This window comes from Fomitopsis serialis (assembly GCF_022376445.1).
Source record: "Fomitopsis serialis strain Sig1Antser10 chromosome Unknown B0H18scaffold_25, whole genome shotgun sequence".
Lineage (NCBI taxonomy): Eukaryota > Fungi > Basidiomycota > Agaricomycetes > Polyporales > Fomitopsidaceae > Fomitopsis > Fomitopsis serialis.
Window position 1 is genome coordinate 1 of NW_025954985.1, and position 254,906 is coordinate 254,906.

Here is a 254,906-nt window from a genome sequence, read left to right on the forward strand (position 1 = left end):
GTCCGAAGAACGGGTTTATTCGGGCGCCAACAGGCGGCGGATTGATGTGGATGTGGTCACGGTAGGGAGGGGTATCGGAGGGCGGCGCGTGTCAGCCAGGAGCCTCGCGGACTGAGGGAAGTCGGGATGCTGGAGCGACGCCATGAAGTTGTCTCCCCCAGGTAATGCTGTTCGTACTCGCTCCACATGTTGGACGTGGGCACGGTGCGTGTTCATTTGATGCCATTTGCTGGCGCACAGCAAGTAATCTGCGCGACGTCGTTTGTAGGTTCGTCGATGTCGCTGAACGTCGCTGCGAAGCCTATCCTGATGGCGGGTATGTAGCGCGGTAATTCCGGAGTTGGTCGATATTCATGTGAACATCTGCGGCTTCCGGAACCTCCAGAACTCGCCGATGATACATGCTTGCCGTTGTGCGCTGCCCTCGTCAAGACGGAATTCTACGATGTGGCCTGAGAACGCGTGCTCTCCGGCCCATAGGCCGAGCAGAGGTCCATATTTGTGGAGCAACCTAGTGTAGACGGTGTAGAACGACCGTCCACCATAATTCGAAACATCTGTCACTCCGTACGCGCGCGACAGGGTTCTCCATATCGGCTCTTCTTGGAGGTACGAACGGAGCGTACGCGATGTGCTCAGAAGACGGACAATGTCCGTGGCAGGCAGCAAGATTAATATCTCGGTCAGGACGTCGTATGGTGCATGCTCGATTGCGGACATGGGGGCCACAGGCCGGGCGTCAGCCGCCTCTGTGGATGTTGACATGTCACAGACTGAACGGTCAACATGAGTGACTGTTCATAGGGAATTTGGTGCTCCTGACCTATATAACCCAAGGTGAATGCGGCAGTTGCAGGCGAAGAGAGGATTACATAGCGTATCCAAATGCGGAAGCGTGAACATCGTGGAGCCTCGATCGAGATTCTACGGAACGCCGGAACCAGAGCATGTGATTTGCACTATGAGCAGACGACCCAGTATGGTACGTGTCTCGATGACAGACTTCAGACTACTTTAGTACAGTCTCATGCCTCCTACAAACTGTACTATGGTCGCGCACCTTCAGTAACCCTTTGTGCACACGACTCCGGCAATCAAATGTATCCTTTTGGTGAGTCGCTAAACCACCAAGATACAGCTAATGTTCTGTCGATCGCGCTGAGGAGGAGGTCCATCACACCGACCAGTGAGCGGTTAAGCCACTGAACAACAACAAGCGATCCGCCAGTGACTACATGCTGCTCTAGTATCTACTTCTAGTGCAGCGTCGTTCACAAAGGTAGTCCGGTAGGGTGGGGTCGATGCGCTGACGATGATTCCGCATCCTGAGTTCTAAGCTTCTTACAGAAGCTTGCATTGAATGCCCGTGAGACTGCGGGAATCGAGTCAGCCTTGTAGTAGCGGGCCAGGCCTGACAGAAGATGTGCCTGCCGCTCTCAACGGTACTTGACTAAGGACATTACTAGGACCGCCACAGCTGACAGAAGAGCGATTGCCTCCACGGGATTGCTTCAAAGTCGAGCAAAGCAATCTCTCGTTCTTGAATTATGGTGAGTACTAGCTTCACGCACTCCCAGCTTGGCCCCTGGAACTGCACACCCCACTATCGCACTTCCACTACTCAGGCGTACCTCTCACAGGTTCGATAGATGTGGTTGACGGCATAGGTACTCACGATGTCATGGGGCATGTATCCCCGGAGTGATGGCAGAGTCGCGGCATAGGCACGAATCATGGATGTAGAAGGCCCCCGGACCCACTGCGGCTTGGACGAGTGGGATCAGTAGGCCCATCTGGTCTAAGTATAAAAGATGGATACTTCGCTGTTGCGTGCGTTACTCCAGGGACTACCCTCACTCCTCCGTTCTTCTTCAGAGCTCACCATGTTTTTCATTAAAGCCGTCGTCGCCCTTGCTATTGCCTTGCCCGCGCTGGCAATGAGCGTCCCTCGCCGCCGACTCGATCACCTGGCCTTCCGGAACCCAGACAGGAGATGGTGAGATTTGATTTGGCGATGTGATGAGCTCATTGACATCGCTGGACTAGGTACGTTCTATAGCGTCGGCTTGGGTGCCTGCGGTGTCGACAGTACTAACGCCGACTATGTCGTGGCGGTCTCCTCGCTGGTCTTTAACGCAGAGCCGTACGTCCTTGCGTAGCCGTTTCTTGGCGTTGAGGATGCTTGCTCGGTCGAGAATACCGTGCCCACAGTGGCTACTCCGGCAGCGACCCAAACACCAATCCACTCTGCAACCAGCAAATCACCGCTACCTGTAAGAATTCCTTTTCCACGAGAGAGTACACCACGTAATGCAGATCCAGATCAAGGCAACAGTGTCACCGTCACCATCGTTGACTCTTGCTCGGGCTGCGCAGACTGGGATCTGAATTTTAGCCCTACGGCGTTCGAGCAGCTGGCACCTTTGTCCGTGGGTCGAATTCATGGTATGACCTGGGTAATATTGGGGTAAATCTCCAACGCACAACAAACGCGTCGTGGCGCGAAAGGCTGTTGCGCAGCGCAATGTAGAATAGAAGACACTGTACATCGGCACGCACTTTCAGTGAACGCTCTGGTTGAGCACGCAAACTGGCGATGTACCCTGCCTTATGTACGACCGATCACGACTTGGATACGATACTGTACTGACAACGTTTTGTGGGGCTGTTGAGGGAGAGCAAGGAGCTGCGCATGTTAGCCGGCGCCGATACTAACTACTTACCTGGGATTGTTTGATTGCTTACCAGCTGTTATACGACTTCTACGTTTTGATAGCAAGCATCAGTAGAGCGCTGTGACTGAGGATAAGTAGAGTGGGGCACGGAAGCGCGATATGATGGGAGAGGCGAAGTGACGTCGGGCGGGTGACGTCACCGACGCGATGGCGTCCAACGCCCGCCCGCAGACGCGCCCCGTTATAAGCTACGGTCCATTCAACCATCCCTACCATTTCCCACCACCCATATCCAGAACGAGTCCCGTGTAACGACATACGACCATGTTCCGCTTCGCTTCCCCCACCCTCCGCCGCACGGCCCCCGTCCTCAACCGGCCGCTGTCCACCACCACCCACGCTCCTTCCCTTTCCACCCTCAAGTTCACCCGAACTCAACCAACACCCGTCTTCCCGAGACCGCTCGCGTGCTGCCCGCCTTCGACGCTGCTTCGCGGTCAGCTGCTCGTGAGAGGCGCCGCGAGCCAAGTCTCCGGACGCCCCGGCTCGCAAACCGCGGCGCAGGCCGCGCAGAACATCAAGGAGGAGGTCGGCAGCGCAGGCGGCGACTTCGCTAAGGCAATCGCAGGAGGAAACGTCTTCTCAGATGCTGTGGCGCCGACGCAGCGGACATTCGTGAGTGACATTCTGGCCGACACGCTCTGTGCGCGCGAAACGCCGCGGCAAGGTCCTGACAACCTAAACAGCTCGGGATCACCAACGCCGTCGCGTATGCCGTTCCTACCCCCTACATCGTCTTCGGCCTCGCTGGCGGGCTGCCGTATGTTGGCACAGCAGTCGCGAGCATCTACCTGGCCCGCGAGGCCGGTATTGCCACGACCGGTGAGTCCCGCTATCGGACTTGTCTGGCATGGAGTGCGGCTGAACCAGGGAATCAGGCCTCATGACGAACATCGATCCTGGCGTCGCGATCACCGTGCTCGACCAGGCCCTCAACATCCAGATGACCTACGGTGCCGTCCTGCTGTCCTTCCTTGGTGCCCTACACTGGGGCTTCGAGTTCGCCGGCTACGGCGGTACGAAGGGGTGCGCAGACCGTCCCGAGCCTGCTATGGGTACGGTGAAGCTGACCCTCCGTGTGCATCCTTAGATATCCCCGCCTCGTCCTCGGAATGACGCCGGTCGTCTTCGGCTGGTCGACGTTGATGATGGATCCCGTGCAGGCTCTCATTGCGCAGTGGGTCGGCTTCACCGCTTTGTGGTGGGCTGACCTGCGGGCTACCAACGCGGGCTGGGCGCCAGCATGGTACTCGCAGTACCGCTTCTACCTGTCGATCCTCGTCGGCACCTGCATCATCGGTACCCTCGCCGCAACCAGCTACTGGGGCCCCGTGGGTGGACATGGACTGATTAGCCACGACCTCAACATGGTGCGCACCTCTGTATTTGCATTTCTCAAACAGTGGCTAATTGTAGGATCTGTCAGATCCGTGCTGAGCGCAAGCAGAAGCAGCCCGAGCGTGAGGGCCATGTTGGTGGAGACATTGAGGCGCTGCCAGCCCCTGAGAGTGCCGACTCGTACGTGATGATCAAAAAGAAGAGCAGCAACCAGAACGGTGACAGTGGTGCGTCTGAGTCTGGGTCTGAGCGCTGAGCAGGGAGGAGAGTAAAGAATGCATACCGCTGAGTTGAGTCGGTGAAGCTGACGGACATTACCACGTTGTAATATTATCACTTGTAAATCGTTGTATAGCAGATCATTTCATGATCTCCGCAAAATGTAGACCAGTAGTATAGAGCTCGGAATATGACCAGTAATCTTGAAATGGAGGTGTAGAGCAAGGTTGGAGGACGAGCAAAATGGCGGTCGGATGAGTGACGTTTAGACGCCGATGAGCGTCTGCACGGAGGCGGGATGGTCTGGAAGGTTCGGGAGAGCAAACACGGCCAGCATAAATTAGGATCCATGAAGTGCTCGTTGCCTCCGATCTCATCTGTCTCGAGCATTTAGACTTTCTTACAAGACTCCTCCTGTTCATCGCCCTCGGCACTCGTTGCAGTACGCAGAGATGGCGGCGATTCCCCCACCGATGCCGACGAGCACGGCGAACTGGCACTGGAAGAACAAGACGGTGACGCCCTGGGCGCGGGCGTGGTTCGAGCGCGAGCTCGCCACCGTCGAGGTCAGCGGGGAGGGCGAGGAGAAGGTCGGCGTGCAGAAGTTGACCGACTTTGAGGGGGACGTGGAGCTTGGCCAGCGGAAGAGCAAGTGAGTGCGCGATCCATGCGCGACCTGCTTGCGTCTGTTCACCTGGCGATCTCATGAAATGTCGTACTGACGGCGGGCTTCGCGTGCGTGCAGGCTGATCACGATCTACGACTGCAAGGTCGAGCTGGAGTGGGCAGGGACCGCGTCGGATGGGTCTGAAGTGACGGGCAAGCTCACCGTCCCGGAGGTCTCGCACGAGATCACGCTCGATGGCCTCTCAGACTACGTCGTACGTCCCATCCCACGACCCCATCCCCCGCACGACGCTGACCCCAGTCCCGCTCACGCGCACAGTACCATTGGACGCTGACGTCGCCGGCCTCGCCCCCGGCCGACGCGCTCCTCGCGCTCGCGAAGAAAAGCCTCCCCGCCGCGCTCGAGAAGAAGTTCGGGGAGTTCCCGGCGGCGCTCGTCGACACGCACGGGAAGGACCTGCAGGTGTCCTCCAGCGCGGAGCCCTCGCGCCAGGACACGCCCGCGCCATCCGCGCCGTCCGCCAAGCCCTCCACGTCCGCGCCCGCCCCGGCGCCGGCGAAGAAGGCGCCGCGCGTGAACACGTCGTCGGTGAACGCGGAGGCGAACTTCATGGCGGCCGCGGACGACCTGTTCGACCTGTTCACGAACGAGAAGCGCATACCGATGTGGACCCGCGCCCCCGCGGTGTCCGCCGCGAAGCCGGACACGGAGTACAGCCTGTTCGGCGGCGGCGTGAAGGGCAAGTACGTGAGCCTGACGCCGCCGAAGGAGATAGTGCAGAGCTGGGCGCTGAGCAGCCCCACTTGGCCGGATGGTGCGTGTTGCTGTTGTGGGCTGTGGATGCTGGAATCGCACGTCTGACTCTTTCTCGGGGATGGTCAGACCACGTCGCGACCTTGACCACGACGCTCGACCAGGGTTCTGACTCTACGAAGGTCTCCTGGCGACTGGAGGGCGTCCCTCTCGGCATGGAAGAGGAGACGCAGAGGAACCTGCAGGGATACTAGTGCGTCCGCGTACTTCGCATTGCAACAGTTGATGATGGCTAACTTTGTCCTAGCGTCCATGGACTGAAAGCTATCGGGTATGTACCCCTCTTCGAGTATCGCCCCGTCCAAGCCTCGCCGCCATCCTCGCCTCGCCGTACCCCAAAGACCCGCGGCAGCGCGGGTCCAGCCCAACAAGCGGGCTATGTGCGGTCTTTGGCGATGGCTTTCGCGCTCCTCGCGCTCATCATGGCGTTCTCGATACCCTACCTGTATAACTAACTTACGTCTAACGTGTAATTGACGGACTCTCCCTGGGTTTCTTGTACAGGTTGGGCACGGAGCTGTGAACGCATGCGTACCAAGGTCGGTCGAGCCTCGAAACAAGGTGCGGCGAACATGGAGCACAATACACGGATAATGCTTTGATTTCTGGCTTGTAGACAGACATGGGGTCATCCGTGGTTCGGGGGTGGTGGGATACTGCGGTGTGCCGATCACGGAAGGGTAGAGACAGAAGGAACGCAAGGTGTATGCGTCGGCAGAATACTAATACAACATTTGTACATTGCTGCATGTCTTTCTTTTTTGTCCGCTTTTGTCGACAACCCAGCAAGAAAAGAAGCACAGAAGACCAGCGAGAGGACAGCAAATATACGACGGAGATGACCTATAGACTCAACAGAAACCGAGAAACACAGCATGGGCAACCAGGCTTTTACAGCGGATGGGGGTTGTTCCAGAGGCGCTCGATCTGTGACGAAGAGGTTCACCAGCCGCAGTCGAAGAGTTAAGGTCGAGACGTACGAATGCAATGAGGAATTTTGAGGCAATGTCTCCATCTGCAGTCCTCTCGAAACATGCAGGCCCCTCTGGCTGCTGCACGTCGTCGGGCGTCCACCTCAGCAGCTGTACTACGCATGGGGGGCGACGGGACGGACTCACGTTGCGGACCTCGTGCATAAAGTCCCAGATGTCCTGGGCGTCCTTACACTCCGTGAAATGCGCAAAGAGGTCGTCCTCCAACCACATCTGCGCCTGCTTGCGGACGAAGCTCATCGCCACCGACTGCGTCACCGTCAAGTGTCTCGAGCGTATCATCGCGATTTGGCAGCCCCTACAGATCAGCCCGCTGTGTGCCGTCCTCGTCGCGAGGTCGAGATAGGGGAGGGGCGTGGCCGCCATGAACCGCGCGCTCGTGTAGAACGTCGACTTGCTGACGCCCCGCCGCGACGGACGGCTGAACATCTCGCGGGCCTTCTGGCCGCCCGTCCCGATCCACGCGTCGTACGCGTCGTTGTCGCCGTGGTGCGCGATCGCCGCCTGCACGACGCGGCGCTGGCTGTAGAGGCGGAAGCGCCGCCCGTTGTACAGATCGACCATGCCGTACGTACCCGGCAGCGAGAGCATGCTAGGGACGCCCGACAGCGCCTTCTTGGTCACGCCGAAGAGCATCTTCGCGTCGCTCTCGATGAGTGGCATGAGGTGCGGGCTCTCGTTAAGGCAGTTGAAGCAGCAGCGGACGCACTCGGGGACCCAGAGGTAGGTGCCGAAGTCATTGCAAAACGCACAGGTGCGCGCGCAGAGCGTGCTGTAGAGCTGGGCGACGGTGAAGTGCTGGGAGGCGTCTGCAGAGTTGAGCGAGGCAAGCGTGTTTGGGATGTGGCGCACGAGGAACTTGTACGGGACAGACTCGTCGACGATGAGGCGTGTTCGCCGGTTGACCAGACGCAAAGAGGAGATAGACAGGAGGTCTGTGTATTGCACGATAAGACTAAGGAGCTCAAGGGGGAATTTGCCCAGTTCGCCTATGGATGCTACAGGAGCCGGATGTAGCTCGGCGGGTGTGGCTTCGTCGTCGCCAGTGCCAGTGGCGGGACGCCGCGGCTTGTCGGCCGCACGAACATAGAGGACAGTCTCGTCGAACTCGTCGGGGTGGTAGCCGAACCAGTTGAGTGCGAGAGTGCGAGAGGATGGGTGGGCGATGTCAGGTATGTTCCCTCCGCCTGGCGCCGTCGAGGACGAGGCAGAGGACATGGGTGCTTGTGGCAGAGTACTGCTGGCGCCCGCCACCGGATACAGCAGGTGGAATGCATTCCAGCACGGCGCTAACAAACTTGTCCTCAACCTGCTTGGCTGCAACTAGCGTACTCGCATCCCGTCAGGCGTCAGCTCACTGACCGCCTGGGCGAGAAATGGCATGTATGTACAATCTTCATACCACACCGGTACCTGAAACCTCTATTAGGCCTGGGCTCCTTTAATTCTACATTGTCCCCACCGCGGTGGAACGCTCGTGGCCGCTCAATCTTAGTGAGTTCGTGGTGCACTTCCTTTCTCTAATGAAGATGCACAGCTTGCCTGGGAGCGGGTACAGCCCGCGGAGGACGTCCATGGGAGGGGGCGTATTAGTATATACTTCGGTCCTCAGGCGAGTGCATGGCCACAACTCAATTCAGACGTGATGTGCAAAGTCCAGCGAGTCTCGCAACGTGAGCTTGTGGACTTTGACCGACTCATACGGTAAGGTCTGGCGTAAACTCCCCCGCAGCAAGCATTGAGTCGTGCGCTACCGCGCGACAGCCTCCGTTTCCTTCAGTAAGCTAACGCCTTCGCCGGTCGGATACAGACTTGCTGGCGCGCGCCCAGCATCGCGTTGCCGGCATCGACCCCGGTTCATGACCTCGGAGTCATACTCATTGACTGCCTGTAGCGCGACCCGGGCGTTTGGTGGGCGTCCTGAACGACTTCGAAGACCTACTGGACATTGATGTCGGGCGCGCTTGGAAGGTTTGACATACAGTTTCACTTGTCTAATACAATGCCGCTGTGCGCTCATCGGGCTCCTACAGAGAAAACGTTCAGCAAAGACTCGTGCTTCTGCTACCGCGCTTCGTTCCGCGACAAGAGGATGCGAGGCTTCGGGACCTGAAGCTCTCTTGTGAACGAGCAATCACACATGCAAGCGAGGACCTATGGCAACACCAACTTGAAGGCGCCGCGGTGCTCGCGGGATGGCGATCTGCCTTCGCTGCACGTCTGCGTCAGTAAGACATGTCCATGACCACCGCTGTTGCGGTACTACTGAAAATTTGGAATGTATGTATAGTATTCGATGAATCTGCGCTGTCTGTGCAAAGACTGGACTGGGTGGCCGAAGGTTCTAGTGGGATTGAATTGGAGGTTTTACGATCACAGGACGGCCGATTGCCACATTGGCCGTCCTCTAGCTGTGCGTGAATGCTGTGCGCGAATGCATTATCTCCTTGGAAGTACATGCGAGGGTACCCGCTGGCTGGCGGACCACCCCGTGCGGTTGGTCGTGGGTAGCCCTCGTTTTGCTTCTCTACACCGCGAGACGTGCGTTAACTGATGGCCATCGAGGCCATTTACCACCAGGTCCAACTGGATGGCCTGTCATCGGTAATATCCTGGACATGCCATCTAGCTACGAGTGGAAGACCTTCGCTCGCTGGGGAGAAAGATGGGGTAGGTGGAGGCATCCATCTATATTAACCGCTGGTACTGATCACATCTGTCGAACTAGGTGACATAATGTCTGTCAATCTCTTCGGCAAACACATGATAATCCTCGATTCCTTCGAAGTTGCCAACGATCTGCTCGACAAGAAGAGTTCGATTTATTCGGACAGACCGGTATTACACGTTTCCGGCGAGATGATCGGATGGAAGCGCATTCTTGTGCTCATGCAGTATGGTCCTCGCGTACGCGAGGTACGTCGGCTCTTTTCGCGGACCCTGGGAACACACAGTAGGCTCGCGGAGTTGTCCGGTGATCTGGAAAAGGAGGCACACGGGTTTCTGCGTCGCGTCGCGGAGAACCCTTCGTCATTGACAAAGCAGGTGCAGAGGTAAGACGCGATTCAATCGCTTTTTTCCGAGCCGCTCTGAGTGCCATGTTTTGTGTCTTCTCACTAGATTTGCGGGAGCGTCCATCTTGAAGATTATCTATGGATACACCGTTGAGAAGGAGAATGATGAATATCTCCGAATTGTTGATACAGCGATGGACGAATTCTCTGTGGCGACGGCACCGGGAGCATACCTAGCTGATATATTTCCTATCCGTAAGTACCGTCAGCGGACTTCCATCTGTTCTGCGTCATCAAGACACCCGCTACTACTAGTCACGCACATTCCTGCATGGTTCCCTGGAGCACAATGGAAGAGGACAGCACAAGTTTGGCGGAAAGACCTCGACATGATGCGCAATATTCCATTCGAGTTCACTAAGGCGCAGATGGTATTGTCCCAAGTGCTCTGATTGACCTTAACACGTTCAAGTCGTGCTCATGGGCCGTGTTTTCTAGGGTGCGGGAACGACTGTTACGAGCATGGTGGCTTCGAGTTTAGGCGGCGATGCTGATCCTCAGCGAGAGTCAATCGTCAAAGACGCTGCGTCGTCCATGTACGCAGGTGAGCACTGCGCTCATCTGTCTAGTTGCGCTCGAGTTGACGCAACCTTGACAGGCGCAGCTGATACTGTTCGTCTCAGGCCCTGGCCTCTCGCTAACACCGACTCATTGCTTTACGGATAGACTGTCTCTACTGACGGAATATGGGGTGTAGCGCCTACTGCACGTGATCGGAGTAGCTACATAGTTCGCATGTACGTAGCAGGTCTTCACGCGTTCGAACGGGGTATACTCGATATACCAGAAGTCCCCGCTGCTCTCGACTTGACGCGCGTCCTCGTCTTCAGGGGATTTCTACACGAACGCGTATATCACTACCCGTGTTGCCCGTTTTTGGTTTAAACACCTGGTTGTCTGTCTGTCTGTTTGCTCGTTTGCTGGATTGTTGTCGCCCTCCTCTCGGAATGTCGATCGAACTCACGAAGAACAACTTTACGGCCCTAAACGACACCAATTATGCGGAGTGGGCTACCCGGATGGAGGCTGACCTCATCCGAAAGAAGTTGTGGACGGGTGTTGTCGTGATTGACGCAGAACCGCCGACTGCGTTGCCGATGGGGGAGACGGAGGCATGGTGGAAGAAATTGGTTGATGCACGGTCGAAGGCGAAGATGGCGGAGGCTCGGGCGGAGATGATTGCAAGGGTGGAGGATGGTCAACTGTCGCACATGCAAAGTCGGGATCCGATGGAGATCTGGAACCACCTTGCGCAGATTCACGTTGCGCGTGGGTTCGCAACCCGGTTGGCACTTCGGAGGCAGTTCATGCGATTCCGGAAGGAGGATGAGGTTATGGCGGCGTGGATTGGGCGAGTGAAGGCTTTTGCCTTTCGAATGGAGAAGGCTGGAATTCAGGTGACTGATGAAGATCGCATCCTCACGCTTACGAACGGACTCGATGAGTCATACGAACCCTTCGTTATTTCGCTGGACGCTACGCCGTCCGACCAACTCACGCTCAGTCATGTCATTGATCGGCTGATCAGCGAAGAGATGCGGCGCGGTGGCCACAAGCCTGACACGAAACGTACGGACGGTGCTTACATAGCTCAGTCGAAGAATGGGAGTGGTCGAGGGCGAGGATCAGGGGGTGGGGATTCAGGGAACGGGGCGGAAGGCTATGGTTCGGGAGGTTCATCGGGAGGTATGCCAACGTGCTGGAGATGTGGGAAGCAGGGGCACATTCGTGCATTCTGTCGCGAGGAGCCGGTTCGAGGCAGCAGTCCTAACCCTTCGAAGAATGAAGCCGCCATGACAGCTGTGCATGACATCTCGCAACTTCAAGTTCCACCGAGGGACTACAGGACGATTGAGATTGGGAGCCTTCGGTTGCCTGGGCATGTTCTTTGATTGGAATCAGGGGGTGCATTTCGCCTTAGCATTTACTATTGACATACATTCTGCATGATGCTCTGTGCAGTAGTCGAGGGGGTGTGACGGAATATGGGGTGTAGCGCCTACTGCACGTGATCGGAGTAGCTACATAGTTCGCATGTACGTAGCAGGTCTTCACGCGTTCGAACGGGGTATACTCGATATACCAGAAGTCCCCGCTGCTCTCGACTTGACGCGCGTCCTCGTCTTCAGGGGATTTCTACATCTACAATGCGCTCATTCTTCCTAGCTATGATGTGTCATTCGGACGTGCAGAAGAAGGCTCAAGCCGAGATTGACCGCGTCGTAGGGTCAAACAGGCTCCCAGTAATCGCAGATCGAGACAACCTGCCTTACACAAAGGCCTTGTGCTGGGAGATCTTGCGGTGGCGACCTATCGGTCCTTTGGGTGAGAATTCTTGGATTCGCTCGCATGTTTCTTACCGTTCACCCACGATATGCGATAGGGATACCTCATCGCCTGGCCCAGGATGACACGCATGCCGGCTATTTCCTCCCAAAAGGAAGTGTTGTGATAGCCAATATCTGGTACGAACGGCAGTGGCCGGGTGTGGTCGATGCTACATTCGATGGCTCATGTGTCCTTCAGGAAAATGCTTCGTGATCCACGGCATTACTCAAATCCTGAGCAATTCAATCCGGACAGGTTTCTTCCGCGAGAAGGGTCGGAGCCTGAACGCGACCCTCGCCACATCGTGTTCGGGTTTGGAAGACGGTGAGATATCATCTTAAACCAGCGTCGAACTTACCAGTCATATATGTGTGTTTCATAGCGTATGCCCAGGTCAACATTATGCTGTATCGCATGAGTGGTTTCTGAGACACACTTCCAGGTTCACAGCTCGCTGAGACGAGTTTGTTCTTGATCTGTGCCACGTCCCTCGCCGCGTTCGAAATCTCCAAACCTGTCATAGATGGCAAGGTTATTGAACCTTCGATGGAGTATACCACTGGAACCATCACGTACGTTCACTGTTGAGTCTTGACTCGGGATAAAGACAACAGCACTCATCTGTTCTAATGCTAGCCATCCGCAAGAGTTCCAATGCGCCATCAAGCCACGATCCTCCAAGGCGGAGGCTCTACTGTCTGCGTATGAGCGTGGTGATTGAACATGTTTGATGCGATGCCGAAGTGTAAGTGTTCGTCGGAGTCGAACACTGGGTTTCTCTTGGTATCAATGATAATTGATAAGTACAGTATCTCTCGAGCGTAGTGACTAAATGGAATCTCCTCTTCCTCTCGCGGTTGTTCTTCAAGTTGTACTAGTACAGTACTTACGCTCTGTTAAGCGTTGTTCGGAATCAATTTCCTTTGACGATACTCAGCATAAATCCTCTGAGGCTATGTGCGAGGAGCAGATATATATATTGGAATAGAGAGAAGTCGAAGACAACGAGTGGACGCAAGTACTGCCAGAGGCTGCCAGGCTGGCGACCTAAGTACAGATGCGCTCAGCGTCTGGCTCAGGCTCGGAGCAAGATGAGATCGGGGAGCAGAACGGCAGCCGGGCCGGGACGATCTGTCCACCGATCACGCCGTCCACTGCGACTTGCTTACTCTCATGTATGCAGCGGCATTCTGGCGGACACTCTTACCCCGCTCTCTCTTTACGCTGACATCCCTGAGCGCCGCGAACATGGCAAATGGCAGTCCGAGCATCTCCGCAGACGACGCCGCGAAACTGCGTCGGCATCCGAAGTACTGGCTCGAAGACGGCTCGCTCGTCGTGCGCACTCAGGGCGATCTCTTCAAGGTCCATAGAACGCTCCTTCAACGACACTCTCCCGTAGTATCGTCTCTCGCAGAAAACGCGTCGCGAGATGAGGCCGCGCGCACGGATGGCTGCCCGACGCTGCACGTACCGGACGAGCTGGGTGTGGAGAGTGCCGACTTCGAGACATTGCTCGAGCACCTGTACCATGATGTGTGCGTCTCCGTGGCTATTCTACCTGTTGATAAGCTTTTGAATATTCCAAGCCCATTAGGACGTGACGCGCCGTTCCCTCGAACTGCTTCGATACTGCGAGCGTCGTCGAAGCGCCAGCTCGACTTTCCTCTACTGCACCAGCTCGCACGTCAGAGACTAGAGAGCATGGTGCCATCTGATCCAACCGCTTTCTACGAAGTGCAGCAACCGGATCACATGCTCACGCTTGCCGTCGATTACGACGTCTATACGGTCAGTGTGCACTCCATGGTATGCATTTCCGCAAACCTCATGCCTGCCGCAGATACAGAAGGCCCTCTTCTACACGATCGCTACGCATGCGAACCTCCAACATGACGAACCTGAAGGCCTCGCACCCGGGGTCAGTGTCCCGCAGGATGCACAGCCCGTAGACTCGGCCCTCGCCAACCAATTCACCCTCTCTCCCGAGCTCACAAAACGGTGTCAGAAGCTCCTAGATGACCTCGTCGCGCACTTCACACCGATCCTGTTCACCGTCGCGACCGCAGGACACATGGCGTGCACGGACGTCTTTGCAGAGCAGTGGATGTCGCTCGTCATCCAGCCTGCGCTGGAGAACAGCGGACTGTGTCGGCCGATCGAGACGCTGCAGACGATCATTGATCTGGACTGGAAGGCGCAGGGTCTCTGTGATGAGTGCGTGTCGGAGAAGAGGGAGGAGTGGCGGGATGAGCAGAGGGCGGTTTGGGAGAAGTTGGACGGATGGCTTGGTTTGACGGGAAAGCAATGAGTATTAATAGTGAGCGAGTCTACAGTCGCTACTCAACAGTAGGAGAGGTCTTGTATCACAGATTGTAACATCAATGAGAGAACGCAGCGGCGCTGTGTCGACTGCTCAATGTAGTACATCGACTACCAGACCACGCTGGACCAAGTTCAATGATGTTAAGTGACACCTATCGATGTACAAGCATCGATCAATTCCAGTCAAAATCAAAGGCCGACATGGTGCTGTTCTCTGGTAGATCCGGTGTGGCAGTGCTCCTTAAGTATATCCTGCAACAGATTGTCCGAGCCATTGCACAGGCAAGAGCGCCTCGGGCGGCTTCGGTATTTCCTTTCTCAGCAGGTCGGAGTGGATGAGGGTGCCGCTCTTGCCATACGGAGCGTCGAATGTTGCGCTCCGAGACAGGCCCACCACCATCGCCGCACTGACACCAAACTGACACAGACATCCCGTCCACATCATCCACGCAGCATACACCGAATGTCGCGTTTGTATTCTGCCCTCGGGACTGCTCACAGCTTAGTCGTAGTCATGTCGGAGTACACTTGGCGTCGCCGTTTTCTCTACTCCTAGAGGCTATCGCGGGCGCATGACGAACTGACACATCTCCCTGATAGACCGAGCTATAAAGTAGCTCGTCCCATACATCGACGAGGCAGTCAACTACCGCTTCTTGATTTTGACAAAATGACCACCGCCGCGAACCTCCCCAAGACGTACAAAGCCGGTGAGCCCGCTCTCCGCCTTGCGTGCATGGTGCATCGACTGACGACGAGCACTGCGCGTCACAGTGAGCATCCCCGCACCGAATGGCGCCTGGGAGATCGTCACGCAAGAGCTGCGCGCGCCCGCGCCGGATGAGGTGCTCATCCGCGTGCACGCCTCGGGCATCTGCTACTCGGACCACTTCGCGAAGTTGGGGGGGTGGCCGGGCATGAAGTTCCCGTGCGTGACGGGCCACGAAGTAGTCGGCCGCGTCGCGGGCGTCGGCGCGGGGCTGTCCAGCAAGGACAGAGAGGGACGGTACAAGCTCGGCGCGCTCGTGGGTGTCGGCTGGAACGGCGGATACTGCGGGCGATGCGAGCCGTGCAGGACGGGGAACGCTTTCATGTGCAAGGAGGGACAGGTGACGGGGTTCACGTTTGATGGTGGGCATGCGGAGTACATGTATGCGCCTGAGACGGGTGCGTTGTCCTAAGGAGAGTATGCTTCGATGCAGTGCTGATTGAGCTGCAGCGGTGGTGAGCATCCCGGAGGAGGCGTTGCAGAAGGCATCGTATGCAGAGCTCGCGCCCTTGCTGTGCGGAGGTATCACGGTCTTTGACGCTATCCGCACGGCACCGTGGAAGCCCGGCGACCTCTGCCTCGTACAGGGCATCGGAGGCCTTGGGCATCTTGGCATTCAATACGCATCAAAGCTCGGTCTGAAGGTAAGCACTTGCCCCTCGTCGTCTGTTCGCAACCTCAATGGGACTGCCACAGGTCATCGCCGTCTCCTCCGGCTCCTCCAAAAAGTCGCTCGCCCTCTCGCTCGGGGCCTCCGAGTACATCGACGCCTCCGCGACGGACGTCGTCTCGTATGTCAAGTCGCTCGGCGGCGCGCGCCTCGTCCTCTGCACCGCGCCCTACTCGCAGAGCATCTCCAATATCATCCCCGCCGTCGGCCTGAACGGGACCGTGACGCTCGTGAGCGCGGCGGTGGACGGGAAGATCCAGGTGGACAACGTGGTCCTGAACATGAGCCGCGCGGCGCTGCGCGGGTGGTGCTGCGGGTGTTCGCCGGACACGGAGCAGTGTGTCAAGTTCTCGACGTTGTCTGGTGAGTGATTGGCGTCTGGGTCGCTGGGGTTTGGAGACTGACGCTTGGATGCGTAGATGTGAAGTCGATAGTGAAGGAGTTCCCACTGGAGGAGTACCCGAATGCGTACGATGCTGTGATGGCGAACAAGGCGAGGTTCCGCAACGTCATTGTCTTCCCGTAAGAAAGCTGTATCTCTAGTAATGATCGTCCTCTCCGTGTGTATTTATAGAGCAGTATGGATGTCTCGTCTTCGTAATGTGCTCTGACTTGATGCGATGACAATCAGTTTGGAAGTACAAGGAATCGACGATATACGGCATTCAGCAAGAGGGATGAAAGGAGATGACCGTACCTTCGTTTCCGCGTTGTTCAGCGCGAGGGTTGGTATCACACTGATGGCATAAAATACGACAGCCAGGATTACGCCCTCGGCCGCACCCTCAGATGGCCGACACATTCGCTGAAGGGAAGGCAAACAAATATATTGTACATCTCTTCAAGATCGGAAGCGGTTTCACTCTTATGGAAGGTCCGTCGGTATGGGAAGGTAGCGAGAAGACTGGGGGCCTGTGTGTGTGAAGCTCTGGCCGCTAGTGGCACCAACCGAGCAGCAGCGCGATATGTCCGACGAAGAGTGGCTCGGACGCGCCCTGTTGGCAGGCGACGACCCGCACAGCAGGGCCGCGCAGTCAAAATGAATGAATGCACGGGCTCACATAGCAGCTTGCTGGACCAACGCGACGAGTGATCGCTGAACCCGCTGTCCTGCTACGGCCGGGAGATCAGCTCGAGTGCAGTCGTTACCCAAAATTGCGGGCGCGTGCAGAAAACAACAAACAACGATCTGGGCGGGGCCCAAGATAGCCAAAGTATGGGAGTGTCACTCCGAGTCAGAGTCATCGACGTCCGCTGTGATATTTTGTGGATACCCACCTTTCATGAAAATAATGCACACTAAGCCGTTTCCAATTGCATTGCGCATTCCTGGTCGCCGCCGTGATAAGTATAAGCCTGTGGTAAATTCAGCCTGAGCCACAGGCTTAAACGCCGACCACACAGACCAGGCGCCTATTCTTGCCTTTGTCCCTCCGCTGCCGTCTCTTCCAAGTGCCACTCACTGTCGTCGCTCATCATCCAGCAATCGACTTCAACTGCACACGACAACGTCAATAACAACACAAATCCGATCACTATCCTCACGTACCTCTTGCTCTAGTCGTACCGATGTTCTCGATTCGACTCTTCGTGGCCGACCATCCCCATGGAACATCAATGGTAGACATGGTCAAAGAAATGGCGAGGAAGCCTATGCCTCGCTATCTAGAATGCAGGCCAGCCACCTTCGCTCAGCCAACGCCGTGCGACCCTCGTCTTGAGGGGCGGGCCAAGTTCGCGGCGATCCTCAACGGTGAATGGAGTGGCGAGGAGGAGGCGCAAGCTGCAAGCAGACATCATATAGCGGTCGACGAAAGTCGTCAAGTAAGAAGACATTGATGAACTGCTATATGATATGTGCTTACCTGTAATCTGCAGTCCGAGGACATAGTCTATACCACATGGCCTCCAGTCTTGACGACCCAGACCTCCCCGAAACTAGGTCAATCTATGCCACCGGTTAGTACTCCAGCAGCAGCGTCAACGACCGTGGTTGATAATCATGGTCACAGACTTGCACCCACCTGCCTGGCGGGCAAAACAATGGGGCCCCGGAGATGGCACAACGGCAGTATAATGAAAGGAAGCGCATCTTCCACAGAGCCGAAAAGCTTGTCACAGCGCGCTTGCTTGCAAACGAGGCTGCAGGAGATACGCTCCTCCAGGAGATCATGGATCTCACTCTCGCTGCCGCAGCCGAAGATGCTGCCCTGGAGTCGACAGTGCCGACTCATCCCCGGATGGAGAGTGCGCCTATCGTGCCGTCTCCACAGACGAATACATCGAACAGGGACCTGGCGCCATGGGAGAGAAGGGTGCCACACCCTCTGGACTCGAGCCCTGCGTCCTCGACGACGCTACTCAGTCCCATCGATGCTTGGGAGCCACTTGCGACGTCAACGCCCCGTCCAGACAACCAGCGTGGCTCGCTGAAGGAACATGCCACGCAGTAGGTGCGTTCATACGCTACCTAAATGCACAGTGCTGATACCATCACCGTGAGCAGTTGACCGTGGGCGGGGAAACCGGAGGGGGGATATGCGCGATAGGAAATGCTGCGGGGGAAAACGGCCTCAGGCTGTACGCCTCCAGAATGGAAGCTGAAAGTAGTCGGACTGTATAGAATCGAGCCGCCGTCTTGTAACGCTGTTGAATGTCTCTTCTTTCTGTGATGTAATGCATTGTTCGAAGTGAACCCACGGCGCGAAACATACATCGCACTGGTCGTCCACCGAGACATCGCGCTCGTCCGGTGCACGCAGCTTTGCCACCGGGACATAGGCGCTGGTCGCATAAAGACGCCCGACCTTCGCGCGTACTTTGTCTCTCGCCTTTCATCTTCAATTGCTCATCGTCAAAGATCCTTCCCGACTTGAGGAATCCAGCAGTAACTATCACCTCGGGTTCAACAGCTACACGCGTGAGTTCTCGTGGATCACATACCGGCGCGCTCGACACGAGATTGAAGCCGTTGTTCCAGTCTTGACGATGTTCTCGTTTCGACTCTTCCTCGCAGACACCCCCTACGCGTCCGCAGCCGATATAGTCAGAGAGATGACAAGGAAGCCGAGGCGTTATTTGGATTGTAGACCGTCGGTCTTCGCACAGCCGACGCCCGAGTACCCGGAAGGAACGAGATTTGCGACGATTCTGGAGAACGACTGGGAGTTGCAAGAGGGTCGAGTCCAGCTTGCAAGTACAAACACAAAAACGGTAGATGGAGGCCATCAGGTGAGTGAAGGGCGGCGGTGGACCGTTAATGGGCTTGTGCTCACCTCAATGTGAAGGAGAGTGGCGTCGTCTACACGACATGGCCGCCAGTGTTGTCGGCGCAACAGGGGCCGACTTCGCATGATCCCCACCATGACGAGCACCAGACCGCAGATGGCGTACGTTGCCGGCAGCTCCTGTTACTGCGTCGAGCTCATCTTCTGATCTTGCACAGATCGCGGGAACGTGTAATGAGGGCTACCCTCAATATGCCTATCCGTCTTTCGGGCAAGCATACAATGCTCTCAAAGGGACGCAGCGAGTCCATGAGGATGTGTACCACGGCTTGCAGAGGGAGTACGCGTTCAGCCGAGTACGCGATCTGGTCGTCGCGCGCGTGCGAGCGAGCGAAGTCGAGGACCGTTTCCTGAGGGAGACGACGAATATCGTCCTGGCGGCCGCAGAGCAAGATGCCTGTGCAGAGAGGGCTTCCAACGCAAACCGCGTTCCTATCCAGCCGGAGGTCCGAAGCCCGCGCGCACATGTAGGCCTGTCCACCACCGTGTACGCTCCGACCGACGCAGTCTACGCTCCTCAGCCCGACTCGCATTCGAGCCCGGCGTCGTCATCCACGCTCCTCAGCCCAACATCCGAGTGGGAGCCGTTGGCCACGTCGACCCCGCGGCCCCAGCCCCTTCATGACAGCGACGGGCCTGCCGACAACGCGACAACGGCTCAGGTACGATTGTCCGGTTGTCTGTATGACCCAAAGCTGACGACCGCGTCTGGAGAAGTTCGGTCCCAACGGTCGATGCACGGGCCTTCCGAGCAAGGAATCCAGCGGCGGGGCTGCTCCGAATTGAAGGGCGGGGAGTGTCGAGAGGAGAGAGCATGGACGTTCAGCGCAGGTTGGCCAGGGACAATGCAAGTCGGAGTTGTGCATGTAGATAGGGGTTTCAACATCTTCAGACAATGGTCGAGACGCGGTACCGGACTTGAATCCACATCCCCTCACGCGTATTTGGGCTAGGTCTGCATAAACATGGATTTATCACGCCTCGCCGCGAGCGTATCCTTCATACGGCGGATAGCCGCAGAACATCTTTGGGTTCCCTAGATTGAAACGACGGCAATGGCCCCCACAAAGTTCATTTGTGGTCCCCGCCATAGCAGAACCTGACACCAGACCGCCCCCTGCCTGCGCCGGGCCTAAAAGGTCCGGGGGTGGTATGCCGGCATCACGCGCCGCCACACCGAGATATGCAGCTAAGCCACAGGCGCGTAAGCGCCAGTTCAACAAAGGGAGCGCTCGCCCGTGGCCGCTTTCTTGTAGTTGTCTTCCAACTTCCTCGCTCCCGCTGTCTGTTCGCTCGTTCCTATCAAGGCACTACATACGCGTGAACAGACCTAGAGAACACAGATCAACAACATGCAAGACTACAGACCGAGCGTGAGTGTCTGATTGATCGACTTACCCGTCGACGCGATCGTTCAATTGTGATCGTCTAGTACGCGACGGTCCTGAAGAATGGCAGGCAAACATGCCTCCTCAAGCTGAAGCTGGATCGAGGGACTCTTCGCATTGGACGAGGATTGCATCCTCGGTACCCTCAATGGCCACAGGACGGACTAAACGCGAGGTAGTTTGTCTTGCAAGAGCACCTAGTCCGGTTGTCATGCCGTAGCTCTCATACAGGATGTCAGCTGCAAACACAAGCAATTACGGGCGGCGAAGGCAACAGAGTAAGCCAGAGCACTGCAACATTCGTAAATTGACTTGTGCTTACCTGTGGTGTGGCGTAGACTCAGGACGGCTTCGCATCCGCCTACACCGATGGAGAGGTCACTTGGCCTCGAAGCCTGCTTCATGGGACCGAAGCGGGTTGCAGATGAGCGCAAATGTCGAATACGCGAGCAGCTGTCAGATGGTGAGTCGCTTTGCCCCGACGAGTGCATCAGTCGTCTACATACCATGAAGGTGCCACTGGCTCCAGGACAGTGAACCCAAAGTCCGACGCCGTGCTTGAAGCTGAAGAGGCGAGTACGATATATTTCGATAGCCAGATCTTAGCTCATCACGCGTCCGCAATCCAGCACGACGTCCTAATAGATGAAGAGCTCCTACGCGTTGCGATGGACCAGGCATTGAGCGGCATAGCATGGGCGGTGCTCGTCGAAGAAGTCGCAGCGAGCTCCAAGGCGTCCTCGGGCCCGACGTCGCCGTCCGATGACAATGCGGTCTGTGGCTTAAGGCACGTCTCTGAGTTTCTCCGCGAGTACTTGTCGCCAGGCTTCGTGGAGCGGATATGGCGGGACAGCACGAGCTGGCGGCGGTCGCGGAGACTGAGACGAAGATGGACACAACAGAAGGAGAGGATAGTGGAGCAGGAGCGGCCATGAAGAATCAGCATCGAGGCGACGAACAAGCCGACGCTACCGAACTCTGGGCGGGTGGGATGCGCGAACGACCACTATCTGTTGAACCGTCTACATTGTTATTTCACCGATTTTCACATCATACAGACCATTTGCATACCATGACTTCCAACTGCACTCGAGCATTGTCAAAGGGTGCCGACCGCGTTCATGGATGGTCAATCAGTTCCCCGAAGGCGGGTGACTCGGTGACCGGGCTTGACGAACGTTGGTCCGCGTCGCAAGGGCAGTGGGAGCGGTGTTCAGCGTGAGTCTGAGCAACCAAGTAACGACACCAGGACCTGGGCAGGCTTCACGAAGGTACGCAGCGTCGAGGTGGGCGTCGTACAGGATGGCAGGCCTTGCGCAGGCAGGTCAGGGCCACCCCGAGTCGGGCCACACCCGACTGTTGATCCAGGTTGATCCAGCGGCTCAGTGGCTGAGCCGGACCGTCCCAGCCACCGATGCAACACGTCACGACTGTATAGCACCTGGGCCGTGTGTCTACCAACCATCGTGCACATATTTGACTGTCTACACCAAGTCTACACACGCATCTATGCTCGACGCACATATGCGCTAGCGCAAAACGACATCAGTCGACTTGACGAACATCTCTATGCTCTGATTCAGATGCCACAGGATGCGTTCGCTATCGAGCAACTCACACAATGCGTCTCGAAAACCAGGGCACAGGAATGACCTTGCCTCGAAGGCATGAACTCAACGACCTCGGATTGACGGTACCTAGGTGCGCTGCGTAGCAAGTCAAGTAGCGGAGGCCGGCGTATGATAGCCCGCGTGGACCGCGCGCGGAACCAAACGCAAGTATGACTGCTCGTGGTACTCGTCGTATGCAGCGTCTTTACAGTCGTTTGCTATGGTTGTCGCATGCGCGCGACGAGAAACTTGGTTTTCCCTCTTTGGCTGGCCCCGACGCACCAATAGAGCTGCCTGGTCAATCCCGTTGTTTGTGCGTAGCCTATGACAGTCTCTTCTCAACCGCGGCCACGAAACTCATGACACCTCGCCTGCATCCCCACCACAGAACATGAACGGTAGTCAGCAAGACACCAGGTATCACGAACATTTCGGACGAGGGGCCCAGGTGCTGTGGTCGTTCTGCCGATGTGTGCCGTGGCCATGGCAGAAGTGGGACGGGGAGCCACAGCCCCACCCGTACGCTGGTAACTTACTTAAACGTAAAGCGACAGCCATGATGCAAACGATTGCAGCAGCGTGACAAAGCGTAACCCGGCAGTCCTGGTCAGCGTGCGGTTTATCCAAGAGATCTCGGACACCTGCAGCGTGCTACAGCCAGCCCCTCCCTAGCTCCTTGTGCCCTCCCTTGCGCTAGCTGATCGCCCGCGATCGCGCACATTATCATCACGGAGGACATAATCATGATCGCGTCCTCGCACCAGCCTAACGTTGGTACTCTCCTAGTTCTGTACGTTGCGCAAGCCCCACTCATGCACTCGCATAGCGTTTTTCTCCTCCCGTTGACGACATGCCACACATACAATGCCCGAAACGGAACGCAGACGGGCAGACTTACGACGACGACTCGACACGACCTGCCTCTGCGCAGAGCAGCTTGCTATCGACCCCAAATGCTGCTCGCTTTCCGCTCGAAATCTTCGAGGTCGTCATCGACGAAATGAACAACTACACGTTGCTTGCAGCGGCGCGGGTCTGCGCAGCGTGGTACCCTCGAGTCATGCGCAACCTCTACCACACCGTCGATATCACCAGACGCAGACGCTTCGACATGTTGTTCAAGCAGTGTCGCGCATCTGCGCATGTCAAGCAGTGGCTCGCAACTACGCGCGAGCTGCGAGTCACGGATGGTACTACTTCCATGGCTGCCGGTGGCAGAAATTATCGCTTTCTTCACGCACTCCCTCCTGCCCTTGGCCACGCGATGTCCGGAGTACAGCGTCTCGCCATCAGTGGGCTGCGCAGTGACGTGCACGCGACATTTTTCCCTGCCCTATCACAGTCCTCGTCTGTCGAGTCACTGGCACTGTCCGAGTGTTGCCTGAACCTCTCACAGCTTCGGCGGATCATATATACCTTCCCCATGCTTACAACACTCACACTAGAAGATATTCAAACCGCTCCGCACGACATTGTCAGCCCTGTGGGGGCTACATGCTTTCGCTCGCCATTGGACATACATCTGCGCCGTCTTCATATCACTGCGCACCGGAAACCCAATTTCATCGACTGGATAGCGCAGTCAGGCCTCTGCATCTCCCTCGAGGATCTGACAGTCTGGGTCCATGAAGAATCCTCGCGGCAAAGCGTGAGCGCACTCCTCAAAACCGCAGGGTCTTCCTTGACTCGGTTACAGTCTCACTGTTAAGACGCCCTCTTCCTTGCTCATCCGACTTCGCCGCTGACGCACATGCACGCTGTAGATGTCCACGGCGACCTTGTGCAGAATATCGTTCTGCGATCCTTGGATCTCCATCTCAATGATGTCCGCCTCACGGTAGAAGATCAGGGGCGCAACACGAACGAACTAGCGAACCAGTTACACGGCGTCCTTACCACTATCCGAAGCCACCAGCTCGAGCGCATCGAGCTCGCGACATCTGTCCACTGGGGCTTCTTCCTCGCCCCGTGCACGAGCACCTCGCCCCTGCGCACGAGCACCTTGCATCCGACCTCGAGCGCGTCGATCTACGGGCCCTGCACGAGGCCACAAGCCAGCCGCACTTTCACGCGCTGAAGGATGTCAACGTGCAGATGGACATGTGGGGTCTGAAGGGCCATACCAAGGCTGAGGTCGAGGACTTCGGCCGGAAGCTCGAGGCCATGTTTCGGGGGTTGCTCCGGCCGTGGTCTGACTGCGGTATAATCAAGCGCCTCACCTAGGTACAGATAGCGTAGACGTGCGCGAGCTGCTTTGCGTGAATAGGCAGAACAGCGAAAGCCTTTTGAAGCATCACAGTGATTGCTACGGCGCTTCATTGTCCATGTCTGCATCTAGGATCGTTTTCTTTACCAGCCAGTTCTTACGCACAAGATGTATCTGCGTCGAGCAATCCGACTACAGCGTCCCCGTTGGGATCACTCTACTCGTCAGGACTCCGGATTCGATGTCTCCCAGTAAGCAGATTGCATCCCGGGTGTACGCTTCATTGATCGCTTTGTGGCTGATGATGCATGCCTAACTAGTAACCACACTCGTTCTGAATCCGAGAACCAAGCATGCGTGATTGTTGGTACTTCCGCATGTCGCTGCGGCTATGCACATTTCGTCATGACTTCGAACCATATCACCGCGCGACCCATCTTTGGCTACATACAAAGCCGCGCAGGAGCTCCGATGTTCGTCAATGATGATAAATGAATTTGGTGAGATGTGTACATTTGAACCGCAGAATGCCCCTAAAATTCGAGTCCAACGCAACGGGAAACATATGTATGTATCAGGTTCCCGCGCGTCCATGATCGCTGACTGCGTTGAAACGTTGCGAGTTTCCCCGTCCGCGTACATCGCGTGCTTGACAACGCTGTGAAGTTGCGGGAGACCGTCGACAGTATCATCCCCGGGCCGCTTCATGAAGTTGGAACCGTCGAATCAGCCTGTGCGAAGCAGACCTTCCCACCGTTGCCTGCAATTCGCATGCCGAGCAATATACTTAGACATATTGTGCGATCTGTCATCGTGTGCCAGATACGACAGATTGAAGCAGCGGATTCGATGCTGTGTCTACGCACACGTCATGCTCAGCGCGCACCCAGGAAACTGAGAACATCAGACGCACAGCAAATGGTCAGCTCGACTCGCTGCTAGCAAGCAGATTGACATACCAGGCAGTGAGCGACATCAATGTTGCAGACGTGTGTAGAAAGAGCACGCGGCAACGTTACCCTGAACATAGCCTCCATGGAGGCCCCCGTTACTAATATGGACTTACTTACGAGCTTCACAGGATGATGAGGTTGTGGCAACGGATCGGCGGCAGATGGTGTTCTGGAGCACTTGACGACTGACATTCAGCCAAAGATACACACAGGACCTGGCTCGTCGTTCAAACGTTCACACCCAACAGCCTAGGCCGCCGAGCGTGGCGTAATGAAATGGACCAGTGACGGGCGTGACCACCCATACTCAGCCCCGTGATAGACGCACCTGCAACGATACTGCGTTTGATATCGAAATCCACCAACGTACCTTGAACGTCACTGCAGCGAGTGCCCAGCGCAGGTAAGACGACGTCCGCAAAAAGCCAAGTCGGGTTTAAGGCAAAGGTCAGAGGGCCAGGACTTGACAGTCACAAGTGATAGAATTCGAGTTGAACTGTTGAGAAAGCGTCAGCCACTGGCGAAAGAATGCCCACGCGGCCGAGACCCCAGCGTTCAATTATGATCGTCAGCCACATGGGCGTAAGCAGCTGCAGGGGTGAAGTGCAGGCGGGGATGGGCCGAGGCGGCGATCCAGGGAGTCCGTAAGCGTCGGTTGGGGGGATGGCAACGCACAGAGAAGTCGGGCGTCGCAGAGCGGACGATGAGCGGACGACGCCCACCGACGAGACCGACAGAGGGCGCGATGCGTGCAGCGGGACCCAGTCCGAGTCGCCGACAGTAGTCAGCACCGGTGCGGGTGTTGAGTCAACCGTCTTGACCAGCCCGCAGGCGCCCGTACCCGGCCTCCTCCTGTGACGCGCTGTGACGCTCGGAAAACTACGCAAGGCCGCGGCAAGGGCAGTGATTGGCGGAGAAGGCAGCAGGGTGACGGAGGCGTCACGGCGGGTGGGGGTAGAAGGTCACATCCGAGGGACCCGGAGTGACGGTGCTGACATCCGGTGGTCCGCTGCTGGCCGCTGGAGGTCATAGATGCCTGCGCCCCCGTCCGACTGTTTCCCATCTGTCCCTCGGCCGGCCTTGCGCTCTCTCCTCTTCCCTCCTCCCCTCACCGAGGGTGACCCGCCCATGTCTTCACCCCGCTCACGACTCGCGGCCTGGTACACAAAGGCCGCCTCCTTCAACGTCGAGGCTCTCTTCTCCCGCACGCGCGAGCCCGGTCCGCCGCGTTCCGTCTTCATCCACCAGGACCTACCAGAAGACTATTATGATAAGAAGAGCAGGATAAAGAAGGAGCATGTCTTCGCCACTAATCAGCATATTACTGCAAAGTACTCTATCATCACATTCCTGCCCCGGAACCTACTCGAACAGTTTAGGTGAGCCTCTGTTACTTTTGCTCGTATCGAGCACAGCGCCTTCGAGGAATGGGAAGTGCACGCGATCAGTGTGGAGGCGTCGGTGGCGGACAAATGGTATGGGTCAAGCGTCACAATCCTGGGCGTGCACGAGACATCTCGCGGCTAGAACACAATCTACATGTGCTGGTCACATCGACCAGATGCACATAGACGATGTGTAGACGCAGGACGGAGGCAGTGGTCGCTCCGGAGTAGCTTGTTCGCAGAGTATCTCACCGCTTGCAGTGGTCATACCGTCATTGTGCGCAGCGGCGGCCATCCGTCGGGCAGCGGTCTTCGACGGATAGCCACGGACCGCACATGCGAAGGTGCTAGGGGCGCGATCGTCATCGCGTACGCGGGGCCGGACACTTCCATATGGCCGTTGACATGCTATCATCACGTCGCTGAGGATGACGTCCTGGCCAACACCTTCATACATTTAATTTGTCGTTCTGAGCCGAATAGTTACTGACGTATTCGGTCCAGGCGTGTTGCCAACATCTTCTTCCTCGCCATCGCCATCCTCCAGTTTTTCCCCATCTTCCCTACCATCTCCCCTGGTCTAGCCATCCTACCCCTGCTCATCGTCCTCGCCATCACTGCTCTCAAGGATGGTTACGAAGACTTCAAGCGGCACCAGGCCGATCACGCCGTTAACCGCTCTCAGACCAGAGTTCTCAGAGGTGGCGCGTTCAAGAACCCCAACCCGATGGAGGCGAAAACGAAGACCTTCATCCCGGCGATCGTCCCTATGATCATGACCTTTCGCCAGAAGCGCAAGTCGGTCAAGACGGCAGATGTCGAGGCGCTCGAGCTTGAGGCGGGTGCGCCGCAGGAGGGATTGACGCAAACGATGCCGGAACGACGCTCGGGTGACGGCGAACCCACGGCGGAGGACGATGAGGGTGTAGAGTACGATGACGAGGAGCTCGGCGACGATTTGGACCGCCCCACGAGCCCGGGGATGAGCTCACACGGTCATGGTCCTAGTATTGGGCACCACGAAGACAAGAAGCGGGCCCACTGGAAGAAGACGGCATGGGAGGATGTCAAGGTGGGAGACTTTGTCAAGATCCTGGACAACGAGTCTTTCCCCGCGGACATTCTCATCTGCGCGACCTCGGAGGAGGAGAACGTGTGCTTCGTGGAGACGAAGAACCTGGATGGAGAGACGAACCTGAAGTCCCGTACGGCATCGCCTGTTCTTACGCACCTCCGTACGGCGGGCGCGTGTGCAGATCCGCGCGCCCAGTTCAGGATCGACTGCGACCGACCAGAGATTAACCTCTACAAGCTGAACGCGGCGGTCGTCCCTGAGAAAGGACAGAAGTCGTCGGTCGACATCCAGCAGATCCTGCTTCGAGGCTCGGTTTTGCGGAACACGCGTTGGGTCATAGGTATCGTCTTGTTCACGGGCGAGGACGCGAAGATCGTACTCAACTCTAGCGGTACACCGAGTAAGCGCAGCAAAGTGGAAAGGCAGATGAACCCACAAGTGTACGTGCCTGAGGCAGGCCTGTCTATATTTTTTTTGCATCGAGACGCTTATGGGGATCTCGCTAGATTCATTAACCTTCTCATCTTGGCCGTGATGGCAGTCGTCTGCGCTATAGTGGATGCCGTTCTGGAACAGCGCTATTACCCCCGTGGTGCGCCCTGGCTCTACGCTGACGACCAGTCCGACAACAATCCGCACGCGAACGGCGCCATCACCTGGGCATTCGCACTCATCACGTAGGTCGCTCTTGGACTCCACCTCGGATGCGCACTGACCGGGATCTTCCTGATGCGTCGCTTAACCGCTGTCGCATCTTCCTCTCCCCCATCTGCACAGATTTCAGAACATCATCCCGATTTCGCTTTACATTTCGATTGAAGCAGTGCGGACCATTCAGGCTCTCTTCATTTACTTCGACCATGAGATGTACTATAAGCCAACGGACACGCCGACCCTGGCGCGCAGCTGGAACCTCTCGGACGACCTAGGCCAAATCGAGTACATCTTCTCCGACAAGACCGGGACGCTAACGCAGAACAAAATGGTCTTCCGGCAGTGCTCTGTCGGCGGGCGCACGTACAAGGGCGAGGCTAGCGCGTCCCGGATGTCCGACGGTTCCACGACGAAGGTCGGGCTGCCTGGAGAGGAAGTCGAGCGCCGCTCGTCGGCGACGCAGAGCCACGAGATGCTCGATGTCAAGAAGACGCCTACGAGCTCGACGGAGGACATCCCCGACGTCCTCGCTGCGGACAAGGTTGGTCTTGTGGAGGGCGCGCTATCCCACTTCCGGGACACGGAGCTCAGTGCGGACATCGCGGCTGCGATGAACGCGGACGAGGAGAGCGAGTGTGCGATCCACGCGAGGCTGATCAACGGGTTCTTCACGGCACTCGCGCTCTGCCATACCGCGCTGACGTCGATCGACCCCGAGACGGGCGCGATTCAGTACAAGGCGCAGAGCCCCGACGAGGCGGCGCTAGTGCAGGCTGCCGCGGACGTGGGCTTCGTCTTCCGGGGCCGCGACAAGGAGGAGCTCACGCTGCAGACGCCGTTCTCGGCGGCGTACGAGAAGTACGAGCTGCTGAACATCCTGGAGTTCAACTCGGCGCGGAAGCGGATGAGCGTGATCGTGCGGAAGATGGGCGACGAGGAGGGTGAGGAGGAGGGCGGCCGGGTGTTCTTGCTGACGAAGGGCGCGGACAACGTCATCTTCGAGCGCCTTGAGCCTGGCAACGATGAGCTCAAGCGCACGACGGAGAGGCACCTGGACGAGTTTGCGAGCGAGGGGCTGCGGACGCTGACCCTCGCGTACAAGGTTCTCGCCGGTACGTGTCTGAAAGGGAAAGGGTAGGCTGCGCGTGCTAACGGTGTTGCAGAGGACTTTTACGAAGAGTGGAGCCAGCGCTATCAAGAAGCGGTTGTCTCGCTTGCGAACCGCGAAGAGAAGATCGACGCGATCTACGAGGAGATCGAGACCGGACTGCGGCTTCTCGGTGCCACTGCGATCGAGGATCGTCTGCAGGACGGCGTGCCCGAGACCATCGAGGATCTCAAGCGGGCCGGCATCAAGGTCTGGGTCGCTACTGGCGACAAGGTTGAAACCGCTATAGGTTCGTCTCTTATGTTTCTCTCTGTGAGACGTGTCCTTAACTTGTGCGCGATTCAGCTATTGGGCACAGTACGAACCTCATAGGACGGGAGGACAACATCATTATCATCAGAGGCGGTTCGGACGGCAAGCCGATATACAACCAGATGTACAGTGCTGTCGAGAGCTTTTTCCCGCTCAGCGGTATTCTCGGCGAAGAGGGTGTATACGAGGAAGAGGATGGCCTTACGTCCATGTCACCAGGAGCACCTGGCTATCCTCTTCATCGCGTCAATACGGGCATGTCTGACCTCGTTGGTCAACACAACGGCGAGCGTCCCGGCGGTTTCGTGTTGGTAGTAGACGGTGCCGCTCTCACGGTCGCGCTCGGCGACGAGAGGCATAAGCATCTGCTCCTGCGCCTCGCCATGCAGTGCGAGGGCGTCATCTGTTGCCGTGTGTCTCCGCTCCAGAAAGCGCTTGTGGTGAAACTGGTGAAGGACGGTCTTGGTGCGATGACCCTCGCGATTGGCGATGGCGCAAACGACGTCAGCATGATTCAGGCGGCTGATGTCGGCGTTGGTATTTCGGGCGAGGAGGGCCTCCAAGCGGCGAACTCGTCGGATTATGCTATTGCACAGGTGAGTGGGGATGCGTGCTTGCGAGCTGTGGCTGTTACTGATGATGAATGGTCGCAGTTCCGGTTTTTGAAGAGATTGATCCTGGTGCACGGGCATTGGTCGTACGCGCGCAACGGGAACATGATCGTCAATTTCTTCTACAAGAACATCATCTGTATCGGCGTGCTTTGGTGGTTCCAGATCTACTGCGCTTGGAGTAGTTCATAGTGAGTAGCCGTCTCATCTTCGATACTGGGCGTGTCTAATGCAAGGCGGCGTACAGCGTGTTCGAGTACACTTACCTCCTCTGGTGGAACTCATTCTTCACGCTTGCTCCTGTCATCGCCATCGGCCTTTTCGACCGGCATGTCGGTAAGTAGCATGCATGGACAGGATATCAGGATCTCTGAATGATTCCCATTCTTATCTAGATGATAATGCTCTGATGGCGCTACCAGAGCTGTACGAACACAGTCGTAAGGGGGAATACTTCGGTCTCAAGCTGTTCGCACTCTACATGTTCGACGGTCTCGTGCAGGTATGTATGCACCTATCGCACCGAGCAAACTATGTTCTGACTTATATACAGTCGGTCTTCATTTTCTTCTTAATCTTTTATGCCTACGCGACGACTACGACTGCTCGCTCGGACGGATTAGCCGTGTACCAATATGAGTTTGCGACGGTCAGTACACTATTCCGTTCTGTCGGCGCGTACTCATATCAGACATAGGTCATGGCAATTGCCGCAGTCACTACTGCTAACTTGTTCAACGGTCTCAACACTCGCGCTTGGACAGGTTGGGTGTTCTTTGCTGTTGCGCTCGGTTTGGTGCTGGTTTGGGCCTACACGGTGAGTTGCGTTTCACACAGCCGATCGGTGTTGCTCATGACCCATATCAAGGGCATTTACTCTGCCATCACCCCGGGCTGGTTCGCGACCCCCGTCTATGGCAATGATCACTACTTATGGCCATCAGCCTATTTCTGGTTCGGCATCATTCTCACTGTGGTCCTCGCCTTGCTTCCCCGCTTCCTGGCCAAGGCATACAAGCAGTCATTTGATCCGAGCGACCTAGACAAAGTACGATACCTGCACAAGTACCACCCGGATCACGACTTCTCGACAGATAGGCCTCCCCCACCCGGAACAACGAGAATTCAGCCGGCGTTGACGCGGAAGCCGACGAGTCGGCGACCCTGGAGCAACAACCTCGCAGCTGGCAGTCGGACAGATATGGCTACCGGCCTCCAGTCGCCACACCGTGGATTCGACTTCGCCACTGAAGAAAACGGCGTCGCCTTGCAACGGATACAGACCAATCTGTCCGAGCAGCAGGGCAAGCACCGCTTGTCGTTCCGGCGACCAAAACGGAACGGCTCTGTTCTGCAGAACTTCTCATTGCCTCGATCTCTTCGGCGGAAGAAGCCGCCGCCACCATCGCGGTTGCGCGACCCCGTTGACTCGCCGGAGTCGTCGTACTCAAGACCATAGAGCCCGCGGCTTCCCAACGTGCTGCTCCTATGTCATGACCTCACACGCTCGCTTGTGCTACTTTGCTCATTTATCGACGGGAAGTTGTATCCATCAGTGTTCGAGTACTTGCCTAATCTTCTGCTTACCCCCCACCCCATCTGTCACAAATTCTGACGATACCGTGTCTACGGACACGATGCCATGAAGTCCGTAGCCTACCTCTTACTTAGACAGTGCATTTGTAATATCAGCACCACGCAATGACACCCTGTATCTATTTCATAGTGCTGAATATCTTAGTCGTGTTGAAGTGCTACGCTTCCAGGCGTGTTGGTCTTGGTGTTGTGCAGGTCACATCGACCTGACAAGCCCGAACCTTCTGGGCCTTCATGTATGGATACAGACAGCGTATATGCCCAGAAACTCGGGTTTGTGGGGTGCAATAGATCCCATGAGTGATGGAACGACAAATAACCAAGGGTATGCCAATGAATTACGAAGACCGAGTTGGGTGCTATTGTATGATGCTATACTAGAAAAAGCGCAAACTGAGATGTCGGGAAGAGAGCAGAGGAATGCAGAGGAAACCCAAGAAGAAATAACGACGACGAGAATGTGAGTCACTCCGTGGACGTGGTTGTGGTCGTGGTGGTCGTGGTTCCGGTCGTGGTCTCGGCCTTCGTCTCCGTCTTCACCTCCGTCTTCGTGTCCGTGGTAGATGTTTTCTTCCCAGTCAGCGTACCTGTCTTTTTGTTCTTCCCAATAACCTCCACCGTGCTCGTCCGCTTGTACGCGGTGTCGCTTGCACTCGCCCCGTCCTGCGTCCGTGCCCGCAGCTGTGCCCACGTATTCGATCCGACCTCCTCCTCCCATACACCGCCTTCCTCGCGATCTTTGTGTGGGTCCGCAGGAGGTGAACTGAAGAGATGGTCCATGGAACGTGACCTGGCCACCCTCTTATCGGGTGCATCCGTGGAGAGAGAAGACTGAGGCGGAGCGCTGTCAGAGTTGGTGTCCTTCGAAGATTTTCGTCGGAAGAGTGTCCGCGTCGCGCCCTTGACAAACTTCCCGATGGCGGCGAACGCCTCCTCCGCGGGGTCCGTGCCGAGGTCGTCGTCGGGCTCGTCGCGCAGCTCCGCGTCGGGATCGTGCTCCCAGATGGGAATGGGCGGCGAGCCGTCTGCAGGGAAGTGAAGCGGGAGCTGTGTAGCGAAGTTGGGGTTGATGCCCTGCTCACGCAGTTGCCGGCGGATAGCCAACATTCGTGAGCGCGCGGCAACTCCGAGGGCGACATTGGACTTTCGACGACGGGGCTCGATGGACGGCAGCGGGGCGAAGGATATGTTCCCTCCGAGTGTGCTCGCGACTGAGCTGGAGCTAGACGTTCTGAGAATGGACGTGCGGGTCGATGTGTCGAGGGAGGTGGAGGTGGAGGCTGAGAGAGAGGACTCGGCGGATGCGGAGAGGGAGGACCTCGACGATTCGGTTCGGAGGTTGAGTGCTGGTGCCTCCGAGGTCACGACAACAGTCGCCATGCCGGGAGACAGTGAGGACGCTCGGTAGAGGTCGATGCCAACGTCGGAAAGGATTGGATTAGCGGGAAGGCTGGTTGCGGTCGCTCGCCCCGGAAAGTTAGGATATTAATGAGCGGATACGATTGGGCATCGACGAGCCTGTCGACGCATGGATAAGTGAATCCGCAAAGTTGCGGAGGGCGTGCTCACCGTAGTTGCATCCACTCGAGCAGGGGGGTCGCGGGGTGAGACGGGACAGGGTGGACGGGTGAGGAGGCGATGGTCAGGGCCCCAGGAACACGCGCCCACAGTTATCTCCTTCCGCGGACCATGAAGTCACATCATTATTACGTACACTACATTCAATTCACACATTAGTGAGTTTATTACAAGTCAGTATATTTTTGTAGCTACGTTCATCGAGCCTCTTACCACAACATACTTATGTACAAGGCTTGTAACAAGGACACTTGAGCGTTCAACGTTCCACACTCATCCGAGTCTCCAGGAGCTCTTCCTTTCATGCGTCCTACCTGAGAATCTCTACCATCCACTTACAGAGCCGACTATCCTGCCAGCTGCTGCAGCGTTCCGCGCTTGACCTGGCCTTGACTGCTGGCGAGTTGTGCAAACGCTGGTGTGTAACTGGTCGACCATAGTTCGTCCTCTTTGGTGTCAAACACATTCGTCATGAATGGCCAATCAAGCTCTTAGTCTTAGATTCATGACAGAATGTCCAGTTCGCGGGCTGAATCACAGGCTCCGCAATACGGCCGTAGGCGGTCCAATACCGCGCAATCCCTCTACAGGCCTCCACCACAGGCCTCTGCCATACCGCTGAGATTCGGAGACACCAAAACGCTGACCATTTGGGTTCACGATCCGAACCAACCGCCTGGCTCCAACGTTATTTTGAACCATGCGCATTGGCCTGGTGTTGCGGAGGGTGACATGCTCGCCGACGAATCGTCTGGCTTTTTGTTCAGCGTGCAGAAGGATGAGGCTTCTGCGAGGCAGCAAGTAAGTGCAATTATACTTTCGGTCTGATGCACAGCTCATACCAACACTCCGGTCAGCTATCTATTCCACGTCCTGTGGCAGAGAAGTTTGGCTTGAGGAATCACGGCGAAGTGACCTTGACCAAGGTCAGGACACTCATGCCGCTCCCACCTTACCCAGTCAGTCGCTGAAGCGGAGTTATAGATCGACAAGTCGAAGTACTGCGCTAATTACGTGGAACTGACATTTCAAGACCAATATCTGGGACGCAATGAGATGTGGAGACTTGGATCCACCTGGTCGGACAGTGCATCTATGTCCATCAGGAGATCTCCTTCATTGGTGTCATCGGTGCCAAGGTGCAAGCTATCTACATTGACGGGCGCAAGGTGTGTTCATATGGTCATGCACTATGCGGTGTTCTGAAATTACACCAGGTGCCTGCGGCCTACGTGACGCCCGCGACCAAAACGGTATACCGCTCCTTGTCGGCGAAAGTGACCATCTTCATCCAAGTTTGTCGAGAGCTCTGGCAATTTGCTGGCGACGGCGAGCGGTATAACGAGAAAATCGTGCACTCCTTCCTCCCCGAGCTATTTTCGCAGTGGAACGAAGCGAAGACGAACCACATCGTAACGATTGTCCTCATCTCACGCGTCTTCTATGACAGCTCCGAGATCCACATCGCAGCAGGACCCCTCCGACAGGACGACAGTGAGCGATGGTACAAGGACTTCTTCAAGGTCATCACTGATCTCGAAGTTCTGTACGATTGGAAACCTACTCTTGTTGACCTGAAGACGTCCTTCTGGGATTTCCAGCGAGATATCTTGCTCGCGCACCACTTCCATCACGCGTCACGGTCCTCGGAAACGCAGCCCGGCGAAGAACAAGTCCGGCTTGTCGGCCAACTTTCGTACGCCCGCGATGGCCCGCTGCTCGAGGCTCTGAATCTTGGGCTGAACCCTACGGAAACTCACTACATCGACCGGTCGCTCTCTTTAACGGGCTCTTCTACCATCATCATCACTCCTGGGACAGGCTATTTCCATGTGGGGAAGGAGCTTCTGCGCCTGACGACCACTCGCCTCCTGGACCAGGGCTTCGCAGTCGAGCTTGTCTCGCTGGCTAAGCCTCCCTTGCACCAGAGCCCGATATTCTCGTTCCAGGCGGTGGATCCTGAACTGACGGCGACCACGGGGAAAGGTGGTCCAAGGGCACTCGACCCGTTGTGGGCGGACGACGATGCGTCGCATGAGTGGGATGCGGAGAAGAGTACTTTCTGGTGGGAGCCGTTCTGGATGATGGCGTCGTTCTGGGACAAGCAGATGGACCAACCAATCAGACCAGACAGGTATGCTACTCTGTGTGACCTCGTTATTGCCGTAGCTGAACGTACGCCGTAGATTCGTCGCACGAGCGAAGATGCATGAGATTGAGATGCTCGGTCTTCTCGACCACGACGTGTTGTCCAACATCGAGATCCCCTTCCTAACGAATCTCGTGCCGAATGAAAACGCGGCTCCTGTCACGGCCGAAGATGCTGACCAGTTCGACTCAGATATCTTCTCGTATGGTCAAGAGCCTCAAGTTGGTACACACATGCGTCGTAGTCTTACTCTGACCTCATCTGGGAGTGGCACGCTATCTCGGGCTTCGACTGTACGCCTGAGCGGGAGCTTCAGGGTGAACGCGGTCAACAGGGCTTCGACGACGTCTGCCTTCCCCTCCATAGAGGAGAGTCCACGAAACCCTCTTATGGACCTCCCCCTTGAGAGGTCTTTGGATGCTGAGAGCAGACTCCTGTCGGCGCCGTCGGGTGGGCTGAGCACATCACCGTCCCAATCCTCCATGCGATCCGTCCGCTCGTCCTACTCCCACAAAAGCACGGCTTCTGCGATGTCATCGACTAGCCACCGATCACGAACTAGCAAGGCCCCGTTATCGCGTGGCTCTACTAGCATGAAGTCTCGCTTGACTCCATCGTGGCTCTTCAATCCTTTTAGGAGCGGCATCAGCCAGCCGCAGACCTCTCCGGTGTCTGTCTCGACCAGTCGCGGCGCGAACTCCGAGACGCAGGACACAACTCAGTCGACCTCTTCCGATAATTCATCGAACACCTCAACCGCTGTCCCGACGCCCGAGCAGAACTCTCCAGAGAAGAAGGCGGTTCAGATCCCTCGATCCAACTCCGTTCGCAAGAGACCTACAGATGAGGAGACCTTGGTCTCCCGCCAGGCATCGCCGAGGCATCTCTCCCCATTGAATGCTTCCCCGCGTGACTCATTCCTGGCCGGTAGGCGGAGGACGATCAGCAAAACATCCACACAGCTCTCCCTCGTTCCGTCTGCACCTCCGCTCAGAACCGACCCCAGCAAGCCGACATCAGCTGTCCTGTACCCGCTTTCCTCCCTCGCCCGGCGATGGCAACACTTGTTCCCGCAGCCCCTTTCCAAACACGATATCAAATGGAAGGCGATGATCATCCCGGGATGCCTGCCGCTCACGACAGAGTTCTTCCCATTCATGTCGGAACTAGAGACGACGTACGACATGCACCCATACGACTTGTGGTTGATCCAGCAGATATGCAGTCATTCTTGGTGAGACCGCCCAGTGCAGCTGGCAACGCGGACGACGTTCGACGTGCCTGGGCTCTCATAGTCATGCGCGGGATGGTCGCTGTCCGATTAGCACAGGGCTTCCAATTCGTGATAAGGCCTCCCAAGTCCATACAGCAACCGGAGGACGCACACAACGCGTTGCGCCGTGCGCGCTCCTATCTCGCGGAGGATGACACGAGTTCCAAGCCGGTCGGTATCGCGGACGTTCTCAAGTCTGCGGATGATCCGGTCTACCTCAGCATGAGCAATGAGATACATCGCATTGCGTACATCGGTGATTCCATCCAGGTGCGGCGGTGGGTGCGCACGATGCCACGCACACGACCTCTCAGCTACCAGTGCCTCATCTGGCCAAAGCTTGGGGTCGGGTATACCGAGCTGGTCACCTCCTTCGTCTCCCATGGACTAGAGAACTACGGCTGGAACAGGCAAGTTGCTCACGCGTTGCAATGGCATGTTAGGTACCCGTAACTCACATCTTTCCAGGCTTGACATGCTAGTCGCGGGATACGAAAGTCAGTTCAACGAATCGATACGTTATTGGCGGACTCGCTTCGTCGTCATTCCCACTGACGAGTCGCCAAGCATTCATAACGGTCCCAATGGGGAGGAGCTCAACGAGGAGGAAGTACGCCTGCTCGGCATCGACAAGCTCGCCGAGTTATTCTCTAGAGCACGTTGGATCCCTCCCGAGGACCGAGGCAAGCCTGTCCCACCAATCCGCTTCCTCACGACCGATCTAGACCCGGCTGCAAGCGTCCTTGACGAGTCTCTGACAGCGCAATTGGAGGACATTCACGCTTCCGGCCCGTTGCGCAAGAAGCCCAAGAGTGCCAGAGACATCGGCGATACGTCTCTTCTAGCTATCGCGAAGGCCATGCGGGAGGAGGACGGCGTGCCTATTAAAGAGCATAGGTGGCACGGTAAGAAGTACGCGAACTCATTCACTGGTTCAGACTTCGTATCCTGGCTCGTGCGCGAATTCCGCGATGTATCCACTAGGGAGCAAGGTACTGAGTGGGGCGGGAAGTTGCAAGAACAAGGGCTATTTGAGCACTGTAGGGGGGCGCACGGGTTCCTTGACGGGTACGTCAATGAATTGTCACGCTGATTATTCTCACTCATCAACTGCGCAGACACTATTTCTACACCTTGCGAGGCGAGTACCTTATTCCTATGACACCAAGAGGCGGAGGTTGGTTCCGCGCCTCTCGTCACGTTTCGGGAGAAGAACCAAGCATGAGACCGGTTCATTATCCAGGCAACGTGGAGAAGGGTTCGCCAGCGTCTCGCAAGGCGAAGAAGCGTCTGATCTTCAGTCAGAGCATGGTGATAGATACTGATCCCAACAAGGTGAGGGCTTCGTTAACTGAGCCTTCGTCCTGCTCATCCATATGGTCAATTCGCACAGCGGAGTGACCAAGCCGAAGCAGTAATTCTCCACCACGACATCATTCATAACCCTGCGACTTGCTTTCACTTCGAATTGCAGTGGATCGGTACAACTGCGCGGTGTATCGATGATCTTCTTCGTCAGTGGAGCCGAACTATCGAACGTTATGGCCTCAAGCTAGTCGAGGGCTACGTGACGCAGATTTGCGACATCCAGGAACGCAACCCGTTCCAATCTTGCTTCCCTGTGCCACTGGCTGAGCCCCCGCCCATTGTCCCTGATTTTGAGAACCGGGTCGTGGAAGGCGTTCAGACGAGGCATTACTTCGAGTATGCTATCCTCCGCAAGTTCGGGTTCGTGGTGGACATCGAAGCTGCATCGTTATACCCAGACTCGGTTGACGTTGTCTATTCGTATCGTCGCTCGCCCTTCAAGTATTCGCAGTGGGTTCATCGGTCTGGGGTCGCTTTCGTCCAAGTGCTAGGCGGTCGAGAAGGCTTCCTATTCCTCACCAATCGCTTGATGGCTCCGGGTCGCATTGGGACGGCCCTCAATTACCAGAGGCCTGCAGCTGCAGCCGAACAGATCCGCATGAAGTTACAGAGGCTTTGCTCGGATCGCGAGGCGTTACGCAGGTTCTACGAGGACGAAATAGCGCAGCTGCCTCCGACACTAGATGAACCGCCTCCTCTGCGGATATGATTGTGGGTGCTCGGTTACCTCGTAACACTTACATTCGACACCTGACTCGAAGCTCGGAACATCTACGCACACGGTTCGCCGTCAGTATACCACTCATAATTGACGCATTACAAACATATCACTGTCTGGTGCACACATCTTGCAAAGCTAGGCATCCCTATCGGTAAGAGAACTCCCACATCGTCGATGTCTTTCACGCGGTCGTTGACTATGTCGAGACTAGCTACACGCAGTGACTTACAACTGTCCCGTCTTCGATATGTTAGTTAGTAAGCGATGACGCGACCACTGTCTTGCCTTATCTTTTGGATAATGCGGCCATCGTGTGGTGCATCGAAGGCATGGTCACTTTTTGCCTCGAGTCCTCGGACCCCTTTGCATTGTTCTGACGTCGGGTCATATGGTTGCACACAGCCTTGCACTGTCAGACCGCTAGGATCCGAGTCGCCGACTCATCATACAAAACTGTTCAACGGAGAGTCGCACAGGCTCCTGCCGTCTACCACCTATGACGATATGGGGGATAGTAGTCCCGCTGTTATCCATCAACTGCCCTATGACATCCTCCTCCACATCTCCTCCCTTCTACCTGCGACTGACATTGCCCATTTGCTCAGCACCTGCCAAGCGCTGCGTCCTCTATCTTACGACGAGTACATCTGGAAGAAGCTCTCAAATCGCGTTGGAGTGCACGACTTGACCGGCTTTGGCGGTCGGTCATTCCGCGATGTGTATATTGGGCTCCTGCACACATACTCTCCGTTGCTTGGCCTATGGGCCGGGGATCATCCGTTTACGGGCCAGATCCTCGAATTCCGTCTGGATCTCGGAGGTCAAGGACGGTCGCCCGGGATTGTGGGCGAGGTGTGGATCTTTAGATCGCTCGAACCTGAAGAGTTCGATGATCCAATTGCGATACAGCATCCAACACGCGTCCCTGTACTGTGGATCGGGTTTCTTGATCGCAGCTTGGGGGACGAATCGGGTGAAGCTCAAAAGGACGCGGCGGCCTCCTGTTTCGTCGTTAATGGGCAGACGTCCGCACATCCAGCGCATCTGACTATCATGTCGGAGACGAAGGAGAGCATCTACCTCCATACACGATATGGCCAGCATCAGCACCCTACCTTTCCGCATCCCGCTTGGCACGAACCAGTCGTCCGTTTCCCAGAAGCACAACACGTCCACCCATGAACGTCTCCCACTCCACACGCTTGACATATCGTCTCGCCCGCTAGTGCCCATTTGCTTCAAGGCTGCCTCTGACACCGAACCCCTCGTGCGATATCTATCACTTGCAGTCGCGGCTGCATCGAATCACTTTCACCCTTCCTGGGCTTCAGGAGCTGCATCCAGGACCCTTCGCGGTATTACCCGTTGCGCTCGCAGGAAAACCTCTGCGCAGGCGCGGCTGGAGTCAGCCCTATGGGTCCATCGCGTCTCGCTGGCCTCTGGCTCGGCTCTTATGGGGCACATGGAACAGAGTGTCTCTTCCTGACTTACGACGATACGCTCAAGTCCTTACGTGCTATCAAGGTCACTGGAGATGAAAACGTGCCTCGAGGGAGCATAAGCTGGGATGTATCACAGCTGAGACCCACCAGTTGTCAGGACCGGAGCGCGACTTGTGGTCGCGTGCGATTGGGGACATCGTCCCGGCATACACTTATCGTGGGCTGGGTACTGTCAGCGGTCGTGGTTACATGTACGTGTGATGCCGCTCCGCTTCCTGCATGGTATGCTGAACACGATGCATGCTTGATAGGCCTCACCAAAGAGTGCATTTCGATGTAATCCTTGCTGTGGTCGGGCCGGACGAATTGCGTCTCCTGTGGATCGACGACGGAGATATCTTCGGTTTGATACGCTACCACGACAACGCCGTGACGCAATCCGAGATCAAGGAGACATAGACGTGACACCTGTATGTGCTCAGCAAGTGTAAGCTCACTTCGGCCGTGTATCCTCTTTGACTCGCTCGGTATTGACTGCCACACGTATAGGCAACAATCCACCGATCTTGTCGACATGAGTCTGGCCATTGTATCCAGCTTTCTCCAGTGAACGATCCATGCATCGTCGTTGAAAAGAGATTCGCCTTGCTGATAGGCTTGCTATTGACGCTCCATATACAGAAGCAGGTTCTGGTCGATACAGTTCGTCAGGTGTTGTACAAGCCGTACAAAACGTAGACCTCATAGCCAGTCGTGATCGGCCATATGTAATAGCGAAACAAGCTTTGTGTGGTGGGTTCCTGGGTTGTATCATTCGCAGGTTACGAGGTTGCGCAATAGGCATCGTGGTCTACTGTGAAGTATGCAACTTGAAGAACGAGTTGGCTATGATGCGTTCGTTACGACGATCATCGTCGTGATGAACGCTTTTACGGAGCTGCTAGGTTACAAGTGATCCATTCGATATCATATGTCAACGTTTCAACAGTGATTTCTCTCCGACTCGGACGCATCTCATCTTTGAACCCACCCAGAGACTCGGCCGCGTTCACCGAGATCGACATCCTCTCCGCTGTGCCAAACGGCCCACCGATGAACATTCATAGAAGGCAGATCCAACCATCCAGCGTTCCCATGCGATCCCGTTCGTACGCCGCCTGCGCAAAAGACAGTCCAGCATGTCCCGCGCCGTATGGATGTGCCCGAAAACATGCAGCCGTGATTGGACACGCCATCGCGCATCGAGTACAGTACGGTAGCCCGCCCCTGCTTGCAGATCGAGATGATATACTGCAGGTTCGTGCGTCACCAACACGGTCGCAACTTGAGATGGGCCACTGAGTGAGGCTGCGCCACCGGCACTTGGCGAGAACGTATACCGCCGCGGTCTGATTGGTTGGCACTCAGCAGACGCCGGTACGATGTTCAACATCGCTTGCACTCCGGGCCAGCTTGGTGAGTGTCTCACATATGTCAAGTATTTCCAGCCAACGTCTTGCACCACCAGTACGAATCGGACCAAGCTAGTGCCACATAGTATGCCATATCAGCAGCCGTGTCAAGCGAGAACTTGAACGCCCACTGGCAGGGCCGCTTGCACACGTTCTACTAATGCCGCCGGTGACGAGGCAGAGGGTACGTGCGGTACTTGTGCGTCGCATGCAAGGAAAATGATTATGAATACCGTAGAGAATCCAGGTCAACTAGCGTATGAGCGATGCTCAAGTGAAAATGGAATGGCCGAAATTTCACTCGACTCTCACCTGCGGTTTGACTTCGTTATACATTGAACCTAGTACGATATCCCTCATCAGACTGTCTCTATTCATTCACAGAAGGATTTCGACGGAAGGAAGTATTATGTCACCTCGTTTGCAGTGGCCAAGATCCGAAACGGTGCTGTGCATTTCTTCACATCGCAGTTAGGTCATAGGCTGTGTGACATCTGGAAGTTCAACTTTCGTAAATGAACAGTGGCGAGCCTCAGGGTTTGCGCTCAACACAAACTACGTAGGTGCATCGGCCTAAGCGATTCTCATCTCATTGACTGATTGTAGCCTTATAGGATGCACCTTAGGGAGACTGCGGCGACGCGTTCAATGGAACATCGATAATGGCCTCCTGTATTGAACCAGTCCTCCGATCAAGGGTCCAAATACGAAGACCTATTTGATCTGGGAGGCATAGACCACATGCCGAGGGCATGCGCTGTGCACGTTGCAGTCGAAGCTGTCCCTTGCCAGGCTACGCCACAGTTGACACAACCTTGCTAAGTTTGCATAGACTTCCGTTCTAACAGGTGTTGCGTCGATCGCAGGCTGTTATCGCCTATAAACCCTCCTTCGACGGTCTTCCTCAAGAGCGCCTCTCGACGACTATCTCTGGCAGCAGGTACGTTTACAGGACTATCAATCCGTTGTCTTGACTGACATATGTGCGTGCCTCGCTTGATATCGCACTCCGTGACAAGCTCAGCCATGGGTGGCGTCGCTTCAGCCGTGACTAGGTCGCCTCTGTGTTCTCCCCATCTCCATGCCGTCCGCGGCATCGCAAGAGTACTCCAAGGAGCATCAGCCATGGGCAGTTCGCGGGAACCCTGTATGGAAGAGCTGGAATACCGCATGCAACAGCAGCAACTGGCTATCCAGGCCGCGGGGGCCACCAGGCCAGGGCCGAGAGGCTCGCCGCATCGCGGAAGATGGTGAGGCAATCCGAGGAGCAAAGGATGAGGTTGAGGAACTGTCAGACGGCAGGAAGAAGAGAGCATTCGCAGCGAGGAGGCCAGGCGAAGGGCGGAGGAAGAATTCAGGAGGGCCGACGCAGACAGGCGCATGGCGGAGGAGGGGAGGAGGCAAGCGGAGGCCAACGCCAGGCGAGCGGATGAAGGCGCGCTGTAGCCGAGGCTGACGCGCGGAGGGCGCAGCAGGAGCAGCAGAGGGCCGATCAGGCTCGACAGGAAGCAGAAAGGACCGCGGCGGACGCTAAGGCAGCGCGCGAAAAGGCGGAGAAGGACTTGCGCGAGGGCATCCGCCCGATCGTCATTCCTACTATGGCTCAGTTTCGCGCGACGAAGGCCCGCCTGCAGTACAAGGAAGGCCTCTTCCACTTCGCCGTTGCCGGCATCGCAGGCGGCGGCAAGTCATCTCTGATCAACGCTTTCCGCGGTCTTCGTAACAAGGACAGGGGCGCTGCACCCACAGGCATCGTCGAGACGACCAGCGTCATCACTCGTTACCCCGACTCCAACCCTTCGAATCCGTTCGTGTGGTACGACGTTCCCGGTGCTGGCACGCTGTCCATCCCCGACTGGCAGTACTTCACCGACCAGGGACTCTACATCTTTGACTGTATCGTCGTCCTCTTCGACAACCGCTTCACCGCGACGGATGTAGCCATCCTCCGTAACTGTGCCCGCTTCCAAATCCCTACCTACATCGTCCGCTCGAAGTCAAAGCAGCACATCCTGAACGCTGCGAATGACATGGACGACGAGGACGAGGACATTACCGAAAGGGCACGCGAGAAGTACATCCGAGAGACGCGTGCGAGCGTCGCACGCAATCTGAAGGCAGCGGGCCTGCCCGAGCAGCGAGCGTACATGGTCGACAAGGACACGATGGCCCAGGTCGTGAAGGGAAGAGAGCCGGAAGGATACATCGACGAATGGGAGTTGCTCCAGGACCTCCTCGGCGAGGCACGTCGCCGGCGCGTGGTTGAGAACTGATGCAGGCTTCCGTAGGACTTCGTCTGTGTCGGGATACACCGTTTTGGCTCTGCACCGTCTGTCATATGATGTTATGCATTCATGCCTCGCCTCGCCGGTCGCCTGAAACTAGTTTTCCTTCATTTACTCGAGCTCAGTGACTGACTATTGAGAGCTGTTGGATTTGGGCTGCATCTTGTCATTGTAAGTCTGCTGGTCCAGTGCTATGCCTAGGCCTCATATCAAAACGTCCGTCCCACATGTTTTGGATCGCCACGCGTACAAGGACACCGAAACTTGCAGGTCCTCAAATTAAATCTACCAGGAGCGTGTACGCTGTAGCTATATGCACAAATACCCTCAGTACCATCGTCGCGGTGGTTCACCGCTTCGACCACTTCGACAAGGATGCAAGTACCAAATGTAGGTAGACAGATTATTTAGGCATGTCGAAGGACTGCACAGGATCGAAGCCCGCGCGGCTGTGCGCAGGGACATGCTCTACTCGGAAGGCCGCTTGCAGCCTGCAGTGCAATGTAGCCTGACAGGCTTCATACGTCAAACTGATTCGTGGGCACATGAGTCACAGCCATGAGTGCACGAACCCAGCGTGAGACCGATCGGAGGGGCTCCTCTTCGGATGTGGTCCAAACTCGACTGCTCGTCATTTCCGTCAGGCCTGCTGCGAAGTATCCGTACCTGAGACCCAAGTATACATACGATACACGCACTGCAGAATCCTCGCCGTTCGCTGTGACGAGGCGCGAAGCCGGAGCGCAGGGCACCTAACCGCACAGCACACTTCCGCGGAATGGAAGGCAGTCCTGCTGGCATGCAGCACGTTCAGTTTGTTGAACTTAACTTAGACTGTGCACATGCTCGCTGTTTAAGATGCTTGCCGACGGTCTAGCTCTGCACGCCCCGCTCTCCGCCTTCCGAGCAGTGAAGAGGCTGGCTAGATTCTCTAGGTCAGTACGATAGAGGCTCTTGCTCGTTGAGCTCACATGTGCTCCGCAATTCATGCTCATCCACGCGGCCGCAGTACTCGAGAAGCCTTGAAGGAGCTAGCAGCGACAGCAACCATGGGCGGCTCGCATTCCCATCCAGACCACGACTGGCAGCATCAGGAATGGCTCAGGCAAGAACAGCAACGCGCAGAAGAGCGCCAGCGGCAGGCGGAAGAAGCAGCAAGGCATGCAGAGGAGGCGAGACAGCGAGCGGAAGAAGAGGCCCGACGTGCCGAAGAGCAGCGGCGGTGGGCTGAACAGCAGAGACAACAGGCAGAAGCGGAGGCTCGACGAAGGGAGGAAGAAAGGGTTCGAGCTGAAGAGGAAAGACGGCGGGCCGAGGAACAGGCTAGAAGGGCCGAGGAGGAGAGGCGCAGGGTCGAAGAGGAGAGGCGACGAGCGGAGGAGGCGGCAAGGGTTGCAGAAGAAGCGCGCCGCAGGGCTGAGGAAGAACGTCAGAGGAGACAGCGCGAGCAGGAAGAAGCCGAGCGCGCCAGACAGGCTGCTGAGAGAGCGGCTGCCGAAGCACGGCTCAGCAAGAGGAGGCCGAACGACAGCTGCGGGAAGGAGCCCAGCCTGTCGTCGTCCCTACAATACAGCAGATCCGCGACGCGAAGCAACGCTTGGAATACCAAGAAGGATACCTGCACGTCGCATCGCAGGTATAGCCGGCAGCGGCAAGTCGTCTTTCATCAACGCCCTGCGCGGCCTCCGCAACGGCGAACCAGGCGCTGCGGAGACTGGGATCGTCGAGACCACCAGCGTCATCGCAAGCTATCCCGATCCCGACCCCAACAAGCACATCGCCTGGTACGATGTGCCAGGTGCCGGCACTCTTTCCATCCCAGATTGGGAGTACTTCACCGACCAGGGGCTATACGTCTTCGACTGCATCCTGGTGCTCTTCGACGCACGCTTCACAGCGACAGACGTCGCGATCCTGCGGAACTGTGCGCGCTTCCGCATACCCGCGTTCGTCGTCCGCTCGAAGGCCCTCCAGCACATTCGCAACCTTGCCGAGGACATGGGAGGCGAGGACAGCGACATCGAAGACGGAGACACGGCGCCCGCAGCCCTTGCGCGTGCGCGGGAGCAGTACGTCAGGGAGTCGCGGGAGAGCGTCGCACGGAACCTCGAGTTGGCGGAGCTGCCCCAGCAACGGGTCTATCTGGTGGACAAGCAGGCGCTGGTGCCGCTTATTAACGGACAAGGCTCAGAGATACGATCGACGAGGACGATTTGCTGGAAATCCTAGCCCAAGAGGCAAGGAGAATGCGAGGCTAGTAAGTGGTGGCGATGGCAGCGCGTGCCCAGAATGCGGCGATACTTGGTTGATGCCCTTCCAAATTGCCTGCTGGTCAATTTATGGAACTGCGTCGTTAATGGTGATGTACAGTGCTTGCCTGCCTTTCCGAATGCTCTTGTCTATGTCACGGGTCTCCAAATGCATAGCGGCATTCAGCTCGCATACATACATGCCGGGCGCGGGGCCCTCGTAAACATTCGTCAGTAACGGAGCACTGGGCGATGTACCAGTGAACGTAAAGTAAACAAGATTGCCTCACGTTAACCTATGGATGGATTTGCTAACCAGCTTGTTGGTATCATGTCTGATCAGCGAGCGCCGACTGCAGCCAATGGACGATCGAAAACACTCGTTGCAACTGGCTCTGTCGGGCGTGTTGTGATATGAACCTGTGATAGGAGATCTTGACTGCGGGCCAGTGAGTTCGTCACAATTTTTTCGCCGGTATATGTCCAAGCAAACGCGGAAGCCCATGTCTAGCCTCTAACAGCAGGAAGAACGGCGACCAAGGTGTGGCATATAAGCCCCGGTAGAGCATATGATGGCTCACTCACCGTACAGAACTCTACTATGGGGAACTACATTTCTGCCAGTGGTCGACTTCGCGAGAGTTATGATGCGTTTTTCGTCAAACCCGCAGGCCGAGATGCAGACGCAAGGGCGTTTGAGGATCATATCAATACACTGGATGGAATGCTAGCAGCTTCTCTGCAGAAACGACGACAGACAGCACAGGAGCTTCAAGCTGCGGTGGAGGCGCGAGTGAAAGCGGAGGCGATGGTGCGCGAGCAACAGCAGATCAGCGACCGCATGAATGAAGCCAGGCAAAGGGCGGAAGACGCACGACTACTCGCCGAGGGTCGTGCAACAACTGCAGAGGAGGGTTTGCAAAGGCTGGAGGAGACGCTCCATATGGAGAAACGAGGTGCGCGGAGACAAAGGCAAGGTTGCGAGGGGCTGAGGAGGAGCTTGAAGGCGCGAAGAACGCACGAGAGGCGGCCGAAAAAGCCCTTACTTAGCCGACGTCTGCGAAGGACTGGCCCGGGAGAAGCAGCTGTGCCAAGGCCGTCAACCAGGGGTCGATGATTGCATGTACTGTCTACATAGGGCTCCGCCCTCAGTGATAATAAAGGGATTAATCAATCAATCAAGGTCGTCAACCGATGATCATGCCGACCTCGGAGCAGAGGTTGGGGGAGGAAAGGCTCCGCGACGAGTAAAACCGGGGCTTGTTTAACTGTGCGATCGCTGGTGTCGCGGGGAGTGGGAAGTCTTCGCTCGTGAATGCGCTTCGAGGATTGAATATTGAGGAACGAAGACGAGGGAGCGGCTGTCACGGACATCGTCGAGCAGGCTGGTGACGCGGCCACTGCGCGATACATACCCTAATGTCAATCTCGTATACGATGTTTCATTCGTGATGTTGATGCCGCACTAATTACAGTACTTGACATTCAACATACGTTCGTGTTGACTTCAGCATGATTTTGGCGTGATAGGGCTACCCGGACATGGCACATATAGCCTCACCTACCACCCGAAGCTCTCCTCATACAACTCAATTCTCGACGCATCAATCTTGGCACCAATACTCCGGACGACCTCTCTCCGAACGTTATCCGCCAGATGACCCGGACCGCAGACGACCACCGACAACCGACTTTCCCTCGTCATCAGCTGCCCAATCTCATAATCCAGTAACTCCGCCACGTCCGGCCTCGCGTACGTGACCCTGGGGCCGTTCGCAGATCCTGAGCGAGACGAGAGCTTCGCGATGGTCGCCTCAACGCCCGCTGTCTTGTCCTGACCCGCGCTCTGAGCGTTGGAGCGCGTGAGGTAGAGGTCGAGCGTGAGGTCGTCGCGATCGACGAACGGCGCCAGGTCCTTCTCGAGAACGTCTGACACGAAGCTCTCCTCCCTGGCGGCCCAGACGAACCGGGTGTGCCTGCCATTCGCACGCGCGCCCTGCTCGCATAGGTAAGACGTGATACCCGTCACGCCGCTGCCTCCTGAGATCATCAAAGTCCGCTCGTACGAGGCCAAGTCGGCCTTCGTTCCGTAAGGACCCTCTAGGAGGACGGCGAGGTCCTTCTTGTGGCCAGGTGCTTTCAGGAGGAGATTCTTGAGGCCCTTCGTCATACCCTTGTACGGACGGATGATGAAGACGAGTTCCTCCTGCGATGAGCCGGAGACGGGCGCGCCGACACCGGTCTGAGAGACGATCGAGCCTTCCTTCGAGTCAGTGGAAGACCCAGCGGCGTCCGAAATATTGTGCGGAGGGATCTGCTGAATCCCCTCGATCTCCTCTACACCTGCGCCCGCCTCCGCGTCGGCATGGGCAGGGATACTCCGCCACGCTGACAGAGTAAACGGGTGATTCTCCCAGAACATGAAGGATAATGTAGGTGTGTAGATGTAGTAGTGCACGCCTGCGCCAACGCAGAAGTTCGCGGACGGCCGGACGGTCATACGGATGATATCGCCCTCGGGGTCGTACACCGCTGTTGCCTTGTTGCGCCTCAGCCGATCGTCCTTGACGCTGAGGACGCGCCAGTTGAGCAGGGCGATGCGCACTAGGCGAATGGCGCGATCGAAAATCCAGAAGCCGACGCAAGGCCAGAGGTAGCCATCGTACTCCCCGTCAAAGATCTTTGTGTGGCTGCAGCGGGAACGCGTGAGTACAATTCAGGGTGCGTGCATATTGGACAGGCTTACTAGAAGAGCAATACGATGATCGCGATTGAGAAAATGACGTGTGTCGCGAGGAAGAACTCGTAGCAGTAGCGCCGAACTGGCTGCATGGAGAGCCCAACAAGTACGGACATCAGTACGGTCGCCTACAGGCCCTCCGTCAGCAATTATCCTTCTCACATGACAAGCCGACTTACCCCAATGCCTGTGGCGTAGTATTGCTCTTTGAGCTCCTCCTTGTACTCCTCCCAGTTATTACCGTAAGCTGACGGACACTTCCGTAAGTTACTTCCAGCTTACAGACGACTTGTCGTACTCACTGATGTAGGAGAAGGCCGTGTATCCAAATGAATGGGCGATCGCCTCCACTGTCGCTACTCTGGCCACATATCGGTGGAAGACGTTGAACGTCGAGAACGACCAACCAGTCAGCCAAAGTAGCAGGTCATTACGACCAGCGAGCAGCCATAGCAGCGGCAAATTGGCGTATGCTATAATGCCAGTCCTGTCCGCCAAGTACCGCGCAAGCTGCGAAGGGGGATTTGTCCAGCTGCGGAAACAATGGCGGTGAGTTGAGAGCGACGATTTTCAGTGTCGGGTACGCACTATGTGTTTCCCTCGAAGGTGTGATAGTCGATAGCGCAGAAGATGAAGTTCAGTGCGACATAGACAAACACAAGATGGACTGAAGCGGGTCGGGATCGTGCAGAACGCCCACGGCTGGCTGTGTCGGTAGCCGAATGTCGCGGGGAGCGTGATGCGCTTCGTCCACATATTGTGGATCTTGGTGAAGACACCTCGATTGGCGAGACAGGCTTGCCGCCTTTGGCGCTCTCAGCGTCGACGAGCGGACTCGACCGTGCGATGGTGCGATGAACGATGAAGGCGAAGATACGGTTGGCCACTCCACAGAGGACGACGCCGACGGCGAGAACATACATCGACCACCTGTCACAGACGCGTACGGGTTGTTAACATGTCAAGGGAGGGAAGCTATGGAGACCTACCCGAAAGAGTGATGGACATACATTTGATGTTGCCATATTGCCTGTGTCGAGGTCAGTACCTTTATTTTTCCAGATTTAAGTGAACAACTCACGAGAGTGTCGCGGGCGAGGTCTACATACTCTTGAACCGGAATTACCGTTGTGTTGACCTCAGCCACTACGAGTCGCGGGTCAATGACTGTGATGTTGCGACGGTTCCATAGTGAGCCTTGATGTACTCTTCGCCTTCACCATAGCCCACGGACAAAGGCGACAGCCCGTACTCCGTGCAGTACCAGTTCATGTAACCGAAGGACTCGTCGGCCGTGTACTGGCTGCAGTAGGCGTCGAAGCAGGCATAGATGGAAGACACGGCCAGCGTCGAGTGACAGAACCCGCCGACATACGTGTCCGTCGCGCTGACATCAGAGAAGGTGAGCACGGAGAGCGCCTCGTAGCAGGACTGAGCGCAGAGTTCGGGCTTGCTGTACGTCGGGTCAGCCCAGACGTTCTGGGGTAAGAGCAAGAAGCCTGCGGCGAAGACAGGAGAAACCGAAGAACCTGCATCTCGACGAATGAGCACGCGTCCGCCCGCCTTCCTTTGGGCCATGGCGCGGTTTATGAAGTTCTCTGCATACCGCCAAGCCGGCGAGCAGCACAAGCAGTACCGCGCGCGTTTGAGCGCGTTCGCGCCCATGGCATGCGCTTATCAGATTACGCGCATCTGGAGTGCGGTCTCGCGATTAGATTTCGAGGGGCGCCGGGTGCCTTATCAGATAATTATGGAGGGCCCGATCAGACCGAAAATCTTATCTGATAAATGTGCTCTTGAGGCACGATCACCGGCCGACGATGCGACGGACTGCGAGTGGGCGCGAGAAAAGCTACATAGCACAGTGCAGCATTCATCCAAGCAACTAGCTCAAGGTTTGCTCCTGAAAATCTGCGGTGGACTGCAATGGAATGATGTATTACAGCGGACAAATGGTGAAGTTCCAGTTCGCAATGATCCTCGGATTATATCTAGCACAACAGTCTGCACTTGGCGTCGAGCACGTCACAAATCCACTGTTCATTGTAGCCATGGGGCAAATCGGTCGGCTGAGGTGCGATGCCGTCAAACTCGAACATCTCGCGAGCTCTTAGTACTAAGCGCGCCATTATACTAATGTATTGAGAGTGTCCAAGCGGGTATGCTGGACAGATAATTCACGCACCGTATCTACCCAACCTCTAGCTAGTGTGATGTGTAGCGGAAATGCGATGCGACGTGAAGCGAACATACGAGATTCTAGAATGTACCCGGGTGCGACGGAAGAGGAGAGATGATGCACAGTACGGATCAATGCGATGGGAGAGGGAGACAGGGGAGTATAATCACGAGAAACCGTAAACGGGAAAGTAAGGAACGAACGTCTACGCAACGGCACGCTTTGAGCGCGCGCGGATAGCTTTACCATGCCGGTAAAAGAGGAAGGGGATAGGAATCTAGGGGACAGTCAGCATCACTCCGCGACTAAGAACATGCAAACTTACCATAGCAAGAGAAATGAAGCCCCAAGTCGACGCTGCCCAGCCGTTACCGAGATTGTGGTACATCGCCTCGATGAACAGCGGCATCGCCGCGCCAGACCCGGAACGGATGACGGTCTTTGCAGCAAGCGCAGACGCAACATAGCCGGGGAAAGCGTCGATCAGGTACGCGTTGGCCGAGAAGTAGATGATGACCATGCCAAAGCCGAAGGGAATACCGGACGACACGGGGCCGACCCAGTTGCCACCTCCGGGCATGACCGCCGGCGGGCTCGTCCAGCCAAAGATGAACAATGACACGGGGACGAACCAGCAACCGATCATCATGCCGACGAGACGGTCCTCGGGATCAGCCCTGCCACCCTTAGCCGCGGCGCGCTTCTGGTAGTTCTTCTCGACCTGAGGCGTGACGCACAACGCGATGGCGAGGCCGATCAGGACGGAGCAGAACGTCAGGCCGGTGTGACCGTCGTCGAAGCCGTACTCCTCGGCGAACACGACGGGGAAGGAGAAGAAGAAGGCGTAGAGCAGACCGTAGATGAGGGCGATGTACAAAGACATGAGTAGCAATATGGCTCGGTCGCAAGCATCTCTACACGGCTTCATTAGCAACGCGTCAAGATGAACTACCCGAATAAAGACTTACGGAATGGACGGATGAGTGTCTCAACGACGATCTCCGAGAATTTCCTCTTGAAAAGCTCCTGCTCAGTGGTGATATTCGGGTTACCGGTCTCCTTCCGCAGACGTGCCGCGCGGCGCTTCAACAGCACGGGCGCGAACGTCTCGGGTATGGTACAGCAGAAGATGGTCATGACACCAGCGAAGATCATGTTCACCCAGATCATCCATCGCCAGCCGATGTTCTCACCAACGAAACCGCCCACGATGGGACCAAGAACGGGACCGCCGTACGGCGCTGCAGCAAACAAGGCGATGGCGAAACCACGTTCGTTGTTGTCCCAAATGTCAGAAATGGTACCACCAGCGAGCGTGAGGGGCGCAGACGCGAAGATACCGCAGAAAAACCGACAGATCAGCAGCGTCTGAATGTTAGGGGCGAGCGCACACGGGATGTTGAAGATGACGTAGACGATGTTAGGGAAGATCCAAAGATATTGGCGGCCGAACAACTCGCTCTATCGCTAGGGTCAGCAAACGTCGAAAGCGTGATCAAAATGAAACGGGCATACCATAGGTGACCAAGCCAAAGGACCGATGCCAAAGCCGCAAACCATGAGCGATACGCTCAGAGCGACGACGACTTCGCCCACGTGGAATTCGTTCTGGATGTCGGCGAAGTCACCCGTCACGACGGCAGACGCAAACGCGACTGCGACGACAGACATGGCGCAGACACCGGTCAAGTCTGAGGAATGCGTCAGAACCGGACGGTTGGGCCAAATAGGGATACTTACACCACCTGTACAGGTTGGACCAATTACGAGGGTCCTCCGGGTCGTCGGGCAACCATGTCACCAACTTCATGTCCCGAAGTTGTGCTGCCTTCTCCGGATCCCGGAGGGCCTGAGGGACGTCCGACGCATGCGTTGGTATTGGCCGTAACGCTAATCGGCTTGAACGAATCCCTCCTTCGCGACTCCACGGTATTCGTTCGTTAGACCACCGCGATTGATATCGGTGGTGATGTACGGGAAGGAGATATCGGGTTGGTTCTCATCGTGCGAGCGTGGATTGGTGAGTTCCTCGCCCTCGGTGTAACCGGCGGGACGGTAGATGGGATGCTCCTCTGGGACGACGGTCGTCGTCTCGCTGGGTGAGGATGAGTAAACCATGTCGTGAGGTAGGGAAAGGGTCGTGAAGGTGAGGTAGGGGAGGGGGGAGGATTAGGGAGAACCGCAGGGAGCGGGGAACCGAGAAAAGGAAAGTGGAGAGCTTTGCGGAGAGCGGGTGGGAGCCCTATATATCACTGCGAGCCGTATATTAGTGGCGGGAGGAGGCGGGGGTATCCGAGGGGATAGCCGGGAAACAGAGCGGACAACAGGCTTTCGCATCCTGTCCCGACGCCGCCTGCAGCTGGCCTGCCGCCCATTCCGTTCGCATCTGGTCCGTCCCTCGGTCGATGTCAGCCGTTCTTCGCACAACGCAAAATGTAGCTCGCTCACCGTCGTCCACGCCGTCGATTTGCGGCCTCCACAGCGTCCTGGTGAGCGTCGAGGGTCGTTGGAGAGCCCCGAAAGCTGATCCTGAACGGAGCCCAGTCCGACGTCAGTCCTCACGTTTCCGGCGCTTCGGGAACCCACAAGCCGGTCATCTCCGGATATGGAAGGTGCAAGTCGATCGCGCTTACCAAGCCATGATCCGCCGCCTCCCGCCCATGTCCCGCCACTGCCCTGCTGGCCCATCCGCCCGGGCCCGTCTCCGACCCGCCATCCGCGTCCTGGTCGCTGCCTGCTCGTGCTCGATGTCCCTGCCGCCTGTGAACCGTGTCGTTCATGCGCAGCCTCATCACCGCGTCGAGCATGAAACATCGTCGACTCGTCCAGCCGGCTACGTCGTACCCGTACCGATGCCTGCTCCGGATCGCTCAGTGAGGTGTACCCGGTCGTCGTACGCGCGATCGGAAGGCTTCCTGCGGTGATTGAGATAGTGATTCGACGGACATAGGCCTAGGTCATGGCGGAAATCGTGGGATTGGCATTTTGACTCGATGGCGATTGTGCGCGCCCTCGACGACCGGATGTCCTGCTGCCCGCTACACTCCGAGTAACATCGCCTCTGTTCTGGTGGCCTGAGATGCACGCCTATGAGGCCTATCATCGCCGAATGACACAGGGACACATGACGGGTGACCTGTTCATTGCGGAACCAGCACGGTCGGAAGGAAAGGTAGGAACAGCATTGCATTGAATCCGAGCCGGGTCCCGGCCTTCTCCTGGCCCGCCCGCGCTTGTGTCCGCCCCCTCCGGTGTGCTCATTCCCGCCGTCCATGCGAACCACGCTGCCAGTGATTATCGCAGATGGTTACTGAGGTGTGACATCGCTACAGGCACATCTTTTATTGTTTCTGCCCGGCAGCCGGTCAAAAGGACGTATCGATGGCATGGATATGCACGCGTACTCAGATTTGCGCCGGCGACGTGACGGAATCACTTGACACTCTGTGAATACGACGGACGAGATGCGCATCCCGACCAGTGTGAGTAACGACCCAAACAGGTCGACTTGCTGAATTATTCCCCTCGGCCGCAACCTGCGAGAAATGGATCTTCGTCGTCTAGCTCCCACTCCGAGCTTAGCCCGATGGACAGAAAGGCTAGGCCGCACCAAAATGCTCAGGAGGCCTTCGCAAGATCCCATCGTGGCAGTTCGGGATGGAGGCGGTTGTAGGTCCATCGGAGGGACTCGGATCGGGTTACGGCCTGGTCCGACAGTTCCGACAACGTGAGCGCCCGGCAGAGCCATCTGTGCGAATTCTCGCTGCAACATTCATATGGCCTTCGCGAAGTAACAAGGCTGAGCAGAAGACGATATGTACATATGTGCATGCATGTAATATACACTGACAATTGTCCGGAAAGCAGTTCGAGTGAGTATCGCGGCTATGTATCATGATCCAGACAGACTGTACGTTCTTGTCACTCATGGCCCTCGCTTTCGCCGAGCCTCCTGACCTATGGCATCCAACAGACTGGTTTCGTCAATTGCATCTTCCGAACTCTGGCCCTTGTGAAGCGACATGAGCGCCTGCTTGTCGACGAGAAAGACCCATTGCTGGGGCAGCTCGGCCAGCCTGAGGTTTCGCGTGATGCTCTCCCGCGACTCCCTCACGAACTGTTCGCGCGCGCACGCAATGGCCGCGGGGCTCGTGGCGCCTCCGTTCTGAGACTCAACATCTTCGCCTTCGATATCCCGAGCGGGGTTACGAATGTGTTGGTGTGCCTTCGAGCGGACGACGAGGGCGGGTATGCGGAAGCGCGCACAGTTCCGCAGGATGGCGACGTCTGTCGCCGTGAAGCATGCGTCGAAGAGCACCAGGATGCAGTCGAAGATGTATAGCCCCTGGTTGGTGAAGTATTCCCAGTCTGGGATGGAAAGAGTGCCGGCACCTGGCACATCGTACCAGGCGATGCGCTTGCTGGGGTCCGGATTGGGATAGCTCAGTGCGATGACGCTGGTGGTTTCGACGATCCCAGTTTCCGCAGTGCCTGGTTCGCCGTTGCGGAGGCCGCGCAGGGCGTTGATCATAGACGACTTGCCGCTGCCGGCTGTACCTGCGATCGCGACGTGCAGGTACCCGTCTTGGTACTGCAAGTGTTGCTTCGCATCGCGGATCTGCTGGAGGGTTGGGACCACGACAGGCTGGGAACCCGCTTGTAATTGCTTTTCCGCCTCCGCCTGTTGAGCCCGTGCCTCTACAGCTGCTCTCTCAGCCGCCTGTCCCGCACGCTGTGCTTCCTCTTGCGCACGCCGCTTCCTCTGACGTTCTGCTTCGGCTTTCCGACTCGCGTGCTGCATCCGCAGTCCGTGCGGTCTCCTGAGCTTGTGCTTTCGCTTGTTCAGCCTTGCTTTCTCTTTCCCGATTTTCTGAGCTTGCTCCTGGGCTCGTTTCTCCCCACTTCCGCCGCATCCCTTTCCTTCTTCCGCGCAACCGCTTCTTGCGCTCGCTTTTTCTGCGTCTCCGCACGCCGAAGGCTTTCCTCTGCACGCCGCTTCGCTTCTGCTGCTTTCTTTGCCATTGCCTTTGCATGGCGTAGGCGTTCTGCAATGCGCTGCTGTTCCCGCTTAGGCATTGCCGTTGCGCGATCCAGGGAGCCTTATTGCTGGGAAACGTCGAAGGAGATGATTGCAAAGGCACCTATGTGAGTTCGAACAGCATCGAGCGAGGGCACACATTGACCTACATTGAAAATCATTGTTGCTCTCAGGCTCGGTTACTTTCCGTACTAGATTGCCAGGGGCAGATGCGTGCCGAGGTGGTCTATATGTACACGTTGCAGATGTACCGTTCATTCAAGTAGATGAACATGAGCTGAACGTGCTTGGTTCCAGCAGGCACATCCGGGTGGCTTCCATCCCTCAGAAGTGCGATGTGCGGTTCAACTCGAGGCCTTGCGGTTAATTTCTGTGACGATCGACCTGTCATTGCGAACTGCGGCGAATCTGGTCTGTACGCGGTGTACAGTGCGCTGTTGTTGTCATTCGCAGATGCTTCACAATGACTCCACATCGCGGATATCAAAACCGACAACCACAGATCACATACGAAGAGAACTGCTGCTAGAGGTGGTCTCACTTGGGATCCGATCTGAGGGCGTCGTCTGCGTTTCTCGTGCTCACGGGCCACTGGGAAGCCTCGTAACGAGTTGCCTCCGTGTTTCAATTTCAATAGTTTCTGCGGAATGATGTTTGTCGAGACCTCTTGGTTGAACAAATTTGGCAATGCGATCAGAGTGAGCGTACTATACAATACAGACCTAGCATGAACCCCACTACCAGTTCGTCAAGCAGGTCGCTCAGCGTTTCCAAGAGGTACTACGAAAACTATCAACGAGACGGAGAGTATAGCGATGAAATCACAGAGGCTGCCTTGGCGGAGACAGTTTCAAGACCTGGGCCCATCAGTGGCAGCGCTGGGGACCGAGGTCTCGACCACGCGTCGGCGGCGGGCCTCACCGAAGAGATCCCGTAGCAAGTCCCATTCGTCGATGTACTGCTTCGGCTGTTTGTCTTTGATCACCTGGACCAACACCTCCTTGTCGACCATGTACACTCGCTGCTCGGGTAGGCCCGCTGCCTGCAGATTTTGCGCGACGCTCGCACGCGTCTCCCGAATGTACCTCTCGCGCGCCATTTCGGTAACGCTTCCTCTCCTCGTCCATGTCCTCCACGAGATTCAGGATGTGCTGCTTGGACTTGGAACGGACATGTAGGTAGGGATCTGGAAGCGGGCGCAGTTGCGAAGGATCGCCTGATCCGTCGCGGTGAAGCGATTGTCAAAGAGGACGATGATGCAGTCGAAGATGTAGAGTCCCTGGTCGGTGAAGTACTGCCAATCGGGGATCACAGTGTGCCAGCGCCGGGAAGTCGTACCACACAAACGGGCGACCGGGGTTGGATCGGGGTATCGAGCGATGTCGGCGTATCTCGACGATGCCCACGGGTGCCGCGCCCTTTCCTTGTTACGGAGGCCGCGGAAAGCGTTCATGAGAGACGACTTCCGCTGCCTGCGATGCCAGCAACTGCGAAGTGGAAGAGGCCCTCCTGTACTGTAGGCGCAACTTAGTCGCGCGAAACTCAGCCCTAGTAGGGATGATGATCGGGCGGATGCCATCGCGCAGTCCTTCTCCGCCTTTTCGCGTGCAGTCTTGGCGTCTGCGGCGGCCTTCTCCGCCTCCTGTCGAGCCAGATCTGCTTTCTGCTGCTCCTGCTGCGACCTATGGGCCTCAGCCTCAGCTCTAGCGCGTTCTTCGTCTGCTCGCCTGGCGTCAGCTTCCGCTTGCCTCCTCTGTTCCTCCGCCGCGCTCCTGTCTGCCTCGGCGCGCTTTGACTGTTCCTCTGCTCTCCTCCTGGCTTCCTCGCTGCGAATTCTTTCCTCTTCTTGCTGTTTGGCGATCTCCTCGAATCTTAGCCTCTGTTCTTCAGATGCCTCGCTGCGTCCTCTGCGATGCGGCGAGCTTCCTCAGCCTGAGCCTGGTTGGCCGTCGCTGCGTTGATAGCCTCCTGTTGCTCCTGAGTGCGGCGTTCCAGCTCTGCGATAACAGGGTTCTCGCGAACTTCATGATCACCGAATAGCCACGAAAACACTCCTCCCATGGTTGCGTTGGATACGAAGGGTGGTGTAGAGTGTATCTAGTAGGGTGGTCACAATCATACATGGATCTCAATACAATCCGGTGGTAGGACGCACAGCAGACGTACCAATAGCGGGTGATGGTCGTGCAGATACAGCTGTCGACGGGTGGTATCAAAGAGAATAAATACTATGAAGCACGCCTCACATAGGTCGCCTGTGCGACCCTTGATCGGAGCACTGAATCAATCGATACATGTGGACTTGTTCCGTCTTCTATTGAACCCTCTGCACAGTAATCGCCGTTCAGGATCTCGTCAGATAGCACAAAGAATCAGTTGCTGGAGGTGACGTAGCGAAGGCATCGACGCACGGTCTTCGGGAACAAAGAAAATCTGCACGTCCCTGTGCTCTGGATCCTGCTTCACATAATACTGTATGGCCCATATGACGTTACAACGCGCGACGATTGGGATTGGCCGGGGTGAAAGTTCATTCACATACCTTGACTGAATGATCGGTCTCGCGTTGAGACGGATCATGAAAGAAGGCAATATCAATTCGAATTCTGGCCAGCAAATGAAGAGAAGCACCTTCCTGTATGCTCTACAACCTTCAGGCCAGCGACGGGGAAGACTTAGGTTTAATTCAAGACCAAGAGGTCGAGCTGCGGGTGAGACCTGGACCCTGCCGTCTGAACCATTCCGGTCGACCTCCGTCTCAAAGCTACCCTCACATCGAAGGGATTGTGGGAAGTGAAACCGCAGGTGAGAGTAAAACTCCGTCGTCGTACTGCTCGTGCTGACCTGCGCTACACTGATCAGGAAAAGAGATCGTCATTGCAGTGCTGTATAGGCGCATCTACCCTCTGCCCTGACGACAACATTGGGTGGCTGAATACAACTGCGCAGAGCGTGTGCAGCTTATCGCACGCGTTGTGATAGAATGAGATATCAAGGTTGCTCACCTGCTCACCCTGCATTCAGCAGCCCTCGATTCTGGCCTTCGTCTTCGTACGTCCACCTGATCAGCCTCCCATTGTGAGGAAGGCAGCGCACTGCCAGACTTGTGCGTCGCATAACGAGGATCAGCTTTATAAACCTAGAGCAGTACTCCTCCTGGTTTTTGACGAGATATAGTGTCACGCTGCGGGAAAATGAGTCTGGGACATGATGAATGTCGAAGGACTTCCGAGTCAACTTTCTGCGCGATAACTAGCAAATATATCCGGGTTACGTCATGGAGGACTCCTCAGTATTCAGCAGATGCTCAGGCTAACTCCTCAGCCAGGACGGTCAGACACAAGTTCAATGTGTACGGTGGTTTGAGTGGTTCGTGGTCGTGGCGCGTCTGTCAGTGGCCACAGATCAATCGCGTACTGTGTTTGTTCACGTGACTGACGCGGACGCGTTCCGTGTTGTCAGCGTCTAACATAGCTCTCGCAACTCCTTCCGAATCTGTTGCGCATTACCTATCCGCACGAAGGGCAATACACAAGGTCCACTGTCCATCATCTTGTACGTCTGTGAGCAGAGGGCTCGTAGTCACTCAAAGGACCAAGTTCATCGCACCCTATCTGTGCCGACAGCGCTGGCGGCTCGTGAACCCTGGCGACCAAATTTGGCTGTTCCTCTCCGCGAGGCATCCACGACCTCACTGTCATCAACTCGATCCATTGGCCGCACACACAGCGCGTATCCATACGCAGATACTCTGAAGCGGTAGACCCCGCCGCAGCGCCAGATTCCACGATGGGACAGGCAAGAAACCGGGCTTCTACGCCGTCGCGAAAGGGCACAACCCCGGGGTGTACTTGACATGGTGCATCGTAATTCTGGGGCCCGTCGCCGCGCTCTTACTCTCGTTGTACAGGGACGAATGCTCCCCGCAGGTGATGGGCTTCCCTGGCTCGACGTACAAGAAGTTCACGAACGCCGCGGAGGCGGAGGCGTGGGTCGCGTCTGCCGCAGAGGGCTCTTCAGCCGCGCACACTTCTGCGCCAGCAAGCTCTCGATCTCTGACGGCGGCAGCCACACGAGCATCTTCATCGACTACGGCGCGTACCATCGCAAAACTTCCCTCTTCGCCGCCTTCTCCCGCAAAGCCGCGCTCCTCCACCAAGCCCGTTTCCGCTAGCGCGGAGCCGGTGGCAGTCGCGAGTCCAGACAGCCCAACTCGAAGAAACGGAAGCGGAGTCTGGCCGGTCAGCCTGTAGAAGACGAATCGGGTTGGTTGATTGTGTACTCCGATGGTGCCTGTAAAGGTAATGGTAAGGTGGGATCCGTTGCAGGCGTTGGTGTCTGGTGGGGCCAAAGTGACGAAAGGCTAGTACTTTCTACCTCGACTGCGTTGCATACGAGTCTGATCTTGGGGACTACACAGAAATCTGGCAGAACGCTGTCCGGGGGTGCAAACGAACAACCGCGCAGAGCTTATTGTGAGTATCTTAGCGCATGTAGTGCTGAGGAAGCGAAGATTCCATTGTTAGCTGTCTCGAATTCATATGCTTGATCCTCATATGGACATCGCGACCGCTCAACTATGCATCTTTTTCTAGGCCATCGTGCGCGTACTCGAGACCGCGCCTCACGACAAGCGTCAGCTATTGATCAAGACGGATTCGCAGTACAGCATCAACTGTGTGTTTTCCGATCAGGAGACAGACAAGTTAGTCTAATTCTGATCGATCTCGCGATAGGCTTCCAGACTTGGCTGCCAGGCTGGATAGCGAAGGGGTGGAGGAACTCAAAGGGCGAGCCTGTGAAGAATAGGCAGCTGATCCAATACTTGTCGGCACTCCTCGACCAGCGCGCTCTGGAGGGGCAGAAAGTACGTCGCAGCGCGTTTGCTGCAGAATATATCGCGCTGACGAGATGTATGTACCCTGCTAGGTGCGTCTGCAATACGTGCGCGGGCACGCAGGCGAGGAGGGCAACGAAGGCGCGGACTTCCTCGCAAACGTAGGCGTGACGCGGCCAGAGCTCGCGGAGCGCAATTGGGACGCGTTGCGCCTCTCCGTTCAGAGCGCGCCCGTAGTGGACCCTGACCGCATCATGTTCGCTGCGCCCGAGGTCATCGTGCCACCGGAGGCCAAGAAAGAGTTCACGGAGTCGTCGCAGAAGTTGTTCAGCGCAGACGTAGACGCACCTATCAGTAGTGCAGAGCTTGAGGTGAGTGGCTGTAGTTGGGCACTGGCAGTTAAGGGTTGGGGTGTGCTGAATTGTGATCCGATTCAGGCATATGCATCGGGCCTCGTTGAGGACGATGATCTGTTGTGGGACCTGGAAGATGATATCTAACCACCTGTCGATGACCGCGCCTTCAGTTTGTGCTCCAAATCCTGATTATCTTGATGTATTACTATCGCAAGTTACTCACACCTGTATGTATAAAGAGCACCACGAATTCAACAGGAAGTACGTCTTCGTACATTTGGCAAAGAGGGTACTGACTCATTGCAACGGTTAGATGATTACGATATCGGGTTCGCTGAGAGTATCAGGGACACCTCACACTGACATTTAGGGTCATGCTGACATTTAGGGGGAGGCATGCTTGCATTCGCACAAAATCCGACTTGAGTGAACGTGTCGCTCATCCACATCATGTCTGGAGTTCCGCTCAATATCCGCTAACAGAACGCCCCGAGGACATCGTCGCAGGGAAGTGTATTTGCATGATGTCCCGAGAGTCATTTGGCTCCTGTCAAGCATGACATGTTGCAAACACGAGCGAGAAGTCACCAGGACCAGGTTCCGCCCATGCGTTGTCCTGTCGTTCTATCCTCTGACCATGCGCGCCCTGCGGGACAGGCCATCCAGGGCAGCCCGCCTCCTCTCTCGCGCACCATGACGAGGTAAGTATGTTATTCGTGACCCGCAGGGCTAACGCGGGGTAGCGGGGAGCTATCAAATACCCAGGCTCCTCCATCAGACAGCGCCTGCCCTACCACCGACTGGCATGAAGTAAGGCCGTCTCTGCGTTTGTGCTCATTAATTAGTTCATATGTTGATATTCATTATTTGCCGGACATTGCATCGCGAAGTGTGGGGTGGCGGGTCAGTGGCGCCAAGATGCACCATTGCGGGTAGCCCTGGGCCAGGCATTTGGCAAGGTGAGTACGGGCGACAACCTGCGGGGAGTGGGATGACGTCACCCAGTGGGACACCACAAGCGGAGGCGTGCTGCTGTGGCTCATGGAACGCCAATCTCAGTGTCGGGTCATCCTGGAAGCTCCCAGTGCAGACGCACTGATGGCCATGGCACCTCCTGATCCAGACACCGGCTCAATTCTCGGTCGGCATATATACAGCGACGACGACGCCGGGGCTGGCCCACAACAGCGGAATCCTCACATACTCCTCCTGACGACTGCACGACCTCTGACGAACATCTTCCACGCTACGCGACCAAGATGAGCACGCACAAGGACGACCCGACTGTCATCACGACCACCGACCGCTTCCCGCACGGCCAGCAGTTCGTGCCGCTTGAGGACGACGTGAACGGCCATGGCCCGCAGCGCGTCGCCCTCGTCACGGGGGCGGGCCAGGGCATCGGCCGCGCCATCGCAGTACGCTTGGCGAAGGACGGCTTCGACATGGCGCTCAGCGACATCCACTCCAACCGTGAACGCCTGCAGCAGACCGCGGACGCGATCAAGTCTGAGGCAGGTAGGAGAGTCATCACGGTGTACGCAGACGTGTCGAAGGAAGACGACGTGAAGGCGATGGTGGACAGGGTGGCTGATGAGCTCGGAGGGCTGGACGTGATGGTCGCGAACGCAGGCATGGCCGTCCTGGAAGAGTTCGTTGAGTGTAAGATCGCATGTTCGCTAGGCGTTTGCGGTGATCGCTGACCCTGATTTGTAGCGAACCTGCCAACATGGAGAGGACATTCTCAATCAACGTTTATGGCGTCGTGCTCTGCTACAAGTACGCCGCGAAACAGATGATCAAGCAAGGCCGCGGCGGACGGCTCATCGGCGCTTGCTCCATCGCAGGCAAGCGTGGCGATCCAAACTCTGCGGCGTACTGCGCAAGCAAGTTCGCCGTGCGCGGCCTTTCGCAGAGCGCAGCGATCGAGCTTGCGCCATACGGGATCAACGTGAACTGCTACGCACCAGGGGCCATCCATACGGAGTTCTGTGAGTTCCCCAGCGTCGCATCGCGTGATCATCATCGTTCTAACCGTCGTGGTGGGCTTATAGTGGACAAGGTGGATGAGAAGTACACGGAGGAGGAAGGCAAGGAGCGAGGCGCGTACATCAAGCAGCGCGCGGAGGCGATCCCACTGGGTAGAGTGGGCCAGCCTGAGGACATCTCTGGTGTCGTCTCCTTCCTCGCCGGCCCCGACTCTAAATTCATGACTGGTACGTACCCCGCTATCTATATTGCTAGACGTTCAAAAACTGCATATTCACAATTGTCATAGGCCAAGCTATCACCGTCGATGGAGGCACACTCTTTGACTAGACCAAGCGCTCGAGACGGAATTCATATACCTCATGTCGACGAAGTGGCGAATAGTCACGAGAGAAGATGCGTTCATGCCATTAGGACCCAGGACATTCGTAAATACACGCCATCCACTTGTATCCATAATATAGTGTATATTATGTACGCGTAGAATATAACTTCCCCTACATTGCAGTGCCAACCACGCTGTGGCTTGTAACACGCGGTGGCTCTCTGCCCAACACATACTCCAAGTGCAACTCTTGGCCGGACGATTACCATCACCCGCCCTCGCTACAGCTCGCGCACGCCACACCATCGTCCTCCTCCGCATCCTCCTGTTCGCCCCTCTTCCGTTTTCCCGTCTTGCGCTTCCTCCCACCACCCGCCTTGCCCTTCACGCTCTTCCCCTTCGCGCCCCGCTTCGTACTCGCATTCTCCACGACCTCCTGGATCTCCTCTGTCCACACGTCCATCTTCCCCTGTTCGCCTTCCCCGCTCCCGACCCGGTTGAGCACCTCGACTTCCTTCCGCCAGACGTCCATACCTTCCTTCCCGAGCCGACTCGCTCCGGTGCCCGGCTCGTCGTAGGCAGGGGTCTCGAGGATCAGCGGGAGGTCGCGTGTGCGCGGGTCCGAGAGGACGTGTGCGAAGGTGGAGAGGCCGAGCTCACCTCTGCGTGGGGAGGAGCCGTCGCAACGGTAAGGTTAGTGAGCGATTGTATCGCGGAAAGGGGAAAGGGGAAAGGCTTACAGCCCAATGTTTTCATGCCTGTCTTTCTTGCTGCCGAGGGCTCCTTTGGAGTCGTTGAGATGCATGCCGCGAAGGTACTGCAGGCCAACGTCGCGCTCGAACTCTGCCACTGTGAGACGAGACACACGATTCAGTCTCTGCAGTAGCCTCGATAGAGCTCGTAGACACGCACTCGTTTCACTGTGTGAAGAGCCATGAGTTACTGAGGTAATGTCTTGTGCATAGGAACTCACTTCCAGCCCTCCTTCGTCCGAATGTCGTAGCCCTATGACCTAAGTCAGTATTATTCCAAGTCACAGTATCTCAACGTACGGCAGCGAACATATGACCTGGACGTGGACATATCTCAGCAGCAACACTTGTTTGAGAGCTCAAAGTACGTACATGTGTCCAAGCAAACGCCGACTCTGCTCTTGTCCTCCACCTGTGCGATTATCGCACCGAGCTCGGCGAAAGTCGATCCAATTACGTTTCCTGACCCAGCCTTTGCGACACGCTCATTGAGCCAGACATAACTTACCACGGACAAGTGAACCGCCTACCATGTTCTCGAGGACAATCACGACCCGTTCAGTTTCTTTGTGTGCGCGGTTGATGCACCCAGCGATGAGAGACTGAGATTCCTCTTTCGTGGCTACTCCGACTGTTGATCCTGGGCTAGTTGGAGTCAGGTCGGTTCCATATGAACAGACCGGACTGCGATGATACATACTGGAAATTGTACAGAAGCAGACCAAGCTCCTCGCATCGTTTCAGATCATCTAGAAAGCACTCATACGACTGCTCTCTCTTCTTTCTTTCGTGAGCAATCCATCAGTAGCCGTCGTGTTCAAGTGAGACACACGCACTCGTCCGGATTGCCCAGGTTAACAAGGTAACTTCCGTGCGGAAGGATGTGGGAGGCCGAGTATCCGAATGTCTTCATGCGGGCCTTGAATGCAAGGATAGAGGTTTCCTTGAGCGGCGGAGACGTCCATTTTCGCTGGGACTTTAGGAACAGCGCGAATGCATTCGCTCTGTCGTCATTCAATTTAGTGTCGAAGCGCGTGCATCCTCGCACGATACTCACCCAACAAACGCAGCGTTGAGTATGCTATTTTCTACGCCTCCAGCTGCTGAGACATGGGGGCCAACCTTCCAGTCGTTTGTCAACCTCGGTATGAAGTCTTCCGGCTTTGGCTCTGGTGGCGCCTCTTTCCTCCGCCTCTTAGGCTTCTTCGCAGGCTCTGTACCATCTGGCAGCGTAGCCAGAGCGTTCTGCGAGGTCCCTTGCGTATGAAACACCTCCTCGGCACCCGTAGACGACCTGGCTTTTCTTGCGCGCTTGGCTGGTCTGGGACTGGGCTCCTCTGACTCGAGCTCGCTCAGATCGCTCAAGTCGCTTTCGCTTGCGCTTCCAGTGTGGTGGGCAGCCATGATGATTGATGCGCGGGCGACAGTAGCTACGAAGACGGCAGAGGCAGCAAGTATGGTGTTGCGACGGAGAATGGCCGCGCCAGACATGGCTCATGTACGACTTCGTTGGTGGTGGGCAGATCGGAGGAGCGCGTTGCGAGCAGAGAGCGCGTCGAGTCACGCTCACGTGTGTGTGACGCGGATGCACTGAAAGGGCAGTGGTGCGGACGCAGCCGGCGGTGGCGCGCCGGCTACGACCGCCGTCACCTCGCTCAGGGCAGTGGTGCATTCGGTCACCGGTCGCACGACGTGCGTCGGTGCGATGATGTCAGTCGTTCTCCCAGCTGTGGCTGCCGCCTCTATATAAACTCTCGCGTGCGCTGCACACTGCCGTCTATTCACCCACATCGTCAGACTTTACCATCCTCGACAACATAACTTGAAGCCACTCACCTAACGAATTTCACGACACATCCATCATGAGCCACCTCGTACCGCCCCAGGAAGAGAAGCGCGACGCTACGCAGTGGGCGGGCAAGCTGCCAGTAGACCACGAGGTACCTCCTCAGTACACACCTCCGGGTGTTGCAGCCCTGAAAAATGGGGACTCAAGATTGGCAAAGATGCCGACTTCCTCGTCGCACCTCAGGAGGAGAAGATTACGACATCGAGAGCGGGAAATTGTGAGTAGGAGCTGTCTTGTGGTGATTGATTGAATCCTGACCATCCCCACCAGCACCATTGACAAGGGTACGTTGTAACCACGCTGCAGTCTGCTGTGAACTCACCTCTTGGTTCAGGTCTTGACCGGCTAGAGAAGGAGATCAACAAGCACGGCATCGCTGATACTTCGACCAACGATGAGCGGGCACGCGACAGGCAGATCGCCAGTTCCGTTCTCGCCGGCGCGGCCGGTGTTACTGGAGAAGACCTCAGCACGACGGAGAACAAACATGTGGTGTAGATCACGGACGAGACACATACTTGGAAGTCATGGCATAAGGCGAATCATCATGTATCACTAGACGTGTAACATATTACTCCATCCATCGCATACAACAAAGTCGCGCATTTCAATCATTCTAACCGGCAGAGCCCATGTAATTTCTGGACGAGTAAGGACGCAAGTTACGCAACAGGTATGGGTCTCGTTCCAATCGTGTATGAATCCCCTCGCAGGAAGCTCGGGGAGAGCGCTGACAAAGGGCACTGAACGTCCATCGCATCTGCGGAACCTACGCCGGCCATTCAACTACTCTTGCCGTTGAGCGAATTTCCTGCAGCGATTGGACCACTTGAACTTACGATCGCAATGCGGGCTACGGGGCCCGAGGGCATATCCGCATTCCGACAAGTGGATCCCACCCAACGATTGTTAACGGTAGCAGTCGAGGTCGTGAACAACCCCGCTCTGCCAGGTAAACCGGTGGGATCTGCACAATAAATATAAACCGTGCAAGATACACAAAGCCTACGAGAAGGATCCAGTGATGGAGAGGACGAACCTTACGTACCACAACGCGCGTACCTGCAGCCCCGAGTTCTGAATGGGATCGTCCTACCTATCGCGTTGAATCCTGTCAATCCTGGTCACGCTCTCGGCCAGCAGCACGGATTACCGCTGAACGCGTCGGCAGCGTCGAATCGCAGAATGGGACGGTGAACACGAATGTCGTTCAAGCCCTGTACCCTACCCTCTGCTTAATATCGGTCCTGCTTCCACGCACATCGCAGTGGAGAGGATTGCGTTCACTTATCTGATAGTATTCAGATTGCAACGTGTTTGAGCAAGGTGCCGCGCTTCAAGGTTCGAGCTTCGAGGATCGCACTGAGCAGCGCGAGCAGCCAACCTATAAAGCCCGGTGCGCACGACGCAACCTCAGTGAACGTCCCATAAGCTCTTACTTACGATGATTGCACCGAACGCCGCACCCCCCGACACGACCATCGAGAGCCTCCTCGCGAGGAACGAGGAATGGGCTTCGGGCATCGACAGGATCCACCCGCGAGCATTCCACCACATGGCCAAGACGCAACGCCCCGAGGTATTGTGCCCGATCGTACCGCTCTCGACCACGACTTACAATCCGGAATCATTCCACAGGTCCTCTGGATAGGCTGCGCGGACTCGCGCGTGCCCGAGTCCGTGATCACGGCTTCCGTGCCCGGGGACATACTCGTCCACCGCAACATTGCAAAGTACGCGCGCAGTTGTCATGCGTTGATCGCCGCAGTCCGCTCACGACTGGTGTAGCCAATTCGCCGCTGATGACGCCAACGGGGCCTCCGTCGTCCAGTACGCCGTGGAGGACCTTGGTGTGACGCACGTCCTCGTCGTCGGGCACACGCAATGCGGAGGCGTGCACACCGCTCTCGAGGTCGCAGGCGGAGCTCACCGCCCTGGGGGCGCCCTCGGCGACTGGATGAGCCACCTCCTCCACCTCGCAAAGCGCCACCCGGACGTCACGGCGCTCACGGAGGCGAACGTCATCAGCACTGTGGACCGCGTCAAAAACTACATCGACAACATGAAGTTCGAGGGTGCTTACGACTACAGGTCGGTTGCGGTCGTGGGGATGATCTACGAGCTTGAGACGGGAGGCTCAGGGAGATTGTGCGGAAGGACGCTCTGCCCTCTCTGCACGACGCAGGGTCGGATGATGACGAGGCCGATGAAACCACGGCGTACGACAACGGGCCATACGAAGAGGGGCGTATGAGAAGGGGCGTATGACGAACCGTATGAAAGCGGACCATACGACAGCGAGTCGTGGTCAAAGGGGGCGTACGAAGAAGGGCCGTGGGGTGATGCTGTGGGTGTCTACGGAAGATGAGATACTGTCAGTATAGTGCCTTGCCATTTGTGGAGAAACGTCAAGTCTTGCAGAGGTCGTTCCGCGCTGTTGTAATTTGCTGTAATCACAATTAGTATACACCGTGCATCTACGTGCTCGGATGCCTCAAGAACCATGCGCAAAGGGAACCAATGGATAGATTGTCAGGCTAACCCTTGTCAATATGCGAATAGTAGCATATGCAGTGTGAACCGTTCGTGAGGATGACGTGTAGTCTAAGCGTCCTCGGAGAAGTATGCTTCTTCTTGTACCTTGACTGATCCCTCAACCACTGGGTAAAGGTTCGATCAGGGGTCTGTTGAAGTCGGGGTCCGCAACGCACCTGTCTGTAATCATGCACCGAACCGATCTTCTCGCCTATGCGCATCATGGTGTATCAGACGATGAACCAGAGACAGCGTGATAGGTACTGCACCATAAAAGTCTGGAACAGGGTTCGTCGCACTCTGTGCAGTCGGGTCTACCCGGTTCTTCACGATGTGTTGGTAGAACTCGCGGTCACGAGCTTCGATGAGCTTCAGCGTCCGTCGGTGGGACATCCGCCATATTGTAGAGCCGACAATGGGCCGATGAGGTACCCCATGCCGCGCATGCGAGGGTCGAAAACCCGTACACAATCATGGGGTCGAGGTTCTGCACCGAGTTGCTCAGCGGTATACATGGAGAGCGAAGGGCGACGTATACGCACAAATATGGGTTTCGCAGGGTCCACGTCGAGGTTTCCGAAGTACATGATGCCTCCGACAAACCCACCAAGGGTGAACGGGATCGTCATAGCCTGCAAAGCCATGAAACAACGCACACACATGCGCAGCGAAGTATGAGTACAGAACGGTCCATCAAGGTACTTTGAAGCGCACCGTCTCCCATCTTCGCTTTTTCTTCCGGATAGAAAGGTAGTCCGCCCACGGCAGCGAATCCTGCTCAGCCTCTGTGACCTTCCCCGTCCCGCTCCGCAACGCCTGTGCTCCCGGCGTCGACTCTGCAGCTACTTCCGCCTTCGCAGTATTCGTCGACGTCGTCGAGGCTTGTGCTTTCGTTGAAGGTGCGCGTGATGCCGCAGATGAGTTCTTGGCTGCCTGTACTTTTGCCGCTTTCGAGGACTTTGCGCGAACGAAAGACAAGGCCCCGCGTGGTCGGGCGACGTCGAGGGAGACGAGGTGCGTTGAGCGTGAGCATTGCGTGAAAGGCCGCAGAGAGCGAAGAAGTGTAGGACTCGACATGGCGGCCCAAGTGAGCTGCAGATTGGACTGCTGGACGTTGCAGTGAACAGTGAACACAAGAGTAATGACGAAGTGAATAACCAGGCTCTGCGCTCTGGAAGCGGTCGCGCAAACGGAAGCTACCGAACTTGGGGTTTCTCTCACGCTCATGTCCCTGCGAAGACTGGAGCAGCGTCTGGCCGTCGCCACTTTGGGGATGCCGTCCATCCGAAACGCTCTTCCGCTCCGAAACGAGACGGACGAGCCAATGAGAGCCCTTGTTTCAAGACGAGTTGCCATGATTCCGGGCGCCAGGCATGGCACTAGTAGTACTGTATCAAACGATAAGCGGGGGACCGAGTAGCTGCTCGCCTCGAGTCCCTCCAGCTCTTTTCTCCCCCCACGCCCGGGCCCTCCACCAGCACTGGTAGGTATTCGTCTGCTGCCCCACGAGCCGAAAGCACCATGTCCGAGCTAACTATGGCACGCGCGACAGGTCCGGCGACACATACACGATGCGCGCCGCCTCCGTCCTCCCGCCCGAGCTCTTCGACGAGTCGATCGACCACCTCTGGGACGACCCCAAGTCGCTCGCGGCCTGCGCGCTCACATGCCGCAGCTGGGTCGGCACGAGCCGCCTCCACCTCTTCCGCACCGTGCGCATCCAGAACGCGGACCAGTGCGCACGCTTCGCGGCCCTCCTCCAGAGCGCGCCCGTCATCGCGCAGTGCGTGCGCAGGTTTACCGTGAGCGCGGAGTACAAGGGCGTCGATGAATCAGGCCGGCCTGTGGAGGACGATGGTGGGTGAATGCTGCAGGCGAGTTCCTGCACAAGCTCGAGCGGGTCACGACGATCGGGCTGTCGCGCGTGCGATGGCATACGCTCCTGCCAGAAACGCAGGCTGCTTTCTTCAAGTTCTTCGCGCGCGTGCGAACGCTCTTCATGTTCGAGGTGCGCTTCGAGGCGTCGCGCGACGTGCTGGACTTCTTGGGAGCCTTCCCCGCGCTGAACGAGCTCTATTTCCACGGAGTCGCGTGGAACAAGGAGAGCCCGGCGCTGCTGAACGCGCCCTCAGACGAGACGGCGATCCAGGCGACCCGGAGGGAGAAGGAGTGCATGCATCTGTCGTACCTGTTCTTGGACTCCGCTCGTCGCCGACGCTGGTCACGGAATGGCTGCTGAGTCACCCATCGGAGCAGCACCTGCGCACGATCCAGCTGTGCTGGAGGGAGATCGAGAACATGAAGCTGGTGGGCGACCTATTGCACGCAAGCGGGGCGGCGCTTGAACGGCTGCTGGTCGAGTTCCCGTCTGGTGTGCCGAGGAAGGTGCGACAGTCCGTAGTGTGAGGCCAATGGACGCTAACTGATTGCGGTGTAGCCGTCCTAACAACCAGATTAGCCTCGTTCACAACACCGGCCTGCGCTCCGTGCGTTTTGGCGGACTGGACGCGAAGGCCGCTGCGTCGCAGGGCTTCATGTCGAACCAGCTCTTCCCGTGGGTGACCGCCATGATCTCGCAGATCAACTCGCCGCAGCTCGAGGAGATTTGTTCGAGTTCGAGATCACCTCCGTGGCCGACCTGCTCAGCCTCGACTGGGCGCGGATCGACCGCGACGTGTCGCGCGAAGAGTACAAGGGCTTGCTGGTGTACTTCTTTGTCGTGTGCCAGGACATGACGCCAAAGGCCGAGAAGGAGATCCGCAACCTCATCGCGGACCGGTTGCATGGCCTGCGCGAGCGCGGGACGCTGTGCGTCTCGTGCGTCTAATTATGATGGTGAGGTCTGTTCTTACTTGCCAGGTGGACGCGTCCGCCTCGCGTGCCCATTCTCTTGCTTTTGAGGGGTTTATTGCTATGCTATTGGGGTTTTGCTCTGCTGCTTTCTCTCACTGGATCTCCTCGGGCTTTAAATAGGCTAATATTGTAGACAGCTTCTGACAGGGATCTACTTGGGACTTATGTGTAGGGTAATGTGTGTCACTCGTAGATATTGACTGACCTTGCTTGCTTTTGGGTTTTGTGGTGGGTGCGTTGCGGATTATACCTCTCGCGAGCAAGACATATGCGCGTTTGTGAATGGCTTGTGTGAGTGCGATGTTTCGCTTCATCGCGCCGCCGCGTCGGTCGATGTTACAAAATGATTCGTAGCTCAGACTCCAGTAGTGAAGGTCCAGTGTCTGATGGTACTACGCCACGGCGACTCCGGTGTACGTACGTGGTCACTCGGCAGGATGTTTGGCTTCCGATGAACGCGTCTGCCGTGTCCCTGACGATGCGTCGATGCGTAGGATGCAATTATGTTCACCTGAGTAAAACGGGTCACGAGCTATCTTGCGTTCCACCAAAATGATCCACACTTTCAGCTAACCTATGGCTGCACATTCCGAGATCACGGAAAGGCGGAATGGTATACGCATCATCGGCCCGAACGATGCTGCTCGATCGAGAGACCCCGTCTGCCAAGCATGTGATTTTGACAAGCTTAGTTTTGCCTCACATGCGGATTGCAGCCGCCGCTGCCACCCTCTCCTCCGGGCTCTGCACAAGCACAAGCAGGACACCTATCATGCCCACCGAGTCTCCACATGTTGCGACGGGTGCTTTCCTTGCGAGCCCGGGCTGTTGGAGAGGCCGCGGTGCAGCTCGAACGTCTGCACCGACTCTTGGCCTGCAGCGTGTGTCAACCGTGCTGACTGCCCGGGACCGGGAGGGGCGCGGGAGGGCGCTCAGGATGAGGGATGGACTGTGCGGATGTACGTAACCGGGACGGCATCATCGATCACCAAGGCTTGCAAACCACATCTGACAGAACCCGCCCGAACGATGAAAACGCACGCCCGTCCAATCTCCGGACCCTCCTCTTGCCCAGCTCGCCGCCACGCGTCCTTTATTTCATGCATTTTTCTCCCCGGTCGCGCACACCGCTGCCACTCGCAAGCCTCTAAACCGCAGGCTGTGTCTGACGTTGTCTCTGCTGTCTGGTGATGTCAGTTTCACCGTGCCGCTTATTAGACCCTTCTTGCAATTGACGCTGACGCCTGCGCATAGCCATGCGACTCTGTAAAGCGACGCGGCGGACGGTCGTCTCGATTTCGGTCCTCTACTTCAAAGCGCAGCCCTATGTCGCGTACTTTCACTGGTATCGGTCCGACATGAGCCTCTTTCTGACTCTGGCGAGGATCGTTGTTCCTGCGGTGGCTGGGGCCGCTATGGCCTCGGTTGGGTTCATCCTGGTAAGTCCTTCATTCGGGTTGCTAGGCAGTCGGTGGATACATTATATGGGTCTGTGGAGGGGCTGGAAGCAAGGCGTGTGCGACGCACCCATGGCTCGCTGGAGTTGAAATGTGTACACTGCATCGTGCCATACATTGCGGTCATAGAGTGGCCGTCACACGACGCGTCTATTCCGTAGGTACGAATGTCACAATCATCCTGAGTTGGTACGGCTATGCTGCTGTAAGCTCCATTCCATCTAAGTACTCCTTTCATAATTGGTTGTTGTAGGCAGCTTGCATGATACCACATTGCTGACGTCGAGAATCATTAGAGCGTTCTTGGTGCCATCGCCCAAGGCTTCGTATCCGCATTCCTAGCTCTGCCTCCAGAAGAACAACGCCTGCGAGTCGAGCCCAAGCTTCTCACTCCAACACTTCATTCTCGCAATGCCTCAACAGCATCCCTTTACTCCGTCGCTCTCTCACACGACTCGGACTCAATTGGTCGGACGACTTCAGAAACTGCATCTTCAAAACAACAAGCCAAGATTCTGGCCGAGGATAAAGGAAGAATACTTGACGTTCCTCCATCTCCGTCTCCTCCGATCTCGCGGTCATCGTCCCAGCAAGTGGCAAGCGGGTCAAACCTACTCCAACTGTCGAAGGAGGCCATCATTCGCAGCCGCTCGCCCGTCCGACGCATCGCGTGTCAAATCCAAGAGGACTGCAGAATTCGGAGGGCGACTCGCAAGAGCACGTCTCCACCCTCGATATCAGTCGCGCTCCCTTCGCCGCTCACGCCGATCCCCTCTGCGGACCCATCCACGCCTTCGCTATCAGAACAACAATCTTTGGCTTCACACAGTTCTGGTGCGGAGAGCTCACGGCCCAAGGTCAATAGGTCCGTCACCTCGCCGACGACGAGCAGTATGTCCTCCTCTCCTCATTCCTCGCTATATCCGCCGAGCGCCGACATCCCGCACGCAGCTTCCTCGCAGAAGAAGAAATGGCTCCCGCGCAGGCAGCACAGCACGCCCCCGCAGCGGCCCCCGCCCCTCCCGCGGACGGACCCGTACCAGGCGCCGTACTTCTTCCCGACGCCCCTGTCCCCCGATGCCGCCGATTACGTGCGGCAAGTGCGCATCAGCCGGAGTTCCGTGGCGACGGGCGGGACGGTGTTCGAGCAGAGGAGGGCATGTGAACCTGGACCCATCGTCGTGGGCGGGCATCGTGCGAGGAGCAGAGAGACCTCGATCGATGGGCGGTTGGATTCGATTGGGGAGGGTGCGGCTGTTCGGGTGGTCGGAGAGGGGGAGAAGGAGGGGCGGAATGAAGCGCAGCGGAAGCAGGCTCAGGCGCCAACGAGGAGGCTGTCGTGGCATCCGGTGACGGAGGAACCTGCGTCGATGTCGCAGGAGGAGCGGCCGTCTGCATCTCGCTCACCATCCGGGTCCGACTCCGCCCCAAATTCACCCACCAGTTTCCTCAGGAAGTCGCGCAGGTCAGTACTCTAGCACGCTATTTGGGTTGTCCGTCCTGACTGGTATCCGCAGTTTGCTACGCCCTCCACAACCACTTGCCTTTTCCTCTTTTACAAGCGAAGCTGCTTCGAGTTCGAAAGGTCGCTCGAGGTCCGGCCCGTCGCCTTCACCTGATACGCGAGAAGGTTCAGGTCCACGAACACGGAAGAAATTCTCGCTGCTCGAGAAGATCCATCATCGACGCTCGTACAGCGGGGATAAGGCCACATGAGCTGGGGTCCCCCCATCGCCCTGCGATGGACTCTTTAATATGGCATAGATGGGTGCTCCCGCATGCCCGGCTTACCGTTGGGGTTGGCTAGGTACTACATTCTATTTTGAATCTCTTTTGCGTGCGCATTTGCGTCCCGTTACACTCCACTCATTAGACTGGCTTCCGTTGCCCATATCATTATCACATCTCCCGGTCTCTCTAGTAGGTACAATAGTAGCTTACGCTAGGCATAAATAGTGTAACGTAGATGTAGAGCGCAATGCGAATTAGTACGCACCATTAATGCCAGCCAACGGCCAGTGACCGTTCTTGCAAAAGTGATTGATGCATGTGATGATATCGCGGCCACGTGGACGGCCGCGTCGCGGTTCGTTTTCGGTCGCGCGTCGTCGACTCGCCTCCGACAACCACCCGCCGATTGACTCATCGCAACGTCCATCTCTTCCCCCTGTACATGTCTGCGATGTTGGCGGTAGCTACGACAAGCTCGCTATCCATTACGGAGACCCAGAGCCTACGACGGGCGACCTCTCTCGCCCCGACCTGCACGCTCGACTCACCACCGACATGCCACGCCTGGACACCCGATAACTCCTCCCTCATTCTCGCCCAATGCTACTCCATCTCCCGCTATGACCCCTCTGGAACATTCACGAAGACGCTTTACGACGATGCGACCGGCGAGTCCGGTGCGATCACGGCGCTGTGGCGAAGGACCGCGGGAACACCGTCATCTTCAGCGCGGGCGAGCGGGTGCGCATCCTCGACGCACACACGGGGAAGATATCCAGCACGTTTGATACCCACAAGGCACCCGTGGTGTCGCTCTCCCTCTCGAACGACGCCAGCCTCCTCGCGTCTACCTCCGCGAACGCAGTCCATGTCCACAACCTCACGCACGGCGCGCATACCGTCCTGAGGGGGATACCCGCTGGGGAGTGCGTGATGACATGTGCGTTCCATCCGCATGCGAGGACGAGGCTCCTGGTGGGCACTGGCGCTCGGGTACTGGTGTACGATACGACGCGGCCGAGTGGGCCGCTCAAGACGATTGCGGTGAGCACGAAGAAGGACAGCAGCGGGGAGATCGTGTCGATAGCGAGCAGTCCGTTCAGCAAGACGCTCGTTGCGGTTGCCTGCAGCGGCGGCTCGATCGCTCTTGTGGATCTGGAGAAGGACAGAGACAAGAGGTATGTGCGCACACGCAGTCGGCGTTCGTCGCATCGCTGACTCGTACTGTATGTAGTGTGTACAAGACCTGGAGCGTGCATGTCCCAATTACGTGTCTTGCGTTCTCGGCGGACGGCGCCGTCCTCTACGTGGGCACCGAGAATGGAAAGGTGCTAGGCCAAGACCTGCGCTCGCTTGACAAGCCTCCGAGATCTACCACCGTCAGCGAAAACGGCGACCGTGTAGTAGCATTGTCCATGCAGGTAATGATATCCTCACTCTATGGTTCAATCCATCTCATCGTCATTGCAGAAGAAACTCAAGCCTGAAGACACCGCTTCTCCGGCAAAGGCATCAGCCGCAAGCAAGAAACCAGCTCCGAGCAAGCCCCTGGTACAACAAGACCAGAACAAGACCTCTGCGCCCCGTTCAGCCACCGCGAGGTCGGATAAGCCCGAGAAGAAGACTGTCACGTCTCCACTAGCGTCCCGCACCCTTGCAGCTCGAGGGAGCCCCGCATTGAGGTCGAGGGTCACTTCGAGTGGCTCGCCTCGCGCGGTACGCCCGCGCGCAGGTGCGGGTGTGAAGTCGCCTGCGGCCAGGAAGATCAGTGCCGGTGGTGTCTCGAAGAAGATCTTCTCTCCTCCGAGGTCTCCGCCTATGCGGAGAGGACAGACTGATGAGGAGCCTGAAGACTTGAATGTGTCTGGTATGTGACTACTACAGTGAATTCTACTGCGTTTTACTGATTCTGGCGTCAACACGTCAGTCCGTATTGAGAACCTACTCAACCTTCCCGTGTCCACCCGCGCGAAGGAGAACATCATTCCGGCTGGCAGCTCACTTGAACCAGTCACGGAGGGCATGCCTCCCTCCATCTCTACTGCCGCTCCGCGTGCCACAACCCGCACGGCAACCGCTGCGGAACACCGGACGCGAGCGGACGGCACTAACCTCCGCCGAGCCTCCGCGTTGTCCACCGCCTCCGCATCTACGAGGACACGCTCCGCATCCGGGAGCACTGCATCTAGTGGCAGAGCGAGCAAAGCGTCCACGCGCCCCACCTCCGCCGCCAGCTCGCGCACATCGCCGTCTGCACCTCCCGTTCCCAAGGTCCCCTCAGCGTACCGGGCGAAGGGTACCTCGCGCCAGTCGCTGACCCCGAGTCCAGAATTGCCGGACGTAGATGAGGACGCGCCTGCTACTCCGCTGCCAATGGGCAGGCGTGCTGGGAAGGCAAAGGCCGGCGGGATGGGTATCCTAGGGCTCGGTACGCCCGAGGTGGACCGGTGGATCAAGGCGGGCGAAGTCGGTGTTGCAAACAAGGAACATAATAGAGCAGATGGCAAGAAGGTAGGATTCGCGGGCGATGGCGATGATGACGAGGTGGAGTTCGCTCGTCGAGTGCCGCTGCCTGGCGATGCTGTTACGGAGCCCGCGTTTGCAATGCAGGTGTCCCCCGCACGACGACCGGGATTGGCCTCGGGTTCGAGCGCATCCTGGGCTGCAGCCCCCTCGCCGCTGCGCAACCTCTCCCACTCGGCGTCGCAGCCCCACCTGGGCTCGCCCAACACACGCGCCGCGGCAGGGCTGCTGCAGACTCTACTCCGCGACGCGATGTATGAGTTCCGGCAGGAGACGCACGGGGAGCTCGTTGGGCTGCATCTGGATATGCTGAGAATGGGTCGCGGGCTGCGGGGCGAGATGCGTGCCGCTGTGGATGAGTTCCGCGGGGAGATCTCGGTGCTGAGGGAAGAGAATAGGGCGCTGAAGGAGGAGAACGAGAGGTTGAAGAGGGGGTATTAGCTTGCGACTTTTCACCTAACAATGGATTGGACCGTCATTGATTATGTTATGCTTAGTATGTTATGGTTCACGCCTCGTATGCCATCCTTGATTGACTATCGCCGGCAACCCCAGTTTGGGTTCACAGCGACGTCGGTATTCTACACGCATACTGTACGACCGTTCGACGGATGACCGGAACCCACAACAATCGTCGTCTCCATATGACACTGTCACTTTCCTAGTTGTGTCAACCCTATCATGAGTATCTTGGGGGGAAAGTAAGGAAAAGTCCCTCGGCCGCCTTGTAGGCATTCAAGGCGGATCAGATATGCTAAGGCTTCATAGGCTTCTCTTGCGCTCTAGTCCCCCTCCAGGTACCGCCTTCCTCGTGTTCTCCGAGTCATCCAGTGCGACGCAGACGGTCTCTTGGGCTAGTCGCTGCGCAGCAGAACACCAGCATGAGTGCGCACGCGGAAGAGGGTGATCCGGGCAGCGTTGCGCAGGTCAGCACGGATGTAAATTGGAAGCTGGTGAATTGGGACGTCGCGCAGATGTCGTCGATTGGCATGTCGGGTAAATGGTGGGTATGCACCTGGAGTAAGGTATCTGTACAAGTTCGAGATTTTCAAGAACAGTCAGAATGAAGAGTTGACGCATGCCCTGACGTGGGCTGGAGACTGACCTTCACTGGTCTCTGGCTCGTTCATGGTCGTGTCGGCGAAGGATGGTGACTCTTCCATTGGCTGCTCATTGATAACGGCCCATACAGAAGCTTTGAACTGGATTGGGATTACGGAGACGTCAGGAATACGCGACGGAGAGCTCGTCAATATACTCACTAGCGTGAGTACCAACCCCATCTTCACCTCCAACGCCCGCAACCTCCTCAGCATAGACTCATCTGGCGCCTCACTCAGTCTACGCGTCTCAACTACGAGCTATGCGTGTTTTCCCCACAAGCAATGAATATACCCATCATTCAGCGGGACATAACCCATAAGCCTCGATGGCGCACCTCTTTGATGTTTTGCGAGAGCTTCGCGTACTGCCAAAGGACTTCGGCCTCCGTTTCGGAGAGGGATGGGTGGTCCGCGTAGGGGTTTGTGGAGAATACCTCGGTTCCGGATACCGAGTGGTTCATTTTTGTACTCAACTTGGCTGCCTGTGCAAGGTGGAAGATCAACGTTACGGCCAGCGACCTTCATCCACTAGTAGGTAGTCTCGGACAAGCCTCGGATCGCACGCCACGAATTTGGCCACAAATGATCGATGATCGCCCGAGCTGGTTCGTCCGCGCGTGACGTCCGTCCACAGTCACTTAGACCGAGTAATAGTCACAGTTAGACAATCCGATACATATGTACAGCAGTTCTAAATGACGAGACGGGGTGGGCTTCACATTTGTTCTACAATGTCACTCTACTATGTATTACATCAGGCCGGGATATCGGCCATCCTACTCGGTTATCCGAGAACTTACTTACTTGTTGTTGTCGAGTGGGCTCTTCCACGATAAAGACTCGGGATTGCAGTGCGCGGAACCATGACTCTGAGTCAATTCAAGAAGCTCGAGACCATCATTCGCTGTGAGGCTTCGGGGTCCGCCAAGCTAATGTGACAATGCGAGAGTCAGTGCATGTCTGCCGCGAGGGGAAAATTTGACTTACACGGAAGAACTTGAAGGGTAGGACGTGTCTAAGTTACACTGCTCGATGACACGTCAGGGAAGTCGTGCCGCAGGGTGTAAGGTGAGGAGTCAGCATTATATACGAAGGCTGTGTTGGGACTCACAACGTGGGGAGACGGGGGCAGCGGTTGTGATAACGGCGAGGCCAGCAAGGGCGAGCTCCCGGGCGAGAAAGGGTCACACGCGCATCATTGACGGAGCTCGTGAAGGCCTGGCAGGGTCGTAGCAGCGGCAAGATAAAAGCGTCGAGGGCAACAAGAGCCTGAGCAGAGTTCACTCAACGAACTTGCTGGAGTGCTCGGTGCGGTCAAGATGGTGCCGTCGCCGTCTACGTCTAGCTTCATATACGTATACCGCCGCAGTGACAATTTGCGTGCAGCATGGTGAACTCCTCGCTACGTAAAACAAATCCAGATGTATTCAGTCTCAGGAACCAGGAATAAGTCTCGCTGTATGCTTACGTGTTCAAGTCAAAGTTGGTCACAGCATCGAGACAGCAAACGCACGGGCCCGGGAAGACCAGAGGCAACGAGCATTATAGCGACGAGGGTATGAATGGCGAGCTGAGTGGGGTGTTAGTACTTAGTACATTGAGCGCGTCGTATAGGGGGGAGAGGAATTTGTGAATCCGTCGCGAGGAGAATCTGTGAACATCAGTCGAGGTCGAAAGTCAAACACCTGGAGCCAAAGTCAACGCCTAGAACGGCAAGAAAAATGCCTGGGTCATCATGAACCATGCTTGGATTTGTTACTGTCCGTGCGCCAGCCTTATGCAGGGCCACTGCGCGACAAGCGAACACCTCAAGGAAAGTCAGTTAATTCGGCATTGCCGTCTTGGTCTGGGACACAATCATGACTGCAATGGTCAAGCACATTCTATCAATATCAGCGAAGGCAAATCCTTCAATAAGGCCTTGAGATCTTGCATATGAGATCTTGCATACGTACAGCTTGAGTCGAGTCGCCACTCACAGCCTCGAGCCTATGTAAGTCACCAAACGGGACAAATCCTTCGCCGACACTTGCGTATGAGTTCTCTGGGTTTCGTCGATACAGGTAGATGAGATGCAGTCCAGTTTCAAGCCAACCTCAGCGACGCACCGATCATTTCAAGTTATGAAGCGATGCAAGGATGCGGATGCGGCGTCCAGTGATATATTACTACCTTATGTCAAGATCATCCTGTGTTTCCCTTGACTCTGAGCGTGACTAACAGTTGCACCCGCGCCAGATGCAGATGGTCCCGCAGTGCGACGGACAAGGTCGGCGTCGCCTAGGTAGCGGGGACGCGACAGGACGCGACGCCCGGCGAGCGCCCCGGGCGCGTCTCGATGAGGGCAGCGTGGGACGAGCGCCGTGCGCTGATTGGCTAAGAAGCTTCCGCTCGCGCGAGCGCGGACTTGGCGCGGACGGTCATCCCAACTTCAACTTGACTTCAACTTCCTCCTCCTTCACCTCCTCCTCTCGCTCCTCCGCGCCCCAGCTCGCGCGCGACGACGCTCCAGCGGTGACCGCCTCAGGCCAGTGTGCAGCTGCCATCTCTCATGTCTATTTCGTGAGTACAAGCACGCCTGACATGGACACCTCTGACGGATACCCATAGCTGCACGGCTAGCGTGTCAATACCCTCATGACCATCCCTGATCCTCCATGGAAGCAAAAGAGTGCGTACGAGTGCTTTGCGTCATGTTCAGAGTCTGACATGGTCGCTGTAGCGCGTCCCTGCCCGTTCTACTCGCAAGGGCGCTGTTTATTCTCAGACTCTTGCAACTTCTTGCACGAAGTGAAGGCACCGCGTCCTGAAACCGAATCATGTTCGACATCCAGGTCTCCACTGCCGTCGCCCCCCGAGTCGCCCGTCGACATGACTCTATCCCAGAAGCAGGCTCGGCGAACTTCCAAGGTTGTCCGCTTCGTCTCGCCGCCGCCGCGTTCGCCGCGTCTGTCCAGCCTGCTCCTTGCACTTGGTAGTGCCATTCAACAGGAAGAGATGGAGGCAGATCGGAGCTCGGACTCGAAGAAGAATATGAGAGCGAAGAGACGATGCTGTCAGCTCTTCCGAGGCAGTCGAAGATGAGTGCGACGAGGATTCTCCCGTGAGGATCCTCTGGCCACGAGATGTCTCTAGCCACGAGGAATCTCTCGACATGAAGGTGTGTCCCGTCATGAGGATGTCCCCGTTATGAGGATATTCCCCGTCATAAGGATATTCCCCGTCATGCAGAGATTCCCCCTCGTCATGGTCATGAGGATATCCCCCGTCGCGAGGATATCTCTCGCCATGCACGTGTCTTCGTCCGAGGATCTCTCCCGTCTGCGGATTTCGCTCGCTCACCGAAAGCACGTCGGTACCGTCTCGATGCTCTTCATTCCAGTGCTCGCGACGATATGCAACGGCTCCGATGCGGCCATCACGCCGCGGTCGAGCATCGCTCAAGGATCGGACTCCTCCCTAGGTGACGAAGAGATCACATCACGCAGTTTCCTGTGCCGCCGTCGTTCACGCGTCCGCCGTCGGGTCTGCTGTCGCCGATTGAGATCAGCGCGACTGGCCCTCTCATGGCGTTCTTGTCCCCGGAGCGAGGCGGCTCCGACTTGCAGCGCGAGGACTCGATCGACTCCGGGTTCGCGGAAGGCTGCTTCGTCCCGGCCACGTTCCTGACTTCGCCTCCGCGGAGTCCCCGGCGCATGTCTACGTTCTCCATCCTGTCATCACCATTTGGCTCGCCGACGAAGCGCATGCGCCTCGTCGGCGAGGAGCACCACCACACGCCCGGGTTGGCCGACTTCTTCTCCCCGGCTTTCAGCGCGGGCGCGAGCCAGTTTGAGGACGCAGACGAGAGCAGGGTGCAGTACTCGGACGTCGATTCGCGCCCCCCGTCGGCGGAGGGCGAGCAGGCGAGAGTCCGATCGTCGGGAAGTCCAGTGGAGAGGCCGACGAGGACCGCTAGCGACTGTGAAGGTGAACACGCTCTCGCCCGCGGACTCGCCAGAGCCGCCCGCCGGCCGTCGGTGGTCATAGAGGGCGTGAGCCCTGTCAGGAACGACGGATTCCACGACTTCTTCGACAGGTACGTCCTAGGGCAGCCCTCCGAGGACAGCCACATCTCAAGTGACGAGTACTCCGTGGCGCCATCCACCGTATCCACCGTGCCGACGCCCTCGTCTCTCGAGACTCCCGGCTCTGGGTCGCATGTCTTTACTGCGCCTCCGCGAATCTGGACCCCCGGTGCGGACAGCGACTATGCGTCGCCCCTGCCGTCGCCCTTCGAGGATCGCCCTCCGCGTGTGTTCTCGAATCCCGCGAAGGGCAAGTCCTTGGTCCGGTCTGAGAGCCCGTGGTCCCAGTTCTCGCCACAACCGTCGCCCGCGCCATCCTCAACCACGTCGCCTCTCGACGCTTTGCAAACATCACCTCTTCCATCTTCGCACCCTTCGCCTCTATATTCTCGGCCAACGTCTCTTCATTACTCACAGCCATCGCCCGTCCAGCCCTCTCAGCTATCGCCTCTCCAGCCCTCACCTCCTCCAGCCCTCTCAACCATCGCTTTTCCAGCCCTCTCAACCATCGCCTCTCCAACCCTCCCACCCATCGCCACAGCCGTCTCCGCAGCCGTCCCTCGCCGAGCCTGTGGGTGCGGCAGACGCGCAGGAGCCCCAAGCGAAATGGGAGCGGCGCGCGTCGACGCGGGTGCCCCTAGCGTGGAGGCAGTCGTCTTCCAGCGGGTCGCTCAGTCGCGCGAGCTCGCTGAGGCAGTCGAGGGTAGGCCGGCCACGGCCGCCGGCGCTGACTGGCTTAAACGCGACATCGCATGACAGGGCGCCGTCCACGCTGAAGGAGAGTGTGAGTGCCGAGGGCACGCATGTATCGGAGGGCGCGGACGTGCTGCATATTTCCCCTGAGCACTCGGCGCCTTCTGTCCCTGGGTCTTCGCGACTAAAACCTTTACGTTTGGTGAGTTTTTCCTTTGGCGGGCCGAGAGCGATAGACGAGACGTTGAATGTGGGGTTCGTAGTCAATGATCCTGAGCGCGTCGAATTCTGCGTCTGCATCTCCGTTGTCCCCTTCGTTCCAATCATCATCTGGATTAGAGTCAAGCAATAGCATTCCTCCTCTCACAACTGGTACAACTGGTAGGACACTCTGCTACTCCGCTCCGGCCCTGCACTGAAGTACGGCTTCTCTGACAGCATACACCCCATCATCGCCGACTGTATCATCAGACTACTCTCTATCTAATGCTCGATTGGTATGGTGCTGCTTTCCGGTGTACATAGAGACTAACACAGCGCAAATCTCACATAGCTCTCATCTCGTCGAACAAGTCTCATACCACCTCGCACTCGCAATACCCTACTTATTGACAGCACGTACGCTCCTTCGCATGGCATTTCTTCCAGTCGAATTTGCTCTCGCCTCCACCGCTTCTCCGACAGCACCCGTCTCCGCACCCATCTCGAACGCGCAGTCATGGCATACCCACAAGGGTTCCCGCGCGTCGATTGTGTCGCACCGGCATTCTTACATCGAGAGGTTCGCCAGACCGGACAGCCGGGCCTCTGAACCTATACTCTACGAAGAGGATGAGGACGAAGGCCCATGCGCATGAGACACCCTCCGGGTCCACGCCCAACCTCATCCCTGTCACACGCCGCCCCTGTGAGCCCCTCACCGCCCTCGCCCATACACGCGATCGCAACGCCCCGCCCGACGCTACTCTTCGCGCTCGCGAGCGACAACATCGACGAAGTGAAGCGCGTCCTCGACAGCGGTGAAGCGGGCCCGAACGACGACGTTGGTCCACAAAGCGCGCTCGCGTTCACGCTCACGGCACGACAGCTGAAGCACCGGCAGGAGATGGTGAAGCTTTTGCTGGCGCACGGTGCAGACCCCGTCGCAGCGAGGCAGGCCATCATGCCCAGCCGACCTACGAGCACGGGCTCAGGTACAGGTGAGAGCAGCGGCGACGACCCGCTGCCGGACCCGCTCGAGGAGCTGGACCACGCGACGAAGTATTATATCAAGCGCGCGGAGGCGCCGCAGACGCGCCGCGCGTCCGCACTCATCCACCGCTCGTTCTTCCGGCCTCTGGCCCGTGTACGATACGACCTGATTGGGCAGGACCGCGCGCTCGAGCAGCTGTTCCGCGTCCTCAGCTTGCCGACGATGGCGCCCGTTGTGGTCCTCTTCTGCGGCCCAGTGGTCATGGTAAGAGCCTGCTGGCGCGCAAGTTCGGCTCGTTGCTCGAGGTGCCCACTCATACTGTGAATATGACCACGCTCCGTGACACGCATGATATATGGCGAAGCTACTCCATGAGCCCGTATGAGGTGCGCATTTTTGTCTGCCGCTTTCTCGCATTTGTAGGCTGAGGCTGATTGATCTCCGATCTAGGCCCCATCTACTTGTACACTGGCAGATTTTCTCATCGCCAACGAAGGGCGGCGTTGTGTCGTTGTATTGGATGTACGTTGTTCCCTCACGGCCTTCCTGATTTGCTGTGATGAACATTGGAAATTCACAGGAAATCGAGAAGTCGCCAAACGGGAAGGTTTTGAGCTCATTGCTTATGCCTTGGGAGCTCGGCCGTTGCTCGTTCGAAGCTGGCCACCGGCACGTAGATGTCTCGCAGGTTATTTGGCTTGGGACGTCGAACATCGGACATGATCTGGTATTCGAACACCAAACGAAGCGGCAAGACCCCGAGGCGCCGATGTCACGCGAGGACTACGTTGACCTCATGGCCCTGCTACGACCTTGCGTGTCCCAGCGCCTAGGGGTGAGCGCACTTTCGCAAATGCTACGTCGACGATATGCTGACGTTGCCCACCTCAGGCCTCTTTGCTTTCTCGCGTCACGACTGTGCTCCCTTTCATCCCATTCACGACCGAGGAAAAGTTGGCAATTGCAGCGGAAGCGCTGCACTCCTTGACTAGCGAGGAGACAGAGTTGCCACCTGCGACGATCGACATGATTGTGCGGAATTCTCTGCACACGTACATCCCGGCGGAAGGCGCTAGGTCTCTCTACCGTGCTGTATCTAACTTGCTGCTGGATACTATTTGAAGACATAGTTATGACTGCAACGACCATACTGTTTCGTGCACAACCCACAACCTACGGTGAGTTGGACTTGATATGCGGCGCGACTGGACACGGCTTTGACACAGCGAGCTTGATGACTTGCTTGGTCTGGTCTCATCGACGACACGTTGATAATACAGGTGGGCATCAGGTAAAGTACACTAATAGTACACAGCGCAAGACAGTAAGGTAGGGAGGTAGGGGGTCTAATGTATCAGTGGTGCGAAGTCGAAAAGGGCGCCGGTCAGGCGGTGCGAAATCTACAGTACAACGAAGGGGCATACAACAAACGTCCTGGGACATGCAAAACATAACCTGGAAGGTGATATGGAGGAGCATTCTGTGGGTGTGGTTCATGAGTGTCGTATACTCGTCCGGACACGATGCCATACCTAAGCGTTCAAGCACTTGTCTGGGGTTTCTTCTTCGGGTGCAGCTTCACGTAGCGTGTCTTCTTGATCTCTGGTCCCAAGGGCCCAAAGTAGCGGTGCGTGATGAAGCTCCAATGAAGCGAACCGACGATCCAGTCCTGAAGACCTTTCACGTAGATCTGGACGTCTCTGTCGATCTCTGGACCCCAAGACGGGATGTGCTCCAGGTTCTGGGCAAAGGCGTTGATAGTCTGACGACACAGTTCACCGACATAATCGACGGCTTCCTGTAGTCCGACGCCCTGATAGTGCATGACAATCGTAATCATCTGGATGCGAGGTGAGTAGTGTGCTCAAGCTGCGAAGTATGAGCACACTGACATTGTGGGTCTCGTCGCCGCGAGCTTGCTCGACGTTGTATGAGAAGAGGTCCTGCAGGTAGCGTGGTTAACGGATGGTCCGAACGAACCGTAGCTCCATCCAACATACATTACTCCACCTGCTCAACAGACGTTAGAACGGCGCACACCGGAGTACAGTAATACGTACGCCACAAGATCGTTGGACGCGTTGCTGAGGGCAACGATGACGGGGTCTTCGAGGACGAACTCAGGCAGGTCAATCCCCATAGAATATTCAATAAGATCGAAGGCTGGTCTGCAGCCGCTAGTGTCCCGGCGATCCTGGCGATGATTGTCGGCTTACATTCTTTGTGAACAGATGCGGGACGCTTACGATGATGTAGGACTCTATGTCTGGAATGATACCTGCCGTGCGATTCGCAGCCTGTATTTGAACGGCCGAGAAGAACAGGTCGAGGTTCTGTTTGAAGCGCGCTTGTGGACCAGGTTTCGCATCCTTGACGCAGCGCGACCAGTAGCTGCAGATACCCGTTCAGCGTGGATATTCGAATGAAAATGCGTCGGCCACATACTCTCTGGCAAGCTTGGCCGCGCTCGGCTCCTCCGGCGGCTGCTCCTTGCCTGACGCGTGGGTAGGCAAGTACTTGTCGGGGACCCAATGCGCATTCATGACGAGATCAGCGAGCTGCTCTGTGCCTGCCGCAACCATCACGTCGGTCATGTTGTCTAGGTGAAAGAGGTAGACGAGGAAATCGGCGACCACGCGCATGTGCTCGTCGTCGCAGTGAGGGTAGCACTGCGCGGTGAGGATACCGGCTTGCAGGGTGTAAACCGCATGACGCTTTTTCGGCGAGAGCTCAGGACAGCCCTGGTCGAGCCAGCGATCGGAGTCGGCTGCGACTGCAAGCGCATTTGGCTGGACAGATAGCGGGAACTTGCAGTGCGAGACAAGGTCTGGCAGGATGAAGTGGTCCGGGGCGCATTCGGACACCTGAGGGACGGTCATGGCGAATGGGGTCCAGTCGAAAAGGTGACACGACTCGATGAACAAACTCGTTCAACTCGGACCTTTTCAACAAAAGCCTTGTTATAACGTTACAGCCTTGGCAATGAACCCTGATCATGCTTGCAGTGGCGTTTATGACAGCACAAAAGCATCTTGTTTTCATCGTCGAGGCCGATCTGAGGGACAGTTGGGTTGTCCGGACTCTGGACCCGCGACCGTGGTGGACGAACAGCAGCAACCAATCAGGAACATTATCCAGTGCAAGATTGGTCTGACCGACGGCCGTTAGGCTCGGGACCGAGATTCCGCCTTGCAAGTCGATCGCGCACAAGGGTCCGGGAGCTCCTACATAGGGGAAGACGCAAAGTCCAATTTGGAGCGTGTCCCCTGACGTCCGTCATTACCTCGGCTTAACAAACATCCCTACAATTGTATACGCGAACTCATTGGCCGCAGCCCCGGCCCTGCGCAAAGTACTGCATGAGAGCGCAGGCGCGTTCATTCATATGCTCGCAATCGAAGGGACAGGGAACGATCGCTCCTATATCAGTGAAGCCTGGGTCCATAGCATTGGATTGCCTGCACATCAAATATTCTTCGGGAAATCGGAATCTGCCGCTAGCACCCGCATTTCAACGCTTTCGACTCGGGGAGTTCAGTGATAATGTCAGATAGCAGCAAACAAAAGGACGAACACGTTATCATGCGCTTGATTTCGGGCGGCCAGTCTTGAAAGGACTAGCAGATGGAAGCATGAGGAGTAATGGCGCTAGTACGGGTGACAATTGGAATGATCCAGCCCCTATAGCTGAGTCTTTCGGTCCTAAGACTTAGCACCGTTGCCAATGGCGTGCCCGCTTTGTTCGGCAACGACCAAGCGGAAAAGACCAACGGCTAATTGGCAGTTCACGTTGAACCTGAATCGATGTTGAGGGCACGAGGAAGGTGAGGGAAAGTCAGCATGATTGTGCAGACTCGGAACGTGTATTGTATCCGAGTTCCTCGGTCCTTGAGCGCGACGACAATGCTGCGAACATGAAGATATGGTCAACGCGGATTGCATAATACGAGTCATCGAAAGTACAACGGATACAACTTAACGTAGAGCGAGGGCACGAGCAGAGAAGGTAATGCGTGGCCACGCGGTGGTACAACAAGATACGGGTTCAGTCTGACAGACAACGAACAAGCACGCGCGAGTCATAAAAATCTGGCAAGAGGAACAAGATACATACGTGAGTTGTGAACTTCCACCGGCCATTCGCGTCGACTCACCTATAAGGTATGAGCGCGAAACTCTTGCGAGCTTCAACGACCGTGTTGCTTTTTGGGCAGGAGCTTCACAACGCGGCCCTTCTTCACCTCGGCGCCGGATCCGCCGAAGTAGCGCTCCGTCATGAAGCTCCAGTGCAACGACCCGACGATCCAGTCCCTCAGACCCTTGACGTAGATGGCAACCTCCCTGTCGACCTCCGGGCCCCACGAAGGGACGCGTTTCTCGTTCTCCATGAAGCCGTCTATGGTATCCTTGCACAGATTGCCGACGTAGTCCACGGCCTCCTGAAGCGTCAACTTCTTGTGCGTCATCAGGATGGGAATCATCTGCGCGGCCAGCCGGCATGAGAAAGGTGAACGGATATGGAAAAGTAAGTACACCCACGTTGTGTGTGTCGCCTCTGGCCTGTTCGACGTTGTACGAGAAGATATCCTGGTTCGGCTGTTAGCGATACTGACAAAGTCGTATGAGTGCTTTCGTACGTTACTCCATCTAGAAAGAGGAGTCTGAGGTCAACTCTACTGTGCGCAAATATTCAAAGGATGTACTTACGTCACAAGGTCGTTGGCGGCCTGGTTCAGAGCTTTGATGATTGGGTGGTCGACAACGTACTCCGGGAGGTCGAGACCCATCGCATATTCGATGAGATCGAAGGACGGCTTGCAACCGCTGGTATCCCGTCGAATCTGTGAAGACGCTCTCGAGGTCAAAGTTGTATGAGAGTCGCAATGTTGAGCAACTCACGTCAATGTACGACTCGACATCGGGGATGAGGCCGCTGTCTCGATCAATGGTCTGGAGTTGGACGGCCTCGAAGAACAGACCGAGGTTCTGCTTGAAGCGTGCCTGAGGGCCCGGCTTCGCGTCTGCGATGCACCTCGACCAATAGCTGTAGTGAGAAGAGTTGAGCCATGTTAGCCGCTGTCTCACTGGCTGGATAAAGAACTTACTCTCGAGCCATCCTCCCCGCGCTGTATTCGTCCGCGGGTTGCTCCTTCCCGAGGAAGTTAGTCGGAGCGTACCTCTCCGGCATCCAGTGAGCATTCATCACGACGTCTGCCAGCTGTTCGGTCCCCGACACGACCATCTTGTCCGAGATGTTGTCCAGATGGAAGAGGTAAACGAGGAAGTCAGCCACGACGCGCAGGTGTTCGTCGTCCGCATCAGGATAGCAGTGGGACGTCAGGATACCCGACTTCAGGCCATAGAGCGCGGCCCGCTTCTTGGGTGACAGCTCGGGACAGCCCCCGTCGAGCCACTTGTCGGACGCAGCTGCGACGGCCTCGGCGTTCGATGGCGAGTCAGCGGAATGGCAGTGCGACACAAGGTCGGGGAGAACGAAGTGGTCTGGAGGCGACGGAGCGGGCATCTTGAGGGACAAGTTGTGCGGGGCGAGGCTGAAGGTGTACAGCAATGAAGCACTTGCTGTCCTGGGCCAGGTATGGCCGACGCTCCTGGCCTCATATATACGTCTTTGAGAAGTGAACGATTAAGCGAGATTCGAGATGAGCAATCTCTGGCATGTGTCGATGTAGACTGCGCGAGATTGAGATCTTCGCAGAAGATGTCAGCGCATTGTCTCATGAGCTTGGTTACTTCTCGCTATCAGAACAAGATAAATCGGATGTGATTGTGGTCGGACATGAAAGAGGAGAACAGCTTATCACGCAGCACAGGGAGCGCACCACCAAGGACTCTACAAGTCCAAGCCACATGCAGGGTTCAGTGAGACACAGTGTTAATCATCGAGAGACCATCTGTGCGTAAGACTTGACTGAACCCGCGTTCTCTGGCTTCAAAGGGCCCGGAACTATCCTCGACTGATGGCTGGCAGGGCGAAGGCCAAAGCGTAGCATAATAGGAGACGCACCATGCGTTGGCTCGTCACCACCAGCGAATACCTTCAGCCATGTCGGCCAAGGAGCAACCTACGTGGAGATCGACGTTTTATCAGAGACAATAGAAACCTCCAAGCACAATCTCGGGAAGCCGATGATGTTATACCTATCGGACCGAGGCATTGTCGCCCGCCGAAACGTGCGCAGTCGCCCCACGTCCGAGTCGATATCCTTCACAGCTCGGGTAGGCTGACCATCTTGATAGCATAACGAACAACTGTATCAAGCTATGAGTTAAATCTCATCGTCGGGACCGAGGTGAAACGCGGCTCACCTTCCCAACGCCTTCCACCTCGACAAATCGGACTGGCTCTTGGATCACTGATGATAGGAGAGCCACCAGCATGCAGTATACGTCTTATCGACTGCTGGAAGCAATGCGCGCCAGTGAATTTGAGCTGGAGTCGGGAGAAGATCACGCATGTTTACGCTTCATGGATTGACCGGCCTTGGGTAGAGAGCTACCGCAAGAATTGACGCGCCGAGACGATGTGGAGTAGATAGACGTAGGGTCTCAAATAAATTCATGTTGCTGAACCCCTCCCCGAGAAGTCACAGGCGGAGGTCCGACGTCGCGACTTTGTCTGGTCTTCTCGGCGAGAGATCCACACTCTATGCCGGCAACCTTTGACGACACAACCCTCGGCGAGCTAGCCCTCGACATGCCTCAAGATGAGACACGCACCCTCGTGAACGAGATCACCAGAACATCGCTCTGCGCGACCCATTTGGTACTGAGATCCCGCACATCATCATAGTAGCTGACTGTCAGCAACTTGAAGCTAGTCGCACGTTGACATCATTGATTCGGTGGCCTTGCTCATCAGCACAGCCCAGTTCTTCAGTGGCGCAGACGTCCGAACGAGATGAGCCTGGCGGTCTCTGGACAATGAACATGGTGGGAGTGCCGGAAACGGACAAGAGCGGCAGATCGCAGCAGACAAGAGCGTTGCTCAAGATCAGATCTCGATCAAGCATTGTGTTTCGAACCGAGATTGGCCGAACCACTTCGCAATCTCGTGCCCGATCCCGCCACACTGCCCGATTCCCAGCCTGACGCTTCGGCGGACGGCGATGCTCAGCGACCAGAGACGGGGCGAGACGAGAATCAAGTAAGGGCTTCGCCCTCGGAATCAACAACAACAGCTCAATTCGGTATGTGATAGCTCAGAGTCAAGTGCCAGTGATACATCATCATACTGATAGCTACAGCCTGCTACAGCTGAACGTTGAGCCAGAGTCCAGGCAGCTCTGAGCCGGGGATTTCTGAGGCCAACACAGTATGACGAAATCGCCTCAATGACAAAGTGTGTTTGGGAGGGGCCCGCAGCATGTCAGAATAAGGGTCCATGTTGCACGACAGGAGTGTCATTCCTCGATGAATAAGATAGTGATGAGAAAAACGCATTGCAAAGTCCAAATTGTGCCTACAGCGATACGAATGACGTATCCATCCCATGAGCGAAGTCCCAAATACAGATTTTCTAGCCCGCGCGTGAGTAAGGAAGCACTGAACGAGAGCACTGCCCGCACTACTCACCTGGTCTTCGCCGCATGAAACGACCTAACGATGCAGTCAGTTAAGCGCACAAACCATCGCGCGAGACGTCTGTCAGCGTACCTTCGTCGCGTCAAAACCGACGCAGAATATCCGCCCGGTATGGCCCCCACCAGGTCCGTCATCAGAGCGCCCGTCTCGCGGTCCCAAACCTATCACAACTTAGCTCCTCGGGCCCGGGACGTAACAATCTGCGGCGCACCTTGACCGTGAAGTCGTAGCTCCCGCTCACACCAAGCTCGTGGCTGAGCGCCACACTCCTGACGAGCTCCTCGTGTTCTCGCGCGGGCGGACGGACCTCTATGAGGCGCGTGTTATTCCCACATACCTGGCAAATCTCGCTGCCCTGCGCCGCAGGCAGGGCTCGTGCGACTTGTACACGGGCGAGGTCGTCCAGCCTTTCGACGTCCGCAGGTCGAGCAAGCGGAGGTGCTTGTCGGACGACCCGGTGAGGACAAAGGGATACTTGAAGTCGATGGCGGCGATGCTGTGCGACAAGTCAGCCCCCGGCCGTATTTGGCAAGGACGATCACGTACCCTCGCCAGTGGTGGTTCTCGAACGTCTTGAGCAGCGCACCCGTTTCGGCGTCCCATAGGCGCACAGAGCGGTCTCCGGATGCGGACACGATGTGGAGCGGCGAGATCGCCACCGCGTTCACGGCGGCGCGGTGCTGCGCGAGGACGTGCTTGGGCGCAAACGTAGGCAACGTGTATGTGCGAACTGTCCTGTCTACGATCGGATGTTACCTCAGTTGCCCATCGACGTCACGCACACTCCAACGCACCTTTCGAGCAAGTGACGAGCTTCTTGTCGTCGAACCGCACACAGAGTACACTGTCCATGTGGTCGTGTATGACCTTGAGAAGTCGGTTGTTGGTCAAGTCCCATACTGCCACCTTGTGGTCGCTGCCGCCGCTCGCGAGCAACCCGTTGTGCACGCAGATGCTCAGGATGCTGCTGTCATGTATCCCCTCGATAACGCGTGTCACCTCGCCCGTGGCCAGGTTCCACTCACGCACACTCCTGTCCTTCGATCCCGTGAACAGCACCTGGGTGCCCGTGTCCGGGTATGTGTACAGCTGCAGACAATAGACAGCGTTGGTGTGGTTCCTCGGGTTTCCAGGAGTCTGTAGTTGTAGAGTCGGTAGGAGCCGTGCATGATGCGGTGGCGGATGCGCGAATGCGTCTGGTAGAGCATTTGTAGTCGGGCGCCGAGGTGTTGCGTGGCGGCTTTAGGAAGGACAAACGCGGTGAGGGCGAAAAAGGTCTAGCCGTAGGCCTTGTTGTAGGTGTGCTAGGGCTGCCCGGGGCTGTGGCGAAAGAGGCATCCACGTCCATGGAGGTGTACCCGGAGTCGTCGAGAAGCATGCTTTGGACTGCGTCCTCCTCCTCGTCGCCCATGCCCTCGTCGTCGTCGCTGGTGGGAATGGCGTACTCGGGGCTGCTCTCACGAGCGGACACACCTGTGGGCTTGCGCCAACGCCAATCGTGCTCTCCGCATAAACTCTTCCATAGGAGCTGGTCGTCGGACAAAGCCGCCACCTCCGGGAGACTAGCGAGCATGTGAACAGCGACCCTGGAGGTAGGAAGGATAGAACATGTATAGCCAGCTCATCAGGGAGTAGCTACACGATACCGGTGAGAGCCTGCCGCGAATGAGACTTGCGCAGCCACTCACTCCCAGTACGTCGAACTGCAGCAACGAGGTCATTCTGCTCTGCAATGCTGCGACACTCGACCTCGGCAGTAATGAGAGCATCGAAAAGATGATTTCTGAGCTGTTGTCAAGTATGAAATCATCCGCCAAGAGATAGATTTATGTACCTTCCTGCTCTTGGACCGAGGTAATGTGGCTGAATAGACCCCGCGACATTGCTTGCAACCAGGCGCGTCGCGCTGGGACAACGTCCGTTGCCGTTTCAATGCTAGTGTTCATGCTGTGAGCAGGGTTGAAGATAGCGGTGAACTGGGAGTGTTTGTTGGACAGTGCGTCAGAGTCAAGTCAGAGTCACCGCGGTCGCTACGGCCGACTGTAAAGTGGCGCGCCATAGCCTGAGCGCCTGTGATCCTGTGAGTGGGTAAGCGCTCAAGATTGCTTGGTCGATTGGGTCAAGATTGGGTATTATCCTCGGCGGGTGAATATTTTCTCTTCTCGCAGTATCTTCGTGCCTGTGGTTGATTGCACTTTGCTGTGCCAATTGCGCGGGTTACTCAGAGCCTCTGTTCGAATCCTGTGCGCTGATGCGCTAGAAGTAACGTTCGACATCCTGTCAACAACAACTGACTCTTGGTTCTTATCCAGATGTCGCCACCCCGCTGTTCACTCTGCTGCACCAAATGCAGCGGAAATGCATCAGCGAGCTCTTCCAAATCGCACACAGCTGCGCTGCAGAATCGTTACGAGGCCCTCTGCGACTTCCTCCCCGCAGGGACCATCGCAATCCCATTGCAGTCCGACGAAGTGGGGTGCTCCCACACCCATGCCGCCGACGGGTGGCATAGCCTACCCTCTGCCGCAGCTTTAGAGCCTGTACTCGTCCCTGACGACGCCCCGCTCCTGAGGCTTCGCCAGATTGACTTTCTCGTCAGGCATCACTTTGTCGCTGCTACGTGCAAACTCTATCGCGCCTCCAACCATCTTTACGTTCGAATCTACCTCATCCCCTGGGACCTTCCCAACGTACATGGAAAGCTCCGAGTTCGGGATGAGGGCTCGATCGTCGCTCCCGCTAGGCGTCACTTGCACAGTCTATTTGCAGAGATTGTGCAAGACGACGATGCCTGGGATGCCGTCCCACCACAGGACATTTCCCTAGAAACGTGGACCGTATCGCTGAACAAGAAACACTTCATCAAAGACGATATAGTGAGTGTGTATGTCTTGAGATAGTCACACAGCAACTGATACGAAATATTGGCAGGACGCCCGAACGATGGCAGAGATTTACAACGAGCTTCGTTCACCCAAGCCACCCGCAAAATTTTCCGTCGACGAGATCCCTTACATGCGAAGCAAGCTCTGGTCGTACCAGAAAGAAACAGTGGCGACCATGCTCGCCTGGGAGCTGGAGCCCTCCAGCGTCGCTGATCCACTGTACATTCCTATCACTGGGATCGACGGAGCTGTGTTTCATCTCCAGCCAGAAACCTACGAGATCCTACAGGAATGCCCTAGAGTCGTACAGACACGTGGCGGTATATTGTGCGAAGAGCTTGGTAAGTATCTCTATCCCGCTAAGTCCACATCGTTGGACCCCGCACAAAAAGTGCGTATAAGAGCGGAGGTCGTCGGACGTTAATATTCAGTGATCCACACACTATGCCGCCCAACCTGGGGCGCCGTAGCCAAGGTCGCGGCTGCCTGGATCAGCGTCCGGCGTGATCCCATACCAAACCCGCTGGACTCCGCCTATGTGTATCTGAGACGGCCCGACGATGTGGACTTAGCTCTAACCGTCGCTAAATTCTGCTGACATCCGATTGTAATAGGAACTGGAAAGACAATTATGACGCTAGGCCTCATCCTCTCGACGCGCAGCCAGCTCCCAAGTCCTGCCGAATCAATTCTAGATCCCCGCCCCGTCCTAACACCCCTCTCCTTCCGGCACTTCCCCACCGCAGACGAGACCCAAGCGCGAACGCGTCTCCTCCAGGGCAGCTCCGCCAAGCGGAGGAAACAAGCCGCCAAAGCGGGGCCTCCCGGCATCCCCTCGCTCGTCGAGCACCTCCTGCACTACTGTGCCGTGCACCCGCCGCCGTGCAGTTGCGTGAGCACCAGGACGCCCTCGAGCAGTACGGGCTGTGGAAGCCGCTCGTCCGGAACAGCCCGTTCTACCACCACTACGAAATCGCGATCCCCGAGGTGTCGCGCGCGAAGCGGAAGGAGAGTAACCCGGGCCCGCGGGTGATGTACTCAGCGCGGCGACGATCGTGGTGGTCCCGGACAACCTATTCCATCAGTGGAAGGGGAATCATGAAGCACTGCCATGACGTACTGCGCGTTCTGGAGGTGAACAGTCGAAAGCTGCCGCGTGCCGCAGAGTTGGCTTCGAACTACGATGTGAGTCTTTGTGCGATCTAGACACGACGACTGACCGAACTTTGCTTGCCGGTAGATTATATTGATGACCTACAACCGTATGTCACTTGATGATCCCCGTGGCTCGCTAACCGTTAACAGGCTTTTCGCTGGAGGCATCCGCAGACAAAGTCTCGGGTCTGCACTCATGGAACGTCTGTGAATGCACGGGCACCCGCGGAACACGGGTACCGAAATGTACCTGCGAGACGAACAAGGACGCGTCGAAGGTATCTCCCCTCCTGCAGGTCCGCTGGAAGCGTCTCGTGATCGACGAAGGCCACGTCTCCGCGCGGAAGAACTCGAACCTCATCTCGATGTCGCGGGTGCTCAGCGTCGAGCGGAAGTGGATCGTGACAGGAACACCGACCCGTTGGTAGCTATTCCCCTTTCTCTCAGACATACACTGAATATGCTTCGCAGCGAATCTCCTTGGACTCCAGCACGGACAGGGCACCGAACTCCAGTACCCTGATGACGAACCGAGCGCCGAGTTCACCGACGAGGAACCGAGCGTCCGACAATGGACGAAAGACGATCGGCAAGATCTAAGCAAGTTATCGACGATGATGTCGCACTTTCTGGGCGTTCCCCAGTTCGCTGCGGACCCGAAGCTGTTCGAGAGACTCGTCATCTCGCCGCTGATGGCCTCGGAGGGCCCACGGTCTGGTGCTATACAGGTCTTGACCCAGGTCATGGAGACGACTATGATCGGCATCGGTGAGCGCTGTATAGAGGTCCCCCGCGTTGCCGTTATTCATTATCGTTGTCTCGATAGGGTGGAGGATATCGAGAACGACGTTCTGCTCCCATTCTGAACCGGGAACAGTGTTGTTAGATCTCGATCCGTACGCGCTCAAGTCCTACAACGCCATGCAGGCCATGATCGCCGTGAACGCGGTCGATTCAGAACGCAAAGATCAGGTATGGTCGCATTCATTCCGCAGGTTAGGAGTTTCATCTTGCTTTCATCTGATATGATTTAGGATTACTTGTTCCATCCCGCTGTGAGTGCTGCTCTGCTCTGGCTCATAACGTTCGTCATGTGACCCTCTGTAGAACGCCGCTTCGCTGAACCAACTGTGGACAACATGTCGCAGTAAGTCTTACAACTGAGCGCCTGCACCGTGCTCAGCGCCCGCAGAGTCATGTTCTGGCACGTAGACGACCACAACGCGTTCAACGTCGAAGAAATCGCGGGAGAGCCAACGAATACGTCGCCAACCTCACCGAGCGCGCCACACCGAAGCGGACCGCATCCTCATGCAACAAGCTCTGAGCATGTGTACGTTTACTCCTTCTCGTACCCAAGTCGTACTTAATATGGTGTAGGAGGTCCGCCGCGGGAGACCCCATATGGCGTGAAATGCAGAAACATGCATACGTGTACCATCGTATGCATGGTATCCCCGACCGTCCGTGTACGAGGCCTGGACACGTTCCCTTCCTCCGCCTCCAATTCCCTCGGAGCCGACATGATCCTGCATTCCGACAGGGCGCACCGACTTCAACAATTCGTGCTCAAACACCCTGTCTACAAGGTCGACCGCCTCGTGTGGCCGGGAAGGACGTCCAGGAGGAGGAGCGGCGGAGGCTGGCGCTGCTGAAGATGGATGCGGCCCGGAAACCGAAGAAGAGCAAGGAGGACGACAGTGCGCACCGGAAGGAGATCGAGACCGTCAAGCATGTGGTGGCTACGCGGGAGAAGCAGGAGGAGCTCCGGAAGGAGTACCTCGCGTGCCTGAAGAAGATGCAGAAAGTTATGAGCAGGATGACGAGGAGCATGCGCCCGGCCAGAGCACCGCCGTGGTCAGCGAATGCTGCACCTCCGAAGACGCATCGTCTCGACTGCTCGCATCCTCGCCCATGGTGTCCATGCGCCTGGGTGCCTCAACTTCGACAAAGCTGGATTACATACTCCACGAGGTAACTTGTGTGAAGGCCCATCTGATGTTGATCTTCTGACGAGCCCCTTTTCAAGATCCGACAGTACTCTGGGAACGAGAAGTTCCTCATCTTCTCTCGCTCGCCTCTGACCTTGGCCTACGTCGCCGAGGGCCTAGAGCTGTCGGCACGAAGTACCTGCAGTACACCACGAAGGTGCCCCGGATGCAGCGGCAGCAAATATCGTGACGTTCGAGACTTCGGAGCTGTACAGGGTTTTCCTCATGGAGCTGCAGCATGGTGCACGTGGTTGTGAGCATGGTCGATCCATTTGCAACTGGAGTTGCTGTTGACGTTCTCGACTAGAACTTGATCGCCGCCTCCAGAGTGATATTCTGCGAGCCTGTGTGGAAAGCTGACGTTGAGAGTCAAGCAATCAAGGTAGGAACTGCATCTCTGGCCTGGAAATGACCCATCTGACACTCTTTGCGTTACAGCGTGTGCACGTATAGGACAGAAACGCCCCGTCACCGGTATGCCACTGTGACAAACTCACCTAGCATGGGCCCTACTGACATCCTCTGCCCAGCCAAGACGTTGGCGATAGGTCCACAGCAGAAGAGGTGATGGTCTCGCGCCGAGATGCGTTTTTGAAGAGCGGTACGAGCACCGCCCAACAGCCGAAGCTCACCGAGGATACCGCATGCGGGACTTCATCGCCGTACGTATCCTCATCTTTGCTCAGATGACGTAGCTCATCTCTACGCACTTGCAGAACCCGACCTTCCTCTCCGAGGCGTCTAATTCAAGGCTTGAGATCGACGTCCCGCTGTTCGACATCGAGCCAGCCGAGGACGACGCTGACGACGCTGGTCCACATCGGGCGAAGAGGCCGAGTCAGCTGGCAAGACGGACGCAAGAGACGTTGCGGCCGCACATAACGCGCCCCTGCGGGTAAATGGTCAGAAGCCGAGCCTGAGGCTTCTGGTCCTGGAGAAGGGCCACCACGCAAGAAGGCTCGAGTCGTCAGGTTTGCTTAGGATCGCTTTGCCTTTGTGTGTGTCACAGCTTTGCAGACTGGTATGTTGTTGTCGATATGCTTTGTGTATGTTGTAAGCAGGATCTGTTGTCACGATGCTTTGTGTACGTTGTAGGAAAGATCACTAGCCCAAGTCTCTGGACCAGGCTGCTAGCCTGAGATCAGGGTGTTGTCGACACTGCATTGTTCCTAGTCACAGTACACCGCACACGATATAGCCAAAGGTATCAACAGAAGAAAGGAAAGAGGGTCTCGCAGAGACGAAAGAGAGTAAGGTGTGGCTACTCGACGGACTACAGTGGCAAAGTTACAGCAGCGCGCACACCGACAAACATAATTTACGCTAAGAGTCCGAGTTCGTGGTAATGCTAAGAGGTTAGGAGTACAATACGCAGTGATGCACAGAGCAAAAAGGCGAACTGTCCCAAGGTTAATATCGCAGGTCCATATGCTCTACTGTTACACCAAGTGTGAACGAACATCGACACGGTTCAGTGAACCCACGCACCATCGCCTCCAATTTTATGCACTTCATCCGGCCGGTACGAACGCGAGCTGGTCATCCCTGCTCCTCGTCGGAACCCCGCCCGCGCCCGCATTAGGGACGTTCACCCTCTGGCGCTGCAAGCACTCCAGAGGCACCGCGCCCTGATCGCCGCGCATGTTCGCACACAGCGCCCAGCCGTCGTCGTACTCCGAGAGCACGCGCACCATCTCGCCCTGGCTCACCGCGAGCTCGTCGGGCAGGCTCGGCAGGAACGCGTTCCGCACGAGCGCGAACGACACGCTGTTCGCGGACCCGTGCGACGGCGTGAGCGCTCTGGGGATCGTCGCGGGCGAGTCGGCGCGCTGCGGCGCCATCGCGGCGACGGGGTAGTTGTTGTACCCGCCGCCGGGGGGCGGGGTGTTGTAGCGCGCGACCGGGGCTGTGTTCTGGAACATGCCCATCGGAGGGTCGTTGTAGCCCATCGGCGGCGTGTATGCCCTCGCCGGGGCGCGGGGGGCGCCTGCCGGCGGGATCACCTGCCCCGGCGCGATGCCCCTCGGCGGCAGCATCTGGCCCGGCGCGACCGGGGCCGTGGGGATGTACTGGCGGCGGGGCGGGGCGGCCGCGTACGGGACCTGGGGCGGGGGCGTCGGCGTCGGCGTCGGCACCGGGGCGGGCTCCTTGCGGATGGACGGCGTGCGCTCCGGGACGAAGGCGTCGGCCGGGCCGATCTTCTCGAAGGGGCCGCCGTTGAAGTCGAAGCCGGTGTCGCGCGCGGCCCAGTCGTTGAGGCGGCGCTCGCGGCGGTGGAGGCACCGCTTGCGGATGATGTAGATCAGGATGAGGATGAGCAGCGCGCCGCCTCCTGCGGCAATGCCGATGATGGCTCCCGTGGACAGGGGCCTGGACGAGGACGAGCCGTTCGCGATGGAGGAGGTGTTGGAGGAGGTGGCCTTCGAGGCATCGGAGGATGCGGTAGCGGAGGCGGTCACAGAAGGAAAGGCTGCCAGAGACCCAGCAGCGGAGCCGGACGACGACAAGGCTTTCGCAGAGGCCCCAGAGCTAGTGGAAGTGGCCGAGGCACTGGTGATGGTAGACGAGGCAGACGAGGACGACGAGGATGCAGAGCTCGAGGAACTCGACTTGCCGCTGCTGCTCGACGAGCTCGAGCTGCTCGACTTGTTCGACGAGCTGGAGGACGATGCGGACGAGGACGCTGCAGAGGAGGAAGAACTGGCGGTGACCTTGGTCGTGACGAGCTGTTGGGTCAACACCGACTCTCCGTGGTCCTTTGTCGTGAATGCAGAAGTGAAGACCGAGGTGATGACCTGGTCGTCCGAATCATCCGCCCTGCGATGCACGGCCTTTACGGGAAGTAAACCGTCGTCGACAGCACCCATGGCTGGACGAAAATGCCGCGGAAGGGGCCACGCTCTGCGTGCGAGGAAGATCGAAATAAACAGGAATAAGGGAGTAGGAAGAAAAGGACTGCTCAGGGCATGAATAGAGCTGTGGTCCTTGTCGACCTCGCCGCGGTGCCGGGGATAGTAGTCGTTCAGTATCGAATCGAGCACTGCAGCCGCTGGTCGATAACAGCCTGTACCGATCACCGCCAAGCGCTTCGCGAAGACGTGGTTACCGTCGTGACGAGACACCGGAATAGCCTCCAACTGGCGTCCAATCACTTCATCTCACACATGCGCCGCCACACATCGCATTATAGTATAGGATTCAAACGAGCGTAGTGGCAAGACGCAACCAGTATAAACAGACACGACGGTACCGTCCAACAACAACGAACAAGGAGCGTTCAGAAGCACAGGGCACACGCAGGCCGGGGCAGTGGAAGGGGTATCAAAAGCTTTTCGACAAGTCTGCAGAACCACACGCGCGCACAAAGGCAGGTCAAGGTCTATTGTCGTAAGACGACCCCGTCTTGGGTCCCTTACGCGGAAGACTGCGCAGCCGGGGGCCGCGGGTTGGTCTGCTCCTTGAGTGCGAGCAGCTGTTTTGAGCGGAACGCCTCGTAGTGGATCTGCGCAGTCGTCTCGATGAGGTCCTGCAGGTGTGTCCTGTAGGCCGAGATGTAAGCATCCAAGTACAAAATACGCCGAGGCGGTACGCACCTCGTGAGGAAGTTTCGCAGGTAGACAAACTCGCAGTGCGCCAAATCCTCCACATTCACGACGCCCCAGCGGTTCTTCCGGCCGCGCACCGACTTGCCGTCGATGATGACACTCCGCTCAGAACCCACGACCGCGAACGGGATCATGCTCTGTACAGATGTGTCACAATACCTCCGGTCGTCCGCGAGGATGTCTGCTTACCCTGATGCTCTCGTTGAGCTGGACTTCCTCCTCGTCATTCTCATCCGTGTCGAAGGGATAGAGACGGATGTTGTGGTACTGAAGCTCGGCCCGAATCTAATTTCCCCATTGAGAAGCTGTCTGTGCGAAGGGCAAATGTATTCATTCACCTTTTGCTTGAAAGCATCCCTCTCCTCGAGCGTCAAGCTGTCCGACTTGGCAATGACGGGGACAACATTGACGACCTCACTGAGCTTCTTCATCACGATGATGTCGATGGGACGAAGGGAGTGACCGGTCGGGTTGATGAAGAACAGGCAGCAGTGAATGCGCGTGTCCTGGATGTGGCGATCACGCATGGCCGTCAGCTCCTTGCGCAGGTATGCGCTGTGCTGGTCCTTGATGTACTTGACAAGGGGATCCCAGCTGTTACGACGCGATCATGTCAGTGTTAGGATTCGAACGTCCGGAGAATTTAGGCAGCAAACGAAGAAATCCGACGGATGTGTGCAGCATCTTCCAAGGTCGCTGTGCCCCATACCCGAGAGTCATTACCCTCCGCAAGCATTTGTCGGCAGCCCTAAGTCGTCGCGATTGCTCCGTGGCACTAGACAACCAACGTTGCCAGACGTCTCATCGCGATGGAGTTTGGACGGGCGTCGACAGCCCATGCAACTACAGTACCCGGTGCGCATCACAGTCTCTCGTAATGCATCAAGCCAGCATAAACCATGAACAGTCAACATTGCCCTCCAACAAACGGGCACAGCCGAGAGTTGTAACATATATCATGGCGAATTCCGCTCACCAGTTCTCGTTGTCGATCTGGTCACCATACCCAGGCGTGTCGACGATGTTCAGCCGCAGCTTCACGCCGTTCTCAGCAATGACTAGCCAATTCTAGCGTCAGTTCCCGTAAGCGTGGCAGAAAAGCAGGTAGCGAACCATGAGAGACGGGGTGGATCTCCGTGGTCTGCCTGACGGGTTCGTCGGCCTCCTTCCTCCCCTTAGAGTCAATCAGGTGCGACGCGAAGATGGTGTTGATGAGCGTCGACTTCCCGAGACCCGTCTGGCCTAGCAGAGCGCAATGGTATGTTAGCATTCATGTTCTACGGTATGGAGGATGTGAGAGTGGACACATCAGAGCCGGGGGACGAGGGCGCGCAAACTGCGCGTCACTGTCCCCAGCCGTTCACGATATGAAACTCTTGACAAGAAGAGACTTCAAAGGAAGTAGCCACTGCATCCAGGTGTCCGTGCGCGCAGTGCTTCCTCCTGTCGACGCAACAGCACGAGGGCTTCACGAGGTCTCCTCCTCGTAGAGAAATGAGATCCTCGTTTGTCCTTCCAGCTCACATCCACACTGCCATGTCCTCTCCTGCAGACCAACTCCCACAAAGAGCACAGCAACGCACCAACGACAATGACATTGAACTGGAAGCCCCGTTTCAAGAGCTTGTGCTCAATCTGCTGGGTGATGGTGTCGAAACCGACATAGGCGTCGGCGCGGATCTCTTCAGCGGTAGCGGCAGCCATGGCGATGGACTTGTACACGGACGAACAGGTGCGGACGAAGGGAAAGACGGCGGCGACGGGGGCGGGAGGACGTGAACGCGAGGGCCAACTTTTGGGTCGTCGCCAACGCGCTACCTGGCTGCCACGTGGGAAGAGGCGAGTTCGGCCCCCTCCGCCGGCGCCTAGTGCAGTCTCTCTGTTCGCGCAGCGCTCCCCGCTCGCGAACATTTCCCGGCCGAACGCATATCGCACGATGCCTCGCCTCGCTTCCGCTCTGTTCTTCGCCATCCACGGCGTGGTATGCTGCCTGCTCTCTGCCAGTGCGGTCCTATGCTTACGGACATCATGCAGGTGTCACCTACTCTCGACCTGGAGATAGGCGGTCGTAGACGGGGAGTCACACACTATGGCTCCTGTATTGCCTCAGGAGCTCCTCGACCAGGTCGTCGACCATCTCTGGGACGACCGAAAGGCGTTGATCGCGTGTAATGCGGCAGGTCGCGTATTCGTCCCCGCTGCTCGGTCGCACATCTTCTGCGACGCCGCCGTCGGCGGGCTCCTCGCATGTGAGCGCGTCGAGCGTGTCCTGGACGGCTCCCCCGACACCGCGCGCTACGTCCGTACGCTCAAGGTCGTTGCGCACCATTTTACCTACCAGGCGGGCGCGTACCGGAACATCGACTCGTCCTGGGTATCCCGTATCCCTGCCCTCGTCGTCCGCTTCCCTAGGCTCGACGCGCTCGAGCTCGAGTCACTCAACTGGAACACTCTCCGGCTGTGCCCCGCGCGCATCAGTCCGTTCCTCAAGGCGGTTTCCCGCCTATCGAGTCTGGTGCTCACGAACGTCCACTTTGGGTGCTCCTCGCAGATCAAGGACGTCCTCTGCGTCGCGACGCGCATCACGGAGCTTCGCTGCGATCGTGTCTACTGGAGCTACTGGTCCCCACAGCGCCCATCATGCCTCCCAGAGCTACAGGATAGCCGGGAGCCGTCACCGTTGCGTCGCCTCGTCCTGCGCCCTGGCTCTCCGTCCATCCTGTTTACCAAGTGGCTCTTGCATCCTGGCTGCGAATTGCATATTCAGGACATCAACGTCCGCTGGCGCGAGCGGGAACATACGGGTGCCCTCGGTGACCTGCTCCGCGCGTCCGGCGTCCACCTCGAATCGCTCTACCTGGAGTTACCCAGCTCTGTAGCCGCCGAGGCACTTTCGTACAACAGCCTCGATCTCTCCGCCAACCCCAACCTGCGCCGCATCCAGTTTGAAGGACCGGTGCTCCCTGACTGCTGCAACTGGGTGCCTGCGCTCATCACGCAGATCGTCTCCACCAAAGTCGCGACCATCGACGTGCTGCTCATGGCGCCGTGGACCCAGGACCTGCATGCGTTCGACTGGGCGCTGCTGAACAGGGCGTTGTCGCATCCGCGGTTCGAGGGCGTGCGGGTCACGTTCGACGTCAGCCTTGCGTTGTGGCAGGCGAGCAACCAGGCGGTTGTGCACGATATCGTATTCAACGCGTTGCCCGACTTCCGTTCGAGGGGCGAACTGGTCGTCACTTGTTCGTGATACCCAGGCGCTACATCGTATGCCATGTAGAGCCTACCTAGAAGATATCAAGCTCATTACTAGGGTTGTTTGTGGATCGGTGCTTCCTTCGTTATCTAGTCCCTTGGGTCTGGGATCTAACGGGTCATGTCTTTTGCTTATTACTCTGGGTCTCTGGTCTAATCAATGGGGGTTTTCGGGCTGGTTTTTCAAGTTCATTCTTCTGCGTGCTTTCACTGATTATATGCAGTTGTTCGCCTCATGATTGGATGCTTAGGTCGCCGTTCACTCAATCGCAGCGAGTTCGGCGAACGCACTTCATTCTCCTCATGTTCTGCCGCTAGAAGCGTTGCGTGACGCCTACATACCTCTGATTCTAGGTCGGCTTCTGCCTCTCGCATTGCGTGTAACGCACGAGGCAGCACGTAGCTTGGCGCAAGGTCGGCGTTCGTTGCGCAGCACTTCCGCGTGCCGTAGTAGTATTCGCACTTCACTGTCACGTAGTGACTTGGCCATTTGAGCAATCACCTCCAGGCCAGGTTGTGAGTGCTGAGTATTCACAACGGTTCCTGTTAATATTGCTCTACTTAGGTCGAACTGCGCAGCTGTATGGACGCCGATCCCTTTCCAGTCAAAGCGTAGTCCCAATACACCCCGCGGTCAAGGGGACATGCGCAACAGAGCATGTAGTCCGAATGTCACCCACACCATTGCAGGTAGGCCGCTGCAACATGTATAGCCCACAAGGAACACGGCCGCGCAGCGCGAGCGAGCTTGTAGCGAACCACGATGTCCTGCTTCTCGACTGTAACGGGCACGTCGCTGAGCACCTTGAGCTCGGAGAGCGTCTCGACGTCGTACAGCGCGAGCGTTAGCTCGTTTGCGGGGACGAAGTCGACGGTGACCTCGTGCGGGACGAGTACGTTTGGCTTCTTCCCTGTACCGACCTGCTCGACGTTCGAGACGACGATTGGAGGTGAGTACTTCGGGCTTCGTCGGTGCCGTAAGAAGCTAGGTTGACTGATTGGATGGTGCCGGACAGGAGGGGCTACGACCTTGCAGATACCAGTTACGACGACTGTTACGTTAACGCAGGCCATCACAAGCACCCTCTATGGGACGACCTGCTCGGGCGGCAGCGCCTCCGGGTCCACGCAGACCTCAGCTGCGTCGTCTGACCCTTCCTCTGGGTCCACCGCATCGTCCACGTCAGGCGATCCTGCATCTTCGTCTACGTTGCCGGCGTCCACTACCATCCTGCTGCCGTCCACCGAGACAACGGTACTTGGAGGCTCTACTATCACAACACAAATAACCTCGATGGAGGTCGTCGCCGTGACTGCAACCTCCATAATTGCTGCCAGTCTGCCCTCAGGGAGCAGTGCAGCGGGGAACAGCTCGACTCCTGCAGGCGCGATCATAGGAGCGATCATTGGTGGAATCGTCGCCTTGATTGTCCTGGCTTTCGGCTTCGCCTTCTTTTCGTAAGTCTTCGTCTATAGTAGACTCGAACATGGCTAACACGGGGCCTCCCAGGCGAGGGAAGAAGCAGCCCGGCGAAGACCAGGAGAAGGAACGTCAACTTGACATGCCCACGATGGCGGGTAGGATGTTGCGAAAGCGGCGAGACAAGGGCGACATCGACCTCGACGCCGAGCCCCGTCCTTACACCGAAGGACTGCCATACCAAGGGGACATCTCCGTCGGCGCCGTACCACCGACACCTCCTCAGAAGGACTACCTACCGATGCGGCTCGTCAGCAAGCTTAAACCCCTCCCTTCGTCCCCGCGCGCGACATGGTACTCCTCGCGCACCGTGCCCGGCAAGCCCGCGCAAACCGTACACTCGGACCGGTCCTCGATAGCCACGATCCGAGCAACACCCCGCGCGACACCTCCGAGCCAGCTTCCGCAGCTCACCGTCAACCCGCCCAGTCCCCCTAGTCACCTACTACACGTCGCGAATCTTTCGCCGCGCAACTCCGCGTTGCTCACGCCGCCGCCGCTCCCAGAGAAGAGCCACTTCATGCCTCGCCCCCGACGGGGCAAAGCTGTCGAGCGGCAAGATGGCGTGCCACCGCAGTCGAGGGGACATACACCACGCACTTCGCTGCGCGCATCGTTCTTCGGGACGCCCTCGCTGAGGATGCCTGTCCCGTTGATGCCTGCCGTCCGGCCTATCGTACAGCATGAGGATGGTGGGCCTGCACAAGCGGGCCCATCGGTTGTAAGGAGAGACAAGGCGGCTGAGGCAGCTTCTGAAGCTCGCAGCGCGAGCTCGGGGGATATGCCTCCGCCTGCGTATTCTGCATAGATCGTCTTGCCCGCCGCGGCTCATGCGGTGTTCCCTGTAACTTTATTCTAGGTTTGCGGTACATGTGTTGACTAGTATATCAATGAAGGACGTGCCCAAAGTGAGCAGATGTTTCGGAAAGGTGCGATGCGGCTTAGTTAACTACATATTATGTATGAGGTTGCTTGTAGTGCTCTAGGTCCGTTCATGTTCGGTGGCGGATGGTTGCTCAGTTATTCTCGCGACCGAGGAATAGACTCTGACTTGGCTATGGCGGATAGACTTCGCATATGTGTGCTACGGGCGATACAAGGCGATACATACCAGATCCCAATTAGTGATTGCGACTACCCAACGACTGTCACACACCTCACAGTCCTCGTGGAGCTCCCTATGCATCCTGTACACGTAGGCATGCTTCTCTACAACCAACAGCTGGCGTTTGCTAGGCTGAAATACAGGGAGGCACGATTCCCTTGAGAGGCTTCATGTGAGACCGGGCAGTTGGAGAAGGGTTCTGGTGGGCAACAATGGGATGCGCTTACTGTACTTTGTTGCGATGAACCTGGTTAATGAAGTGGTTCAAGCGCCGCCGTCGCTCACACATGAAGATGAGGATATGGAAGCAACAGCTGGGCTACCGGCTCAGGAGGTCACCTCTCCCGACTAGACCCATTATAGGTTTCGATTCTGCTCGCTGTGGAGTAATCGAATGGCCACTCAACGTGTCTGTGTGTCATCTTACGACGATCTCTGCATGTATCGGACCGTGGCATGCGGATTACATGCGATCGGGTCGTATAACAAAATCTGGAGAGGCTGTAACAAGTCGGCGCCTGCCAGCGGATACTTGGCCCCATCGGGAAACACAACGATGGGGTGGTCTGGGGCAGACGAGAATAGGAACCCGCTCAACAGTGCATGCAGGCGCATTGAGGAACATTGTAACGGAAGCAAAGACATCCATGGTCTCGGACAAGTGTGTGACGGAGCGCCAAGTTCGCGCTTGTGTTGACGCGTTGTTTGGCGACGGTGTGTTTGTTACGTAACTCCACCCCGAATGGCAGTCGTTGTGATTGATCACTGTATTGTTCTCGTGCGCGCCAAGTGTGCGCTCGACAATGTAGCCACAGGTAGCCGCGATGACTGGGAACAATAGGCACAACCATGAAACGGGAATGCAGCCCATACGCGGCGAACAATATAAGACTGCGGTGGCCTGTTAATATCCCCACCTCTCGGTCAGGTCTCTCCTCGTTCTTTCCACGTCTGGTGTCGGGACACCCTCCACTCTTTACTCTGCTTCAGCTCGCAAGCCGGCTCGGATTCACGATTCTCCACTACATCCTCGCTCTCTGATCATACACATATAGACTGCACTCCACGATGCTGCCTCCCCGCGCATGTGAGTCGCGCCACCTAATAGCGACCTCCGGTGGCGACTGACGAGACGTCCCAACAGACATATTCTTTGGCTTGAACGCTGTCCGCGCTCTTAGCATTGTCTCCCTCCTGCTTGTCTTCGCAAGCAGCATCTTTGTTATCAACAAAGATGTACGAGCATTCCACGACTTCCAAGCCTCGGCAAACAGCACCAGCTACCAAGATTGCGATTATGTCCCGTACGTCCCGCTCTCAGCCTCACTTTGTTGTCACAGAAGACTCACCACCTCGCATCACAGTAATAGCGACGTCCCCAACCAAGCAGCTGGGATATTCTGGGCAGTCATCAACCGCATCCTCATCATCTTCGAGGTCATCGCACTCATCCTCTCCGAGGTCGGCTGGCCCTACACCTTCTTCGACCGCTGGTTCCCCGTCCTCGGCAGCAACTTCGGCCTCGGCCCCCTAGGTATCTTCCAGTGCCTCATCGGCGCCACGATCCTCTCGCACCACGTCGACGACTTCACGCTCGTCGCCGCCTTCTTCCTCTTCGCGCTCGGCTGCACCAACATGTTCCTCGGCCTCATCTTCCGCGAGCGGGCGAGGGAGCGCCGCTGCATCTTCGCGTGGCGTGAGCGGGCGAAGGATGTCCTCCCCACGAGCAAGCTGGGGCCTCTCCAAGCGCCAGCGGAGAAGTTCGTCGACGACGTCTTCAGCGGGAACTGGAAGGTCGGCGCCACCGAATTCGGGAGGAAGAAGGCAGGCTTTGGCTTTGGAAGGCAGGGTGAGAAGCAAGCTGGGCTAAAGGGTACGTCCGCTTTGGTATTTGGCGATTGAACAATAGCTGAGGTCTTGCTGGCAGGCTTCCTCATCTCGAAGCCACTGGAGACGCTTCCTCGTTACGCAGTACCACCACGACCGGGTACCCCCTCGACCTCGAGCACGCGCTCAGCAACGCCTGAACCGCGGTTCAAGTCGAGTCCCATTGCCATCTAAACGCGCGAGACGAGCATCAGACGACACTTGACGTCTACAGACACTACCCTCACATCAGGATGATCTACACCACGGACACGCCTTTAATCTGTTGCGCCTCTGTGAGGCCTTTGCCAATGCATCTGTAGCCTTAGTTAGCGGCGCTTGCCTGTACTTGTTGTAATATATCGTAGGGTTAATGGATGGATCAGTGTACGTACCCATGGGCAATGTTATATCCCCTTGCCGGATGATGGTGTTCACAATGCGATCCAAAGCAGCGACGAGAACGCGGTATGAGACAACACATGGTAAGAAAACTAGTCGGATACGTCCATGTCTATTCGATTTCGCCCTCTTCAGCTTCACTAGGATTTGCCCTGGGCGATACATGCGGACCGGGAAGCGAAAGAAGTGGCGGCGGTGGACTGGCCGGAGGCAGAGGGGGTGGGCTTGAAGGCGGAGGCGGAGGTGGCGAGCCGGGAGGTGGGTAGGGCGGTGGCGCGGGAGCCGTCGACGTAGACACGTCGACTTGCGACACTATTCTGTCCCACAGTGCCTGCCTTTCAGCGTTGAACGTACTGCTAGTGATCGCAGAAGACGGTTCTTGCCGGGCTCGGGAAGACATTGGCTGATGTAGACGAAGAGCTTGGAGGAGAGGAAATACGTGTTTGGGTATGTGGCCCATCGTTTCGGCTCTCCATGACCTGCGTCCAGGGATGGTTCCGCTGCCGTGTGAGAAGCCTCGTCGCAGTCGGAGGTAGATGTGCTATCGTCTTCGTTGAACAACGGAGTCACGACAGACCTTCCAGGAAGCTGAAGCTGCTCTTCCTCTTCCCCAGCGATGATAAACGACGTCACATCGTCGTCCTCGCCATCGCCTTGTTCGCCCTCGCCGGTGATGATTTTCCACACCTGCAGTCTCGGATCGACTTCGCCAATCCAGCCTTTAGGATAGCCCCAGCATACCATGTTGCGCAACCACTCCACATGCTCCCCAGCATCGCCGTCCGTCAGGCCTAACGCGTCGCGCAGCAACTCGCCTCTCACTTGACCTGGCTCGAACTCCTCCAGCCACGCTAGCCGCTGTTGTCGCCAGCCTTCAAACTCGTGTATGCGCTGCGATCCGGCTAAGAACTCGTTCCTGAAGAAGTTGAACAATTGGCGTGAGAGGGAGATCAATGCGTGGTTGCGGCGTTCGGGGCAGGAGGACACCGAATGGTCTGGCGAACCGCAATTGAAACAGCGTCGGACGTCACTGCCATCCCCTTCTTCGACGCGCGCCATTCCGAGAGCGCCGTCACCACAGCGTTCATAGAAGTAAAGGTCATAATATGGGCTGCCATAGCTAGGCTTGGTATCGACGGTGAACATAGGCGGAGCGTAGGGTTCAGGGCTTCTTCGTGCCTTCCGTGGTCCATGGGTCCCGCTCCCAGGTATCGAGAGCCTCGTTCACAGTCTGTGCGTTCCAGCGGCCTTTCGCGACTTCCTTGCCCTCGATGTGCAGCGCCGGGATCCAGTAGACATACTTCCGCTTCCACCGCTCTTGGCCCTGGTCCTGGATATTGATCGTCTCGAGGTTGAACGGTCGCCGTTGTCTGACTTTGGCTAGCTCCGCTTTGGCCGTCTGTGTGGCCCATAGATGGACTCGGAGTGAGTGGAGGAGAGAAGAGGTTTGGGATGACGCACGTCGCAAAGCGAACAGTTTGGTCCGGAGAACAGAGTCAGTCTTGCAAGTCTCCCAACACGGCCTGCCATATAGTTCGCCGCACAAGTGGTATTGGAGACGGTCGCTTCGAGGAAAGCTCGTGGTGGCCGTCAGCTGAGTTGCACCACGGAAGGCCGCGAGCCCGTGCACACCTGTCTGCGTGGATTCTCCCGCTTGTGCACGCCCTCTCTTGGTTTCTCTCCGGCGCAGTGTACCGTCGACAGTCGTCCTCTCGACAGCAGCAGGATGAACGCCCTGAAGATGGTGGGCTGTTGTCGTCAACCGAGCAGGTACGCCTCGACCTGACTCGTCGCTGTAGGCGCTCACGGGCGTATCGCTCACCGGGCCATCCACCAGGACGATGCGGCCGTTAACCGCGCTGCACCTCTTCGAACCTCGACCTCGGACAGCCCTCTGCAGTCCTCGAGTCTCTACTGTGAGGCAGCTTCATTCAAAGTAATCCGATTCTTGGGTCGTTGCATCTGCTCAGCTGAGGACGGTCAAGAATCATGGCACCTCCTCTTGCGTTCCGTCTGTCTCGTGGAATCGAGGCCACCAGTCGACCACCGTGAGTGTCTGTGTTTATTATGTGAACGCGGCGATGCAAGCGAGTCTACCTGCAGGATCCCGCAGGCCTTCGAATGGGCACAGGCATATGTCGCAACGCCCGGGCGACCATTGCTCAACATGTCTCAAGGCGTACCAGGCATCCCCCCGCCGAAAGAAGTGCTCGATGCGCTAGCGGTTGCTTCGTCCGATCCGATCAGCTGCGGCTATCTGCCCAACGAGGGAGAGCCTGCCCTTCGAAAGGCCTCCGTCGAGGAGATGAAATATCGATACGGCCATGACATTGATGTCACTCCGGACGACATTGCTATCACGGCGGGATGCAACCTGGCATTTGTCTCAATAGCCATGGCACTTGCGGATGCTGGCGATGAGATGATCTTGCCGCTACCCTGGTAAGTTGCAGTCGTCCTTTTCGGAGTCCATTTCTGACTTGCGTTGTAGGTATTTCAATCACGAGTACGAGTTATTTCCACGTTTCCAGAGACACCCATTCAACTCGTGTTCAGGATGACTCTTACAACTCTCAACATCAAAACTGTGCTTCTACCCACTCGTCCAGAGGACGGTTTCATGCCGTCTATTGAGGTCTGTGAGGCCCTGATCACCTCGAAGACCAAGGCGATCGTGCTGGTTACACCAAACAACCCTGTGAGTCCATCATGCATATATGCTTAGAGTCGAGCCTTTCTGATCCGTACAGACTGGTTGTGTATACCCTGCTTCCCTCATCGCAGACTTCGCGAAGCTCGCCCGCAAACATAGCATCGCTTTAGTGCTAGATGAGACCTACCGTGACTTCGTCACCACCGGGCCTCCTCACGACCTCTTCAAGCCCTCCTCCATTCCAGACTGGGATTGGCGGTCGACTTTCATCCACCTCTACTCCTTCTCCAAGGCATACTGCATCCCAGGCCACCGCCTCGGCCTTCTCTGCGCTTCCCCTGTATTCATCCCGCACGTCGACGCCGCGCTCGACTCCCTCCAAATCTGCGCGCCTCGTCCCCCGCAAGTCGCTCTAGCCCCGCTGCTCCCGTCGCTCAGACCCTTCGTGAACGAAACCGCGCGCGCAGTTGAGCACCGCCACCAGCTCTTCCGCCAGGTGCTCCCCGCGCACTGGAAGATCGGCAGCCAGGGCGGGTACTACGCGTTCGTGAAGCACCCGTTCAAGGCCGTGCACGCGAACACGGTGTGCAAGCGGCTCGCGCAGGAGCTCGGCGTTGTAGTTCTATCTGCTGGGTTCTTCGGGCCGAGCCAGGAGCCCAGTCCGGGCGAGGAGCCGGAGAGGTGGATACGATTCTCGGTGGCAAACGTGGACGACGAGAAGGTGAAGCTCGTGTGCGAGCGATTAGAGGAGAGCGAAGGGGTGTTTGGATGGGAAGTTGATGCTTGATTTTGGTTTTGTTCTCGGATTGCCGTGTAGGGTGCTGGGGTGATGTGTATCCATAGAGGTGCGTGTTGGGTGTCATTGTTGGTGCGGCAGTTTGCTCACACGGCAGTGTTGGGTCTGGAAGTTCTAACAACGATGGAACAATAGATGCTACTTGGAATGAGCCTGAAAGGGTCCGCGCGGCACGCTAGCGTCAGTGTACGCTCGGAAAGAATGTGGTATGTTGAATTAGCATAGACAAGTAAGATTGTGCGAGATTTACATTGTCCACTCAAGCGACAATAGCATGTCCCGTGTCCCCTTAGGCTTAACTCCAGCAATACCGCTCCAAACAACTCGCGCAGAGCCCACTCCTCTCGATGTTCTGCCTCTCCCTCGCCCGATCGACAACCGCGCACGCCAAACAGCTCGCGTACTCCGGGTCCTTCTCCCATCCATCCGCCGTTTCGATCGCGATACCCTGCGTCGCGACGTCAAACGTCTGGCTTAGCATCACCTCCAGCTCGTCCGCGCTGTAAGCGAGTTGCGCCGTCGACGTGTTCGTGTATCCGGTAGTCTGGCCTAGCGGTGGACCGCCGTTTCCTAAATAGATGAGGAGCGGTGCGCCGGACGCGGCGCTGCTGTTGCAGCCGAAGAAGGTCGGACGTCTGGTGAGCCCTTCAGCCAGCCAGGTGGCGTTGTCTGGAGGCACGGGCGGGAAGGAGTAAGTCCCGACGAAGTATGCCATGCGCTCTTGGGTGGCCTGCGTGCAGTATAGCAGATGAGTGCGGAAGCTGACAGCGGAGGGAAGGACGTACGATGACGGAGCTCCCGTCTACCCAGTGGTACTCCGTGTCTGATGCCTGGGGCGCCGAAGGTGAGCGGGCCGTACACGCAGTCGAGCAGAATCAGTAGCTCACCGCATCAATAGCGAAGATGACGTCGACCTCGCGGGCTTTGACGAGCAGCGGCTGAAGCGGCACGGTCTCGTCGTCTTCTCCGCCATCGACAAGTTGCAGGTACGTCTCGTTCGTGTCGATGAACGTCTCCGGGTGCAGGCCTTGGAACGGATTCGGCACGATACCGACGGTGTAGTCGATGTCCGACTCGGGGATCAGCTCTTCGAGGATCTCTATGATCTCGTATACGGACGAGTTTTGCAGAGCGGCGGCCTGCAGAGAACGTTGAGCTTGGCTTGTACTTGGATGTGCGAAGACGCTCACGGAGGTGTTGTATTCGTTGAAGAGGCTTGCGGACAGCGCCTCGACGAACGAGACTTGGTCAAACTTTGTAACGCAGGTGCTGGTGTTCGTACTGCCGAGGTATTCCATGGGTACGAAAGCACCGAGCGTTGGATCGTATGAGCCAAACTCATCTATCGACGGATATGATCAGCGACATCAGCCTTTTGTGAGTGCTTCTCCACTCACAGATATTGAACTCATAGATCGGGTTTGTCAGCGGGACATAAGCGTACGCCAGGTCTGCATATGCAGAGGTGTTCTCATTCGGTGAGTATGAGTCAGAGACGAGTATAGGGAATGGTTGCACGTATGTTTGAAACGTGTCTCTGACATTCTTGTCAGAATCACACCAAGCAAATAGGAGCTGTGATGACGCACAAATTGGCCAGCGAAGAGAAAATTATACCCGCACCGTGGGTGACGCTCGTGTCATAGAAGTTCGCCGCATCCGTGCCATTGGCGAAATGCCTCGAAAGTGCTCGAGCCCAGACGTCGCTCAGGGTCACAGGAAAGCCTTCGGCATGCTTTCCCTCTACCTCTTCGATGAGGTCAAGCACGTACGCAGCGTTGACGGCGGTGCTGTTGCTCGGCTCGAATAAGTCGAATTCCGCATTCCAGCCGCCAAAGCCCGCTGCACTGGCAGCCGCGGTCCCGAATACAAGATCTGGGATTGTAGGGAAATTCGCCTGGGCGAGCGACGTCACCAGCCAGCTCCCTCCCGATAGTCCGGCTAGGTACGTCGCCGCTTGCAGGAGGCCACCAGTACCAGCTGCGACTGCCGAGGCGTTGCGGCCGTCGAGGGCGTTCAATACACCTGCTCCGAACGTCGCCGCGCGGTACCCGCCCCCGCTTGTCGCAATGCCTAACCTCGGATAGGCCGTCCAGCCATAATTCCCTCCAAGAATTTCGGAGACATACGGTGGCAGTGAGCTACCGCTCGTGCTGCGTTCCACGGAAGAGAGATAAGTGCTCCACGCGTCCGGGAGTACTCCGTCTTGCTTGGCTGAGATGTACGCGAGCTCCCCTTGGCTGAGTGTTTGAGACTGGGCATTAGTGCCTGCCTCGCGAACCAACGAGAAGCCTGCTGGACACGGCACCAATAGAGGGGAATACGCAGCGGCAGCAGCGGCCTGACCCGCCGCGAGGAGCGGGTTGCAATAGAGCAACGAGGCGACGACGTGAACGAACAGGACCGGGAGCAGCATCTGGCAGGCTGTGAGTCCCGAGGGTTGTTAGCCCAGGGTCAGAGAGCGACTGCTCGCATCGCCGTCGTCGCTGTATATGTATAGCGGGCGCCCTGAGTGTTCAGGGAGCCGACAGGAGAGGCGGGGATAAATAGTTAGTGACCACCGTGCGAGGTTGTCGTAAATATGAAGTTCCGCCCTATAGACATCGTTATCACGCGGGGCAGATTTGGTACCCACGTGTGTCACTTGTCAGTGTTGTTTTGTATTCAGGCACTTCTGCCTCCTTAGCCCTGATTGTTCGACGAGTACATCGCAGCACCTGCATGATCTCGAAGAAAGGATATCAGTCTGACCATGGGAACAGAGGTGCGCAGGAGGAATCGGATGAGTGGGCCTGCGAAGAAGTTCGATCGACGATCGGCGGGCTGCTCCCGCGATCAAGTCAGGAACGACCACCACACTCTGTCAAATCCACGCAATCCTCGACATCGCCACCGGCAGGTGATACCATGATCCAGGGCAGTCGTCAGAGCCACAGGAACATACCTTGTAGGAGTGCTTTGCATACTCAGCATGAACGCACAGTGACTGGCAGGAAGAAGACGGTGGCACGGTGCATCAGCACCAAGTTGCTACCTCACCTGAGGACGACAAACGGGCCTCACTGGGACTGATGGGCTGGACAGACGACCCCGCCAGGCGGGAGAGGGCGATGATTATAGCTTAGCACAGCTTTTAACGGCGCACGTTCCAACTTGCTGCTCTATTTCCGGTGTCTTTCGAATACATAGACTGGAAGCAGTAGTAGCCCATTAGCCCAGACAGATATAATCATGACGGAAGTGTGTCAGTTCCGTGTCAACAGGTCCAGTTTCGAAACACAATGAGTTTCATGTACTCAGTACTCAGGCCTTGCGATATCCATGGACCGTTCGTGGGACTACGTGATGTTTACGCCAGTCAGTTGGACACCCACGATGTTGTTGACAGTCGTCCCAGAGTAAAGCCTTCCACGTTCAACAGAGTGCAGCAGTGTTTATCAATTCGGTCTTTTTTTGGGTCTACACGTCACTGACCGTCCGAAAATGACCCGCACACGGATGGACCGGGATGGTGAATTGCTCACCTCGGGCCTGACAAAGATCACGCAGATGCTGCACAAAGGCAAACAGTCGCAACTGCGATTAACCTTTACCCTAGAATCATCTTGCCAGAATGTGCAGGCGCCCTCAGCTTCCACAGATGGGGAACGTGGGTCCAATTAACCTGACAAGCGCGAACCGTGAACCGTCAACGACGTTGTTTATTGGCCATGAAACTTACTGCGCATACACGGATGTGACAGCAGCATACATACCCGTCGTATAACGGTATCACAGTTGTATGATAATGGCCAGTTGACTTTGCAATGAGTGTCCAGGGGGGCTCACTAGTAGTCTGAACGGCGTGGTAATAGTGTCAGGACCATCTATAAAATTCATAGACACCGCCTCCAGAATGCTGGCCGTCGTAACGTTGCAGCATTTGAAGCGAGGCCAATAATTTAGATGTCTCGAACGGCATGATGTTCAAGTGCAGTGATTCGGCTGTAGTTGTGACATCCTGAAAGGCATGAGTTTGGCAGCGCCCCAGACGCGGATATAATATGCGCACAAGTGAACCATCCGCACTCCACGGCGACTAGCACAAGGCGTATCATGTATGCGATGCACGTTGCAGCAAAGACAAGACTTACCGATACCCGAGATGCGCAAGGATCGTCGAGGGGCGAGATGTGTGGGGCGAAGCTCTGTACTCACTTTCGACCAGAGGCTGCAGCGCCAGAGGGGAGGGGGGCACCGCATGGATGCCCGGAAAATACGACGTCTCGGCGAAAGTCAACCCCGTCAACTTGATGCAGGCTGCCAGCAGTGCGCCCACTGAAGTGACTGACGCGCCCCCTGAGTCAATCCAGGTGTATGTGCGTGCGGCTATCTTATGTCGCACAACTCAGTTCGCCAGGCGTGAACGAATCAGCGGGGCGTGCTGGAAATCTAGACGCTCCGACACTCACGGAGTGTTGGTTTCGATCATCTCGTTGAGGTCCTTCTCAGGATGCATTGATGTGAGGGGACTTGATGGTTTATACTGAGCTAGTGAGGGGGGCTTGATGGTCCATGATACAGTAGTCCGGTTCGTGCGACGCACAGTGGCCCCTATATCAATGTAAATGCCACAGCCTCGCAGTGGCACACCGGGTAAACTGCAAGTAAAGCTTGAGTAAAGCAGCAGAAGAGGTGCTAGCTCGGGCGATCTGGAGTCTAAGAAGACGAGGCCTGGTTTGCATGGCAGGACGGAACCGCTGTATGGGAACTACAAACTTGAATGAGATGAATGGCCATCGCCAGCCTGGAAGCAGTTACCTGCGAGATGACAGCGTGAGTAATATGTACTACGAGCTGAGCACTGGCAGTAGGCAATAGGCAACCCAGTGAAGGACGGTCGCGGCTCACCTGATCGCCCGCACTGATCTTGACGTCGATCCTTCTGTCAGAGTTCCTGGAAATCAACCGGGTGGTACGAACAATCACGAGCGGAGCGTAGTGATCTAGCCGAGACAGAGATAGAAGAGGCGGATCTGGCGGATCACACAATGGCTTTATGGATACAGAGGCGGTCCGCAACTCGAACCGGGTTCGGGCGGGGACGACTCGGACTCGGGTCGTCCGCCGCAGACGAGACTCGATGCGTGATACATGAACAGCGCAATCCGAGATGTGCAGATCAAAGTTGGGATAGCACTGCTTGAGCTACCAAATATGCCTCTATCGGGCCATTATTACGCGAGGCAGGCCCTTGCCTTATACGTGGATGTGATCGTGGGTGATGGCAACCTGTTATGACCGGTGTTGTAGCTTCGGTAGAGCATCGGGATCGTAGCTTTATCACTCACCCAAAGCGTTCTCGCCAAAGCGTTCTCGACAATCCAGTGCCTCACGTTACACAGGGAGCCTTCATGTAGGGACTCGGAGCATTCCCCTGGCGTAGACAGCCAGTCGTTTGCGGTACGTTGGCAAACAGTTCAAGTTGCCGTCACGCAGCATTCCATGCACCTGCCTCCTGCCTGGCATCTGCCGTACGTTCACCCCGCAGTGCCTGTCGTGCCGTCACTGCGTGGCTGGTCCAGTAACATCCACCGCATAGACCGCGCACTTGACGATCCTCACAAACGGACAGCACCCGGTCGTAGCATCGCGAAGGTGCCTTTTGCTTCCTTCTCCTTTCGGTCCCGGCGATGCCACTCTGTACGCGTCAGGTGGCCTAGAAAGAAGTGAAAATGGCGACAACGCGTCTCGACACTCACATTTCATATCGGGAAACAGGGCTTGCCGCCATGGTGTTCGCCCTGTGGTCGAATTTGACCTACAGTGAGAATGCGCGGGCGTACGTACGTGCTTCCGGGCATGTGAATTCAATATGACCGTCGTAAGTCCTCCGAGTCGCTCAAAATAAACTGTGGTGAGTGCAGGGCGTCCCACGACCACGTTTCACGTCTTCGACCGACGACGATTGACACAAGCAGGGTGCATATCTGTTTCTGCGCGCTGGACGTGAGTGCGACTGTCTGGAAATCAGAGCGATCGTTGACGAACTTGAGCTGCGCATGGGCGACCAGCTTTCTGCACGGTCCAGACGACGGGTCGTTGGAGCTTGCCGTCTCGCCCGACTGGTCTTCTTGTATTATGTGTAACTGAATACTCGCAGACTCGGGTCTGGCGGCAACAACTGATCAATAAAAGATCTGTCATGTCAATGTCAATCCATATGCACGATGTCCGAGAATTCGAAGATACTACTTTTCTGGACAGCACACCAAGTTCCGCCCGGGCGCCCGGTTGTGTTTGATCGCTATATTTGCGAGTTGAGTGATGTATGTCAGGAGTACTCACCGTGTTTAGCTCGTGCATGAGCCTACGAGCCAGTCTGCTCAGTAAGCAGGTGTAATTCGATGCCTACGGCCAGCTCTCCGCTGGGACTGACCGAGGCGACTCACACTGTTTGGGCTTGACCCCTCGCGCGCACGCGAGTCCACTCTTACCACACCCTTACGACAGCTTCCGCCACCTAAATGAACCACTGGAACTCTAGGAACGCGCTCCAAAGGGCGCGTTCCTCAGGGTCGTCCTTCGGTCCCGCATCGTCTCACGGCGTCCCACCCCAGCAGTGCCCCGCGCTGACCTCCAGCGCGGGGCTCCCAGAAGCCAGGCAGGCGACTCGCACGATTTGCCCCCGCGCGGGCTGCGAACGCGGCACCCTGCGACGGCCTGAGGGCACAAACACGGGTGCGAGTCGTCCGACCTAGCCGAGGGTCTTCTGATCTTCGCGATGTTCCCTGCGCTGGCGTCCCACTGGCCTCTCCCCTCGCAGCGCGTCCGATAAGGCGCGGGCGCACCCGCCCAGCGGGCCGCACACATAGTTCATCGCTGATGCGCGCATACCCAATCTCCGGGGGCACAGCGAAGCCTCGACGCTTCGTCGCCCTTCCGCGCGACCTCCCCAGAAGCCCCGCGGTGCCTGTACGCCAGTATACATAGCTAGAGCGAACTTTGTATGCGGACGGGTGACGCACTCTGCCCGGATCGGGACCGGCTGGGCACGCGGCCGGGCTGGGCAGGCTGCAGCGCAGACGGCACGATGGCGCGATATCGTACGCGCACGCCGCGAGGCAGGATTGAATAAACAGAAGGGTTCAGCCCAGGGGAGGCCCGATAACAGCTCGCCCTGCCTTGGGCTGGGGAGTCGGCATCATTGCGGGCGGGCGGCATCATCGAGACTGCGAGACAGCCCGGATGAGTAGTTGATGCGCAGACAAAGAGCGTCCGCGGCGGCGACTCTATCACAGCGATTGTCGGGCGACAAATAAGGCAATGGCGGTGTGATTACAGGGCGGGGTCCAGGGCGCCCTCGATCGAGCCTCCGTAGCGAGGGCGACCGCAGGCGCGCACACCTCACCATCTTGGTTAGCGCGCCACCACGGCCCATCCATCTGTCTCTGATGCGACATATCGGCCGCGCACTTTACGCGGGCGGAGTTCAGCGCGTCGTCACCGGCGTCCCAAGCTCAAACTCGTTCGATCGACAGCAGCGACCACAGCAATTTTACAACAGACACATCGGTACATGGCGCGGCGCGGCGGACACAGCGGAGACGATGGGGTAAATGAGCGACTTGCAGCGACCGGCGCACACAAAGCACATGCGCGGCACGCGGTTCACTGGCTAATATAACGAGTGGGTAGGACAGTATACGACTGCGACGCACACAGAACGACTGGAGGGGCCGGCAGTCAGAGTAGTGGTACAGCGAAGGTATCATGATACGACGCAACAAGCAAGAAACGACAACAGGGACCAGACCGAGGGGGGAGGGCGTAGACTAGGCGTGCGCGAGCGCAGGGCAGGGGCACCAGGCAATGATACAACGAACGTACAGAAATATCGGCGCAGCAGCGACGGTGGACGAGAGATAAATACGCAGGGCCTAGCAGCAGAACAGCGGGCGGAGAGGCCTATTAAAGGTGCGTAGAGACTGCCAATTAAAGTGTACACGGCAGTCGGGGAGGGGAGGGACATCGTCAACAGAACGCACTTGCTTGTCTAGTGCGCCCGTCGAGAGCGGCGGGATGCGCTCAGAGCATCATGGACGCGTACCCGTGGCCGTTCCCGCCGCCACCGACGCTGATCGGCGCACCCTTCATCATGCCCGGGCCCATGCCCATGCCGTTCATGCCCATAGGCATGCCTTCGCCGCCGAACGGTGCGCCGTTTCCGCTGCCCATCCGCCGCGGCACCTCGTACCCGCCGCTCGAGCCTGGCGAGCCATACCCGCTCCCGTTGCTGCCCATGCTGCCGCTGCGCTCGCGGCGCGCTGGCCCAGACCCGACGCTCGACGCGTCATCCCCGTCCGTGGGGCTTCCGTACGCATGGCCCATGCTGCCGCGCTGCTGTTGCTGCATCATCGCCTGCTGGCGCTGCATGTTCATGAAGTACGCGCGCTGCTGCTGGCCCTGCGCGGTCGCCGGCGGGGTGAACTGCTGCTGGCCGGGGCCCGGGTTCGCCATCCCGTTGTACATGGAGCCGTGCCAAGAGACCTTGTCCTCGTTGTTCATGCCGGGAAGAACTGGCCGTTGAACTGGTTGCCGTTCATACCGTGGTGCGGCTCGTACATCGACACCATAGCCGGGTTCTCGAACGACACTGAGGTGGGGCTCTGGACGATCATGGGCGTACCGTTGTTATGTCCGCCGCGTGTCATCAACGGCGGGAGGTGCATGCCGTTGTTAGGGACGCCATGAGCAAAGGGTCGTTCTTGAGGAGCGCAGTGCGGCCGCGTGTGCCATCGGGACGCGAATCTCGTCCATGGGCTCGTCACCGGACCGATGTTCGCATGGTTACCGACAACGCTGCCGTTTTGAGCGCCCACGAACTCATCATCACCGTAGTCATCACCGGCGTAGTCAGCGCCGTCCTCCTCTTCATGGCCCGGCACTGAGGATCTCGACCTCGCCACTGAGGATCATCTGGAAACCTTCGCCGCGGACGGGCTCTTCAACGCGGGGGAGACCGGAGCGATCGCGCCACTCGTTCAACTCGCGGCGGAGCGCGTCGGCCTCCAGCTTAATGAGGCGAAGCTCGCGAGCGGCGATCAGCGATGACGACGAGACGCGTGGACGTGAGCGATCGACGAGTTGACGATAGAGGACTTGGAGGGGCGGCGGATCTGGGAGAGGTTGGGCAGCAGCGCCGCAAGGTCCTATGATGCCCAGTGTTCAGTGATCATCAAATGGGTGCTGTAGAATCACATACGAGGAAGCGACTGTTCAGAGTCTCTCGGCGGGCCCTCTCGACAGCGTTGTGAGTAGCCCTGCGCTCGGCCGTGTTGGCACGGCGGCTAGGCTTGCGCTTGTTGGCGTTGGCCGTGGCGTTGTTGTTGGCGGCGCCGTTATTAGTTGCGGGAGCAGCCGCAGGGGCCGCAGCATCCGCAGGGGGAAGAGCGAGTGTCGGGGGGTTGGAAGGAGAGGAAGGGGTCTGGGGCCCGTTGGTGCCGTCAGTGGAGGCGGGAGAGCCAGCAGCAGGGGAGGCGGGGATGGTGATCGGGAGAGCCATCGGGTATGTGGTTTGCGTGAGTGGGATTACAGAGTTTGCGGCGGATATCTGGGCCGTGCGGGCGAGATATGCGGGAGGGTCTAAGCAGGGGCGGTTGACGACGAGAGCACCGATACACAAAAGCCTGGAGAGGGGCGGTAGAAGGGCGTTGCTTTTGCGGGAATCGTGAGGAGGCGGAGGATGTATGCGTGCAGGGAGGAGGACAGGCCGGGTACGCGAGGGGTCTCAGCGGAATCCGGGGCTGTTGGAGGGGTGTCGATGGTGTTCTGGAGCAGGTGCTTGATACCGGGCGCGAGGGTAGTCGGCGGACGGTGCTGCTTGTGAGGCGTCTGGTGCTTGCTGGGGAAATAGGCGGGTGGGGAGAGGCCGGCAAGGGTCGCGAGATCTGCGTGAAAAAGGGTCAGCGGTGCGCGGCGGGGGCGGGGAGCAGGCGACGCACTCCAGGCGGGATCCTTGGGACGGCAGGGCTAGGCGGGAGGAAGAGAGCACGGGGGATCAGACGGGCGACGGCCTCAGGCAGAAACCATGTAGACGGGGATGGGGAGAGCGCCTTCGCCCGTCGTCCCGGCCCATATATCTACTCTCGGCATCCCCCGGCCACAACCTTTCCTTTTCTGGCCCATCATTTCCCGCTGCTTCTATCGCTCCCCCCGGTCGATGCCTCTTCCAGCTCAAATGCCCTGCTGCCTGTCCGTCGCAGACGCCGCCCCCGATATGCAGCCCCTATGCCCGCCCGCCGCCGTCCATGTCTTCCCCCCGGCCCCCTTCCATTCCCGCCCGCACCGCCGATCTCCATCGTCAACCTCACCAGTCCTGACGTCCACTCTATCACTCGGCCGTGATGCCTGTCGCAACACCAACGCCTGGGGCGAGCTCTCGCCTCAAGACAAACAACCTCTTACTCCGCTACCCCCGGGCTAAACACTTATCGTCCGTCTAGCGGTGCCACCGTCTTCATCCAACCCATCAATCCGCCTACTCCTCGGTCGAGCCGCCATGTACAATACCCTAGATCGCCGATTGCCTCTACCTCTGCGTCTGGGCTCCCGCACATCCTATCATCCTTGCACTGATATCATCAGCGTTTGGCTGACAGACAGGCCGCGTATCTGTGACTCCGGTCGCACTGACAAATGCATACTTCGATCGAGTCCTTTCTACGCACTGCGGCGCGGTCTCTTCTTACCCGCGCAAGCTTCCGGTTCGACTGCGACTCCTCTGAATCCTGATATGTCTATCGTCTTGTCTTGCTCGCACTTGCTCGCTGCCAGACTGTTCACTTGAGGCCGTAGCGAAACCGGATCATTGCACTGCCATTACGACAAGACTGGTACTGACTTCACCTGGACTTCAGCGATTGCCCCTTCGACTATCTCAAACTATACCGGCTGTCTCTCGATCACTTATAGTGATCCGCACTGGCCGCAGATCTGAGGGAGATCCTCTACAGGAAGAGCAAGCACTCGGTCACGTAGCCCCAACATCGTACACACCCTCAGTGCGAGTACTTCATTTCCTCTGCCCAGCCGAACACACCCTACCAACTGGTCATCCCCTGATCACAGCAGATCTTCGCAACCCTCAGACAGTTCAGGCCACCAGAATCAGCATCTTCAGAGCGTCTGGTTGCCTTCTTCTCAGCCACGCCGAATTACTCGGATGTTACTAACCACGCTAGGACAACCGCCAGCAACTCCCACCTCCCGCCTCACTGCCCCCAGTGCGACCACCGCCGCCCAAGCACGTCTCATCTGCTCGATCCCTTAGGCGTCATCTCTCGCGCCTCCCTCATCTGACCCGCGATTGACACCAACATCAGCTTCGCACCGCCTCGTGTTACCGACCGCCGTTCAACGTTCACAAGCGAGCCCTCGCCCTGCTCAGCGGTCCGGCGCGGTCCTCCACTTCTACGTCGGACGTCCTGGCGCGCCGTCCCCCATTCTCAATACCCAGCAATTCACTTGTCTGATATGCCCGGGCGGCGGTTGTCGGACGGCGATCGCTTGCTCGAGTCTCCCAGAGCGCCCGGACCCCGTGTCCGAATGTGCCCGGTCAACTGATCCCTTGGTGTCTGTCGCTGCTCAATAGTCAATATATTGACTTTCTCGGGATCCTGGTGTCTAGCTTCTGGTCGCGACTGACGAGGCTTTATGCATCCCCCGTTCTAGCTCTGACCCCCCCCCCCCTTGCAACGCTGCTCCTCGCTCGACGCGCCTCGAGGACCTTGACCTTCAAGCTTCTGTGTCCACCGCCGTCTCCATGGCATCTCACGACACCTACAAGTGCCCCCGCTGCGTGCATTCGACTTGCGTACTTCCCAACTCAGCCCTACCATCGCATCGCTGACCGGGTCCTCCAGGAATGGTCAGACCCGGGCCTACTCCTGGTGGCTGTCGATGCAGACCGGCGCCGCTGATCAGTATCAGGACCCCTCAGGACATCATGGGACCAGCTCATCTCGGCAAGCGCTGTGTGCTCTGTGGAACGTCTGGCAGGGTCTGAGTTCGTGTCTGGAAGCTCCCATTCCACTGGTCTCGCGATGGTCTTGCCGGAGTGCTTCGGTCTGGCCAGCTGGTACGATGTCTGTGGAAGAGACCCTCAGTGGCAGGGCTGGCGCCCCGCGAGTGATCTGCTGCTCGCTTCGACTGTAGTCTGTTGTAACGGACCCCACCTTCTTTGAATCCACCTTGACAGGCCTCTGGTTTATTAACGCCAGTGCCACCATTGGATCACTGGCCATCTTCGCCTCGTATAGAGAGCTCAAGGCTGAGGCCACCGGTGATGGTGAACTCAAGGTCGCATGACGCGCTCAGACGACTCAACGATTCGAGGAATCTTCAGCTCGGCCACTGATTTGACTAATGACCTGTATATGGGCGGCCCTCGCTTGTGTTGTGCGGCCTGTTCTCGTGCGCACTGGTCGTAGTACAGATGACTGGATCGACGCTACGTACTGTACAATGATGTCCCACTGACCCAGCGTCGTCCCAACTGATCGACGGCCCTCCGTGGCGCTGCCTTACTCCGTCCTGTCCAACCTTACTGTAACTCGCTCCGCTGCTGCGCGCTGACGGAAGATTTCCAATCGCCGTCCAGCCCTCGAAGCTCGACTTCCATCGACTGAGTACTTGCTCCGTTCATTTGCACCGATTCGTCCGCCTTGTTTGGTTAGCTTCTTCCTCGCCGACGAACAGCCCCCGCTTCCGAGTTTGTGCCTCTTCTGCGTACCGCCCCCTGGCGACGGCGGTCTTCCTGTGCATCGTGTTTTCCTCATCTTCTCTCAGTGGTTTCTCGATACCTGTTGGCCGGTCGAATTGCCTCTAAATGAGCGTCTCACGTCCTCCAGCAACCCGGACTGGGAGCTTGTGATTCTTCTTGCCAGTCGCGCGATCGATCATCGCCTTGCTCTCAGCACGTGCTTGCACTCACAACGCGCGTCGGGCGATGGGCGGGCACAGGAAGCACGACCGAATATGTGGCGTCGAATTATGCTGAGTTTACGTTAAACTTAGTCACAACCATACCAGCGTAAATTACGTCGAAGAACGCTGATATTACTTTGACTTATCGACAACATAATCAGTGTTCGATTACTCTGCAGGTTCTTTGATTGTACTCTGAGAAATTGGCCAACATACTATCATCATCATTTTATAATAAAACTACCGTAATGTGTGTCACGTAACGCTGAACCTATCCTGAAACTATCTTGACGAGCTTTCAGCGTATTACGATTGTTCAAACTTGATACTTTCGGTATAGAATATGTGACGTACGTGACACTCATGTCACAGCGTAGCCACAGAGTATGACCGGTCGACCTACCCTGTCTTTATGGTGTCAGCATTCCATCAAAATATTGCGGTATAACCTACGGTGTTCCTACGCTGTCGCGTAACCGTAATGTGTCATCACAGAGTCGACCCATGTGTCCTCGACGTCGAGCACTATTTGATGAGGCAGGAACCGAGTTTGCCTTCGGTTCCGACTCCCTGACTGACATGGGTTACCTCGGCTGCGAATGCACGAAGCATTGCAATGGATCCGAGACGCTAGCAGAACGGTGGCACTCACCATTGCATTGAACTTCCTTGAGCTGAACCATGTCCACGCCCTGCACGGGCACCGTAATCTTCTGCGACAAGCCGCTAGGGCAGCGTTGCAGACTCGCACGACGTCCTGGACCTGAGCCTTGAGCAGCCTCCTCGACAGCGCTCATGCCGTTCTCGGCGGCCGCAGCGAGCGGGCCGATCGGGACGACCAACGAAGAGCTGAGCTGGGGCACGTTGACGTCAACATTCGTGTACAGGTTCTTGCCGCAGTGAGGGCTGTGTGCGCTCTCCGCAGTCGACGCCGGCGGCGCAGACTGCGGCGCGATCCGCTTGACCCTCGGGTTGCCGACCTCCTTGAGCGAGATGCTCAAGGGCGACGCGTCGGAGGCCGTTGCGCCCGCGTGGCTGCTGCATCTGGGGCGTAGTCTCGCTCTCGGCCTCCGCGTTCGCGTCGGCATTGAACATCTCGACGTCCTTATCAACACGATGGGGGTGATGGTGGTGGCCGTTGTTGTCCATCGTGCTCGGGCTGTTCTCCACGGAGCTGCTGGGCGTGCCGATGAAGGGCGGCGTCGACGTGGCCGTCTGGCCGATGGAGCCGTTGGCCTCGGCGCCGTCGCTCCGGGAGCTCGACGAGCTTGTGCTGCTGATAGGAGGGTTGTCGCCGACGTTGCAGCATTTCTTAGACTCTGGACTGCTGCTCCGGGACGCCTTGATCGCTGCTATGGTCTCCTCGGCCGTGTACATGCGGCGGGCGATCGCGGTGAAGGAGCGGAGGACACTGTCGGTCTCCCAGTCTGAGGAGCTTTCGGACCTGGGCACTGGGACAAACGAGAGGCCGAGCTCGTAGGCGGGGAGTGGGGCGACGAGATACTGGTAAAAGGGGTGCCCAACGGGCGTATAATGGTCAGTGATGGGTGCCATTGTCGTGGACAGTGAGCAACGAGTACTTGGCGGAGGCGGGAAAGGGGCACTCATTTCAGCTCCAGCCTCTCCGCCTTCATCTCCGCGAGGTGAAATCTCGACAGAGAGACGGCTGCGGCGAGGGGAGTAATGGACGAGAAGAAAGGGTGGTCCCATGCCAGACGCTCGTACGATCGACTTGTGGGTTGCGCTCGGTCAAGCACCGGGACCACCCTCGCACGCTCGGCCAGTCCCGAGCTCTGCCATGATAGAGGGAAGTCTGCAGCATCGTTTCAGCAGGCAGGCGATACCGCTCTAGATGTCGTGGATCTGATAAACATACGGGACGGCGTCACCCCACTTACTCGGATCGCAGGCGCAGGCGGCGCACGTGCTAGAGCTGCCAAGCTCAAGGGGCTGACTGTCTGCCCTCCCGTGGCGTCCCGGGTCGCGTACCAGCCTGAAGTCAATTTGCCCGTGGGGAGGGACTTGTAGTAGCGCGTGAATCTCGGTGATGAGCGCAGACTGCGCGCTGGTCGGTAGGTGCGGTTCCAAACTGCGGAAGTGGACGTCAGCATCACCTCTCCACCGGTACACACCAGGAAAGGGGACGTACAATGATCTCGATGTCGTCCTGGTGGCAGATAGAGCCCGAGTCGGTGCACTTGGAGACGTCGGAGTTACTGGGGTACGACGCGCCGACGGTGTACATGCCCACATACGCGGTACCGCCGCTCGACGCCCAGCTGCGCGCGAACGTCTACGTCGGGCGGGCATCCTGCGTGCTGTCGGCGGACGTCGTCGAGGAGACATACGTCGAGTGCTTCAGCAGGCGGCTGCCACTGACAGAGCGAACGTGCCGTCAACACCATCGTCGTAGTACGAGGCGGTCTTGGACTGCGACGGGAAGGTGGCGGTGAGATCGAGAGGGCTGGTGATGAGGTCGCCGTCGCAGACCGCGTGGGTAGCTCGGATTGGCCAGCTGCAGGGACAACACCGCAAGCGTTGTTCGGGAGGGAGCCTTGTGCGTTTAGGATACGGTCGAGCGAGAGGGGTCCGGGCACAACGTGTCCTAAGCGCGTGAGCTGCGCACCCATTGAAGTCCTGAAGCGAGCTCTGCATGGTGATATACAGAAAGCCACAGTCCTACAGGCCATTGAGCACGGGCAAACTCGTCGCTATGAACAGATAACATACCCTTGGATCCCATTGCAAGATGGCATACTCAAAAAGATTGGGGTGCAGCGAGCAGCGCCCTGATCATGTTTGCCGTGCCAACGGTCTGCGTTACCGTACTTGACAGTGAACCAGACGACACCAGACGTGTCGGCGGCGCCCTTCACCGTGCCGAGTGGTGTCAAAACTCGGGTGGACGACGACGTCGACAGAGACGTCGAGCAGAGGAGCTTTTGAAGTCAAGGTGGGGAGTGTTCACAACGCGCCCTCCGGGATTGACAAGGACTTGGGATCAGCAATGCTCGTGCGAGACGCATCGACGGACACCGCTGCCGCCTGGAAGGAGAGGAGAGGAGCGGCGAGTGCTAGGAAGGCGACGATGAGCGATTGAGGACGAGGGGTGGAGATGCCTAGGGCGAAGGGGGCTCATGAAGAGGATGCATCGAACAGTAGGCCTTTGAAGCGAGAAGTCTAAGGCCGCACCCAAAGCTACGAGTCCAACGGCAAGGAATGAAGGGGGAGGGACGGGGGAGGAGGAGAAGGTAAGGGACGGTGAGCTGACACATTCATGGGTGTTTGTCGCGCGGTAGCGCGCCGTGCTTCGTCTGAACGCCTCCTTTGTTCCCAATATGGCAACTCCCCAACGCTCAACGCTCAGCGCTCGCTCACGCTTCCGTCACGGTCCCCGGGCTCAAGCTGCAGAACGAGAGACCTTCTACGTACGCCCGCCATTACCCACCGCTAGGCACTCCCGGCGACAAAACGCGCATTCGTTAATCAAGGTCGGCCGGCCAGTCCACCCGCTGACGCCGACGAACGCTGCCCAAATCCGCACAGGAGCGGAAGCACGGATGCCTAGCGTAAAAGCAGGTTTCACCGTCTTAAGATTGCCCCAGTAGATATGATGTACATAATTCTCCAGCCCGAGCAGACATACTGTGTAGTCATCAGATGCTCACTATGTTAGACTAAATTGCAACCATTTGGCGTCGAGTGGTTCAACTACCCAGGGAGACTGCGCGCATCGGGCGCGCAGACCGGCGATATTCGTTCACCATAAACATCGAAGACTCTTCGTCATACGAAGTTATGCACCTCCGACGTCCGCCGATTGAACTGGCATAAACTGCACACGAGGGGGGCACCTCTTTGACCGGTGGCTGATGCGACGTAGACGAGTACGACACTACGTAGATGGGTAGCAGGGAATTGTCGGCGGTGACCCCGCGCCGGCAGGCTTTGCAAGTCCTTGTTTCCGGCGGCGAGCATACCATACGCCGCGTACGCGGACGGCGATCGTCGTTCGCTTGATCTATCCAGCTAACATGTGCAGGTGGCGTGACTTGGATGGGTGCGACGCGACAGACGAGGACGACGCGACGTAGATGAGTAGCGGGAACTTGTCGGCGGAGGCCCCACGCCGGGAGGCTGCGGTACGCCGCGATCGGCTATCCAGCTAACATGCCAATGTAAGTATCGGCGGCGCAACAACTGAGCCGATGTCACGTATGTGCTGCGGCATGTGCGTGGCCCATCTCCGGAACGCACGTTCCGAAGATGGGCATCGTACGGGCAGCAGCTCACGGCGATCTCAGAAACTCGCACAGCAGCCCGGGGGGATTGCTCCGTAAGGTCGTCAGTTTGAATCGTCGACCCTGGGCCGGCACGCTTTACGAGCCCATGTTGTGATGGTGATGTTGGCAACGTCAACGTCACCATCCAACATGGGCTCGTAAAGCGTGTGTCCTTCGTGTTGCAGGCAGCGCCGGGGAGCATGCACGTGTTGTGTATGCGATCGTCGTCGGCTCGTGGATGCGATCGACCTCTGCCCGGGCTTAGAATCGTCAACGAGTCGTGCATAGCGTCTTCGACAACTTCGGAATGCAAGCTGGACGCCAGCGAGGGAAAAGAAAGCCGGATGCCAGTGAGTCAGCAACAGGTGCATAGGGGTTGAGGACGCCGGAACATCGGTGATTGAACTTCAATGCGGCCGATCGCTCGCGCTCAGCGGTATCGCCAGCTGCGACTAGGGCTGTCTGGTGTGACATTAATTGTCAGTTCATGTACCCACGGGCAACTCGCAATTAGACACACTGAGGGTACAACCGGGGCCCGGTATGGCAGGTTCGTCGGCCTGAGCACGCAGTGGCATGTGTGCAGGATGAAGGCGGTGGATGAACCGCCTATAAGACGAGGTTTTGGGTCTGTAGCGAAGGCGTGAAGAATGTGATTTCGGCGGGTTCGTCGGCCTGTGTATGCAGTGGCACCTGTGCAGGATGAACGCGAAGGATGTACCGCCTAAAAGACGAGGTTTTGGGTCTGTAGCGAAGGCGTGAGGGATACGGGCTCGGCAGCGAGAGTACATGGTGGCGTGTGGCGGTGCACATGAGTCGTGTTGGGCGGAAACAGTGGGTGGGTGGGAGCTCTTTGGCCGGGACTTGGGCTTACAGCTCTCGAAACGCACCGTATTTATACAACTCTGGGACTGGAGCCACTCCGAGCCCGAACGGTACGATGTAAGCCCAGTCAGTAAGACTACAAAGTAAGGATACAAAAGAAGTACGTAGCTGTGGCAGCGGCAATGTGGCACCCCGACGCCACTTCGAGTGCAACAATGGATGCATAGGGATGCATGAGTCGAGATGAACCGAATGACGAAATAATCGAGGGACAAACGAGATGGATGTAGAGAACTAAAGGGGTGGCCTTGTGTTCGGTGCCGGTAGTGGCGCCTGCCTTCGACGAGGCCCACTCGCACTTCTGCTCGCGCTCAGGCGTCACCGCGGTAGCGTGGCGAGCTTGTGACGAGCGAGAAGGTCGATCTCGTATGGCACGGCTTGAGCGCGAGCGCGGTCTACAGATGTCACGGATTGTCGCCTTCGTAGGAGGACGTGCGTACGGTGGCTTGCCGGTGACCGGTGTGCCTGAGGTTAAGGTTGGCGGCGCATACGCCCCGATATTCAATGTTCCGGGCGATGGTGGCAATGAGGGGCACTATAGAGGTGGCAGTAGGACCTGCAGAAGTCCCTGCATAACTGCAGAGGCCACATAGACAGTCGGGGCGCGATCACGTTATGCGCTTCTCGGCAGTCAGCAAGGTCAGTCTAACCAGCCGCAAGAGCCTGCAGATGGCCCGGCCCTCGCCGCGGATGCAGTCAACCATAAAGCGGAAGGATACACAGCGTAGGTCGAAGGTATTAGGTATCCGTTTGAGTACGGGTCTGAGTTTGAGTAAGACGAGAGCGGTAGGGTGCCCTGTGAAGTACGAGGGGATATGCAGACGTCGGATAAGCCGGCGGCGGACTGTATATATGTCCACAGGGGAGATCGACCTGGCCGGGAGCGTAGGCGATTGCGGTCGCTTCAAGATCGAGTGCCCGAATGTACCAGGGGCTTGCATAGCAGACAGCCGGGGGCGAACTGGGCACACTGAGCACCTACCGCGAGGTCGCAGGGCTGATCGTCGCTCTTCGGATTCATGGTGCACCGGCGCTGGACGCAACAGAGAGCCCCGTGTCCGAGGAGGACGAGGGGAGGATGAGGAGGAGGACGAGGGGGATACATTTAGAGCTGCGCAGACGCTGCGGCCATCGCACTGTGCGTCGCAATGTGCACGACATTTTCCTGGTCCGTCGCAGACAGGGCCTGAATCGTGACTCCGTCGTCCAAGGCCTGGGGCTCCAGTTGGTCAAGCGTCGTGCGGAAGCCGAGGTCTTCGTAGACTCTCTCTTGCTGGAAACGGACCTCATCGTCCATGTTCCGAGATCGAACCAAGGGTTGATTGCTCTGTATACTCCCAGGTTCTGAAACGTCCTTCGTAGTCCCTGCGACAAACTCCGTGTACCCTAGTATTGAGAGGTCTCGTTCGGTTCCCGGTAGGGTGCATGTAGGCGCCATGTTCGCACAGCCCGAAGCTTGCCGCCGCCGCAGTGCGTAGTACAGGTGCAGAACTTATTCGGTCTATTGCCCTTGCAAGATGGCATGCTTATTTGCGACTATCGAATACACAGGTCGTTTGCTACGAGGGCTGATTCGGGAATAGGAATGTGTAGTCTTTGTCGGACACTGATTCCGAGTCGCTGAAGCGGGCGTATACACAACCTGGGTGGCCTGCTTTAGACATGCAATCAGCAAGAAAGCAGTGCGTTACATACCGTGAGGCTAGGGATTGTCTTGCCGGCAACGTCTGGCTGTGCGTCTTCGAGGTAGCGGCGGGCAGCACAGGCGTCGACTTGAAGGGGGCGCTCTCCGCAGTCGACGCCGGCGGCGCAGACTGCGGCGCGATCCGCTTGACCCTCGGGTTGCCGACCTCCTTGAGCGAGATGCTCAAGGGCGACGCGTCGGAGGCCGTTGCGCCCGCGTGGCTGCTGCATCTGGGGCGTAGTCTCGCTCTCGGCCTCCGCGTTCGCGTCGGCATTGAACATCTCGACGTCCTTATCAACACGATGGGGGTGATGGTGGTGGCCGTTGTTGTCCATCGTGCTCGGGCTGTTCCCCACGGAGCTGCTGGGCATGCCGATGAAGGGTGGCGACCGTCTGGCTGATGGAGCTGTTGGCCTCGGCGCCATCGCCCCGGGAGCTCGACGACCTCGTGCTGCTGATAGGAGGGTTGTCGCCGACGTTGCAGCGTTTTTTGGACTCTGGACTGCCGCTCTGGGCGTCTTGATCGCTGCCGAGGTCTCCTTGGCGGTGTACATGCGGCGGGCGATTGCGGTGAAGGAGCGGAGGATACTGTCAGTCTACCAGTCGGAGGTCTTTCATACTTGGGCACTGGGACAGATGAGGGGCTGAGCTCGTAGACGGGAAGCGCGGCGACGAGATACTAGAAGAAGGGTGCCTAACGGGCGTATAATGGCCGGCGATGGGTACCATTGTCGTTGACAGTGAGCAACGAGTACTTGGCGGAGGCAGGAAAGGGGCACTCATTTCAGCTCCAGCCTCTCCGCCTTCATCTCCGCGGGGTGAAGTCTCGACACAGAGACGGCTGCGGCGAGGGGAATGGTGGACGAGAGGAAAGGGTGGACTCGTGCAAGACGCTCGTACGACCGAATTGTGGGCTGCGCTCGGTCGAACGCCGGACCACACTCGCACGCTCGGTCAGCCCCGAACTCTGCGATGAGAAAGCGAAGTCTTGTTTACTTGCAGCATCGTTTCAGGCAGGCGATACCGCTCTAGATGTCGAGGGGCTGACTGTCAGCCCTTCCGTCGCGTCCCACGTCGCGTACCAGCCTGAAGTCGCGTTGCCCGTGCTGAGGAACTGGTAGTAGTGTATGAATCTCGGCGATTAGCGCAGACTGCGCGCTGGTCCGACGGGCTGGGTGCGGTTCCAAACTGCGGAAGTGGACGTCAGCATCACCTCTCTACCGGTACACACCAGGAAGGGACGTACAATGATCTCGATGTCGTCCTGGTGGCAGATAGAGCCCGAGTCGGTGCACTTGGAGACGTCGGAGTTACTGGGGTATGACGCGCCGACGGTGTACATGCCCACATACGCGGTACCGCCGCTCGACGCCCAGCTGCGCGCGAACGTCTACGTCGGGCGGGCATCCTGCGTGCTGTCGGCGGACGTCGTCGAGGAGACATACGTCGAGTGCTTCAGCAGGCGGCTGCCACTGACAGAGCGAACGTGCCGTCAACACCATCGTCGTAGTACGAGGCGGTCTTGGACTGCGACGGGAAGGTGGCGGTGAGATCGAGAGGGCTGGTGATGAGGTCGCCGTCGCAGACCGCGTGGGTAGCTCGGATTGGCCAGCTGCAGGGACAACACTGCAAGTTGGTCGAGAGGGAGCTTTATGCATTCAGGATACCGTCGAGCGAGAGGGTCCGGGCACGACGTGTCCGAAGCGCGTGAGCTGCGCACCCATTGAAGTCCTGAAGCGAGTTCTGCATGGTGATATACAGAAAGCCACAGTCCTAGAGGCTATTGAGCACGGGCAAACTCGTCGCTATGAACATATAACATACCCTTGGATCCGGTTGCAAAATGGGATACTCAAAGAGATGACATAAATCGGGTGCAGCGAGCAGCGCCCTGAGCATGTTTGCCGTACCAACGGGAGTCCGCGTTCCCGTACTTGACAGTGAACCAGACGACACCAGACGTGTCAGCGGCGGCCTCCGTGCCGAGTGGCGTCAAAACTCGGGTGGACGACGACGTCGACAGAGACGTCAAGCAGAGGAGCTTTTGAAGTCAAGGCGGGGAGTGTTCACACCACTACGCGCCCTCCGGGATTGACAAGGACTTGAGATTAGCAATGCTCGTGCGAGACGCATCGACGGACACCGCTGCCGCCTGGAAGGAGAGGAGAGGAGCGGCGAGTGCTAGGAGTCCTACTAGTAGGAGGGCGACCATGAGCGATTGAGGACGATGCTTGGAACGTTCTGAACACCTCCTTTGTTCCCAATATGGCAACTCTCCAGCGCTCAGCGCTCAGCGCTCGCTCATGCTTCCGTCACGGTCCCCGGGCTCCAGCTGCAGACTGACGAATACACGCGCAGGCCGAAGAGCGAGTAGGCGGGCAAGCAGACCAGCGATACGGCCAAATCAGCAGAGGGTCCTTGTACCGAGATACACGACAAGCTCACATCTCGACGTTCCGCACTGGTCGGATGATTCGCCATACCGACGCAGGCGGGTTACTCGCGACAGGACTCGCTCGAGAGTGCGCAGCGGGTGTTGTCCACGTTCAGGGATAAATGGACACGCAGCGCGCGCCGGTGGATGGAACGGACTATAAATGTCCACGGAATGACGAGGTAAGCAATACAGCATGATGCGAGACGGTGTCACGTACCTGACGGCTAGCTCACCAGGACCCTCTACCCGCTGCGCTTCTGCACGCACGCGATTTCCAAGGACGGCAATGGGATGCCCTGCCAGTGGGCAGCCGTACAGACCGACGCGCATCTCGCGGAGATGAAGTGCGGCGCGAAACCAACGGCGCCCGCTCGGTCCACTGACGCGCTCCCGGAGGTCGTCGGCTGCCAGACAAGGAACCGCTTCGTCGCGCACTGAATTCAATACGACGATCGGCTGCTCTGGTAGCCAGCGGCATCGTCTACTGGCCGGAACACCGACGGCGCTGCGCAGGGCTTGTTGGGTACGCTCTGCCCTGTGCACGTCTGTCAAACGTAGGTAGTCCTGTTGAGCTCGACGTGAAGTTGAGGTTCCTGCGGTGACTGACTTTGAGACCATGACGGCGAACTCCATCGACTCACCTTAGTCCATGCCTGTGACCGCTGCACAGGTCGTGACGGAGGCGAGCAACGCTCCAGCCGGGTCAAGGAGTAAGCGTGTCAGCCATAAGCAATCCCGCACCTCAGTCGGGACGCGGCTACAATACGAGGACTCGTGAGCACTACGGATGAACTACGCGAATCAAGGTTGCGACTTACCGTTTTCGAGTCGGCGGCTTGCTCCGTATCCGACGCGAATCCCGTCACAGGAAAGGGAGGTGCAGGTCGTATCTGGACGCTGGACTCGGAGGGATGGTGTAATGAGGAAGAAGAGGGATGCTGAGATGGGCGGCGCTGGCTCTCAATATCGCGTCCTAGTGCCCGTAGCGCCGAGTGAGCAGAGACGCGGGAGAGAGAGCGCGAGGCGAGCACACCATGCAGGAGGATGTACTAAGCTGCATTACCCACAGTTGACAACTTGACTCAACGTGCTTACTTTGCCAAAGACACACGATGTGGCGCGAAATATAGTTGATATAATCGACATTACTCTATCTGACTGCGTGTCCAGCGTGTGCCCGCACGCTGCGAGTTGGTGGATGCGCCCGCCAAAGTCGTTGTGACCGCGGGTGGAGCAGAGCAGAGCAGAGCGCGACAAGGTCGTGACCGCCCGCGAAGAGGGCGGTGGCACATGCCGGATTTGGTGACCCCGAGTGGTCACGACGAATCCGCCTGAGAACGAGTGACCTTCTACGTACGCCCGCCATTACCCACCGCTAGGCACTCCCGGCGGAAAAACGCGCATTCGTTAGTCAAGGCCGGCCGGCCAGTCCACCCGCTGACGCCGACGAACAACGCTGCGAAAATCCGTACAGGATCGGAAGCACAGATGCCTAGCGTAAAAGCAGGTTTCACCGTCAATATCAAAATGGTCTACAGCCAGCTCACTTACGTTGAGTTGCGTGTCCGTATCATCCTTCACTAGCAGAGATGGTGTGACATCCTGTAGAAGCAAACAACAGGAGGCTCAGAAAAGATCGAGGGTGGCCAAAGCAGAGAGAAGAGTGGTGCACCAACGACGGCGACGAGCGAGGCGAGGTGCGTGAAGGCTATACTCGGCACTTCTGGCAGTGAATGACGCAGTATGTGCTGCGGCATGCACGGTGCCCATCTCCGGAGTATACATTCTGTATACTCCGGAGATGGGCACCGTGCATGCCACCGCAGATAACGGCAAGCTCACTGGCATAAACTGCACACGAGGGGGGCACCTCTTTGACCGGTGGCCGAGGCGACGTAGACGACTACGACACGACGTAGATGGGTAGCAGGGAATGTCGACGGTGACCCCGCGCCGGCAGGCTTTGCAAGTCCTTATTTCCGGCGGAGAGCGTACCATACGCCGCGTACGCGGACGGCGATCGTCGTTCGCTTGATCTATCCAGCTAACATATGCAGGTGGCGTGACTTGGATGGGTGCGACGCGACAGACGAGTACGACGCGACGTAGATGAGTAGCGGGAGCTTGTCGGCGGAGGCCCCACGCCGGCAGGCTGCGAGGGCGAAGTACGCCGCGATCGGCTATCCAGCTAATATGTCAATGTAAGTATCGACGGCGCAACAACTGAGCCGATGTCACGTACGTGCTGCGGCATGTGCGTGGCTCATCTCCGGAACGCACATTCCGAAGTTGTGTATGCGGTCGTCGTCGGCTCGTGGATGCGATCGACCTCTGCCCAGGCTTCGAGTCGTCAACGAGTCGTGTATGCGATCGTCGTCGGCTCGTGGATGCGATCGACCTCTGCCCGGGCTTAGAATCGTCAACGAGTCGTGATTGGGGTCCTCAATGAGTCATGCATAGCGTCTTCGACAAGTCGTCTTCGACAAGCCGTGCATGACCGGAGAAGCGCACGCAAGGATTCATGCGGCAGGTTGAGCGGAATGCAAGCTGGACGCCAGCGAGCGAAAGAAAGCCGGATGCCAGTGAGTCAGCAACAGGTGCATAGGGGTTGAAGATGCCGGAATATTGGTGATTGAACTTCAATGCGGCCCATCGCTCGCGCTCAGCGGTATCGCCAGCTTCGACTAGGGCTGTGCCGATGTCGCGTACCAGAGTTACTCTGAGTGAGCGCATCGCGCGGCGGCAGACCGACACACCCGGTCACTAGGCGACGGTCTACTGACTGTTTGGGGTCGATGCAGGTCGATGTAGAACTGTAGCCGCCTTCCACAGACCCCTAAGGCATATAGAATGAATGAGGGCTCAAGTGAACTAGGTGCCAGCTGTATACGCACCATGCTGGACTGTTGATCACGGCGAGCAACTGCACATGTGGCCGTCGCGACTTCGATGGGTGCGGCACGACGTAGATGAGTAGCGGGAACTTCTCCGCGGAGGCCCCACGCCGGCAGGCTTTGCTAGCGACGGTGCCTGCGAGGGTGAAGTGCGCCGCGATCGGCTATTCAGCTAACATGCCAACGTACATATCGGCGGCGCAGCAACTGAGCCGATGTCACGTACCGTTGGAGCCACTCTGTCAGTGCGTGAGCGCAATGCGCAATAGCCGGTCGGGCGACGGTTCACTTCCGACTGTTCGGTGTCGGTACGTGACTGCGACCATCTTCCGTAGGCCCCTGAGGCATATAGAATGTCAATGAGGAAAAACCGAGAAACTAGGAACCAGCTGTATACACACCGTGCCAGACTGTTGAGTGTCGGTGTGGGACTGTATACGCGCCGTAAATTGGGTTGCTGAGTGTCGGTGTGGGACTGTGGTCGCGTTCCGCAGGCCCTTGTAAAATATTGAATGAGGAGAAATTGAGAAATCATGAAACAGCTGTATACGCACCGTGCTAAAGCTTTCGACGGATATGCGGGTCTGTAACGAAGGCAGGAGGAATATGCGTTCTGCGGCGTGCGGCGGGGGGCGTCAGCGAACATGGGATGCGTTGTTCGGATGGTAGCGGTGAATGGGCGAGTCACTCTTGTAGCGAAACTCGGGCCCTCGAACTGCGCACTATATATATTCCTTTAGGTGTGAGCCACTCCGAGTCCATGCAGCATGATGTAAGCCGTACCAGTCAGGGTACAAAGGTCAGAGTACAATCGAAGGGAATTGCAGTGGCAGTGGCACTCCGACGCCACTTCGAGTACAATGAATCGAAAGATGAGTCAGTAAAAGACAAACGAGATAGAAGAGGAGAACTAAAGGCTCAGAGGTTGTAAGGCCTCGACCAAGGCGAATGTGGTTGGTGGCGAGGAGCTCTTTGCAGTAGGGGATGGATGCTGGGGTACCTGGTCAAGCAGTCGTCACTCAGCAGCGGAAAGACGGACTAGATTGTGGAGGGAAAAAGTCGGCGAGAAATGTTAATACGAAGGGCACGCCGTGCGTAAGGACAATGTCGCCCGTGCAGATCTTCACAGTGACGCCAGCTTGGAAACAGTCCGCGAAAGCATCCCGATGAGAGCGCCTCCGATACCCGTGATCGCGATGAGAGTCATATCCTGCATGCATGAAGTCTTCATACTCAATCTAACGATGAGAAGGTGTGAACCACATAGGACGAAACCAGGCGTAGTGCACTTACCTCGTCCTGCGCAATATACGGCGCACGTGCAGGTGGCCAGGACTCGAAGTCACGATAGGGCAGCGCAGTCGCTCTCAGCTTCCAATTCGTATAGAAGAAGATTGTCCGCGACACGTTATCCCTTGCCAGGTCGTCCATCTCCCTCGTGTCGACACCAGTCGACTCGCTACCCTCCTCAGCCTGTATAACGCTGACGAACACCGTACCTTCCGCGCAAGGATGTCGCTTGCGCCCTCTTGAGGTATACGCGACACCTGCTATCGTCCAGCTTGACGACGACGTCAATTGCCTAGCACGAGCTCGAGAACGGGAGCATCTGCACGACATCCGCCGCCTCGCACGTCTTCCTGTAGTCCGCTCAGCTTCGCTAACTTGAGCAGCGCTATCTCCGTCTTTCTCCCGACGAACATAAGCTCTTCCGTCTCCAGATCCGTGACCTCGAACGCCGTCGAGTTGATCACGGGCATGAGAGGGCGCGCGTGTAGGCACGAGAGGGTTCGCGTGTGGGCAAAAGAGGTCGGGCACAAGATGGCGGGCATGCGGGCGCGAGAGGGCAAGCAGACGGGCGAGGAGGAGGGCAAGCCGAATGCACGATGCGTAGACTGGTGGGGAAGTAAAGGCACTACGAGCTGATTGCTCGTCGAGGCACCTACATGGGACTAGCAACAAAATTCGACACTAGGTACACAAGCTCACCTTCACTTTTTGTCCGTCAGCCTTCCTTTCGTTCAACACTCCCGCCCCTAGTCCTGTTCTATGCCTCTTCCTTTGTCCATACTCGTTGCGCTTGGGCAAGTTGTCGTGCTCCGGTGCGTTGTCTTTGGGCTGTAGGGCGACACGAGAGCCAGTGTTAAGTTGCCCAAGAAATCAATGACAGCATTCGCAGCGAGTATGTACTTCACCCGACGAGATCGGGAAACTTGCCGCAAGCCGCGCGTTCAGAATGTTCCTCCTCTGACGCACGGCAAGTGAGGAGGAGGAGGAGGTAGACGTGGAGTTGCAGCCAACGGTCCGGACAGCAGCGCGAGCAAATGACAAATAGGGTGAGACGACAGGAGACGACTGGCATCTGATGTCGGGATCATGATGCAGATTCGGAGGAGGAGGGGATTGAGTAGTAAGGGAACTTGGTTTCATCACGTACGTCGCCCGACGTATATGTAGGCTCCTCAGCTCTGTGACTACAGACACTGGGTCGTACGGTCCTTTGTCTGCGAAACTGAACACTGGCAGTACGAACCCTGATGACAGCGCCTCCGAGGCGTACCGCCTGGATCTGTACTGCGTACAAATCACGATCGCGCCACCGCGGTACCTAGTTTACTGTCCGGTGAATCAAACTCATTGGTTTATGACGATTACTAGGTGACAGAACATAGTGACTGCTCGACGAGAACAGTCGGAATACTGATCAGAAGAAATGGTCCCACACGCCGGCGAGGAGCTCTCCAGTGGGACGACCACCCTCATTCGTGAGGAGTGCGACCTGCAATGCAATATCCTTGAGCGTCAAGTCCTCGTACGGTTTTTCAGTTAAGACAGTGCGACATTGAGGGCATGTGTACTCCTGCCTAGGCTCCTGACCGTACGTACGCTCGTTGTGCAGTGCTACCGACCGAAGCCAGTCGTATAGGCATGACCAGCAGAACGCATGCCCGCACTGTGTGCTATATGAAGAAACCGCTGAGCGACAACGTCATACTGAAAGAAGCGTAGACACGAACACGATGGGCCTAGAATAAACCGATGAACAAATCGCACAAGTCATGCTCTCGATCAACTTCTTCACGAAGGCCTGTCCAAAGAGTGCCCGAGATCAACCAACGAAGGCAGTGACAAGCCCTGATGAACGTACCGATGCTTCATTCAATTCTGCGCCTTGTTTAGCAGCTTCCTCCATCCATTGCTGACATTCCTAAGGTAGCAGTAGCATCAGAAGACATGAGTTGTTGGACGCATACGGTGAACGAACCATCTATAATCAATGACATTCAGGAAACATGGCTCAGGATAGTTAAAGACGACTTCACCTGAGCTGCAGTGGCAGCGCCTTCCATTTCCATGGCCTTTATGTTCGACTGCTCCAGCTCCTAAGGACAGTGCTATGAGTGAACACCACGGTGTAAAGCAACGAAACTCACAAGCTGTGATCTTGTGAGCCGCGCATACATAGATAGTAGAATGTATAATCATGGTCCCACCTTGCTCGTTGTCATCAATCCCTCATATTCTGCTAACTTCATCTGCATCTGGTTCAGAACCTGGCCGGGATGAGAACAAGCCTCCATCATGATGTGCGTCAACGAAACTGACCAACTATTGAATATGTGAACAACAAGCGCATGATCAATAGGCTATGGATCACCTTCGCCGCGTTCGCCGTCGCTTCTTGTTTATCTGCCTTCCCCTTCCAATGATCTAAAACCTGCATATGTTGTATGATCGTGAGAATGGCTTGGTCGCTGCGCATCACGGAATACTAACTAGCTGCATCCAAGCCTCAGTGCCATTCGAGTTAATGAGTAGATCGGGCACACCGTCATTTCTTTCATGCGGTCTCCTGGCAGACGAGCTTCTGTCTCCGATTGCTTGCGCACATAAGCACGTCAGTATAGAACATGGAGCGCCAGCGGGCTGAGATGCACATACCTGGGCATCTGCAGGTGCACCATGGCGTCTCCCAGGCGCCGCTTGCCCTTCATGGTGTGGCGTTCTCGACTGCTGGCGAGGATGTAAGACGCTTGAATGAGCTTGTTGTAATATATAGAACATGATCATGGGGCTTACTGGTTTGGTATGAGACGTCGTTCCGCTGACCTCTGCTGCACCACTGGTCGACCGATTGTTGGTACCGTCGTCACTGGAAGAAATCTCAATGACGGTCGCAGTCGAAGATCCGACATCTGCTTTTCCCTTCTTGCGTGCCTTGCGAGACGACTTCGTCGCACGTTTGGGGATGGGAGCTCCGCCGCGATCGTCGTCAGAAGAGATCACCAGTACGTCCTTCAAATGGTCATCGAAAGGGAGGTCTGGCTTCTGGGCAGCATAACGTACCAAGGCACCTCCTGAGGTACTCATTGTAGTAGTTGAAGGCCGGGCGGCGGCCACAGCTGTCTGTGTACCAGTACGAACCGGTTAAGCTTGCGATCTCTGCACAGCGTCCACGGCTTTCTCTTAAGTCCTACGGCGACAGCGATGCACAAAGCAGCACTTACTAGGCGAATAATAGTGCTTCTCCGGCGCCTTCGTGCAGAGCGTACAATACAATGTCTTGCCCATCACTTCGGCAATGCGACGGTCGTCCGCTGCACGGTTGGTTGTCTAGGGACTTTCGTCGGGACCGATGACATCTCGTATGGCCAGCGTGTACGTCTGCGACGACCTCCGCTGCCCGCTGCGACGGGGCCGTGCGACGTATTCATCCAGTCTTACAGTTGTATCAACTGATGGACAAGGTGACCGCGAAGCCCTCAGCTACTGTCGCAACTCATGGTACTCGTGCTCTTCATATAGTTGTGTCGAGTGTATATGGGCGACAGTACGGCGTAGTTGATCATCGATGCCCATATATGGCCGTCAACATCGTGAGGGTTGACGGTAGCCTCGAGGAGCCAGGTGGCAGCAGGTAGCAGCGCGTGCATGAGCCGTCGTACTCAAGCACGGAGGCGCGCTGTCGACACGAACGGCGGCAACCTTCGAGAACACAGCATCGGCATGCCGAGGACGGTGTTCGCGTGTTTCATTTCCCTAGCAAAGCTCATGCGGAGCGCATTTCGGGCGACGGGCATGGCGCAGCGGGGAGAGTATCAAGATGTCCGCGGCGTCTCCCGGGACGGTATGACCAGCCGTGAGCTGTGTAATGCGCAAAAGAAAGTGCAACAATGTGGCGAGGAACACCCCCGCAGCAAGTCCGGTGCGTATGGATGCATTGGCTATGCAATCGCAGTCGCGTTGTGTGACTGGTTATCGGCGCTGCGAACTTCTGTCAATGGTGCGCGCCGAAGCATGGGTACTATCAACTGACCTGTACGAATTACACACCAGCACAGTGTTCCCACCTTTTGCCCAGAGCCGTGACAGGATTGAAAGAGAACCGGGGGCACGGCAGACAGCTGCCTACGCGTGATCCACGTTTGGACGTGGGTTGGACACGAGACGGCACCAGGACAGCGAGCACGAAGAAGCGCGAGACGGGAGAGCTTGCATGGGTAGATAGCCCATTGAGGGCCAGACTGCAGGCGAGCGACCTTGGCTGGACCACGCAGAGAGGGAGCAGTCTTCGCAGAGCAGGACAGGTACAGCCGTGAGTACGCCTCAACAGCGTGGCGTCGCGACGTATGTCGCGAGAGGAGCATCGCGGCTGTGATGCGCCTGACAAGCCTCAGGCCTTCAGGCTCGCGGTTGCCGACTCACTTGCTCCCGTCCTGGTAGTACTGGTGCCCGACGGTGATGTCCTCGGGTAAGTGCAGCGCCGCACTCCCGAGGCGCTGCAGGTCCGGCTCGCGCATGATGCGGCGCATCTCAACGGAGGAGGAAACCGGGACCATTCACTTGCGTCGATTCCAGTCGCCGGACGACGGGAATGTCAGGCCGCCGATAGCTACTAAACCAGGAGCGTACACCTAGCTGGGTTCAGCTTCATCGCCTTGCTGCGGCGTATCCAGTTGAGGTCGTCCAGCGTCGCACGGGGCTCCTCTCGCACGTATTCTCTGACCGTTAGCCAAGCATTAACAGGCCGTACGTCTCGGGGGCATTAATATTCAGGTGGACGGAGAAGAAGCCGTTGATGAGGACAAAGAGACGCAAGAGCTTCACGAGTACGTATGCGTGGACGGGCGCTGGTAGGTGCGATGTTGTCGTCCGCATCGGGAGAACGGTACCCCCCGAACAATGAAGAGCCCGAGTCGGTCGTATTACGTCGCTTTTGCGACGGCGGTAAGTATCAAGGTTCTAGGAGCCCGTCGACCGATGTGTGAGCGCCCGATTGGAGAGGAGGAGGAGGAATCCGGGCGTAACTGGCGGCGCAATGTCGGGGTCATGATGCCAACTGTTCGTCTCGGCCGATGGTCGTGTCGTCTAACGAGTGAAGGTGATTCAGAGTACCTGCCCTCGTGGACAGGCGACGCCCGCGCATAGGATCCTCAACGATAGCAAGGCGGGCGGGGATGGCCTACGTGTTGGTCGCGGGAACTAGGCGGAAAAGGCAGAGGACGTCCGACGATGAACTCGATGCTGCCCGAAAGCTGAGGAGAGGGAGAAAGCACCCAACCTGCGCAGTGCATTGCCCGCAATGGGCGCTGGCTCGAGGGAGATGGTATCGCGCGCGACAGGAGTCACAGCAGTTTCATCAAGCGCATGGCGAGAGGAAGAGATGACACTGGGCCTGCGCAAATCGTCGGTGGGAGGCGTAGATATGTTAGAACGGACGGCCGATTGACATGGCGTGCGCGCATCCCGCACCACCCGCACGGCGGGGGAGACAGCCGCGTGAACACATGATTTGACTTCCCGCGGCCTCTCGCCGCATCATTGCCTCCGAAGACAACAATGGGAGATGCCAGTATAAAGGTATGCTGACGGATGCCACATATAACGACCACTACTACTTGTCTGTGGTCGCCACAATAATCCGTTTGTCGCCACTTCTCAAATGTCGAACTCTGCGCCTGGTCGTCACAAGTATTTGTGCAATGAACCGCAATGCAACAAATCGGACTTGGACTGCGCCCTGAAGCGTTGTAAAGGATGCGAAATTGCCCGATACTGTGTACGTAGGCCGCATCTTTCGCCTTGCAAAATGTTCTCACCTTCATCCCTTTCTTCTTTGACCCACTGATAGTCGAAGACCTGCCAAATCAAAGATTGGGGCCATCACAAGCCGGAATGCCTCAGACTTCGCCATATCCAGCAGACTCCAGCCGACGCGAATTTGCTGCATGATGTAAATTCTTGGTTTGGTCACAACCCTTCCGTCACGGACATCGTGGCTTTGGCGATGAGGTCCACTGGTCTCCCTGATGCCCGCAAGAACTTCGCATTCCACATGGTTGTGGAACACAACCCGATGCAAACACGGAAGTGCGACCGCATCCGAGTGGCATCCCACGCCCTCGTGTCCTGGGGCGATCTTCCTGCTCTCGGCTTCAAAGACACATTCGCCGCGGAGATGCAAGCTCAGAGAGAGAGGATGGAGGAGACGGCCGGCTCTGTTCAGCCTTATGTTGTGCTGCTAGCGGTCCAGGTCATCAACCCACGCCTGTTGTTCGGAATACCTTACCATATCGATCGTCGTATGGTCTGATCATAGGCTTGGGATGTGGGACTCAAAAGATGTAAGTGTGCCTCGTCTTTGTCGATGATCAGTCAACTGACATGAACCAAAAGGAGCCCGGCGATGTACACCGTTTGAGGGGTGTGTGTATGTGCAATGCGCTGTGTTTGTTAAAGGGTCGCGTAGCATATGTACTACGTACCACAATGAGAATGTATTATAGTCCGAGTCTTGCTGCTCCCGACTCCCCACAGACCATTCCAATGGCCTTCTAGTCAGACTCCACCGTGTACCCTTCCCAAACTTGATCTTCTCGCCCTTCCCGGTGATGGGCCAGCGATGCCTTCCGCTGCCTGTGGGACGGAGCCGGATGAGGGTTCTCGATGCCCGAGCCGGCGTATTTCGTTGATAGGTTCGCAGACTTACCTGCGGCCACCTCGGAAGCAACGCCGCCGCCGCCATCGATATCGGCGTGCACTTCAAGCGCGCCCGAGTCTGACTTGGACGCCAGCAGCGGCCCCTACGACAATTGCAACTGTAGCGACTTGAAGCCGGGCCCAACCTCCACACCTCGCACCACCACGACGCCGGGCCCGACCGTGACTACGTACCGTGGCTTGCCTGTCTCCGATGAGCCTTACCCCGACGCGAGCCGCGCTGAGAGCGGCAGCGGTACTATCTCGACGGGCGCTGATGTGAGTGTCGGTGCGACCGTCGATGACTTTCTCGATACGGTCCTCGATAGCCCTCAAGTTAGTCAGTTGACAGGATGAGATGCGGGTGGACAGCCTCTACCGGGTTCTGCACCAGCTAGAGCAGGGGTCCCACTGCCAGTATACTGGTGTGGATGCCGAGGAGAAGACAGATGCCGCAACGTCGACGGGCTCGAGTGCCATTGGACCGATAGTGAAAGAGTTAATTGGGATCCTGCGGGACCTCGCTCGGGCTTCACGAAAACTTCGTTCAGTTGCAGGGACGTTGGCTGATTAATATGGTAAGCAACACGTCTTACCAAATAGCGGGTATCGGCGAGTTGTATGGCTCCTTGGCTGTCCTCTCGCCTCGTAGCCGTTCAAGTCTCGTTCGTTCGATGGTTATTGGGTGTATCCACACCCATGGCGTCCGGTGAAAGGAACACGGTAGAAGGTGAGGGTGGCTCCACAGCAGACCTAGGCAATGAATGAGGCGTCAGGAGACAGTCGATTTGTGAATGTAGAAGGTAGAAGGACGAGAGCACGGGAAAGTGTACTGGGCATAGTTTGGGTTCGATGAAGGAGGTCGTGACACCACGTCTAGTACGTCCGACCACGGAGTAGAGCTCGATGCTGGGCGCGGCGACAAAGGGCCATCGTCCTTAGTCAGAAAGGCAATGTTACCCATAAGACTCTGAGCGCGTTGGCGAAGGGCGACGTGTCTCGTACAGTGTTGGTGACCCCATTCGAAGGCGTTGGGCCGCTCATCACATCACTCCTTATAGTACTAATCCTGTGAAGAATAGGTGAGAGAGGTGGCTGGCCAGACTTTATAAACGACGCTCGAGCCCGGGGACCACTTTTTGACTCAACGATATTATGATAGGGAGTCCTTGAGCGTAGTGTGATCCAGGCGGCTGAACGGCGACCCGAGCAAGATCGCGATGATGTAGTCCACAGTGCTGCGCATTGATGACAACCTCATCATGGGGGTCTGCCGAGAGCTCGAGCAGCACGCTGTAGATAGTGAAGGATGAGGATAGGAGCACTCAACGTGTGTCTTCGTCGCCAAAGCCGTCCAGCTACTCCGTAGGTGCTTGCGAAGCTGCATCCTCCTCGTGCCGAGGTGGGAGCACTATGCCTCCATCGTCGCCTCCCCGGTGAACCCGTGCGCAGACAACAGAATATCTTCCATTCCTTCACGAGACAGCTGATGAGTATCAATAGCTCCTTCCTGATCATGGGGCTCGCACCTTCCTTGATAACCAGGGTAGTGTCTATGACGACAGCGACCTCCATGCCAAAGTGAATGAGCTCCTCCAGTCTGTGTACCGCTGCCCCCGACGCCGAGCTTGCTAAGATCTGGCGAGCTCGACGCAGTCCCGTAATGTCCAGAGGGCGTAGAGGGCGACACTCCGCACCTCCGGCGGGTTGGCCGGGAGCAGGCCAATCAACCTATCTTGCGTGCCTCAGTCTACGCCGTACGACTTGATCTCGCCGTTAGCATCTCACATTTGCGTGGTACATAGCGCCGACCATTGCCACAGCAAGTTGTCGTTGTCGTTAAGATGGTCACGCGTCAAACAAGTGCGCGCGCCAGGACACGCTCTGTCTGTGGGGGTAGTCACGAGCTATCGCGGGGAGGATCATGAACGGGCACATAGCCTTGTGCTTCGAGGGATGTGGCTGCTCGTCCTGTACAGCAAGGATGTGCACGAATTACTTGTGGCCCTGGTTGTTGTAGAGCTCGACTTGGCATGATGGATCCACAGCGGCGATGCGTGCCTAGATGCAACCGACGCGGGTGGCAAGTCGGCCGATACAACCTGAAGGGGACGAGATAAGCTACAAGTATGGTACTAGTAAGATGCCAATGGTGAGGACGATGTGCTTTTGTAGTCCATGGTCCCAAGCCAACGAATTGCGAGAGAATGATGAGCATACAGAGACGATGAGGCTGTGCGAGTAAGAGCTACAGCATGATAGGTATGTAACTGACCTAGTGGTTTGCAGGGGACGAGGCGGTGCGTCACGTCACGTGATTGCCATTGCCCGTCTGATGGGTGCTCGCGAGAGCGAGAGGGAACTGCGCTGGCATCGGACGCCGTAAGCTGGTCGCTGAAGAACATACTGTGAATGTAAGTGTACGGCTGCTCGACGGGATCGGGAGAAGCACCGGGCCCGTGCTGTAATCCCGGGCCTGCGCGTGGTCCGACAGAGGTTGCTTCAGCTTCAGTAGAGGAGGTCCCAGGAGTCGGAAAACTGCCTTGAACAGGAGTCAACGGCCAAGTATCATGACGCCCGCAACGGATGCGTGTGTCGCGGGCAATGTCTGAGGCGTGCAATAATACCTCTTCATGGCCCGTTTCGCTATCGCTAATAGGAAGCTCCGGAACAGGAAAGCGATCAGTACTACCTATGGCTGCGAAGGCCCAGTTAAGCTCCCTCGATGGCGTCCGCCGATCCTTCGAGTCTCCCGTCAACCCGTCAATTGCATTATCACGTCGCCTGTTAGGCAGAGGATCGCAAGCATGAGAAACGTCGATTTTGAATTCGCAGTGGAGGACTAGGGATGCACTCACCTACTCACACGGAACGAATTGCTGCAGCGACATCGCCCCCCGGGTCTGTGCTTTAGAAGGAGCGTCACTGCGACGGGTACGCCGCGCGTCGAGCGCGGGATCTACCACATCGAATTCAAGGCCGGATAGGTGTGTGGGTGGGTAAGACGAGATGAGCGTATAGACTCGGAGGCTGGACGACCTGGACTTGCGGTGCAGGCCTTTCCCTCATATGTCAGCAACCCGAGACGAGAGTCGTGTCATTGGTCGTACCCCGGAGGTGCTGCCAGTGCACGAGCGCGACGTAACGCCAGTAGACATGAGGAAGAGGAGGAGGCAGTTATTCGGAGCAGGTCTAGAGGATGTCCACCGGTAGGGGACGACTTTTGCGCAGCTCCAGTTGTCAAGCTCCCATACTGTCGTTAGTAGGCACATCCCTCAAGGCCTGCCGCGGAGGAGATCACTCCTCCTCGACAGATCGATCGGTGCTGAGATTGAATATTGATATTGAGTACTGAGTGACAGCAACGTGAGATCGAAACCGACATTCATAGGTGTTCCTCCGAGTCATTGCAAAGATCAAATGCGCGTAGAGCATGCATGATGGTTTTCAGCGAGTAGTACCATAAGTTGACCATAGATCAAGGGTCCACGATAGATACATACAGGAGAGAGTGAAGGTACAGTAACATGGCACGATGCAGCCACAAAATTTCGTCGGGCGGACGCCGGCAATTGGACACGGGCTCGCCCAGAAATCCAGACTCAACTACGATCCCTGCCCGGTGCGGCGTAAACAGTTGTATACGGAAGCAAGGATATCGATCAGAATCCAGATCCATCCCGCCACCATGGATAGGCAGCGATTGAAAAGCGAGACGTGTATCGGCTTGCCTATATCCTGGAACACCGCATGCAGCGCAGTTCCTGCGACGACGTTGAACGTGCGTTCGAGGTTCTTGAAGTGCTCTATCGTTGCAGCTTGGCGGTGTTGTACGTCGGCCTTGCAGTCCCCAAGGCATTGTATGACGGACCAGAAATCTCCACGGTCTTCCAGGGCGATCAGATAACAACTATGGGTTGGGACAGTAGCCTTCCAACGCATCGTCATTTGTTGCTGTGAAGTGTATCAATGAATATCGCAGACGTCATTACATCAAGTGGCTTACCTCGTATATAACGAAGTGAACCAGTGCAGTAATGAGGGTCTTGTAGTACACCTGCCGCCCAGTTTCATGGTTCAGCACATTCAATATGATGGCATCTACGCCTGTGGTGAGGGACGTAGTGGACGCATGATCGAAAGAGGTACTCACACATCCCCGGGTCCGGGAGCTGAACAACAAGCATCGTGCCTTCTTGCTCGGGGCCAGTGAACATGCCAGGCCGGCTCGCGGCTAAGCAGTTCGTCAACTTCACGCAGAGCAGGACATTGTACTGTCTAAACATACGCCACTCACATCAGCAAATGTCGTAGTTAAGCTGATGGAAGGGCGACTCACAACATGCGTCCATCGGACTGTCTTACACAGAGTGGCTGCGACCAAGACGGCATTGCACTGATGAGCTCCAATGTATGGCTGCCCGTGAGCGAAACGAATGCGGATGCGGCCGATACGAGAGGAGGAGGAGGAGGAGGAGGAGGAGAGGGGGGATCGAGGGTTGGGGCAAGCATCGCCTAGAGACAAAGGGAACCAAGAAATGAACCTACTGTTACATACCGCGAATGCATTGTGTCATCATCACACGTTGCTATCGATCTGCGTGCGTAGCGCCCGCTCCGCTCGAGCTAGCGACGTTGGAACTCGAGCCGCCACATTCGCAAGAGCTCCGTCGGGCGGACAGCGAGAAGCAAAAGTTCGCAGTCGACGAGGCGTCAAAGATCTCCTTGATCGCTTGCTAGATACGCGATGTGTCAGGAAGAGCCGCGTACTAGGCCGCGAAGCAAGCTCTTGGACGACGTGCTTCACCGGGTTTGCAGCGTTCAGATCGCAAAGTGACCATCTCGCATCCCAGAGGTGTTCATGCATGAGGGGGATCCCCTGTCAATTGCGCATCAGTCCCTTGATTCACTTCGTCACCTCATATCGTAGCCCTGCGCTTTATAGCCTCGTTTCGGGAATCGTCTCCAACCTTGCTATGTGGAAGTGGTCAGTCAATACGCATCGTCGCCTCATGCGCGCCGACAGAATTCTCAGACACTTTGTGAGAGATAGAACGAGAACAAACGAACCATCGCGTCACTGGCAAGGCGGCAGAGCACCAGCTACCAGGTAGTGCGCACGAGCAAATGGACGAGCAAACGTGAAGGGGCCGGATGTGCGGGTAAGCAGGCAGGTGGGTAGAATAGCGGGAAGCCCGAATGGGCGCACCGATAGGTGGGTGTGCAATGCGTTGGTACGGGCGCATGGGAAGGCTCAACGAAGTTGTCTGCAAGTTACAAGCACTTGCTTGTCCTTATCGCACCGAAGAGAATAAAATTCTGGGTGGAGCTTATCACGAAGAACAGAGCTCGAACGTCATAGCAAGCTGGGATCACTAACTTGAACGAGACAGCACCAGAAACATGTACGTGGGTGCCCATACATACCTAGTCTGTCCAACTACTCGCCCACGACCGAAGGGGAGGATTCAGGATCTGATTCTGGGAAACATACCGAACGAAGAGGCGGATTGACCAGTTGCCTGAAATCTGAGACCCAATCAGAGACCCCATACGAACAGCATGCATTCAACATGAAGTCTTACGCGGTACGGCACCCGCACGATGTAGACTTCCCTTGCGCCCGCGAGGTCGGAAGAGTACCTCTGCAAGTGCTCAGTTAAATCTCGGGCTTGCATTGTGTGTCGACTGACCAATGAACGTGAACGACGTGCCGATCGACCTCTGCCAATTTCCGCAGTCAGGCATATCTATGAATGACCTCTGGGAGTGTCATCTATATTGAACGGCTACTCACAGACTATGGATTCCAGCCGCACGTTGAAGATCGCGTAGTGGTCATGGGCGCAGAGAGCTGAAGTGTTGACGGCATTTGCCGCGCGATAGCGAGGTGTTGCGACGGACTCAGGATGGCCCGGGACGGTCCGGGGACCGGGGTACTGGTGATTGTTGTCCATATTAGTCTCCGTTGCTGTCCACAATGGCGGACGGAACGCCCTAGAAGTGCTTGAATAGGACATGCCACGGCTCGCCGCCGTATTGTAACCGTGCACTGATGCTTCCGCTCGTTCTTATCCTCTTCGTTGGTCCCACCGGCGCAGCCATCTATAAATACAGATGCTCTGCCAGTGTAAGCGTGTAAGCTCAGTCCATCTACGTCGGAACATCGCCAGTAGGCTTCACACATGGAACAGACAACAGGCCACATCCGCGATCGCTTCCGGAAGCGGACACCCTCGTACGAGAAGCTCCACGGTGGCTCTGATGATCAATCGGTGGGCATCCCTTGTGTTGTGTAACGCAAGTGTGAACTGACTCAGTGCTTCATACAGGCAGGCCCTTCCCTACGCGGCTACAGTGTCTTCGACGATTTTCGCGGTAATCCCCCGAGCGTTTGCCCCAGTATGCATCGCACTACGGACGTAAGCAGCTCAACATTATAACTTCATGTTGACGACTTTGAACTGAAGGGCTGCCTCTCCAGGTGCACCTGACTCCGACAACTTCGCCAGGGCTCTAGCTGCGCCACCGCGAGAGGATGTTGGCGCGCCATACGAAGGTCTGTCATTCACCCAGACGGGGAGTCAAGCTGGTGGCTTGCCGCCGTATGCGCACAACCAAGGTCGCGGTCGTCCTCCCTCTGCTCCCGCCCTCGCCGTTGTCGGCATTGAACGGCGTGATCACGTTCTCATACATAACAACTCTTCTTCGCCTCCGATCTCAAACACGGTCAGTGTGGATGAAACTTCCCGTGGTGGTCACGAAGATGTTGGGACTGGTGTTGCCCCTCCTTCGAGCTCGTCGAACGTGCCTGACCGCGCGCCCTTGCTTGCTGCCGATGCAATGCTCGCAGGTCCTCACCTCTTTTTCAAGTTCTTCTTGGACACGATCGTCGCTGCTTCCTTCATTGTTAGGCAGTGCATCATTGTGATGCTCGGCGGCGCCGCTTCCATTCTTCTGGTCGGGGTCTTGATGCAAGTCTTCTGTCACTACGAGGTACATATTCCGGAACGCGCTCACCAATTCCTACCCCCCACGCTTTGTATGCAAGCAGCGCAGGCGGACCCCGCGACTGCGGTGACCCTGGAGCGCATAGCGAGGGAGATAGACATGCGACTTCTCCGTGCTTCGCAGGACGACCTTGGGCTTCGGGACTTCGCCAGTTACGCTGCTGGCGCAAGACCTATCAACGAGCTAACGTCCCTTACTTACGACACTCGAGGAATTGCCGAAATACTATTTGCTTCCACTTTCGCGTCCGGAGAGAGGAGGCCTTCGCCCTCCACGGTCCTGAAGCGCAACCTGCTACCAGGGAGCTGCTGGCCCATGGTCGGGTCATCCGGGTATATCGGGATCAGGCTCTCGGACCCCGTCCGCATCAGGAATGTCACGATTGACCACTTACCCTCTTCACTCGACCGCGAATCTCGTACGGCGCCGCGGTCCGTCCTTGTATGGGCCATTCTGCCTGTCTCTGCATCGGTGAAGACCAACGCCGCGACTCAGGTCAAGCGTACGTTCCCGATCCCATCCGCGATACCCACCGGCTTTGAGGCCGTTCCTATCGCTGAACTGGAATACGATGTCTTGAAGCCACAGCACATTCAGACCTTCCCGGTCGACGACGCCGTGCACTCGCTCAAGATCGAGGAGGTAGTTTTTCAAGTCTTGACCAACTGGGGTTCGCCCGATTCGACCTGTTTGTATCGAGTGCGGGTTCATGGCGAATCCGACGGAAAGGAGGAGAACGCATGAGGAGGTTGAGTGCCTGGGTCTAAATGAGGATCGAACAGCGGACATTGCCTTCAACGGATTGTACAGAGCGTAGCACAAAATGCACTGTGAATGAATCGACATCGCAATCATTGTAGAGGTGTTTTATTCTATGAGTACAAGTACGAAACAACAAATCCACGTCACCACTGACATAGGCGCGAGTGAGCTTCCTCATCCATAGATGTTAAGTTGAATCGTACCTTGTCCAATGGTAGGATATGCACACACCGATCCCCGGGCCCAGGCAAGACTCGATTGATCGTTGCTGCATGACACACGATGTCGCGGACCGTCAAAGCGAGCAACTTGGGCATGAATGCTGAGTAGAAGAGACGCCCTCCGGCCATGGGAAAGTCCCTGTAAGGGTCAAATTCACGATGATGTGGGTCTAGGGACCGATACTCCTCGACGATGATCCACGTTCTCCATTCTCTTGGTCCGGTCGTAGTCTCTGTGCCTACAGCTTCCTGTGCGAGTATCTCCCGGATGCGTCCGGCTCTCCACTCCGTATCACCGCCTATTCTGAATACTACTATGCTGTCGTTCCGGGACGTTGCATGTGGCCTGTATCGAGCACCCAGATATTCCACGGACTTCAGAGAGATCGCACGACGGCTTGCTTGGCCCACACGTGTGTGCAATGCCTCAATAACATCCTGCGTAAGAGCGTGCGGCCGAGTCTTTTTGTCGGCGTCCTCGTCTTCCCCACTGTCCAGAGTCGCATCGGTCTTCGAGTCGAAAGAGAGCACGTCGTTAAGGGTCCCTCTGGTGTCGGACTCGAAAGTCTTCAAGTAGGTTGGTATAATCTTATGCAGTGCCTGAGGAAGCGTCAGACGGGAGAATAGCGCCCGCAGGTTCTGTCGAGTACAGAAACGATTGAGGAGAGTGACAGAAAGATCCTCTACGGAGAGTGTTGAGCAACGACATTACATCAAGTCTCTCGATGTTGAGCTTACCTATCCGGCTATTTGTCTTGATCCTCTGCATGATAAAATTGGCACGCTCAAAGACAAAACACCAGATAGCATGCGCAGGCCCCAGCGTCTTGAGGACCATAGGAAGGTGACCGAGGCACATGTGCTGATAGGGACTGATGGTCGTCCCCGGAAACAGCTCCAGCAGCTTCGTTAGGTAGCGATGCATAGCCGTCTGCATCTCCCACAGACTCTGCTCAGTCACCGACCTCGCTGTTGCTAGTTTGACGGCAGTGACTAGATCCATAAAGTTTCGGAAGAGTGCATACTCTCTCCTGCCGCTCGGAAGGGTCCCCCAAGCCCAACCCAAGGTGACGACAAGGTTGATGGTACAGAACGTCCGCCACTCGTCCGCTGAGAGGGTCCCTGAACCTGGAGCACCTGCTTTTGACGGTGCCCGTGAGACTTCAGACGGCAATGTTATGTCCTGCATCTCTGCCCAGATGAGACGCAGAGTGTGTTGACCCAAAACCCTGGTCCGCGATCTCCGGCTCGTAGCTAGTCGCCCGTCTTCGTCCGTTATACCTCTTCTATGACGCTTCAAAATCGTGAGTCTTACAGACGCGGGCGCGACGGGATTTTGAACTTACATCTTGCTGCAGCCTCGAGAGTGCGTCACGTTTGCTCATCTTCTCGGCCTCACGCCGTGTACAACCCAGCTTGGACATGCAGAGCGCAGTCACGGATGCGACACGGAGAGCCTTGAGTTTAGTTTTTGATCCATGTTCGAATATATCTTCAGCGATGATGAGCTCAGTTTCGCTGACAGGTAAGTTCGCCGAGGGAGCTGTTGGTTTAGCAGCATTGGACGTATTCTTTTCTTGAAGCTATGGGCATACGTCAGCTTGTGACCATGCTAGGCGTGGAAGAGGATACAGACGTATAAATTGAGCCTGTACAATAACTGTTCTCTCTTCATAGCCTGGTAGCCAGAAGGCTGACCACCCAATCTCTTGGCGCACAACTCGGCGAGTACAGAGGCGCGTAACGTTCGCAAATGAGACTTTGAACCATAGTCTAGGATGGCCATCGCATAGTCAACTTCCCATTGCGTAGGCTGGCCAGTCTTCCGGGAGAGGGATACGAGAGTTTCGTCGGTATCGCTCGGCTCGGACACCCCCTGTGCGTTTCTCTGCGGCGGTTATCGTCAGCGTTGACTTCCCTGCAATTCAGAAGCAGAGCATACGTAGTTATCGAGCTTTGAGCGTAGCTCGTGGAGTCGAAGCTTGTCATATTGTGCCTCACTGCCGCCTAAAGCATGGACACACGCTTTGATTAAAACGGGTAGATTGTGGGTCGGTAGAGGAGTCGTGTTCTTGATGCGTAGGGCAGCGAGAATCTCCTGCAGCTGAAAATCGTTGAGAGGAGTCCAGGATGACACGGGGGCACTCTTGGCTTTATCTTGTGGAGCACCTTCATTCTGGTCCGCCGGCCACCCTGCTTCCGTCCTCTGTCGATGTTCGGTCGGTCGTAGTCATACATGAAGGAACGGATGTACTAACGAGTTTAAGCAGACGACTGCGCAGCTTTCCGATCCGACCAGAGTATGCAAGTTTGAGTTCCTTGCACACGATCCTGGCTACCTCCTTCGGCAAACGTTGAATGTCGCGATCGGTCCCCGTCTTAACCATGATATGGGCCTCGCGCACTTGATCATCTGTGGGCGCATTCTTCGCCGGATCATTGGAGCGACCCTCTAATCCGTCCTTGAATCTAGAGTCCATACCCCACACGTTGCTGCAATGACGGTGGAACAGACCGAGCAAGAGGGCATGCATGGGATCGATGGCGGTGAACTTGACAGGATCCCAGTACGGTAGTCGCATGAGCTCCGACCAGCGGATACCGTGCTCACGGAAGAGCTCAGCCCGTTCATCCGGATCATCGCTTCGCCTCCAACGCTCTGCAGCCGCTCTCTGCTCAGCGCCTCTTCGAAGCGGCCAGTGCCACCATTCTAGATCGTTGATGTCGTCCAGTTTTAGGAAACAGTGGGAGCAGAATAAAGTGGAGCCATGTCCAGAGAACCCCGCCATCTGTCTAGCCGCAAGTAGATCCGAGACGAGGGGACATAGCATGCATCGAGCAGTTCTGGCTGACTTGTGAAGGGATGTCCGAGTGTACCGGATCCCATGATACCAGGCATCGAGGAAGTCGTCCACGAGGGGCGACAACAGTGGGTTGATATGTTCTTGTGATGGATGGGTTGGCCCGGGGATGATTCCGCAGAGGAAGAGATTCTCCTCTTTGTACCGCAACGAAATTGGAAGGTTTAGACATGCCAGGTATATAGCTCCGACAGACACCGAAGCGTTGCCGCCTTTCCCACTCGGAAGAAACCCGTCCATGCAGATACTGAAGACGTATCGTCCCTCTGTTATATCGGGTTGGACGAACATGCCCCCGTCGGGATCAACGAGGCCACGAAGTGTCGCCGTATCGAAAAAGTCACCAATCTCTGCGGCGTCGCCTGTCTTCACTGCATCGACCAACGTTCGATCCATGACCTCCTCCATTCCCGGGCGACACAAGAGGCGCCCTAGCCAATCCTTGAAATCGTGATACACGTACTGACGCGCAGGGAAGGTTCGCAGCTGTCCATTGATCAAGCGCGACCTACGCAACTCGGCCCCGCAGACGTCTCCACTCGCTGTCCACTGCTTAGTGCAATGATCCGGATAGTCGCTCCCTCCCCCGAGTCGGTATATTGCAAAGCACTGGCGGCAGCAAACGTACGGCTTGGTCTTCGGCGAGATTGCGAGGTCTTTAATCACTGTTCGCGCGTCGAGCGGTATCTGAGAGATGACGCGAGCATACTCTGAGTTGTGTGGTGCGGATTCTGCACCTTCCACGAAGGTAGGTGTTAGGGTAAGGAGTAGGTGCAGACTACCCAGGACGAAACCGCAGCGCTTGATCGAGAGTCCGCAGAGAAGATGGAGGACGCCGACGATCAGGTAGCACAACAGCACTAGCGGGTTGAAGAATCGCGTGTTCGGAAAGACGTATGGCTCTACATGGATCTCGTTAGCTTCTCACTGCAACAGTGGGCTAGATATCGAACCAGTATCAACCGACGTCTTTTCGCCAGGCAGCTCCGGTCTCTGGCTTCGCAGGTCCTCTACTGCCTCCAACCGCTGTCGTTCCCATTCTGCGACTTTCCACCTTTCTACCTCAGCCAGCGTAGCGCCAAAGTCCATTCGAAGTAAGTCAGCTCGAGTAGCAACAGATACGTTCCGGCTATTCATTGTCGTTTCGAGATCGACGTAGGTGTCCAAAAGCCACTGTTCGAACTCAAGGAGAGCCGCATTCTGGGGATCGTCGTACGCGAGGCCGAAGGTACCTGCGTTGATTTCTACAGCGTCATCGCTAGCCCCCTTGACTTCCGCAGCAGCTGATGACAGCGCATGAGGTGGGGTTTGGAAGATCATATGGTGGCCTTGTTCCTCCAGTGCTGACTTCCTTCTCGGAAGGTCGTCCCGCAATTCTTGTAGATGGGCAATGGCAGGGTGATCCTGTGGTGTCGACGGTCGTTTGAAAGGCGCCTCTCCGCTGGGCATATTGGACCGGGCCTGAGCATACGCGCCGTCCTCAAGGTCTGTGCTGATACCTACAACGACATCGACAATATATCAACAACTTTAGGCAGCTTGGAGTCGCACTCCAATACCTGGGTTGACATCCTCCGGTGCGTTTCCGCGGGGTTTCCGGTGTGCGTAGAATTCTTTCCGCCCGTACGGTTTTCCCGGCATCCGTTTGTGGGTTAAAGGATGCTCGCTGATAACCTGGACGCATTCAAAGCAGTCGCACCAACGCAACTCCGCAGCGGCCGCTCGGTTTGGCATGCCTATGACAGTGGCAACCGCAGAATCCGAATCGTATGCGCGGGAGGAAGTGTGTAGCAAGTATCTATCAGCTGTTTCCGGCGCCGCGCATCGCCTGATCGAAGTGTACTCACGTACTGGCTAGTACTCAATCGGTGCCCTACAGGAGTTCCGAGTCTAGAATGCAGGACGGCATGCAACAACACATACATAGGTGAACACGGCCGGGGCGCAGCGTTGGCTCGCCGCGATGTGTTAGGATTAGTAAGACAGATAAGCCTGATCGATGATCGCCACTTCCAACGTTGAGCGCGTTTCATTCTCTCGATCCATTACATAACTACGAATTACTGTACATTGCAATTGATTGCTGTCATTATACGGAAAGCATCCTTGTTCTCGCGCAATCCACGCTCATCCGAATATAATGCCATTTATTTCCGATTTATTGTTACACATCACCCGCCCGATTGAAATGTACTACACTTTTCTGCTATCCCTACCGTCTCGCCCGCCAGTTTGTCTGCCTGCTCGCCCACCTCCTCACCTACCTGCCTGCGCGTTCGTCGGCCGTATCTGCGCGCTGGGCATTCGCCCAGTGCGCCTGCGGTCGCCGTGTATGCGGTTGCCCACGCACTCACCCGTCCGCCCACGCGTTCGTGGGCCCGCTCGCTCACCCTCATGCCCCCCCCCGCCCGCACCTCCTCCTCGTCATCCCCGCGCATGTCGCTCGTTCGTCGGCCGCGTGTGCGCGCAGGGCATTGGCTCTGCGCGCTCGTGAACGACGTGGTCGTGCAGCAGACGGGCAACTCGCCCGCTGGTCTGCTTGCCCGCCTACTCGCACTTCCGCCTGTATGTGCGTTCGTCAGTGTCTGCGATCTACCCCTTGCCCGCTGTCCACTCACCTTGCCCATACGTCGTGCACCCGCTCGCTCGCCCGCCCGTTCTTGCGCCCGCTCGCCCACCTGTTCGCCCGCCTGCCCGCTCGTCCTCCGCTCGTCCACTGATACGCCCGCCGCCCGTTCGTCGGCTACGTCTGCACGCAGGGCATCGGCCCTGCGTGCTCGTCGTCGTCGTGCGCATCGTGGCTGTCCGTACACCCGCTCGCCCGCCCGCTCGCTCACGCACCCGCCCAGCGCGCTCGCGGTCGGTGTGTTGCTGCCTGCCCGCCCACCCGCTTGTCTGCCCGCCGTGCGTCCGTCGGCCGTGCCTGCACACAGGGCGCTGGCCCTGCGTGCTCGCGGTCGTCGTGTGCGTCGCGTTGCACGTGACCACGTCCTGTGTCTGCGTTAGTGGGCTCACTCGCGTGCGTCTGCACTTACCTCGATGCCCGCGATCCGCTCGCTGTCCGCTCGCCTCCCGTCCGCGCCCGCGATCCGCCCTCGTCGCTGATCCCGCGCGCCCGTAGCCGGGGGTGCGATACGCATTGGGCGACGTGGCAGAGGGGTACGTGCTCGTGCGCGTGTGCGCGGCCGGCGACGGTGACTTCCACGGCCGCTTAAATGACGCGGAGAGGTCGTAGCGCGCGGAGAGCGGCGTCGACGAGCGGAGGTTGAGCGCGGGGCGAGGGCGACTTGCGCGCGGGCGACTGTGTGGACTGTGTGGAGGCGACCTTCTCGAGCTCGATGCGCAGGTCGGAGATGTTCTTCCGCTCGGTCTGCTCCTTCTCCTTCTCGCTCTCGCTATGGGACTGGACCGCCGGGCGGGAGAGGGCTGCGGCGGCTCTAAATGTCTGGAGAACTTGACCTGGAAGTTCTCGCCGTCGTTGTTGTCCCAGATCTCCTTGCCATCGACCGTATACCGGATCGCCATGAAAAGCGTCTTCTCGATGCGAGCGAGCATGTCGTTCAGGCGTATCGTGAACGCGAACACGTCGAACAAGCCGCCCTCGAGGGTGTGCACATACCGCGCGGTGACCTCGCTCGTCGTCTGCCACCAATCGAACGTGAACCGCACCGCGACCCACTTCTGGAACGCCATGTTCTTCACACGCACTCGGCCCTGCACCGCCGCGCCGTCCGCGCCCAACGTGAGCTCCTCCAACGCGCAGTCCGCCGCCTTCCGCTGGGGTGTGTCCTTCGCAGGCATATTCACCACCTCCATCGCCAGCCTGCCCTTCTTCTCGCCAGCGCGCTTCTCGTCCTCGCAGAGCTCCTCCAAAAGGATCTGACGGCGGCCTCTTCGACATATCATGTCAGATGCCGTGTGCAAGAACAGCGCATGGCAGTCACTGGCGAGAAGACAGGCCGGGGGCAGGCGATGCTCGGATGCGGGCACGCGGCGACAGGCTGAGTCCAGGTGAGCGAGTTGTCGAAGACAGACGATAGACACGGACAACACGAGTGCCGTGCTGTCGACAGCAAAGGTTTGCGCATGCGGTGCGGCGACGTGCACGGGATCGAAGATCCCTGTGGGTGGCACTGGCATATATGTGTGCCCACGGCTCGAAGGCGGGTAGACCATGACCGAGTGACGCCATTTATGCCTGCTCCAAAGCCGAGGTAGTGTTGGGCAAGCCACGCTACGCTTCACGGTGTCGGAATGCAAGGGGGAGAGAAGCACCGGTCAGTGAACACGCACCGGAAGCCTGTCTGCGATCGCCAAATACTCACCGTCCTTGCGCGAGGCGCTGCAGCACATTCTGGATGTCCTTCCCGTCGCCGCATCCAGCGCACTATACCAGCAGCGTGAGACAGAGCCTACCGCAGCAGCAGAACCGCCCTTACCTGGTAGCCTCGTCACAGGAGGATGGAAGCAGGGTCCGCGCGATCGCCGCATGCTGGTTCTCTCCCGGGCTCATCCTGACACCGCGCCCGCCTATCTCAGTGCCATATCCATCAATCTTTGGTGTCATACCCATCCAGGAAGCTCATGGCCCGCTCGCGCACATGTGGCCTTCGCGACTGCCTCAACCTTCTCTGACGCCGCACCGAACCTACTATATCTATGTCATCATCAGCCCCGGCACCTGAAGTAGATAGAAGCCAAGACCATAACTCACATTGTGGGCGATGCTCGCGTTCAGGAGGACACTATCTTGAAGATGACTCCAATAGCCTCGCGCAAGCCCAGCGGGGTCACGTCTCAGACATCTTAGCCGTCAATCGGCCGCGCCCGTCGCCCTCCTCCAGGTCGTAGAGCCATGCGGTAGCCAGGATGCCGTCGGCCGGCGAGCGCGACGGACGAGCCTCGGGGACATTGAACGAGCGCCTGGTTCCGGCCGTCGTAATACGAGAAGCTGACGTTCCCTGCGCTCAGCGTCATGCACAGGCGGGGTCAGCGGAACCTCACCAATTGCGGTCTCGACGGTCGTGATGGTCAGGTCAGGCGCGTTCGGCTTGTCGTGCACGCCCGTCGGGTGGTCGGTCAGCGTTCAACAGCTTCTCAGTGTCGACCACTGTCTGGTCGATGTACCGGTATTAGACCGTGGCATGATATAGGGACCGTAGAGCTACGCATATAGTCAGCCAGTCACTTCGCCAGGCGACGACGCGACGACGCGCATAGTCGACTCACTGTGATTCGATGTTCAAGCTGCGCGTTGGCTGAAGCTTTGAAGGTCTGAAGCTAAGCTTGAAGCGCTGGACGGTGCTGGTGAGCGCTGAGCGCTTGAATGTCCGTCACCCGTCCGTCCCCCGACCGTCCTCGACCGTCCGCTAGCGCCCATCCAAGCAATCGCAAACAGACATCCGCCGCATTTGACTGTCCTTGTTTAATCTATGGCAGCAGTGTTGGGTCACTGAGTTTCGAACTTTTTGTCCTACGCTCTAGTCAGGCATCCCTGGCGAGGAGCTGCGTTTTCGTGCTTCTCGGCATCTCCTGAATTTCCGAAGTTGATCTCTATTCCATTCCGAGGCGCTTCGTACCAGGAAGGTGAGCAATACCTCCGCGCTACCATGCCTCTCGTAACAAAGCCGTTTGTTCGTCGCGTCTGAAATTGATGCGCCTCACTGACAGAAGATGTCGTCCGAATTCACACCCAGGTGGAAAGCGACTGACCTACATAACGATGCCATCAACTCCATCGCTATCAGCCCCGATGGCAAGTACCTAGTGAGTTGTAGCTCAGACTGTCGCATCGCGATCTGCTCCTTGGATACTGGAGCAGTGCTACATCGCATAGTCACGAAGTCCGCTGTCTTGTCTCTGGCTTGGACGGGGGCCCCGGACGTGTTCGTCTCTGGCACGGCGGACGGTACATTGCTCACGGTTACTGTGTGCATCGTAAGTTGACCATGATTTACTGTCGTCGGTGTGACCTAAGAATAATGCCACCAGTCTTCTGTGACAATCTCAGGCTTCGAAGGGCACCGCAAACCCATCGAATGTCTGGCCGTCAATCAGGCTCCTGTGCAGGCCGGAACCAGTCCTGTGCCATATATTCTGGCTTCCGCAGCGCATGAATCGGTAAAAGTTTGGCCATGGGAAGACACGGGTGGGTTTCGAACGACGACATATTATCGTGTATTGACAGGGTTGTCAAGGGTGGGGATGCGGCGAAGCTTTCCAACCGCCCCGCGCAAGCGCTTACAATGGCGACGAGGAGCCGCTTGTAACATCGGTTCAATGGCTCCACAAGGACAAGCACGCTGATAACAAGCTCGTCATTGCCTACCTGCATCATGGTATACAGTACGTGTGCTGCCATTCATTGACTCCGTGCTGATTTGCGGCCTTCCTCCAGCTGCCACCATTACGAGAAAGGCTCCTCTAGGGTACTATGGGTCATACACACCCCGCTATGGTGCGTTGTCAAGCACATACACGTCTCTTTGTTTGCCTGATAGTCTTCTGTCAGTGGAGCATGTGCGGTATCTCCTACAGGAGATAACCTAGTCATCTCGAACATAGTGAAGGGCTTTCAAGTGTACGAATTACCTTCAGCATCTCATCGTATGCATGTGAACATCGAGGATAAGCCTGATTGGCTCGTATCGCTTCCCGTCAAATATGCTGTTGGTGGTGCAATGTTATTCCATGGAGATTACGGCGGCAAAGTGAGATTCATCGACAGCGACCAAGGGGAGCACTTCCAGACACTGTATCACGAAGGTAAGCTCCGTTCATGCGCTTCGCATGCATCCTGGGTGATGACTGTACTGCTGCCTAGGCTGGGATGTTATTCAGGCACTTGCCGTGTGTACGATCTATTTTCACTGTTTTTCACTGACCTGAATGTCTGGCTTTCAGGTCTTTGACGACAAGACAACAGATAGAACCTTAGTTGCATGTGGGAGTAGTAGCCCTAGTTGTGTCAACGGCATCTGTGTCTGGGAGGCTCATTAATAATACCGAATGTTCGCGGGGTTGGAGAGACAGTTAACTCGCGCATGCAGTCGACGAGTTGATACTTAGCGGATGCCAGGCTTGGGTGTTGGACGGTAATGGTCTGTGGGTTAGGTAGGCCGACGAATACAGCCGGAAACATGCTGGACTCGAGATATGATTCGATAGTATGCTCTACTCGACTTGCTTGCATGCGTGGTCGTCGTGTCGTTGAAGCTCTCAGGAAGTGGGAAGAAGCGGTTTCATCTGTGAGATTCATAGGAGCGATATGGCCCTCTATGTGTACATGCAACGAGTGATGCGTTGCCGTCTCTCGCTCGCCATCCCTGCCGCTTGTCGTGCCTCTCGTTCGCTGTGCCTCTCGTTCGCCGTCCATCTCGTCCGCCGTCCACCATCTCGTCCGCCGTCCACCATCTCGTCCGCCGTCCACCATCTCGTCCGCCGTCCACCATCTCGTCCGCCGTCCACCATCTCGTCCGCCGTCCATCTCGTTCGCCATCCCACTTTCTGAGACGACCGCCTGCTGCTGTTGCGCGAGATGTTCACGTCAGCTCGCGGTGCCGCTGTCCTGCACGTACGTCTGTGACCATTGTTCGAGGTCGAACTGGTCTAACGCGAGTAAGCGTTACGTGAGCATTCACGGCATCAATGCACTTACAGGCAGGCACAACCACTCACTCATCGGGTTAGAGACGGGCGTGGTTGCTGGACGACGTGTCCGAATCTTGGTGTCGCGTAGCGTCGTTGACGTCGTGCTTGCCCGGACACGTTGTGGTCGTCGGGCTGATTGTAATGCCGTGCGGACGAACGCCGGCTGTTCGCAGAACGTAACGCAGTGTGCATCGCGGCGCGGAGTGGCTGAAGGTAAGACTAGGGCACAGTCTAGCTGACTTGGGAGTGCTAGGTGGACTCACGACGACATCGCGGGTACTGCTGGACACCGCCGTCGCTCGTCTCAGGGTACTGGTGCAGTGTGTCAGCAGGGTCCCTCAAGGGTATGGAAGACACTCACCGACCTACCATGTGATGCTGCGCATGCACTATTGCATCGTCCACGCTTGGGCGACGGGAGGGGGGACAGAGAGCATCTTTCATGGGGTAGCGCGACGCCGTGCGGATGAGGATACCGCCCCGCGGCCGATGCAATGCGAAGGATTGACAGAGAAGACAGAGAAAACTTGAGACGCGCGTGAGGCTCCTGAGGACGCATGAGAGACGAAAATATGGTGTGAGGGAGAACAGTCGCCGAGATGAATTGATTCAATTGAATGTATCACTGGGGGAGGACGAAGGGATGTAAACCAAGACGAGACGACGCACATTGTAAGAGGCGGACGATCACACGCGTGACGCCTCTGAGCCGACGATGAAAGACGCATTGGGCGGGCATCGTGAGCACGGGATTGTGCTGGCGATGTCTCGCAGTGTCTCGAAGCCTAGAGACAGTAGGCGCCTCAGATGGTGCAGGAGACTGGTGGCACGAATGCTAGTATGTGAGATGGAGCAAAGATGATGCGGGAGCTAATATTAATGTTGAGAATCGTGATTGGCTCACTCTCCAGGTAGTCCCCGAGAAATGGAGGAGGAGGGAGGATGGAATTCCCGTATCGTGTAATGACGACTTCTGCAACATACTCGGGGAGTGGTCGTCAAGCAAGTCAACTGGCGACGATGAGGATGGATGTGGCTCGTTAGTATAGTCTGTGTACGGCACGGGTACGTACGCAGGTGTCGAGCTGCGGCGCGTGGCAGCGTGCGACGCGAACGGAGAGTACTAGGCGATTGGGACTCAATGTCATCATCGCGTCCTGACGTCGTCATTCTCAACTGCCTCGGCGCGCCAGTCATGGCGCGCGATGGGGTATGCTGTCCAGCACTGAAGTACTGACGGTCGGCGCGGCGACTGGTGCTGCGGAGACGCGCGCCGTGGCAGGAAAGTCGCGGTAGTCCGGGTCGTGCGCGTGAAGGTCGCCGTGGCGGTCAACGTACTAAATAGGCACTCGTCTAGCCCGTGTGCTAAGTGCGTAATATGGCGGGTCGGGCTCGTCGTCGACGCGCTCGAGGAGGAACCACTCACGTGGGCCGGTTCTAGCAGCCAGGAGATATCCGCGGCGCGCATGCAGGGTGCGTACATGGAGGTAACGTTCACGTACTCACGCAAACACTCATGAGCGCTCGCTTGCATGCTCGCCCCCTGGGCGCAACCCGTTTACGCATAAACGCGTGCGGCGCACTTGACGGATCCATCCGTGAGAATCCTACGTCAATTAAACCACAAATAACAAGCCGACAGGTCCGCGACAGCATTCTACAGGGGAGCAACATATATAGTGCCTGATACCGGATACTAATCACTCTGCTCCGAGTCCGACATGACTGCCCTCCTCCTGCAACTCAACTGAGGATGTCTCCGGATTGATGGCAACGACGGTGACGTCTGCGAGATTGATCAGTAAGCTATAACACACCATGCCGAAGAAGGACGACTGACCCCAGATGAGAGTCGAGTTAGGCGCCACAAAATGCTTATTTACCATGCGAGAGTGCGAACCATATGCTACATTCGGCGGCGTCACCAAAATCTCGCGCTGCCCTACCCTCATGCCGGCCAATTTGTGTTGTACGACTGGCAATAGGTTCTCTTGACCCAATTTTATCGTCATCTGGGTATCTGGTTATTCGCCACGGCGGTTGCGATCAAGGGTAACTACGTACTGGGCGAGCCCGAGAGTCTACAATGATCTCGTTTGTGTCCTGGACAGTGATGGTGAGTGCAAGAGCAACAATGTCGCCGAACTTCAGTGCATCGCCGGCGCCTGAGGTCAAGTCGAGTGGCTCCATCCGTGTCGCAGATGAGGCCGGGTTCAACTTCTGGCCCTTTGTCGTATTAGACGGCTGGCTACGTTCGCGCGTACTGCTGCTGATCTGCCCTCCCATGTTCGTCGAAGGACCGGCGTAGCTGCCGCTGGGTGCATCGCCGCGTTCGCGCGTACTGTTGCTGATCTGCCCTCCCATGTTCGAAGGACCGGCGTTGCTGCGACTGGGTGCGTTGCTGCGACTGGGTGCGTCGCTACGTTCGCGCGGAATCTTGCCTGTCGGCCCTCCCGTGTTCGTCGTAACGCCGACGTTGCCGCGATCGGGCAGTGCAGCAGCAGGTCTCGCCGGTCCCGCCGATCCACTAGCCCTGTCGGGCATAGCGCGGGATGCGGAACCCAAGAGACTCGCAGCAGGTTTGGCCACCACATTTGTTCTGCTCGTCGAAGCACTAGCAGAGCGGCCGGCATCTGGGCCATCGTCGTCGAGTCGTGGACGCTTGTTGCTATTATGCTGCTGGACCGGTTGTGACGCTGCTCTACAAGACGGGCAAACAGTCAGAACGATTACAACTTCTAGCAAGCTGTCCACTTACTCAGACGCTGTCGTCAATGATCGGGGAACACGCAAACCAGATCCCGGCAGTGGACCGGAGGTATCAGGAGCTGATCGGTCTAAGCTGCTCGTAATCCATCATAAGCGCATCCACGTACCAGCATAGTAACCCAACAAAGAGATGGAACTGATTCAAAGCTTGTAGGTCAGCATACAGGGTCGGCAGGGATCAGTTCGGATCACTGACGTCCTGCCACTGGCCTTAAGCTGATACTGTTGTCGCGCAGCGAGCCAGATGTTGAGAACGACTTGGTCCATCTGCACGCATACAGTGAGCGTCGTTCATGATCGCCGGCAAGTCGACAGCACATACTACGCCTGGATACAAAGAGCACAAAATCACGGAACTTTCTTCGACGCCCTGGGGGCTATTTCCGGAATTCCATGTCAGCTCTACAACCGTAACGTCGCCCGCAGCTCTGACGCCACTCAAAGCGGCTTGGGTGATATGAACGTCATAAACCTCGGGCGAGAACCTGATGGGTTGATCGGGGTTGAGTGTCACTCCCCTGAGACAGTCAGTGTGTGCAGAGTACGTAACGGTCTAAAGATCTCACCAGAATGAGTGTACGGGCATGTTGGAGGGAGGGCGATCGTCGGCGCGTCTGTGGAGGACGCGATCAGCCACTGATATATCAGTATTGACGCCGAAGAATGCAACAGTCACTCAGTACTTACATTGTGACACGAGGAGCTCGCAGACAAAGGATCGAACCAAAGGGAAGGCTGTCCAGAATCGCCGACGTCGGCGTGGGTCCAGATAGGGGTGCGAGCGAATATGAGCTAACGTATGTGGGGAGTGTTGACGGCACCTGTTCACGACAGCAGCCTCGCGCCGCTGTACTCTCCACCGAGATCAGGCGGCGGAGCGAGAGTATGGGGGAGCTATACGGGGGAGCTAGCGAAGTTGTGGCGAAGGAAATTGCCGCTGTAATCAGCAAAGATTCCCCTTGCCGTAGAGTCCTCGTTGAGAACGCTCGGAGCTGCGAGTTCACGGGAGAACTCAGCGTAGTGACCCGTGAACGAAGTATGGTGAGGGTGAGTTGATTAGTGCGTGCACGACTGGGGACGTGGGAGGCCCATGTTCCCGTCGGAACGCAGCCGCTCGGTAGGCTCGCCACTTACAAGGCTGCAAGGAAATGCGGTGGGTTGGCGTCGCGCAGAGGATTCACGTGTCCTTGTTCCGCCTAGTGAAGATAGCCGTGACATCGCGCTGTCTGTATGCATTGTCACTGTGCTGTCGTAGAGACGGACTTCGCCGGACCTGCGATGGCGTGCGGGAATGCGATTTTCGCCTGTCGTCGGGGCTGATCCAATACCAGTCAGCTGGGATTGGCAAACACATCAAACGCATCCCACCTGTGTCCTCCATGTCGATAGCAACGCCTCGCCTCCACATCAGCGTTAGTAGGTCGATTGCATGTCGAGGACCGTCCGAGCTGTAAAGCAGTGCGCGTATCGCAGCCGCAGCGGAGCTTGATGCAAAGACATTACCTCCATGCAATCAACCTATAGGGATCAGCCAACACACGTCACATAGATTGCACTCCGGCAGGATCAAGAGCCACAGAAACCACCAGTACAGGAGGAATGACCGACCGACATCGCTGCTCAGTAGACTCGGTCGCGAGAAAGACGAATACACACCTTGGAAAGACCAATGTCTTGACAAAGCGGTCTCCATCGATGTCCTACACGAAGCCTTCACTCATCAGCACTGCCGACGCATCTCACGTACACTCGGCACTTCGCAAAGCGTGTTGAGCACGCCCTTGTCGCCTGCGAAAGCCCCGTTGGCCGTCGTCAGCGATGTACAAGCGGAAGGTACCATGAGAACGTCGTGAGCAAGGAAGAGTCACTGACCCCACCGGAGTAAGGCAAGCACGCAGCGAACTCTCCACCTAGAAAATCACAACCACAACCTTGGCAACCGCGCATCGCTGACCCACGAGCAGGGTGATTGCTCAGCGGCCTTGAGTGCGGGCAATTTCAAGGCTGAAACGTTCGCGCTTCGGGAGAGAACCGCAAAAAGGGAAACGAGTGCCCAAAGGAAGTACCCGAGCTTGGGGCATGTACACATGGTATGCCACTGATGAATCAGGAAGCACTGCGTTTCGGGCGAGTCACTATTTTTCGCCTGTATCTCTGCATGAGCGTCGTCAGCGTCTACGAATAAAACAACGGGGCGCGGTCTCACTTTAGCCCGCGCAAGTGGAACTCGATGGGCTGAGGGTCGCCGGGAAGCGGTGACGAAGGCAGTCCTTGACCGTAACGATTTGCCAAGACTGTGACGTGCGATGTCAACACGAATGCAGCATCGCGGAACCGTGAGGAAGGAGGGACGGAGACGCGGTTTGACAAAGGAATCAATGACGTACAATCGGATTCAGTGCAGAACCTGATCGGGAAGAGGTACACCAGGCTGCGGAAAAGCGGAGGCAAAGAGCGAGCCGGTCAGCAACCGTAGGGGACGGTGGTTTATAGCAGTCCAACCAACAGGGTGCAATACACGGCCGGGGACGAATCATACGGGAGTATCGGCAGCGGATTGCGGTTCGACAACGAGCGCGGGATAGATGGTCCCTGCGGGTGGCACTGGCATGTGTGCCCACGGCTCAAAGGCGGGTAGACCATGACCGAGTGACGCCATTTATGCCTGCTCCAAAGCCGAGGTAGTGTTGGGCAAGCCACGCTACGCTTCACGGTGTCGGAATGCAAGGGGGAGAGAAGCACCGGTCAGTGAACACGCACCGGAAGCCTGTCTGCGATCGCCAAATACTCACCGTCCTTGCGCGAGGCGCTGCAGCACATTCTGGATGTCCTTCCCGTCGCCGCATCCAGCGCACTATACCAGCAGCGTGAGACAGAGCCTACCGCAGCAGCAGAACCGCCCTTACCTGGTAGCCTCGTCACAGGAGGATGGAAGCAGGGTCCGCGCGATCGCCGCATGCTGGTTCTCTCCCGGGCTCATCCTGACACCGCGCCCGCCTATCTCAGTGCCATATCCATCAATCTTTGGTGTCATACCCATCCAGGAAGCTCATGGCCCGCTCGCGCACATGTGGCCTTCGCGACTGCCTCAACCTTCTCTGACGCCGCACCGAACCTACTATATCTATGTCATCATCAGCCCCGGCACCTGAAGTAGATAGAAGCCAAGACCATAACTCACATTGTGGGCGATGCTCGCGTTCAGGAGGACACTATCTTGAAGATGACTCCAATAGCCTCGCGCAAGCCCAGCGGGGTCACGTCTCAGACATCTTAGCCGTCAATCGGCCGCGCCCGTCGCCCTCCTCCAGGTCGTAGAGCCATGCGGTAGCCAGGATGCCGTCGGCCGGCGAGCGCGACGGACGAGCCTCGGGGACATTGAACGAGCGCCTGGTTCCGGCCGTCGTAATACGAGAAGCTGACGTTCCCTGCGCTCAGCGTCATGCACAGGCGGGGTCAGCGGAACCTCACCAATTGCGGTCTCGACGGTCGTGATGGTCAGGTCAGGCGCGTTCGGCTTGTCGTGCACGCCCGTCGGGTGGTCGGTCAGCGTTCAACAGCTTCTCAGTGTCGACCACTGTCTGGTCGATGTACCGGTATTAGACCGTGGCATGATATAGGGACCGTAGAGCTACGCATATAGTCAGCCAGTCACTTCGCCAGGCGACGACGCGACGACGCGCATAGTCGACTCACTGTGATTCGATGTTCAAGCTGCGCGTTGGCTGAAGCTTTGAAGGTCTGAAGCTAAGCTTGAAGCGCTGGACGGTGCTGGTGAGCGCTGAGCGCTTGAATGTCCGTCACCCGTCCGTCCCCGACCGCCCCTTTCCGTCCCTCGACCGTCCCTTTCGGTCCGCTAGCGCCCATCCAAATCGCAAACCATGCGTCCTCCTCTCCTCCGGCCTCTGGCACAGGCTGGCCCACTGTATCATACGCCTCAGATCATGAATGACGTTCGGTCAGCCCGTCAACGCACTGATCATGATATGGCCGCCAAAAGGTCTGCGTGCCCAGCCTGTAACGGGCCACCTTTCCGTTTGATGCGCAGGCGCCAGCCATTCTCTCGCCATCGTTTCTTAGCCTTATTGCTGCCGCAAACCGCCAGCATTCAGTTTTCCTCCACAGTTGGCAGCGATCGGGGAATGGATAGGGGCATTAGGGGATACACATGTATTAGATAGTAGAGTGTCGTCGTAGTACGTAGTCTTATGTGTTGTGGTGTTGTGGTGTTGTAGTTATAGTGAGCGCTGTCATCGTCAATATTTTAATCCTCCGACAGCGCCTGTGGCTGTCGGGTCGATGTCTCAATGGATCCTCCCCTCCTCCTCCTCCTCCTCCTCCTCCTCCTCCTCTCCTCCACTGCCTCGTACCGCCCAGCACTCTGCAGACCTGCTCGTGTTCCTCCGGGCGAGCTATCGCTATCCAATGGGTGTCTTGTGAACAGTTGTACTCAGAATTCGTTCCAGCGTCCCTCGTGATGCTGATAATGCATTCTGCATTTGGTTCACAATTCGAACCGCTGCCAACGAAGAATCGGTGGATTAGACAAAGGAACAAATAAGTCCGCCGATATAAAGGGCCTGTAGTCGTGCATGGGCATGATTTGTGCAGCTCAGATTATTGTATCCTCCTCCTCCTCCTCCTCCTCCTCCTCCTCAAGCATCGATGAACCCGGCCTCCTCCTCAGTCCGCATCGCTGAACCTCCCTGGTCGAAGTGGCGTATACCAAAAGAGCTGAGGAAAGAATCTTCAGATGAACAGTGCGCCCCTTTTCCGTGCTATGCTAGAGAATCACCGAGCTAATTGTTGTCAGATTATTTCTCATCATGCTGTATGTCAAACGCGCAACGTTCAGTGCAATGGCTTTGTACCAGGCAGATCAAGATAGCGAGCCCGATGACTTCAGCACGAAAGCTAGCATCATGTTTGTTCGCCTGCCAGGCGGGTCGTGTGAGTACAAGCCGTATCTGCACGCAAGTTGACGCAGGTTATGACATGCTCTGTTAGTCGTCTTGATGATGAAGGTTCAGAAGCCCGTGTCGGAGGCGAAGAATGAATACTATAGTGTGATATTGGCCACAGGTGTCTCATTCCGTTTTGATGAGGTGCGTTGTGCATAGCCTGCGTTGTGTTGGTCCCCATCTGCTTAATTGCCCCTCAGAGCCCCCCATCTATGCAATGGCTTCAGGATGACACCTCGTTCACTATCCATTTCGGCACTTCTGAGGAGCTGAGAGCCTTGGTGCAATGCATCCTGATTGCGCGGGCAAACGAACCCGCAAATGCAAACGACGTCACAATACTGCATGAAGTCGGCGCCCTCCAGGCACAAATCAAGCACAAGGGAGAGGCGACATTTGTGGCTGCCGTAGAAGCCCCGTCGTCCACTGTCTAGCAGAACCCCGATCCCTGAGTACGTCTCTACTGCTCTTCGAGGCGGCATTGCCAAGCACGCTGACTGCCGTCCACTTTCGTACACACTCGGATTACACATGACAGCCAAAGATCGCCTTGGCTGGTCTTTTCGTTCCTCTCCATTCCGTCATTTCTTGCGCCTTGTATACGGTAGCAAATAACAGACCATTTGTACAGTACCCCACATATCTACCAGGTGCACCTCTCCATGAGATTGTTATGGCTGCCCCGGCAACCGATGCAGGCCTCTGAGAACTACGAACGTCTCGAGTGAATTGCGCTACCTGGTCTGGCTGTTGCGGCGATGACCGTGTGTATCCAAACAAGTAAGTACTGGGGCATCATGGACGAGTTACAACCAACGTACAAGACTTACTTCAAAAGCTTCACGGGTGGGGCTTGGAGAGCATGTGGCACTATGTACAGCGAAGAGAAGTCGTTCTGGCTGGCGGGCGCATGACGCTCCGGGCCGTGGCGCGGGTGATGGGATGAGCGACGTGGTGATTAGAGCCGTGTGATGTAAGTATGATCAGCAATGAATTCTGCAACCTTCCGGTCAGGGTCGTGCTACTTACGCACCTCGTAATCTTCGAAGATGATGCTAAGTCGAGATATCAACTTGGAGCAGCAGCAGCCGAAGATCTGCAGTTGAAGTCCCCGACGGCGTGAACGTAATTGATGACGACGATGCGGTCGGGGTAATCGACCTTCATGGCCATCGTATCCTTGGCTGCACCCCGCTCACGGAGTTCAGTTCAAGACGTGGTTCGCGCGTCCGTATCGTCAACGATGCTGCTCTTGCTGGAGGTTGTGCTTGCCGAGTGGTTTGTAGCACTCAATGCAGAGCAGATGGATGTCCGCGTTTATAAGAAAATCGGCGGAGATGTGCCCCTCCGCCTGGCTCGACATGAGGTCATCGCCGCCGATGAATGCTACACAAGCTCGACGATGCCCGGGATGGACCGCACCGTTCACAAAGGGTTCGTCCCGGAGGACGGGTTCAACAGCACAGAGCATGCCTCAAAACGCGATGCTTTGATGGCCAGGCCCACGAGGAACAGCTGCGAGTACGTCGGAAGGGACGACGCATAAGGCAGGCTCACCATCGGGAATAGCGCTGCGGCTTCATCCCATCTATCGAGAACGCTTGTGCATGGCCCGAAAGGCAGGCTAGCGCAGTCGAAGGCGCGTGCGCCGGCCGCGCGCGAAGGGCAGCGGGACACCTCCGTCGCGCTCACCGGCTCTTCCTTCCCGCCCTCCGACAAGTCGTATGTACAGGTCATCTTGATGTGCAGCCTGTGGCTCACGACGAAGAGGGGGCTCATTTCCGCCTCGCGAAGGCAGCGCATACCGGTCTTGGAGCTCCGGTACGCGTTATCGACATGGATGTGCGTGTGGAGGGAGTACGATGTCGAGGATTCTCGGGCGCGGCGTCGTCCTTGAAGACGTAGCCGTCGCCAAGAATAAATTGGCCGAGGGAGTCCCTGGGGAGGTGCGACAGGGTATCAGTGGTGCGACGGAGAGACGACTGCCAAGCCGACGTCGTAGAGAGCATGAGCGGGGTTGGGGTCGCGCAGAGGTCTGCAAGGAGGCTTCTCTGAGGACAGAGGGATGGGAAAGAGCGTCTTGTAGAGTTAAAAGGGCGACGAGCTGTGCCCATATAGTCAGCTTCCTTTCAGACTCCAGACGAGGGTACGTACCGGCACTGTTCCGACTGTTCAACATTAACAAAGAAATCGGTCAAGCGGACGCGTTTGCACTCTGCGTCCGGGAGATCTTGCATGCGGAGACGCATACAAAGAGGGAACGATGAGGCCTCAACGTCGATGTAAGTGTCCTGAGATGATCACGCGTACCTTCGAGATAACATACGGAGGAAACTTGGTTCAAGCTCTATGTCAGTCCGAGGCTCGACCTGGACGCTGTAGTCTGTGGTAGGACAACTGTCCTCCGCGGAGAGATTGATGTAGCGGTTTACAGGGCCACCTGAGCTCAAAGACGACACGAGAACAGGAACGAAACAACGAACAGCAGGAAGATCACGAACGATTGCGTCGTGAGTCGATTTCCTGTATATAAGGTCGCTCTCGAGAGCGACTCAACAGCGCTCGTTCGTTCTCAAGTTTGCGAGCGTCACACGATCGGTCCTACTGTATTACAGTATGTAACGCGAGACGCCGCGCTACATTAGACGCTGAAACTCAAGGCCTTAGCCTATCGCCTCCAGCTAGCACGACCAGCGTCGTCGTCGAAAGAAACCAGACAATATGCCATGCACAATACCAGTGGATAAAAAAAGTGCCCTTCTGTATGTACTCTTGACACACTGCTGTGCTGCTCCAAGGGGCTTAACGACGCTGAAACAGACAGGCCATCATTGACGCAGCACTAGCGTACGAGATCACTTGCGCACCAAACGATGACAATAGTGATGTCTTCCATGGAGCTTCCGCGGTGCAACCGAACGGTAGGTTTTGTGTCTTGGCACACGAGCACAACGTAACTCACAGTGGATCAAGCACCAGCGAACATAGACGACTTGTCTGTAGAGGAGCTCCGCGCGAGGCTCACACAAACGGGAGTGAAGGAAGATTACCAAAAACTTGTCTTGATCCTGCTCCGGAACACCTGTGCTCTCTACAAACTCTCCCAGGAGGGTTGTCACCAGCCATCCTGATTGTTGTTGATGAGTCAATGCCTGCCCTGTTCCTGGCCTTTGTTTCATATCCCCAGTCCTGCTCTTGTTATTGCTTTCGTCTTGATAGTGTTTGTAGCTAAATTGTTCGCTATTTGAAAGTTCCCCATTTCATTCGAGTCTAGCATCCTGCCACCCCTAATTTGTACCTTTGAACCGTTGGAGAACATTGCAGGATCCCCAATGATTGAGCGCTGCATGTACTAGTATCTCGGCGTACCAACGTCCCTCCTCCACCGAGTGCCACCAATCCGCGCTCACTTCGGATCTGTCGCGGCCGGTTCCGTATCCACCGCGGCGCTCATTGGCTCTGAGGAAGGGACCTGTGTTTTTTCTCCTTTGGAGGAGAGATTGAATGCGACGCCGAGACGTCATCATACGCACGCTTCCTCTCTTTTTGCTCTTTCTCTGATGGCTGGTCTTTTGTGCACCGTACGCTCCAAGTAAGCACTCTCGTCTATCTACGCCTATTTCGGCGCTTCAGACCTTTAGCTCTTGTCAGACTAACGGCTCTACCGGCTCGTTGTTGCGGAAAGGTACAACGCAGACTGGACGTAGGACCGTAATATAGTTCCCACGTTCTGCGTACAGCTCACAGAAGACTACCTGTGTCTGAGGACCATTGAGGACCGAAGAAACCGTGGTACTACCCACGAACCCCGGAGTACTGCGCGCGGTTTGCATAGAAGTCGGCCTATCGGTGCTGCGGAATGCCGCGAGAGCATACTGGATGTGGTGATTGCATACTAGGGCCTTGAACTCGTCAAGCTTCGTAGTGCAGGTACCAGGCGAGGACGGCTCACTTAAGTCCCTGAGGTCGGACTGTCGGATGTATCACGATTGAACGAACGCGTTACAGTGGTCAATGTTACTCATTCAGCATTTGCGACGACCTTCGTAGGGTGCCATGTGTCCGGCTCTCCGTTCTCCATGCCCGCGACGAGCACGCCCCGCGGTCAACTTGCGTCCGTGTAGCCGCATGCTAAACGGTTGAATCTACACGCCGTCAACGCGTCAATAGGAGGTCATCACAGACATCTCGATAAACATACCATGTTGCGGTCGGAGCGCGTGCCAACGCGTCGTGCGAGGCGGGCTTACGGGGGGGGGGGGGGGGCGCCCTATGCGCTGCTCGTCTGCACAGCTCGCCAGTCCTCCCCCGAGATCCTTGGTGCGCACGTCACACGGCTGACTCGCTATTGGGCAGCACGGTTGCGCCGGCTCGCTTGTCTTCGTACGGCGGTCTCGCGGATGTGTCGCTGTCGGGCAGCGCGGGGGCGTGGATTGGCTAGTTGGCTGAACCGACGACTGTATCAGCTATCGCCCGCGCGATGGCATCGCACAGCCCAGCATGTGTTTGAGGTTCGCCAGTGCGAGTGGTGTCAAGGACAGTCGCGTGGTTGAGTTGGGAGAGAGGAGTTGAGGGCGATGTGAGGAGGGCAATCGACGTGTTTCTCTGCTCGTCAGTCGGAGTTTCTCGCCGCGTCTTGATTCCTGAGACTCGAAGTGAGAACCGCGGGCGGCGGTCCCTTCTCCCTCCGTCATCGAAAGCAGAGCTATCTTAATATTGCGTACATCGAGCGAGCTGCTACTCGACGTACCCAACGCCCGGGATTTGGATGATGGTCCGTGTGTCGCATGCGTTGCGAGGCTCATCAACAGAGAGTACCTCGAACCTCGAGCTCGACATACTCTCTACTCGAAGAGCGGACATCGCGTGAGGGAAGCAGATGCGCCGGGCGTGCTCTTTTGCCTGCGGGACACATCATATTTCGTGACATCATGAGGCTCATAGCCAAGCTGTCGCGTGGGTTCCGGGACTCAGTAGCTCTGCTGACACAGGGTGCAGCGAACCCGTTGTTCGCTATACCATCGGCAGGAACGCGTACTCGGCGCGAACGTGCAGAGGTTGAAATCGAAGAGGCCACGGTGAGCGCATTCAGAGAAGGGCGCAGCAGCGGGTACATTGGGTGACGGGCTTGACATATCCACGCATGCGATGGTAGATAAAAAGGAGGCGCCGGCTAGAGTTTTGTGAAGACTCCAGGCGCGTCGTCGTGCGAGATGGACACGCCAGACATGCACCAGGCGTGATATAGCACTCGTTCATTGCATGTACGTCAGAGCGGTAAGCTCGACGTACCGCCTATACGACGCTCAGTCGTGAATGGACGGAACACGCCGGACGTGCCGTGCAGCGCGTCCGCCGTGTTGCGCACATAGACGAGGGTACAACGTTTGAGTCGTCCCGGAGCACAAGTGCATCATCTTCGTGGTTAACACGACGAACTTGATGTTCGTCGTTTCGGCGCGGGCAGTGGCAATGGCAGTGCTGAGGCAGGTACGTCCATCAAGGGTGTACCTGTACTTATCGACCCTCTGTGCTGGTTGGTAGCGTGTACGTCGAACAATAGGCTCGGCGTACTCACTACACGACGGTAGGTCGCGGAATGGCGGGACACATCGGACGTGCAACACTGCCCGTCCGCCGTGTCGCCTTGCGAAGTGGAGGTTACAACGTGGAGGTCGTCCCGGGTACGGAGATGCCACATTCGTTGCCAGCAGCGCGCACAATGACCCCCGTGTTCGTTGATACGGGTGCAGGTACAGGCACAGGCAAGGGAGAGAGAGAGGTGGCAGTGAGGCGTGTACATCCAGTAAGGGCGTACCTTCGAAGTTCGAGCCTTCGTGCTCGTATGTTCTACTCGCCCTGCGCCCTTCCTCTTTCCGCATTCTCTCCTCCTCCTCTTCGCTCCGCGTTCGCCACGTTTCGCGTGAACTTCTCGCTTGCACATTGCATGTCGCCAGAGCCGCGAGCCGTCAAGTAGAGGTCGCCAGGGTCGAGAGAAAGGCCTCCCGGGTCGAGAATAGAGAGGAGGAAGGAGTGGGCGATCTTGGGTCGCCGGTGGACTGCTAGCTGAACTCGCGGTACTTCAGCTAGATAGCTGCTGAGTTGGGCGCGAGCGTGTCCTTCGAACGACGCGAGCATCTTGCCGTAGGGTCGCGCGGTTGTGGTGGCTGCTCGAGGACGAAGAGGGTCGGTCCATTTAGTCATCGAGTCGATGGTAATTTACATTGGTGGTGACGCGTGACGATCGAGAGCAGCGTGCTGGGCGATAGCGCCCGGAGCGCCCACCGTCCGCGTCGACGCGGGCTCGCGACGCTGGACTCGGACGTCTTATACGATCACCCTCCCACAAAGACGAGGAGGAGGAGGAGTCTGCCTAAGTTGTTGTATTATGGATTAGGAATCGTCTCCGTCCTATAAGCCTTGTATGGCTGCAACTCAGAGGTAGACAGCTGGCAGGTTGTTCAAAAAGCCGTTGTGTGTAAGCAGTATGGCAGCCTGAGCCTGAGCCGCGAGGAGGAGGAGGAGGAGGACCGCGCCAGCGCTTGTATATTCGCGACTACTACGCAGAGCACGTTAGGCCCGGGAGGAGCTGTATATAGCGGCCCATCTTTGCTCAGTGTCGACGAAAGATGAAAGAGAAAGGCTGCATCAACAGCCCTAAATCTATTGAAGCCTAGTAGCCGATAAATGTGCGTGAGCAAGCGACCGAAGCAGTCGCATCGACCCCTAAGTTAGCTCCATCCCGACTATAAGACCGTCTCGATGTCAGAGCAGCAGAGCTCAAGCGTCACCCTGATGGCTCTGAGTCTGACTTGTTTGAGGCGTGTTCGCTTTCTCTTGGTGCACGCGCTAAGGTGTACGGCGCGCAATCCACAGTGATAGGTGACAAAGGAATGCAAACGGCGAACTTGGGCGAAGTCATACATGTTTAGAGAAAGACACGCATTACAAAGGTGACAAGGAAGCAACTGGTAGTAGTACAAGGACACAGCTCACTAGGTGCCACGGAGCGGGGTCGGACGTCATTTCTTTCCCATGAGACATCCCAGCATAATTCCAATGGCCGCGCCAAAGAGCACGGGTCCCAAATACGGAAAGAGTATTTGGTCGGAACAGTCGGAGGTGTTCCTCCCATCGGAGCCGTCGTGCACTTCGTCAAGCGTCTGTTTACCATCATGATTACCGTAATCGCGGGGCGTTGTGTTCGTGGGACCCCCTAGAGTCTTGGCAAGCGAACCCTCCAGACGTACGACTTCCTGGGTTGCGCGGTCTTCCTGTGCTTCCTGACGGTCGCTGATCGCCGAGAAACAAGAGATGCAGGAGAAGAAATCTGCATCCGTCACGAATTGGGCGTAATACCAACTTTCTCCTGTCTTCCACTTGACCGTGCGGAGGACCTGTAAGCAATACTTCATTGCGCGGACTCACAACATATGGTCACAGGTCTTACCTGAAAGGCGACTATCCTCGTGTCGTCTCCCAGCACCACGTACTCGAAGAAATTCCCCACAACGCCGTTCTCCCGGCCAGCAATAACGACTAATGGCAGAAGTGATCAGTGCTCGATGAAGATGAGAAAGCGTCATAACAATCTCACATTGTCCCGAGGGCAGTTGGGCGAATACGAATCTCGACGGACGCGAATCTCCCTCGCTCTCAAACAGCAATTCTTCGCCAAAGCTGATATCCTCAACCGAAGTGGCGAGCAAGACGCGAATGTGCCTAGACGCCACCGCCAGTCAGTTTGACGAGAAGAGGTGTTGTGTGCGTGAAACCTACTCATCTGGGTCCATGGTGTGTGGCATGCCCTTGAGGGTGAGTCGAGCTGCCGGTGTCATCTTTAAACCTGGCAATCCCTGGGTCTATTATACGGTACGGATAGAACAAAACAAGCGAGAACAAAGACGAAACGGTGCGGTCGCGGCTTTCACTGCCACGTGGGATGTGTGGACAATGTAAAGGCGTAGGTCCCGGGATACGCCGGTCTGTATTCCGAGTAGGCCAGTTCGACGACTTCGTCCCCTAAGAGAAACAGAGTAAGTTTTTCTCACTCGACCCAAGGTACCATGAATTCCGTTCCGACGTAGGTCGCGTTGTCTTGATTCCTGAGTAGAGCTGGGTGAAACGGACGTATATCTTCTGGGGCTTCGATATTGATCTAGAAGTGGTCGCTCGTGCGCCGGTTCTCGTTGCCGTAAACTCCATAGGCTCCGCGTATTGCCCAAGGAACATTCGAGCGTGGTGCGTGCGCCAGATAGGGTCCAGTCCGATGATGTTCGCGTCGAACGCGGGTCTTCCTGGTCTCAGATCGGTCATTAATTGCGTGCGTTCTGCGACGCTTTCTGCGAGTCGAAGCCTACCAGCTCTGTGACCACCGACACCCGCATCAAGTTCGAGCAGTCGACGCCAATGATCGCGCCTTCAGTCCGTTGCCGGTCAGCATTGCGGAAGCGTAGACGAGAAGGTTCTGTACGGCGTCAGCAAGTCCGTCCGCCTAGCGGGCGCAACTTGGCGTGTAACTCAAGGTCAATCTTGAGCTGTTTCATACGCTCGATGCACTCGACAAGATCTTTGACACGGACCTCCTCCGACTCCTGATTGAATGTCTCAATCACGTCATACCTATGGAGCTCTTCGCCATCTGATTCGCCCGAGTCGTCGTCCGCTTTTGGCCTTCGCGACAGCCCATCTTCGACTTTGTGCTTCGCTGCAGGTGCCTCACATGGTTCAGTTCCAAGCTGAAAAGCTGGATGTACGTTACCCATCGCGTCGTTGACGCATTTGGCAGATCCGGCTCATGGATCATCTTCTTGAGGTAGCTTGCGTCGACGTCGAGCCGGAAATGGACGCACCAGACACGGTGTCGACACTCCTTCATCACCCGAAACACGCCGTACAAATCGACTGTGGGTTGGGAATATCTTGACTCGGTTGCGTTGAACGTGCACGATCCGAAAAGTGCAGGATTTTTATCAGTCTCGGTAAATTGATGTAGTACCCACTTGGTACCCACCCTACTCCATAGATACATACATTGACGAGTCGACCGCGAGGACGACAAGTCCGTGATCCGAGCCGCGCGGAGACTTGATGATCGTTGCTGCTACTTCTCGAGGACTGGTGCCTGCGTGACGAGTGACTTGAGTTCGTTCGTTCTGCGCTACCAACTTCGAACCGGGCCCATCAGTAGTTATACAAAGCGCGGAGAGAGGCTTAGCTATCAATGAAAAGTTCTTGATCCATCGGCGCCCGACTCCCGCTGTGCCGAGAACTCGCGGACGTCTGTGACGGATCCGCAGTAGGGCCCCTTGAGTATCTTATTAACGACGTGGCTCGGTATGTCCGCCCGGCCAGTACTGTTTGGCGAGGTTTGGCGGCGTCAAGTTCAGTCTAGGTACCTTTCTTCGGGCTAGGTCGAGTAGGGTAGAGTAGTATGTGACTACTGTGTAAATGATAGTGGTGGTCCTAGACGGAGAGATCTGAGACGAAAGGTTTTGTGTATGTAGCGGGTCATACAAGACGCTCGCCGGCTTGTATGGTCCGCAACGGAGACTAGTAGCGGGTGCGGGGCGCAGCCCTACGGGCTGCCCGACCCAAAACGGACCTCCGGGACCTATGGGGCAACGGGCGAGCTGCGATACCCGGGATGAAGAAGCTGGGGCGACGCGTTGCGGCTCGGCCGTTGCTCCCAAAGTTAACGTGACGACCCTCGCTGCTTACAAACTGCTGAGGTGATAGTAGGGGTGAGGTCGTCAAAATACCAACGAACCTATCGACGTGCTTCTGAGCGCGTCGGTGGTGGTGTCACCAATGTCGGAGGTCCTGTCGTGTACGCTAAGCAATGAGCTCAGCGTGCGCGACCTCTTGTCGGCCGTAGCTTGTCGAAATGACAGCTCTTGAGGTTGAAACGTTGATGGCCCGACTGTCGCATCTCCGGACATGCCGTTGGCTGTCAGACGCGGCAGCGGTGTCCTGACCGTAGATGCGGACGTGGTCGACGTGCTTCTGCGCACACTGACGGCGGCCTTGTCACTAGTCTGGAGCACGGTCGTAGGGTGTGCCCGGTGCCGTCGCGCGCGCATGTGTGGCCGACAAGCGGGCCGGGTACGTTTGCGAGTATGCGAGACATGTCGATGGGGTCACCCAACATGTGCATCGAGCAGCAGACTCGACGTACCCACTGTGCGGCGGCTCGTAGAAAATTGGAGCACCTCAGACGTTCAATAATGCGCGTCCGACGCGTCGCCATGTGGAGCAGACGGGGTACGACGTGTGAGTCGCCGTCCCGGATAACGGAGGTAGTGGGTACGACATAATGGCCGTCCCGAGAGGCGGGCGTGCCGTGCTCGTGACCAGTAGGGCGCACAGCGGTCTTCCCGTTTGTTGTTACGCCTGATGGCGCGGGCACTGGGAGCGGGGACTCGGACGGCAAGGCAGGGACGGCCAGTGAGGGCGTACCTGCGATTCTCGAGCCTTTGTGCTCGTTCTTACTGCTCGCCCCACGCTTTTCCCCTCCTCTCTTTCCTCTTCGTCCTTCTGCTTCCCTCGCGCCGCATTCTCGTTGGTTTGCGCAGCCTTCTTGCTCGGCACCGGACTTGTACGCGCGTCGTGCGAGTCTTGGACCGTGCGGCTTTGTTGCATGTCGCCAGAGCCGCGGGAGCCGGATTGAGGTTGCCAGATACGAGGGAGGAGGTGTGAGGATCAAATGGAGGTCTTCCGGGTGGAGTTTGAGGCCCGGGGAAGGAAGGAAATGGCAGTCTTGAAACCGCGCACTCGGCGCTAGCACTCGGAGCGCTCACCGTCGACGCGGGCTCGTGACGCCCAACGCCTTTGGTGTCGAGCGCGTCGCCGGTCGTGTCGGACTCGGAGCGCGCTGTTGACCACGTCAAGCGCGTCACTCAACTCACTTTGATATATCTTGGTGTCACGGCACATTTCTGAGCGCACGACTGTTGAACTTGCGGGTTCCGGCTTGTTCTCGCTGTGCCGGACGCGATTGGGTCTCCCCTATCCCTTCCGGGGATGCGAGTCGGCTCATTGCAGAGCTCGCTGAACTCGGGCTCGGGCGCGGGCTCGGGGACAACGGCGTCGTCGAGCCTAGCGGCGCGTGCAACCTCGGGGTTCAGCCTCGGGGGTGGTCGAGAAGCTGAAGTGGCTTTGCATGTAAGCCAATCGAACAACGGGCAAGCTCGGAGCTGCAATACCCGTGGTGAAGGAGCTGGGGCGACGTATTGCAGCTCGGCTAGTACTGTTTGTGTGGAGGGATCGCGCATTGTCTTCATGCCAGTGGAGCATGGGGCAGGGCACGCGATCCGAGGTGTGTGGTTCGCATCGTATGGGTTGCGCGTGTGGCATGTAGCCTGTAGCATGTGGCATGAGGCCTGTAGCGGACGGTCAGAGCCTGTAACAGTGGCATGTAGCATGTGGCCGAGGCCTGTAGCGCATAACAGGCGGCCGAAGCCTGTAGCACGTAGCAGGGGCGGCCGAAGCCTGTAGCACGTAGCAGGGCGGCCGAAGCCTATAGCGCATAGCTGGAAGCATGAAGCACCTTTTCTCACCTTGTCTTTCGAGGCCTGCTCTGCACGCAGCCTCTGGACTTTCCTGCGCTCAGGAGTGGGACTGGCCGCTTCCTAGCGTCTGATCGCGCGCTGCGGCCTGCTTGAGCCTCTGCAGCAGTGCGCTCCTGCGGTGCCTGCTCCTAGTTGAGTCCGGTGGCCAGCTATGGCTGTCTGGTTCAAGCATAGGACTCGAGGGAGTGATCTGGCACTGCCAGCGAGTTCGGGTCGACTAGTTACGAAGAGCCACAGTACTGGGATTACTGTTGGACTAGAGACTAGTGTATCCCACAGGCTTTTGAAGATGAAAAAACGATCGAATGCTGGACGAAAGCTCGATTGCTTTCGCTGGAGTTTAGGACGTGGGCGCGCAGCGAGAGAGGCATTGCGCGCCTACGCCCTGCATTACGGTACTTAGACTTAAATCTGCGATCGGCTGGTGCCTCGCCTCCCGCAGATTGCCAACGTCGGGTTCAATCGTGAATGAGAGGTCGATCGTCGACCAAGTCTTGTGTGCATGCGAGAAGTAGTAGGTTGCTTCAACCGCCTTCAAGTTCTCGTTCTTCAGGTACATCTTCTCACCGTCAGCCAAACCGTCTGTCACTGTTAGTCCCTGTTCGGTCCAAGAACTCGGAGCATAGATATATATGATGATGAGTCAATAGTACATGAACCTCCTCCGCACAAATGCCTACACATATCCAGAACGGGACCGGTACATTTCGATCCAAATACATCGTCATAAGCATGGCTTATCGTTCCGTGTCTTGCAGCGACGGAAGCGTCCGTGAAGTCTGACGTCACAGGTTAATCAGTACCGATTGCTAGCCTTGAACGACACGGAGACGTACCTTACAACATCTCTCGGGAGCGTTAAATCGACTGCTGGTTGTACGTCGAGATCTTGATAAGCGTCGGTGTCCATCTCCTGCAAATCTTCCAGCCATTCCGCATCATAACAGTTGACCGGGAGACCAGGAGGAGGCGCACTTGCCCTGTCCACACGGTCTGATCCTCGTTCGCGGGGACCAGGTAATTTGCCATGGTCCCACTTACCCTGCGTCATCCACCTGGTCGACATATGTACGGAATCAAGATGTTTGAAGAGCTCCTCCAACTCTTCTGACCGCCATGGCAATCTTGTAACCACATATCGAGTTGGACCTGACTCAGAGTGCTCTGACTCATCGCCACTGCAGGCGGTAAAAGGTATTCTGTTCCATAGCATCGCGAGATGACGGAGACTAGTGCGACTCTCGCTTGCCTCGTAGCGCCGCTCTCTTCTCTGTCGATACGTGCCTACGTCAATAACAAGGATGAGACTGAAATCGGAGACTTACTCGACGTCGGCGCTGTTCGCTGCTGTTTGCAGAAGCAATGTCAAGTTCTCGTTGACTCGGCTCTTCGTCGGGGTCGCGCGACAGCTTCATGTGCTGTTTGCGAAGCGTCAATAAATGAGTAGCGAAAACATCGCGAATGGTTCGCATGTCTTTGCAGCTGACATCGTTCTGCGCAAAATTTCGAGCGAAGACTTCGCCAGCCTTCTTGTTCCACGGAGAGCGAGGTCTTCCAGTCAATTCTAGTCTGAAATTGTCAATGGTGGGACCGCCACGCTTCGTGCGTGCAAACTTTGCTGCATCATCGGTTGACACCAACGGTATAGCATCCGTGGTCGACTCTCGGGACATCAAATCCATTGTATATTGTCTGACTTCACCCTGTCGAAAATAATGTAAGTGGACGTTCAAGACAGAAGATTCTAGGCCCACATGTAGAAGCAGCCGCTTCACGTCTCGATGTTTGATCATGCATCGTATACGACCATTGTATGTAGGAGGGTCACCGTCTGCTTTAGGTGCCGATGTGCCAGGAGATCCTTGATTCTGTATAGCATGCAGCAACTCAATCAACGTTCGAATGTCTCGTTTCGTCGCGACGGCGTCCTGGGTTTGACGGGTTAGCGGGGAAGAAACGACAGCACGACGTTGCTCACAGGATCGCTTGTAGACAAACTTGACGAAAGCTCGTCCTTCAAGATCTGGTGATTCAGTGTTCGCGTTGTCTCCGCACGCACACACATACCAGTTGCAATTCATCCCGGACACCCTGACGCCTACGACCGCGACGATTTCGGCGTCTGCTACTCTTCAAGGAATCCGACTTTGTAACCGGTTCTGTAGCTTGATTGGATCCCTCACCGGTCACTGTGTTTTGAAGTCGCTGAGAGACGGCGGAGGGCCCGCCTAATTCGACGCCGGATTGTGCACCAACGAGGCCAGAAAATCCGCTGCCAGAGTTGCTGTACATCTCGGGGCTGCGACTCGGGGGCGCCTGGATAGGAAGCTCACGCTGCTTACCCTTGCGGCGCGAACTTTCACGTTCAATTTCACGTAAGAGTCCTTCTTCGATGTCGTCCCCGCCGTCACCGTCGCCACCGTCGCCACCGTCGCTACCGTCGCTACCATCGCTACCGTCGCCACCGTCGCCACCCTCATCGTCGTCGGTGCTGTCGCTGTCGCTGTCAGAACTCTCATCATCGCTACCAGTACCCTCCTCAAGTTCGCCTTGTTGATCCTCGACATCTAATGGCCCATCAGCGCGCGGATGATCGGGCTGGGCCTCGTCTTCAGGATCGTGCGCGTCTGTAGTCATCTGGTGTAGATGGGCGCTCGGAGGGTCGACGTCGGTGTCCATTGCGTCACAACTGCTGTTGTCGCCCCAATCGAGGGCTGATCCGTGTGAATGGTCCCCGAAAACACGGGAGGGATCTTGAAGCCCTCTGAGCGATCCATGGTCCGTAGTCTGTGCGTTCTCGTATCCGACGGGTTGATGGGATGTGCTTGTAGTATCCTCCTGCAGCTGTAAGAATTGCAAGATGCCAGAAGTACCATTAAAGGAGTGCTGCTCTTTGTAGAGAGCCGGGTAGGATCCGGGAGCGAGCACGTTCGGGGCTGAGCTATTCTCCATCACTGTATCATCGGAGGTCTGATACCCTGTGTCTGGAACGGCGGTTGCGCAGGTCGCGCGCCCGGCAGGCAGTACATCACCGAGCAAGCCATCTGCCGGGACTTGCATACCAGCTATATCGGATACGACTGCAGGCCGCCCTGGGCGTGAGCCTCCACTCGTCGCACTCTCCCAGAAGCCTCCGTTGTCGATTACTGGATCGGTGATCAAGGGCGCAGGTTGCATCGCACCATCGGACATACCATGTATATGACTGCCCGCGCTCCAGACGGCGGCGGAGGATTCAAAGGCGTCGTCAACGTGAGAGTACGGCGGCTCTTCATTGTTCATCCTACCTGGGATAACAGCGAAAGGGTCGTTGGGTGGGTCGCCAAAGATGGCTGAACCCGAGCTTCGTACATCCAGCTCGTCTGAGACTGGTACAGTACCCTCCACATGCCGGCCTGCTTGCATGGTGCTGTCCCAGAAGTCTTCATAGCCTGCAAAAGCTGGGAGACTTGGTGGCTCAGACCATGGGTTGTCGGTCATACCTTGAGAGCGCGTTGGGCCGTCATCCTCCGAGTCGCTGTGCATGGCATGGGAGGTTCCGCTGGCCAGATCATCCAATTGGCCAGAGTCAAAACCTTGCATATGTGTCTCGTCGAAGATAGACGCGGAACCCCGTGCATGTCTATCCCCGTGCTGAACACCGTCCCAGAAGCCTTCATCCATGACAACCGGTTCGGGAATGAGGGACTGAGATCGTGACATGTCGTTCAATACACCGCTTCGACGTTCGTCGGCATCTAAGGAGCCGGCAGAGAATTCGGAGGCGTCGAGACCGGGGGAATGCGGTACGACATCTCTTAGTATGCCCCCAGAAGTAGTAGCGGAAGGCTCATTGCCGACAGCGTAAAGCGAATTGAGAGGCTCACGGCACGGGAGATCGGAGTCGTCACGATCGTCGGTCGCGGTGTGAAAACGTAATGGTTCACCATCGCCTGAGCTCCTTGTAGCGGTACCAGGGAGCTCATGAAGCGCTTGGGGGTCACGATCATGGGCGTCTTGTGCACTTGGCTCCTCAGGCTCAGGTGTGAATGCAGAGTTTTGTGAGAATGGGTCTTCATGCACAGGCCTCTCCAAAAGGCAGCCATCGCCCGCGTCAGTGGGAGAGCGAATCGAGGGCTCGAGTTGCAAGCCACCGCCGAATACACTACTCGTGGGGCTATGCACGCCCCAAGTGGCAACAGATTCGGCATCGCTCGCACTCCATGCGGTAGTAGCGAAAGGGTCACCGGGTAGTTCACCGAAGACGACAGAGCTAGAGCCTTGTTCGCCCAGCTCGTCAAAAACCGACGTCGAGCCCTGTAGATCCGGGTCGCCGTGTGTGGCACTATCCCTGAAGTCTACAGTGCTAGTAGCAGCTGGGGACCGATCTGAGGGCGCGCACCACGGAGCGTCGGATACCTCAACAAGGTTGTCGGCCACGCTTTGATAATGCAGCTGTCCGCCATCGCTCGGGCTCCTTGGAAGAGCAGGAGAGGGCACACGGGGCGCATTGGGGTCGTCATCACGATCGCCTTGCATGCCCGACACTTCGGATGAGATCGCGAAGCTCTGCGAAAGCCAGCCTTCATGGACGTCTCCGTGACCCGCGGCTTCTTCTGCATCGAAGATGTAGGGATTGGGTTGCAAGGCATCGTCAGACGCACCACCTCCATGGTCGATCACACTTGGGACGGTAGCATACGAGCCAAAATCCTCGGACCCAAAGGAGGGTGGACCGCTACCACTGGAATGCAGGGAGGGGTCGGCGTCGCTTCCGTGCATAGTACTCTCCCAGGGCTCATGCCTGCATTCGTTCAGTGGATGAGGTCCGTACAATGTCCGGATTCGCGATAGGAGTAGAACTTCAACCTTAGCGGACGATCAAAAATGACCTCGGCGAAACACTTACGCATCAACATGGGCGGAATAACCCGCACGAGGCATTGGATCCTCGACGTTCGCCACGGCATGAACGGAAGTCGTATCGGATTGCTCGATACTCGGACCCAAGGGTGCTTCTCGATCGTAGGTGTCGTCCCAACCTTCTTGTGAACCACCGACACTTGTTAAGCTCTCGGCCATCTCGCCTTGGCGATCGCGGCTGTGTGTGTCGGAACGAACGTCTGCGCGCTCTATGATATGATGGCCAGGCTCCGTATAGGATGCTGTGGTGGCCCCATTCAGGGCTGCGTGCTCATTTTCGCTTTGAGACGAAGTCGCCGCAGCTGAGTCATCTGTCCTTCGCAATTGGCTTTGATGGGACCACAGCAGCGCGCGAGACACCAACCGCTCGGCGTGACGGTGATTGAACGCTAGATACGCATTTGTCAAAGGGGATATGCGATGAGGGTACCGCCTACGTACTTAACGCCGGGACCAACGTATCGTGGCTTGACTCCATCTTGCGTCGCATCTCGACGCGCAGCTTCTCGCCCTCGGCCTTGAGGACACGTTCATGCAAATACGCAGGGCCAGCTTCAAGGACCCGAACCTTCGGTCGATCCGGATGAAGCACATCGATTGCTGTGCGCTTGCGACCGCGTTGCAATTCCGAAGGTTGTTCAACCGCGACGTACGCGTCACCTTCGAGCCTGAACTCGATTTGAGGAAGGCCGGGTATGGCGGGTTGGAATTGATAGCCAACGGCGTCGAGGAGAGATGGTACCTGCCCGTCCATCGTAGGTGGTGCTCTGCGATACGGAGGGCAGGACGCACCTGCGTGTATATACGACACCACCCAAAGAAGGCCGCGCGTGGTGGCAGCCATTGTTTCTTGACGCTCGCGGACCAAGAGCAAAATGGTGAGATCGCGATCGAAAGCAAGCTACGTGCGGTCAACATGTTGCATAACGACGAATGCCATGGCCGTCTCGCGTGGTAGTTACCATTGTTCCTAAACGCTCGGGGTTCAAGAAGGAGGGAGAGAGTCCGATCATTATATTACACAAGCGACGAGGGAACGTTACGCACGAGACAAGTTGCAATGCGATAACAGTAGCAGGAAAACAGCGATGATGAGCAGAAAAACAGCGATGATGAGCAGGAAGACAGCGATGATGATGAGCGGCTATGAGAGCACAGAACAGAGACACACGGTATAATGCTTACTAGCGTACGACCACCGACCACCGAGCCCGCAGCCCGGTCCAACCCGAACCCCAAGAACGACCAAAGGACCTGAAAACCCCTCAATGACGACTCACGATTCACTTCACCACAACCACCCGCTTCGTATACGTCCCTGCTCGTCTCCTCTCATTATGCGGCACTGGCCTCCTCCGCGCCTCATCCTCCTCCCCCTGCTGCGTCTGCTTCCCGCCATGCTCCTCCCCCTGCTGTGGTGGCGGTGGCGGCGGGTGCATCGGATACTGCATCTGGACGTCCATGGGGGCGTGTGGTAGGGCCGTCCGCGCGTGCTGTGGCGGCGCGGGCCCGGGGTAAGGCGACAGTGGGGACACGGACGCGGACAGGGCTGGGACCGGGATGCCGCGCGGCGCACGCGGGCTCCCCTGCGTCGGCGGCGGCGGTCCGGGCTGGGGGGCGGCGCGAGCCCGTGCCCAGGATGTATATGGGGCGATCGCGAGGTCTGACGGACGGTCTGCTCAGCGGGCGCCGGAGGCTGAGAGTGAGGGTGTGGATGTGGAGGTGAATGGGCGTGTGGATGGGGCTGCGACCGGCCAGCGTGAATGTCGGCCTCGATCTGCACGGCGACGATCTCCTTGCCCTTGCACGCGAAGAAGGCGCGCTCCTGCGCGACAAAGAGGCCGGATGTCGAGCCCATGATGGGGTTCGGCGGCGGCGGCGGCGGGAAGAGCGCCATGAGCTCGTGGCCCGTTGGCGGTGCGGGAAAGCCGCGACGGCGGGGCATGACAGCGGCGGACGCGTCGACGGGTGAGAGCTCAAGATCTGCGCGCAGGGACGTCAGCAGGGGCAGTTTAAGGGACAGGGATGGCGCACCTCGGAGGGTTGTGGGCGACATGAAGCGGCGCGCGCGGGCGGAGGAGGAGGGGGAGGAGGAGGGCATCCCACATGGTCTGGCACTCAACTTCAAGCGAATCGTGGCGCCGTCGGGCGCTTACCGCCTCCCGGAGAATGACGTGAACTTACTACAAACTTACTACAGCTAATTCCATATCGCTGAACCCCGAACGTAAGAGGAAGCAGTAGGCGGGGCGTGTCGGTCTATCCAGGGTCTAAGTATCTATGGGGCGTTCCCATCAGGATCTTACCATATCGAGCTAGACCGAGGTTCATGGCCGCGGTCAGCCGGCAGAGGGTGCGGATCGCTCGATGAGAAGGTCAAACAAGAGCCCGATGTGACCGGTTGACCTCCGCCCGTGCAGGCGTTTTGGGGAAGGGGTCTAGCGATATGAAGTTAGCGGTAATCACTGCCAACACCCGGTCTCAGACTAACAGGCAACCGTAGCCGGTTGAGGACCCATGTTGTTAGGGTCGATTGTATGAGTGCACGGTACTAATCGCGTCGCTCAGGCTCAACCCTTGCATGTAACACGTCGCATATATACCGTGGTCAATGGTCAAAAGCCATGTGTAATGTGTTGGGCTACGTTAGTACAAACATCTATTCCTACAAATGATCGGCCCACCTCGTGCCCTTGGCCGCGCCTGGCTCGGGGTGCTTGAACAGGAGGTGGGACGCGACCATGTCGTCGATGATGCTGCGCTTGCTGATCTCCTTGCTCTTGAACTGCAGCTCCACGGAGACGTTATGCCCGTCATTGTTGTCGAGGTAGCTGTAGGGTGCGATCGAGAGCGGCTTAATGCTCGCGTTGACGAGGAACGCAGCGAAGACAGGCTTGAGCTTCGTCTCGCCTGGCTTTGATTGTCGCCGCCGATGAACGCCTTGTGGCGCTCCGCGAGCTCGATGACGCCCGGGACAGACGTGTTCTGGAGCGCGCCGTTCACGGCGGGCTCGGGCTCGAGAATGGATGCGACGGCGAAGACCATCGAGGGCGAGACCTCGAGGTGCAACACATTAACGGCCGCAAAGAGCGCGTCAGCGGTGTCGTTCACGCCGGGGGTGATGCGCTCCGTGTTCGCGGTTCAGAAGATGACGGCGCGGTCGAGCCCGTGCTCAGTCTTGAAGCGGCGCATGTCCACGCGGAGCTGCTCGAGGTGGGCCTGCTTGTCCGTGCCGGGGGCGATGTTGTCCGCATAGGTCTCCTGGTTCGCGGCAACGAACTCAGCGTGATAGAGCATGACTCGATATCTGGCGCCCCGAGTCGGTTATGTTGAAGGTGAGCTGGTTGTGGACTCGGAATTGTGCCAGCCATGAGTACGCGGCGGGCATGCTACGACAGGTAAGCCCGTGCTTGTCAGAGTTCGACGTAAAAGTTGTACCGAGGAACGGAAGAGCCGTCTTCGTGGCCCGCAGGGTACACGGCGGGCTCTTTTTCATCGATCGCCTGCTGAGAAGGGCGGCCGTGATCGCAAGTGAGGTATGTCCAGTGGGGGCGTACTTTCAGGTTTCGAGCGTTCACGCTTGTTCTGTTCACCCACACTGCACCCTTCACTATCCTTTCTCTCCACCCGTCGTCCTCCCCCTGCGTTCCCTGTGGTTCATGCAGTTGTCTCGCCCGACTCGGACGCAAGCCTATCTTGACGTTCAGGCGACTCGGAATCGGCTGACAGACGACAGCAGATAGCAGAACGGCTGGGCGGGTGATCGAGAAGATGGCTGAGGACGGACGAGAAAGCGGTAGCCAGGCGAGAAAGCAGACGGGCGAACAGAAAGCACAAGCAAACGGGCGGCGCGGCGGGACGGCGAGAGCTTGACAGTGCGAAGCGCTCAATTCGGCGAATGCCGATTGCAGCCACAACCCCCAACGACCTCTGTTCTCGTGTTAGAGCCTACGTATACTCTAAGTCTAAGGCCCTTCCGTCGTGCCCGCTGCCCGCTGCCTCCTCTCCCCCATCGATGGCCCTGCCTCGCCCTCAGCTGCCTGCCGTAGATATTCAGGACACGCAGACCGCAAGAGAGGGGGCGCCGGCGAGCTTCAGCGATGCACCAGGGCGTCGCGGAGGCTAACGCAGGACTCCGCCTGTCAACTTGACCTTGCAAACAGCCCCAGCACATCAGCTTGATGCGCCCGCCGCGCGCACGCACGACACACGACGCACCACGAGCACGAAGCCAACGGAACGATATGGTCCTGCTCGCCCGCTCACTCGCCTACTCACTGTCCGTCCGCCGTGGGCGCGGTCACGGTGTAGATCACGCCGGAGACTCGGTCTTCGGACTCGTCGATGATGATCGAGGTCACCTTCCGCCGGACAAACTCGCAGCCCTTCTCCTGCGCGAGGTCGAGCATGCTCGTCGTGAATCAATAGGTACGCGCCTGCCAGCGCCGCGGGCGAGTACCTGTTCGTCAAGTCGGCGCGCACCCGGTCGAGGTCGTCTGGCAGAGCTGCTCCCTTCCGCCTCCGCGCGCCCCGGACGCTGTCCAGCCCACTCGTCCTTACCGCGCTTTTCCAGCCCCCGCCCCTGCCGACGCCCGCGGCCTCGTTCTGCGCGAGCTTGCCGCGGCCCTCCCAGCTCCCGCACCCGACGAACCGCCAGCCCCAGCGCCGCGCGCTGTCGTACTCTCGTTCGGGCCGCGCTCCGCGAAGAACGCGTTCACAAGTTCCTTGGGGTACGCCCATTTCGTGACGAGTCCGCCGGCCTTGCTCGGGGCGTCTTGGGCGGCGCCGGGGATAAATGTCCCGTTCGCACTGCTAGTGCTCACAGATGTAGTACAGTAGCTAGAATGTACTTTGATTATGAACTGCACACCGCAATGGCGTGTATGGCCAGTCTATCCTGAGCTACGAAGATCACGCGCCGTGCGTGATGCCTCGATGTTCTTGCATCTGTCCCACAGTCCATGCCACCAAGCGATAATGATCAATATGAATTTACAAGAGAGGCTAAGATTATTCTACAGAGCGCCTTGGGAAGCGTGCGATCCCCTCCGAGATGCGTGCGGCCTTTCCCAAGCGATACAGGAGGAGCTCGTCCCGGCTGAGCTCCGAAACCATACGCCCATCCAGCTCAAAATGCTGAAACATCGTACCACCCGTCCAAAAGACTGCCGAGCCTCGAACGGCTCCCCCCGTCACCAACGGAGTGTTGTAGTGCGTGAAAGCCGCCGAGGGTATCCAAATTGGCACGCCCGGGCCTACCTCCACTTCACACCCCATTTCCGCCAGGCCAATTCGGCAGTCCTTGGAGGGGTCGAACGTGCCGAAAGGTATGATACAGCAAAGGCCGGGGCCCAGGTTGGTACAATCCAAATGACGCGCACAAACGACGTCTCCGATGTTGAGGGCAAAGGACGCAAACGGGTAGAAGAGACTTTGAAGGGTGCGGTCGTTGCCGAGTGCAAAATTGAGGGTACGAGCGTAATAGTCAAAAAGTTTCGGGAAGACCCGCTGAAAGACATCTGTGCCCACAGAGGTCAACGCATGGGCCCGAAAGCGAGAGCGGAGAAAACGTAGCTGTGCTTACCAGCTACCAGCCGGACAACCGGAGCCAGCTGGCGACCCAGCTCACGCGCAATGCCCGCATGGTCACAGAAATATTTAGACATTCTGGGCGCCTGTGCAGAGCGGGTGAGTGGCTGATGTCAAGACCGCCCGGCAATAGACCCGCCGTAAACATACCTGCTGGTTATCCTTGTGAAGAGTGAAATAATACTGCGTGAACGCGCCGCGTTTGGAAGACGTATACGTAGGTTTGGTGCCGGCCTGTTTGAGGTATGCGGCAGCAGCTGTTAAGAGCATGTTGGCACCTTGGGTCGCAGCCCCTTGCCATGCCCGGTACGCGACCAAGCGGCCGCTGCGGTCTACAATCTCAGCCGCCCTGCTATTGCCATGCCGCCAACTCAGCCCTCGCGTTAAGGCGTTACGGGATCTCGAAGAGAAACATACCCGGCCTCGTGTGGAACGATCAGCAATGCTTCATCATGCTCTGCGCTTCCCGCCGCCGAGTGTTGTACCTGTCGGTGGCCAGTGAAGCCACCTGAGAGCGGCATGTCGGCGAGCCCGTTTTCTGCCACAGCGGTGCGCAGGGCCTGCGACTCTTTGACCAGGAACCGTGTCGTTGCACGGGTGGCACTGCGTACGCTTTGGCGCCGCGCTTTGCGCGCATGCTTCTTGTCGGAGCGTGCGGGGCCGGTCATAACAGCGATAGCGCTGAATCGTAGTTGTTTTCCAACGAAATTAAGCCGGCGGTGCAAGCTTGAACAACTCACCCATGGCTGTCGGCAAGAGACCCCGCGCCCTCTTCCAAAACATGTCCGCCGGCAGAAGGTCGCTCCGAAGACGAGCCCATCGCTCCCTCGTCCACGGCCTCCTCGTCCCAAACGCTCGCTAGCCGATCCTCGAATGACGCAGGCCGTGCCGCGACCAAAGGGGCCTCCATCACGCACGGCCGTGAGCGAGAGCAGCGTCAGAGAAAGGGCGCTCACAGCCATCGCTCTGAGGCGCGAGAGACCTCTCCGGTCGACCCTGTACGTGGCGCAGTCAGCTTAGAAGGGCGCGCGTGTCCGGCAACAACAGCGCCGGCTGACGGGGGCGTGTGGGGCACGGGATGTTGGTCTCCACTCGACCGTGCGCCTCACGTCCCCGGCAGACGGCGCTGAAAGAATCGAGGCGGGGCTCATCACCTTTTGAACCTTGGTGCGTCGCGTAAAAGCGGTCGAAGGGGCGGGCTTTGTGCTCAAACGCTTAGGGCTCAGCCCTATATATATGACCGCGGCGCGCGCCGCGCTTTGCGATTCAACAATCTCACGTGCCTCACGCTTGGCACGTGACAGCGCGGTCCGGGCGCGCTGTGCAGGCCGTGATCGTGCGCAACATAACCTAGGCGCTATCACTAAGTCTGGCAGCCTACGACGGCGACCATTCACTGGGCGCAACTCGGGCGATACACGACAAGACAACCCGAACCCAGAAGCACCAGTCGTTTGGCTCCATCGCAGACCGAATATACAGCAACAGGCGCGGACCAAGGGTGACGGACGGATGGTGAAAAGGATGGCGAGGAGGATGGGCATGACGAGCCGCGAGGGCGAGGAGAGCTAGCGCGAATAGCGGCGCAGCGGATGCACATGGTAGGTTTTCCAAGTCACGCACATGCTGGGGAATCTTTGAACAAGGTTTCTAAGCAGTGTGAGCTACAACGAGGCCGTACCCGCCGCTGGCGCAAGTGCCGGATGCACTGCGCGCTGCCGCCGATCACGATGACCGCCGCCTTCATGCGCGAGAACCCTGCCTTCGCCGCCGATTCATTCACCCCACCTGGCGAGCTTAAGACTACCAGTTTGTGCCGGGAGGTCCAGGAGGCGGCCGGCGAGCGCTGTTGGGCGAATCCGGCAGGCGATGACCTCGCGTGCTCAAACACAGTCCCGGGTGCTCACACATACCGTATGAGCGACCTACCCAGCCAGCGTTAACATATCCATTGCACCCGCCGACGTCTCGTCGGCCTCCTACAAGAGCCCCGTCATCTCCCCCTTTGCAGATACCGCCGTTCCCTCCACGACGGCCTTCACCATGCTTGCGCCGTCCGGCGAGCCGCACGCGCGTCCCTAGGCCACGTCCGTGACGCTGCGGGACTCGCTCCCATCGCAGGAGACCGTCGGGCAGGTGCCGTACACGCATTGGGTTGGTGCGGGCGCTCTCCTGAGGTCTCAAGCGCGAGCAGGCCGTGGCCGACCTCCCTGGCGAGCAACGTCGTCAGCGACAGACGTGCAGCTGCTTGGTTGGAGTGCTAACGCCACGCTTGCTCGCATCGGTGACGAGGCGAGTAGTGAGAGCCTCGGGCTCGGCGAGCGCCGGGCAGGGAAGGGCGCCGCGGGCGGAGGGAGCTTGCATGTGGGCGGGAAGGGGAAGAAGGGCATCGGTGTACGGCGATCGGTGGTGCACAGACCATTGTGGAGGGCGGGAAGGGCAACAAGGTTGTCGAGATGGACCAGGTAGAATGCAGGGCGCAATACCGCTCAGTGGGCGCGCAGAAGCCGGAGCAACGGCAGGCAGCAGCGGACAAGACGAGCTTACCTGCTAGCTGGGAGGATGCGGGCGTGGACGATACTCCGAAGGGCGGAGGCCCGCAGGAGGAGGATGAAGAGGAGGGCGGGGAAATGCACAATGTAAGCACGTCGAAGCGCCCAAGGAATATATTTAAGAGGACTGTGTCGCACTTCTAACAACGCCACTTCACCCGCATCGGCTAGTATCCAGAATGTTGTTCCTCCTCTGCGTCTATATGCTGGTCAAAGCTGCCGTAGACGCTCTTCCCGAAGGCCCACCTGTGCCAGCGTAAGTCTCAAACTTGGGATTATAAAACGGAAACTCAGGATTGCTTTCCTTTGTGACAGCGGCGTGAAGATCCGCTATGCCGGAACAGCGGACATCAGGCAGTTGAGTCGTTCCGATCGCGGCCACCGCGTGCTCAGCAATGTTGAGCTCCCCTACGTGCTCATTGTCCGGCTCACAAGTGGGAGATGTAAGCCTTCACTTGCTGCTGAACTGCCAGAGAAGTCATGCCTCTCATCATATAGATGTTGTTCTCGTCTCGCCGGATGCAATACTTCCCGTTCCACGCATTATGGTGCTGTCAGGCAGTACGGTGTACATCGTCTCAGAGGTATGATTTATTCCTCGAGGACATCTGGTAACTGGGCATTGATTTACACGTCGATTGTATAGCTTGAGTTAACGGTCCGCTGGGCCCACTCCACTGGCGATACCTTGAATTGGTTTGAAGCAAGGATCCCGGGCCCCTGGATTGAACCATTCGAGGAGTTCGCCGGCTGCTTCCTAATGAACTACGAATTTGCCCCGCGCGACACCGGCGTCGATGATGGAACCGACGCGTATGAGATCACGCACGTCTACAATCGATTCGAAGGTTGTTGTATGTGGGGTTCTTTCGAGGACGACACGACATGGGCCCACGTTCGCGAAGCCTACTGGAGGATCTTCGCTTTCTCCGTAGCCGTACACTATATGATCGCGGTCCTTAAGATTCTCGTAGCGATGTAGCACGCGAATCCTTTCCTCTCCACATCCGAGCTACATGTATATGGTCTCATCGCCCCGACTTTTGGACAAGGGTTCGCGAGGTCGACGTCGGTTCCCTTTTCGGCGCCATACCTTCCCGATCTGTCGTACACGCTTCCTTCCCTCCTCCACTCACCATCCCGTACTCCTTCTTCGCGCTCCCGCTTTCCAGAACGTCTCTACTTCTCTGCGTGTAGTTACAATGGGCTATGTCGCCGTATCTGTATCGATGCCTCTCCCACAATTCTCTCGCATTCGACCGGCACGTTATATGCGACGAGATGGTTCGCGTGTGCAAAGGGCAGCAGGTAGAAAAGGTCGTCGCGCGCATTGAGCATAGTCAGTTCTCCATGTGACATGGCAACCTAACTACTCCATCAGATACGTCGTCATCCGTCGCAGCGACACAGCGCCCACTGGGCGGAGAAGTGTTGTAGGGCGCTGCAGTACTGCACAGACGAGGTACGTAAGGCACTAGAATGCACGCGATGATGCTGCTCTGCTACAGGACTCCGAACCGGACAAGCTAGGCTAGCGCAGGAGTCGCGGGAGCTCGTGGAGGAGTACATGGGGGATGAAGGAGATCGGCAACCTCAATTTGTACTATCAGCACCTGCAACACTTCATCGAGCATGCGGTTAACCAGGTTGAGTACTCGTTGATGACGCAAGCTGAGCACAACACCACCTCCTATATTGTCGTGAGCTAACTTTCCCGTCCGAAGCGCGATCCTACGTTCGGACTCGAGTCAAGGCGATCGCGAGAGCGATAGCAGGGAAGGTGATGACGGAGGCCGCGCTGCCACTCTGATCGACAAGTTCGCCAAGTCGCAAGCCACCCTCATCGATCCAACGACCACGCAACATGCTCACATTGCTGTTTCTCGTAGGCGCGATTCAGCGAGGGCAGAGCTACGTAGGCGAGATGGAGCTCCCTCGTGGCAGGCGTGGCACCTCGTGCGGTATTGCGACCGTCATACAGCAACAACTTGATGAGTAGGAGACGCACCAGGCAGCACCGCCTGGGACTTCGCTTCAAATTGCTGCGACCCGACGCACAGCGGTAATGTCTACGGGGTCTCGTCTAAGAATACTCACGTTGTTACGATATTGCAGACACCGCGCCGGAACGGAGGCCCGACCAGCGTTCTGAAGCACCCAGGATCCGACCTCAAGGAGACAGCTCTCAGCGATGGTGAAAACGTTCAATGCTCAACGTCGGGACCGTTAAACTCTAACGCCAAGCTTCAAGCGCTCACCTGGGATCACTTAGAACGATCGGAATGTCTGAAAATGGACGGACCGTGCCGTGTCCGCCAATCCCGTTCATCGGTCTATCCTCACGTGCTTTTACCTCGAGCCGCCGCTGGGTATGTTACTAGATATTGACAATGCATGCCTGTGCCACATGCAATATATAAGGCGAAGTCAGAGCCGATCGACCTGCAGGCAAACGATCACCATGGCCTTTCTTTCCGCCTTAGCCACTGCCTTTCAGTACACTCTTACGCTCATCTCACAAGCACCCCCGATCATCGCGTATGTACCGTGTTCCTAACTCCTAGTATGACTGCTCAACATTGTTGGGCAGCGGGACAGATTTTTACTTCGCAGCCGATTACCGAGTGATTAGCATCCGCCAAGCCGTTGTCGCTATTACAGGTGCTGATGCGACGCCCGGAGTACTGTTCTTTGTTCCGCTTCTCCATGGACATTGTAAGTTAACCCTGCCATCTGCTCTTGTGCTCGGGTTCTGATGGCCATCTCGACAGATACTTGCTTCGGCACCACAGTACCGATTAGGCAGGGTCAGAAGGCGACCCGATTTTTTTCGTGGGCGGTCAAGGTTATAGTCTGTGAGGCGAGTACCCAGCTGTCTACCTCGGATCTTAACTAAGCCATGTAGTACAGCCCGATTTGACGGTTTGCTGGGTCGACGCAGCAGCAGGGAAGGTGTATCAAGTGAGGCTGTGCACCCCGGAGAGCTTCCGGTCTCTCGTCAGTTGCTGCTTCGAGACGAGGGACAGCGGAAGCATGCAGAGCATCAAGCGTTCCTGGCGCGCTTTCGTCTTACTAGTCTTGCTTTACATTGCTATCAACATCACAAAATTTGCTCTCAGTGTTACGCATTGACATCGCCTGCCTATTTTCGCTCTCTGATACATTCTCATCTCTTTTTATCGATCTCCGAAAAAGTTGTATTGTAGCTACGATTAAAAGTAATCGTCATCGTCAAAGAAGTCTTCCTCCTCCATCCAGACAGCAAGGATGTGTCTGAAGGTGCGCATTACAACAGCGAGCAGCATGGTTGCCAAGAATACGGACGTCAAACTATGACCCAACGGGTGAGATGATAACGGTTGCGACGGAAAAATACACTCGCCTTGGGACGACAAGGTGGATCTTGAACCAAGTAAGCGCGCTGATGCGGGGAATACCAACGCTTCGCTTCAGATGAACCGAGTATGCATAGCCCTCGGCGAGGAGCAACTCTGTCTCTTGTCGGATAGACATGAGTAGTTTACGACCCGAAGACACGAGGCTTCGTAGATGTTCTGCCGGGTCATGAGAACCAGGGTCTCCCACGACATTGTCCTGGGGTGCAGTGTCTTGGTCGCCTTGGGCGCAGTCTGCCGGGTCTCTGTCGGCGCCTGCGTTTCGTTCACTTCCGTCCTCATCGACCGTACCCTCGCCCGAATGTGTGCGTCGGTTGCCTAGCCCGGCGGATACGCTATCGCTCGAGCCGGATTCGACAGAGCCAATCTGACTTGGTCCGTAGTCGACGAGCGTGTTGCTGAGCTCAACGAAGGCAGTCATAGCACTGTCGCAGGACGGTTGGGCGCCTTGATCGTCTTGTGCGACCGCAGACTGCGTACCTGCGGCCCGCTTCGCCTGGAGCGGTATCCCTGTGGGTGACACGGGAGCATTTGACTCAGGCGTAGCGCCCCACTGCTGAAACGCCCACTTCACAGTTCGGCGAATCGAGTCTGTCAGCGCATAGAAGGCTTGCTGAAGGCAAAGAAGCACGTAAGGTTCCTTGTGAGGGAGACGGGCCCCATGAGTCGGGCACAGCGCCTTTGAGAGGTACGAGAGAACTTCCTCCAGGTTCAGCTTGAAAGCCTGTAGTTTACTGCACACTTCGTGTTGTAGATGGTCTGGATCCTCTGGGAAATAGTCAGCTCATGCGTGCCGCGCTGAAGATATCACCAGTACCCGAGGTCATAAACGAGCCTTCTATGTTGCATCTCACGGGAGAGGAGGCAGTCGCATGCGATGGTTCGGAGCATCGCAGCAGCTGGGCAATGAAGGCAATCCTAGAGCCTTGGATTCCGGGTCTGGCAAGAACCCGTCGATAGCGGTTCAGTCCGACTACATCAGCCGACAGCACGTCGGCGTAGACGTACGGCTTACCTAGACCGTTCAAAATCTGAATGTACGTCTTCTCTGCTCACCTCCGCATCTTTGGCATGGTCGGAATCTGTCTCGCCCTTTGTCATGTTTACGATGGATCGCGTTCGGGCTAGCCACTGCACGTCCCGATGAACCGTGCTACCCGGGCCAGGCAGCAAATCATGATCAACGTACCATACTCAAGTGTTGAAGAGACTGATTTACACCACCGTTGCTGAGCAGGTGGGGAATTCCTTGGGTAGGCCCCGTATGGACTTTGTCGTTGATGCGATCGAGTATTTCTCCAATGCCGCCGTCGCTTTCAACATCAATAAGTTCATCGAGCAAAGCGTCGATCGTTTGACCGAGTGTTCTTGAGAGGACTCCTGCCAAGGCACGTTTCCGTTCCAAAGAAGGTAAATTGTCGTATGCAACACCTTCACAGATCGGTTCGGCAGCCGATGAGCCACGGGCGATAGTGTCGTAGAGAACCAGTAATAACAGTTGGTCTATAAGCGTTGTCTGGCATTGAGTATGCATATCCAGTGAGAGACAGCAGAGAGCGTGTAGTGTAACAGCAGATCAAGCTTCGGTGACAGAGCCCCGGCCTAATAGCGAGACAAAGGTGCACGCGCCACAAAGGTGCGAGGCGGGCCTGAGCGCCGGGCGGCGTTTGAGTAGGCAACACTATCCATACCACTGCGTCGCACTCAGCTTCAGAAACCTCGTTTCATACGCATCATCCACAGCACTACATGCCCGATACATCCATTAGAGAACCGGCTTCTACTCGATGGACGGTCACATTCCCGGTGTCGAGTGGCGATTATCCAACCCACTTCGAACTACCATCATTCGGGGTCAAGGATCAACATGGTACTGGTCATATTTTCACACTACGTCGTCGGTATGCAGCCGATATTTCGATGGTGGTAAGTGGGGAGCTCGCCTTATTCAAAATGAGCCAAGTTATATACAAAGACTGCAGCCATCCGCTACAAGCGCCCCGCGCTCAAAAGCCAAGAGTGAAGAGGCAGGATCACCTAGCCAACATGCACGTAGGAACATTTGCGACGTTCATGCGATGCTTGTATCGCTCATTTTTTTTGCGACGCCTATGGGACGCATAAAGCGCACGTTGCGTTCAGTATTGAAGAGTCTCTCGATAACATTTTTCCCGCACCGCTTGATTTCAATGAGGTATTTGTCCCCTCTGCGTCCGCGGTCACATCGTTGTTCATGCATAATTTTTTAGAATCAACCCTTCGACCCGGAAAATGCAGAGGAGAATGATGAAGGTGCAACAGGCGCTGCAGTAATCGAGAGGCAGGGTGATGACGATGTCCGAAACCTACTCGATAGCGAAAGGAGGCGGAGCCGCAAGGGCAAACAACCAGAACGCCGCGATGTTCTCCAAAGATGGCCCGCCGAGCGTAGATCGCAGGCTGAGTCGAAATCTCCCGATATGTCATTTGAGGGCAACGCCCAAGGCAGCAGGCACGGCAACGGTATCATTCGGGAGCCTGAGCCTGGCCCTTCGTCGAGATCTCCTGATGCTGAACCGGTATGGAGGCAGCTTCTCTTTTTTGCGGGCAGATACTGAATCTCCATTAGAGCATGATACATATGAAGCGTAAAATCCGGAAAGCCAAGCTAGACTACACATGGCACGCGAATGCAGGGCCAACTCCCATTGCGAAGCCTCCGTCCACTCTTGACGCAGATGATCTTGGAACACTATTCCTACATCGTATCCTGAGCGCGAATGGCAAGGTGACGGACGCCGTACAAGTATGGATGTGGGATCAGTTTGATGACGGTTCAACTGGTTGGCGAAGTATCAACGAGTCCAACCTTCCTCATCACCCTATGTCGCCTGAACTCACGCTATCGTTCACGCCTACCGGGGACCCCAGTTGGATCGGTCCGGTTACTGCAAAGCGTCCGCGCGCATTGCCACGAATTATGACATAATGGCGGGATTTAAAGCCACGAATTGGGGGTGGCAGGATGTTAGGCTCGATCGCAAGTGGAATGGGGGGTATATCAAATGGCAAACAATTTAGCTACCTAACATTGCGACGAAGAAAACGATGGCGAGATCAGAGATGGAGGAGGAGTCTGGTTCCTGGGCCTGATAATCTACTACTGTACACTCGACCATTCGCTACAAGCGTGTTGTGTGTGCCGGAACTTCCTGCGATATTGTTGTCTCCGTTCCCCGCCTCCATACGATGAGTCGCATAACATCAGAGCTGGATCAAGCACGCCACTCGCCGGTGCACTGCCGAAGGGAAAGGCCGTCGAGGCCGCAGGAAATTTAAATACAGTGCAAGCCCAGTTCGGTAGAGAATCAGTCCCGAACGATCCGTCGAACATGCTCCGCTTACCGATCCGCATACGTATACGTTTGTTCTCCTATGATTACTTTGACAAGAATGTAGCGGCGGATCCTGCGGTGTCTATATTATGCCCAGGATATTGATCGCGCCTGCCCGAGGTGCCCTGACCTGTTCCGTGGATGGGTGCGCGAGCGAGCGGGCGAACGGAAAGGCGAACGAATGGGCGAACGAATGACAGAATGGGCGAACGAAATATTGCGAATCAATGCCAGTCGATAAAGCAAGTACTGGGCCCGTGTACACTTATTTAGTAGCGACGTACCGATCAGTGGTCTTCGATCTAGATCTAGGATAATCACATCGGTGAAAGTGCACGAACTCGGACGCACTGCCGGCGACGCACCCTGAGACTTGTTGCCCGGCACCTCACCGTCTCCTAGTCTCCGGTCGCCTCGATATCATGATTGGATCCTCAAACCACGTCGTATCCAGCAGTATTGTCACGAAGATGAAGGAGGCAAACATGGCGATGGCGAAGGTAATGAGGGAGGAGGAGGAGGAGGGGGATCATGCCGCAGATGAAGACGTGGATGAACTCGAGGAGAGCGATGTCGACGGCCCAGAACGTGCGGAGGAGCGGCGCCAAGTGAACATCAAGGTCAGTGTACCATACGTTCACACTTGTTGTGCCGTTCACAACGTTCTCCGTTAGTTCCACGGCGACTATAGATGTGATTACTGCAAGCGTGCTGAGGAATGGGCACAAAAACGGGCAGCGAAGGTTGTGAAGGGCCCCAGTGAAATCACACCGTTCATTTGCACGATCTCTGGGAGACGGAAGCGTTGCGACTTCTGCTCAAAGGGCCGGCGCACACCCTGCTCGCTTCAGGTGAGTGTTTGCTCGTCCTTACGCCACATTCAGTGATGTGCTGAATTTTGGGCACAAGCCATATCTCATCAACAATTTGATCAGCGTTGATAAGGACCTTGTCGGCACATACACAATCAACCACGCTCCCGAGGCCACAGTTACTGGCATCGAGTCCAACAACAAGATCTACTCGGCAGTCCGCGTACAGGACAGTTTGCCTCGAACGAAGCGTATGACCAGCCCCGCAAAGCCCAAGCGCAAGAACGCAGTGAAAGCAGCGAAAAGGGTCGCAAGGGCTCGCAGCAGCGCAAGCCTGCCCCGCAAGCGTGCTCAACCTATCGCCACCTCAGTAACTGGATCGTCTTCGCATTCAAATAACTCGCAAAGTCATGTCGAGACCGATCTTCTGAACCAGGAGGGATCTCGTCTCCGCAGCACTGCGGAGGAGGCCCTAGATGGCCTGTGCAGTGATGTCCGCAGACTCGAGAGCGAGATGTACGAACTTCGCAACACATTGGAAGCCGAGCGGGCATTCCGGAAGGAGGTAGCAGTCGATCTCGCCAAACTTCGCAGTGAGATGGATGACCTACGCGCCGGCGCTGGTGCGCGCTCCTTGGCCGCTCTTGAACTGGATATATCAGCGTTCGTTGCCAAGGTTAGGAGGCAGTTGGGCAGTGTCGATGATCGCGGTGATCGTGGCGTAAGTTCATGTCCATGACTTATGTTTCCCCCGCTAATGACTGGTATGAACCCTGTTACCGTCAGACGACCCATCAAGCGGCTGGTATGTCCAGTGAGCCTGGCGAAGGCAACGACGGCCACGGTGCTACGGTGAATATCACTGCACCGATCACCTCCTCTGGTCCCAAAGTTGGACATCGCATGGAGATCTCGTCATGACACTATAGTGCCTTCGCTTTTGGAGACAATAAACAGTACATGCCGCTGTTTGGGTTGGTGCAATGCGCGACGTGTAGAGTACCGAGGCAGCTTCGCAGTGTATACTATCTGATTGTACGTGCGAGCGCAGCTTGAACGCGCCCGCCGCGAAACGTCTATACTCGTTTACTTTCTTCGATCGCACGGCGATGACCAATATTGTTTTTCCGTTACGCCTACGGACAACACTACCTCGCAATGTCGATAATTCTTCTCCCACTAAGCAGCTCCTCCGCGCGCGACTCGGGGTGCCGATATGTTTTCGAGTTCGACATGAGGAGGAGGCGGCGCTAATGATGAGTTACGTCATCCTCTCACGCCCCGCGACCTCAGCGCTCAGCCCGACGACTTGCAGCCCGTCGCAGGCCCGTCGTGCTACATGCGGCGGCGCTCAAGCGCTCAACGCTCACCACCCCCACCACCCCTGCACCACCCCGCAGCTGCTGCAGCTCCGTCGCAGCCCCGCCGTCGTTGTTCGTCTGAGGCCAGCCCGGAACAAAGGGACCCGCCAGCTGGCGGGTTGAAGCACGGCGGCTTAGCCCGCGTGGACGTCCGCCAGGTCGACATGGGAGTCGACATGAAGTGTCGGCGCGACGAATCCCTGCGAAACGTTGGCAGGATATCGCTTCTAAGCGTGGATCTGTAAGTGCGTTCTCTGCGTGTCCTTACGCAAAGGTGACCTATACGCAGGAGACTGTCGCCGATGGCGGGTTCACCGTCACCCGAAACCGACCCACAGGTTCAAGGCGACGACCTCCTCCGTTTCATGCCCTCGACCGTGGACGGGATAGTGTCAGCAGCGAGGGTCAGTCTCAGCGATCGCAGCGTAGCGGGTGCGTCTGTGTCGCAGCAAAGCAACAGAGACAAAGGGCGGCGAGCTCCAAGTCGCGCAGCCAGTGGGGCGGTACCGTAGGAGGGCTACGCCCGGGTGCGAAGAAGAGGTGCGCGGTGTGGAATGAAATCTTTCATTTGATACTAACTCGTTTTCCTCAACGGACAGCAAGCCCCTTACCATGTACTTGCCGCGCCGGATGCGCTGGCGAAGACATTGCTTGCCGCGAAGATATCCGAACTGCAGCCCCCCCCCATACTCGGAATGCAGTGTCGCCGATCGTTTCGCGGTGCCAACGCAAGGACTGAAGCCACGTCGTTGCAGTCGTGTCGTCGAGACAAGTAAGAAGTACTCAGTTCGTGTCTGCCGGTCTCATGACTACTCTACAGTCTCTGTCATTGAGAAGACTGTCGCACGTCTACTAGTAGCGCGCTCGCGACGACCTGGAAGGCGGAGACGCGAGGCCAGGACAAGCGCCGCCGACTCGGAAACGCTGGGGGTCGCGATCGTAGATAGCCCTATTTTTGAGCTACCAGCCTCGCGCCGAGACAATGGTCCCCTGTCCACAAGCGTTCAAACTTCAAGCTTCAAAGCTTCAAAGCCGGAAGAGGACTCAAAAGACGCCCGTCGCCCGGATAGGTGCTCATATGCTTGTTGTACGAAGCTTTCTTATTCCAGCCATTACTTCCCGATCCGATTCCATATAACCGCTTTCTCTTCATGCATTGCGCTTCCCTTCAAGTTCGAACTACTATTTCCCTCTGACTCATCTCGCTGTCCTCTTTTACTTTCCATGACTCTCGTGCTCTTGTCGCAACACGGTCTGCTTGCGCAAGGCACTACGTCGGGTAGCGAGTCGAAAATGGCATCAGAGGCGCGTATCGAGCAAATAAGCTTCCCTTCGTATTTGGCGGCCTGAACACTCTACTAGAACCACCGCCATCTATCGCACCGGCCCTACATCCACCTCCTACTCGTCGACCGCCGTGCAACTGGAGATTTGCACGTTTTGGTCGGTTTCGTCGCCGCGCAGGTTCTCTCTCTGACAAGGTCCTCTATCTCAAGCCCTTCGTCCACAGCAGACTCTTTGACCATCTGCGCTCGGAGGTTTGTGTTGGGTGTTGCTCCTGGATGCTTCAGGCTTTCGTGTGCGCAGGTGGCGACGAGTGGACAATGAAGGTTAAACTGTCAAGCATTGTTCCTGGTTGTTGCTTTGTTCCATTCAGGTTCCATTTACGAGTGACGGTGCGTATATATGGGGTGCCATGCCTCGCATCGAGGTATCACAGGCCTCATACCCCGCTGTACGGTTTCTGCCTCCCATGGAAGGCGACGCGACAAGAGTCTTCATATGCTACATGTTGTACATGAGCTGGTTCCTGATTGGCGATCCGCCGCCCACCCCACTGTCAGCATTAGGTTTCTCCTGCCTGTTCTCGCCACTGATGAGTGTTCTCGACATAGGGGGACAACTATCTGCTTTGCTGGAGACGTGTTGGACTTCAAGCAAATTCACCCTCCTCGTGCACTCCTACCAGTCGATCGCGAGACGCCAACTTCGATGCTGTTCGTGCAGCTCTCTGATGAAACCTGTGAGTAGGTGTGGGATGGTCTAGAATATGTCCGCTCATTGATTTTCTAGATGCGGTTGTTATTCACCCGAACAACCAGCTGGTAGGCAGTCCAAGCATGCTCCTGAGCGACGCGACTGCAGTGGCAGCGAATGAGGTGAGGATGCCGCCTCTGACATTGGTTGATTGTGTGTTCACGGGGCCGGGCTCGATAGCAACTTCTGATTGTTGCCTGGAGCCATGTCGTTCAAGGCCAGCTGCGGTGGTACCAGGTGAAGTTGCGCGATCGCGTCGATTTCTGGGCGGTGATCCAGTGCTTCCACCAGCGAGCGGAAGAAGTCGGCCAGGACTTCGACCCCGGAGTCATGGATGAGCTCGCGACTATTGAACACCGTTTTGACGCGATCATGGACTATGGTGCCTTTGAGGATGACTGGACCGCGTTCGACGCGGTCATATGTATAGGTGGGGTGACCTTAACATTCTTCGTGGCGCTCTATGTGCAATAGTGTATCACCAACGTTAATCGAGAGTGCTGTAATTGAGACTGCTACGTAGGCTAGGCGTAGATACGAATTGTACGTAACATGCATCGAGAGTGGCTGGCTTATAGCCTTACAACAACTGTGTGCACCTCTCGCGTCGTCTGCACCGTGTCACGGTGTCCAAGAGCCTTGGCCAACATCTCCTCTGCCCGTTTGACATCAATATCAGGTCGCCGCGATCGACGAAATGGCCTCCCCGTTCGATGAGAGTGGCCCATAGTGGCGACGGCGCTCCGACAGCGATGCGGCGTGCGATGATGCCTCTGAGCTCTAGAACTTGGCACATCACGTCTATGAACAGCAGGCTAGCATTGATTTAGTCGCGCGGACCAAAGGGAGGCTCAATATTTCCGTAAATGGTCGTATACCAAGAGGTCGAGTCTCCTGCGCTTCTCACCGGGCTACCCTCCGGTGCTGCATTCAGTCGTGCAGCTCGTCCTCCTCGTGGTCGTGACCCAGCACACCCAACAACCGTTCGCGACACGCATCCGTGCCTCAATACACGAAGCCCTCCTCGTTGCCTCCGTCGTCGTGCGTATGGCCATCCGGGCCCTTCTCCGTGTCGCTCATGAGTTCCTCCAGGCGCGCCGCGTAGTCTTCCGGATGGTCGTTCTGCACCTCTCCATCCTCGCCGTCCGAGAAGCCAAGCCCACCGTGCTTTCGTGACCCATGCATTGGCAAGAATGCGTTGAGCGTGAGGCAGAGCGGTCGCTCTTGCACGATGTCGAAGAGAAGGCACACCTAGCGTCGTTGATGGAGGACGATGCCAGGGCGAGTTGCCTCTCAAAAACCTCTCGTACATCTCACTGAACACTGTCCTCAGCGGGCTGGACCTGTCTGATGGCCCTCCTTCAACACCACTGGCATTCACACCTCCGATACTTGGCTCACATTTGCCTCCGAAGCCTACCACAAGGAATGACGGGGATACTCTTCATCGCGTCCCTTCCTTCATCTCACCATTTCGTGACTTCGCTCGACTACACCTCAAGCGTCTCGAGTTCCTTCATCAGCGAGCGTGGGTACGCCCCTCTCTCACGTACCTGAGGGTGCCTCGGAGAGTCCCTCAACTTCTCGGCATTGTCCAGGTCCTAATCAGTGGCCATTAACGGCCGTGTTGCCTCCCAGACGCGAGAAATTCTTAAGTGGACGCATTCGCAGACTGCCGGTCCTCTTTGCGAACCAACTCCAGAAAGCTACGTCGTTGTTGTGCACCGAGCGCGCTGGCGCGTCCGCCGTCCTGGCTGCGAAAGGACTCATTTGTATCGGCACGGATGCAGGGAAAGTGGTCGTGTTTGACTTCAAGCTGGATGGTCGGTTTACTCTGTTGCCAACCTCTAGTCCGGCCTGACACTCCGTTGTACAGACAAAGCAGCGGGCCCAGTCACAACGGTGGCGCTCTCGTTTGATCATGCTTTCGGAGCCACAGGACACGCCGGCGACCACATAAATCTCGTCAATTTGAATACCCCAAAGACCCTGGCGCGTTTCGTTGCACTCACCACTTTGGCAGACGTGGCTGCCGGACGTGGACGTCAGGAATGACACACAGCAGGATCGAGAATTGTCAGCGTTGGCTTTGCTGCGGGGAGGCAACCGTCTCTGTGGACGATACTGGCCTTATGCTCTACCACAGCTTAGGCAGGACCTTCTTCATAGATGTGTCTGACACGTTGCGTCTCCTCGGGAGTGCCCTGAGGACAGCCAGCGGCCTGATCCGTCCGGCCATAATGGCGTTCATTGTTTCCGCCGCCGCAAGTCTCGTAAGGGCAACTCTCTTCGCCATGGCCCCCTTCCACTTGACACAACATTACATCCCACCGATCAGTACAAACTCATCGCACTTCTGACGCCGGTCAAGCTGGTGATTGTCGGCCTGAAGCCTTCATCAGGACATGGTCCCGACGTCATCGCGAGGACGACGACATCTCGTCTCCGTCGCGCCTCGAAGATGCTATTGCCTGGTGCTCAAGCATTGTACCTGGGGTCGGCACAGCAGCCGAGCGGACCAGCAAGATTGCCATCGCCCTCACGCATCGACAGTTTTCGCAGATTTCTTCATCAACGAGGGCATACATCCGCCGTCCAGTGTGTCCCAGCAATAACAGCGAGCACAAACTCTCGCAAGAGCAACATCGTCGACGATACGGTCGCACCACCTCTCACTACACCCCCTGAGTGGAGCGCTCCCGAGGGTACGAAGGCCGCGAAGGGCGATTACCCCGACCGCATCGTCGTCATCATGAACGTTCCCGTCGTCGGGGACGCTAAGGGCACGATCGACGAGTACTGCCCGCGGCCTTCTGCAGCGGGAGCTCCGAGTTGATCACTGTATCTCGGGTCGTACTAGGCATTGCGTCGGGCTCATATATATTGCACGGAGTTATGGTGTACCTGCTCTCTCAAAGGCCACCTATCCCTCTTGCAACGTTGGCTAATCGCGAGGCCCGCTCTATGGCTCGGGAGAGGATGGCTCATCATCATGCTCTAGCGCAGCTTTCCGTGCCCATAGAACTCGACCTACGGAAGCCGCTGACTGTCGAATACAGGCATCGCAAGGCCAACGACAGGCGACGATATCGGATTGGCCACATGCCAGTTTCCGTGAACAGTACCATGGCGAAGGCGCGCATATTGAGTACGAGGATGGTACGTCGGCCCAGGTACCAGACATGCTGGACGGATGCGAGGTGAGCACGTGGTGCCACACGTTCAGATCGACCTCACATCCAGACATCAGGTGAGGCCTTGAGTGTCTACATGTGTCGGATACAGTGTCAATGCAGCCCAGGACAGCAGCTCCGCGATGCAGAATTCGATCGAGAGGCAAGCGTCCGCAATCCGTGGCTACGGAAGCCTTGCGCTCGGCATGAGGCGCACGCCTGTGGGCTTCGACGAGAATAGGAGACCGACATACGTAAGACTGCACGACGTCGATCACCTCATCATGCGCAACTCCGTCGTCGTTGGTTGGCGGCCCGCTAGGTTGAAAACCATCACTTGCGTTTGTGTTTCCGTGGTGTTGATGAAAGCGAAGTTCACCGAGCACCACGCCGCGAGGTTATTGTGCTTTTGCTGGGCGGCGAGTGGTGACGCGGAGAAGATGACAATGTCATCCGCTTGCTCAAGATGGGAGACGACATTTCCTCCAGGCACAATGTCGTCCGCCAGGTGCAATACTACGAGCTCAGCGAATAACTTCCGCAGGACTGGTGATGCGGAGTCTCCGATCAGGATTCCTGTGAGTGCGCTGCACGTCGCCGACGAACCTCACAGCGTACTCCAGTCCTCTAGACCCGCAGCCCCATAACTCGTCGGGTCACCGAGGTCTGGCCCTCGTTTTCTAATGGCCGTCAGAAACACTGTTAGCCATGCGGTTGGAACGTCGCGTGAGTCTTTGCAGCTTTGGAATATTAGTTGGAGGTCCTCGTTCGGGGACGCGCAATAGCAGGGGAGCACCACAACCACACAGCGTCTGGGTGCTCAATTCCTCGCTAGTCCTTCCTTATCTGTCATACGATCGCTCAGCCCTCACGCGCGTCACGTTTCTGGTCGAACCATACCCTCCTCCTCCTCCTCCTCCTCCTCCTGAGAGAGCGCTGTCACGCATGGCGAGCCCTACGGCGCGCGAACGTGCTGACTAAATGAAATCCCCTCCTCCTCCTCTTGCCTCTCGCCGACGTCACTCCATGCTTGTCGCTGCAAAGCTCTATCACTCTCGATGTCTCGAACGCGCTGCGTGCACCTGCGTTAGGTCTAGATGCGCGTCTCGCTATCTCCTCCCCATTGGACTGGCTCGGTCGCTCGGATTGCTCGCGCCTCAACCTAGGGGGTCTCAAGCAGCGTCTTCAATCGACAACGGGCCGTCTGTACGTCTCTGTAGAATCGGGTTGAAGCCGCGTCATCAAGAAATAGCAAGTCATAAGCTGTTGTTTGTCGGCCCCATCACTGATCCAAAGAGACGTCCTCTATCCCAAGCCCTATGTCCATCTCACCGCTCTACGACCGCCTGCGCAAGGAGATTTGGCGGGGGTTTGGAATTACTCACATGCCTGTGTTTCGGCCTTGCAGCCGTCTGCCGGCTCTGGCATCGGCTCTACGGCACACCCGCTCGCTCTCTCGTGCAGGACCTGTCGCATATCTGCCTGCTGTCTGTGTGCCTGACCGCTCGTCCGCGCTTGCCCGCTCGTTCGCCCACTCGCCCACTCTTGCCCGCACCCTGGTCCAATCTTGCTGACTCGCCCAGCCTGTTCTTCTTCGCCCTCTTGCTACCTCGTTTGCCTGCTTTCTCTCCTAATCACCCGCCCGCTCTCATCGCTCTTCCCGCCCTCGCCAGGCTTTCCCGCCCACTCGCCCTCTCTTGCCTGCCTACCTCATTGTCATTCTCGCCCGCTTGCCGTCCCTCGCCCCACCCGTCGACCTTCCTTGCCCCGTCCTGGACAACATGTTTGCTGGCCCGTTCGATCGCAAATTCGTTTGCCCACTGCCCACGCCCACTCGCCCTCGCCCGCTTGGCCTTGGTCATCTCATCTTCGCCCTCTCGCTCTGCACTCCCTCTCACTTACGGCCTCTCTCGCACGCGCCCTCTCTCGCCCAAACTAACGTACACCCGCTCGCCCACTCGCCCACGCGACCCGCGCACCCGCTCGCCCGCCGTCCTGCTCACCGACCATCACCCGTAGTACGGGGAGTCGACGGAGCCACCACCATAGCATCAGAGCCACCGACAGCACCGGGTGGTTCGGTGCCCGGACAAGAGGTTCATTTTGACCATCGCGTCAAGCAAATGGCGGGAAGTTTAGGGGCGTAGAAAGCCTCCAACGGGCTGCAAATGCTCTCACTCAGAATATATAAGAATAATTGCCATTAGCATCATCATACTATGCACCCACTCTTGGCACAATCCGGTTGAAGGATCTTAGGCTACGTGCATATAACTTGGGGTGAATACATTACAATTATATCACAGATTTCCGTTGCTTTCCTGCCTTTATAGTTCATAGAGAGTAGGGTGATAATTGCTTGCCCTCGCGCTTACGTAATACTCGACGAGTGAACGAGCAGCGGTGGGATTATCGTGGTCACCGTTCCATCTTCATTTGCCCTGCGTGTGAGGAACCGTACCTGCCATTCATTCTGCGATGTGCTTATAAGTGTGTGCGCCCACCGTGTCAGACAGCCCACGTCACCTGTTCTATATAACGAACAAGTAGTACCTCTTGTACATCTGCAAAGTGCGATACCCCTGTGGTTAAGCAGCCTCATCATTTCTTAGTTATCGTTCTTAGATGACACACGGTAGGATGGGCATACGTTCGACATTCCTCCGGATGTCTTCCACATATCGCTTCGCACGATCGTGTTCTCCTCCGAAGGGAGGCCCTGTTTGATCTTCGGTGGCGCCCTGCTCCGTCGGTTCGTCCTGAGCCGGGTTAGGCTGTGTACGCGAGTGATCACGCCTGCCGCTTTGTGAGGTGAGCTAGGGACTCTCACCTGGTCCGTTTCTAAGCATGTTTTATCATCTTCATCATTCTGTGGCAATTTGGTCCCAATAGGTGAGCCGGGGGCGGCTTAGCAATAACGAGAAGCCCATCATACATACCCCCTGCAGGGTGCTCATGTCCGTGAGTATAGGTGCCGTTGTCTCCGAGTACTCGATGACCCACTGCAGTTGGCCTGGCGACGTGAATTGCCCCACCTACAGATATGAGTGCTGCCGTACGACATGGCTTTGAAGTCAAACATAGACTTACCACTCTTGCCAACATTTCAACGTACGTACCGCGCGACGTCAATGCTTCGCATGCAGGCAGGGGGACTTGTGACAAATTGATTGGACAATTAGATACATCCATGATCAGGCCTCAGGTCGCGCCAGAGCTTCTAGACAAGGTGAAACACCGTTCGTTCGACCAGGTCGCAGAGGCTACTACGGACGCATGTTTGCGATTGCTTGGATGGGCGCTAGCGGACGGTCGAGGACGGTCGGGGGACGGACGGGTGACGGACATTCAAGCGCTCAGCGCTCACCAGCACCGTCCAGCGCTTCAAGCTTAGCTTCAGACCTTCAAAGCTTCAGCCAACGCGCAGCTTGAACATCGAATCACAGTGAGTCGACTATGCGCGTCGTCGCGTCGTCGCCTGGCGAAGTGACTGGCTGACTATATGCGTAGCTCTACGGTCCCTATATCATGCCACGGTCTAATACCGGTACATCGACCAGACAGTGGTCGACACTGAGAAGCTGTTGAACGCTGACCGACCACCCGACGGGCGTGCACGACAAGCCGAACGCGCCTGACCTGACCATCACGACCGTCGAGACCGCAATTGGTGAGGTTCCGCTGACCACGCCTGTGCATGACGCTGAGCGCAGGGAACGTCAGCTTCTCGTATTACGACGGCCGGAACCAGGCGCTCGTTCAATGTCCCCGAGGCTCGTCCGTCGCGCTCGCCGGCCGACGGCATCCTGGCTACCGCATGGCTCTACGACCTGGAGGAGGGCGACGGGCGCGGCCGATTGACGGCTAAGATGTCTGAGACGTGACCCCGCTGGGCTTGCGCGAGGCTATTGGAGTCATCTTCAAGATAGTGTCCTCCTGAACGCGAGCATCGCCCACAATGTGAGTTATGGTCTTGGCTTCTATCTACTTCAGGTGCCGGGGCTGATGATGACATAGATATAGTAGGTTCGGTGCGGCGTCAGAGAAGGTTGAGGCAGTCGCGAAGGCCACATGTGCGCGAGCGGGCCATGAGCTTCCTGGATGGGTATGACACCAAAGATTGATGGATATGGCACTGAGATAGGCGGGCGCGGTGTCAGGATGAGCCCGGGAGAGAACCAGCATGCGGCGATCGCGCGGACCCTGCTTCCATCCTCCTGTGACGAGGCTACCAGGTAAGGGCGGTTCTGCTGCTGCGGTAGGCTCTGTCTCACGCTGCTGGTATAGTGCGCTGGATGCGGCGACGGGAAGGACATCCAGAATGTGCTGCAGCGCCTCGCGCAAGGACGGTGAGTATTTGGCGATCGCAGACAGGCTTCCGGTGCGTGTTCACTGACCGGTGCTTCTCTCCCCCTTGCATTCCGACACCGTGAAGCGTAGCGTGGCTTGCCCAACACTACCTCGGCTTTGGAGCAGGCATAAATGGCGTCACTCGGTCATGGTCTACCCGCCTTCGAGCCGTGGGCACACATGCCAGTGCCACCCGCAGGGACCATCTATCCCGCGCTCGTTGTCGAACCGCAATCCGCTGCCGATACTCCCGTATGATTCGTCCCCGGCCGTGTATTGCACCCTGTTGGTTGGACTGCTATAAACCACCGTCCCCTACGGTTGCTGACCGGCTCGCTCTTTGCCTCCGCTTTTCCGCAGCCTGGTGTACCTCTTCCCGATCAGGTTCTGCACTGAATCCGATTGTACGTCATTGATTCCTTTGTCAAACCGCGTCTCCGTCCCTCCTTCCTCACGGTTCCGCGATGCTGCATTCGTGTTGACATCGCACGTCACAGTCTTGGCAAATCGTTACGGTCAAGGACTGCCTTCGTCACCGCTTCCCGGCGACCCTCAGCCCATCGAGTTCCACTTGCGCGGGCTAAAGTGAGACCGCGCCCCGTTGTTTTATTCGTAGACGCTGACGACGCTCATGCAGAGATACAGGCGAAAAATAGTGACTCGCCCGAAACGCAGTGCTTCCTGATTCATCAGTGGCATACCATGTGTACATGCCCCAAGCTCGGGTACTTCCTTTGGGCACTCGTTTCCCTTTTTGCGGTTCTCTCCCGAAGCGCGAACGTTTCAGCCTTGAAATTGCCCGCACTCAAGGCCGCTGAGCAATCACCCTGCTCGTGGGTCAGCGATGCGCGGTTGCCAAGGTTGTGGTTGTGATTTTCTAGGTGGAGAGTTCGCTGCGTGCTTGCCTTACTCCGGTGGGGTCAGTGACTCTTCCTTGCTCACGACGTTCTCATGGTACCTTCCGCTTGTACATCGCTGACGACGGCCAACGGGGCTTTCGCAGGCGACAAGGGCGTGCTCAACACGCTTTGCGAAGTGCCGAGTGTACGTGAGATGCGTCGGCAGTGCTGATGAGTGAAGGCTTCGTGTAGGACATCGATGGAGACCGCTTTGTCAAGACATTGGTCTTTCCAAGGTGTGTATTCGTCTTTCTCGCGACCGAGTCTACTGAGCAGCGATGTCGGTCGGTCATTCCTCCTGTACTGGTGGTTTCTGTGGCTCTTGATCCTGCCGGAGTGCAATCTATGTGACGTGTGTTGGCTGATCCCTATAGGTTGATTGCATGGAGGTAATGTCTTTGCATCAAGCTCCGCTGCGGCTGCGATACGCGCACTGCTTTACAGCTCGGACGGTCCTCGACATGCAATCGACCTACTAACGCTGATGTGGAGGCGAGGCGTTGCTATCGACATGGAGGACACAGGTGGGATGCGTTTGATGTGTTTGCCAATCCCAGCTGACTGGTATTGGATCAGCCCCGACGACAGGCGAAAATCGCATTCCCGCACGCCATCGCAGGTCCGGCGAAGTCCGTCTCTACGACAGCACAGTGACAATGCATACAGACAGCGCGATGTCACGGCTATCTTCACTAGGCGGAACAAGGACACGTGAATCCTCTGCGCGACGCCAACCCACCGCATTTCCTTGCAGCCTTGTAAGTGGCGAGCCTACCGAGCGGCTGCGTTCCGACGGGAACATGGGCCTCCCACGTCCCCAGTCGTGCACGCACTAATCAACTCACCCTCACCATACTTCGTTCACGGGTCACTACGCTGAGTTCTCCCGTGAACTCGCAGCTCCGAGCGTTCTCAACGAGGACTCTACGGCAAGGGGAATCTTTGCTGATTACAGCGGCAATTTCCTTCGCCACAACTTCGCTAGCTCCCCCGTATAGCTCCCCATACTCTCGCTCCGCCGCCTGATCTCGGTGGAGAGTACAGCGACGCGAGGCTGCTGTCGTGAGCAGGTGCCGTCAACACTCCCCACATACGTTAGCTCATATTCGCTCGCACCCCTATCTGGGATGAGCTCGTTACCCACATCCCTCCGTGCCCCGACACGTCCAACCCTCTCACCTTCCTCTCCTACCCTCCGCTGTTGGAGGGCTCACGAAGCTCTCGAACAGGTGTACATTTCATGAACGCAGTGTTCTCGATTGTGGAGTCGTCTCCCTCACCCAAACAGTTTATTCAATATCAGTTCTCATCGTCCCCGCAGAGTCGAGTGTGGTGTCTAGCCGAGCGCAGCGTAAGTTTATGTATACCCGCTGCAGTCCAATGTGTGGTCGACTCTTTGTCTTGTCCATCACACTTGTCTGCGGCGCGGTGGGTTAGTATTACATGTACGCAGTGGTAAGCTGTTGTTCTGTCAGGGTCGCTGTACTAAGGACATCCGGGTGATGAGGAGATAAAGTGCGGTGCACCCTGCCCTGAGGCCCGAATGACGAAGCTGAGCGCCCATTGTATCCGCTCGAGTAGCGGTACCAGTACGCCTGCGCTCAACCTATCCGTCGAGCCTGGCCGCCAGGAGCTCATCTCGCAGCTCTCGTCGTTTCTTTCGTGCGCGGAAACGGTAAGGGGAATCAGCAAACAGACATGTTCAGAGGTGAGTGAAAACGCACGAAGGCATGGCTTTCGGGAGTCTAGATCAGATCTGCGCAGAACAAAGCAATCCTTCCTGTGAAGCTATAAAACTAACCAGCCGGAGTCTGCAGCAAATCTCAACCCTCACCTCGCGTTGAAAGATGGCCACTCCCCGATGGCTTCAGCTCACCAACCCGCGTTACTTATCCGATGATGAACTGGAAAACATCAGTTCTGCAGCCTCCCTGCTTGTGACTTTATCCCCTGTCGACATTACTGGAATCCCGGCACATGTCACCTATTGCCAGGTCATTGGGGTGCTGGTGAGCCACTGATTCAATTTACTCATGCTCAACAGAGTCCTGAATACTCATTGACAATTACGGCAGCACCGCATCCGGTTGCTCTGTAACTATTTCACTTATGCCCTCGAGTGGCTGGACATTGTCGAAGATCGCGTTGAGATCGATTGGAGTGTCGCTGATCGTCCCTATGAACGTGCCGAATGGGTGAGTGCCCTCGAGTGATCTTCTCGGGCAGAGAGCTTATGTCGGCGAGCCAGAACAATGCTGTCCTCGCGCAAGCGACCGCCATGACGCACCCTCACGTGTACAGAGAGCGTGGACCCCCTCGGGCGGGGCAGTTGAGCCGCGAATGGAGGCGCCACCTTCGACACAATTTGTCTGGTAAGCGAAGTCTCCTCAGCTCAATACTGTCTGTCCTAATGCTATATACCCTTAGACTTCATGCGCATCAACCTTGGCTACTTTGCCCATACTACGACTACTATTCACGTTGTCCAGGTCTTCGAAAGGGTGAGTAAAATTAAATTCAATGTTGTGATACAACATACTGATGCACCGAGGATCTCAGCGTGCTTGGGGCATACGCTTCTTAGTTGAAGGGATCATCAATGGGGAACAGCGATCAAACATCACAGTAAATGCTCTGGAACACTTGTCGCTGGACCTCTCGACTGCTGTGCCGGCAATCCGGCGTGCACGCTCTATGCGTGAGTTAGGCTCGGATTACTACTAAGCGCTCGAGTAAAGAGACTGCGCGGCTCCTGGTGTTTCACAGTTCTACTGATACTCAACGTGTTTGTTTTTGTACTGCCCATGCCGTGTCCTTTTTGTAATATGCTGTAATCCATATGATCTCAAGCCATGTCTTTCAGAATTGGGTTGAACGGCTGTTCTCGCTATGTATGTATGCATCGCACGCAGTGGTACTAAGCGCCAGCCTGAGATCGTCTGAACCCAGGCTCCACTGTACATGTCTTTCACCTGCACATCGACATCTCTCAATTCTTCTCGCGCGCGCGTCCTCCGCCCACGGCTGGCTTGGCCACCCCAGGGTATTGATTGCATGTCGAGGTATGTATGTCTTTCCCTTCTTTGTCACTCGCTGACGCCCGAGTCGGTTGCCGTCCCCCTTTAGGGATGCGTCGTCGACCTCAGCGGCTCTCACCGTCGCGGTCACCGGGCTTGCCCACTCACCGCGTCTCCCTCTCCTCCTCGCGCCTGCTCCATCCGATCGGCCACATTCCTCGTTCGGAGACGGGGATCGCGTCCCTCTACACGCGCGCGTAACGCGGGTGAGGTTCGCGCTGCTCGACTGGTACCTCCGATCGGCGGACTCCCTGTGAGCCATCGAGGTCTCACAGGTTAATGGAGTTACACGGTTCGTGCATCACAGCCTCTGCTTGACGAACAGACACTTGCACCTTCGCAGCTTCGTCTCCCCTGGTCGTCGAAGAGATTGGACTGTACGCGCGGTGTTTGCTTCCGTATGTGCTGCTGCTGATCGGTATCCTTCACACATGCGTCTTTTCTGGCTCTGTGATCGTCAGCAGGTGAACATGGCCATAGGCCTCCTTTGAAGGTTTGTGAATGTGCTATGCACATCGATGAAGATTTCTAACCATCTTCACGAAGAATCATAGAGCTCGACTAGTACGACACAGGCTCCCAACTCGGACACTCGATTACATCACCAAATAATTGTACCACATGAGAAGACTCCGTAGTCAAACTGGCTCGTTGGAGGTTTCGCGGTAAGTTCTTGGCTTAAGTCGGTTGCAGGAGTGTCATGGCCCAGCAGGACATTCTGATAGACCCACGCCGACGTCGGCGATTGTGGACAGCCTTCCCTTTGGTTCGATCCGTTGTCTGCGAGCTCCTCGTGTCACAATGTAAGTACTGAGTGACTGTTGCATTCTTCGGCGTCAATACTGATATATCAGTGGCTGATCGCGTCCTCCACAGACGCGCCGACGATCGCCCTCCCTCCAACATGCCCGTACACTCATTCTGGTGAGATCTTTAGACCGTTACGTACTCTGCACACACTGACTGTCTCAGGGGAGTGACACTCAACCCCGATCAACCCATCAGGTTCTCGCCCGAGGTTTATGACGTTCATATCACCCAAGCCGCTTTGAGTGGCGTCAGAGCTGCGGGCGACGTTACGGTTGTAGAGCTGACATGGAATTCCGGAAATAGCCCCCAGGGCGTCGAAGAAAGTTCCGTGATTTTGTGCTCTTTGTATCCAGGCGTAGTATGTGCTGTCGACTTGCCGGCGATCATGAACGACGCTCACTGTATGCGTGCAGATGGACCAAGTCGTTCTCAACATCTGGCTCGCTGCGCGACAACAGTATCAGCTTAAGGCCAGTGGCAGGACGTCAGTGATCCGAACTGATCCCTGCCGACCCTGTATGCTGACCTACAAGCTTTGAATCAGTTCCATCTCTTTGTTGGGTTACTATGCTGGTACGTGGATGCGCTTATGATGGATTACGAGCAGCTTAGACCGATCAGCTCCTGATACCTCCGGTCCACTGCCGGGATCTGGTTTGCGTGTTCCCCGATCATTGACGACAGCGTCTGAGTAAGTGGACAGCTTGCTAGAAGTTGTAGTCGTTCTGACTGTTTGCCCGTCTTGTAGAGCAGCGTCACAACCGGTCCAGCAGCATAATAGCAACAAGCGTCCACGACTCGACGACGATGGCCCAGATGCCGGCCGCTCTGCTAGTGCTTCGACGAGCAGAACAAATGTGGTGGCCAAACCTGCTGCGAGTCTCTTGGGTTCCGCATCCCGCGCTATGCCCGACAGGGCTAGTGGATCGGCGGGACCGGCGAGACCTGCTGCTGCACTGCCCGATCGCGGCAACGTCGGCGTTACGACGAACACGGGAGGGCCGACAGGCAAGATTCCGCGCGAACGTAGCGACGCACCCAGTCGCAGCAACGCACCCAGTCGCAGCAACGCCGGTCCTTCGAACATGGGAGGGCAGATCAGCAACAGTACGCGCGAACGCGGCGATGCACCCAGCGGCAGCTACGCCGGTCCTTCGACGAACATGGGAGGGCAGATCAGCAGCAGTACGCGCGAACGTAGCCAGCCGTCTAATACGACAAAGGGCCAGAAGTTGAACCCGGCCTCATCTGCGACACGGATGGAGCCACTCGACTTGACCTCAGGCGCCGGCGATGCACTGAAGTTCGGCGACATTGTTGCTCTTGCACTCACCATCACTGTCCAGGACACAAACGAGATCATTGTAGACTCTCGGGCTCGCCCAGTACGTAGTTACCCTTGATCGCAACCGCCGTGGCGAATAACCAGATACCCAGATGACGATAAAATTGGGTCAAGAGAACCTATTGCCAGTCGTACAACACAAATTGGCCGGCATGAGGGTAGGGCAGCGCGAGATTTTGGTGACGCCGCCGAATGTAGCATATGGTTCGCACTCTCGCATGGTAAATAAGCATTTTGTGGCGCCTAACTCGACTCTCATCTGGGGTCAGTCGTCCTTCTTCGGCATGGTGTGTTATAGCTTACTGATCAATCTCGCAGACGTCACCGTCGTTGCCATCAATCCGGAGACATCCTCAGTTGAGTTGCAGGAGGAGGGCAGTCATGTCGGACTCGGAGCAGAGTGATTAGTATCCGGTATCAGGCACTATATATGTTGCTCCCCTGTAGAATGCTGTCGCGGACCTGTCGGCTTGTTATTTGTGGTTTAATTGACGTAGGATTCTCACGGATGGATCCGTCAAGTGCGCCGCACGCGTTTATGCGTAAACGGGTTGCGCCCAGGGGGCGAGCATGCAAGCGAGCGCTCATGAGTGTTTGCGTGAGTACGTGAACGTTACCTCCATGTACGCACCCTGCATGCGCGCCGCGGATATCTCCTGGCTGCTAGAACCGGCCCACGTGAGTGGTTCCTCCTCGAGCGCGTCGACGACGAGCCCGACCCGCCATATTACGCACTTAGCACACGGGCTAGACGAGTGCCTATTTAGTACGTTGACCGCCACGGCGACCTTCACGCGCACGACCCGGACTACCGCGACTTTCCTGCCACGGCGCGCGTCTCCGCAGCACCAGTCGCCGCGCCGACCGTCAGTACTTCAGTGCTGGACAGCATACCCCATCGCGCGCCATGACTGGCGCGCCGAGGCAGTTGAGAATGACGACGTCAGGACGCGATGATGACATTGAGTCCCAATCGCCTAGTACTCTCCGTTCGCGTCGCACGCTGCCACGCGCCGCAGCTCGACACCTGCGTACGTACCCGTGCCGTACACAGACTATACTAACGAGCCACATCCATCCTCATCGTCGCCAGTTGACTTGCTTGACGACCACTCCCCGAGTATGTTGCAGAAGTCGTCATTACACGATACGGGAATTCCATCCTCCCTCCTCCTCCATTTCTCGGGGACTACCTGGAGAGTGAGCCAATCACGATTCTCAACATTAATATTAGCTCCCGCATCATCTTTGCTCCATCTCACATACTAGCATTCGTGCCACCAGTCTCCTGCACCATCTGAGGCGCCTACTGTCTCTAGGCTTCGAGACACTGCGAGACATCGCCAGCACAATCCCGTGCTCACGATGCCCGCCCAATGCGTCTTTCATCGTCGGCTCAGAGGCGTCACGCGTGTGATCGTCCGCCTCTTACAATGTGCGTCGTCTCGTCTTGGTTTACATCCCTTCGTCCTCCCCCAGTGATACATTCAATTGAATCAATTCATCTCGGCGACTGTTCTCCCTCACACCATATTTTCGTCTCTCATGCGTCCTCAGGAGCCTCACGCGCGTCTCAAGTTTTCTCTGTCTTCTCTGTCAATCCTTCGCATTGCATCGGCCGCGGGGCGGTATCCTCATCCGCACGGCGTCGCGCTACCCCATGAAAGATGCTCTCTGTCCCCCCTCCCGTCGCCCAAGCGTGGACGATGCAATAGTGCATGCGCAGCATCACATGGTAGGTCGGTGAGTGTCTTCCATACCCTTGAGGGACCCTGCTGACACACTGCACCAGTACCCTGAGACGAGCGACGGCGGTGTCCAGCAGTACCCGCGATGTCGTCGTGAGTCCACCTAGCACTCCCAAGTCAGCTAGACTGTGCCCTAGTCTTACCTTCAGCCACTCCGCGCCGCGATGCACACTGCGTTACGTTCTGCGAACAGCCGGCGTTCGTCCGCACGGCATTACAATCAGCCCGACGACCACAACGTGTCCGGGCAAGCACGACGTCAACGACGCTACGCGACACCAAGATTCGGACACGTCGTCCAGCAACCACGCCCGTCTCTAACCCGATGAGTGAGTGGTTGTGCCTGCCTGTAAGTGCATTGATGCCGTGAATGCTCACGTAACGCTTACTCGCGTTAGACCAGTTCGACCTCGAACAATGGTCACAGACGTACGTGCAGGACAGCGGCACCGCGAGCTGACGTGAACATCTCGCGCAACAGCAGCAGGCGGTCGTCTCAGAAAGTGGGATGGCGAACGAGATGGACGGCGGACGAGATGGTGGACGGCGGACGAGATGGTGGACGGCGGACGAGATGGTGGACGGCGGACGAGATGGTGGACGGCGGACGAGATGGTGGACGGCGGACGAGGTGGTGGACGGCGGACGAGATGGTGGACGGCGGACGAGATGGACGGCGAACGAGAGGCACAGCGAACGAGAGGCACGACAAGCGGCAGGGATGGCGAGCGAGAGACGGCAACGCATCACTCGTTGCATGTACACATAGAGGGCCATATCGCTCCTATGAATCTCACAGATGAAACCGCTTCTTCCCACTTCCTGAGAGCTTCAACGACACGACGACCACGCATGCAAGCAAGTCGAGTAGAGCATACTATCGAATCATATCTCGAGTCCAGCATGTTTCCGGCTGTATTCGTCGGCCTACCTAACCCACAGACCATTACCGTCCAACACCCAAGCCTGGCATCCGCTAAGTATCAACTCGTCGACTGCATGCGCGAGTTAACTGTCTCTCCAACCCCGCGAACATTCGGTATTATTAATGAGCCTCCCAGACACAGATGCCGTTGACACAACTAGGGCTACTACTCCCACATGCAACTAAGGTTCTATCTGTTGTCTTGTCGTCAAAGACCTGAAAGCCAGACATTCAGGTCAGTGAAAAACAGTGAAAATAGATCGTACACACGGCAAGTGCCTGAATAACATCCCAGCCTAGGCAGCAGTACAGTCATCACCCAGGATGCATGCGAAGCGCATGAACGGAGCTTACCTTCGTGATACAGTGTCTGGAAGTGCTCCCCTTGGTCGCTGTCGATGAATCTCACTTTGCCGCCGTAATCTCCATGGAATAACATTGCACCACCAACAGCATATTTGACGGGAAGCGATACGAGCCAATCAGGCTTATCCTCGATGTTCACATGCATACGATGAGATGCTGAAGGTAATTCGTACACTTGAAAGCCCTTCACTATGTTCGAGATGACTAGGTTATCTCCTGTAGGAGATACCGCACATGCTCCACTGACAGAAGACTATCAGGCAAACAAAGAGACGTGTATGTGCTTGACAACGCACCATAGCGGGGTGTGTATGACCCATAGTACCCTAGAGGAGCCTTTCTCGTAATGGTGGCAGCTGGAGGAAGGCCGCAAATCAGCACGGAGTCAATGAATGGCAGCACACGTACTGTATACCATGATGCAGGTAGGCAATGACGAGCTTGTTATCAGCGTGCTTGTCCTTGTGGAGCCATTGAACCGATGTTACAAGCGGCTCCTCGTCGCCATTGTAAGCGCTTGCGCGGGGCGGTTGGAAAGCTTCGCCGCATCCCCACCCTTGACAACCCTGTCAATACACGATAATATGTCGTCGTTCGAAACCCACCCGTGTCTTCCCATGGCCAAACTTTTACCGATTCATGCGCTGCGGAAGCCAGAATATATGGCACAGGACTGGTTCCGGCCTGCACAGGAGCCTGATTGACGGCCAGACATTCGATGGGTTTGCGGTGCCCTTCGAAGCCTGAGATTGTCACAGAAGACTGGTGGCATTATTCTTAGGTCACACCGACGACAGTAAATCATGGTCAACTTACGATGCACACAGTAACCGTGAGCAATGTACCGTCCGCCGTGCCAGAGACGAACACGTCCGGGGCCCCCGTCCAAGCCAGAGACAAGACAGCGGACTTCGTGACTATGCGATGTAGCACTGCTCCAGTATCCAAGGAGCAGATCGCGATGCGACAGTCTGAGCTACAACTCACTAGGTACTTGCCATCGGGGCTGATAGCGATGGAGTTGATGGCATCGTTATGTAGGTCAGTCGCTTTCCACCTGGGTGTGAATTCGGACGACATCTTCTGTCAGTGAGGCGCATCAATTTCAGACGCGACGAACAAACGGCTTTGTTACGAGAGGCATGGTAGCGCGGAGGTATTGCTCACCTTCCTGGTACGAAGCGCCTCGGAATGGAATAGAGATCAACTTCGGAAATTCAGGAGATGCCGAGAAGCACGAAAACGCAGCTCCTCGCCAGGGATGCCTGACTAGAGCGTAGGACAAAAAGTTCGAAACTCAGTGACCCAACACTGCTGCCATAGATTAAACAAGGACAGTCAAATGCGGCGGATGTCTGTTTGCGATTGCTTGGATGGGCGCTAGCGGACGGTCGAGGACGGTCGGGGGACGGACGGGTGACGGACATTCAAGCGCTCAGCGCTCACCAGCACCGTCCAGCGCTTCAAGCTTAGCTTCAGACCTTCAAAGCTTCAGCCAACGCGCAGCTTGAACATCGAATCACAGTGAGTCGACTATGCGCGTCGTCGCGTCGTCGCCTGGCGAAGTGACTGGCTGACTATATGCGTAGCTCTACGGTCCCTATATCATGCCACGGTCTAATACCGGTACATCGACCAGACAGTGGTCGACACTGAGAAGCTGTTGAACGCTGACCGACCACCCGACGGGCGTGCACGACAAGCCGAACGCGCCTGACCTGACCATCACGACCGTCGAGACCGCAATTGGTGAGGTTCCGCTGACCCCGCCTGTGCATGACGCTGAGCGCAGGGAACGTCAGCTTCTCGTATTACGACGGCCGGAACCAGGCGCTCGTTCAATGTCCCCGAGGCTCGTCCGTCGCGCTCGCCGGCCGACGGCATCCTGGCTACCGCATGGCTCTACGACCTGGAGGAGGGCGACGGGCGCGGCCGATTGACGGCTAAGATGTCTGAGACGTGACCCCGCTGGGCTTGCGCGAGGCTATTGGAGTCATCTTCAAGATAGTGTCCTCCTGAACGCGAGCATCGCCCACAATGTGAGTTATGGTCTTGGCTTCTATCTACTTCAGGTGCCGGGGCTGATGATGACATAGATATAGTAGGTTCGGTGCGGCGTCAGAGAAGGTTGAGGCAGTCGCGAAGGCCACATGTGCGCGAGCGGGCCATGAGCTTCCTGGATGGGTATGACACCAAAGATTGATGGATATGGCACTGAGATAGGCGGGCGCGGTGTCAGGATGAGCCCGGGAGAGAACCAGCATGCGGCGATCGCGCGGACCCTGCTTCCATCCTCCTGTGACGAGGCTACCAGGTAAGGGCGGTTCTGCTGCTGCGGTAGGCTCTGTCTCACGCTGCTGGTATAGTGCGCTGGATGCGGCGACGGGAAGGACATCCAGAATGTGCTGCAGCGCCTCGCGCAAGGACGGTGAGTATTTGGCGATCGCAGACAGCTTCCGGTGCGTGTTCACTGACCGGTGCTTCTCTCCCCCTTGCATTCCGACACCGTGAAGCGTAGCGTGGCTTGCCCAACACTACCTCGGCTTTGGAGCAGGCATAAATGGCGTCACTCGGTCATGGTCTACCCGCCTTTGAGCCGTGGGCACACATATATGCCAGTGCCACCCACAGGGATCTTCGATCCCGTGCACGTCGCCGCACCGCATGCGCAAACCTTTGCTGTCGACAGCACGGCACTCGTGTTGTCCGTGTCTATCGTCTGTCTTCGACAACTCGCTCACCTGGACTCAGCCTGTCGCCGCGTGCCCGCATCCGAGCATCGCCTGCCCCCGGCCTGTCTTCTCGCCAGTGACTGCCATGCGCTGTTCTTGCACATGGCATCTGGCATGATATGTCGAAGAGGCCGCCGTCAGATCCTTTTTGGAGGAGCTCTCGGGTAATAGGGGCTGCATCGCAGTGGTTTTATGCGAGGTACAAGTGCCGTGGCCCAACGCTGCGATATCCGCTCCCGAACACTGATACCCGGGCGCAAACATTGTACTCGATAGCCGCAAGCTGATATTCGTCGCGGCCCGCGATCAATCAAAATGGATAAGTGGAGCCGCCCGCCCGCCTACCTGAAGACGCCCCGCACTGTCCTCGACGCTCGACGGGCCCTTGACGCACGGTCCCGCCCCTTGTGCGCGGATTGTCGACGGCATCTATTGCCGGGTCGATGGCATGTGCGATCAGGAGGACGGGGAAGAGGGGTACGCTGTACAGCATGGAAACCCGCGAAGCACGAAGCCGTCTTTTGTGGATAGGCCGTCCTGCCGGCGCACGACGCACGTGCAGAGACTCAGAGGGCTGTTACCACCGGGCGTGGCACCTGGGAAGCCCTACGCCCGCGTCGTACTCAGGGCACGGCGATGCGATGGGGGCGTACCACTCAGAACCTGCGGGAACACTTGCAGAGTTCTCGGCGAGTAAGCACGGCGCAAACGTGTTATTGACAACTCCCGAGGACGCCTATACCAGTACGGTCGCTCGGGCTGAAGCAGTTTGCGGCCTGCGACCAATGCTCTGTCTCCTTCGACGACGCGCCTTACATGTCGCAGGTCTTCAGGGACATCATCTCGTCTCCCGAGGCTCGATCAAGAGAACACCCAGTGGCATGATCATGTGAGGTTGCTCGTCGAGTCTGATCGGTTCATCATGGGCAGCAGAGGCTTCGTTAGCATTATTATAAACACGACACATTGTGGGCATGTGTGCACATGGTAACGGGAGTGACGGGAGTGGTACGCTGGCCTGAAGGAAAGCGCGCGCGTGGATACTCATTGATGAGCATTTATAAACCGCGATAAGTAAACGGTGTACTAATATGCAGTCCCACCACATTACAGTACGACAGGCAGATCAGTGGTGGTTTCGTCGAGTGCGATCATGAGGCCTATAAAGTAATGGGTAGGCACTGAGGCAGCGATGTAGGGTAGCACGTGGAGACTCGAGCCTCGGCATGAAAATATATCACGTGACTGTACCAGAGTTGCGACTCGTAAGTGCGTCATTTCCCGCGAAAACGTCCATTGTGACAGCCACTGTTGTACAGCAACTGAGTCCCTTTCATCAGTGTCGATAATACTTCCTGTCAGGTAGCGCCACGTCCCCTGGAATCATCGACAGAATCCGACTGGGCTGGCAGTCTCTCGCCAAATCCCTACATCTGAAGGGCGCGGGCGACCGCAGAGGAATGGAAAGATCTGCTCTCACTGTACTTACCGATCGCACGGGGGTGCATTCGTGCAAACGGACGGTCATGGGAACCCCCCAGGTGTCCGTAATGAACAAGTCGTTGCTTGGCCCGGCACGTATGGAACATGGTTCCCCACTACAAGATTTGGGTGCCTATATGCAGCGAGACAGACGGACGATCCAGTCTCGGGATGTAAGGTTCGTTGTTCTTCCTCTCAGAGATAGCCACTGCCGACCGCACTTCTTCCAGCCCATGGGACGTTGACATGGAGGGCGATGAGGAGCGACTTAGCGGCGTGATTACCGGCGCCGAGGGACCGCTACTGCAGCCAGACATCGAGCAAGACGACGTGGGCGTGCTGGAAATGAACGCACAGTGCGATGGCATCTACGATATTGCTGAACCAGGGCAATTTGAGCCACTAGGACCCTCTCAGTGGCTGGCGCCCTCTGACAGAGACAAGGAAGGGCACGATGCGACGCGTCTCTACGACGCATTTGGACCCGTCTCATTTCCCGAGGATCGCCTACTACCCAATAGCTGTGATGACATGAACACCATGCCGTTCTCGCATGTCGACCCCGTGGAATCGCAGCTTGATATTGAGCACGCCGGTACTTCCGATCTATGGCCCCCAGACGGTACTGAAAAGGCAGTTCACTATTCACCGTCTTCGGCTGGCGGATGGCCCGTGGCGGATGGGTTCCCTGCTTTCTCGATTTCGCAGCATGACTCAGGCGACCTGTCGGCCAACGCAACCCACCTTTCAACGGACACCGACGACCCGCTGTCCCGTGTTGTTCAATCTGAAAGAAACACCTGTTATTCAGCATTTGGAATGGGCAGTGCTTCGGAACACACTGCGGACCTGTCGCCTGGTACCAGCGGCCTCGACGATGACTCAGCCGCGTTACTTGCCTCTCGAGGCTACGCCCGGTTGATGGATCCTGCTGTCGACTCTCCAAACGACGATGTTATTCATGCGCCATTCCCCTATAAAATTAGCCCTCAGTCGAAGGGCTTGGCTGCTGAAATGTTGATCGACGCTGGCATGACGGTGTTGTTGACCCCTCGAGCTTACGCTGTGCGAACAGACCCCGCCGTCGGCTCGTCGACCAGTATATCTGCGTCACTGTTCCCTCGGATTGGCAGCCAGTCGACGGGTTCGAGTGCCGAAATGTCGGTCGACACGGACGTCGACATGGCGGCGTTGTTGGCCCCTCAAGCCTACGCTCAGCGAATGGACCTTGCCGTCGGTTCGTCGACCAGTATGTCGGCGTCACTGTCCCCTCGGATTGGCAGCCAGTCGACGGGTTCGAGTGCCGAAATGTCGGTCGACACGGACGTCGACATGGCGGCGTTGTTGACCCCTCAAGCCTACGCTCAGCGAATGGACCTTGCCGTCGGTTCGTCGACCAGTATGTCGGCGTCACTGTCCCCTCGGATTGGCAGCCAGTCGTCGGGTTCGAGTGCCGAAATGTCGGTCGACACGGACGTCGACATGGCGGCGTTGTTGGCCCCTCAAGCCTACGCTCAGCGAATGGATCTTGCCGCCGGCTTGTCGAGTTATACACCTACGTCACTGCTCCCTCAGATCGGCACTCAGTGGACGGCTTTGACTGTTGAAAGGCTACTCGACACCGATATAGCGGCGTTATTGTCCCCTCGGGCCTACGCTCAGCTGATAGGCCTAACTGCCGGCTCGTTGATTGACAATGCGTCACTGCGCCCACAGATCGGTCCTCAATCGGCGCGGTCAACCGCTGAAATGTTGCCTGACCCTGACATGGCAGCGTTACTGGCTCCTCGAGCCTCCGCTGAGCTGATGGATTTGAATGTCTGTTCGCCGATCGACGGCGATACACTCGCGTCGCTGCACCCTAAAATTGATGCCCAGTCGAGGGATTCGACCGTTGAGACGTTAACGGACACCGGCATGGCCGCATTGATGGCGCCTCAAGTCTACGCTCAGCCCATGAATCCGACCGTTGGCCGGCTGAGCGATAGCAACATGGTCACGCTATCGACCCGTCGGGTAGACGGTCAGTTCATGTATCCTGCCCGAATATCATCTCTGCGAGGGCGGCAAACTCGAGGTACTACGGAGGCAGATGGTATCAGAGAAGGTGAGTAGTATCCTCGTTCATCAAGCTCCCGCGGCGCTCTGACCTATACACACGAGAATCACCATGCACAGAAAGAGCCGTAGCCTTTTCGGGTGAAACGCGTACTCTACGCAAGACTCCAGTGTTGAGCGACGTTCAATTGACGAGAAGTGCTTGGGACGAACAGTTAGAAGGAAGCGAAACAAACACAAATATCCAATATGAAGATCTAGTGTCACGGTACCCATACGACATCAACGGTGGAGACTCACCAAGGAGCACAGCGGAGAACTTGGAATTAGAACGTGAGAACTCTGTTAGCGTCTCACAGCCTGCTTTCTACCCCTTGACTGCAGTACGAACACACCGCCAAGGTTATCCTTGGCGTGACAACTCGTGCTGGCTCGATACGTCCCTCGAGCTAATCTTCCAGACAGTACAGCGTGACTGGAATTCGTTTTCGCGCTGCCTTCCACACCCTGCGCATCCAGTGTACGAAGCAATCAACCAGCGCCGCAGCGTAGGTTTGAGCCGTCACCCGGGTGACATCGCTACCGTTCTGTCTGCCCAGAGGGATGCCCTTCGAAAGACGCTTGTCGAACGCGGGCTAATTCGGTCCATGAACTCGTGTGAACCAGCCTTTGTGAGTGTCCGTCCTTTTGAGATTATTTACTGCATGGCTGATGCTGATACACTTTCAGGGCTGGTTAGACGGTCTCCTTCGCCCCCAAACCAGTGGGAAGCAAGACGATGTGCAGCCGTACTTCCAGGGTTACAGCGTTACGTTGCGCTCATGCTCCGGCGTGCCGGGTAGATCTGACACCTACCAACACCACCAGATCAAGGCCCCACGTCCGAGATTCTACTACCAGCTCAAAGATCAAGACTACAGGAAGTGTGGGGGCTCAGCATCGTCTTGGTTTCACCGTCTCCTCGATACGAGCTGCCGACCCGAACCCGAGCGTGACTGCTGGAGGGTACGCAACGACTCACTCTATTGCAAGGGGCAGGCACAGCTTGCAGAACTGCACTTCGTACTTCCCATTATGCTTGTCATCGAAGTAGGTACGGCAACGGGGAAGATATGGGATTTTCCTTCGTTTCTACGCCCGCCGCACTACAAGGAGGAGTGTGGACCGCATAGCGACGACCTTCCCGGGCCGCAGTATGATCTCGTGGGACGGATTTTCTATGAGCCGGCCAGGCATCACTTCTTCTGTCGCTTCGTCTCCTCCTCTCGACAGTCGCATGTGATCGAGTACGACGGGCTTGCGGCGAAAGGTATCAAGCAGTACGTAAGCAGCGGCGGCGTCGACGATCTTGCGGGCTTATATGATAGCCCCACTCATGGTTATCATACACATTCCGCTGTGTATCATCTACGAGGAGGAACGCGCGCGCAGGAGGGCTTTCTCTCTCATCAGAAATCGAGCATTGAGCGCCACCATTCACTGCAGATCCTCCGCGGTACCCCTCACCTTCTCCCGCAAATTACGCTGCAAAAGCCTGGATTCATCACCGTGCCAGACCGCGATCGCTTTTGGCTTCACAATCCTTCGCGTGGTGGAACGTACGAATACGACGCTCAAGTATCATCCAAGGGGCTCAGGACAGTCATAAGTCCTGCGAATCGTGCGGAAGAACCCCAGGGTGTTACCGAAGACTCGGACAAGATAGGGCATTCTGGCGTAGTGAGCAATCCTGCACTTGTTCAGGTTTGCTTGTTCGGCTCATCTCTTGGCTACGGCTCCAGTCGATGGTCGAGTCGACAGCCTATACTGCGATGCAGAATAGTGACACACAAGACAATCCTACCAGCCTTGATGATACCCAGGCCATTCGAGCCGGTGAACCGACCCTGTTCCGATGTAGATGTGGCGTACACGGTGACCTACAGTTGATGATCGACAACCTACCCAAACTGGTGTGTCAACTTTGCGACTATTGGTCTCATGTTGCATGTCAGCGAGGAGGACGAGCGAGTAGTCTCGGGCCGTCCGAGAGCTTCACATGCGACATCTGCTCTGGGAACGACTTACCCAGTCTGAAGTAAGGATATACATCACATGCTGAACTTTCATGTCGCTGACGGGCATTCCACCTAACTCGTAACCAAAATCTTGACTGTCGCGAAATGATCAGCAAACAAAGAGTCGGCTCTCAGGTCTCCACGAGCAGTCGATTGATGTAAGAATTTTGCAGCCTTTGCATTCTGAATGAAAACCGCTTACAAATAATTAGTGCTGGAAAAGGTGCGCTTGCACGGAACGGAAAGTTTTGGTACCCTGTCCGCCTACTCCAGCTTCACAGCGGTCCGGTTAGGGCGTGGCAGGTAGTCTGGTGGCGCTATTGTATCTTCGTTCAAACCGTAGGTCCTCCAGATTTCACTGCACTAGTCCCTGAGACGGAGCTCGTGGACGAGCTATGGGGTGATAGGGACGCTCGGAGATCTATTCGGGTGAGTACTCTATCTCCAACATCCGATTTCGTCTGACATTACTTGATCAAAAAGCTGGGTCGGTGGAAGCTCGCATGTCGAGTCGAAGACGATGAAGACCTCCTCCTCAATCCCACTTCGTTTCCGTTCTCAGCGGAGATCGACCAAATATTGACGCCGCATTGCGGTGTTCTGGCAACCTTGATAGATGTGTCGAGCTGTGGTCCCGGGTTTGACCTTAGGGCGATAGATCTTGATATCCCAGCCCTTAACGCTGTGCGTGATGCCCGAGGAGGAGGACGGGGTACAGCAGCGCTGAAGTCCGGCGTCATCGCAGACAGAGGCGGCCTCAGCGTGATGGACTATGGCCAAATCATCAATTGGATATACAACAAGGTTCCTCGTGCGCAAGACAAGATTCACGTGTGGCTTGGTTGTATTCCCACTGGGCATGCTACCACCTTAGTGCTTCTGGCTCGCAACAAACACCTCTTCCTGCAGCATCCCGGCTTCGCGAGTCTGCACACAGACGCCGGCGGACATCGCTTCCTTGTTCAAAAAGCTTGGGAATATCAGCAAAACACGGTCGAGTCGGAGACACATGACGTTGATCGCGAGTGTGTATCTCTGTTCGAGCGACGGTTGTTCGAGAGTTCGACCGAAGCAGGTCCGGCGAGTTACGAGCAATGGGGTTTGGATGCCGGTGACCATCAGGGAAAATGGTATCCCTACGGAGAAGTGCCTTCGGACTGGGGAGAGGATGGGCTTTCTATGAGTGACTCAGAACTAGAGGTCTGTATCGTTCATTGACATACCTGTAGCTCCCATCACTGATTTTCACCATACTGCAGAGGGGGCCCGATTTTAGTATGGGCGAAGAGGATGCAGACACACTCGCTCGCAAATTAACAGAGTTACGGCCCCGTCCGAAGCCTCGACGGCGGATCAGGCCTCCCAGTAAGTCTGGTTCTACGTATGGCACTTTCCATTGACTGACACGGAGAATTTTGCGAAGGTGCATGAGCTCTATCAGTTGCCACAAAATAGATATGTAATTTACTCTACCATTATAACTCATATCGTATCCTCGACTGCATCGGCGCGCCTACGACCAACCGGAAGACCGACTGTAGGGCCAGGAGCAGAGTGCCGCATTTGTCCGGGTCGCGAACGCAAATAGCACCGCTCGCATCAGCTGTAAGGTTGCTGAAGGTGGTGGTGAGTTGTCGGTCGTCACAAGTGCGTTAGATCCCGTTCCATGGCGGTAAACGACGCAGCGTAGTGACGGTAGAAAAAAAAAGCGACTAGTCTTATGCAAGCTACGTATACGAGGTCCGAGCTATCTGCCTTGGGAACCCTCCTCCAGATCATCTCTCCGTCTGTTCTCTAATACTTACACTTTCGTGCCATATACAGAGCTCTTCGCTGTCTCTGTCTGTGCTTCCCGTCTTCGCTACCCCGGGCCCATCCATTCCGTTAGTCTGTCCCACGGCATTCAACGTCCAACGACCTTGCCGGATATCACCGATCAGCTGATCGTCGAGTAGCACGAATAAGTTAGTGTTTCGTTGCCTCAAATCAATGGCCCGCGTCGTTGCTCGTGGCTGTCGCCTTCTCTTCCGCATTTCCCATGCATGCCCTTGCCTTTGTTCGTGACAAGTCGCGGCTCGCAGTCATTGTCTGCTGTGGACAACGCGTCCATAGCGCGACTCAAGTAAGTGCGTTCATGGCTGACAATGCATGCCAAGTCTCGTCTACAATGCACAAAGCATGCTATATCCGTACTACTGTTGGTGTATTTAAGTAGGTCCTATGTTGGGCTTCCACCGTCGTCCCTTCACCGCTGCCTCACATGTCGCTCTCGAAGATTTGCAAGCCGCTACCTTCATACATGCGGACGGCCTTCTCCGCATTAGCTCCTGCCACCGTTGGGACGAGCATCCCTCGGTTCGTGTCTTGTCTTGCGTCTGTCTTAAGTACTGACGGACCGTTGCGCTTTCATAGAGGTGCCACAGTCATGTTCTGCGGCCCAGTCGTAGACTTCAGTATCACAACGGAGGCGGGACAAAGCCTCGATAATGATGTGCATATTGATGGCGACGCGCCCGGGCTGTTGATGTTTGGGCGGCTTCCATGTGGTCGTTGTGAGTCATTATCGTCTTCCGCTCTTCTGCTATGACCTACAAGAAGAACGCAGACGCCATCACGGTCGCTACGGGCGACTTCAACGAATCTATCCCCATGGTGCTGTCCGAGAAGACGAAAGTCGTGGCGTACGAGGTGCTATCTGAACCTTGACATACTTCTATATCAATGTGCTGATACTCGACCCCAGCCTAATCTGTGTCTACGATGGCTCGTCGCAGACGATAGATGGTTCGAAGTCAAGCTGACCAGCATCCCGGATTTTTGGAGGCTGAACAGATGCTTCGAATATAACAACGTGACCACAACTCATGAAGCCGCGTTGCTGGAAGGGGAGCTGGTCGACTTGTACAAGTTCTTACAGCAGAGCTTCAACCAGAAGCCGATACGCCCTGATCACCTCCGTGGTGTCCACCGTTCAGTCATAGTGTTCTACGTCATATTGGGTATCGGCGCAGTTACTGGGTGGTTTTGCTTGGCTCGATACCGTTCTGAGTAGTTACGGCATGAGTGCACGGTGTCTCAAGTCAGCAGTACACTGTATAGTATCGTCCAACAGGCCCTAGGCAGGCGCCCATCCTGTACTATAGATATTTGCGTCGATTTTCCTTAGGTCGAACGAAAGCGGAATGGTAAAATGCACAGTTACGCTAAAGCGTGGGATAATCGGAAGTCCTTGTGAAGCGAGAAAAGCTGACGTCGTGTGGGCGAAGATCGCCTCAAAGCGTTGGGCGGTGCCGGTGAACCTCTCGGCGGTGCGGCTTGTCGAATGTACACAAAGCGCAAACTACGACAGTACACGCTGCATATTATATGTGCCTGCTCTTCAGCACTCAGACTGAGTACTCAGGTCGTGTGCCCGGTATTAAATCTACCCTGGGGTTCAAACGTTCAGAGTGCAAGGGGCTGATCGTGCACCATACTCACAAATCCGAGCAGAGAGGGTGACCGCCGCATCCCGAACATCCGAGCCCTCACGTTTCGATCTCCTCCTTATCTATCTTGTCAACTGGTCCACCCGAGACGTGCACCTTGCGCTCACAGAGCTCCGCCTCAGCCCTGTTGTGTCGTGCCGTGTGAGGATGATGTGGAGGAGAGTCGGAGGAGGCACGTACCTTCGAGAGGGGGTGCCCCAGAAGAAGTTCGTGTTCGTGAAGCCGCAGATTGCGAAGGTGAGGTAGAACTTCCAGCCTGGACGATGCGTCGTCAGAACCGTGTAGTAGTAACCTTCGGGGCATCATCAGACCCACCTGGCTGTGGCGCCCTGGCTCAAGAGTCTTACACCAAGCGAAGCGTCGAATATCCTGGCTCACGGAGTTACGTGCGAAGTGTGGCATGAAGATGATTGTGTCGGTGCCCAGATAGAGACGCACACACCCTGCGCTGGAGCTCTAGCATGCAGCATCGAGCGAAAGTGTAGCAAAGAAGGACGCGCGCGAGTGATCAATCGATCAAGCTACAAAGCTTTAAGCTTTAAGTCGAGTGCGGAGGAGGTCTCAGGAGGAGGAGGAGGAGGTAGGAGTGAACACAGCGAATTACGTTTCCGACACGTGATATTTCCGACATGTCAGGCCCGGCTCCTCTGTGTCTCTCCGACTCTCTCGTCCTCGTTCTCATTGTCCTCATGGCCACTCATGCATGGGAGGCAGACACTGCTGCAGAACTGCACTCCGAACAGCCCTTGCTCATCTCGTCTCGGTGCCCAGTGGCGTCTGAACCTGAAGTCAAAATACGCGAAGAGGTCGTCGTCCCGGCTCGTGCGATGGCACAGCGGATGATTGTCTCCGGCGCTTCGTCTGCTGCTTATTACATCGGGGACGCTCTGCAAACCGCCTTTTGGCTGTTCAAGAAGCCGCTGGGTGTCCTTATTTTTGTTATGGGCCTGGCGGTCCTTTGTAACTACGTCGTTGGAAAGATCGGTGATATGCTTTCCCCCCTTTGCTTGGTTCCAGTCATTTCAACCACCATGTTCTGCGTTCATCGCACAACATTCTCACCCACCGTGAACAAAGTGCCACACTTGGCGGACCTCGACAAATTGATCGAGCTGCATGGCAACTTTGGGGGCCTCCTGGATACAAACGCGGACGCGGGCGCAATAGGTACGAAGCTCCTGCAGGCGGAGATTGCGACGCGCGACCTGGTCACGCTCGTGCGTGTCAGTGACCTGCGCAGTCGAGACATGCTCGCAGGAGCTCTGATGCAGTTTGTGGAGGATGCGAAGAGGACAGGAGAAGGATTACATAGTCTGAATGCAAAGGTCAACGGCGCAGTAGATCGGTAAGTCTGACTCTCGTACGTCGGAGAACACCTGGCTCACCGCACGATTTAGCATCACGGCCATGAACGATTACGCCATGAGCACAATATCTGCCGCGGCGGTCGATGGCAGTCCGTTGTCGTGGATCGCTACCATTTTTGCGTTTCACTCCGGCACTCCGGCCGTCATTGTCCAGTCATACAGAGATGTAATGGAAACACTGGCAGCGGAGACTGAGCGCGCGCTCCTGGAGGCATCTGTCAGCGCCGCAAACCTCGAGAGGCTCCAAGAACACCTTCTCACAATTCACGAAATCTGCATGAGGGAGGGGCTCTCCCTGAGTGCCGCGCGCGCAAAGCTGCTTTCCGAGCTATGGTCGATTCTCGGTGGAAACCGCGACGCGCTGCGCAAGGCCGAGGGACGACTTGCCCTCCTTGCGGAAGTCGACCAATATCGCAAACAGGCTCTCGACCATGTGGTCATGACGCGCGACGTGCTCAAGAAGGTGGCGGCGGACGTGGAGGAGCTGAGGGACCGCTCGGCCGCACCTCAGATTGTCGGTGAGCGCGTGCCGGTGGAGGTTTTGATCCGAAGCATTGGCCAAGGCATCGAGAGGCTGCAGGAAGGGCGTCAGCGAGCGAGCGGGGGACGGCATGTAATGAACAGATTATTGGCGGCGTCCAACAACGATTTCGGCGGCAAAAGGGTTTGAGTGCATAGAGTCAACAAACGTAAGTACGGCGATCTATGTTCTGGCATAACGTACAGCAGCAAAGCACTAGGGTCCTTACATATGCATACATGTGGTTTACATCGATTTTGTATCATAAGAATGTTGAACATCCTGTACACTGACTTAGGCGGTGGTCGATGGTCCGTTCATTCGAAGTACCGCGCGCTAGCGCAACGTTGCCTCCGACGGTCGTATACGAACACGCATGATTTGTTGTACCATTCTAAGCAGAACGAGGTACGTCAATGAGAATCTTGGGGTCATCGATTCTAACAATTCTTCACACCCTCCCACCCACTCATCCACGTCCCTCGCGCCGCCTGAGTCGCGTCGTTCTCAAGTCGCCCCGTGTCTGCCCGCCACCCTGCCCACCGTCCCCTCGCGCCACCTTCGCTTCTGGCCGTCGCCCACGTCGTCCTATCCTATCATCCACATCCCCCTGCCCGTCGTATCGTCCGCCCTATCCGTTCCTGCCCGTCGTCCCCGCCGGCTCGCACCACCCTGCCTCGATCACGCCTATGAACGGTCCCGTTGCGCCCTCTCGCCCGGCAAACCTTGTCGCCTCAGGCCTCAAGCTCAAGCTCAAGCTCAAGGCCTCATCGTCGATCATCCTGTCATCCACGTCACCATGTCCGCTGTCCCGCTGTCCGCGGCCTTCGCGTTGCCCTGCCCGTCGTCCCCGCCACTCTCGAGCCACCTTATCTTGTCGTCACCGCCAGCCCATGCCACCCTGTCGCTCCGCGCCATTCGGCCACAACTTTTCCTCACCGCCTGCGCCTCGCCGCTATGCACGTTCTCACGTCGCCGTCTCCGATCTGTACGCCGTCACAGCCTTCCTTTCCTTCGTTCCCCGTCCACCATCGTCGCTTCGACCGTCGCTTCGTCGCCGTCTCGAGCCTGCGACGCATCCCATCTTGCACGCACGAGCGCACGTACAGCCGCGCGAAAACCCGTCTGCATAACATGAGTGGCCGCCCCGCCATCCCGCCGCATCCATGGCCACACCACCTCGGTGGTCGGTCATGCCGGTGGACGCACTATGTGAGTGACCAGTGCGTCCTCCCTCCCTTCCTGCTACTATTGATCGAAACTGGCCCTCGTCGCCGGCATTCACGCCGTCAGGCGTACGCCGCCCCGAGTCTAGCACGCATTTCATCTCGCGCGAACACGTCCTGATACTGACTGATATCGCGGCACTATTCCCCTACGATGGTCTCGCCAAACACTTCCATCACCTCTCGACCACCATCCGCGAGCCAAGTCGCCGCCTCAAGCATGTCACCGCACGCACCCATACTGTATGTCGCGTCGAGAACCGGCAGATTCCCAATGGAGGCTTGGGATCACGGGCGCGCGCGTAGTGACGTCGGATTAGGACGGAAATAGACCGTCCGTCTTGCGTCCGTCCATTCTCCTACCTGCGCGCACCGTGGTGACAAATGCCACCCGCCGACGCAAGTGGAGGTGCTCCCTTCTTGCTCCAAAGAAACCACCGTCTCCCTACCGTGCACCCTGTCCTTCCCCGCCGTCGTCCCTTCTAAGTAATACCTCCTCTCACCCCTCACATCCCTACCATCGTGCTCTTGCTTCCTGATGGTGCACCCCCCTTGCGTCCCTCTCCCTCGTCCCGCCCGCCTTCTTTCCGTGCGTCTGCCATCGCGACACCCCTCCTCCCCCCTTGTCGCTCGTGATTACCATCACGTTCGCCACCCCGTAGCCCTAATGTCGCTGCCGTTGTGCACTGTGCTCCTGCATTCGCATCGGCCCTGCTTATGCGTGCTGCCGTCACCCAGCAGACAGTGCCGTGGGTCCACTAACGGCGTTCGTGAAGGAGCTTGGCTGGGCGGATTACAGGAAGACGCGACACGCCGCGGATGTCATGCAGAGTTTCTGTTCTCGAGCTGGCGCCAGGCGATTGGCGTCATCGTCAAGCTGGACGACAGCGGGCATCGCGCATACCTCAAAGGTGCGAGCGAGATCTCTGCGCGGAAGGTACGGGGTATACAGGCATTATACAGGTTGAGGAGTACAGGTTGAGAAGGGCAGCGAGTCGACTGGCGTCGACACGAGGGAGATGGACGACCTGGCAAGGGATAACGTGTCGCGGACGATCTTCGTCTATGCGAATTAGAAGCTGAGAGCGACTGCGCTGCCCTATCGTGACTTCGAGTCCTGGCCACCTGCACGTGCGCCGTATGCTGCGAAGGACGAGGTAAGTGCACTACGCCTGGTTTCGTCCTATGTAGCTCGCACGTTCTCACCCTTAGGCCGAGTACGAAGACATGGCACAAGATCTGACTCTCGAAGACCTTCTCAGAGAGGGTGTACGGGATGCTGTCGCGGACTGTTTTCAGGCTGGCGTCCCTGTCAAGATCAGTGCACGGGCGACAACGTCCTTACGGCGCGTTCATTCGCGCTGTAGTGTGGCATGTTCACCGAAGGCGGCCGGCGATAGGACAGTCATTAGAACGTCTTCGAGGGCATCACACGGAACTACCACTTACATGGGGATCATGCTGATCGGTCAGTCTACTCTCTGGGCTCGATGTCTTGTTGACTGTCTCGTTACCAGAGATCGGTGTGCAAATTCTCCTCGTGTTCGTCGGCGGTACCGCAATTAGCGTTACGCGAATCGGCGGCGCTGAGTGGGGTGACAGTCTGGCTCTAGGTCTCGTCTCCATACCTCTGGGCGTCCCTACTCGTTACGTTCACAGCGAGCCAGTTGAACGGCTTTTGAAGGCACTGCATATAATGTCAAACCCTATCATTCTCCCGACGACCCATACGGCTGGCGACTGGAACACCGCGATCGAATCCGTGAGGGATAACCTGCGCACGTTCGCGGCGGTCGTGTGCGTGCGTGGTCCCATGTGGATAGGAGCCGTAAGGCTCGCCCGCTCCCTGAGGCTGAACTTGGTTTGTGCGCTATCTTGGGTATACATGTTGGCAATACTCACCACGGTTTTAGGCTTTTTATCATGGCCATGGTTCTGACGTTGATAGCGACATCTGTCGGACAGGGCACCGTTGAGCCCGAACGGGCTTGCCGACCCCGCTCAGTTTGACCTCTTGAAGTCCTTCGTTGTGCTGTGGGAGGGATGAATCCAAGTACATCCTGGCACGAAGCCAGACGATCCCACCCGTCAGCGATGGGTAAATGAATCTAGTCCATGCTAATTGCGTCGCCTCACAATCACGAGTCGCTCATGTGCACGATACTGTACCGATGCTGAACCGTCGTGACATAACGCTACCCTACACTCCTCTATTAGTCCTCTCTTGTCGATGCATGCATCGTTGTATGATAATGACCGCAAGTGGTACTGTACTGATGCATGTCCTCAGTTAATGTACAATATTGCCGTTCCGTACCATTGTGAATGCTGATTTTAGTGATTGTCTCATCTCCTTTCCGAAGTCTCATGCTCCATTTCCTGACCAAATACCAGTGCTCACTTGCTCGCGCTGCCCTCATGTGACGTTGACGGCATTATGAGTACTTAGGTCAGGCGTCGACACTCCGGCCCGGGCGCAATGGCGCGCCAACCATCCAGTCGTAGACACCTTGTAAATCATTTGCCTAGTACGTCCATTTGCCAAATCATCGCCATCTATGTCGTCGGAACTACCAACCGTGTACTTGGTCGCGCTCAACCTCCAGCCAGCTGCTCCCGCCAACCCCAACAATGTAGACGACCTTGGAGTTTCCCCCGTCGGCCCGCCGGGCAAGGTCAGTCTACAACTCTACGCTTTTCATAGCTGTGGGCTTTCTTGACTCAGACAGCACGGAATTCATATGTGTAGTTGCAGTCACCTAGTACGCCGCACCCTTGCAATAAATGTGGGTTGCACACTGGGCGCGCTTGCGCTGGAAGGTCAATGTGCAGGAACACTGGGGACTCAAGTACGTCAAGGCGATTGTATATCGGTAGTAGTGATCTGTGCTGATCCAGCATTGAGGTAGATTGCCTGAAAGGCAAAGAAGAACGTCTCGATCCCAAGGCAGTGGGCTCCAATAACCCTGCCACTGGGTTCTCGCCACAGGTCCGTCTTTCATACATGATATATACATACGATGTGACACAGGCGACGATTCAGGTGGATAATGATGTTGTCCCTGAGTTAATTGACAATAACGTGCCCGATCATACTGTCGTGAGTGTTAGAATGTTCGTCTGCCAGTGCTCATGTGTGTTGATGGGAGTGACTCTATTCCATGACTAGATGGCTTTATCCTTGGTGCAGGGTCCCCAGGAACCTCGGAACCTTGACACTTTCCTGATTTCAGGGTACAGCATGCCTCGTAATTGATCTTTGTGTAGCTTCAAGGAGGAGGAGGAGGGACTGTTCACGAATGCATCCGAGTCTGTGCTCGAGTGCTTATCGTGACCGAACTGAACGGTCCAGTACTCAGTTCTCACTGTCGGTAACTGTCTGCCACCGCCATAAACTGTCTCTGAGCCGGTAGTACTATATGTGCAAGCTGCATCCGTCAGGACTCTTCGGCCTCGACCATTTACTCACCTCGAGAGGTTCGAAAAGCACAAGGCCAAGAGCAGTGAGAAGGAGAATACCAACGGAAAAGATGGCCCCGGCAACCACTGGCATAAAGGGAAGAAGAAGCAAGTCGACAGATTGAGCGTTCGTGACGGGTGAGTTTGCTCCACCTCTAGCTGACTACATGCACCGTAATGAGACTGATTGTTTTGCAGTCGCCGTCGTGGCCATCTGAATGGGGGTCTGTCAGGGCGTTCACGAGGTCGAACTGGTGAGCCACGAGCAATGAACACCGCTGCTCATACGCGTCCCATTCGAGTGAGTAGTTCTCCTGGATATTCCTGATCAGGCTGACAGCTTCGTTGTGACCAGGACAGAAACCCTCGTAGACGTTGAACGGTATAGACGGCTTTCTTGGTATGCCGACCTCTGCCACGGTCTCTCCATTGAACTCACCCATCGTCGAAGGGACGTGGACCAAAAGGCGGCACTCGACCTCTTCCTTGACTATGCCTTCCTCCACGTCGCACTCTGAGCTACCGAAAGTGACTGCTAACTGCTCTGAGCATGTCGGCGGCGAGCACTCGCGCTCGAAGTCGGGGCAGGAGCATGGCAATATGTTCTCGTGACAGCAGTCCCAGCAGGCGACACGATTCCGGCTGCTCGACTACCTGATCAAGCCGGTGTAGTGCAAGTATCCGTGGCTCATCGACCAGTTGAGGGCGAAGCATGCAAGGACCCGCGAAGCGTGCAAGGATCCAGAGTGCCGTCGATCCGAGTACACGCCCATCTCGTGCGCCGGCGGTAAGGAACCAGGCTCCGGGCTCTCATACATGATGGAGGGGATGTCGTGGAACGGGCAGGAGAAGCAATGCGGCTAGTGGCGAGCCTTGTGAATTGTGCGAGCGAGACGCAGGCCCGGCTGGGGCGATCATCGCTGATCACTTCTCGGATGGTCTTCATATCCTACGGTGGGTTCGTCGAAGGACTGCCATGCATCTTCTCCGACAATTCAGACGCAAGACCTCCCAGAGCTTCTGGCTGCCGTTGGCGCTGTTAGGCTCGCAGGACGTGGTCCATCATCCCTCTGCGCTGCATGGGTTTAAAGTATTTTGGAGCTTTCCTCCATGTGGGCGGGTACCTCATTCTTGTGAAGGTTCCGAGTAACGGGAAAGTATGAGCCAAGGTACTGGTTCTGGCAGTCTCTCTTTCCGATACAAGCAGCAAGCTCAGATGGCCTCCTTTGCCGCGTTGAGTCGGCGCTCAGCTCAGCGCTCATCCACTACATCTGTCAAGCTTAAGGCATTCTTCTCGCCCATGATGCATGAGGCTTGAAGCTTGAAGCTCGATCCTTGTACGCGTATCCCTCGACCCTCTGCACAGGTACGCCAGCAAGTCGACCATGTACTGCACGACGTTGATTCCGAGCAATGTCTGGCTGCACGATCTCGCGCGAGCTTGAAACGTGAGGACCTGTTCAAGAGCCCACTCGCCACGATGTTGCGCTCGAACGGGCTTGAGTATCTCCGGTGCCCTGGGTCTGGCTGCCAAGCGGAGGTACGACATGGCATCGGAAGAGGGTTTCCCTAGACGGCGGCAAAGAGCATGGCCTGGATATCGAGAGCAAGTCGGACTCAGCACCCTTCCTGGTCAGGCGAAGTTACCAGCGTCGCCGCAGAAATGGTTCAAAACCCTCTTTTATCGCTTGTGCCCGCAGTACCTTCCTCCCTGACAAAGACTGATGTAGACACAAAGTCCTGTTGGGCTTTTGGATGCCCCGCCGTTTCCGCCTTCGCAGTGCTCGTCTACACGACTTTCCTTACTTGCACAGCCCTGTCGACATGGTCGATCCCATCCCCGGCGATATAACACAAGATGCGACTCTCAGACATCCTGACAACCTCTTCCGAAGAATGGCTGCCGAAAAGAACGCACTCGAGTTTTATGGTCAACAACGTCAAGTACTTCTTCCAGTCGCGGCCTGCCCCGCCCTGTTTCACTTCTAGTCACCAATCCAAAACCCCGCCTCCGGCGCTACCGCCGAAGCAACTTGAGGTGGAGCCTCAAACGCCGATACCGTGTAGCCTCACACGCTGGTGGAAGAAAAGTTCTCTTCATCGTCGAGTGCAATGCTCTCCACCAGCTCATCCGCGGTTCAACGGTGTCGGGGCTCGTTTTTGAGATCTCTGCCCTCAATATCGACTACACAACCGTGATATTAATGTTGTCCGGTGACTCGAACTCGGAGCGTCCGCCGATAACTTCAACTCTCGGAGACCCTCAATTGGATGCGCGGTGTGTCTCGCGCACGGCAGGGGAAGAGGACAAGGGCTCCTGACAGCGAGGGACTCAATCCTCGGAGGACTCGGGGACCCCACTTTCGACGCTGATCGTCTGCTGTGTTACCTGGCACTGGCAGGCCGCAGTCAGAAATTTGCGTCGTGCATAGACAACGAGAAATATGAGGCATGTTAGGTACGCATGCCGGGCGTGTTGGTGGGTCGACTTGCGTTGAGGAAGGTTCATGCGGACGGCGGCGGCGAGTTGGGCACCGTATCCACGCTTGAGCTCCTCGCCACCAACCACATTCGCCTTGGTCGAGGTTGTAAGGGTCGAGGCCTTACAACCTCTGAGCCTTTAGTTCTCCTCTTCTATCTCGTTTGTCTTTTACTGACTCATCTTTCGATTCATTGTACTCGAAGTGGCGTCGGAGTGCCACTGCCACTGCAATTCCCTTCGATTGTACTCTGACCTTTGTACCCTGACTGGTACGGCTTACATCATGCTGCATGGACTCGGAGTGGCTCACATCTAGAGCAATATATATAGTGCGCAGTTCGAGGGCCCGAGTTTCGCTACAAGAGTGACTCGCCCATTCACCGCTACCATCCGAACAACGCATCCCATGTTCGCTGACGCCCCCCGCCGCACGCCGCCGCACGCCGCAGAACGCATATTCCTCCTGCCTTCGTTACAGACCCGCATATCCGTCGAAAGCTTTAGCACGGTGCGTATACAGCTGTTTCATGATTTTTCTCAATTTCTCCTCATTCAATATCTTACAAGGGCCTGCGGAACGCGGCCACAGTCCCACACCGACACTCAGCAACCCAATTTACGGTGCGTATACAGTCCCACACCGACACTCAACAGTCTGGCACGGTGTGTATACAGCTGGTTCCTAGTTTCTCGTTTTTCCCTCATTGATATTCTATATGCCTCAGGGGCCTACGGAAGATGGTCGCAGTCACATACCGACACGGAACTGAACCGTCGCCCGACCGGCTACTGCGCATTGTGCTCACGCACTGACAGAGTGGCTCCAACGGTACGTTATTGTTGTTGGTTCCCTTTATTGTCACTGAGGGCGAAGCCCTATGTAGACATTGCATGCGAAGGTCTGGTCTATGTACTCGTCGCGTCCGTTGTCGCGTAGCATCGCCGTCCAACGGTACGTGACATCGGCTCACTGGCAGCTGCTGCGCCGCCGATATTTACGTTGGCATATTAGATGAATAGCCGATCGCGGCGCACTTCACCCTCGCAGAAACCGTCGTTAGCAAAGCCTGCCGGCGTGGGGCCTCCGCCGACAAGTTCCCGCTACTCATCTACGTCGCGTCGTACTCGTCTGTCGCGTCGCACTCATCCAGGTCACGCCACCTGCACAATCCAGGTCACGCCACCTGCGCAATCCAGGTCACGCCACCTGCACAAAAGCATGTTAGCTGGATAGATCAAACGAACGACGATCGCCGTCCGCGTACGCGGCGTATGGTACGCTCTCCGCCGGAAATAAGGACTTGCAAAGCCTGCCGGCGCGGGGTCACCGTCGACATTCCCTGCTACCCATCTACGTCGTGTCGTAGTCGTCTACGTCGCCTCGGCCACCGGTCAACGAGGTGCCCCCCTCGTGTGCAGTTTATGCCAGTGAGCTTGCCGTTATCTGCGGTGGCATGCACGGTGCCCATCTCCGGAGTATACAGAATGTATACTCCGGAGATGGGCACCGTGCATGCCGCAGCACATACTGCGTCATTCACTGCCAGAAGTGCCGAGTATAGCCTTCGCGCACCTCGCCTCGCTCGTCGCCGTCGTTGGTGCACCACTCTTCTCTCTGCTTTGGCCACCCTCGATCTTTTCTGAGCCTCCTGTTGTTTGCTTCTACAGGATGTCACACCATCTCTGCTAGTGAAGGATGATACGGACACGCAACTCAACGTAAGTGAGCTGGCTGTAGACCATTTTGATATTGACGGTGAAACCTGCTTTTACGCTAGGCATCTGTGCTTCCGATCCTGTACGGATTTTCGCAGCGTTGTTCGTCGGCGTCAGCGGGTGGACTGGCCGGCCGGCCTTGACTAACGAATGCGCGTTTTTCCGCCGGGAGTGCCTAGCGGTGGGTAATGGCGGGCGTACGTAGAAGGTCACTCGTTCTCAGGCGGATTCGTCGTGACCACTCGGGGTCACCAAATCCGGCATGTGCCACCGCCCTCTTCGCGGGCGGTCACGACCTTGTCGCGCTCTGCTCTGCTCTGCTCCACCCGCGGTCACAACGACTTTGGCGGGCGCATCCACCAACTCGCAGCGTGCGGGCACACGCTGGACACGCAGTCAGATAGAGTAATGTCGATTATATCAACTATATTTCGCGCCACATCGTGTGTCTTTGGCAAAGTAAGCACGTTGAGTCAAGTTGTCAACTGTGGGTAATGCAGCTTAGTACATCCTCCTGCATGGTGTGCTCGCCTCGCGCTCTCTCTCCCGCGTCTCTGCTCACTCGGCGCTACGGGCACTAGGACGCGATATTGAGAGCCAGCGCCGCCCATCTCAGCATCCCTCTTCTTCCTCATTACACCATCCCTCCGAGTCCAGCGTCCAGATACGACCTGCACCTCCCTTTCCTGTGACGGGATTCGCGTCGGATACGGAGCAAGCCGCCGACTCGAAAACGGTAAGTCGCAACCTTGATTCGCGTAGTTCATCCGTAGTGCTCACGAGTCCTCGTATTGTAGCCGCGTCCCGACTGAGGTGCGGGATTGCTTATGGCTGACACGCTTACTCCTTGACCCGGCTGGAGCGTTGCTCGCCTCCGTCACGACCTGTGCAGCGGTCACAGGCATGGACTAAGGTGAGTCGATGGAGTTCGCCGTCATGGTCTCAAAGTCAGTCACCGCAGGAACCTCAACTTCACGTCGAGCTCAACAGGACTACCTACGTTTGACAGACGTGCACAGGGCAGAGCGTACCCAACAAGCCCTGCGCAGCGCCGTCGGTGTTCCGGCCAGTAGACGATGCCGCTGGCTACCAGAGCAGCCGGTCGTCGTATTGAATTCAGTGCGCGACGAAGCGGTTCCTTGTCTGGCAGCCGACGACCTCCGGGAGCGCGTCAGTGGACCGAGCGGGCGCCGTTGGTTTCGCGCCGCACTTCATCTCCGCGAGATGCGCGTCGGTCTGTACGGCAGCCCACTGGCAGGGCATCCCATTGCCGTCCTTGGAAATCGTGTGCGTGCAGAAGCGCAGCGGGTAGAGGGTCCTGGTGAGCTAGCCGTCAGGTACGTGACACCGTCTCGCATCATGCTGTATTGCTTACCTAGTCATTCCGTGGGCATTTCTAGTCCGTTCCATCCACCGGCCGCGCGCTGCGTGTCCATTTATCCCTGAACGTGGACAACACCCGCTGCGCACTCTCGAGCGAGTCCTGTCGCGAGTAACCCGCCTGCGTCGGTATGGCGAATCATCCGACCAGCGCGGAACGTCGAGATGTGAGCTTGTCGTGTATCTCGGACGTACAAGGACCCTCTGCTGATTTGGCCGTATCGCTGTTCTGCTTGCCCGCCTACTCGCTCTTCCGCCTGCGCGTGTATTCGTCAGCCTGCAGCTGGAGCCCGGGGACCGTGACGGAAGCGTGAGCGAGCGCTGAGCGCTGAGCGCTGGAGAGTTGCCATATTGGGAACAAAGGAGCCATCAATGTGCCCGGCACAGCTCACCGTCCCTTACCTTCCCCTCCTCCCCCGTCCCTCCTTCATTCCCTGCCGCTGGACTCGCAGCTTCGAGTGCGGCCTTAGACTTCTCGCTTCAAAGGCCTACTGTTCGATGCATTCTCTTCATGAGCCCCCTTCGCCCTAGGCATCTCCACCCATCGTCCTCAATCGCTCATGGTCGCCCTCCCAGCACTCGCCGCTCCTCTCCTCTCCTTCCAGGCGGCAGCGGTGTCCGTCGATGCGTCTCGCACGAGCATTGCTAATCTCAAGTCCTTGTCAATCCCGGAGGGCGCGTAGTGGTGTGAACACTCCCCGCCTTGACTTCAAAAGCTCCTCTGCTCGACGTCTCTGTCGACGTCGTCGTCCACCCGAGTTTTGACGCCACTCGGCACGGAAGCCGCCGCTGACACGTCTGGTGTTGTCTGGTTCACTGTCAAGTACGGTAACGCGGACTCCCGTTGGTACGGCAAACATGTTCAGGGCGCTGCTCGCTGCACCCGATTTATGTCATCTCTTTGAGTATGCCATTTTGCAACCGGATCCAAGGGTATGTTATCTGTTCATAGCGACGAGTTTGCCCGTGCTCAATAGCCTCTAGGACTGTGGCTTTCTGTATATCACCATGCAGAACTCGCTTCAGGACTGTAATGGGTGCGCAGCTCACATGCAGCGCTTCGGACACGTCGTGCCCGGACCCTCTCGCTCGACGGTATCCTGAACGCATAAAGCTCCCTCTCGACCAACTTGTAGTGTTGTCCCTGCAGCTGGCCAATCCGAGCTACCCACGCGGTCTGCGACGGCGACCTCATCACTAGCCCTCTCGATCTCACCGCCACCTTCCCGTCGCAGTCCAAGACCACCTCGTACTACGACGTTGTTGTCGACGGCACGTTCGCTCTGTCAGTGGCAGCCGCCTGCTGAAGCACTCGACGTATGTCCCCTCGACGACGTCCGCCGACAGCACGCAGGATGTCCGCCCGTTGCGCGCAGCTGGGCGTCGAGCGGCGGTACCGCGTATGTGGGCATGTACACCGTCGGCGCGTCGTACCCCAGTAACTCCGACGTCTCCAAGTGCACCGACTCGGGCTCTATCTGCCACCAGGACGACATTGAGATCGTTGTACGTCCCCTTTCCTGGTGTGTACCGGTGGATGGGTGCTGACGTCCACTTCCGCAGTTTGGAACTGCACCTAGCCCGACCAGCGCGCAGTCCGCGCTCATCGCCGAGATTCACGCACTACTACCAGTTCCTCAGCACGGGCAACGCGACTTCAGGCTGGTACGCGACGTGGGACGCGACGGAAGGGCAGACAGTCAGCCCCTCGACATCTAGAGCGGTATCGCGTGCCTGAAACGATGCTGCAAGTGAACAAGACTTCGCTTTCTCATCGCAGAGCTCGGGACTGGCCGAGCGTGCGAGGGTGGTCCCGGTGCTTGACCGAGCGCAGCCCACAAGTCGATCGTACGAGCGTCTGGCATGGGACCACCCTTCCTTCTCGTCCACCACTCCCCTCGCCGTAGCCGTCTCTGTGTCGAGATTTCACCTCGCGGAGATGAAGGCGGAGAGGCTGGAGCTGAAATGAGTGCCCCTTTCCCGCCTCCGCCAAGTACTCCTTGCTCACTGTCCACGACAATGGCACCCATCGCTGACCATTATACGCCCGTTGGGCACCCCTTTTACCAGTATCTCGTCGCCCCACTCCCCGCCTACGAGCTCGGCCTCTCGTTCGTCCTAGTGCCCAAGTACGAAAGCTCCTCAGACTGGTAGACCGACAGTGTCCTCCGCTCCTTCACCGCGATCGCCCGCCGCATGTACACGGCCGAGGAGACCATAGCAGCGATCAAGGCGTCCCGGAGCAGCAGTCCAGAGTCTAAGAAACGCTGCAACGTCGGCGACAACCCTCCTATCAGCAGCACAAGCTCGTCGAGCTCCCGGAGCGACGGCGCCGAGGCCAACAGCTCCAGAGGCCAGACGGCCACGTCGACGCCGCCCTTCATCGGCACGCCCAGCAGCTCCGTGGAGAACAGCCCGAGCACGATGGACAACAACGGCCACCACCATCACCCCCATCGTGTTGATAAGGACGTCGAGATGTTCAATGCCGACGCGGACGCGGAGGCCGAGAGCGAGACTACGCCCCAGATGCAGCAGCCAGGCGGGCGCAACGGCCTCCGACGCGTCGCCCTTGAGCATCTCGCTCAAGGAGGTCGGCAACCCGAGGGTCAAGCGGATCGCGCCGCAGTCCGCGCCGCCGACGTCGACTGCGGAGAGCGCACACAGCCCTCACTGCGGCAAGAACCTGTACACGAATTTTGACGTCAACGTGCCCCAGCTCAGCTCTTCGTTGGTCGTCCCGATCGGCCCGCTCGCTGCGGCCGCATTCGAGAACGGCATGAGCGCTGTCGAGGAGGCTGCTCAAGGCTCAGGTCCAGGACGTCGTGCGAGTCTGCAACGCTGCCCTAGCGGCGGCTTGTCGCAGAAGATTACGGTGCCCGTGCAGGGCGTGGTCATGATTCAGCTCAAGGAACTCACCAATGCAATGGTGAGTGCCACCGTTCTGCTAGCGTCTCGGAACCGTTGCAATCGTGCATTCGCAGCCGAGGTAACCCGTGTCAGTCAGGAAGTCGGAACCGAAGGCAAACTCGGTCCCTGCCTCATCAAATAGTGCTCGACGTCGAGGACACATGGGTCGACTCCGTGATAACACAGTACGGTTAGGCGACAGCGTAGGAACACCGTAGGTTATACCGCAATATTTTGATGGAATGCTGACACCATAAAGACAGGGTAGGTCGACCGGTCATACTCTGTGGCTACGCTGTGACATGAGTGTCACGTACGTCACATATTCTATACCGAAAGTATCAAGTTTGAACAATCGTAATACGCTGAAAGCTCGTCAAGATAGTTTCAGGATAGGTTCAGCGTTACGTGACACACATTACGGTAGTTTTATTATAAAATGATGATGATAGTATGTTGGCCAATTTCTCAGAGTACAATCAAAGAACCTGCAGAGTAATCGAACACTGATTATGTTGTCGATAAGTCAAAGTAATATCAGCGTTCTTCGACGTAATTTACGCTGGTATGGTTGTGACTAAGTTTAACGTAAACTCAGCATAATTCGACGCCACATATTCGGTCGTGCTTCCTGTGGGGCGTGGTAATCGTGGCGCTGGTGAGTGGCTGTACGTCCGGAGGCCATCCAGGACGCTGCGATCGCGAAATTCTCTCGGAGGACCGACGTAAGTCCTTGCACAGCTAGGGTCCGACTTCGATTTTCACCGAACGGGCCATCCTCTTGTATTCGCGTGCAAATTGGCGAGCCCGTAGCTCGGCGCGACGCGTCACGCTGTGCTCTTTCAAGGAAGTGGAGGAGGTGTCGCGGCCGAAATGAGTGGCCGATGCGAAGGTGAGTAAAACTTGCGTATTGAGTCGAGATCAATTCAGTGCGCGCTGATTCTTTTCGCGCGGCCGCAGCTGTCGACGTGTACAACGTCTTACGCGTCTGTGTCTGCAGTGCGATCGACCCCCATCTGCCAAACCTTGCACAGGTGATATGTAAGCTGTACGCAACTCTCGCGCAGCCAGAGTGGGTCAATTCACAGGTCGGCGTCGGCTAATCCGCACACGCTTGCAGACGAGCATTGCTTAGTACTTCGTACGTTACGCCAAGGGCAATACGCGGCTTCGTGGATGTAAGTCAAACTCTCTTCGTTTCGTTGACTAGCGCTTGATCGATGGATTTCATTACAGAGATGGCCTTCCTTGTAATCGTTCTTGTCTGTCGCACCCGCGAGTATGTGGCCTTGGTGATCCGCCCTGGCACGCATCTATCCTGCGGCAACACCACAGTGGTGGGGCGGATTCCAGATCCATCTGATGGTCTTATACTACCGTGCTGGACCGCTCAGCTCGCTTGGTGCACAGTGTAGCCGCAACCGCGACACCAGCCTCATCTGCTTACCAACAATTCTTTTGAGAACCAGACTGAGGGACTTGCAGGCAACCGCGACTGACGGGATATCGGTCGACGTGGCCAGCAAGGTGGTACCTACACGCGCTACGGGAAGAGGAGGTTTATGCCGGAAGCGTAGCTGCGCCACTGCCGTCTTCGCTTCGCATCGTAATATCAAGAATCCCCGTCAGTCGAACACGTCCGCCACCGCCGTCTGCCACCCTCGTCGTACTCTCACCGTTCACCCGCACCGTTTTGCAACAAAGGTGCCGCGTCGCTTGGTTCGGTGCCCCGTTCGGAAGAAGATCGAAATCTTTCGGTGGCTCTGGTGAACCAGTGTCAGTGCCACTGGCCCACGCTAAGCGACACTTAGTAAGACTTTGTCATGGCTCTAATGTTCTGTGTGCCTTCAAACAAGCCTTCCATGGTATGGAAGTCCAGCCAATCGGTCCGTGGTGATCAACAGTTCCGATTGTCCCCGCCCTAGCGCCTTGCGGCTGGCCAAAGAAACATCGTCCTGTAACTTACGCAGAGGCGTGCAGTTCGCGCGCGCGAACCGTAGCGCGGTCAGGTGCGTATATTTAGATCAACGCTTCAGCCCCTACCGATTGACATGTATGCGAGCCTGCGACAAGTCATGACCACGCTGTTACGGTCGCTCGAATTGTCAGCAGCACGTCGCTGGGTCACGCCTTGCGTCAAGCTTGTCGAACTCCATACAGCAAGCATTGCATGCCTAACTTACGCAACCTCACAAGCGCGTAGTGCGAGCTCGGTCTCGGCGTCCTTCGCAAGTGGACGGTCATAGGAAGGCATTAGTGGTGATATTGTGGAATTCAGGCGCACTCAAGCGTCGAGTCAATATGGATGACGCAAATTGATGGCCGGCAGTAGAGGTATGTAGGAACGATCGGCGGAATTCATTCCTGCTGATTATGCAGAATGGACGATGATCTCCATGGCGCGAACGAGCGACGCAAGTACCTTGTGACGGGCCTTCAAGCTTCAGCTCGGACATCCACTCGCGTATAACTTATCAGATGCCCGTATGCTGAACGTTCAGCTAGGTATGATGTCCTCGACGGCAAGCATGTTAGCGAACCTCAAAGCAGCGATAGGAATGTGGCCAGCAGCATGATGCGGAATCTAGGCATCATCGCTAGGACAAGGCAAGGACGACGTATGGATGTCCAGCTTTCACATCAACTGCCAACTGATATGTACGATCTGTCTCTAGCGGAGGTACGTGTGCGCGTAAACTCAACTGGCCCATCCGGAGATGCGAATATTATCAACGTCACCGCCGACTCAGATATTACTCTACGGAGTGTACCGT

At 56.9% G+C, this 254,906-nt stretch overlaps 90 protein-coding genes across 90 annotated transcripts in view; 49 read left to right on the top strand and 41 right to left on the bottom strand.

Moving 5' to 3' along the window:
- Nucleotides 1-351: 351 nt before the first annotated feature.
- Nucleotides 352-720, bottom strand: B0H18DRAFT_1118081 (uncharacterized protein; the record flags this gene model as incomplete). The annotated part of the gene is made up of 1 exon (XM_048033713.1): nucleotides 352-720. One exon carries the CDS (start codon nucleotides 718-720, stop codon nucleotides 352-354), a length of 369 nt encoding a protein of 122 aa, XP_047894493.1.
- Nucleotides 721-2,039: 1,319 nt separating this feature from the next.
- On the top strand, nucleotides 2,040-2,471 carry B0H18DRAFT_875167 (RlpA-like double-psi beta-barrel-protein domain-containing protein-containing protein; the record flags this gene model as incomplete). The annotated part of the gene is made up of 3 exons (XM_048040402.1): nucleotides 2,040-2,143; nucleotides 2,212-2,273; nucleotides 2,323-2,471. Coding segments are annotated over 3 exons (315 nt in total), but the record flags the coding sequence as incomplete, so codon positions are not given.
- A 469-nt stretch (nucleotides 2,472-2,940) lies between these two features.
- Nucleotides 2,941-4,652, top strand: B0H18DRAFT_1001209 (uncharacterized protein). The gene is made up of 5 exons (XM_048028284.1): nucleotides 2,941-3,350; nucleotides 3,422-3,557; nucleotides 3,614-3,761; nucleotides 3,826-4,105; nucleotides 4,162-4,652. Exons 1-5 carry the CDS (start codon nucleotides 3,000-3,002, stop codon nucleotides 4,327-4,329), a joined length of 1,083 nt encoding a protein of 360 aa, XP_047894495.1. The 5' UTR covers nucleotides 2,941-2,999; the 3' UTR covers nucleotides 4,330-4,652.
- On the top strand, nucleotides 4,634-6,736 carry B0H18DRAFT_1001223 (activator of Hsp90 ATPase). The gene is made up of 8 exons (XM_048028285.1): nucleotides 4,634-4,944; nucleotides 5,038-5,173; nucleotides 5,239-5,734; nucleotides 5,803-5,926; nucleotides 5,981-6,004; nucleotides 6,238-6,300; nucleotides 6,354-6,660; nucleotides 6,714-6,736. Exons 1-6 carry the CDS (start codon nucleotides 4,745-4,747, stop codon nucleotides 6,254-6,256), a joined length of 999 nt encoding a protein of 332 aa, XP_047894496.1. The 5' UTR covers nucleotides 4,634-4,744; the 3' UTR covers nucleotides 6,257-6,300; nucleotides 6,354-6,660; nucleotides 6,714-6,736.
- A 490-nt stretch (nucleotides 6,737-7,226) lies between these two features.
- B0H18DRAFT_859191 (uncharacterized protein) lies at nucleotides 7,227-7,712 on the bottom strand (the record flags this gene model as incomplete). The annotated part of the gene is made up of 1 exon (XM_048039686.1): nucleotides 7,227-7,712. A coding segment is annotated over one exon (486 nt), but the record flags the coding sequence as incomplete, so codon positions are not given.
- A 1,298-nt stretch (nucleotides 7,713-9,010) lies between these two features.
- Nucleotides 9,011-10,292, top strand: B0H18DRAFT_262745 (cytochrome P450). The gene is made up of 5 exons (XM_048037323.1): nucleotides 9,011-9,228; nucleotides 9,306-9,395; nucleotides 9,454-9,778; nucleotides 9,846-9,994; nucleotides 10,055-10,292. Exons 1-5 carry the CDS (start codon nucleotides 9,147-9,149, stop codon nucleotides 10,189-10,191), a joined length of 783 nt encoding a protein of 260 aa, XP_047894498.1. The 5' UTR covers nucleotides 9,011-9,146; the 3' UTR covers nucleotides 10,192-10,292.
- A 1,568-nt stretch (nucleotides 10,293-11,860) lies between these two features.
- Nucleotides 11,861-13,059, top strand: B0H18DRAFT_1001256 (cytochrome P450). The gene is made up of 6 exons (XM_048028286.1): nucleotides 11,861-12,124; nucleotides 12,183-12,264; nucleotides 12,326-12,451; nucleotides 12,510-12,520; nucleotides 12,570-12,699; nucleotides 12,764-13,059. The coding sequence occupies exons 1-6, from the start codon at nucleotides 11,947-11,949 to the stop codon at nucleotides 12,846-12,848; spliced, it is 612 nt and encodes a 203-aa protein (XP_047894499.1). The 5' UTR covers nucleotides 11,861-11,946; the 3' UTR covers nucleotides 12,849-13,059.
- Nucleotides 13,060-13,300: 241 nt separating this feature from the next.
- B0H18DRAFT_875059 (uncharacterized protein) lies at nucleotides 13,301-14,438 on the top strand (the record flags this gene model as incomplete). The annotated part of the gene is made up of 3 exons (XM_048040391.1): nucleotides 13,301-13,665; nucleotides 13,717-13,918; nucleotides 13,971-14,438. 3 exons carry the CDS (start codon nucleotides 13,301-13,303, stop codon nucleotides 14,436-14,438), a joined length of 1,035 nt encoding a protein of 344 aa, XP_047894500.1.
- Nucleotides 14,439-15,041: 603 nt separating this feature from the next.
- B0H18DRAFT_1210371 (GroES-like protein) lies at nucleotides 15,042-16,520 on the top strand. The gene is made up of 5 exons (XM_048036361.1): nucleotides 15,042-15,162; nucleotides 15,227-15,619; nucleotides 15,672-15,865; nucleotides 15,918-16,254; nucleotides 16,311-16,520. The coding sequence occupies exons 1-5, from the start codon at nucleotides 15,123-15,125 to the stop codon at nucleotides 16,415-16,417; spliced, it is 1,071 nt and encodes a 356-aa protein (XP_047894501.1). The 5' UTR covers nucleotides 15,042-15,122; the 3' UTR covers nucleotides 16,418-16,520.
- Nucleotides 16,521-16,681: 161 nt separating this feature from the next.
- Nucleotides 16,682-18,616, top strand: B0H18DRAFT_1001264 (uncharacterized protein). Its single transcript, XM_048028287.1, has 6 exons — nucleotides 16,682-17,080; nucleotides 17,170-17,245; nucleotides 17,296-17,389; nucleotides 17,443-17,715; nucleotides 17,770-17,850; nucleotides 17,904-18,616. Exons 2-6 carry the CDS (start codon nucleotides 17,175-17,177, stop codon nucleotides 18,342-18,344), a joined length of 960 nt encoding a protein of 319 aa, XP_047894502.1. The 5' UTR covers nucleotides 16,682-17,080; nucleotides 17,170-17,174; the 3' UTR covers nucleotides 18,345-18,616.
- Nucleotides 18,617-18,879: 263 nt separating this feature from the next.
- On the top strand, nucleotides 18,880-20,295 carry B0H18DRAFT_1210373 (uncharacterized protein; the record flags this gene model as incomplete). Its single annotated transcript, XM_048036362.1, has 4 exons — nucleotides 18,880-19,122; nucleotides 19,179-19,280; nucleotides 19,337-19,840; nucleotides 19,893-20,295. 4 exons carry the CDS (start codon nucleotides 18,880-18,882, stop codon nucleotides 19,962-19,964), a joined length of 921 nt encoding a protein of 306 aa, XP_047894503.1. The 3' UTR covers nucleotides 19,965-20,295.
- Nucleotides 20,296-20,905: 610 nt separating this feature from the next.
- Nucleotides 20,906-21,558, bottom strand: B0H18DRAFT_1001277 (uncharacterized protein; the record flags this gene model as incomplete). Its single annotated transcript, XM_048028288.1, has 2 exons — nucleotides 21,073-21,558; nucleotides 20,906-20,964 (listed from the first exon to the last, which is right to left on the bottom strand). A coding segment is annotated over exon 1 (323 nt), but the record flags the coding sequence as incomplete, so codon positions are not given.
- Nucleotides 21,559-23,026: 1,468 nt separating this feature from the next.
- Nucleotides 23,027-24,399, top strand: B0H18DRAFT_1118093 (uncharacterized protein; the record flags this gene model as incomplete). The annotated part of the gene is made up of 3 exons (XM_048033714.1): nucleotides 23,027-23,879; nucleotides 23,940-24,118; nucleotides 24,175-24,399. The coding sequence occupies 3 exons, from the start codon at nucleotides 23,027-23,029 to the stop codon at nucleotides 24,397-24,399; spliced, it is 1,257 nt and encodes a 418-aa protein (XP_047894505.1).
- A 1,980-nt stretch (nucleotides 24,400-26,379) lies between these two features.
- Nucleotides 26,380-32,237, top strand: B0H18DRAFT_1001286 (uncharacterized protein). Its single transcript, XM_048028289.1, has 12 exons — nucleotides 26,380-26,714; nucleotides 27,225-28,235; nucleotides 28,302-28,472; nucleotides 28,573-29,561; nucleotides 29,613-29,846; nucleotides 29,903-30,465; nucleotides 30,523-30,671; nucleotides 30,728-30,816; nucleotides 30,876-30,982; nucleotides 31,034-31,129; nucleotides 31,178-31,297; nucleotides 31,349-32,237. The coding sequence occupies exons 1-12, from the start codon at nucleotides 26,464-26,466 to the stop codon at nucleotides 31,937-31,939; spliced, it is 4,371 nt and encodes a 1,456-aa protein (XP_047894506.1). The 5' UTR covers nucleotides 26,380-26,463; the 3' UTR covers nucleotides 31,940-32,237.
- B0H18DRAFT_1001288 (uncharacterized protein) lies at nucleotides 32,238-33,729 on the bottom strand. The gene is made up of 2 exons (XM_048028290.1): nucleotides 33,646-33,729; nucleotides 32,238-33,594 (listed from the first exon to the last, which is right to left on the bottom strand). Exon 2 carries the CDS (start codon nucleotides 33,454-33,456, stop codon nucleotides 32,542-32,544), a length of 915 nt encoding a protein of 304 aa, XP_047894507.1. The 5' UTR covers nucleotides 33,457-33,594; nucleotides 33,646-33,729; the 3' UTR covers nucleotides 32,238-32,541.
- A 438-nt stretch (nucleotides 33,730-34,167) lies between these two features.
- B0H18DRAFT_1158567 (uncharacterized protein) lies at nucleotides 34,168-39,153 on the top strand (the record flags this gene model as incomplete). The annotated part of the gene is made up of 11 exons (XM_048035790.1): nucleotides 34,168-34,455; nucleotides 34,512-34,580; nucleotides 34,639-34,668; nucleotides 34,719-34,823; nucleotides 34,872-35,788; nucleotides 35,841-37,007; nucleotides 37,052-37,354; nucleotides 37,391-37,486; nucleotides 37,545-38,144; nucleotides 38,195-38,411; nucleotides 38,470-39,153. The coding sequence occupies 11 exons, from the start codon at nucleotides 34,168-34,170 to the stop codon at nucleotides 39,151-39,153; spliced, it is 4,476 nt and encodes a 1,491-aa protein (XP_047894508.1).
- A 516-nt stretch (nucleotides 39,154-39,669) lies between these two features.
- Nucleotides 39,670-41,066, top strand: B0H18DRAFT_1084567 (uncharacterized protein; the record flags this gene model as incomplete). Its single annotated transcript, XM_048031808.1, has 5 exons — nucleotides 39,670-40,335; nucleotides 40,510-40,678; nucleotides 40,700-40,734; nucleotides 40,773-40,858; nucleotides 40,919-41,066. 5 exons carry the CDS (start codon nucleotides 39,670-39,672, stop codon nucleotides 41,064-41,066), a joined length of 1,104 nt encoding a protein of 367 aa, XP_047894509.1.
- Nucleotides 41,067-45,201: 4,135 nt separating this feature from the next.
- On the top strand, nucleotides 45,202-47,642 carry B0H18DRAFT_1118099 (interferon-inducible GTPase-domain-containing protein; the record flags this gene model as incomplete). The annotated part of the gene is made up of 4 exons (XM_048033715.1): nucleotides 45,202-45,278; nucleotides 45,459-46,506; nucleotides 47,185-47,548; nucleotides 47,599-47,642. The coding sequence occupies 4 exons, from the start codon at nucleotides 45,202-45,204 to the stop codon at nucleotides 47,640-47,642; spliced, it is 1,533 nt and encodes a 510-aa protein (XP_047894510.1).
- A 362-nt stretch (nucleotides 47,643-48,004) lies between these two features.
- On the bottom strand, nucleotides 48,005-50,910 carry B0H18DRAFT_1210380 (ferric reductase like transmembrane component-domain-containing protein; the record flags this gene model as incomplete). Its single annotated transcript, XM_048036363.1, has 8 exons — nucleotides 48,005-49,282; nucleotides 49,339-49,460; nucleotides 49,512-49,579; nucleotides 49,635-49,864; nucleotides 49,921-50,262; nucleotides 50,322-50,362; nucleotides 50,414-50,478; nucleotides 50,553-50,910. The coding sequence occupies 8 exons, from the start codon at nucleotides 50,908-50,910 to the stop codon at nucleotides 48,154-48,156; spliced, it is 2,355 nt and encodes a 784-aa protein (XP_047894511.1). The 3' UTR covers nucleotides 48,005-48,153.
- Nucleotides 50,911-51,454: 544 nt separating this feature from the next.
- Nucleotides 51,455-54,061, bottom strand: B0H18DRAFT_1001315 (MFS general substrate transporter). The gene is made up of 7 exons (XM_048028291.1): nucleotides 53,960-54,061; nucleotides 53,440-53,897; nucleotides 53,252-53,401; nucleotides 53,027-53,202; nucleotides 52,480-52,972; nucleotides 51,837-52,408; nucleotides 51,455-51,788 (listed from the first exon to the last, which is right to left on the bottom strand). Exons 2-7 carry the CDS (start codon nucleotides 53,627-53,629, stop codon nucleotides 51,717-51,719), a joined length of 1,653 nt encoding a protein of 550 aa, XP_047894512.1. The 5' UTR covers nucleotides 53,630-53,897; nucleotides 53,960-54,061; the 3' UTR covers nucleotides 51,455-51,716.
- A 3,293-nt stretch (nucleotides 54,062-57,354) lies between these two features.
- On the bottom strand, nucleotides 57,355-59,129 carry B0H18DRAFT_1210383 (uncharacterized protein; the record flags this gene model as incomplete). Its single annotated transcript, XM_048036364.1, has 2 exons — nucleotides 57,355-58,456; nucleotides 59,092-59,129. 2 exons carry the CDS (start codon nucleotides 59,127-59,129, stop codon nucleotides 57,691-57,693), a joined length of 804 nt encoding a protein of 267 aa, XP_047894513.1. The 3' UTR covers nucleotides 57,355-57,690.
- Nucleotides 59,130-60,349: 1,220 nt separating this feature from the next.
- On the top strand, nucleotides 60,350-62,003 carry B0H18DRAFT_1001324 (ribonuclease H-like domain-containing protein; the record flags this gene model as incomplete). Its single annotated transcript, XM_048028292.1, has 8 exons — nucleotides 60,350-60,408; nucleotides 60,460-60,739; nucleotides 60,769-60,901; nucleotides 60,981-61,024; nucleotides 61,145-61,226; nucleotides 61,286-61,416; nucleotides 61,479-61,757; nucleotides 61,824-62,003. Coding segments are annotated over 8 exons (1,071 nt in total), but the record flags the coding sequence as incomplete, so codon positions are not given.
- Nucleotides 62,004-63,001: 998 nt separating this feature from the next.
- B0H18DRAFT_954083 (acetoin reductase family protein) lies at nucleotides 63,002-64,061 on the top strand (the record flags this gene model as incomplete). Its single annotated transcript, XM_048042235.1, has 4 exons — nucleotides 63,002-63,393; nucleotides 63,459-63,733; nucleotides 63,797-63,958; nucleotides 64,021-64,061. 4 exons carry the CDS (start codon nucleotides 63,002-63,004, stop codon nucleotides 64,059-64,061), a joined length of 870 nt encoding a protein of 289 aa, XP_047894515.1.
- Nucleotides 64,062-64,324: 263 nt separating this feature from the next.
- On the bottom strand, nucleotides 64,325-66,299 carry B0H18DRAFT_1084570 (xylose isomerase-like protein; the record flags this gene model as incomplete). The annotated part of the gene is made up of 8 exons (XM_048031809.1): nucleotides 64,325-64,718; nucleotides 64,797-64,953; nucleotides 65,181-65,270; nucleotides 65,317-65,453; nucleotides 65,509-65,592; nucleotides 65,645-65,812; nucleotides 65,866-65,949; nucleotides 66,103-66,299. 8 exons carry the CDS (start codon nucleotides 66,297-66,299, stop codon nucleotides 64,325-64,327), a joined length of 1,311 nt encoding a protein of 436 aa, XP_047894516.1.
- Nucleotides 66,300-66,440: 141 nt separating this feature from the next.
- Nucleotides 66,441-67,283, top strand: B0H18DRAFT_1001332 (uncharacterized protein). The gene is made up of 4 exons (XM_048028293.1): nucleotides 66,441-66,518; nucleotides 66,676-66,775; nucleotides 66,805-66,874; nucleotides 66,992-67,283. The coding sequence occupies exons 1-4, from the start codon at nucleotides 66,514-66,516 to the stop codon at nucleotides 67,153-67,155; spliced, it is 339 nt and encodes a 112-aa protein (XP_047894517.1). The 5' UTR covers nucleotides 66,441-66,513; the 3' UTR covers nucleotides 67,156-67,283.
- An 818-nt stretch (nucleotides 67,284-68,101) lies between these two features.
- Nucleotides 68,102-68,911, top strand: B0H18DRAFT_875060 (carbonic anhydrase; the record flags this gene model as incomplete). Its single annotated transcript, XM_048040392.1, has 3 exons — nucleotides 68,102-68,236; nucleotides 68,296-68,390; nucleotides 68,446-68,911. The coding sequence occupies 3 exons, from the start codon at nucleotides 68,102-68,104 to the stop codon at nucleotides 68,909-68,911; spliced, it is 696 nt and encodes a 231-aa protein (XP_047894518.1).
- A 183-nt stretch (nucleotides 68,912-69,094) lies between these two features.
- On the bottom strand, nucleotides 69,095-70,344 carry B0H18DRAFT_1001336 (uncharacterized protein). The gene is made up of 4 exons (XM_048028294.1): nucleotides 69,907-70,344; nucleotides 69,735-69,824; nucleotides 69,457-69,561; nucleotides 69,095-69,297 (listed from the first exon to the last, which is right to left on the bottom strand). Exons 1-4 carry the CDS (start codon nucleotides 70,267-70,269, stop codon nucleotides 69,262-69,264), a joined length of 594 nt encoding a protein of 197 aa, XP_047894519.1. The 5' UTR covers nucleotides 70,270-70,344; the 3' UTR covers nucleotides 69,095-69,261.
- Nucleotides 70,345-70,560: 216 nt separating this feature from the next.
- On the top strand, nucleotides 70,561-72,363 carry B0H18DRAFT_1001337 (uncharacterized protein). Its single transcript, XM_048028295.1, has 6 exons — nucleotides 70,561-70,675; nucleotides 70,745-71,036; nucleotides 71,072-71,382; nucleotides 71,433-71,585; nucleotides 71,630-71,750; nucleotides 71,807-72,363. The coding sequence occupies exons 1-6, from the start codon at nucleotides 70,566-70,568 to the stop codon at nucleotides 72,017-72,019; spliced, it is 1,200 nt and encodes a 399-aa protein (XP_047894520.1). The 5' UTR covers nucleotides 70,561-70,565; the 3' UTR covers nucleotides 72,020-72,363.
- Nucleotides 72,364-73,060: 697 nt separating this feature from the next.
- Nucleotides 73,061-75,509, top strand: B0H18DRAFT_1001341 (uncharacterized protein). The gene is made up of 4 exons (XM_048028296.1): nucleotides 73,061-73,237; nucleotides 73,300-73,484; nucleotides 73,799-74,967; nucleotides 75,020-75,509. Exons 2-4 carry the CDS (start codon nucleotides 73,302-73,304, stop codon nucleotides 75,216-75,218), a joined length of 1,551 nt encoding a protein of 516 aa, XP_047894521.1. The 5' UTR covers nucleotides 73,061-73,237; nucleotides 73,300-73,301; the 3' UTR covers nucleotides 75,219-75,509.
- Nucleotides 75,510-75,640: 131 nt separating this feature from the next.
- On the top strand, nucleotides 75,641-78,197 carry B0H18DRAFT_1094284 (WD40-repeat-containing domain protein; the record flags this gene model as incomplete). The annotated part of the gene is made up of 5 exons (XM_048032376.1): nucleotides 75,641-75,926; nucleotides 75,962-76,411; nucleotides 76,468-76,654; nucleotides 76,704-77,100; nucleotides 77,161-78,197. The coding sequence occupies exons 1-5, from the start codon at nucleotides 75,676-75,678 to the stop codon at nucleotides 78,195-78,197; spliced, it is 2,322 nt and encodes a 773-aa protein (XP_047894522.1). The 5' UTR covers nucleotides 75,641-75,675.
- Nucleotides 78,198-78,886: 689 nt separating this feature from the next.
- B0H18DRAFT_862062 (DASH complex subunit Dad3-domain-containing protein) lies at nucleotides 78,887-79,293 on the bottom strand (the record flags this gene model as incomplete). Its single annotated transcript, XM_048039726.1, has 3 exons — nucleotides 78,887-78,958; nucleotides 79,019-79,117; nucleotides 79,195-79,293. Coding segments are annotated over 3 exons (270 nt in total), but the record flags the coding sequence as incomplete, so codon positions are not given.
- Nucleotides 79,294-80,666: 1,373 nt separating this feature from the next.
- Nucleotides 80,667-81,162, bottom strand: B0H18DRAFT_1001353 (uncharacterized protein; the record flags this gene model as incomplete). Its single annotated transcript, XM_048028297.1, has 3 exons — nucleotides 80,968-81,162; nucleotides 80,815-80,903; nucleotides 80,667-80,742 (listed from the first exon to the last, which is right to left on the bottom strand). Exons 1-3 carry the CDS (start codon nucleotides 80,972-80,974, stop codon nucleotides 80,668-80,670), a joined length of 171 nt encoding a protein of 56 aa, XP_047894524.1. The 5' UTR covers nucleotides 80,975-81,162.
- Nucleotides 81,163-81,277: 115 nt separating this feature from the next.
- Nucleotides 81,278-82,086, top strand: B0H18DRAFT_263373 (uncharacterized protein). Its single transcript, XM_048037324.1, has 2 exons — nucleotides 81,278-81,530; nucleotides 81,582-82,086. The coding sequence occupies exons 1-2, from the start codon at nucleotides 81,497-81,499 to the stop codon at nucleotides 81,941-81,943; spliced, it is 396 nt and encodes a 131-aa protein (XP_047894525.1). The 5' UTR covers nucleotides 81,278-81,496; the 3' UTR covers nucleotides 81,944-82,086.
- A 15-nt stretch (nucleotides 82,087-82,101) lies between these two features.
- B0H18DRAFT_1001360 (uncharacterized protein) lies at nucleotides 82,102-85,953 on the top strand. Its single transcript, XM_048028298.1, has 11 exons — nucleotides 82,102-83,187; nucleotides 83,519-83,821; nucleotides 83,883-84,000; nucleotides 84,058-84,116; nucleotides 84,173-84,266; nucleotides 84,304-84,400; nucleotides 84,478-85,075; nucleotides 85,099-85,197; nucleotides 85,262-85,333; nucleotides 85,392-85,646; nucleotides 85,703-85,953. Exons 1-11 carry the CDS (start codon nucleotides 82,426-82,428, stop codon nucleotides 85,931-85,933), a joined length of 2,688 nt encoding a protein of 895 aa, XP_047894526.1. The 5' UTR covers nucleotides 82,102-82,425; the 3' UTR covers nucleotides 85,934-85,953.
- A 31-nt stretch (nucleotides 85,954-85,984) lies between these two features.
- B0H18DRAFT_1210393 (terpenoid synthase) lies at nucleotides 85,985-87,690 on the bottom strand (the record flags this gene model as incomplete). The annotated part of the gene is made up of 7 exons (XM_048036365.1): nucleotides 85,985-86,291; nucleotides 86,344-86,651; nucleotides 86,704-86,754; nucleotides 86,812-86,821; nucleotides 86,872-87,005; nucleotides 87,058-87,202; nucleotides 87,257-87,690. 6 exons carry the CDS (start codon nucleotides 87,688-87,690, stop codon nucleotides 86,352-86,354), a joined length of 1,074 nt encoding a protein of 357 aa, XP_047894527.1. The 3' UTR covers nucleotides 85,985-86,291; nucleotides 86,344-86,351.
- Nucleotides 87,691-88,730: 1,040 nt separating this feature from the next.
- On the bottom strand, nucleotides 88,731-90,586 carry B0H18DRAFT_263419 (terpenoid synthase). Its single transcript, XM_048037325.1, has 7 exons — nucleotides 89,917-90,586; nucleotides 89,711-89,855; nucleotides 89,519-89,652; nucleotides 89,449-89,458; nucleotides 89,351-89,398; nucleotides 88,966-89,292; nucleotides 88,731-88,900 (listed from the first exon to the last, which is right to left on the bottom strand). Exons 1-6 carry the CDS (start codon nucleotides 90,333-90,335, stop codon nucleotides 88,999-89,001), a joined length of 1,050 nt encoding a protein of 349 aa, XP_047894528.1. The 5' UTR covers nucleotides 90,336-90,586; the 3' UTR covers nucleotides 88,731-88,900; nucleotides 88,966-88,998.
- A 1,308-nt stretch (nucleotides 90,587-91,894) lies between these two features.
- On the bottom strand, nucleotides 91,895-94,449 carry B0H18DRAFT_1001381 (WD40-repeat-containing domain protein). The gene is made up of 11 exons (XM_048028299.1): nucleotides 94,248-94,449; nucleotides 94,102-94,196; nucleotides 93,966-94,048; nucleotides 93,667-93,927; nucleotides 93,208-93,533; nucleotides 92,960-93,152; nucleotides 92,804-92,909; nucleotides 92,625-92,768; nucleotides 92,536-92,574; nucleotides 92,405-92,428; nucleotides 91,895-92,348 (listed from the first exon to the last, which is right to left on the bottom strand). Exons 1-11 carry the CDS (start codon nucleotides 94,357-94,359, stop codon nucleotides 92,292-92,294), a joined length of 1,440 nt encoding a protein of 479 aa, XP_047894529.1. The 5' UTR covers nucleotides 94,360-94,449; the 3' UTR covers nucleotides 91,895-92,291.
- A 276-nt stretch (nucleotides 94,450-94,725) lies between these two features.
- Nucleotides 94,726-99,583, top strand: B0H18DRAFT_954095 (uncharacterized protein; the record flags this gene model as incomplete). Its single annotated transcript, XM_048042236.1, has 21 exons — nucleotides 94,726-95,289; nucleotides 95,345-95,639; nucleotides 95,913-96,166; nucleotides 96,187-96,483; nucleotides 96,539-96,560; nucleotides 96,604-96,873; nucleotides 96,925-97,221; nucleotides 97,280-97,425; nucleotides 97,488-97,508; nucleotides 97,561-97,600; nucleotides 97,666-97,786; nucleotides 97,834-97,895; nucleotides 98,043-98,260; nucleotides 98,299-98,427; nucleotides 98,483-98,579; nucleotides 98,602-98,697; nucleotides 98,883-98,918; nucleotides 99,042-99,106; nucleotides 99,161-99,281; nucleotides 99,454-99,465; nucleotides 99,540-99,583. The coding sequence occupies 21 exons, from the start codon at nucleotides 94,726-94,728 to the stop codon at nucleotides 99,581-99,583; spliced, it is 3,207 nt and encodes a 1,068-aa protein (XP_047894530.1).
- On the bottom strand, nucleotides 99,568-100,531 carry B0H18DRAFT_1001390 (uncharacterized protein). Its single transcript, XM_048028300.1, has 2 exons — nucleotides 99,933-100,531; nucleotides 99,568-99,880 (listed from the first exon to the last, which is right to left on the bottom strand). The coding sequence occupies exon 1, from the start codon at nucleotides 100,478-100,480 to the stop codon at nucleotides 99,956-99,958; it is 525 nt and encodes a 174-aa protein (XP_047894531.1). The 5' UTR covers nucleotides 100,481-100,531; the 3' UTR covers nucleotides 99,568-99,880; nucleotides 99,933-99,955.
- On the top strand, nucleotides 100,532-101,562 carry B0H18DRAFT_1001391 (uncharacterized protein; the record flags this gene model as incomplete). Its single annotated transcript, XM_048028301.1, has 1 exon — nucleotides 100,532-101,562. A coding segment is annotated over one exon (669 nt), but the record flags the coding sequence as incomplete, so codon positions are not given.
- B0H18DRAFT_1001393 (GTP binding protein) lies at nucleotides 101,563-103,882 on the bottom strand. Its single transcript, XM_048028302.1, has 7 exons — nucleotides 103,633-103,882; nucleotides 103,163-103,291; nucleotides 103,026-103,107; nucleotides 102,388-102,643; nucleotides 102,239-102,334; nucleotides 102,038-102,186; nucleotides 101,563-101,983 (listed from the first exon to the last, which is right to left on the bottom strand). Exons 1-7 carry the CDS (start codon nucleotides 103,751-103,753, stop codon nucleotides 101,857-101,859), a joined length of 960 nt encoding a protein of 319 aa, XP_047894533.1. The 5' UTR covers nucleotides 103,754-103,882; the 3' UTR covers nucleotides 101,563-101,856.
- Nucleotides 103,883-103,930: 48 nt separating this feature from the next.
- Nucleotides 103,931-105,496, top strand: B0H18DRAFT_907039 (uncharacterized protein). Its single transcript, XM_048041510.1, has 2 exons — nucleotides 103,931-104,030; nucleotides 104,084-105,496. Exon 2 carries the CDS (start codon nucleotides 104,139-104,141, stop codon nucleotides 105,297-105,299), a length of 1,161 nt encoding a protein of 386 aa, XP_047894534.1. The 5' UTR covers nucleotides 103,931-104,030; nucleotides 104,084-104,138; the 3' UTR covers nucleotides 105,300-105,496.
- A 571-nt stretch (nucleotides 105,497-106,067) lies between these two features.
- Nucleotides 106,068-107,592, top strand: B0H18DRAFT_1118123 (uncharacterized protein; the record flags this gene model as incomplete). The annotated part of the gene is made up of 3 exons (XM_048033716.1): nucleotides 106,068-106,254; nucleotides 106,321-106,762; nucleotides 106,815-107,592. 3 exons carry the CDS (start codon nucleotides 106,068-106,070, stop codon nucleotides 107,590-107,592), a joined length of 1,407 nt encoding a protein of 468 aa, XP_047894535.1.
- Nucleotides 107,593-108,957: 1,365 nt separating this feature from the next.
- B0H18DRAFT_823144 (uncharacterized protein) lies at nucleotides 108,958-109,857 on the top strand (the record flags this gene model as incomplete). Its single annotated transcript, XM_048039318.1, has 4 exons — nucleotides 108,958-108,976; nucleotides 109,034-109,193; nucleotides 109,254-109,762; nucleotides 109,817-109,857. Coding segments are annotated over 4 exons (729 nt in total), but the record flags the coding sequence as incomplete, so codon positions are not given.
- Nucleotides 109,858-109,960: 103 nt separating this feature from the next.
- B0H18DRAFT_1158747 (uncharacterized protein) lies at nucleotides 109,961-111,678 on the bottom strand. Its single transcript, XM_048035791.1, has 3 exons — nucleotides 111,619-111,678; nucleotides 110,532-111,556; nucleotides 109,961-110,469 (listed from the first exon to the last, which is right to left on the bottom strand). Exons 2-3 carry the CDS (start codon nucleotides 111,301-111,303, stop codon nucleotides 110,270-110,272), a joined length of 972 nt encoding a protein of 323 aa, XP_047894537.1. The 5' UTR covers nucleotides 111,304-111,556; nucleotides 111,619-111,678; the 3' UTR covers nucleotides 109,961-110,269.
- Nucleotides 111,320-111,687, bottom strand: B0H18DRAFT_1118126 (uncharacterized protein; the record flags this gene model as incomplete). The annotated part of the gene is made up of 2 exons (XM_048033717.1): nucleotides 111,320-111,556; nucleotides 111,619-111,687. 2 exons carry the CDS (start codon nucleotides 111,685-111,687, stop codon nucleotides 111,320-111,322), a joined length of 306 nt encoding a protein of 101 aa, XP_047894538.1.
- Nucleotides 111,688-112,045: 358 nt separating this feature from the next.
- B0H18DRAFT_263630 (PLP-dependent transferase) lies at nucleotides 112,046-113,781 on the top strand. The gene is made up of 6 exons (XM_048037326.1): nucleotides 112,046-112,205; nucleotides 112,261-112,599; nucleotides 112,649-112,663; nucleotides 112,714-112,855; nucleotides 112,908-113,655; nucleotides 113,719-113,781. Exons 1-5 carry the CDS (start codon nucleotides 112,147-112,149, stop codon nucleotides 113,595-113,597), a joined length of 1,245 nt encoding a protein of 414 aa, XP_047894539.1. The 5' UTR covers nucleotides 112,046-112,146; the 3' UTR covers nucleotides 113,598-113,655; nucleotides 113,719-113,781.
- Nucleotides 113,782-113,901: 120 nt separating this feature from the next.
- On the bottom strand, nucleotides 113,902-116,022 carry B0H18DRAFT_1118128 (lysophospholipase; the record flags this gene model as incomplete). The annotated part of the gene is made up of 6 exons (XM_048033718.1): nucleotides 113,902-114,336; nucleotides 114,392-114,436; nucleotides 114,494-114,745; nucleotides 114,797-114,948; nucleotides 115,004-115,143; nucleotides 115,196-116,022. 6 exons carry the CDS (start codon nucleotides 116,020-116,022, stop codon nucleotides 113,902-113,904), a joined length of 1,851 nt encoding a protein of 616 aa, XP_047894540.1.
- Nucleotides 116,023-121,673: 5,651 nt separating this feature from the next.
- B0H18DRAFT_1084582 (uncharacterized protein) lies at nucleotides 121,674-123,150 on the bottom strand (the record flags this gene model as incomplete). The annotated part of the gene is made up of 5 exons (XM_048031810.1): nucleotides 121,674-122,164; nucleotides 122,194-122,515; nucleotides 122,547-122,675; nucleotides 122,717-122,797; nucleotides 122,851-123,150. 5 exons carry the CDS (start codon nucleotides 123,148-123,150, stop codon nucleotides 121,674-121,676), a joined length of 1,323 nt encoding a protein of 440 aa, XP_047894541.1.
- A 3,694-nt stretch (nucleotides 123,151-126,844) lies between these two features.
- B0H18DRAFT_1001439 (uncharacterized protein) lies at nucleotides 126,845-128,126 on the bottom strand (the record flags this gene model as incomplete). Its single annotated transcript, XM_048028303.1, has 4 exons — nucleotides 126,845-126,980; nucleotides 127,026-127,165; nucleotides 127,225-127,555; nucleotides 127,581-128,126. The coding sequence occupies 3 exons, from the start codon at nucleotides 128,124-128,126 to the stop codon at nucleotides 127,098-127,100; spliced, it is 945 nt and encodes a 314-aa protein (XP_047894542.1). The 3' UTR covers nucleotides 126,845-126,980; nucleotides 127,026-127,097.
- A 50-nt stretch (nucleotides 128,127-128,176) lies between these two features.
- Nucleotides 128,177-129,202, bottom strand: B0H18DRAFT_1118131 (uncharacterized protein; the record flags this gene model as incomplete). The annotated part of the gene is made up of 5 exons (XM_048033719.1): nucleotides 128,177-128,385; nucleotides 128,449-128,593; nucleotides 128,632-128,661; nucleotides 128,722-128,865; nucleotides 128,921-129,202. 5 exons carry the CDS (start codon nucleotides 129,200-129,202, stop codon nucleotides 128,177-128,179), a joined length of 810 nt encoding a protein of 269 aa, XP_047894543.1.
- Nucleotides 129,203-133,089: 3,887 nt separating this feature from the next.
- Nucleotides 133,090-134,215, bottom strand: B0H18DRAFT_263845 (uncharacterized protein). Its single transcript, XM_048037327.1, has 2 exons — nucleotides 133,436-134,215; nucleotides 133,090-133,382 (listed from the first exon to the last, which is right to left on the bottom strand). The coding sequence occupies exons 1-2, from the start codon at nucleotides 133,976-133,978 to the stop codon at nucleotides 133,242-133,244; spliced, it is 684 nt and encodes a 227-aa protein (XP_047894544.1). The 5' UTR covers nucleotides 133,979-134,215; the 3' UTR covers nucleotides 133,090-133,241.
- Nucleotides 134,216-134,433: 218 nt separating this feature from the next.
- On the bottom strand, nucleotides 134,434-135,173 carry B0H18DRAFT_954107 (uncharacterized protein; the record flags this gene model as incomplete). The annotated part of the gene is made up of 4 exons (XM_048042238.1): nucleotides 134,434-134,538; nucleotides 134,671-134,800; nucleotides 134,902-135,036; nucleotides 135,145-135,173. The coding sequence occupies 4 exons, from the start codon at nucleotides 135,171-135,173 to the stop codon at nucleotides 134,434-134,436; spliced, it is 399 nt and encodes a 132-aa protein (XP_047894545.1).
- Nucleotides 135,174-138,636: 3,463 nt separating this feature from the next.
- B0H18DRAFT_1118134 (uncharacterized protein) lies at nucleotides 138,637-140,515 on the bottom strand (the record flags this gene model as incomplete). Its single annotated transcript, XM_048033720.1, has 10 exons — nucleotides 138,637-138,697; nucleotides 138,756-138,919; nucleotides 138,982-138,994; nucleotides 139,045-139,094; nucleotides 139,157-139,252; nucleotides 139,310-139,368; nucleotides 139,795-139,993; nucleotides 140,049-140,214; nucleotides 140,255-140,337; nucleotides 140,390-140,515. The coding sequence occupies 10 exons, from the start codon at nucleotides 140,513-140,515 to the stop codon at nucleotides 138,637-138,639; spliced, it is 1,017 nt and encodes a 338-aa protein (XP_047894546.1).
- Nucleotides 140,516-141,459: 944 nt separating this feature from the next.
- On the bottom strand, nucleotides 141,460-143,126 carry B0H18DRAFT_1118135 (uncharacterized protein; the record flags this gene model as incomplete). Its single annotated transcript, XM_048033721.1, has 8 exons — nucleotides 141,460-141,715; nucleotides 141,773-141,843; nucleotides 141,904-141,963; nucleotides 142,079-142,138; nucleotides 142,414-142,473; nucleotides 142,533-142,623; nucleotides 142,698-142,798; nucleotides 142,866-143,126. 8 exons carry the CDS (start codon nucleotides 143,124-143,126, stop codon nucleotides 141,460-141,462), a joined length of 960 nt encoding a protein of 319 aa, XP_047894547.1.
- A 2,572-nt stretch (nucleotides 143,127-145,698) lies between these two features.
- On the top strand, nucleotides 145,699-147,309 carry B0H18DRAFT_954110 (uncharacterized protein; the record flags this gene model as incomplete). Its single annotated transcript, XM_048042239.1, has 5 exons — nucleotides 145,699-145,815; nucleotides 145,888-146,289; nucleotides 146,356-146,380; nucleotides 146,740-147,014; nucleotides 147,088-147,309. 5 exons carry the CDS (start codon nucleotides 145,699-145,701, stop codon nucleotides 147,307-147,309), a joined length of 1,041 nt encoding a protein of 346 aa, XP_047894548.1.
- A 3,032-nt stretch (nucleotides 147,310-150,341) lies between these two features.
- B0H18DRAFT_954111 (uncharacterized protein) lies at nucleotides 150,342-151,304 on the bottom strand (the record flags this gene model as incomplete). The annotated part of the gene is made up of 5 exons (XM_048042240.1): nucleotides 150,342-150,689; nucleotides 150,742-150,842; nucleotides 150,889-151,013; nucleotides 151,075-151,250; nucleotides 151,284-151,304. The coding sequence occupies 5 exons, from the start codon at nucleotides 151,302-151,304 to the stop codon at nucleotides 150,342-150,344; spliced, it is 771 nt and encodes a 256-aa protein (XP_047894549.1).
- A 2,475-nt stretch (nucleotides 151,305-153,779) lies between these two features.
- Nucleotides 153,780-154,490, top strand: B0H18DRAFT_875173 (uncharacterized protein; the record flags this gene model as incomplete). Its single annotated transcript, XM_048040404.1, has 1 exon — nucleotides 153,780-154,490. The coding sequence occupies one exon, from the start codon at nucleotides 153,780-153,782 to the stop codon at nucleotides 154,488-154,490; it is 711 nt and encodes a 236-aa protein (XP_047894550.1).
- Nucleotides 154,491-154,651: 161 nt separating this feature from the next.
- Nucleotides 154,652-155,957, bottom strand: B0H18DRAFT_875082 (uncharacterized protein; the record flags this gene model as incomplete). Its single annotated transcript, XM_048040394.1, has 2 exons — nucleotides 154,652-155,412; nucleotides 155,468-155,957. Coding segments are annotated over 2 exons (1,251 nt in total), but the record flags the coding sequence as incomplete, so codon positions are not given.
- Nucleotides 155,958-160,743: 4,786 nt separating this feature from the next.
- Nucleotides 160,744-161,391, bottom strand: B0H18DRAFT_875119 (putative phosphatase regulatory subunit-domain-containing protein; the record flags this gene model as incomplete). Its single annotated transcript, XM_048040399.1, has 1 exon — nucleotides 160,744-161,391. A coding segment is annotated over one exon (648 nt), but the record flags the coding sequence as incomplete, so codon positions are not given.
- A 1,872-nt stretch (nucleotides 161,392-163,263) lies between these two features.
- Nucleotides 163,264-164,589, top strand: B0H18DRAFT_954114 (WD40-repeat-containing domain protein; the record flags this gene model as incomplete). The annotated part of the gene is made up of 8 exons (XM_048042241.1): nucleotides 163,264-163,356; nucleotides 163,435-163,527; nucleotides 163,582-163,738; nucleotides 163,788-163,935; nucleotides 163,988-164,047; nucleotides 164,102-164,355; nucleotides 164,414-164,439; nucleotides 164,494-164,589. 8 exons carry the CDS (start codon nucleotides 163,264-163,266, stop codon nucleotides 164,587-164,589), a joined length of 927 nt encoding a protein of 308 aa, XP_047894553.1.
- Nucleotides 164,590-166,940: 2,351 nt separating this feature from the next.
- B0H18DRAFT_1118141 (uncharacterized protein) lies at nucleotides 166,941-168,595 on the bottom strand (the record flags this gene model as incomplete). Its single annotated transcript, XM_048033722.1, has 8 exons — nucleotides 166,941-167,026; nucleotides 167,081-167,252; nucleotides 167,305-167,941; nucleotides 167,999-168,068; nucleotides 168,117-168,145; nucleotides 168,206-168,276; nucleotides 168,332-168,527; nucleotides 168,576-168,595. The coding sequence occupies 8 exons, from the start codon at nucleotides 168,593-168,595 to the stop codon at nucleotides 166,941-166,943; spliced, it is 1,281 nt and encodes a 426-aa protein (XP_047894554.1).
- A 4,079-nt stretch (nucleotides 168,596-172,674) lies between these two features.
- B0H18DRAFT_954116 (uncharacterized protein) lies at nucleotides 172,675-173,404 on the top strand (the record flags this gene model as incomplete). The annotated part of the gene is made up of 4 exons (XM_048042242.1): nucleotides 172,675-172,769; nucleotides 172,823-172,959; nucleotides 173,017-173,114; nucleotides 173,171-173,404. 4 exons carry the CDS (start codon nucleotides 172,675-172,677, stop codon nucleotides 173,402-173,404), a joined length of 564 nt encoding a protein of 187 aa, XP_047894555.1.
- A 731-nt stretch (nucleotides 173,405-174,135) lies between these two features.
- On the top strand, nucleotides 174,136-176,101 carry B0H18DRAFT_1118143 (uncharacterized protein; the record flags this gene model as incomplete). The annotated part of the gene is made up of 4 exons (XM_048033723.1): nucleotides 174,136-174,491; nucleotides 174,540-174,791; nucleotides 175,791-175,891; nucleotides 175,950-176,101. The coding sequence occupies 4 exons, from the start codon at nucleotides 174,136-174,138 to the stop codon at nucleotides 176,099-176,101; spliced, it is 861 nt and encodes a 286-aa protein (XP_047894556.1).
- A 3,891-nt stretch (nucleotides 176,102-179,992) lies between these two features.
- On the bottom strand, nucleotides 179,993-180,808 carry B0H18DRAFT_1118144 (uncharacterized protein; the record flags this gene model as incomplete). The annotated part of the gene is made up of 4 exons (XM_048033724.1): nucleotides 179,993-180,367; nucleotides 180,421-180,509; nucleotides 180,568-180,692; nucleotides 180,750-180,808. The coding sequence occupies 4 exons, from the start codon at nucleotides 180,806-180,808 to the stop codon at nucleotides 179,993-179,995; spliced, it is 648 nt and encodes a 215-aa protein (XP_047894557.1).
- A 4,528-nt stretch (nucleotides 180,809-185,336) lies between these two features.
- B0H18DRAFT_875092 (uncharacterized protein) lies at nucleotides 185,337-186,333 on the bottom strand (the record flags this gene model as incomplete). The annotated part of the gene is made up of 2 exons (XM_048040396.1): nucleotides 185,337-185,803; nucleotides 185,862-186,333. 2 exons carry the CDS (start codon nucleotides 186,331-186,333, stop codon nucleotides 185,337-185,339), a joined length of 939 nt encoding a protein of 312 aa, XP_047894558.1.
- A 149-nt stretch (nucleotides 186,334-186,482) lies between these two features.
- Nucleotides 186,483-190,196, bottom strand: B0H18DRAFT_1118145 (uncharacterized protein; the record flags this gene model as incomplete). Its single annotated transcript, XM_048033725.1, has 4 exons — nucleotides 186,483-186,554; nucleotides 186,608-189,323; nucleotides 189,429-189,831; nucleotides 189,884-190,196. The coding sequence occupies 4 exons, from the start codon at nucleotides 190,194-190,196 to the stop codon at nucleotides 186,483-186,485; spliced, it is 3,504 nt and encodes a 1,167-aa protein (XP_047894559.1).
- A 529-nt stretch (nucleotides 190,197-190,725) lies between these two features.
- Nucleotides 190,726-191,498, bottom strand: B0H18DRAFT_1118146 (uncharacterized protein; the record flags this gene model as incomplete). The annotated part of the gene is made up of 3 exons (XM_048033726.1): nucleotides 190,726-191,052; nucleotides 191,115-191,425; nucleotides 191,477-191,498. 3 exons carry the CDS (start codon nucleotides 191,496-191,498, stop codon nucleotides 190,726-190,728), a joined length of 660 nt encoding a protein of 219 aa, XP_047894560.1.
- A 609-nt stretch (nucleotides 191,499-192,107) lies between these two features.
- B0H18DRAFT_1118147 (uncharacterized protein) lies at nucleotides 192,108-192,739 on the bottom strand (the record flags this gene model as incomplete). The annotated part of the gene is made up of 3 exons (XM_048033727.1): nucleotides 192,108-192,273; nucleotides 192,333-192,568; nucleotides 192,596-192,739. 3 exons carry the CDS (start codon nucleotides 192,737-192,739, stop codon nucleotides 192,108-192,110), a joined length of 546 nt encoding a protein of 181 aa, XP_047894561.1.
- Nucleotides 192,740-193,716: 977 nt separating this feature from the next.
- B0H18DRAFT_1118148 (uncharacterized protein) lies at nucleotides 193,717-194,182 on the bottom strand (the record flags this gene model as incomplete). Its single annotated transcript, XM_048033728.1, has 2 exons — nucleotides 193,717-193,852; nucleotides 193,902-194,182. 2 exons carry the CDS (start codon nucleotides 194,180-194,182, stop codon nucleotides 193,717-193,719), a joined length of 417 nt encoding a protein of 138 aa, XP_047894562.1.
- Nucleotides 194,183-194,452: 270 nt separating this feature from the next.
- Nucleotides 194,453-194,830, bottom strand: B0H18DRAFT_875150 (uncharacterized protein; the record flags this gene model as incomplete). The annotated part of the gene is made up of 1 exon (XM_048040400.1): nucleotides 194,453-194,830. A coding segment is annotated over one exon (378 nt), but the record flags the coding sequence as incomplete, so codon positions are not given.
- A 1,931-nt stretch (nucleotides 194,831-196,761) lies between these two features.
- B0H18DRAFT_1118150 (uncharacterized protein) lies at nucleotides 196,762-197,727 on the top strand (the record flags this gene model as incomplete). Its single annotated transcript, XM_048033729.1, has 4 exons — nucleotides 196,762-196,910; nucleotides 196,969-197,050; nucleotides 197,114-197,395; nucleotides 197,449-197,727. The coding sequence occupies 4 exons, from the start codon at nucleotides 196,762-196,764 to the stop codon at nucleotides 197,725-197,727; spliced, it is 792 nt and encodes a 263-aa protein (XP_047894564.1).
- A 35-nt stretch (nucleotides 197,728-197,762) lies between these two features.
- On the top strand, nucleotides 197,763-199,582 carry B0H18DRAFT_954122 (uncharacterized protein; the record flags this gene model as incomplete). Its single annotated transcript, XM_048042243.1, has 8 exons — nucleotides 197,763-197,839; nucleotides 197,899-198,026; nucleotides 198,082-198,167; nucleotides 198,230-198,437; nucleotides 198,548-198,636; nucleotides 198,965-199,045; nucleotides 199,119-199,283; nucleotides 199,484-199,582. 8 exons carry the CDS (start codon nucleotides 197,763-197,765, stop codon nucleotides 199,580-199,582), a joined length of 933 nt encoding a protein of 310 aa, XP_047894565.1.
- A 462-nt stretch (nucleotides 199,583-200,044) lies between these two features.
- Nucleotides 200,045-200,479, top strand: B0H18DRAFT_1118152 (uncharacterized protein; the record flags this gene model as incomplete). Its single annotated transcript, XM_048033730.1, has 3 exons — nucleotides 200,045-200,121; nucleotides 200,174-200,298; nucleotides 200,355-200,479. The coding sequence occupies 3 exons, from the start codon at nucleotides 200,045-200,047 to the stop codon at nucleotides 200,477-200,479; spliced, it is 327 nt and encodes a 108-aa protein (XP_047894566.1).
- A 316-nt stretch (nucleotides 200,480-200,795) lies between these two features.
- B0H18DRAFT_1118153 (uncharacterized protein) lies at nucleotides 200,796-201,805 on the bottom strand (the record flags this gene model as incomplete). The annotated part of the gene is made up of 3 exons (XM_048033731.1): nucleotides 200,796-200,913; nucleotides 200,960-201,746; nucleotides 201,796-201,805. The coding sequence occupies 3 exons, from the start codon at nucleotides 201,803-201,805 to the stop codon at nucleotides 200,796-200,798; spliced, it is 915 nt and encodes a 304-aa protein (XP_047894567.1).
- Nucleotides 201,806-202,845: 1,040 nt separating this feature from the next.
- On the top strand, nucleotides 202,846-207,301 carry B0H18DRAFT_1118154 (uncharacterized protein; the record flags this gene model as incomplete). The annotated part of the gene is made up of 12 exons (XM_048033732.1): nucleotides 202,846-202,879; nucleotides 203,105-203,172; nucleotides 203,228-203,536; nucleotides 203,587-203,896; nucleotides 204,755-204,972; nucleotides 205,027-205,203; nucleotides 205,262-205,885; nucleotides 205,951-206,016; nucleotides 206,480-206,766; nucleotides 206,815-206,916; nucleotides 206,975-207,065; nucleotides 207,125-207,301. 12 exons carry the CDS (start codon nucleotides 202,846-202,848, stop codon nucleotides 207,299-207,301), a joined length of 2,463 nt encoding a protein of 820 aa, XP_047894568.1.
- A 920-nt stretch (nucleotides 207,302-208,221) lies between these two features.
- B0H18DRAFT_1118155 (uncharacterized protein) lies at nucleotides 208,222-209,738 on the top strand (the record flags this gene model as incomplete). Its single annotated transcript, XM_048033733.1, has 6 exons — nucleotides 208,222-208,364; nucleotides 208,421-208,548; nucleotides 208,599-208,684; nucleotides 208,743-208,986; nucleotides 209,497-209,603; nucleotides 209,655-209,738. 6 exons carry the CDS (start codon nucleotides 208,222-208,224, stop codon nucleotides 209,736-209,738), a joined length of 792 nt encoding a protein of 263 aa, XP_047894569.1.
- A 1,064-nt stretch (nucleotides 209,739-210,802) lies between these two features.
- B0H18DRAFT_1118156 (uncharacterized protein) lies at nucleotides 210,803-211,398 on the top strand (the record flags this gene model as incomplete). Its single annotated transcript, XM_048033734.1, has 2 exons — nucleotides 210,803-210,835; nucleotides 210,901-211,398. The coding sequence occupies 2 exons, from the start codon at nucleotides 210,803-210,805 to the stop codon at nucleotides 211,396-211,398; spliced, it is 531 nt and encodes a 176-aa protein (XP_047894570.1).
- Nucleotides 211,399-212,009: 611 nt separating this feature from the next.
- Nucleotides 212,010-214,840, bottom strand: B0H18DRAFT_1118157 (uncharacterized protein; the record flags this gene model as incomplete). The annotated part of the gene is made up of 6 exons (XM_048033735.1): nucleotides 212,010-212,281; nucleotides 212,354-212,415; nucleotides 214,370-214,509; nucleotides 214,566-214,604; nucleotides 214,675-214,770; nucleotides 214,826-214,840. 6 exons carry the CDS (start codon nucleotides 214,838-214,840, stop codon nucleotides 212,010-212,012), a joined length of 624 nt encoding a protein of 207 aa, XP_047894571.1.
- Nucleotides 214,841-218,831: 3,991 nt separating this feature from the next.
- B0H18DRAFT_954125 (uncharacterized protein) lies at nucleotides 218,832-219,708 on the top strand (the record flags this gene model as incomplete). Its single annotated transcript, XM_048042244.1, has 5 exons — nucleotides 218,832-218,993; nucleotides 219,060-219,179; nucleotides 219,233-219,356; nucleotides 219,412-219,485; nucleotides 219,544-219,708. 5 exons carry the CDS (start codon nucleotides 218,832-218,834, stop codon nucleotides 219,706-219,708), a joined length of 645 nt encoding a protein of 214 aa, XP_047894572.1.
- Nucleotides 219,709-220,965: 1,257 nt separating this feature from the next.
- Nucleotides 220,966-222,620, top strand: B0H18DRAFT_1118159 (uncharacterized protein; the record flags this gene model as incomplete). The annotated part of the gene is made up of 8 exons (XM_048033736.1): nucleotides 220,966-220,985; nucleotides 221,034-221,229; nucleotides 221,285-221,355; nucleotides 221,416-221,444; nucleotides 221,493-221,562; nucleotides 221,620-222,256; nucleotides 222,309-222,480; nucleotides 222,535-222,620. The coding sequence occupies 8 exons, from the start codon at nucleotides 220,966-220,968 to the stop codon at nucleotides 222,618-222,620; spliced, it is 1,281 nt and encodes a 426-aa protein (XP_047894573.1).
- Nucleotides 222,621-225,009: 2,389 nt separating this feature from the next.
- Nucleotides 225,010-226,335, bottom strand: B0H18DRAFT_954127 (WD40-repeat-containing domain protein; the record flags this gene model as incomplete). Its single annotated transcript, XM_048042245.1, has 8 exons — nucleotides 225,010-225,105; nucleotides 225,160-225,185; nucleotides 225,244-225,497; nucleotides 225,552-225,611; nucleotides 225,664-225,811; nucleotides 225,861-226,017; nucleotides 226,072-226,164; nucleotides 226,243-226,335. The coding sequence occupies 8 exons, from the start codon at nucleotides 226,333-226,335 to the stop codon at nucleotides 225,010-225,012; spliced, it is 927 nt and encodes a 308-aa protein (XP_047894574.1).
- Nucleotides 226,336-229,537: 3,202 nt separating this feature from the next.
- On the top strand, nucleotides 229,538-235,039 carry B0H18DRAFT_1118160 (uncharacterized protein; the record flags this gene model as incomplete). The annotated part of the gene is made up of 9 exons (XM_048033737.1): nucleotides 229,538-229,647; nucleotides 229,700-231,492; nucleotides 231,840-232,198; nucleotides 232,257-233,246; nucleotides 233,309-233,402; nucleotides 233,928-234,013; nucleotides 234,068-234,784; nucleotides 234,844-234,949; nucleotides 235,026-235,039. The coding sequence occupies 9 exons, from the start codon at nucleotides 229,538-229,540 to the stop codon at nucleotides 235,037-235,039; spliced, it is 4,269 nt and encodes a 1,422-aa protein (XP_047894575.1).
- A 1,128-nt stretch (nucleotides 235,040-236,167) lies between these two features.
- B0H18DRAFT_1118161 (uncharacterized protein) lies at nucleotides 236,168-236,636 on the top strand (the record flags this gene model as incomplete). Its single annotated transcript, XM_048033738.1, has 2 exons — nucleotides 236,168-236,272; nucleotides 236,328-236,636. The coding sequence occupies 2 exons, from the start codon at nucleotides 236,168-236,170 to the stop codon at nucleotides 236,634-236,636; spliced, it is 414 nt and encodes a 137-aa protein (XP_047894576.1).
- Nucleotides 236,637-237,111: 475 nt separating this feature from the next.
- On the bottom strand, nucleotides 237,112-237,474 carry B0H18DRAFT_1118162 (uncharacterized protein; the record flags this gene model as incomplete). Its single annotated transcript, XM_048033739.1, has 3 exons — nucleotides 237,112-237,196; nucleotides 237,253-237,364; nucleotides 237,420-237,474. The coding sequence occupies 3 exons, from the start codon at nucleotides 237,472-237,474 to the stop codon at nucleotides 237,112-237,114; spliced, it is 252 nt and encodes an 83-aa protein (XP_047894577.1).
- A 425-nt stretch (nucleotides 237,475-237,899) lies between these two features.
- Nucleotides 237,900-239,109, top strand: B0H18DRAFT_875116 (uncharacterized protein; the record flags this gene model as incomplete). The annotated part of the gene is made up of 2 exons (XM_048040398.1): nucleotides 237,900-238,417; nucleotides 238,470-239,109. 2 exons carry the CDS (start codon nucleotides 237,900-237,902, stop codon nucleotides 239,107-239,109), a joined length of 1,158 nt encoding a protein of 385 aa, XP_047894578.1.
- A 1,743-nt stretch (nucleotides 239,110-240,852) lies between these two features.
- Nucleotides 240,853-242,232, top strand: B0H18DRAFT_954130 (uncharacterized protein; the record flags this gene model as incomplete). Its single annotated transcript, XM_048042246.1, has 5 exons — nucleotides 240,853-241,122; nucleotides 241,262-241,342; nucleotides 241,398-241,653; nucleotides 241,703-241,986; nucleotides 242,134-242,232. The coding sequence occupies 5 exons, from the start codon at nucleotides 240,853-240,855 to the stop codon at nucleotides 242,230-242,232; spliced, it is 990 nt and encodes a 329-aa protein (XP_047894579.1).
- A 511-nt stretch (nucleotides 242,233-242,743) lies between these two features.
- B0H18DRAFT_1103892 (uncharacterized protein) lies at nucleotides 242,744-248,755 on the top strand (the record flags this gene model as incomplete). The annotated part of the gene is made up of 25 exons (XM_048032595.1): nucleotides 242,744-242,860; nucleotides 243,018-243,034; nucleotides 243,084-243,174; nucleotides 243,217-243,285; nucleotides 243,355-243,433; nucleotides 243,599-243,782; nucleotides 243,843-243,898; nucleotides 244,194-244,431; nucleotides 244,491-244,598; nucleotides 244,644-244,734; nucleotides 245,011-245,184; nucleotides 245,207-245,310; nucleotides 245,459-245,583; nucleotides 245,634-245,922; nucleotides 246,605-246,634; nucleotides 246,694-246,747; nucleotides 246,802-246,955; nucleotides 247,064-247,078; nucleotides 247,147-247,401; nucleotides 247,494-247,613; nucleotides 247,795-247,849; nucleotides 247,905-248,039; nucleotides 248,066-248,301; nucleotides 248,348-248,578; nucleotides 248,705-248,755. Coding segments are annotated over 25 exons (3,078 nt in total), but the record flags the coding sequence as incomplete, so codon positions are not given.
- A 1,325-nt stretch (nucleotides 248,756-250,080) lies between these two features.
- B0H18DRAFT_1118165 (uncharacterized protein) lies at nucleotides 250,081-251,191 on the top strand (the record flags this gene model as incomplete). Its single annotated transcript, XM_048033740.1, has 5 exons — nucleotides 250,081-250,155; nucleotides 250,207-250,259; nucleotides 250,359-250,728; nucleotides 250,786-250,887; nucleotides 251,003-251,191. The coding sequence occupies 5 exons, from the start codon at nucleotides 250,081-250,083 to the stop codon at nucleotides 251,189-251,191; spliced, it is 789 nt and encodes a 262-aa protein (XP_047894581.1).
- Nucleotides 251,192-251,418: 227 nt separating this feature from the next.
- Nucleotides 251,419-254,906, top strand: part of B0H18DRAFT_954132 (uncharacterized protein) — a gene marked incomplete at both ends in the record, with an annotated part of 3,951 nt that continues 463 nt past the window's right edge. The window contains 13 exons of the mRNA XM_048042247.1: nucleotides 251,419-251,910; nucleotides 251,942-252,151; nucleotides 252,560-252,583; nucleotides 252,731-252,790; nucleotides 252,822-252,857; nucleotides 252,946-253,024; nucleotides 253,093-253,173; nucleotides 253,289-253,310; nucleotides 253,369-253,411; nucleotides 253,468-253,756; nucleotides 253,837-253,942; nucleotides 253,989-254,141; nucleotides 254,638-254,906. The exon at nucleotides 254,638-254,906 is cut by the window's right edge and continues 64 nt beyond it. Coding sequence (XP_047894582.1) covers nucleotides 251,419-251,910; nucleotides 251,942-252,151; nucleotides 252,560-252,583; nucleotides 252,731-252,790; nucleotides 252,822-252,857; nucleotides 252,946-253,024; nucleotides 253,093-253,173; nucleotides 253,289-253,310; nucleotides 253,369-253,411; nucleotides 253,468-253,756; nucleotides 253,837-253,942; nucleotides 253,989-254,141; nucleotides 254,638-254,906 — 1,864 coding nt within the window. The remainder of the gene's footprint in view (nucleotides 251,911-251,941; nucleotides 252,152-252,559; nucleotides 252,584-252,730; nucleotides 252,791-252,821; nucleotides 252,858-252,945; nucleotides 253,025-253,092; nucleotides 253,174-253,288; nucleotides 253,311-253,368; nucleotides 253,412-253,467; nucleotides 253,757-253,836; nucleotides 253,943-253,988; nucleotides 254,142-254,637) is intronic.

Bases quoted from the DNA above. Each gene is read 5' to 3' on its own strand.
- B0H18DRAFT_1158747 (XM_048035791.1), bottom strand. From the start codon at position 111,303: ATGTTCACCGTCGATACCAAGCCTAGCTATGGCAGCCCATATTATGAC. The intron at 110,470-110,531 runs GTCTTCTGCGAT...GGGACAGAATAG, and splicing joins TCCCGAGCCCGGCAAGAACC to TGTCGCAAGTCGACGTGTCT.
- B0H18DRAFT_1001341 (XM_048028296.1), top strand. From the start codon at position 73,302: ATGCGACTCTGTAAAGCGACGCGGCGGACGGTCGTCTCGATTTCGGTC. The intron at 73,485-73,798 runs GTAAGTCCTTCA...GAGAATCATTAG, and splicing joins CCTCGGTTGGGTTCATCCTG to AGCGTTCTTGGTGCCATCGC. The intron at 74,968-75,019 runs GTCAGTACTCTA...TGGTATCCGCAG, and splicing joins TTCCTCAGGAAGTCGCGCAG to TTTGCTACGCCCTCCACAAC.
- B0H18DRAFT_262745 (XM_048037323.1), top strand. From the start codon at position 9,147: ATGCTGTGCGCGAATGCATTATCTCCTTGGAAGTACATGCGAGGGTAC. The intron at 9,396-9,453 runs GTAGGTGGAGGC...CTGTCGAACTAG, and splicing joins TCGCTGGGGAGAAAGATGGG to GTGACATAATGTCTGTCAAT. The intron at 9,779-9,845 runs GTAAGACGCGAT...TCTTCTCACTAG, and splicing joins TTGACAAAGCAGGTGCAGAG to ATTTGCGGGAGCGTCCATCT.
- B0H18DRAFT_907039 (XM_048041510.1), top strand. From the start codon at position 104,139: ATGGCTCCTGTATTGCCTCAGGAGCTCCTCGACCAGGTCGTCGACCAT.
- B0H18DRAFT_1001315 (XM_048028291.1), bottom strand. From the start codon at position 53,629: ATGGTTTACTCATCCTCACCCAGCGAGACGACGACCGTCGTCCCAGAG. The intron at 52,973-53,026 runs GTATGCCCGTTT...CCCTAGCGATAG, and splicing joins CTTTGGCTTGGTCACCTATG to AGCGAGTTGTTCGGCCGCCA. The intron at 52,409-52,479 runs GTAAGTCTTTAT...CTTGCGACCGAG, and splicing joins GACACTCATCCGTCCATTCC to CCATATTGCTACTCATGTCT.
- B0H18DRAFT_1001390 (XM_048028300.1), bottom strand. From the start codon at position 100,480: ATGCTGCCGCCGAGGGGCATCGCGCCGGGGCAGGTGATCCCGCCGGCA.
- B0H18DRAFT_1001360 (XM_048028298.1), top strand. From the start codon at position 82,426: ATGGCGTTCTTGTCCCCGGAGCGAGGCGGCTCCGACTTGCAGCGCGAG. The intron at 84,401-84,477 runs GTTCGCCAGACC...CATGCGCATGAG, and splicing joins CGGCATTCTTACATCGAGAG to ACACCCTCCGGGTCCACGCC. The intron at 85,198-85,261 runs GTGCGCATTTTT...TCTCCGATCTAG, and splicing joins ACTCCATGAGCCCGTATGAG to GCCCCATCTACTTGTACACT.
- B0H18DRAFT_263373 (XM_048037324.1), top strand. From the start codon at position 81,497: ATGACCATCCCTGATCCTCCATGGAAGCAAAAGA. The intron at 81,531-81,581 runs GTGCGTACGAGT...TGGTCGCTGTAG, and splicing joins TCCTCCATGGAAGCAAAAGA to CGCGTCCCTGCCCGTTCTAC.
- B0H18DRAFT_1001209 (XM_048028284.1), top strand. From the start codon at position 3,000: ATGTTCCGCTTCGCTTCCCCCACCCTCCGCCGCACGGCCCCCGTCCTC. The intron at 3,351-3,421 runs GTGAGTGACATT...CAACCTAAACAG, and splicing joins CGCCGACGCAGCGGACATTC to CTCGGGATCACCAACGCCGT. The intron at 3,558-3,613 runs GTGAGTCCCGCT...CCAGGGAATCAG, and splicing joins GGCCGGTATTGCCACGACCG to GCCTCATGACGAACATCGAT.
- B0H18DRAFT_1001264 (XM_048028287.1), top strand. From the start codon at position 17,175: ATGAAAATAATGCACACTAAGCCGTTTCCAATTGCATTGCGCATTCCT. The intron at 17,390-17,442 runs GCACACGACAAC...CCTCACGTACCT, and splicing joins TCCAGCAATCGACTTCAACT to CTTGCTCTAGTCGTACCGAT. The intron at 17,851-17,903 runs GTTAGTACTCCA...TCATGGTCACAG, and splicing joins TAGGTCAATCTATGCCACCG to ACTTGCACCCACCTGCCTGG.
- B0H18DRAFT_263419 (XM_048037325.1), bottom strand. From the start codon at position 90,335: ATGCCCGCTCCGTCGCCTCCAGACCACTTCGTTCTCCCCGACCTTGTG. The intron at 89,856-89,916 runs GTAAGTTCTTTA...TTCTCACTACAG, and splicing joins GCGGGGAGGATGGCTCGAGA to CTATTGGTCGAGGTGCATCG. The intron at 89,293-89,350 runs GTGGGTGTACTT...CTGGCCGCGCAG, and splicing joins CCAGAGGCGACACACACAAC to ATGATTCCCATCCTGATGAC.
- B0H18DRAFT_1001223 (XM_048028285.1), top strand. From the start codon at position 4,745: ATGGCGGCGATTCCCCCACCGATGCCGACGAGCACGGCGAACTGGCAC. The intron at 5,735-5,802 runs GTGCGTGTTGCT...GGGGATGGTCAG, and splicing joins CAGCCCCACTTGGCCGGATG to ACCACGTCGCGACCTTGACC. The intron at 5,927-5,980 runs GTGCGTCCGCGT...ACTTTGTCCTAG, and splicing joins AGGAACCTGCAGGGATACTA to CGTCCATGGACTGAAAGCTA.
- B0H18DRAFT_1001337 (XM_048028295.1), top strand. From the start codon at position 70,566: ATGGCACTAGTAGTACTGTATCAAACGATAAGCGGGGGACCGAGTAGC. The intron at 71,383-71,432 runs GTTCTTGGACTC...ATGGCTGCTGAG, and splicing joins TGCATGCATCTGTCGTACCT to TCACCCATCGGAGCAGCACC. The intron at 71,586-71,629 runs GTCCGTAGTGTG...ATTGCGGTGTAG, and splicing joins GTGCCGAGGAAGGTGCGACA to CCGTCCTAACAACCAGATTA.
- B0H18DRAFT_1001288 (XM_048028290.1), bottom strand. From the start codon at position 33,456: ATGGCGACTGTTGTCGTGACCTCGGAGGCACCAGCACTCAACCTCCGA.
- B0H18DRAFT_263845 (XM_048037327.1), bottom strand. From the start codon at position 133,978: ATGTACACCGCCAAGGAGACCTCGGCAGCGATCAAGACGCCCAGAGCG. The intron at 133,383-133,435 runs GTATGTAACGCA...CAGGCCACCCAG, and splicing joins AGACAATCCCTAGCCTCACG to GTTGTGTATACGCCCGCTTC.
- B0H18DRAFT_1001381 (XM_048028299.1), bottom strand. From the start codon at position 94,359: ATGAACACTAGCATTGAAACGGCAACGGACGTTGTCCCAGCGCGACGC. The intron at 92,910-92,959 runs GTACGTGATCGT...CTTGTCGCACAG, and splicing joins GAGAACCACCACTGGCGAGG to CATCGCCGCCATCGACTTCA. The intron at 92,575-92,624 runs GTGCGCCGCAGA...AAGTTGTGATAG, and splicing joins GCTACGACTTCACGGTCAAG to GTTTGGGACCGCGAGACGGG.
- B0H18DRAFT_1001332 (XM_048028293.1), top strand. The intron at 66,776-66,804 runs GTTGCAGCCCTG...TGGGGACTCAAG, and splicing joins CTCAGTACACACCTCCGGGT to ATTGGCAAAGATGCCGACTT. The intron at 66,875-66,991 runs GTGAGTAGGAGC...CTCTTGGTTCAG, and splicing joins GACATCGAGAGCGGGAAATT to GTCTTGACCGGCTAGAGAAG.
- B0H18DRAFT_1210371 (XM_048036361.1), top strand. From the start codon at position 15,123: ATGACCACCGCCGCGAACCTCCCCAAGACGTACAAAGCCG. The intron at 15,620-15,671 runs GTGCGTTGTCCT...ATTGAGCTGCAG, and splicing joins CATGTATGCGCCTGAGACGG to CGGTGGTGAGCATCCCGGAG. The intron at 15,866-15,917 runs GTAAGCACTTGC...GGACTGCCACAG, and splicing joins CATCAAAGCTCGGTCTGAAG to GTCATCGCCGTCTCCTCCGG.
- B0H18DRAFT_263630 (XM_048037326.1), top strand. From the start codon at position 112,147: ATGGCACCTCCTCTTGCGTTCCGTCTGTCTCGTGGAATCGAGGCCACC. The intron at 112,206-112,260 runs GTGAGTGTCTGT...GTCTACCTGCAG, and splicing joins GAGGCCACCAGTCGACCACC to GATCCCGCAGGCCTTCGAAT. The intron at 112,856-112,907 runs GTGAGTCCATCA...TGATCCGTACAG, and splicing joins TGGTTACACCAAACAACCCT to ACTGGTTGTGTATACCCTGC.
- B0H18DRAFT_1001393 (XM_048028302.1), bottom strand. From the start codon at position 103,753: ATGGCTGCCGCTACCGCTGAAGAGATCCGCGCCGACGCCTATGTCGGT. The intron at 102,335-102,387 runs GTGAATGAATAC...TGGGGAAATTAG, and splicing joins GGGATGCTTTCAAGCAAAAG to ATTCGGGCCGAGCTTCAGTA. The intron at 101,984-102,037 runs GTGCGTACCGCC...CTCGGCCTACAG, and splicing joins CTGCGAAACTTCCTCACGAG to GACACACCTGCAGGACCTCA.
- B0H18DRAFT_1001286 (XM_048028289.1), top strand. From the start codon at position 26,464: ATGTCTTCACCCCGCTCACGACTCGCGGCCTGGTACACAAAGGCCGCC. The intron at 28,236-28,301 runs GTACGTGCCTGA...GGATCTCGCTAG, and splicing joins AGGCAGATGAACCCACAAGT to ATTCATTAACCTTCTCATCT. The intron at 28,473-28,572 runs GTAGGTCGCTCT...CCATCTGCACAG, and splicing joins TGGGCATTCGCACTCATCAC to ATTTCAGAACATCATCCCGA.
- B0H18DRAFT_1001336 (XM_048028294.1), bottom strand. From the start codon at position 70,269: ATGTCGAGTCCTACACTTCTTCGCTCTCTGCGGCCTTTCACGCAATGC. The intron at 69,825-69,906 runs GTGCGCTTCAAA...ATGGCTTTGCAG, and splicing joins AAAAGCGAAGATGGGAGACG to GCTATGACGATCCCGTTCAC. The intron at 69,562-69,734 runs GTGCGTATACGT...CGGACGCTGAAG, and splicing joins ACCCTGCGAAACCCATATTT to CTCATCGAAGCTCGTGACCG.
- B0H18DRAFT_1001256 (XM_048028286.1), top strand. From the start codon at position 11,947: ATGCGCTCATTCTTCCTAGCTATGATGTGTCATTCGGACGTGCAGAAG. The intron at 12,265-12,325 runs GTACGAACGGCA...TGTGTCCTTCAG, and splicing joins GTTGTGATAGCCAATATCTG to GAAAATGCTTCGTGATCCAC. The intron at 12,700-12,763 runs GTACGTTCACTG...TTCTAATGCTAG, and splicing joins TATACCACTGGAACCATCAC to CCATCCGCAAGAGTTCCAAT.